Below are 284932 nucleotides of genomic sequence, written 5' to 3' on the forward strand. Positions count from 1 at the left end.
TTTAAACTGCAGTGTGTCCTTTTCCTTCCCTCCTCCCCCACCCATCCCGGGCTACCTTGGCAATTATCCCCCTAGTTGTGTGATGAATTAATAAAGAATGCATGAATGTGAAATAACAATGACTTTATTGCCTCTGCAAGCGGTGCTCGAAGGGGGGAGGGGAGAGTGGGGTGGTTGGTTTACAGGGAAGTAGAGTGAACCGGGTGGGGGGGGGGCGCGGAGGGTTCATCAAGGAGAAACAAACAGAAGTTTCACACCGTAGCCTGGCCAGTCACAAAACTCGTTTTCAAAGCTTCTCTGATGCGCACCACGCCCTGCTGTGCTCTTCTAACCACCCTGGTGTCTGGCTGCGCGTAATCAGCGGCCAGGCGATTTGCCTCAACCTCCCACCCCGCCATAAATATCTCCCCCTTACTCTCACAGATATTGTGGAGCGCACAGCAAGTAGCAACAACAAGGGGGATATTCTTTTCGCTGAGGTCTGAGCGAGTCAGTAAGCTGCGCCAGCGTGCTTTTAAACGTCCAAATGCACATTCCACCACCATTCGGCACTTGCTCAGCCTGTAGTTGAACAGGTCCTGACTACTGTCCAGGCTGCCTGTGTATGGCTTCATGAGCCATGGCATTAAGGGGTAGGCTGGGTCCCCAAGGATCACGATAGGCATTTCAACATCCCCAACGGTTATTTTCTGGTCCGGGAAGAAAGTTCCTTCCTCCAGCTTTCGAAACAGACCAGAGTGCCTGAAGACACGAGCATCATGTACCTTTCCGGCCATCCCACGTTGATGTTGGTGAAACGTCCCTTGTGATCCACCAGGGCTTGCAGCAGCATTGAAAAGTACCCCTTGCGGTTTATGTACTCGGTGGCTTGGTGCTCCGGTGACAAGATAGGGATATGGGTTCCGTCTATCGCCCCACCACAGTTTGGGAATCCCATTGCAGCAAAGCCATCCACTATGGCCTGCACGTTTCCCAGAGTCACTACCCTTGATATCACCAGGTCTTTGATTGCCCTGGCAACTTGGATCACAGCAGCCCACACAGTAGATTTGCCCACTCCAAATTGATTCCCGACTGACCGGTAGCTGTCTGGCGTTGCAAGCTTCCACAGGGCTATCGCCACTCGCTTCTCAACTGTGAGGGCTGCTCTCATCCTGGTATTCTGGTGCTTCAGGGCAGGGGAAAGCAAGTCACAAAGTGCCATGAAAGTGCCCTTACACATGCGAAAGTTTCACAGCCACTGGGAATCATCCCACACCTGCAACACGATGCAGTCCCACCAGTCTGTGCTTGTTTCCCGTGCCCAGAATCGGCGTTCCACGGCACGAACCTGCCCCACTAACACCATGATTTGCACATTGCTGGGGCCTGTACTTTGTGAGACGTCTATGTCCATGTCAATTTCCTCATCACTCTCGTCGCTACAGTGCAATCGCCTCATTGGCTGGTCCTGGTTTTGCTTTGGCATGTCCTGGCTCTGCATATACTCCAGAACAATGCGCGTGGTGTTCATAGTGCTCATAATTGCCGCGGTGATCAGAGCGGGCTCCATGATCCCAGTGCTATGGCGTCTGGTCTGAAAAAAGGCGCAAAACTATTGTCTGAAGGAGGGAGGGGCGAGTGACGACATGGCTTACAGGGAATTAAAATCAACAAAGGTGGCTGTGCATCAGGGAGAAACACAAACAACTGTCACACAGAATGGCCCCCTCAAAGATTGAACTCAAAACCCTGGGTTTAGCAGGCCCTTGATTTCACGGAGGGAGGGGGAAGCAAATGAATACAGAACAAATCTATTTTTTACATCTTAAGCTGGCAGCCGACGGTGCAGCATGACTGATAACCCTCGGCATCTTCTGGGTGCTTGGCAGAAAATAGTGTACTACGACTGATAGCCGTCATCATCATTGGGAAGGCAGCAGAATATGACTGGGGGACATATGGAGTTTCAGCCATCATCTGATCGAACCAGTTGTAATACATCATCTACTGCCAACAGGCAAGGGGCTGCTGCTGTGTAGCAATGCAGCCCCACGTCTGCCAGCCCCACGTCTGCCAGCACCCAGATCGCCGATGACAGCTACCAGTCATACTGCACCATCTACTGCCAAAAGGCAATTAGCTGCTGCTGTGTAGCAATGCAGTCCCACGTCTGCCGGCACCCAGATGACATATGGTGACGGTGAGCTGATCTGAGCGGGCTCCACGCTTACTGTGGTATGTTGTCTGCACAGGTAACCCAGGTAAAAAGGCGCGAAACGATTGTCTGCCATTGCTCTAACGGAGGGGGAGGGGCCTGACGACATGTACCCAGAACCCCCCGTGACACTGTTTTGCATCATTCAGGCACTGGGCTCTCAACCCAGAATTCCAATGGGCGGCGGAGACTGCGGGAACTGTGGAATAGCTACCCATAGTGCAACGCTCCGGAAGTCGACACTAGCCTCGGTATTGTGGACGCGGTCCGCCGACTTAATGCACTTAGAGCATTTTCTGTGGGGACACACACAATCGGCTGTATACAACCGATTTCTATAAAACCGGCTTCTATAAATTCGACCTAATTTCGTAGTGTAGACATACCCTCAGGGGTGCCCTGGGAGGCATCCTGTCCATGTTCTCAGTTTAGGACGGGATGCATCTGGTCACCCCACGCTCCAGAGGGCGATCAAAGGGAGTGCCATGAGGGAGTTTTTAATAGACACTGGAGCACCCATGAGCTTAACCACATGAGGGCAGGGGAGGCCCTCAGAAAGAACTGTAACAATTGTAGGGGCAACGGGAGGGGAGATACAGTTAACCCTGAGATGGGGACAGATCAAAGGAATCTGGGGGGAAGGGGAGATTACGTGAGGTTGTAATGATATGCTTAATCTATTGGGGGCAGAAGATTTACACAAACTGGGACTTGTACTGGGTTTAGCCAATTGGGTGTGTTTACTGGGGCAGATGCAGGACTGACAGGGCTATACCATTCCTATGGGGATAGCCACTCTGACCATTAAAGCGACACATGCCCTCCCACCACCCATGGCAGGATGGGAACACATTCCTGTATGGGCTAAGGATAACCTGGATTGTGGTAGGGGCAGCATGCTGGAGGGAGGGGACCCTCCCCCACAGAAACAGTATCCTATTCCTCGGGAGGCATTGGCAGAGGTGGGGGTAATTATTGGGGAATTGGAACAGAGGGGATTGATAAGAGCGGTTGCATCCCCTTGTAATGTTGCTGTGTGGCCAGTAAGAAAGCCAAACAGTACCTGGCATCTCACTGTGGATTACAGGTCACTAAATGCTCTGGCCAATTCACCAGCCTCAGTAGTGGCAGAGTACCCTGAAACGCTAGCCCGTATTGGACCCCAATTCTGAATTTTCACTGTTTTGGACATAGCTAATGGGTTTTGGTCTCTGCCACTAGCTACCTCGTGCCAGTATAAAACTGCATTCACATGGGAGGACAGATAATTCTACCCCAGGGATATCAATTTTTCACAGATACATGAGACAGGCTCACCTCTGCTCCACCCATTCCCCGAGCCCTGTGGCAGCTCCCCACCCCACCCCCCCTCCGCTCTGAGTCATCTCCCCCGTGGCAGCTCCCCACCCCATCCCCCTCCGCCCTGAGTCATCTCCCCCGTGGGAGCTCCCCGCCCCTGCCCGGGGAGCCGTGCAGCAGCTCCCTGCCCCAACTCACCTCTGCTCCGCCTCCTCCCCGAGCACGCCATCGCTGCTCCACTTCTCCCGCCTCCCAGGCTTGCAGCGCCAATCAGCTGTTTGGCACTGCAAACCTGGGAGGGAGAGAAGCAGAGTGGGGTGGCATGCTCAGGGGAGGAGGTGGAGCAGAGGTGAGCTGGGGCGGGGAGTTCCCCTGCGTGCCACTCCCGCCCCTTACTTGCTGCAGGCGGCCTTCCCCACGCCCCTCTGCCCCAGCTCCTAAATACTGGCAGTGACCAGGGCGGCCAAAATCCGGCTGCCGCGGTCGCCAACAAAGAAAATGCTGCTCCCCAAATCCTAGCGCCCTAGGCGACTGCCTAGGTCGCCTAATAGGTTGCACCAGCCCTGCTGGCACTACAAGCAGAAAACATTAAAGCAGAAGTGTTAAAGGAATCCATAGTCTGGGTAGCCGGATTACATCTGGCTGGCACCCCACACCAATGTGAAGCCAGCCCAGGTAAATCCCAACATCAGGTGTTTCGGGTGGCTAACCCCAATCAGGAAAGGAGGGGACACTAGTATGGTTTTTAGATGGAAGTTGTAGGTATCAGGGGGCACAGAAAACTGCAGGCTTAGCTGTTGTGGGAATCAGAGGAAATGAGACAGTGAGCACTATTGGTTTCTCGCTAGAAGCAAGGTTAGCTCAGGAGGCAGAACTGGCAGCCTTGCTAACAGCTTTAAATGAAGTGGATCCCAAATTTGAGTCAGAATGTTGGGGGTGGTAGATTCAGATTATGTATTTCTTGGGGTCACATTAATGCTGAGATGGTGGGCGGAGAATCATTTCAGGGCAACAGACGGCTCCACAATCAAGCGTGCTAACTGGTGGAAGCGAGTGGAGGAGCTCAGTCACTGTCTTACACAGATCAATGTGGTAAAGATAAAGGCACACAAGAAAACAGAACCCCTAAGCAAAGGGAATAATCTGGCTGATGCAGAGGCCAAACAGGATGCAACAGAGGCACCCCCATGGCCCTGGAAGCCAGAAGAGAGTGTGCCTGTAGCAGTGATAACAAGAAATGGGGTGGATGCAGATCGGGGAGGGCGAATTCGAGAGTTGCAAAAATCTGACCCAGGACAGGAAGGCATCATGAAACTTGGGGACAGGCATGTTTCAAAGGTGGAACTAATGGAAGGGATTTGGTGTGTCTTAACAGCTGAGGGACCAGTAATGCTGTGCCCTCAGGGAAGCCGGACAGCTTTCTTTAGCTGGGTGCATGGGAGCTTGGCTGGGGGATACCCAGGGTTTGAGGAGGCACTGGGAACTTTAAAAAGGTTGTGCTGGTGGCCAGGAATAGCAGCTGATTTAAAATCACATCTGGAATGTTGTTTCAACTGTGCCAGGCACAACCCACCTCACAAGGTGCTAAGGGGAGAGAATTAATGAGACAAGCCCCAAAGGGACCTTGGGAAAGAATACAAATCGACTACACAGGACCCCTACCACCAGATCACAGAAAAAAATGATTAATGTTGGTGGTAGTGGATGCTTTCAGCAGGTGGGTGGAAGCTTTCCCCACAAAGTATCAAAGTGCCGGAGTAACTGCTGAAATACTGGTAAATGAGGTATTCACTCACTGGGGGGTCCCAAAGGTGATTGAATCAGACCAAGGAGTTGCTTTCCGGTCAGATCTGTTAGAAGAGCTATCAGCCCTTGCTGGAATCACACAATTGTTCCATATTGCTTATCACCCACAGGCTGCGGGGCAGATGGGACTCATGAACTGCTCCATTAAAAGTGAGCTAAGAAAGGGAGTGGAAATCGGAGGAAAAAACTGGTCACAGTTACTGCCCTTTGTCTTAATGAGAATAAGGGCCCGAGAATCAAAGGGCACAGGATTTTCTCCATATGAGGCTCTCATGGGAAGGCCCATGAAATGGTGGGAAAATCTACTTACCCCAGTACCTGACATGGCTTAACACAAGAATGGATTTTAACTCTAATTGACCATGTAAAACAGGTACAGCAGGTGGTGGCTGTGACAGTACCTCCCATAAGGCTTTATGGAAACATGCTTAATTGTTTTATGCTACTGTAACCCCTTTGGGGTTTAGAGAGCATGGCCCCTTTAAATCTTTTTCCTGGGGGGAGGGGGAGAGTGAGAAAAAAGGAGGGAAACTCCAGGGGGTGACTCTGAAGCTGAGAGGGGGAGAGAGGCCCTGGCAAAGTGAAGTAGCAGAGAACCTGCCTGAAGCCTGGGAAGGGCAGGGCGGCCAATCGGGGACACCCCAGGACAGGAGCCAGGAGGAGCACTGTGCCAGGGAGGCAGGGCCGGCTTTAAGCCGATTCGGCTGATTCCCCAGAATGGGGCCCCGCACCTAAGAGGGCCCCGCAATGTCCGGGGCTGCCGGCGGAGCGGGGAAAAAAAAAAAAAAGCCGCATCCTGCTTCTCCCCCCTCCCTCCAGCGCTTGCGCCGCCATACAGCTGATCAGCGCAAGCCTGGGAGGGAGGGGTGAGGAGGAGGAATGTGGAGTGCTTGGGGAAGAGGCGGGGCCAGAGCGGGGCTTTGGGGAGGGATCCAATGGGGCAGAGAGGGGGTGGGGCTGGAGGCGGGCCCAGGGCAGGGATTTGGGGAGGGGTCCAATGGGGAAGGGAGGGGCGGGGCTGAGGGCGGGGCCAGGGTGGGGATTTGGGGAGGGATCCAATGGGGCAGGGAGGGGGCGGAGTTGGGAGGGGCCGGGGCAGAGTTGGGGCGGGGGGCGCGAGACAATTCGTGTCCCGGCGTGCGGCCCCGCATCTCCTAAAGCCAGCTCTGCAGGGAGGAATCGCTCGAGAAGGACAGGCCGGAGCTGGACCCAGTATTACGGCTGCCCAGAGCTGCATGGGGCTGTGAGTACTGGGGCTTGGGACTCTGTGGTCGCTCTGTGTGGCTTTGCAGAGTGTGGCAGAAGAGGGCACCGGAGGGGTTTGTTGGGGGAAAGTTCACTGGCGCCGAAGGATTTGGTCCAACCTAGCGGAATCAATGCGCTTGGTGGGGATGCCCTCCTTCCGCACTACCTGCGGGAGCAAATCCTCTAGTCTCCTGATGAAATCCGACAATTGTTCTTGGGGCTGCTGATAGGTATGGTGGAAATGATAATACAGGTCTTCACTGCTATAAGTAGCACCGTAGACACTCTCTAGAGCGGTTAAATAGTCTTGCACTGTGGCAGCTGGTTGGGAGTCTTTCAGGGCTCGGATAATTCGCATGGCAGGTCCCCTCAGACTCTCAAGCACACGTTTCTGCTTCTCAGCATCAGAGCATTCCCACTGTTGGACAAGTGGCACTGTAAAATCCCTCCAGGTCTCGTAATCCTCCTCCCCTGAGGGTATAGGTGACATCCCCGAGAATGAACGTAACCGCTTGTATGGAGCACTTTCATATACCGGCCTCAATGCATCTTTGAGAGTGTTTCCCAGCTCTTTGGCCCATCCCACCAGGCTGGGTGCTGCAGGTGTTGGAGCCCCTCCTAATGCCAAAATTAATTCTTCTCTTGTCCGCTTCTCATCCACCATCAGAGCCTGCAATTTCTGCGCTAAAGAAGCCACCTCAAGTGACACAGGCACACTAGGAGGGGACTGCTCTGCCCCCAGAATTGTCCAGGGAATACCTTCTACATGCACCTCTTTGGGCACTTTATCAAGATCTGTTTCCTTGCAGTGAGTACATAGTGCTACCATGCCCTTCACTTTGCGGTTGTAAATACGGGTGTGGACCTTTACCCTCCCCAGTATTTCAGCTTCATCTAGGCTCTCCTCAATTTCATTTGGTTCCATCTCTTCTGGGAACACCGCCACCAGCACAGCTTTGGTTACTGGGATTCATGCCCCTCGGCACAGGTCTTCTAATAATCCTCTCTCCATTTTTTTTTTTTTTTAAACTGAGATGAAAGTCACTCAGGAGTTTCTTTGCTCTGTGAAGAAGAGACCAGGGTGCACGACGTAGGTGTGTGTGTGTGTGTGTGTGTGTACTGCAAAGTCCCCGTACGGGCCACCAAGTGTAACTTTAGCGCCCAAGTGGCCAAGATGGAGTCTGCTCTGCAGGCAGCTCTGGCCAAGAGAAGGCATGCGCAGGAATGCAGCAGGAGAAATCCCTTCCACCCCAGGGGCACCTGTTCCAACCCCCCCCCCCCCCCCCCAGAGTGAACACACACATGCACAGGAAAAGTACAATGGGTATAAGAAAGGGAAATATTTATTTACAGAGGGATGAGAGGAGAACAACAACAAGGGGAAATATATGGGGAGCAGTAGAACAGGGCTGCATCCAAGCCAAGGCCCCACAGGCCCAGTGGTAGCACAGTCTGGAAGGGCAGACACTGAGCAATGTGTCTGCACACAGAGTTCAGGAGTCCTGAGCAAAGTTCCAGTCCAGTGGTGAGTCTTGGGTGCTCCTGGTCGTCTTCAGCACCAGTGAACTTTCCCCCAACAAACCCCTCCAGTGCCCTCTTCTGCCGCTCTCTGCAAAGCCACACAGAGCGACCACCTCCCCACTTAACTAGCTACAGCCTCCCTCCTTGTCCCCAATGCAGAGTCACAAGCCCCAGTACTCACAGCCCCATGCAGCTCTGAGCAGCTGTGATACTGGGTCCAGCTCCGGCCTGTCCTTCTCAGGTGATTCCTCCCTGGAGCAGTGCTGCTCCTGGCTCCTGTCCTGGGGTGTCCCCGATCGGCCCTGTCCTTCCCAGGCTTCAGGCAGGTTCTCTGCTGCTTCCTTTGCCAGGGCCTGCTTGCTGCCCCTCTCTCCCTCCGAGCTCCAGCCGCACTCCCTGGAGTTTCCCTCCTTTTTTCTCACTCTCCTCCTCCCCCCAGGAAAAAGATTTAAAGGGGCCATGCTCTCTAAACCCGCAAGGGGTTACATCAGTGTTATAAAGGGAGAACAATTTATGAGTTTACCCTTTATAAGCTTTATACAGGGTAAAACTGATTTATTTGGGAGTTGGGCATCTGAGTGTTAAAGACAGGAACACTTCTGTTAGGTGCTTTCAGGTAAACCTGCAGCTTTGGGGCAAGTAATTCAGACCCTGGGTCTGTGTTGGAGCAGACGGGAGTGTCTGGCTCAGCAAGACAGGGTGCTGGAGTCCTGAGCTGGCAGGGAAAGCAGGGGTAGAAGTAGTCTGGGCACATCAGGTGGCAGCTCCCAGGGGGTTTCTGTGACCCAACCCGTCACAGTGGCCTGGCGAGATGAGCAAGGAGCAGCAAGTGTCAAAGCATGGCATGACCTGCCCGTGGAGCATGATCTACCCACGGTGGGAGATCTAGTGATGTACCAGATTCCAGGTCAACACCATCCATTTCCAGCTCCTAAATCGAAGGGCCCCTATCTTGTCCTTGACCAATTAGGGCCCAGTCTGCTATTATTGGGTACAGAGAATGGAGGAGGGGAGTGGGTTCACTGCACACAAATAAAAAGGTACAAGCACGGGATTGGGAAAGGGGACATGTACATTTTGTTATGTGTGTATTACAGGTTAATTCAAAAAGGAGAAAAGGATGGAACAATTACTAGTGCTAATCATAATTGTCACATTTACAAATTCTATTCAGATCCCATGATGTAAAGTGTCATAAGGAGAAAACACATGAACGGTTACACGTGCAACCTATGGTAATAAAGCCAATAAAAACTATGAGAATCTCCCCATAGAAAGATGTACCAACAGGAATTTGGCAGTGTCGGTATAAAGTGGCCACAGCCTGGAGCAGAGAATATTCCCCGACGAGCAAATATATGGGAGCCATTGTGGGAGTAGGTGCAGCCAGCACTTTTTAATGTATCCTTTCACTCTATTACATGGTTGGATGCTCCAAGGAATGGAGGATGGACCAAATTCATCCTAACTGTAGTATGTACATAAAAGGATTGAAACAACAATTCAATTGGTGGGTGAGGGGACACACCTGGAATTGTGGTCAGAAAAGGAGATTGTGGGCAGCAGGGAACATGGACTCTGGGGGACAAGCGGGTAACCAAACAATTAGTAAGCCAAAATGTCCGATTTCAACAACAAACTAATAAATTAATGGCACAGGAACTATTGGCAGTTGCCACAGGGTGAAGCACAGCAGAAAAGGTAAACTTGCAGTTAACTTATTGGGCAGGGAACCTGGTAACATGGGTGAGGGATGGCTTCAGAAGATTAACATGGGGAGAAATATGTGTAGGTATTCAAAATGCTCAGTTAATACTGCAGTGGTCAGGACTCTTGGTGTTGCTGTGGATTATCACAGCAGCTGGTGTATTGTTAACTGTATTTGTGTTACATTGTATATGGAAACGATCAAGGGGGGCACAACCCCCTAGAGAACAGCCACTAATTATAACCTATAAGTAATGTAGTAAGCCCTCCCACCCAGTGTACTAGATAATCCGGACCCAACCTTCTCAGGTCCACTCTAATGGGAAGTCAGGAGCACTCATTGGAATAGGTGTGGTATGCCTGTACGAGAGAAGGTGCAGGGCACGGAACTACACAAGGGGCAGTGGGACAGATGGAATATTGACACCTTCCACCTTGATGCCTGGGCCTATCAAAAAGTGTGTCGCCATATGTCCTATGCTTTTCCAGGGATACCTGGGCAGGAGGATCCCAAAAGAAAAAGAAAAAAGAGGGGGTGGAGTGTTAGGATATAGATATTCAGGCCCAGGTGTAAAGACCTAGACTTTAAGAACTTAGGTGTATTTTTATCACTTAGCTAGTTATAGAGGTACAAAACAAAGACAATCACAGTCTGCCTGTGTCTGGCCCTTCTCTGACTAGATATTCCGAGACCTGGTTCTTACGCTAAGGCCTTTGGCTAAGCAGCAGAGGCAGCCATAAGCTGAGAAGTGAACGGTCCCATCCTCACATTTCAAACTAGTCGCGTTGAAATAAGGTGCTATTGGGCTGTTAGGAATATCAGGACAGGACTGTGTTCCTATCTCCCCCAGAGAAAGATGGTCATAGAAAACTTAGTTTGATAGCATCCTGTCCGGCAAGAAATCACTTCTCAATAGTTGTGGTTATAAAACCCTCATTTCTGTATGTTTTATCTTTATGGCCCCCACTTTTCTATTGTCAGTCTGTCTGGTTCTCTAATTGTTTCTGTCTGCTGTATAAGTAATTTTGCTAGGTGTAAGTTAATTAGGGTAGTGGGATATAATTGGTTAGAGAATTATGTTACACTATATTAGGATTGGTTAGATAGATTTCAGTAAAATGATTGGTTAAGGTATAGCTAAGAATATTACTATATAAATTAGAGGTAAACAGGAAGTAAGTTGGGATTTGAAAATAAGGAAAAAGGAACTTGGATTTAAGCTGCTGGAAGTTCACCCCAATAAACATTGAATTGTTTGCACCTTCGGACTTCAGGTATTGTTGCTCTCTGTTCATGCGAGAAGGACCAGGGAAGTAGGGAGGGTGAAGGAATAAGCCCTCTAACATGCAGTGTGGACGCACATTGATTTTCATCATCTGAGTCAGATGCCACTAACAGAATGTTGATTTTCTTTTTTGGTGATTCGGGTTCTGTAGTTTCCGCATCAGAGTGTTGCTCTTTTAAGACTTCTGAAAGCATGCTCCACCTCTCGCCCCTCTCAGATTTTGGAAGGCACTTCAGATTTTTAAATCTTGGGTCGAGTGCTGTAGCTATCTTTAGAAATCTCAAATTGGTACCTTCTTTGTATTTTGTCAGATCTGCAGTGAAAGTGTTCTTAAATCAAACAACATGTGCTGGATCATAATCCGAGACTGCAATAACATGAAGTATATGGTAGAATGCGGGTAAAACCACAAAGCAGGAGACATACAACTCTCCTCCAAGGAGTTCAGCCACAAATTCAATTCATGCATTATTTTTTTAACAAGCGTCATCAGCATGGAAGCATGTCCTCTGGAATAGTGGTTGAAGCATGAAAGGGTATACGAATGTTTAGTGGTTGGTTCAAGGACTTCCTGGGACAAAGCAGGCGCATGCAGAAACAGGAATCTTTCTCCCAGTTGTGAAGCGGGTACCACTTGAAAACTGAACCCACCGTTTCTCTTGGGTTTTGTCTGATCATCAGTTGGAATAATTTCCCCAGGAAATTATCTAATCTATGTTGCTATCGGTACTCAGTGCTACATTCTCAGATAAAAAGCAACAGAGAGTCCTGTGGCACCTTTAAGACTAACAGATATATTGGAGCATAAGCTTTCGTGGGTGAATGCCCACTTCGTCAGACGTATTCACCCACGAAAACTTATGCTCCAATACATCTGTTAGTCTTAAAGGTGCCACAAGACTCTCTGTTGCTTTTTACAGATCCAGACTAACATGGCTACCCCTCTGATACTTGATTCTCAGATAGATTGTTCAGTGGGAAATGCATCATTTCAAAATGGATCCATTGCAGTGGAAAATAGTGACTCATCTCATTGAAAAGGGACAAGGGGAAGGTTTATGATCCCAGGATGTGGTATAAACCCCTTTCAAATCTGCTTTCACAAATGACTGAACAAAAACTGAAAGAACCTCCGTGTTTCAATGAGACCTAGGACCCACTCATCATATTCATTACTAGACAGGCTAAGAGAAGAGTAATTAAATCTCATGCTTCAGGGCATCAGCTGATCATCACAAGAGTCAGGAAGGGATGAACTCCAGGTGCAGGATTGCCCTGTTGGTCAGGTGAATTGTGGGTTTGCTGTATGTTTGTTTTGTCTTCCTCTGAATTATCAGATAGTGGCCAGTGCAGGAGGGAGGACACAGGACTCATGGACCAGTAGGCAGATCTGATATGGCAATGGATCAGAATGGACAATACTCTGAGTCAGTATGGCAAATCTGGCGCAGAACTCTCTTAATATAGGGGGAACGAGGCAGTGAAGCTCTTCTTGTTCTTGTTAAATCATAGCTGCATGGCACCTACTTCAGGCTCTGGCATGAGGCCTTTCCTGTCCTGGATTCAACCTGGACCTCACTTTCAGCAAGAGGGCCTTCAACTCTGGGAAACTGCTGCTTTCAATTAATAGCTTGATTTTTCAATCTGTTTAGAAGCTCATACGTGGCATATGGCACTGAGAGAACACGTCAAAATGTGCTTTTAATTTGGATGTCATTGAAATTAGGATTCAGTTGGGGCCATACTGTCTGATCGTTAAATTCAAAGAAATGAATTAGAGACACATTCACAGAGGATTAGCTCATCTGTAAGACACACACCAGGAGTGAAACCAGAGCAAGTGTGTTTTCAATAACAAATGTGCATTTAACATTTGGAGCTAGATTTACAGCTTTTCAGAAGATGTGCAATGATCACACTGCAGTGGGGGTTAGAGAAGGGCCAGGTCTCATAATGGAGTGGCCAGGAAACGTGAAAAATGTTGAGGTTTAGAAATTCCCTTTCATTCCGCTGAGCAATGATAACGAGATCATTAGAAATTTTTCACCAAAAAACACAAGCGAGGGAGCAACTTGCCCTGTTATAGCCAGTAGCCTGATGGTTGGGGAACTCTCTGAGAGGCAGGGGACTGCCTAATTCACAGCAGTGACTTGAATCTGGGTTTCCCACATGCCAGGTGAGTGCCTGAACCACCCAACCATGGAGTCAATCTCTCCTCTAGGAGCTGTTCCATTTGGTATAAATAATTAAACATTCCCTGGGCCAGGAAATATGTGTGTGACTCTATAGCCCCTGGGCTGGAAGAGACCCACTGTCAACCTGCTGCTTTAAATCAGGCATAGCAGGGACCTGAGCCTGGGTCTCCCCATCCCTCAGTGATTGCCCCAGCTACTGAACTCCTGACTATTTGAGGGTAAGTTAGTCTCGCTCACCAGAAATTCCGCCTTGGACGTGACACACCTTCCACACAAAGGTTTTGTTGAACCTGATACGTTTCCATGCAAAGGTTCAATTATAACAAATCGTCATTTTCCAACGAAAAACATTTCATTGAAAAATTCCTGAGCAGCTCTTCCTGCACGTCATTGCTTCCTGGCGAGATCGAGGGGACCAAACACGGCCCTCCTGCGCCAGCATATTCTGCACAGGGCTGAGATCTGCCAGTGTAACAGAGCAAAGACAGGAAGTAAATCACCAGCTGAAACTTGAGGGCTTGAATTATAAAGATACTGAGTACCACCCACCTCTAACCTCTCCAGCCAGCGCCTTTTACGTCTGTCTGTTTGTCTGTCCCAGGTTTCAGCTTGCAGCATCACCGTAGCAGATGCGTGCCTCCAACATAAGATGAGTTGTAACAGAGAAGTCTCTAGTGGATTACATGCTCTCTTGCACGTCTCCCTTTTCAGAGTCAAAGCTCTGCTTGGGGGAGGGGTTTTGTTTTTGATTTTTTTTTTTACATTATTTTATTAATTTCCTCCCCTCTTCTTGGACAGATCTCCTAGACAGAAAATGCTTTGTCCCCAGCTGTCACATGCTTCATCTTGGGCTCTGAGATCTGCATTGTACCAGAGGAGCACAACTGTCTCTGTGGGTTGTAGATCAAAGGTCTGCTTTTGATGTATGTGGGGTTTGATCCATGAATTTCCTCCAAAATTAGGACCTGTTATAAATATAAAGGGAAGGGTAACAATCTTTATGTCTGCAGTAACATAAAATCCCTCTTGGCCAGAGGTACAGAGAGAGGTACAGAATCATTTTATCTGTAAGGGGTTAATCAGTTCAATTAACCTAGTTGGCACCTCACCAGAAGGACCAATGGGAAAAGAAGATACTTTCAAATCTGGGGCGGGGGGGAGGTTTTGTTTGTGCTCTCTTTGTTGTTCCCTCTGGATAGAGAGAGAGAGACCAAACAGTAACCCATCTCTTGAAAAGATACCTTGAAATGATACATCTAAAATTACAGAAATTGTAAGTAAAGGCAAGGAAATGTGTTAGATTATCTTTTGTTTTAGAATTTTCCCTATGCTAAGAGGGAGGTTTATTCCTGTTTTTGTAACTTTGAAGTTGAGCCTAGAGGGAAATCCTCTGCGTTTTAAATCTTTTTATCACCCTGTAAAATTACCATTCATCCTGATTTTACGAGGTGCTTCTTTTACTTTTTTCTTTATAATATAGTTCTTCTTTTAAGAACCTGATTGATTTTAGTGTCTAAAAATAAAGGGTCTGGTCTGTACTTTTATTAAAGGCAATTGGTTGGTATATTATTCTCAAGGCTCCCTAGGAAAGGGGGTAAAGGGGCTTGGAGGTATATTTTGGGGAAATAGAAACTCCAAGTGGTTCTTTTCCTGAATCTTTGTCTAAATCACTTGAAGGTAGCAGCAATACCGTCCAAGGACAAGGAAAGGATTTGTGTCTTGGGGAAGTTTTAACCTAAGCTGGTAGAAATAAGCGTAGGGGGTCTTTTATGCGGGTCCCCACATCTGTACCCCAGAGTTCAGAGTGGGGAGGGAACCCTGACGGGACCAATGCCTTACTGGGGCATTGGAAGAGGCTCAGAGCCAGTGGAGAGAAATGCATATAGCCCTGGTATGCTCACAGTGGCCTAAGCCATGGAAAAGGTGAGCAGTTGCACCCTGTACAAGCTGGAGCCTGTGCATCACCTTCACATTCAGCTTCTGTCATGGAGTCACCAGGCCAACGCTCTGCAGCTGCTCTGAATGAAGCCAGTCAGGATATTGCCATGGCAAGAACCCTACATGGCTTTGGCCTTCCTGTGTCTGTCCTTGGAGGATTCAGAACCCCTGTTCACTGTGTGCTTCCTACAGCGAGTCAACAGGCACACAGCATAGAACAGAGCTTGCTATCACAGTCCATCTTGGGGGAATCCCGGGCCAGATGCCCTGGACTCCCCCCTCAAGTCCTGCACAGCAGACTGCCCTGCAATCTGCTACCTGGCCACCAACACGCCCGTTACTCCTCCCCCGGGCTTTGTCCTGCTTCCCAAGCAAAATGTCACCTGGTCGCATCCCTCTCCTGGGTCTCAGGTTATGAAGGGCATCAACCATAGCTTACGTACAGGCAACTAGGCAGCCTCACCACTTGCCCCAAGGGCTTCAGCAAAAGTCACACAAGGTCCCTCACCAAAGGCTCTTACGCAAAGTGGTAACTGGTTAAAAGATAGGAAACAAAGGGTAGGTATAAATGGTCAGTTTTCAAAATGGAGAGAGGTAAGTAGTGGTGTCCCCCAGAGGTCTGTTCTGGGCCCAGTACTATTCAACATATTCATAAATGATCTGGGAAAAGGGGTAAAGAGTGAGGTGGCAACATTTGCAGATGATACAAAATTACTAAAGATAGTTAAGTAAGGAACGGCTTCCGTATAAGGAGAGATTAATAAGACTGGGACTTTTCAGCTTGGAAAAGAGACGCGTAAGGGGAAATATGATTGAGATCTATAAAATCATGACTGGTGTAGAGAAAGTAGATAAGGAAGTGTTTACTATTTCTCATAACACAAGAACTAGAGGTCACCAAATGAAATTAATAGGCAGCAGGTTTAAAACAAATAAAAGGAAGTATTTCTTCACACAATGCACAGTCAACCTGTGGAACTCCTTGCCAGAGGATGTTGTGAAGGTCAAGACCATAACAGGGTTCAAAAAAGAACTAGATAAATTCATGGAGGATAGGTCCATCAATGGCTATTAGCCAGGATGGGCAGGAATGGTGTCCCTAGCCTCTGTTTGCCAGAAGCTGGGAATGAGCGACAGGGGATGGATCACTTGATGATCACCTGTTCTGTTCATTCCCCATGGGGCACCTGGCATTGGCCACTGTCGGAAGACAGGATACTGGGCTAGGTGGACCTTTGGTCTGACCCATTCGGGCCATTGTTATGTTCTTATCCAATTCCCACCACCTAGGCATTGGGGCAGTACACAGGGAAACTGAGGTACACACAGTATCAATACAGGACAGTAAGGCTTAAATGCAACATAACAAGGGGGAAAACCCCACTTCATCACAGCTTCCAATACAGTGAATGACAGCAGTTGAAGCTGGAGGTGATGAATGCATGGATCGCTGTGGGCAGGTCTTTGTCTGGGAGGGAGGGACGATGTTTCTTAGCAAGCTAGAGGCGAAGGAGGCATTTGTGGAAACTGTTGGTAGCTGGCCATCCAAGCTCCCACTGATGTCAGTGAAAACCAGGGTCCAGAATGAGCGTGTTGCAGGCTAAACAAAGGATTGGGAGGAACATTGGGTCCACCCTTGGCAGCTCCTTATGGGGCAGGTGCACTCTCCCTCAACAAGTGACCTCTCAGCGAGCTCCGTGCAGGAGTGGGTATCTGCGTCCTGCAGGAGCCTGCTTGGAAATCACTGTTTGTTGCCCTGTGTGATGGGGCAGCTCCGCCCCGCACTAGCCCCAGAAGTGACAGACAGGTAGCTCTGTCAGCGGAAGTCCTGCCCCGCCAGTACTGCTCCAGGAGTATAAAAGGAGGGAACTCAGCTCAGTCTGGGCTGGCAGCCGAAGAAGAAGGACCTAACTGGGCAGCTCCTGCAGAGGACCAGCCGACGCTCTCAGAGTCGCTCAGAGCGGAGGCTTCTTCCGACCGGCACGAACCCCTACTGGGGGAGGAACCAGAGGAGGCGATGGCCCCGGAGACCTGCGGAGGAACCTGGGATTCATGGGCCCAACTCCCAAACCGGCAGGAACTGACCCGGGGGGGTGGGGGTGACAGACTGGTACTTTGCCTCCAGTAAGCCTCAGCGTGTTTCGGTAGGACCGCCCCCGCTGAGCCAGCAGTAAGGTCCTGCTGCCCTGTACCCAAGGGCTTGTTCTATGGATTTTGGCCCAGGATCCCCCCTCCCCCACTGAAGCAGCCAGGTGTTTATCACTGGTTGACCTTTTTGGGTTATTTTGCCCAGCCCATCACCCCAGCTGGAATTGCCGATGTTTTTCTAAATGGAGCCTGGCCCCGGCTGTGCCGGTGCTGTTAGGACAGACCCAGGTCTAGCACTGTCACAGGTTCTGTCTCAGTGCAGGCATTCTGAAGGGGGTAGAATCATAGAATCATAGAATATCAGAGTTGGAAGGGACCTCAAGAGGTCATCTAGTCCAACCCCCTGCTCAAAGCAGGACCAATTCCCAGCTAAATCATCCCAGCCAGGGCTTTGTCAAGCCGGGCCTTAAAAACCTCCAAGGAAGGAGACTCCACCACCTCCCTAGGTAACGCATTCCAGTGTTTCACCACCCTCCTAGTGAAATAGTTTTTCCTGATATCCAACCTGGACCTCCCCCACTGCAACTTGAGACCATTGCTCCTTGTTCTGTCATCTGCCACCACTGAGAACAGCCGAGCTCCATCCTCTTTGGAACCCCCCTTCAGGTAGTTGAAGGCTGCTATCAAATCCCCCCTCATTCTTCTCTTCTGGAGACTAAACAATCCCAGTTCTCTCAGCCTCTCCTCATAAGTCATGTGCTCCAGACCCCTAATCATTTTTGTTGCCCTCCGCTGGACTCTTTCCAATTTTTCCACATCCTTCTTGTAGTGTGGGGACCAAAACTGGACACAGTATTCCAGATGAGGCCTCACCAATGTCGAATAAAGGGGAACGATCACGTTCCTCGATCTGCTGGCAATGCCCCTACTTATACAGCCCAAAATGCCGTTAGCCTTCTTGGCAACAAGAGCACACTGTTGACTCATATCCAGCTTCTTATCCACTGTGACCCCTAGGTCCTTTTCAGCAGAACTGCTACCTAGCCATTCGGTCCCTAGTCTGTAGCAGTGCATGGGATTCTTCCGTCCCAAGTGCAGGACTCTGCACTTGTCCTTGTTGAACCTCATCAGGTTTTTTTCTGCCCAATCCTCTAATTTGTCTAGGTCCCTCTGTATCCGATCCCTACCCTCTAGTGTATCTACCACGCCTCCTAGTTTAGTGTCATCTGCAAACTTGCTGAGAGTGCAGTCCACACCATCCTCCAGATCATTAATAAAGATATTAAACAAAACCGGCCCCAGGACCGACCCTTGGGGCACTCCACTTGAAACCGGCTGCCAACTAGACATGGAGCCATTGATCACTACCCGTTGAGCCCGACGATCTAGCCAGCTTTCTATCCACCTTACAGTCCATTCATCCAGCCCATACTTCTTTAACTTGGTGGCAAGAATACTGTGGGAGACAGTATCAAAAGCTTTGCTAAAGTCAAGAAATAACACATCCACTGCTTTCCCCTCATCCACAGAGCCAGTTATCTCATCATAGAAGGCAATTAGGTTAGTCAGGCACGACTTCCCCTTGGTGAATCCATGCTGACTGTTCCTGATCACTTTCCTCTCCTCTAAATGTTTCATAATTGATTCCTTGAGGACCTGCTCCATGATTTTTCCAGGGACTGAGGTGAGGCTGACTGGCCTGTAGTTCCCCGGATCCTCCTTCTTCCCTTTTTTAAAGATGGGCACTACATTAGCCTTTTTCCAGTCATCTGGGACCTCCCCCGATCGCCATGAGTTTTCAAAAATAATGGCTAATGGCTCTGCAATCTCACCCGCCAACTCCTTTAGCACCCTCGGATGCAGCGCATCCGGCCCCATGGACTTGTGCACGTCCAGTTTTTCTAAATAGTCCCGAACCACTTCTTTCTCCACAGAGGGTTGGTCACCTTCTCCCCATGCTGTACTGCCCAGTGCAGCAATCTGGGAGCTGACCTTGTGCGTGAAGACAGAGGCAAAAAAATCATTGAGTACATTAGCTTTTTCCACATCCTGGGTCACTAGGTTGCCTCCCTCATTCAGTAAGGGGCCCACACTTTCCTTGATTTTCTTCTTGTTGCTAACATACCTGAAGAAACCCTTCTTGTTACTCTTAACATCTCTTGCTAACTGCAACTCCAAGTGTGATTTGGCCTTCCTGATTTCACTCCTGCACGCCTGAGCAATATTTTTATACTCCTCCCTGGTCATTTGTCCAATCTTCCACTCCTTATAAGCCTCTTTTTTGCGTTTAAGATCAGCAAGGATTTCACTGTTTAGCCAAGCTGGTCGCCTGCCATATTTACTATTCTTTCTACACATCGGGATGGTTTGTTCCTGCAACCTCAATAAGGATTCTTTAAAATACAGCCAGCTCTACTGGACCCCTTTGCCCTTCATGTTATTCTCCCAGGGGATCCTGCCCATCTGTTCCCTGAGGGAGTCAAAGTCTGCTTTTCTGAAGTCCAGGGTCCGTATTCTGCTGCTCTCCTTTCTTCCTTGTGTCAGGATCCTGAACTCGACCATCTCATGGTCACTGCCTCCCAGGTTCCCATCCACTTTTGCTTCCCCTACTAGTTCTTCCCTGTTTGTGAGCAGCAGGTCAAGAAAAGCTTTGCCCCTAGTTGGTTCCTCCAGCACTTGCACCAGGAAATTGTCCCCTACACTTTCCAAAAATTTCCTGGATTGCCTGTGCACCGCTGTATTGCTCTCCCAGCAGATATCAGGGTGATTAAAGTCTCCCATGAGAACCAGGGCCTGTGATCTAGCAACTTCTGCTAGTTGCCAGAAGAAAGCCTCGTCCACCTCATCCCCCTGGTCTGGTGGTCTATAGCAGACTCCAACCATGACATCACCCTTGTTGCTCACACTTCTCAACTTTATCCAGAGACTCTCAGGTTTTTCTGCAGTATCATACCGGAGCTCTGAGCAGTCATACTCCTCTCTTACATACAACGCAACTCCCCCACCTTTTCTGCCCTGCCTGTCCTTCCTGAACAGTTTATATCCATCCATGACCGTACTCCAGTCATGTGAGTTATCCCACCAAGTCTCTGTTATTCCAATCACATCATAGTTCCCTGACTGTGCCAGGACTTCCAGTTCTCCCTGCTTGTTTCCCAGGCTTCTTGCATTTGTGTATAGGCACTTAAGATAACTCAACGATCGTCCCTCTTTCTCAGCATGAGACAGGAGTCCTCCCCTCTTGCACTCTCCTGCTTGTGCTTCCTCCCAGGATCCCATTTCCCCACTTACCTCAGGGCTTTGGTCTCCTTCCCCCGGTGAACCTAGTTTAAAGCCCTCCTCACTAGGTTAGCCAGCCTGCTGGCGAAGATGCTCTTCCCTCTCTTCGTTAGGTGGAGCCCGTCTCTGCCTAGCACTCCTTCTTCTTGGAACACCATCCCATGGTCGAAGAATCCAAAGCCTTCTCTCCGACACCACCTGCGTAGCCATTCGTTGACTTCCACGATTCGACGGTCTCTACCCCGGCCTTTTCCTTGCACAGGGAGGATGGACGAGAACACCACTTGCGCCTCAAACTCCTTTATCCTTCTTCCCAGAGCCACGTAGTCTGCAGTGATCCGCTCAAGGTCATTCTTGGCAGTATCATTGGTGCCCACGTGGAGAAGCAGGAAGGGGTAGCGATCCGAGGGCTTGATGAGTCTCGGCAGTCTCTCCGTCACATCGTGTATCCTAGCTCCTGGCAAGCAGCAGACCTCTCGGTTTTCCCGGTCAGGGCGGCAGATAGATGACTCAGTCCCCCTGAGGAGGGAGTCCCCGACCACCACCACCCTCCTCCTCCTCTTGGGAGTGGTGGTCGTGGAACCCCCATCCCTAGGACAGTGCATCTTTTGCCTTCCAATCGGTGGAGTCTCCTTCTGCTCCCTTCCCTCAGATGGGTCATCTAGTCCACTCTCCGCATTAGCACCTGTAGAGAGAACATGGAAACGATTCCTCACCTGTATCTCCATTGCTGGTGCATGGACGCTCCTCTTTCTTCTTCTGGAGGTCACATGCTGCCAAACCTCCTCACAATCCTTCTGTCCCTGCTGCGCCTGCTCTGAATCTTCAGAACATTGTGGTCGTAGAAGCATCTCCTGACGTCTGTCCAGGAAATCTTCATTTTCCCTTATGCAACGCAGAGTTGATACTTGTTTCTCCAGCCCTCGAACCTTCTCCTCCAATATGGAGACCAGCTTGCACTTTGTGCAGACAAAGTCGCTTCTGTCCTGCGGAAGAAAGACAAACATGGCACAACCTGTGCAGGTTACAACAGCTGATCGCTCACCTTCCATATCACCGTCCTCTTAGGAGCTTCCTCAACTGTTGCAGGAACTACTCGGAGAAACCTGCAGATGAAAGCCTCAGTGCGCTCTCCCTAGGCGAACTCCCAGGCAAACTCCCGCTGTTAGCCTCTGCTGTTCGCCGCTCCTTAGCCTCTGCTGTTCGCTGGGTAACTCCCAGTGGGGCCATTGGAATGCTAAGAAAGGGAGCTAGGGTATGAACAGTTCCTTCTCTTTTCTGATGAGGAGCTTCTGGCCTCTCCACTTTTTCCCTGAACTCATTTGTGTCTCTGCTCCTTTTTCCAGCATTCCTTGCTGTAGCCTATAATTCCCCTGGTCCCTCTGGGAATGATGCCCCCCCCCTCTGATCCCTGGGTTCTGTATTGAAACAGTAACTGGCCCCCCATTTCAATTTGTGGGGAAAACACTGACTGAGAACACCCTGCCGTTGTCCAGGGAGGTGTCTTCAGCTCAGAAGACAGAGGCTGTTTCTCGGGCACCCAAGCCACTTAGGGCTGTAGGGGTCCAACCCAGCCCCATAACCTGACTGCGACAGTGATGCAGATGGTGTGAGCTGTTAGCTGTTACAACTCAACTTGCAGTCATTGTGGATAGTTCTCTGACAACATTCACTCAATGTGCAGGGCAGTCAAAAAAGCAAACAGAATGTTGGGCATCATTAAGAAAGGGATAGGTAATAAGACAGAAAATATCATATTGCCTCTATATACATCCATGTTATGCCCACATCTTGAATACTGTGTGCAGATGTGGTCACCCCATCTCAAAAAAGATATATTGGAATTGGGAAAGGTTCAGAAAAGGGCAACAAAAATGCTTAGGGGTATGGAACGGCTTCCGCATGAGGAGAGGTTAATAAGACTGGGACTTTTCAGCTTGGAAAAGAGATGACTAAGAGGGGATATGATTGAAGTCTATAACACTGCTCTATAGCCAAAATGCTTCTGAAATAAATGTAGTCAAACTTTACTAATTCTGGGTCACTGAGAACGAAAATGATGCTTAAAATTGTTGATTGGCTCTAGTTTTCAAGATACGCTATTGGGTCAGTATATACGACCCTTGACTTGGGAATGGCGGAGGATAAGTGAGTTATAAAGGGAAGGGATCTCAATTTAAACCAGAAATGACTAAAATACATCTTTGACTGGATCTATGAAGAAATCTATGACTGGGTTTGGACAGTACTTGCTTTTTAGGCAAAACAATGAATGATGCAATCTGAAGCTGGTATTGTGTCATACATGATATGAATTGCATCATGTTATTCCTAGAAGTCATGGATGATGCAATCATAACGAAGCTTACATCACTCTGCTGAACAAATTGCCCTATATCAGCTCTAGAAATCATACAGTGTCGTGCTCTCTTATTTGTCAGTGTTTGATTTTTGCAAAGGGACACATTTCTGTTTAGCCAAAGTGAGCAGAGATGCCTCGTACTTGTGTGAACAGTACAGATAACTTCTGCTATGTTTGTGGTGAAGTGACTTTTTCATCACAAAAGTGCAGTATAACCACTATGGTTAAGAAAGCCTATCACCTTTCTTTTGGCTGCAAAATTGGAGATCAGGACAAGAGGTGGGCCCCACACATATGCTGCAACACTTGTGCAACAAATCTTCGCCAGTGGTTGAACAGGAAAAGGAAATCTATGCCTTTTGCAGTGCCAATGATTTGGAGAGAGCCAACAGATCATACCAGCAATTGTTACTTCTGCATGGTGCCTCCAGTTGGGAAAGGTGTGTCAAACAAGAAAAAGTGGACTGTGCATTATCCAAACATTCCATCAGCTATACGCCCAGTACACCACGGAGAACAACTGCCGGTTCCTGATGCACCAGAATCATTCTCACTTGAGTCAGACGAGGAAGAGGATGAAACTTCTGGTCCTGAACCATCAATGTCACAGGACCCACATTTTCTCCCATCCTCTGAACCACACCTCATAACACAAGGTGAACTGAATGACTTTGTCAGGGATTTGGAACTACACAAGAGTAAGGCAGAGCTGTTGGGCTCCAGACTACAGCAGTGGAATCTCCTGGCAGGTGATGTTAGGGTTTCCATGTTCCGTGACCGTCAAAAGGATCTTGTCCCATTCTTCTTCATGGAAGGTGATCTTGTAGCCTGCAACAACATCGATGGTGTGATGGCAGCCCTCAACATCGTTCACGATCCAGATGAGTGGAGACTGTTCATTGATTCATCGAAGACGAGTCTTAAAGCTGTTTTACTACATAATGGCAATGTTTTGCCATCAATTCCAGTTGGTCATGTAGTCCATATGAAGGAAACCTATGACAACATGAAACAACTTTTGAGGTGCATAAACTATGACCAACATCAGTGGCAGCTTTGTGGCGATTTGAAGATTGTTGCTCTCTTGCTTGGTCTGCAGACTGGATACACAAAGTACTGCTGTTTTCTCTGCGAATGGGATAGTCGTGCAAGAGATTCCCACTACATCAAGAAAGATTGGCCACTCCGACAGTCATTGGAACCTGGGAGGAAAAGTGTTCAGCATCCACCACTTGTTGAATCAAGGAAGATTTTGTTACCACCCTTTTGTTACCAGACCCACATCAAGCTGGGTCTGATGAAGAACTTTGTCAAGGCCATTGACAAAACACAAGCAGCTTTCAAGTACCTCCGTGGAAAATTTCCAAGGTTAGGTGAAGTTAAGATAAAGGAAGGTGTCTTTGTTGGTCCTCAGATTCATTAACTTCTTCGAGATGATGCATTTGACCATGCACTGCGTGGCAAGGAAAAGACGGCATGGAAAGCCTTCCAGTTAGTGGCAATAAATTTTCTCGGAAACAACAAGGCAGACAACTACAGGTTGTTGGTGGAAAACCTCCTCAAGGCATACAAAAGCCTTGGTTGCAACATGTCACTAAAGATACATTTTTTGCACTCTCATCTAGATTTTTTTCCATCGAACTGCGGAGCAGTGAGCGACGAGCACGGCGAGCGATTTCACCAGGACATTGCAACAATGGAGAAACGCTATCAGGGCAAATGGAGCCCATCAATGCTTGCAGACTATTGCTGGACAGTGACAAGAGATGCTCCATTTAATGAATACAAGAGACAAGCCAAGAAGCGCCGAGTAGACACTGAATAGGACTAAACTATGTACATAATAGTTTTTTGCCTTTTGTTTCATAATAAATTTTATTTATATAACCCTTTTGCTGATTTTTAAAGTGTTACATAAACAGGACAGGTGAAATATTATCATGTAAAGCAACCATAAACACATGAAAAGACCTAGGTTTACAATTTATGATTAAAACTCTACTATCTACACAATATACATAGACATAAAATGTAAAAACTTAAATATCTTAGAAACAGTAGCCAATCAGTTGTTTTAATTGTCATATTTGAATTCAGCACATCAAAATACATAATAAATAGCACATTTTATCTCTGAAGCAGACGACTTCTCAAAAATTGTAGATCAGTGTAATGACTGGAGAAGAAAGTAAATAAGGAAGTGTTATTTACTCCTTTTCATAACTCAAGAACTATAGGTCACCAAATGAAATTAATAGGCAGCAGGTTTAAAACAAACAAAAGGAATTTTTTTTTCACACAATGCACAGTCAACATGTAGAACCCTTTGCCAGAGGATGTTGTGAAGGCCAAGACTATAACAGGGTTCAAAAAAGAACTAGATAAGTTCCTGGAGGATAGGTCCATCAATAGCTATTAGCTAGGATGGGCAGAGATGGTGTCCCTAGCCTCTGTTTGCCAGAAGCTGGGAATGGGTGACAGGGGATGGATCACTTGATGACTACCTCTTCTGTTCATTCCCTCTGGGGCAGCTGGCCTTGGCCATTGTCGGAAGACAGGATACTGGGTTTGATGGACACTTGGTCTGACCCATTATGGTCTTTATTATGTTCTTATGTTATGCAGGGTTGCCATCTCCAGGATGCAGAAAAACTGGCTACTGGCCTCCGGCAGCGGGGTGCACTACAATGCCTGCAGGAGGTTTGGCGGGGGGCAAGGGTGCCCTGGTTCACTCTCCATTCCTCTCCCACATACCCCGTGTCAGGGGTGGTGTGAAGGGGCATGTTACAGGGTGTGCATACCCTGAACTGGAGAAGAAAGGGTTAACCCCACACTATGGCCAACAGAAGTCCCACCCCTCAGGCCATGCTGGGCATGCTCCAACTGCTGACTCAGAATAAAAGGGTGCAGCCCAGCTCATTCTGGGCTGACTGCCAAAGGGGAAGGACCTTCAGCTGAAGCTCCAACTGAACAGCCGCCACAGCCATTGCCTGCAAGAGCCAGAGACCCTGCGAGCTGGATTGGAGGCCTAGAGCCCAAGGATCCATGTTGAGGAGACCCTGACGCCCCGTGGACAGCAACTTCTGGAACTACGGTAGAAAGTGACCCAGGGAGGGGGAGCAAGTGGTATCTCCCACCCGAGTGAGGTCAGCGTGTTTCGGTGGGATTCCCCGCTGACCCGGTGACGGACCACTCCATCACTGTTAGGGTCCTGGGTCAGGGCCTCTTGGAGACAAGCAGGCCTGGGCCCCCCTATGCAGGCTGTCACCCTGTGGTGGTGGCCCCCACCTTTTCCCAGCCATATTGACTCTGGCCATTAGGCTGTGCTGCCCCATGTCCAAGGGCTGCCATATTGACTTTGGCCATTAGGCTGTAACCCCGGCCTCTGGGTCGTACCATGGTCACCCCAAGTGCCGCCAGGGAGACTAACCACGGTGATATAACTACTCTGCCCTGCCCCGAAGGGGGACGGGGTGTGCATACACCACGACACGTGGTGGAGAATGCGGGCATCAATTGGGCCCTGCTGAAAGGCCCCAGGGGGAGGAGATTATTAGTAGAGTAATCCTCCATCACCTGCCTAATTGTCGCTTTGCCCAAGATGGAGACCAAGAAGATTTTGAAATGGATGCTGGAAAGTCAGCAGCAGAAGGCAATCCAGCAGCTGCAACAGCAGGCCCAGCTGATGCAACAGATCATGAGTCAACACCAGCTCCAGATAACACAGCATCAGGAGCAGCACCAGACCGAACAAGAACGCCTGATCCAGCAAATGCAGTTGGACACGACCTGGGGGCTCTTCCCCCCGGGTCTGCCAATACAGCTGTCAAAAATGGGACCTAGTGATGACCGAGGCATTTTTGATGACTTTCGAATGGGTAGCCACCGCTGCCAGGTGGCCACCATAGCACTGGGCTACCCTGTTAATGCCCTACCTGACGGGGCCAGCCCAGGCGGCCTACTGGGGGGTTAAACCCACAAGACGCCCTAGTATATGAGAAAGTGAAGGCCGCAATCCTGGACCAGACAGGAATCAACCTCAACATGTACTGATGGTGCTTCCACCAAGAAAGATACCCACAGCCCAGCGTCTGAGGGAGGATGTTTGAGGGACAATGCCTGGTGATGGTTAGAGCCAGAGAAATGGTCGGGGGCTGAAGTAGCATGGAACAGTTTATCCATATCCTCCAAAGGGGAGGGAAGGCGTGGGTACAGCGGCACCAGCTGACAACGCTTACAGAGGCTGTAGAGCTGATGGAGGACTACTTGATGGCTGACGGGTTGGAGATGCAACTGCGGTGTCTCAGGAGTCCGAGGAGGAAAGACAGACAGGGTGAGGGGAACTCTCACACAAATGGATCCAGGGCCATCACAGCCCCTTCCCTGGCCACCACCTAAAACCACAACCCTTGAACGCTGGCACCCGGTCAGCCGAGCCCAGACCGACAAGGTAGACGGCCTGCAGGAGGGGCAGAGCCCACCTGTCATGGTGTGCGACTCACCGCTGCGGCGCCTCCTGCTGGTCGTCTCAGGGAATTAGCATTTCCAGCCTCAGGAGCGCCCTCTGCAGGCTGGTGTCCTGCTGCCGCTGGCCTCCATGTCCCTCCCAGGACCTGGTGCCCATGGGCTGCCCCCTGCAACTCCAGTACCTAATTGGCCTTCCACTAGGCCACAGCCTGGGGGGTTTCCAGGTTGGAGCTCCCCAGTTCCCTTGGCCTTCCCCCAGCCCTGCTCCACTTCAGGTATCTTCTCTCAGCTCCCTGCAGCCAGGTCCCTCCCTCTCAAAGGTAGAGAGAGTCCGTCTCTGGCTTCTGGCCCCAGCCCTCTTATAAGGGCCAGCCGGGTCCTCATTAAGCCAGCCTCGGCCTGATTGGGGCATGGCCCCCAGCTGAGGCTGCTTTCCCCAATCAGCCCTGCTTTTCCTTCCCTGCCACAGCCCTCTCCCACAGCCTTTTAAGGCAGGAGCGGGTGACCACCCCGCTACACCACCGAAGACAGATCCTGGGATGGGACGAACCCAAGGCAGTTGCTGGGAGTGTGGCCAAAAGGGGGTCTTTTGGCAGGACCGCCCATACATGAACTGTAGTTATGGGCAAGTCTGTGTGGCTGGCACCCAAGCCCGAGGAAAAGCATGGAAAAACTTGTAGTCCCAGTCCGAGTAGACAGCCTTAGTAGACTCAGACAATTATTCGGGAGGGGCTCGTCCCCGGCCTTGAACTTTCCAGGACAAGTATACATCTACAGTGTATCTTCGGAGATATACAGCCTTACCCGACTGCCTGGGTAAGACTTGAGATTTATGGCCAGGGAGAAACCCTCCAAGTCGGTGTGGCTCCCAGGCTAGCCTACCCTGTGGTGCTAGGGTGAGGCGCATGATCAATGAAAGGGAAACTCCTTTGCCATCCCACAGAACCCAATCCTGGAGAAGGGCCATCTAAACCCCCGGAGCTGCCCTCCAAGTCCCCTCCAGTCGCAGGACACCCCATCGAAGATGCCCAGGCGGAGTTGGAGCATGACGGAGACTTCATTCAAGAGCAGAGGGAAGATCCGACTTTAAGCCAGGCCTGGGGGCAGGCAATGACCCCAGACCAAGAAGGGGACAATACGCCACACCCACCTCGAGGACCACGGTTCGAGATCTGGAGGGACTGCCTCTACCAGGTGGTACAAGAACCCCAAATGTGTGAAGTTATCCGACAGCTCTTAGTGCCCTGGAGATTGCGTCAGAGCCTCCTGCAGCTGGCTCATGCAGTACCAGGGGCGGGGCACCTGGGGAGAGAGAAGACTTTCCAGAGGATAGCACGCCAGTTTTTTTGGCCTGGCATACACCGGGAGATAAGAGATTATTGCGCTTCCTGCCCCGAATGCCAGTGGTCTAGACCAAATGGGGTGCCCCGGGCACCTCTTGTACCCATCCCCATCATAGGCGTGCCATTTGAACGAGTTGGTATGGATCTCATAGGGCCACTAGAGAAGATCCAAACAGGGACTCGGTTCAGCCTCATACTGGTCGATTACACGACATGCTACCCCGAGGCTATCCCCTTGTGCACGGCTATGGCCCCTAACATCACCAACCCTAATATCACCAACCCATCACGGCGGAACTAGTGAAGATTTTCGCTCGGGTTGGGATACCCAAAGAGATCCTGAGCGATCAGGGCACTAATGTGTCCTCCAAATTGATAGCTGAGTTATGCTGCCTCATGAACATCTGGACCTTCAGGACTTCAGTGTGCTACCCTCAAACCAATGGGTTAGTCAAACGCTTTAATAGACCCCTTAAGTCAATGCTCTTCAAATTCGTAGAAGATGACCCTCGACATTGGGACTCGCTGTTGCCTGCCTTATTGTTCGTGGTGCGGGAAGTCCCTCAAGCCTCAACTGGGTTCTCTCCCTTTGAGATCCTCTATGGGAGACCACCCCGGGGCATCCTCAATCTCCTGAGAGAAGACTGGGAGGCACAAGAGATGCGAGTCTTAGGAACTACCCAGTACATGTTATGAATCTGTGAGCATCTCCAGGCCTTGGGCGCATTAGCTCGAGAGAACTTGTTACGGGCTCAGCAAACACAGGAGCAACAACACAACAAAGGGGCTAGGGTACGCAACTTCGAGCTGGGGGACTAGGTTCTACTATTATTGCCCTCCGCTGAGTCAAAGCTATTAGCCAAGTGGCAAGGCCCCTTTGAGGTGTCCCGCTAGGTAGGACAGGTGGACTACGAAGTCAGGCTGCCACGGCGATGGAAGGAAGTACGCACATACCACATGAATTTGTTGAAAGCCTGGAAGGACTGAGAGACTCTATTTATCGCTCCTTCACTCCCTGAACCAGAATTGGGGCCACTGGTGGGTGGACCCCTGGATCCAGGGCCGGTGGTAAGGGGAGGGGGCCTTAGCCTCTCACAATGAGAACAGTTACAGTGTCTCGTACAGGACTTCCCAGGTGGCTTCTCAGGACGGACTAACCTCATAAGCCATCACATTGCAACAATCTCGGGGCAGAGGGTGAGAGACAACCACCAACCACTCCTCAGGAAGATGATTGAGATGGGAGTTGTGGAGGAATGCACACCCAGAGTCAGGGGACTGGGTATGCATAAACCACGACACAGGGCCGGCTTTAGCAAGTGCGGGGCCCGATTCCTGGGGCTGCACTTTTGATTGCTGGCTGGGGGAGAGGGGGCCGCGGGGCTTGCCGCGGTCCAGCCGGCGGTCCAGCCGGGGTCACAGGGCTGCGGGGCTGCCGCGCTCCGGCCAGCGGTCTGGCCGGGGTCATGGGGCTGCTGCTGTCCAGCCAGGGTTGTGGGGTTGTGGGGCTTCCAGCGCTCCAGCTGGAGCTCCAGCTACGAGAGCGGGGCTGCGGGGCTTGCCGTGCTCCGACCGGGGTCGTGGGGCCTTGGGGCCTTGGGGCAGCTGCGCTCCGGCTGGGGCCGTGGGGCAGCTGCGCTCCAGCTGGTGCTCTGGCCAGGGGAGCGGGGCCCCCGAAGACGACCGCCGCCGGGGTGAGTGCGCGGGGCCCTCTTAGGCGTGGGGCTCAATTCCTGGGAATCGGGCGAATTGGCCTAAAGCTGGCTCTGCCGCAATAGGGCAAATTCGCCCTGCACTGGACGAGGAATGGTTAATCCTACATTGTGGGCTGAGGAAGCCATGCCCCCTCAACTCTACTGGGCATGCTCCAAATGCACTGGTATAAAAGGGAGCAGCTCACTTCAATTGTTACTGATTGCTGGGGAAGAAGGATGTATGCTGCAGGCTCCAGCCAAGTATCAGTCGAAGCCTGAGGCCGTGGGAGCTGGAGATGCCACAACCCAGGCAGACACCAGGGTACCCATGGAGGCCCCGCAGTCACCAGGGACAGCGCAGACTGGGGAACCCAGAGACAGCAGAGACACCCAGACCCCAGCAGTGGGAATCATGGTAGGAAGCAGCCCAGGGGAGTTAGATAGTGGCCTGGTTAGTGAACCAGAATTTTGAGTCACCGTGTTTCGGTCGGACCCCCCACTGACTCAGTGGCATGCGCTCCTGCCACAACCAGGACTGGGGTATGGTGGAGAGGGAGGGCACAGCCCCCCAACTTGGGCTCCCACCCCCTTTTTGTGTGTGGTGGCCCCTTTCCCTGACTGAGGCCACTTGGCCTCACTGCCCCATGGTCAGGGGCAAACATATTGACTTTGGCCTTACTGCCCTGCAGACTTGGGTGAATCCATTTAGTTGGGGATTGGTTCTGCTTTGAGCAGCGGGTCGGACTAGATGACCTCCTGAGGTCCCTTCAACCCTGATATTCTATGGCCACTGGGCATTACTTCCCTGCTGACTGAGGCAAATCTATTGACTCTGGCCATTGGGCTGCATTGCCCTGCTAACAGGGGTGAGTATATTGACTCTGGCTCCGGAGGCATAGATGCAGGTTATGTATGCCCTGCCCCTACACCCTAAAGAAGATGGGGCGCACTTGCCTCGCGCTGGACAGGGTCCTCCCAACCCTGTCACAGGTGGGTGCCAGGTGCCCCTGCCTCCTACCCACTGAGCCCAGCAAGACCGTTTGCACTGCTGCTTCCCAACAGCAACCCATCCTGCCCAAGGCACCAGACAGCACACGTGCGCCTCTCCAGACAAGGCTGCCCAGTGGGCTGCCTGGTTGTCCCACTCTCAAGGAGCCCACTCCCCAAGTCAGGAGTTGTCCAACTCCACCTCTTCTGCTCCTGATTACTGAGCCATCATCTGTCCTTCCAGAGCGGGAGCTTGACTCTCCCAAGTGGAAAAATCCCAGCACATTACATCTTTTCACTCACTGGCAGCTGGCAGGGCAGTCCAAAGGCTAGCCAAGCTGGTTAACAACCCTACCAGTTCCCCTGTGGGCAAACAGGCCATGCTCTGCACTAGGCGGGCAAGGGTGGCACAGTGTCTCCATGACCAGCGTTACACAACACACAAACTCTCCTGGCCTTTGTTTTTGGGGGGAGGGAGTGATCAGCCTTCACAGCTACAGCAGGAGCCAAGGTGTGAACATAAGAATGGCCAGACTGGGTCAGACCGAGGGTCCATCTAGCCCAGTATCCTGTCTTCCAACAGTGGCCAACAATGCCAAGTGCCCAAGAGGGAATGAACAGAACAGGTAATCATCAAGTGATCCATCCCATTGCCCATTCCCAGCTTCTGGCAAACAGAGGCTAGGGAAACCATCCCTGCTCATCCTGGCTAATAGCCATTGATGGACCTATCCTCCATGAACTTATCTAGTTCTTTTTCTGAACCCTGTTATAGTCTTGGCCTTCACAATATCCTCTGGCAAGGAGTTCCACAGGTTGACTGTGTGCTGGGCAGGGAAAAGGCAGATTGGGGGGCGATGGGCTGCAGAATTGTGTGACTAGCTGGGTGAAGTTGATGTGGGCCTGGGGCAGAAGTGAAGGCTGGGGGGAGGCACAAAATGAATTGCCATGAGGCTGGAGGCACAGAGCTTGTGAGGGGGCTGGGCACACAAGGAACTGAGGGTTAGGGTTGCCAACACAGGATTAGGGTTGCCAACTTTCTAAACTCACAAAACTGAACACCCCTGCCCTGCCCCCTTCTCCGAGGCCCTGCCCCTACTCGCTTCATCCCTCCTCCCTCACTCTTCCCCACCCTCACTCACTTTCACTAGGCAGAGGGTTGGGGTGTGGAAGGGGGTATGGGCTCTGGGGTGGGGCTGGGGGTTCTGGGCTGGGCCAAGGGGTTGGGATGTGTGTGAGGGGCTCCGGCTGAGGGTGGGGATGGGGATGAGGGGTTGGCGGTGCGGAAGGGGACTCTGGACTGGGCGGTGGGGGGGAGGTGAGGGCTCCAGCTGGGGGTGGGGATGGGGATGAGGGGATTGGGGTGTGGAAGGAGATTCTGGGCTGGGCTAAGGGGTTAGGGTGTGGGGGAGTGAGGGCTCCAGCTGGGGGTGAGGATGGCGATAAAGGGTTTGGGGTGCGGAAGGAGACACAGGGTTGGGCCGGGGGGGAGGGTGTGGGGTCTCGGTGGCACTTGCTGAGGAAGTGACCGCCAGGTCCCTGTGGCCTCTAGGCGCATGGGAGGCCAGGCAGCTCTGCGCTATGCATGCTGCCTTCGTGCCCGCAAACACCGCCCCCTCACAGCTCCCATTGGTCACAGTTCCTGGCCAATGGGAGCTATGGAGCCAGTACGTGGAGCCTACCAGTTCCTGGCCTAGAGGCCTTTTCCCTGTCCAGCACACAGTCAACCTGTAGAACTCCTTGCCAGAGGATATTATGAAGGCCAAGAGTATAACAGGGTTCAAAAAAGAACTAGATAAATTAATAAATTCAGGTAGAGAGCCTGCCTTAGCCCTGGGCCCCTGCTGTGCTGCTGACCGGACTTTTAACATCCCAGTCACCGGTGCTGACTGGAGCTGCCAGGGTCCATTCCAGTTGAAAACCGGACGCCTGTCAACCCTAGGTATAGTGGCCCCAATCTGTTTGTCACTATAGATCAGCAGCCCTAATTGTCAGACAAACTTTGGGAGGGGCCAGGGGCATCAACTATCAGAAGACGGCTCAGAAGGCATTTTTAAAAAACTCATGATTTTGAGGCCAGTCTCATGATTTTTGTGTGTCTGACTGATGATTTCTCCTCTCAGTAGAGACACTGCTGCTGGACACCACAGGGTGTGTCCTGTGTCCTGGTGTGGCCTCTGCAGCTAGGGTGACCAGATGTCCCGATAAAATCAGGACTGTCCTAATTTTGAGGAGTTTGTCCTGCGTCCCGACCGAAGAACGGTCAGGATGCCATTTGTCCTGATATTTTGTTTCGGGCTTTTTTTTTTTTTTTTACACTTACCCGTCTGGGTTTTCGGCGACAATTTGGTGGAGGGGCCTTCAGTCGCTGACAATCTTCAGTGGCATTTCAGCGTCAGATGCTTTTGTCTTTGGCGACAAGGTTTATTACCTGCTGCCGAAATGCCGCCGAAGACCGTCAGCGACTGAAGGACCCTCCGCCAAAGTGTCGCCGAAGATCCGGACGGGTGAGTGTAACAATTAAAAAGGCACCCCCCCTGCGGCGGTCCTGATATTTTCCACTTAGCATCAGGTCACCCTATCTGCAGCAGCTGCAACGCTCCCTATTCCTAGTGCTGCCTTTGCCTTCTGGTTTTTGCTCTCCCTGTGAGCTTGGGAATTGGAGTTTTTGTAGCTAACTTGTGCTCCCTCTGCTGGCTGGAGGGCTGAGTCTGCAGGAGCTGAACAAACCTCCCAGGCTCCAAAACTCCAAACAGTTTCCATGTAATTGTTTCTTGGCAGCCGAGTGGGGGCAAAATGCCCTGATGAGTTGATTAGAATTCAGAGAACAATCCCACGTCTGTGCTTGTCCATCCAGTGATAGATTAGCCCTCTGTTGCCTTCGGCTGAGATGAAATACGTGCCGCCTGACCCCATTCCATTTAACATCAGACAATAAAAAAACCCTTCTGTCATCCACTGCTGTCAGCCTGGCACCACCGGCTGCAAAGGGGGTAAGCTTCAAGTAGATGCAAGAATGTATTGGACTGGGTGACCCAGCGATCAGAGAGCACCTGGGGGGAGGGGCCTGCGGCAGAGGAGTCTCCAGGGTAGAGTGGATGAGGCAAATGAAAGGTTCCGTGTTGGTTTTACAAAGAAGGAGATGTTGGTGCCATGCCCCAAAGGGGCAGGTGTTAGAACGATACACAAGCGAATAGTTCTCCATCTCACACAAACGAGATAGTAAAGTGCATTGTGCTGGTCAGTCTGCAAAAGAGATGAGACAGAAATCCATGGTTGGGTCTCTAAATAGTCATCACCCAGAGGCCAACCTTAAATCAGGAGTGGGCACTGAACAGGTACATGCTAAGAGACAGTCCCTGCCCAAAGCCTTCACCATCTCAATAGGCAAGACAGAGATAGGAAGTATTCTCAACCCTATTTTGCATATGGGGAAACCGAGGCACAGACAGATTAAGTTACTTGGCCAAGGAGGCTGTGTCAGAGCACAGAATCAAACCCTGATTACCCAAGTCCCATGCCACTACCCCATCCACAGGACCATCCATCCTCATGGCGTAGCCTCTAACAGCTGCTTCTCAGTCATGGAGGTCACATGTTTCAGATATGACCACTGACTATTTAATGCCTCTGTATTTGGGCGCCCAACTTGAGATGCCTCAGGCCTGATTTCCACAGTGCTGAGCACTCAGCTGCCGTTGACTTCCAGTGCAGTTTGGGGTGCTCAGAGATTCTAAAAATCAAGCCCAAGGCATTTCAAAGTGGGCACCCAATGTCCAGGAACCAGTTTTGCTTAATGAGTGAAGTGAGCGCCACAGCCCACCCCCAGTGACGCTCCCCCTCTTAGAAAGCTCCCACGAATCCTTTCAGGCTGGAGTCTGCTGAGCCTCCCACAGTTGGGCCCTATATAAGATGGCAGCAAACCACAGAGATCATCCTCAGAAATCAGGGGTGGGAGAACCGAGGCAGCTAGTGACCCTGAAATGGAAATATTGCACGTTTCCTCCCCCAGGTGGCCTGCTACATGTCTTGGGAACCCATATTCCTTGTAAGCTGTGGGCATGCATGGGGGCAGGGCCTGGAGGTGGGGCCGGACCAGGCACAACAATTCCTGAGATCAGGCTGAGGCCACAGGATCGTTAGGGGAGGAGATGAAGGAGCACACCAAGGGTCTAAGTTTTAAAGCTTTATTAATAAAATAACAGCGGTGAGTGCGGGGGCTCCCCACATCACTCAAAAGAAGGAAGAAAGCGTTAGTGCCCGTGCCCTAACCCACTTTCATACTCACACACGCACAACCCAAGGCTGGCCAAGCCGGGTGTAACGTAAGAAGAAGAGGGGGAAGGGTGGATGAAACTTCTGTCCTGTGCACAAGCCGTCCAGGATCCGCTGTTGATCTCCGATTTGCTTCAGCTCTCAGGAGGGTTTTAAGTCCTGGGGTCTTTTGGGGGGTCGTTCAGGGACCTCTGTCCCCCGTGCTCTTTGTACCAGTCCAAACTGGCTTTCTGAGGTGTCCTCGGCTTTCCCAAAACACACCGGTTTCAGGGACACGAGACTCTGTTTTCCCCCTCTCTGGCCTTCACCGTCTTGCCAGTTTTGCAATCCCCTGCCCAGCTGACACCCCCCCCTTTTCCCACGGTTGGCTGGGGTTGGGTAAGATGCAGATGTGGCTGCAGGTTTCTTGGCTGCATAGAGTCTGTTTGAGTGCCGTGACCTTGAACTGGAGCCAGCGTCTTATCTTTGGACTGAGCTGAGAGCTGAGACGTTGAGTTAACCCATTCTCTTCTCCCTTCCTCCCCCTTCGGCCTCTCACAACCTGCAAAGGAATCTTCTACTCTACACTCACACCTTTAACCCTTCCCAAAGTGCCTTGTGATGCTTGCAACAGTGTTAGCAACATACAATGCTGATCTGCCTGCCCAGGAGACCCTCTGAAGGAGGGGACCACTGGGTTGTGACACTGGGTCAGGGATCCAGGTTCATTCCCCTATCTCTGTCAGAGAAGCAAGAGGATTTGAACAGGGATCTCCCACCTCTCAGCTCTAACCACTGGGCTCTGGGATACTCTGCGGTGGGGCTCCCTCACTCTCTCCTGCTGAAGCTGTTCTGCTGTGGACAAATAATGAACGAGTGACTGGCCTGGACCCAGGGTCTCCTGTCTCCCACGCCCCAGACTCACTCTCACATCCCCAGTGATTGTTCCATGCAGGCTAAATACTGTGACAGTCAGAGAGGGGAGGGGTCGCTCTCGGTCAGGTGTGAGGGTAGTGGAACAAGTGACTGGGGGGGGTCATTCCTGGCCGGTGAGGGGAGAGGAGCGAGGGAAGGGTAGGGGAGAGGAGCGAGCGATGGGGGGGGGGGTTCACCTCCCAGCCAGCAAGTGGCGGGGGAGAGGAGCAGGTAAGGTGGGGGTCGCTCCCGGCCGGCAAGGGGTGGTTGGGGGAGAGGAGTGAGTGATGGGGGGGTTGATCCTGGTGGGTGAGAGGAGAGGAGCGACGGGGAGGGGAGAGTTGCTCTCGGCCAGCGAGGTGTGGGGTTAGTAGAGAGAGTGACTTGGGGGGGTCACTCCTGGCCGGTGAGGGGAGAGGAGCAAGTGATGGGGGAGTTCAGTGGGAATGGCGACTCTGGTCCCGAATGCGTGTGAGCCTCCTTCATTAGCAGCTAGATACGGGAGGGGGCTGTGTGCAGGCTGCTGGGTCGTTCTGCTAGTTCAGATGAGGTTGAGGTGAGGTTACTTTCCTTCGTTTGTCTGGCAGGGCCTATCCCCGCAGCCACAGGGCTTGTGAAATCTCTCGCACTAAAGGAGGAAGCCTCTAGACTTGGCCTACCCCTGGGGTCTCAAACTCAATTTCCCTTAGGGCCAGCGCCAGTCCTCAAATCCTCCCAGCGGGCCAATAATGTCACTAAAGATGGTGTTCAGAAAATAAAATGTTTATATTGTATTTTTTATTTCGAATTTCTTAGAAATAATAAAACTGTCATATAACTTTATACAATTCTTCTCCTGCCAGAGAGTTTTTAGTGTTTGCCAGAAACCTGGCAACGCTTCAGTTCTGTCAGTTTGTTGATATTTGGCCTCAGTGACTGAGCAATTGAAACCTTCAGGATTGCAGCAAGGTGTGCATCAGATAGTTCTGTTCGGTCCACTTCCCCATGCTCTGCTGACAGCAGGACCTGGACTGGGCCTCCTTGGGCACAAAAGCGGCTGAGGAGGAGGCACAGTCATGGTCTGCCCACTGGTCAGATGCAGGGGGTGAGGAGCATGGCTACTACCCTAAAGAGATGGGGCAGTGGGTGGTTCTAACCCTCCCTGTGTGTCTGGGATTATGCTCCCATCAGGTTCAGTGCCTCCTGGTGCTCCTGCTGAGATGGCCCTGTTCTACACAGCCTACCAACATTACATGGGACAGTGGGTAAAAAAGTAAATAAAGGGCCCCATTTCATTACACAGACCTGCAGTGCCAACAGCTAGGAAGAACCTCTTTCCTTTCTTCTTATCTTCACCTTATCGTATCTGCAGGTACCAGGCACATTGGCTCTGTGCAGGCGCCACCCCCCGGAGCTCCCATTGGCCACGGAGTCAGCGCTCGGGGAGGGGGGACGGAGGCAGAGTGCCCCCTCGCGCAGGGTGACCCAGAGGGGGGGTGTCACGGAGTGTGGGGGGACACAAGGCCCTGCACCCCTGGCTTCCTGCGATTCACCATGACTCTCAGCCAGCCAGTAAAGCAGAAAGTTTATTTAGACGACAGGAACACAGTCCAAGACAGGTCTTGCAGGCACAGACAACAGGACCCCCTCAGTTAGGTCCATCTTGGGGTCCCAGGGGCACCACAGCCCCGTTGAGGGGTCAGAGCCCCATCTGGGCTCCATAACCAGCCAGCTCCTGACCAACCTCAACTCCCTCCAGCGTCTCTCACCCCTCCTCCCCCGGCTCCTCCCCCAGCCTTTGTCCAGTTTCCCGGGAAGAAGTGTCCAACCCCCTTCCTGGGTTCTCACGTTACATGCTCAGGTATCCTCCTTCAAGGCCAGTCTCCCATCCCCCAATGCAGACTGTCCCAGCCAAACTCCCCACTCAGCATTCAAAGACCACATTAAGAACAGTCCCAGTTTGTCACAGGGGGCAAGTGGGGCAATTTGCTCCAGGCCCCGGGCCCCGGAGGGGCCCTGCGAGCCCTGTCCCGGTGGTGGTCCGGGTCTTCGGCGGCATTTTGGCGGCGGAGGGCTCTTCAGTCACTCCGGGTCTTCGGAGACCTGGACCGCCACCTGGTGGGTACAAGCGCTGCAGCTCACCTGCTTTGCCACGGGCCCCCTGAATCCTCTGGGTGGCCCTGCCCTCACGCTTTCATTGGAGCCTCACGAGTCACGTCCTTTTCCCTCGCTCCCTAGGCCTCATGCACCCCTGCTGACTCTGCCCAACGACTAGTGATGATATCACTGTCCCTCTCCCCCAGCCAATGGGAGCGACGTCTTCAGCAGATAGGGCAGGCAGCTTGGCTGCATTTCTCCTGCCTGCTCCCCTCCTGCACCCCCACCCCCCTCGGCCGGCAGCCACAAGGGCCGGATGAAAGAACTTTTTAAAAAGTTTCCGCGGGCCGCAGTGGGGAGGTTCTCGGGTCGCAGATGGCCCGCGGGCCGGGACTTTGAGACCCCTGGCCTACCCAAAATACTGAGTTGATGACCTGCCAGGACTGCACCTAAGTGTATTAACTGAGGCTGATCACAGCTTAAACATGGAAGTGCAGCCCACCGAGAGGAAGCTAGAGCAATGAATGCTGGGACCTGTAGATCCTCAAAGGTATTTAGGCACCTAACTTCCATTGATGTAAATGGGAGTTAGGCACCTAAACACCTTTCAGGATCTGGGCCTTTCTGTTTAAGGAGGCCCAGGGCTGTGGGCTACATTTGGCCATGATGCCCATGGGCCTTAGTTTGGCTGCCCCTGCCCTAAAGGAAGACCTACATGGATCTGGTGACAGGGCCGTTCACAGTAACAGATGTAGGCCTTATAAGACTCAATGCCCAATTACAGTCCAGCGCCCAGTCTCAGAACAGTGGGGAGGAGCTGGGATGGAAGAGTCTGGCTATGAGGGGCATGAGATGCCCCAGTTATGGAGTGATTGAGAGGCTGAGGAGGGAGACCTTCCTCAGGGAGCACATGCCATACAGTGGAATTCCATTAATAGCTGAACTAAGTGACTTATTCTTGGATCAGAAAACCAGTGAGCAGCTATAGACAAACACAGAGGGGGAGCCTGCTGTCAAGGAGGGCTGAATGAACTGCTTTGGATAAAATCAGAGCTGATTCAGTGGCGTAGCCAGGTTCTAACATCAGGGGGAGCGAACACATAAAAAAAGGTGCCATTACAACCTCTTCCCCAAATCCCCGGCCCTGCCTCCTCCCCGGCCGTGCCACATTTCCCCTTCATCCCCCCACCACCACCACCCTCCCTCCCTCCCAGACTTTCACGCGGCAAGCCTGGGAGGGAGGCGAGAGCGGCAGCATGCTCAGGGGTGGAGGAGACGGTCATAGGTGCTGACTTTTGGTTTTGCCGGTGGGTGCCCCACTTGGCCCTGCCCCTTCCTTGAGGCCCCGCCCCATTCTGCCCACGGCCCCATCCCCACTCTGCTTCTCTCTGCTCCCCCTCCTGGTGGCTCAGTCTAGCACCTGACTCCACCCACTCACTCAAAGTGACACAGGAGGTTCCACGCCTCAGGGTAGGAAAGGTTGCCTACTGGTTAAAGCACAGGCCTAGGACTCAGGTGTTCTGAGTTTGATTCTCTGCTCTGCCACAGACTCCCTGCTTAGTCTCAAGAAAGTCACTTAATCTCTCAGTGCCTTAGATTCCCTACTTCCAAATGGGGCTAATGATTCCCTGCCTCCTGGGCTAAATCCATTCATGCCTGTGTGATGATGGGGGCAATGGAGGTATCAAGGTTTTTACATTCACAGCATCCCCTGGCAATGAGTTCCACGGGTTGACTATGTATTGTGGGAAGAAATACTTCCTTTTGTTTGTTTCCTATCAGTTTTAAGATGCCTGAGGGTGTATTTCCAGTAGATACAAATGTTATCATCTTTTTCCAATGGCAGTGTGCTTTCTTTTCCTATTAAGTTACTCAGCAATTAGAAATAAAGTCTTAAAAACATTGCAATCTATTTATAGAATGCATTTGATATTTCTCCAGCACAAATGAAAACACACTCCAGTTCAAGATATTAAAGGTATAAAGATTCAAAACATAAAAACAAATTTAAAAATTGAACTTGCATTTACAAATGACTGATCTAAAAGCCTGTTTTAGCTCTGGAAACAGTGCAGTTTTACAATGTAATAAGAAATCCTGGGTATGTATCTACAGTGACTGAACTGGATGATTTTTAACTGTGTCTAAATGAAAATACAATATGACACTATATGTCTTAAATGTTAAGAAAATTTGCCCTCTAAATAATGTCATTTTCAAGGGATAGTCAAATGTTAAGGAAGTTACTAAAGAGACCTGTTCAAAGGCTGTAACAACCAGATAAAATTAAGAGCACTCCGGGAGGGGTTTATTATTATTTATTATTATTATTATTATTAATATTAATAATAATAATAAAAGTCCCCAGGATCCATTGACTATTTCAAGAAAAAAGATTGAGAAGCAGAGGTATGTACAATAATACTTCCTCAAATTTCCATCAAGAGCAATTGAAATGTCTCAGGGAAGCACTGACTGTGCCACTGAAACTAAAACCGATTAGCTTTGTGAGAGAGACTTGAGCTCAGCACTCACCAGGTCCCTTCTCATGGCCAAGGCTAGCCAGACACTGCTGGCTCCTGGGTCTCATCCTATCAGCTGGGGGAACTATTTACCCACATGAAGTGCTTTGAGTGCACCTCTGGCCCAGGGGCTGCTAGCACTGCTGCTGGCTGGGGGTGGGGGGTGGTTTTCTAACTCGCACAGGCTTTCAGCCGCTCAGCCTGAGGGGGCATTTGAGAAACTCATTAAAGAGTGCGAATGGGATGGGGCGGACAAAGCAATCCAGACAGCTCTCCTGCTCCCAGTCTCCGAGCAGCAGCAGCAGCCCACGCAGTGGGGAATTTATATTGCCCAGAGCCCAGGGGAGAGAGGAGCTGCTGATCCAGCTCCTCCGGGACAGCCATATCAACTTCTTGCTCAGGGAGAAGTAAAAGCCTTCTCTGCCCTGGAAACGGACCACTTTTACCTGCCGTGGGAGCCGGTTAAAAACTGCAGTCATCAGTTCCTCATCTCAGCCCCGAAGCCAGCAGGCGAGCAGGGCTGGGGGGGGGGGGGGTACACGGGGGGCGGTGCGGAGCTGAGAGCAAGCCGGCGGCCGCATGCAAAAGCCGCCTCCGGACTCCGAGTCCGGAGCCCAGTGCTGGCTGTGCAGAAAGGCGCCGCTTTTGGGAAATGTGCTGAGGGGAAGCGGCTGCTTCCCCTGCACCCTCCCTAGCTACGCCCCTGAGCTGACTGACCCTCTGCCCACAGCTACAACCAGCCGGAACCCTGGATTTTTGTGGTGAATTCTTCCCCCCTCCCCCCATCTTCATGTTGATTTTTTGCAGCTGCCTTTGCCATTCTAGGTTCTGGGAGTGGATCTGATGTGGGGACCCCTGCTGCAGAAACAGGGCCGGCTCCGGCTTTTTTGCTGCCCAAGGCAAAAAAGCCTCCTGCCGCCCCCACCCCCCAGTGCGGAAGGGGAGGGCGCCGAGCCTGGCCGCGGGCTGCTCTCCCCGACTGGCCGGAGCCCCAGGGGGAGGGCGGCGAGCCGGCAGGGGCTCCGCTCTCCCCGGCGGCCAGAGCACCAGGGGGAGGGGGGCGAGCCGGCCGGGGCTCCGCTCTCCCCAGCAGCCAGAGCGCCGGCGGGAGGGCAGCGAGCCGGCAGGGGCTCCGCTCTCCCCGGCGGCCGCAGCCAGAGTGCTGCGCCGCCCCCCTCCAGGTGCCGCCCCAAGCATAAGCTTGGTGGGTTGGTGCCTGGAGCCGGCCCTGTGGAGAAACCCCATGAATAATGAGGATCTGCATCAGAAGTTCCATAATCCAAGCTTGGCTCCAGTTGGAAACTGAACCTGAAGCCCCTTCCCCAGACTGGCACAAGTGAGTTGTGTTTTAATGTAAGGATTTACCTAGGCTGCAGCTAAGGACAGCTGCAGATCCTAGCACTTCCTCTGGTATGTCTTGGACATGTCAGCAGTTTGGATCTGGCTTGCTACGTCCTGGGTTATTCTGGGATCAGAAGCAGATATGCTGTGCTGGAAAGGTTGTTCTTGTGAGATTTCCAGGCTTGAAGGCAAATTCTCTGCTGGTGTCAATTGGTGTACTCCACTGACTTTCGCGGAGCTGCATGGACGAGCACCGATCATTCAAGGGGTCCATGGTGTGAAGAAAAACCACACTGTGGGGTGCTTACTGGAACCAAAGTTTAATTTTGTGAGGTTTGTCCATCACTACCTGAAGGCCCATCAAACCAAGAAGTAAGCCAAGGAAAATCTGACCCAACTTGAAGCTTTGCAGGTTAAGACTGTGGAGAATTGGAAGTCCTGGCACAGTCAAGGAACTATGATGTAATTGGAATAACAGAGACTTAGTGGGGCAGTTCACATGAGATGGTCGAGTTCAGGATTCTGCCAACCAGCTTGGCTTAACAGAGAAATCTTCGATGAGCATAAACACAAAAAGGAAGCTTACAAGTGGAAACTTGGAGAGCTGACTAGGGAGGTGTAACGATGCTGCCTGTAGTGAGACGCTTCTGAGAGTGTCAATTCAGGACAAATTGCTTAAAGCAGGGCAGTTACAGCCCAAGGCTGGGGTTCCTTTGCACACCAAGGCACCAAACCAGCCAGACAGAGAGGACTTTGGTTTTACCCCACTGGCTAACCACAAGTCACACAAGCAATTCCCTTAGAAACTCCAATTTCCCAGTATCACTACCAGTGCCACTCATTATGGGGATGAATTATTATGAAAACCAATACCCCAGTAAAAGGAAAAAGGGTCTCCCGATCCCAAAGGACCAAGCCACAGACCCAGGTCAATATACAAGTCAGATCTTACCCACAAATCACGCTGTTGCCAATCCTTTAGAATCTAAAATCTAAAGGTTTATTCACAAAAGGAAAAAGATAGAGATGAGAGCTAAAATTGGTTAAATGGAATCAATTACATACAGTAATGGCGAAGTTCTTGGTTCAGGCTTGTAGCAGTGGTGGAATAAACTGCAGGCTCAAAACAAGTTTCTGGAATACATCCCCAGCTGGGATGGCTCATTCAGTCCTTTGTTCAGAGCTTCAGTTTGTAGCAAAGTCCCTCCAGAAGTAAGAAGCAGGATTGAAGACCAGATGGAGGAGATGCAGCAGCCTTTCAGAGTCTCTTGCCCATGGAAGCACACCTTTTGTTTTTACTGTGGAAAATCATAGTAGCAAGATGGAGTCTGGAGTCACATGGGCAAGTCACATGTCCATGCATGACTTAGTGTGCAGGCTGATGCCATTGTTCACATGTTAGTTTGAACATTCCCAGGAAAGCTCAGATGTGGATTGGCATCTCCCAAAGTCCATTGTCAGTTAAGTGTTTGATGATTGGGCACTTACTGGGACTAGTCCCTTCTTAAGAAGCTGACCAAATGCTTCATTGAGGCTACTTAGAATCAAAACACATTGAGATACAAGTACATAGCCAATATTCATAACTTCAACTACAAAATGATACACACAGATACACACATACAGATAGCATAATCATAACCAGCAAATCATAACCTTTCCATAGAGACATTACACGACAAGCTCTGTACAATATTTGCTGCAAATATATAACAGTGGTTGCAACAATGATCTATACGGTCACATGTTATGTTAGTAACGTCACAGGACGAATATAAGAATATTTCTCAAGCATGCAGGGGTGTAATCAGGAAGGCCAAAGCACAATTGGAGTTGCAGCTAGCAAGGGATGTGAAGAGTAACAAGAAGGGTTTCTACAGGTATGTTAGCAACAAGAAGGTGGTCAGGGAAAGTGTGGGACCCTTACTGAATGGGGGAGGCAACCTAGTGACAGATGATGTGGAAAAAGTTGAAGTACTCAATGCTTTTTTTGCCTCGGTCTTCACAGACAAGGTCAGCTCCCAGACTGCTGCGATGGGCAGCACAATATGGGGAAGAAGTAAGCAGCCCTCAGTGGTGAAAGAACAGGTTAAGGACTATTTAGAAAAGCTGGACATGCACAAGTCCATGGGGCCGGATGCGCTGCATCTGAGGGTGCTGAGGGAGTTGGCTGATGTGATTGCAGAACCATTGGCCATTATCTTTGAAAACTCATGGTGATCGGGGGAGGTCCAGGATGATTGGAAAAAAGCAAATATAGTACCCATATTTTAAAAAGAGAAGAAAGAGAACCCGGGGAATTACAGACCGGTCAGCGTCACTTCAGTCCCCAGCAAAATCATGGAGTAGGTCCTCAAGGAATCCATTTTGAAGCACTTGGAGGAGAGGAAGGTGATCAGGAACAGTCAATGTGGATTCACCAAGGGCAAGTGCAGAGTCCTGCACTTCGGAAGAAAGTGGGGGAGGGATAGCTCAGTGGTTTGAGCATTGGCCTGCTAAACCCAGGGTTGTGAGTTCAATCCTTGAGGGGGCCACTTGGGGATCTGGGGCAAAATCAGTACTTGGTCCTGCTAGTGAAGGCAGGGGGCTGGACTCGATGACCTTTCAAGGTCCCTTCCAGTTCTAGGAGATGGGATATCTCCATTAATTAATTATTAAGTGATGCCTGACCAACCTGATTGCCTTCTATGATGAGATAACTGGCTCTGTGGATATGGGGAAAGCAGTGGATGTGATATATCTTGACTTTAGCAAAGCTTTTGATACGGTCTCCCACAGTATTCTTGCCAGCAAGTTAAAGAAGTATGTGCTAGATGAATGGACTATAAAGTGGATAGAAAGATGGCTAGATCCTCGAGCTCAACAGGTAGTGATCAACGGCTCGATATTCAGTTGGCAGCCGGTATCAAGCGGAGTGCCCCAGGGGTCAGTCCTGGGGCCGGTTTTGATCAACATCTTTATTAATGATCTGGATGATGGGATGAATTGCACCCTCAGCAAGTTCACAGATGACACTAAGCTGGGGGGAGAGGTAGATACGCTGGAGGGTAGGGATAGGGTACAGAGTGACCGAGACAAATTGGAGGATTGGGCCATAAGAAAGCTAATGAGGTTCAACAAGGACAAGTGCAGAGTCCTGCACTTCGGAAGAAAGAATCCCATGCACTGCTACAGGCTGGGGACCAACTGGCTAAACAGCAGTTCTGCAGAAAAGGACCTGGGGATTACAGTGGACAAGAAGCTGGATATGAGTCAGCAGTGTGCTCTTGTTGCCAAGAAGGCCAACGGCATATTGGGCTGTATTAGTAGGAGCATTGCCAGCAGATCGAGGGAAATGATTATTCCCTCTATACGGCACTGGTGAGGCCACACCTGGAGTATTGTGTCCAGTTTTGGTCCTCCCACTACAGAACGGATGTGGACAAATTGGAGAAAGTCCAGCGGAGGGTAACGAAAACGATTTGGGGGCTGGGGCACATGACTTACAAGGACAGGCTGAGGGAACTGGGCTTATTTAGTCTTAGGGTGACCAGATGTCCTGATTTTATAGGGCCAGTCCTGATTTTTGGGTCTTTTTCTTATATAGGCTCCTATTACCCCCCACCCCCTGTCCCGATTTTTCACACTTGCTGTCTGGTCGTCCTATTTAGTCTGCAGAAGAGAAGAGTGAGGGGGGATTTGATAGTAGCCTTTAACTACCTGAAGGGAGGTTCCAAAGAGGATGGAGCGAGGCTGTTCTCAGTGGTGGCAGATGACAGGTAGAAAGCGAAGGCCCTGGGAGTGAAGGCACTGCTCTTCTGCTGAGGCACGAGGCTTCGGAAAGAAAACAAGTAAGTTTATGGGTTGGTTGAGATGAAAACGGGATACTTGGTAGAAATTTTGGTAGAAACTTGGGGTGCAAGCAGAGGGAGATTTTGTCCTTATGGAATGCAATAAAAGATGGGATCGGTCATCATGGCCCCAAGTTCACCTGTCCTTGTTCCTGAAGCAATAGCCACTAGGAAGGTGACCTTCATGAAAAGGAGGGACAGAGACCATGAAGACAGTGGCTTGAAGGGTGGTTTCATTAATGCTCAGAGAATGAGGCTGAGTTCCCACTGGGGGACAATAGGTTGTATGGATGGGAAAATCCTGAGACCTTTTCAAAACCTGGTAATCAAGGGATGTGTACATATGAAGTGCCCTTTCCCGGGGGCGGGGGAGTGGAAGGCACTGATAGCAGCTATGTGACCTTAAGAAAATTGAGGGCGAGTCCCGACATCTTTAAGGATAATCCAAAAGAAGGGGAATGTCCACTTCCTCTGGGCAAAGCCCTCCCTGCTGGGCCCAGGAGGCAAAGCATTTCCACTTGGCCCAATAAGAAAGCCCTGTGGCCTCTTTCCTGCTGCCTGAAAGGCTGTCTTGCACTGCTGACAAACACTCCCATTCTAGAGAAGATGTATATGCAAATACAGTAAAAGCTTTGCTATCCGGCATGTTGGGGAAATGGGGGGTGCTGGTAAGTCAAAAATTCCGGTTAACAAAGAGGGAAAGAGTTTGGGTGCGGGAGTGGGCTCAGGGATGGGGTGCAGGAGGGAGTAGGGGGGGCATGGGCTCTGGGAGGGAGTTTGGGTGTGGGAGGGGGCTTGGGGCAGGGAGTTGGTGTCTGGGAGGGGTTTTGAGGTGCCAGATCTGGGCAGAGCTCACCTTGTGCAGCTCCCCGCAAGCAGCGACATGTCCAGAGAGGACGGTCAGGTGGCTCTGTGTGCTGCCTCTGCCCGCAGCGCTGCCCCCACAGTTCCCATTGGCTGCATTCCCCTGCCAATGGGAGCTGTGGAGCCAGCACTCAGGATGGGGGAGGGATAGCTCAGTGGTTTGAGGTCTGTGAAACCTAGTGATGTGAGCTCAATCCTTGAGGGGCCACTTAGGGATCTGGGGCAAAATCAGTACTTGGTCCTGCTAATGAAGGCAGGGGGCTGGATTCAATGACCTTTCAGGGTCCCTTCCAGTTCTATGAGATAGGTATATCTCCATGTATTTATTTAATATTTATAAGTTCCCATGGTCGTTCCTCCACCTAGGAGCATTGATTGCAGCCAATGGGAGCTGCAGGGTCAGCTGCAGGTAGAGGCAGCGCACAGAGCCCTCTGCCCCTGTCCCCCTCCAGGGACCACAGGGATGTGGTGCCGGCCACTTCCGGGAGTGGCAAAGGGCTGGCAATCCTGTGGGCCAGATCCAAAGCCCTGACAGGCTGGATCCAGCCCGTGGGCCGTAGTTTGCCCACCCCTGAGCTAGGCTGTTCTCAGTGGTGGCAGATGACAGAACAAGGAGCAATGGTCTCACGTTGCAGTTGGGGAGGTGTCTAGATTGGATATTAGGAAACACTATTTCACTAGGAGGGTGGTGAAGCACTGAAATGGGTTACCTAGGGAGGCGGTGGAATCTCCATCCTTAGAGGTTTTTAAGGCCTGGCTTGACAAAGTCCTGGCTGAGATGATTTAGTTGGTCCTGCTTTGAGCGGGGTTGGACTAGATGACCTCCTGAGGTCTCTTCCAACCCTGATATTCTATGATTCTGTGATTCCGTGAAATATCAGAGCTCTGTGTGTGGGATAGGCAGCGCTGAAATACCAGGGGTGCTATAGTTAGCATGGAGGTGCACCAGCAGAGCTGTGGATGGGGAGAGCAGGGCTGGGCTAACACAGATCCTGGAGAGGGTCAGGACTGGAACAGCAGAGGAAAGGAAGGATGGTGCAGCATTAAGAGTGCTAGCTCAGGCCTTGGGAAATCCCCGTTCAGTTCCCTGCTCTGTCACAGACTTCCTGGGTGATGGCAGGCGAGTGACTCAGTCTCTCTGTGCCACCCGTAAAATGGGGCTGCTTTTGCTGTGCTCCCAGGCTTAGGGCATGCACAATGCTCAGACCCTATGGAGAGGGAAGTGCAGGGAGCCTGCTGCCCATCTGCAGGGAAGTGAGTGTAAATAACCTTCACACCTGAGATGGAGCAGGGTCCCTGCTGCTGAGTGCAACCTGCCAGGGAGAGACTGGTTTTGAGAGGGGAAAAGGTGCTCTCAGGCAGGGCTGGGCGCTGGAATGTCAGCAATGTTGGCAAGGCCTGCTGCCTTTCTGGCGTCCCCATTGTTCTGAGTGTGCTGTCAGTTCACTGGCATTAGCAATGCCCCAGCCTGAGGACATCAAAGCCAGCACCAAGATGAATGGGTCACAGCTGTCCGGCACAGCCGAGAACCTGGTACAGCCACCGCTATGCCTGGGAAGTGCTGAGCAGGGGCCCTGCTGGCTAGGCAATGACCTAGCAATGACCGCTTCAGACCCTGGGCCTCTGGAGAACCTCCCTGGATGTCTGACAAGTGAAAATTAATGATGGCCCCTGGTGCTTGGGTAGAGGAACCCAAAGGCCAGGGACACTGGAACAATGTGTGGGGGTGCTGTGAGCCATTGGATCAAACTGTAACCCCTGTATATATGGAAACCACTTCAAGCCAGGGGGTGCAGCAGCCCCCACACACCCCTAGTTCCAGCACCTATGCCAAAGGTTCCCTTCGAGCACCCATCCATATCACTGCAGAGAAGCATGGGGCCAAGTTTTGGAAGCTGGTGCCCACAGCAACGATGTGGGGGTCTCAGTCAGCAGCTGCCAGGGAGTTTTCAATGTTTTCAATGACTGTATTTCCAGGACTAAGGCCTTGGGGGCTGTAGTCCTTTCACAGTTGCTCCTTGCCCAGGGTAGCCATCTCTGGGTCATGGCATGGCACAGGAATACTCGCTGCAGCTGGTACTGCGCCTCTCTGACTGGCAGCAGTGCCTGGACTGGGCTCTGAACCTGAGACTGGAAACTTCCCTGGGGACGAGCCCCCGAGGAGGCAGTGTTGGCGGGCAAGCTCTCATTGAGCGATGGGAGCTGCTGCCCTCCTGATGCGTGGTGAGTGCAGACGAGCCCATTAGCAGCTGATGGTTCGGAAAGGAGCTCGTCCCAATGGGTAGGGGAGAGTGGGTGTATGGGTAACCTACTCACAACAGCAATAACAAGCCCAGTAGATTGCAACGCACATTAGAAAGGGGTCAGTATTGGTATCCCTGATTTACAGCTGGGAAAACTGAGGCACAGATACAGGACGTGACTGTCCAAGGTCACCCAGCAGCAAAGCCAGGACTAGAACCCAGGTCTCAGCACAGTGCATTGTCCATTAGGACACACTGTTCACAAAGTGATGCCTCAGGTGCTGGCGCCTCTGAGCTCAGCCTGGTTGGCCCAGCACCACAAAAGAGAAAATCCCAGACTTAGCGCTTAAGTCCCAGTCCCACTGCCATCCCCAAGCCCCCACTCAGCTGCCCCCAAACTCAGCACCTACGTGTTCAGGGCAAAAGGTGCCTCAGCACCTGTGCTGCTGCGCAATCCACAACCCAGGGGAAGCCAGGGGGTGATCGTACCTGCAGGGCCAAGCAGGTGGGTGTGCTCAGAGCATGCCGAAAGGATCGAGCCCTATTTGATAGTGGTGCCTACCTTATTGCTTTGAGCCCACTGGTTAGAGCCCATTCCTGAGAGGTGGGAGAGCCTGTTCAAGCCCCTTTTCCTCTCAGGCCCAGGCCTGCCACATCCCATGTGAGTGCGCCAACCACTGGGATGAGCACCACCATGTCATTCTCTGGCTGTTTTGTGTGGTGCAGGCAGATAGCTGACTCAGTCCTGCCAGCATGACTTGGGCACCTGAGCCACCTGTCCCAGAGAGGGGCACCTATTTGTGGCTCGCTAGCAGAGCTAGTGCCTGCCTGCAGCCCAGACAAGGTTGCCTAGCTCCAGGACACGCCTCTCATCAGGTCTCCCATTGGTGAGCATAGGTGACTCCCTGTTAAGCATGCTGGCTTTTGGGGAGCATGTTCTTAGGTGCTGGTCTCGCCCCATTCATCAGCTTTGTGCACCCCAGGGTTGTACCCATGGCCCCTAAAATGTAGGCCCTGCAACGGTCAGCATTGCCACATTTAAGTCCTTCTGTGGATCCAGGCCATTGTGTCCAGCCCTAACTTCCCTCTAAGCTGTGCCTCTTCCCGCTGGCCCCAGCCTAGCCCTTGACCTCCCGTGGCCAGGGGGAGAGGTGCCCCTCCCCTGGCCCCAACCCGGACCTGCTGCGGCCCGGGGAGAGGCGCCTATCCGGTGGAGCCCCAGAGCTCTGCCCCAGCACTGAGCCCCCTCCCATACTCCAAACCTCTCAGCCCCACCCCCTGCCACACATCACCTCCTATTGGTGCACATCACAAAATTCATTCCGCACATGTGAGGGAAAAATTAGAGGGAACAATGGTCTGGCCTCTTCTGGGCATGTGAAGAAGAGCCTGGACCTGTGTCATGAGGAAGTTCCCTACTGCCCATGTAGCCTCACCACAGCTGTGAGATGCTAGGTGTTTACATCCAGCCATTTAACTCCAGTGCCATCAGCTGTTGCCTAAACCCCTCCCCACACCACCAGCAGCAGGAATTGGCCCAAAGGAGCTGGAAGTGCTGCCATAGAATAGAATCCTAGAATATCAGTGTTGGAAGGGACCTCGGGAGATCATCTAGTCCATCTTGCTCAAAGCAGGGCCAATTCCCAGACAGGTTTTTGCCCCAGATCCCTAAATGGCCCCCTCAAGAATTGAGCTCACAACTCTGGGTTGAGCAGGTCAATGCTCAAACCACTAAGCTTCCCCCCGAGGCTTAAGGATTTGCTTGAGTCTTTGGGGGCCTCGAGTCTTTCTAAAAATGTGCCGGGGTGTGGTGGGGTGCGTGATGTGGTAGTGTGCGAGCAAGGGGGGTTTCCCCTATGCAGGCCCAATGAATGGGAACGTCTCCTGTTCTAGCATCTGGCGGGGCTCTCTTTAGACTGGGGTATTCCAAAGTCCTTGTCCCCATTAGCACCCCAGGAGTCCTGGGATTGAATCCTGCACTGGGTTGTGATTGAAAATGAATGTATTTGCCTGCCTTGCAAAATTTCCAGCCAGCTGTCAGAAGAAGCCAAGGCCCCATCAGTGGGTTAGAGAATGGCACCTTTCTGGAGCGTTTTTAAGCCGAACTATTGAAGTCTAGTGCAGCGGTGGGATGCTCCATTCAATTTCCCAGAGGTTTCTGGAGAGGCCTGGTTGATTATTGGTTACATTCCTAATAAATTCTATAGCAACTATCCATAATGGCTGGAAAGGGGGGAGGTGGGGACTACAGGTCAGGTGAGATGCAGGCTCTCAGCCACCACTGTGATGAGCCCTAGGGTTACCATATTTCAACAATCAAAAAAGAGAACGGTGGGAGCCCCGCCCCTGCCCCTCCCACTCCCCGCCCCCTGACTGCCCCCCTCAGAACTCCCAACCCCCCCGCTCCTTGTCCCCTGACTGCCCCCTCCTGGGACCCCTGCCCCTAACTGCTCCACAGGACCCCACTCCCTACCTAAGCCTCCCTGCTTCTTGTCCCCTGACTGTCCCCTCCTGGGACCCCTGCCCCTAACTGCCCCCCAGGACCCCACCCCCTACCTAAGCCTCCTTGCTCCTTGTCCCCTGACTGTCCCCTCCTGAGACCCCCCCCATCCTAACTGCCCCCCTAGGACCCTACCCCCTACCTGTCCCGACTGCCCAAAACCTTATCCACACCCCTACCCCCTGACAGACGCCCAGGACTCCCACACCCCATCCAACCACTCCCTGCCCCCTGACAGACCCCCTCCCCAGAACTCCCGACCCATCTAAACCCCCCTGCTCCCTGACCCCTGACTGCTCCGATCCCTCTCCCCACCCCTGCTCCTGACAGCCCCCCGCCAGAACTCCCAACCCCCCTGCTCCTTGTCCCCTGACTGCCTCCTCCTGAGACCCCCCCCATCCTAACTGCCCCCCTAGGACCCTACCCCCTACCTGTCCCCTGACTGTCCAAAACCTTATCCACACCGCTGCCCCCTGACAGCCCCCCCCCCAGAACTCCTGACCCATCCAACCCTCCTCCTGCTCCCTGTCTCTTGACTGCCCCCTCCAGAACCCCCTTGCCCCATCTCCGCCCCCCTTACCGTGCCGCTCAGAACAGCATGTCGGGCTCCATGCTGAGCCCGACACGCTGCCATGCTCCCCCACGGAGCACATAGCCCAGTTCCCGCCCTCGCAGAGTGCTGCGGAGCGGCGCGCTGGGCAGCAGGGGAGGGGGAGGAGCTCCAGACTGCTGGAGGCCTGTTCCAAATGGCCGGCGATCTGCGAATGCAGGGAAGGGGAGTGGGGGGGAGAGAGGAGGGGAGTGATCTGAAGCTGCAGGGGAGAGGAGGGGGAAGTGGAGGAGGGGCTCTGGCTGCCGGAGCCCCGTGCGAGTGGCTCGATCCGGCTGGCTGCTCTGCATGGGGGGGGGGGGGGGGGGAGTGTGAAATCCGGACCTTTACAAATCCCCCCGGACGCTATTTTTAAACTCAAAAAGCCGGACATGTCCGGGAGAGTCCGGACGAATGGTAACCCTATGAGCCCACTAGAGATGTCTGGCTCAGCTGGGAGCTGCTGTTTGCCAGCACTCGCTCTGCGGGCTGTACCCTTTGCTGCCCCTGCAACCCGGCCTGTTGCTGTGCAGCTCCTGTCCCTGCTTGGCTCTGCCTGTGCCACTGCTCCCGCCTCCTTGGCTGCTGGGGCTGGGGCCGGGCCAGCACAGCCCTGGCCGGGGACACACCGCACAGGCCACCTGGGCACAAGGCCAGGTCTGCAGCAATAGGGTCATGGCACCATCTAGTGGCTCTCGGGAGCATGGCACCAGCATAACCCTGATCCCAAGGACAAGGCCCCAAAGCCGGGCAGGTGCCATGCAGACAGCTAGGCACTGGAAGGGGGTCCCCAGTGAGGGCTGATCCTGCGCCTCAGCTGACACTGGCTGGCGGGGACAGCTGTTTCCTTGGGCGGGGGAGGGGAAAAGCAGGAAGGAACCCAGTGAAGTCCAGCTAGCGGGACCCCCCTGACCTGGAAACCTGCGCGGAGCAATGCAGCCCAGGCAGGAGGGGCGCCCAGCCATGTGGCTGCTCGGCTCGGCTTGGCCCTGGTGCTCCGGAGTCATTGGGTCCCAGCCTGGTGTCACAGGCGCTGGCTTGCAGCTGGCCAACACATACTTTGTCTTGCTGTGGCTGAACCTAGGGGTGGGGGCCCGCCCCGACTCCATCCCCTTTGCACTGGCTCCAGGCTCTGGGGAGGCACACTGTGAGGTAGTCTTGCCTAGCAGCTGCAGCACAGCCCCCTGGAGGGCAGGAGAGCGGGGGAAGTGGGGGTTGAGCCTGATGGACTTTAGGCAATTTGAGATTCCTGGGGCTCACTGAGTTCAACTGGAACGGGGAGGTACCTGGCCCTTTCGGAAACAAGGCTCAAGGGCCTGTAGCCTCAAACATATTACGCCTCCTAACTGCCATTGATTTCAATGGAATTAGGTGCCTCAATGGCTCTGGGCCAAGGTGCTTCCGGTCTGACACCAAAATCAGGGAGCACCTTAAAAAATTATCCTTAATCTGCATCAGTGTCACAATCTGGGGCATGTGGCGTAGCCTTGTCTTGGAGTGGGATTTACCCCATCACAACTGAGATCCTTGCCTACAAAATCCTTGAGCTATGCAAAGTATCATCCCTGTCTGGATGGTCCAGGGCCAGGCCAGATGCTGTGGCCCTTGGCCCCCTGCTCCCCAAACCCACCTTGGAGCTGCACAGGGGGTTCATTTTACTTTCCAGCCTGTGTATCCTAAAAATCATTTTTGCAAAGAGCATCATCTTACAATAGCGATAAATAGAACTTTATTTTATACATATGTCACCAGAAACACAAACACAATCTCGGATTTAAAAAAAAAATTAGTTTCTGAACATTAATTTAGAATTGGATCCAATGCATTTTATGTCGCTTTAAAAAAAATGAATACAACACAGACATAAAATACCCCTGGGTGTTCACAGCATAGTTATATTACCTAGACAGTAGGCAGTTTAAAATTAAATACATACACATCATGGAGTTGTACCTTCCTGCCCGCAGAGGAAGCCATTTCAATTTTTTTTTTTTTTTTACAATGTGCTGTGCATGCCCCCACCTGAAAACAGACCCATGGCTACCCACCAAGGTCATCCTACTTCACGAGCTAATGGACTCGGAGTGGCTGGTGACTCCTGTGGCGGCCAGGAAGCTGCGCTAGAGAGCAGCATAGGTCTGCTGTTTGTAGTGCATCATGTGCTGCCCGTAACCCTGGGCAGTGGCACAGGAGAGGTTAATATCATAGCTGGCAGACTTTGCCCCAAAAAATGTTTTTTTCCAACAAAAAAGGTATTTTTCAGCAAAATGATTTTTTTTGGTGGAAAATTTTTATTTTGGTCACATTTCCCCCCCTGCCCAGTTTTGGGGGGCCCTGGCTAGGTTTAGGGACTCCTGGCACCCCTGTGTCACTTTAGTCAAAATGTTCCGGTCTGTCAATGAAAAAACATAAATGGAACATTTCTGAGTTAAAATATTTTCACAAAAAATTGGAAATTTGACCAGAAAAGTGTTTGTGAAAACTCATTTTTCAGGGATTTCGGGGTCATTTTTTTTCATCAAAAACAAAAACCAAAAAAAAGTGCAGGAAGCTTTTTGGGAAAAAAAATATTTTAAAAAAAAAATCCCTGAAAAAATGAATTGGCTTTTTCCGCCCAGGCCTGTTGAACCTCCCTTGTGCCTCTGGGCTACTGATGCAGCATGTCAGCTAGCTGGCCAGTCACCTGCAGCAGGAGCCGGGGTTAACCCATGTGGCTGCAATGGGTCTATCAGTGCGCCATGGCGCTTTGGGATAAATGTACTCTAAGGCCGTCAGGCTCTGATTCCACCCCGATCAGGCCTGGGTGCCCCAGAGTTGAGCAGTCGTGAAGCCTAACGCAGCTGAGCTCTCTCTCAGACCCCAGTCTGAAGGCACTGCCCCCGCATTGCTCCCCCAGCCATTCGCATGCCCCACCCAGCCCGCAGCCCTGGCTGGCATCACTAGCCCATGCTCTCTGCAGGACTCTACTTCCAGGGTGCTAAGAACAGAGTGGGGGCTGGGGCGCCCCCTGCTGGCCACGGTTTAGAGCTACAGTGGTGTTTGTGGAGTGTATGGGCATCACTAAGGGCAGGAGGGGAGCAGTGTGCACAGGGAGCCCTTGTGCTGGGGCCCAGGTGAAGGCCCCTCCCCCTCCCCGCACGCTGCCAAGCTCATGGAGCAGCTGGGACATAGGGTGCCACAGTGAGGGCACTCTGCAGAGGGGCACTGCACAGCCAAATGTTACCAGTGGCCGGGGGGCACTACCGACAGAGGATGCTGAAAGTCTGGGCTAGTGTCCCACAGCACTGGGGCACAGACCTCCCTGGCTTTTGCCTCCATGCCCAGGCCAGCCACACCCTCACTGCAAACCAGTCTGGCATGCGGCAGTGAAGGGAAGGGGGAAGCAGCCCTCCCTCTGGCAGGGCAGAGCCATTCCAGGCCTGGCTCTTTCCTCCACACCCTGGGCATCAACCCAGCGCCATGGCTGCTGTTTGAGGCCATGGTAGGTGGCTGTGTACAGATGGGGGTAGAAGGGGGTATATACACCTGCCACTGGCAAGGGCCAGGTGCTGGCTACATCCCTGCAGACCGGCCAGCCTGTCGGAGAGCAGCAGGGGGGCTGGCAGTGCAGTTGGAGGCATGGCCTTCCAGGCCAGGGCCAGGGTCAGACCTTCTCCCTTGGACCAGGGTCCCACTTCTAGTTTGCCAAGTCTCCCAAAAATTCCTCCTTCCCCCAGGACTCCTCCCTAGCCTGGGCTCTGCCAGTGACGCTAAGCTGGTTCCCAGGCACTCTTCAACCTAAGTACCATCTATGTGCCACCCTTCCTCCTCCGGGGCTGGGTCAGACTCCCAGGGATGGCCCTGAGGGAGGCTTTCAGGATAAGACTGGCCAACGTGGCCCCACAGGTGGGGAACAGGGACCCAGCTGGCTGGGAGAGGTGGGGGCTGAAGAGTCTAGCTGCCACGGATGATTGGCCATCAGTGGGGAGTTGCTGGGCTCTAACACGCCATGGCATCGTTCCTGGCAGCTGGGTGCCTGGGTACAAATGGCTTCCTCTCTGGCGAGGTTCCTTCAAGGCCTGCCAGGTGCCTTGGGCTGCAGGGCATGTCCCAGGGTCCAAGGGCTGGGCATGGACCAAGTGTCCCATCAGCAAAGTGCAGAGCAGGCTGAGCTGGGTGGGGACTGGTGACACGATGGGCAGGGCCACCGGGAATCTCTTCCAAGGTCTCGATCGCTTGTGGGAGAGGCTTTGGGCGCGGGCGGATGGCCTGTTGCCTCCTCGGCCATGTGGTGGGACCTTCCAAGTGTGCCAGCTCCGGCTCTCAGGCAGCCAGCGCCTGGACGCAATGTGGGAAGGGAAGGAGGGAGCTGGCCTGGCCATCTAGGCCACAGGTTTTGGCTGCTGGCTTCGGCGATGGGCCAGTCGTCTTCGGCTGTGACAAAGGTCGGGGCCCTCCGCAAGCCCTTCAGCTTGTGCTTCTTGTGTGGGTGCTGCAGGTGAAGGAGAGTGGGGCGAGGGCGCTGGGCACAGGCCGTGAGAATCCCCGTCTTCTCCAGGCTGGGGGAGAACAGAGACGGGGGTAACCATGGGCACAGAGGCAGAAGGGACGACAGGCCAGAGGGTGGGACATGGGGAAACACAATCTGTGCCCCAAGATCTGGGGAGACCACGGCCCAACAGGAGAAGGTACCCCACAAATGATCCGTCTGCCAGCTGGCCTTGGGGTGACATCCTGCGCCAGTGCTGGCAGGTCCCGGAGCCCTGTGATTTCTGCACACGTGGAGAGAGCTCTGTGTCCTGGGCAGAGCACGGGCCATGTGCCAGCTATGCCCTTAGCGTGGACTGGGAAATCTGAGGATTCAGGGCTGTGAGTGGGGGATTTCTCGCCCTCCAGCCAACCTGTGCCAGCTGTCGACTGGGACTAACAGATGCAATGGGGATCCCCCCCCGGGGGGGCCTGGAAACCCCTTGCCCAGGAGCATTGAGGAAGCAATACAGACAATCCACAGAACGTGCTGCCCTCCATCGCCTCCTTCATGGACGGGGCAGGAATGGGGCAGCCCAGGAGCTCTGCCCACCCCACACACAGAGGGCAGCTCAGAGCTGGCTCAGCAGCGCTTGGGCCGGCTGCTGACATGGCACAAGGCAGCTGCCCAAAGGCCCAGGGCCCGGCTCAAGTGCCAGCCCCCAGCACGTAGCAGAGCCCAAATCCCAGGAGGGTGGTGGGGGGGGGCGCTTGTACTCCCAGCAGGAGGGGGAGACCTGCCCCCCCCATAACCATCCTGTCCAGGTTCCTGCAAAGCCCTTCCCTCCACCCCCCCAACCATCCCTCCCCAGGCTCCGGCAAAGCCCTGCCCCCCCAACCATCCCTCCCCAGGCCTCGGCAAAGCCCTGCCCTGCCCCCCAACCATCCCTCCCCAGGCTCCGGCAAAGCCCTGCCCCCCCAACCATCCCTCCCCAGGCACCGGCAAAGCCCTGCCCCCCCAACCATCCCTCCCCAGGCTCCGGCAAAGCCCTGCCCTGCCCCCCAACCATCCCTCCCCAGGCTCCGGCAAAGCCCTGCCCCCCTAACCATCCCTCCCCAGGCTCCGCCAAAGCTCTGCCCTGCCCCCCAACCATCCCTCCCCAGGCACCGGCAAAGCTCTGCCCTGCCCCCCAACCATCCCTCCCCAGGCTCCGCCAAAGCCCTGCCCCCCAACCATCCCTCCCCAGGCACCGGCAAAGCTCTGCCCTGCCCCCCACCATCCCGCCCCAGGCACCGGCAAAGCCCTGTCCCCCCAACCATCCCTCCCCAGGCTCCGGCAAAGCCCTGCCCTGCCCCCCAACCATCCCTCCCCAGGCTCCAGCAAAGCCCTGCCCCCCCAACCATCCCTCCCCAGGCACCGGCAAAGCTCTGCCCTGCCCCCCAACCATCCCTCCCCAGGCTCCGCCAAAGCCCTGCCCCCCAACCATCCCTCCCCAGGCACCGGCAAAGCTCTGCCCTGCCCCCCAACCATCCCGCCCCAGGCACCGGCAAAGCCCTGCCCCCCCAACCATCCCTCCCCAGGCTCCGGCAAAGCCCTGCCCTGCCCCCCAACCATCCCTCCCCAGGCTCCAGCAAAGCCCTGCCCCCCCAACCATCCCTCCCCAGGCACCGGCAAAGCTCTGCCCTGCCCCCCAACCATCCCGCCCCAGGCACCAGCAAAGCCCTGCCCCCCCAACCATCCCTCCCCAGGCTCCGGCAAAGCCCTGCCCTGCCCCCCAACCATCCCGCCCCAGGCACCAGCAAAGCCCTGCCCCCCCAACCATCCCTCCCCAGGCTCCGGCAAAGCCCTGCCCCCCATAACCATCCCTCCCCCAGGCACCGGCAAAGCTCTGCCCCCCCATAACCATCCCTCCCCCAGGCTCCGGCAAAGCCCTGTCCCCCCATAATCATCCCTCCCCCAGGCTCCGGCAAAGCCCTGCTCCCCCATAACTATCCCTGCCCCAGGCTCCGGCAAAGCCCTGTCCCCCCAACCATCCCTCCCCAGGCTCCGGCAAAGCCCTGCCCTGCCCCCCAACCATCCCTCCCCAGGCTCCAGCAAAGCCCTGCCCCCCCAACCATCCCTCCCCAGGCACCGGCAAAGCTCTGCCCTGCCCCCCAACCATCCCTCCCCAGGCTCCGCCAAAGCCCTGCCCCCCAACCATCCCTCCCCAGGCACCGGCAAAGCTCTGCCCTGCCCCCCAACCATCCCGCCCCAGGCACCGGCAAAGCCCTGCCCCCCCAACCATCCCTCCCCAGGCTCCGGCAAAGCCCTGCCCTGCCCCCCAACCATCCCTCCCCAGGCTCCAGCAAAGCCCTGCCCCCCCAACCATCCCTCCCCAGGCACCGGCAAAGCTCTGCCCTGCCCCCCAACCATCCCGCCCCAGGCACCAGCAAAGCCCTGCCCCCCCAACCATCCCTCCCCAGGCTCCGGCAAAGCCCTGCCCTGCCCCCCAACCATCCCGCCCCAGGCACCAGCAAAGCCCTGCCCCCCCAACCATCCCTCCCCAGGCTCCGGCAAAGCCCTGCCCCCCATAACCATCCCTCCCCCAGGCACCGGCAAAGCTCTGCCCCCCCATAACCATCCCTCCCCCAGGCTCCGGCAAAGCCCTGTCCCCCCATAATCATCCCTCCCCCAGGCTCCGGCAAAGCCCTGCTCCCCCATAACTATCCCTGCCCCAGGCTCCGGCAAAGCCCTGCCCCCCCATAACCATCCTTCTCCAGGCACCAGCAAATTAGGCAGGACTGAGGGTGCTGACCTTCGGGGATGCACATCCATGGAGACTAGGTGAGGGACTAGCAGCTCTGCATGGACAGACACACAGATGGGGACATTAACCACAATACTGGGGTCATAAAGGGGGCAGGGATAGCTCAATGGTTTGAGCATTGGCCTGCTAAACTCAGGGTTGTGAGTTCAATCTTTGAGGGGGCCATTTAGGGATCTGGGGCAAAAATCTGTTTGGGGATTGGCCCTGCTTTGAGCAGGGGGTTGGACTAGATCCCTCCTGAGGTCCCTTCCAACCCTGATATTCTATGAAACCCATAGAGAGCCACCACTTTGGTGTTCATCCAACCCTGGGGCAGACGTGCCTTGGGTGCGGCTTCAGCCCAGCCACGGAAGGGTTTAATAGTTCTGCGTCTGGCACATGGGCTAGGCCAGAGCGAGTGGCTGTTCCTGGCCCAGGAGTTGTCGTCCCACAAGCAGGGACCAAGACACTTGGTGCCCCTGGCTAACTTGGCCCAGCCCTGAGCGCGGGAGCAGACGGAGACCCACAGGCAAATCTGGGATAAGGGTGAGTTAGAAGCATTTGACCCACAGGTGTGGCTGCAGGCCATGGGCTGCACGTTGACCCCAGGGGATCTGAACAAAAGCTGTCTCCTTGAGGGCAAAGCATTGTCCACTGGTGCTGAGCCTACGACAGGTGCGTGAGGATCTCTGGAGCCCCAGACCAGGGACACACTCGGGCTCCCAGCCCTGCAGCAGGCAGGATGGCAGAGTGCCTGGAGCTGGGTCTATTGTGGCTCCTTTGCAGCCAGTGGTGCTAGCCACCCCCGGGGGGAAGCATGCAGTCCCTGCTGAGCGCTTTGGAGAATCCCACTTCACACAACAGGTTCCAGCACCCCCTTCTGCTACTGTTGGCCAATGCCCCAAAGCAGGGGTGATGGGGGACTCAGAGCGTCCTGCACAGGGGGCATAGCAAGGGCCAGAATGCTGCAGCTAGCCAGGCAAAGCCGCCCAGAATTGGGGGGCATGGGGGCTTGGCGCCACGTTCACAGGCCTGAGAGACAGTCAGGAATTGGCCCTCTATGCCCCAGGCTCTCAGGTGGGGAAGGGGAATGGACACTGCTTCTCTTCTGCAAAGCCGTGCCGGTGTCAAGGTGCTGAGTAGTGGGGGCTCAACAGGGTAGCACTGGAGTTCCTCTACCCCGCCCCGCGGGCAGGCCCTAGGAGTCCTGGCAGGTGCCATCCTGCATGTAAAGGCCCACTGGCTTCTCCCCGGGACCCTGGCCCTTAGCCCCAGCACACTCACCAGGTGGGGCGTGTGCCGCTCAGACCTCTCAAGCTGGATTTTGATCTCCGGACAGGCAGGGTCTCCAGGTTTCCTGGGCTCAGGCTGGGGAGACTGGGAGGGTCCTGGAAGGCAGAGTCAGATTGGGATGCGAGCTCCCAGCACGGCCGGGAGAACTAAATGCCTGACGCTTAGTAGCCAGAGAGCTGGTGCACAGGCAAGTGGTGGAGCCATGTTCATAGCGGACGATGCAGGGGACTGATTCCCATTCGGCCCAGGCCAGAGCTTGGGCAGCAGTGGGGGAGGGGAGGGGGGCTCTGAGTGCTCCCTGTCTAATGGAGCCACGCAGAGGCCTGCGTGGCACCCGTGTAAATTACTGCCCCGTTGGGGTGCTCTAACTTATGCCCTGCTTCCCAGAGCCCTCTGGGGAGCAGAGAATAGCTGCAGGGCAACGTCCCTGACCTGGTGTGCCTCCTGCCCTGCCCTGGCAGTGGAAGCCCCCTGCACATGCAGGCTTCACTGGGCGCCATTTCTGCTCCCCTTTAAGGCTGCTTGACGCTTCCCGAGAGGCACCAAAGAACCTGGCTACACTGAAGCCAAACCCAGCGTGCTTCGCATTACCAGCTAGCTGTGCTATCTCCAGCAGCGTAGAGCAGCATGAGCAGAGACGGCAGCTTCAGCCCTGCCATGGCCTGAACTCGGGGCTCTGCCTTTCCCCCGACACCCCACCAGCAGCATCTCCCTGCTGTGGGATTTCTAGTGCCCCCCTGAGCAGGCTGCCCAGCCGGCAGCAGGAAGATTTCCAGCCAGCTGGAAAATTGGAACCCTTGCAGTTCTTTTCCTGATGCTACGGGCTCCTGAGGCTCCACTCCCCAAACTGTGTGTATGCCCCAACCCCCCCAGCTCTCCACCCAGCATGGGAAGCAGTGCAGCCTAATGGACAGTGCACTACACTGGGATTCAAGAGACCTGGACTCTATTCCCAGCTCTGCCAGAGGCCTGCTGTGTGAACTTGGGTGCCTCAGTTCCCCCATCTGTAAAATGGAGACTCAGATCCCCCTGCTAATGGCATCTGAGCGCCCAACCGCTTTGACATGTTATACAAGAGCTAGTGATTATCATCTGCCCCTTTGGCGCACCCAGCCCCAGATGCCAGGCTATCTTGCCCATCCCCAGAGCTGTTCGCTGGCAAGGTAGGTGCACAGCTCTCAGGTAGACACTCAGGCAAACGCAGAAGCTTGAGGTGCTACAGCAGGGGTCGCTGTGCCATGGTATGGTGCTTGGCAGAGTGTGTGAACAGGGAGGTGGCGGGGGGGGGGGCACTCGGCAGTGTGATTGCAGCCCCCTGCTGGCAGGTCTGTGGCAGAGGCCAGGCTCCTGCCCCATAGATGCATCAGGAGGATCTCAGAGAGGCAGCGCCGGGGGAGGGCACAGAGGAAAGGGGGAGGGGGCAGGTGGTGTGGGAGTAGGGGCCGGCGGTGGCTGGGGCCGCACTGGGTGGGGTCCCGGTCGGGTACCTGGAGAGCTCCCCCCGCTGGCAGTGCTGAGGCTGTCATCCAGCCACGTGCTGTAGATGAAGGAGTCTCGCTTGTGGGGCGTTCCCAAGGCCTGGCTCTCCTGCAGCACACACAGGAAAGGGATGGGGGGCGGTGAGGCAGACACTCCCCGGCTGATGAGCTCCGGAAATGGGCTCTTCCTGGAAGACTTAGAGTCCCCTCCCAGCTGAGGATGCTGGGTCCTCCCCAGCCGCTGAGCCCCCCCGTCCCGCCTGACAGGGACCCCCCACTCAGGAGACAGGCTCCATGGCTGCGATCCCCCCTCAGTGCCCTGTGGCCAGCAGGGACCTGACCTGTGCAGCGAGGGCCCCTCCAGCCCGAGGCTGAGAGGTCAGGGAAAGGGGCCAGTGCACCAAGCTCCATCCTGACTTACCGCGCCCGTGTCATCGTCAGCACCCTCGTTCTCCTCCACAACGCTGCCGAAGCTGCTGGCGCTAGATGACGAGCGTGAGAAATCCCGCAGCACCTCAGGCCTCTGCAACGCCGGCTCCCCCCTGCAGACATGGGGCAGTCAGACCCAGTACCCCCTAAAACCTCCCCCCCCCCCGAGACACTGGGCAGTCAGACACAGCACCCCACTAACTCCCTCCCCGAGACACAGGGCAGTGAGACCCAGGAACCTGCTGTGTCCCCCCAAGACACAGGGCAGTGAGACCCTGTTCCCCCTGAGACACTAGCCAGTGAGACCCAGCGCTCCCTGTGACGTTATTGACATGAACTGTGACCGTATAGATCATTGTTGCTAATAAGATCCTAGAGTTGCACCAAATCTGGTACAAAGGAGATCAAGTAAGGTGTCTATGAAAAGGTTGCAATTTGCTGGTTATGATTATACTGTCTGTATGTGTGTATCATTTTTGTATGTGAAGTTATGAATATAGGCTATGTACTTGTATCTCAATGTTTGATTCTAAGTAGCATTAGTGAAGCATTTGGTCAGCTTCTTGAGAAAGGACTATTCTCAGTAAGTGCCTAATGAAGAAACACTTAACTGACAATGGACTTTGGGAGATGCCAATCCACATCTGAGTTTTCCTGGGAACTTTCAAGGTAGCATGTGACCAATGGCTGCTCTACCTGTAAAGAGTCATGCATGTGATTTACCCATGTGACTCCAAACTCCATCTTGCTGCTGTGATTTTCCACAGTAAGAACAAAGGGGTGTCCTTCCACATTGGCAGAGGATATAAAAGGCCCTGGAAATCCCTCCATTTTGTCTTCAATCCTGCTTCTTACCTCCGGAGGGACTTTGCTACAAACTGAAGCTCTGAACAAAGGACTGAATGACCCATCCCAGCTGGGGATGCTCCAGAGACTTGATTTAAACCTGCAGTTTATTTCATCACTGCTACAAGCTTGAACCACGAACTTTGCCATTACTGTGTGTAATTGGTTCCATTTAACCAATTTTAACTCTCATCTGTATTTCTTTCTTTTTATGAATAAACATTTAGATTTTAGATCCTAAAGGATTGGCAACAGCGTGATTTGTGGGTAAGATCTGACTGGTATATTGACCTGGGTCTGGGGCTCAGGCCTTTGGGATTGGGAGAATCTTTTTTCTTTTACTGGGGTATTGGTTTTCATAACCATTCATCCCCCATAAGGAGTGGCCCTGGTGGGGATACTGGGAAACTGGAGTGTCTGAGGGAATTGCTTGTATGACTTCTGGTTAGCCAGTGGGATAAAACCGAAGTCCTCTCTATCTGGCTGGTTTAGTGATGCCTTAGTAGTGAAGGACCCCCAGCCTTGGGTTGTGAGTGCCCTGCTCTAAGTAATTTGTCCTGAATTGATATTCTCAGTAGTGTCCCGCCAAAGGCCGCTTCGTTACACCCTCCTACACCCCTCCCCGAGACACAGGACAGTGAGACGCAGCACCCCCCTGTTCCTCCGAGACACTGGCCAGTAAGACCCCACATTCCCCTTGAACCTCCCCCCCGAGACACTGGGCTGTGAGACCCAGCACCCCCCTGTGCCCCCCTGAGACACAGGGAAGTGAGACACAGCACCCTCCCTGTACCCCACCCCTGAGACAGAGCAGCTCTCTGGTACCCCCCAAGACACAGGGCAGTGAGACTCAGTATCCCCCCGTACCTCCCTGAGACACAGGGCAGTGAGACCCAGAAACCCCCGTTTGACAAAGTGGGGATTCCTCAAGGAATCAATTCTGAAGCACTTCGAGGAGAGGAAGGTGATCAGGAACAGTCAGCATGGATTCACCAAGGGCAAGTCATGCCTGACTAACCTAATTGCCTTCTATGAGGAGATAACTGGCGCCGTGGATGAGGGGAAAGCAGTGGACGTGTTATTCCTTGACTTTAGCAAAGCTTTTGATACAGTCTTCCACAGTACTCTTGCCGGCAAGTTAAAGAAGTATGGGCTGGGTGAATGGACTATAAGTTGGATAGAAAGCTGGCTAGATCATCAGGCTCAACGGGTAGTGATCAATGGCTCCATGTCTAGTTGGCAGCTGGTATCAAGCGGAGTGCCCCAAGGGTCAGTCCTGGGGCCGGTTTTGTTCAATATCTTCATTAATGATCTGGAGGATGGCGTGGACTGCACTCTCAGCAAGTTTGCAGATGACACTAAACTAGGAGGCGTGGTAGATACACTAGAGGGTAGGGATCGGATACAGAGGGACCTAGACAAATTAGAGGATTGGGCCAAAAAAAACCTAATGAGGTTCAACAAGGACAAGTGCAGAGTCCTGCACTTAGGACGGAAGAATCCCCTGCACTGCTACAGACTAGGGACCGAATGGCTAGGTAGCAGTTCTGCAGAAAAGGACCTAGGGGTCACAGTGGACGAGAAGCTGGATATGAGTCAATAGTGTGCTCTTGTTGCCAAGAAGGCTAACGGCATTTTGGGCTGTATAAGTAGGGGCATTGCCAGCAGATCGAGGAACGTGATTGTTCCCCTTTATTCGACATTGGTGAGGCCTCATCTAGAATACTGTGTCCAGTTTTGGGCCCCACACTACAAGAAGGATGTGGAAAAATTGGAAAGAGTCCAATGGAGGGCAACAAAAATGATTAGGGGGCTGGAGCACATGACTTATGAGGAGAGGCTGAGGGAACTGGGATTGTTTAGTCTCCAGAAGAGAAGAATGAGGGGGGATTTGATAGCAGCCTTCAACTACCTGAACGGGGGGTTCCAAAGAGGATGGAGCTCGGCTGTTCTCAGTGGTGGCAGATGACAGAACAAGGAGCAATGGTCTCAAGTTGCAATGGGGGAGGTCCAGGTTGGATATTAGGAAACACTATTTCACTAGGAGGGTAATGAAGCACTGGAATGGGTTACCTAGGGAGGTGGTGGAATCTCCTTCCTTGGAGGTTTTTAAGGCCCGGATTGACAAAGCCCTGGCTGGGATGATTTAGTTGGGAATTGGTCCTGCTTTGAGCAGGGGGTTGGACTAGATGACCTCTTGAGGTCCCTTCCAATCCTGATAGTCTATGATTCTATGATTCTATGACCTAGGGGTTACAGTGGACGAGAAGCTGGATATGAGTCAACAGTGTGCCCTTGTTGCCAAGAAGGCTAATGGCATTTTGGGCTGTATAAGTAGGGGCATTGCCAGCAGATCGAGGGACGTGATCATTCCCCTCTATTCGACATTGGTGAGGCCTCATCTGGAGTACTGTGTCCAGTTTTGGGCCCCACACTACAAGAAGGATGTGGAAAAATTGGAAAGAGTCCAGCGGAGGGCAACAAAAATGATTAGGAGGCTGGAGCACACGATTTATGAGGAGAGGCTGAGGGAACTGGGATTATTTAGTCTGCAGAAGAGAAGAATGAGGGGGGATTTGATAGCTGCTTTCAACTACCTGAAAGGGGGTTCCAAAGAGGATGGATCTAGACTGTTCTCAGTGGTAGCAGACGACAGAACAAGGAGTAACAGTCTCAAGTTGCAATGGGGGAGGTTTAGGTTGGATATTAGGAAAAACTTTTTCACTAGGAGGGTGGTGAAGCACTGGAATGGGTTACCTAGGGAGGGGTGCAATCTCCTTCCTTAGAGGTTTTTAAGGTCAGACTTGATGAAGCCCTGGGATAATTTAGTTAGTGTTGATCCTGCTTTGAGCAGGGGGTTGGACTAGATGACCTCCTGAGGTCCCTTCCGACCCTGAGATTCAATGATTCTATAATACTGTTTTGCATGGATGCTGTGTGCCTCAGTTTCCCTGTGTATACACACCTAGACATTGGTGCAATACACAGGGAATTAAGCCTGTGTGACTTTTGCGGGGGTTGCTCCATCTGCCTGCATGTATGCTCTGGCCACTCCTTCATAACCTGAGACCCAGGAGGGGGATGCAACCAGGTGACTCTTGGCCCGGGAAGCGAGACAAAGGCCCGAGGAGGAGGAGCGGGCAGGGTAGGGGCCAGGTAGTTAGAAGCGTGGGCTGGCTTGGGACTCAGGGGGAGGACCAGCGCCCTGGCTCTGGGATCCCCTCCCCCTGAGATGGACTTGGCTGAAAGTCACTGATTTCTGTGCTAACAAGTTCTGCCCTACGCTGTGTTCCTGTCGACTAATAAACCTTCTGTTTTACCGGCTGGCTGAGAGTCACTGCTGACTGTGGAGTTGGGGTGCAGGGCCCTCTGGCTTCCCCAGGAGCCCAGCCTGGGCGGACTTGCTGTAGGAAGTACACTGTGGGGCAGAGGATGCTGAATGCTCCGAGGTCAGACCCGGGAAGGTCGAAGCTGTGTAAGCTTCTTGCCCTGGAGACAGAGAGAGGAGGCTCCCCCAGAGTCCTTACTGGCTTCCTAGGGAATAGTTCCAGAGCATCGCCCTGGTGACTCCGTGACAACCGGTGGCAGTGGTGGGATAAACTGCACCCCCTGGACAGCATCCTGCAGTAAGTGACTGGAGAACAGTAAAACGAAGGGGGATTAGCAAGAGACGTGCATGCTGGAGGCTCCAAAAGGTGCGGTTCCAGGCGGAGGCTTAACCCCGAGAGAGGTGGACCCCCGAGATGGGCTGTCGCACTGAAGGGGTTCCTCCCAGGGATAGTGGGGAGCTGAGAGAGCAGAGGCCTGAGAGTCTGAGGGACAGGCAGGGCCGGTGTAACTGCTAGGTGAACTAGGCAGCCGCTTAGGTTGCCAAGATTTGGGGGCGCCAAAAAGCGGTGCCCCCCAATTTTTTTTTACACTATTGTATTCATTTTTGAAAGTTTATAATAAGCGATGCTCCGGGGAGGCGGGGGGGAGGAGGAGGGGCGCAAGGTGGAAGTTTCGCCTAGGGCGCAAGATATCCTTGCACCGGCCCTGGGGACAGGCATGCTGAAGGCTCAGAGAGGTGCGGTTCCAGGAGGTGGAGGAGCCTATGGCTCAACCCCGAGAGAGAGTGTACCCCCGATAAGGCTGTTGCACTGAAGGGGTTCTGTGATGGGTTGGATCACAGAAACCCTCCTGGGAGCTGCCAACTGATATGCCAAGACTACCTCTGCTCCTGTTTTCCCTGCCAGCTCAGGACTCCAGCACCCTGTCTTGCTGAGCCAGACACTCCCGTCTGCTCCAACAAAGACCCAGGGTCTGAATTACTTGCCCCAGAGCTGCAAGTTTACCTGAAAACAGCTCACAGAAGTGTGCTTGTCTTTAGCATTCAGATGCCCAACTCCCAATGGGGTCTAAACCCAAATAAACCCGTTTTACTCTGTATAAAGCTTATGCAGGGTAAACTCATAAATTGTTCGCCCTCTATAACACTGAGAGAGATGCACAGTTGTTTGCTCCCCCAGGTATTAATACATACTCTGTATTTAATAAAATCACTTTTGACTTATTAATTAACTCAAAGTCGGATTTAAGTGCAGGGCCGGCTCTAGGCACCAGCGCTCCAAGCATGTGCTTGGGGCGGCACTTTCCAAGGGGCGGCACTCCGGCTCCTTTTTTTTTTTTTGCATGGGGCGCAAAAAGCCAGGAGCTGGCCCTGAACGGAAATGAGCTGTGGTGGTGGTGGTGGGGGGTGCGGGGAGGGCCGCAGGAAGTGACCCGGGGGGGGGCAGAGGAACTGCTCCCCCCGCCAGCTCACCTCCGCTCCACTGCCGCCTGCTCCCCCGAGAGCACTGCCACTCCGCTTCTCCCCCCTCCCTTCCAGGTTTGCTGCGCGAATCAGCTGTTTTGTGGCAAGCCTGGGAGGGAGGGGTAGGAGGGGAAATGTGGCGCGCCCAGGGGAGGAGGCGGGGCCAGGGATTTGGGGAAGGGGTTGGAATGGAGCAGGGAAGGGGCGGAGTTGGGGTGGAGCCGGGGGGGCACGGGAAATTGTTTTTGCTTGGGGCGGCAAAAAACTTGGAGCCGGCCCTGTTTAAGTGATTCCAAGTACACCTCTACCCCGATATAACACTGTCCTCGGGAGCCAAAAAATCTTACCACTTGCTTTGATCCACAGGAGTGCACAGCCCCCTCTCCCCCAAGCACTGCTTTGCCGCGTTATATCCAAATTCGTGTTATATCGGGTCGCGTTATATCGGGGTAGAGGTGTAGTAACAGACAGAATAAAGTAAGTCACCAAGCAAAATAAAATAAAATGTCTAATCAAACTGAATACAGATAATTTCACCCTCAGAGATGCTTCAGTAAGTTTTTTCTCAGACTGGACACCTTCCAGGCCTGGGCACAATTCTTTCCCCTGGCACAGCTCTTGTTCCAGCTCAGGTGATAGGTAGGGGATTCTTCATGATGGCTCCTCTCCTTCTCTGTTCTCTTCCACCCCTTTATATATCTTTTGCATAAGGCGGGAATCCTTTGTCTCTCTGGGTTTCCACCCCACCTCACTGGAAAAGCACCAGGTTAAAGGTGGATTCCAGTTCAGGTGACATGATCACATGTCACTGCAAGACTTCATTGCCGACTTGCCAGCTCACACATATACAGGAAGACTTACAGTTAAACACAGCCACCTGCAGACAATGGTCCTGGTTAATGGGAGTCATCAAGATTCCAAACCACTTTGCATAATTACAATAGGCCCTCAGAGTTATATTTCATATTTCTAGTTCCAGATACAAGAGTGGTACATTTATACAAATAGGAAGATCACACTCAGTAGATTATAAGCTTTGTAATGATACCTTACAAGAGACCTTTTGCATGAAGCATATTCCAGTTACATAATATTCACTCATTACCATTTTTTATAAAACCATATAGACTGCACAACGTCACAGGTTCCTCCCACGGCACAGGCCTGTGAGTCTGTGACCACTTGGGAACAGCGTGGAGATGGTCTATAACCATCTCCTTAAGAAGGACATTGTAGAGCTGTGCAGAGAGAGGGGGCTGTGTATTGGAAAGCTCATTAAGGCACAGCTGATTGCTCAGTTGGAAGACGAGGATCGCTTTAAGGAGCCGGTTCCTAACCCAGCTGGGGCCACAAGATAGGCTGGGAGCAGCCTAGTGTCCTGGAGACCCGTGTCCCTGACCAGCAGGGGGGTCTCCACTGGGTTCCCCATCGGTAGATCTGAGATGGATGGAATTGGAGCTGAGATCGAAGGAGTCAGAGGACCATGAGAGACAGGAAAGGCTAGTCCCCTTCCTGGGTCCCAAGGCCATAGAGCTGTTTAGTCAGATGGGCGGGGTGGCAGACATTCCTGGGGTGGTGAGATCCTGGGACATAGAGAACTGTTGTCAGGCCCCAGATAGTGCAGCTTCACCAGATGCTGCAGGGCTTGTGACGTGGGTGAAGGTCCCAGGGAGGAAGCCCCTCGCCCTGCCTATGGCCCGGATCCCTGTGCAGACCCAGGAGGGGCCAGGCTGGCTGGTAGTTGGGGTTCTCCAAGATATCAGCTGTGAAGTCCTGTTGGGGGGTAACTGTATCTATTTGGGACAGGATCCAGGCCCTGCTCCTGAAATGGCTGAGGATTTGAATTTGAATCCAGGGAACCAATTGGCTGAGACTGAAGTGGTCAGTGAAAATGCAAATGACCTGCTGGCCGTGGAAAGGAGCAGCTAGGCTCAGGATACATAAGAACGGCCGTACTGGGTCAGACCAAAGGTCCATCTAGCCCAGTATCCTGTCTACCGACAGTGGCCAATGCCAGGTGCCCCAGAGGAAGTGAACCTAAGAGGTAATGATCAAGTGATCTCTCTCCTGCCATCCATCTCCACCCTCTAACAAACAGAGGCTAGGGACACCATTCCTTACCCGTCCTGGCTAATAGCCATTAATGGACTTAACCTCCATGAATTTATCCAGTTCTCTTTTAAACCCTGTTATAGTCCTAGCCTTCCCAACCTCCTCAGGTAAGGAGTTCCACAAGTTGACTGTGCGCTGCGTGAAGAAGAACTTCCTTGTATTTGTTTTAAACCTGCTGCCTATTAATTTCATTTGGTGACCTCTAGTTCTTGTATTATGGGAATAAGTAAATAACTTTTCCTTATCTACTTTCTCCACATCACTCATGATTTTATATACCTTTATCATATCCCCCCTTAGTCTCCTCTTTTCCAAGCTGAAAAGTTCTAGCCTCTTTAATCTCTCCTCATATGGGACCCGTTCCAAACCCTTAATCATTTTAGTTGCCCTTCTCTGAACCTTTTCTAGTGCCAATATATCTTTTTTGAGATGAGGACACCACATCTGTATGCAGTATTCGAGATGTGGGCGTACCATCAATTTATATAAGGGCAATAATATAGTCTCCTTTTTATTCTCTATCTCCTTTTTAATGATTCCTAACCTCCTGTTTGCTTTTTTGACCACCTGCCTGTCTGTAACCAGAGCCCTGGAGCTGAGTGGGACAGAGAGATGCTCCCTGCCCCCCTGCACACGGGGGAGGTGGCTCACGCTGGCTCTGATGCTGTGAGCAAAGCAGCGGGCTTCCTGCCTTGCCCTCACTGGGACAGCAGGGGCAGAGCTGAGCCCAGGGGGATCAGAGACCCCAGCTGAGTGTGGGGAACCACAGCCAGGGGGGACAGCTGCCAACCAGGGCTGCCTTGTCCAGAGGGTGCAAATGGCCTGGGACAAGGGTAAAGCAGCCTTGGGACACCTGTCTGTCATAGATGAGCCTTTTCAGAAGGTGGCCCTGGACTTGGTGAGGGACAGATGGGAGGGAAGGCCACTCCCGATGGAGAATCAGTGGTGGAGTATGTACTGACTTTCTGGGAAAAGCTCGCTGAGCTCATGGGTCTGGCCAGGGAGAACCTAGCCAGGGCCCCAGGGAGGCACTGGGAGAACCTAGCCAGGGCCCCAGGGAGGCACTGGGAGCAGGTGATGGGTCTCGTCCCGGTGAGAAAGAATAAGCTGCAAGCTGCCTGGGACGGGCCCTTCAAGGTCATCCAGCAGGTGAATGAGAAGAACAATGTGATGGAACTGCCCAATCGGGCTCACAGCCACCAGGGAACAAGGTCAACATGATGGAGCTGTACTGTGACAGGGAGAGGCTGGTACTGGCCGTGTGTGGTCCCTGAAACCAGAGCTGGCCCCTTGCTGGAATCAGTTCCCCTCTCTGACCAGTTAACCCCTGCCCAGCAGGCAGAGATCAGAGAGGTGCTGCATTCGTACCCACAGCTGTTTTCCAAACAGCCTGGGCTCACTAACCGAGCTGTCCACTGGGTGGAAATGGGAGCCGGCCCTCCCATCAGGTGTTCCCCATTCAGAGTAACGGGGAACACAGCCCAGGCCCAGGAGGGAGAAGTCAGAGACATGCTGGCTTTAGGGGTGATCCACCAGCCCCGGGGACCTCTCCCGGGGGCCTCTCCCGTAGTCCCCAGGAAAGATGGGCCGATTCTGTGTGGCCTATCGGAAGCTCAAGGCCATCACCATGTCTGCCCATATTGAGGCCTGATGAGATCCTAGACAAGTTGGGGGGGGACTTGGTACCCCATGACCAGGGATTTCACCAAAGGTTACTCGCAGATTGTGACGAAGTGGGACTGTTCTTAATGTTTCCCCTAATACTGTGTGGGTGCCTCAGTTTCCCCTATGCATTCCCCTGTGCATTTATTAAGTCTCTAGGTGATGGGATAAAGGCCAGTGTGCATAAATCACCTACCCTCTGTCTCCTAGTAACAAATGGCCAGGGCCCTTCCTCCCTTGCAAGGGGATAGCTAAAGGTGAACAAAGAGATCAGGTGACCTCCTGGCCAGGGAAAGAGACAAAGCCGAGAGGAGGAGGGTCCGGGGGGAGGAGGTTTCAGTTTGGAGCTGGCTGGGGACTAGGAGTGAGGGCAGAAGATGGGGGTGTCTGGCTCACGGGACCCCAGGATGGATCCGGCTGAGGGGTCTGGTTCTTTGTACCTACAAGCTCTGTTTTAGACCGAGGTCCTGTCATCTAATAAACCTCTGTTTTACTGGCTGGCTGAGAGTCATGTCTGACTGCGAAGTGGGGGTGCGTGAAGGACCTTCTGGCTTCCCTAGGACCCCGCTGGGGCAGACTCACTGTGGGAAGCGCACGGAGGGGCATATGCTGAATGCTCCCAGGAGAGACCCAGGAGGTGAAGCCATGTGAGCTTCTTGCCCTGAAGACAGTCTGCTCCGAGGGAGAGGAGGCTCCCCAAAGTCCTCACTGGCTTTGTGGGGAGCAGTTCCAGAGCATCGCCTGGGGACTCCATGACACAGATGCCAGGTTGAAACCTGCTTTTGTCACCCCTTAGGGGCTGTACAAGTCCCTAGTCCTACCTTTCGGCCTCAAGGAGGCACCGGTCACCTACCAACGCCAGGTGGATCAGTTACTGAGGGGGATGGATAATTTTACCCTTGCGTACATTGATGATATTTGTGCCATTAGCCAGACCTGGGAGGACCAGGTGTCCCAGGTGAAGAGGTGGCTGGGTCGCCTCCCGGATGCAAGGCTGACTGTAAAAGCTGGGATGTGCAAGGTGGGGATGGCAGAGGTGTCGTACCTGGACCACAAGGTGGGGACCGGCTGCCTAAAGCCAGAGCCAGCCAAAGTGGGGGCAATCAGAGACTGGCTTGCTCCCCAGACTAAGAAACGGGCCCAGGCCTTTATTAGGATGGCGGAGCACTCCTGGAGGTTTATGCCCCATGTTAGCTCTGTGTCAGCTCCCATCACTGAGCTATGCAAGAAAGGTAAGCCAGATAAGCTGGTCTGGACTGGGCAGTGCCAGAGGGCTCTCTGCACGCTGGAGGAGGATTCATAGACTCATAGACTCTAAGGTCAGAAGGGACCATTATGATCATCTAGTCTGACCTCCCGCATGATGCGAGCCACAAAAGCTGACCCACCCACTCCTGGAAGAATTCTCTCCCTTGACTCAGCTGTTGAAGTCCCCAAATCATGATTTAAAGACTTCAAATCGCTGAGAATCCTCCAGCAAGCGACCCCTGCCCCATGCTGCAGAGGAAGGCGAAAAACCTCCAGGGCCTCTGCCAATCTACTCTGGAGGAAAATATGGCGATCAGCTGAACCCCGAGCATGCAGGCAAGATTCTCTAGCCAGACCCTCTGGAAAAAGTTTTCTTTAGTAACTTTTAATATCCCATCATTGACCATTGTTGCTAATTACCAGCAATGGCACGTTATTGACCTATTGACTAAAATCACTTTATCCCATCAAACCATCCCCTCCATAAACTTATCAAGCTTAATCTTAAAGCCAGAGAGGTCTTTCACCCCCACTGTTTCCCTCAGAAGGCTGTTCCAAAACTTCACCCCTCTGATGGTTAGAAACCTTCGTCTAATTTCAAGCCTAAACTTCCCGACGGCCAGTTTATATCCATTCGTTCTCATGTCCACATTAGTACTGAGCTGAAATAATTCCTCTCCCTCCCTGGTATTTATCCCTCTGATATATTTAAAGAGAGCAATCATATCCCCCCTCAGCCTTCTTTTGGTTAAGGTAAACAAACCGAGCTCCTCGAGTCTCCTTTCACACGACAGATTTTCCATTCCTCAGATCATCCTAGGGCCCTTCTCTGTACCCGTTCCAGTTTGATTTCATCCTTTTTAAACATGGGAGACCAGAACTGCACACAGTACTCCAAATGAGGTCTCACCAGTGCCTTGTATAACGGAACCAGCACCTCCTTATCCCTACTAGAAATACCTCGCCTAATGCATCCCAAGATCGCATTGGCTTTTTTCAAGGCCACGTCACATTGCCGACTCATAGTCATCCTGCGATCAACCAGGACTCCGAGGTCCTTCTCCTTCTCTGTTACTTCCAACCGATGTGTCCCCAGCTTATAACTAAAATTCTTGTTATTTATCCCTAAATGCATAACCTTACACTTCTCACTATTAAATTTCATCCTATTACTATTACTCCAGTTTACAAGTCATCTAAATCTCCCTGCAGGATATCCCGATCCTTCTCCGAATTGGCAATACCTCCCAACTTTGTGTCATCCGCAAACTTTATCAGCCCACTCCTACATTTGGTTCCGAGGTCAGTAATGAATAGATTAAATAAAATCGGACCCAAAACCGAACCTTGAGGAACTCCACTGGTAACCTCCCTCCAACCTGACAGTTCACCTTTCAGTACGACCCGCGGCAGTCTCCCCTTTAACCAGTTCTTTATCCACCTCTGGATTTTCATATCGATCTCCATCTTTTCCAATTTAACCAATAATTCCTCATGCGGTACCGTATCAAACGCTTTACTGAAATCGAGGTATATTAGATCCACCGCATTTCCTTTATCTAAATAATCTGTTACTTTCTCAAAGAAGGAGATCAGGTTGGTTTGGCACGATCTACCTTTCGTAAAACCGTGTTGTAATTTGTCCCAATTGGCATTGTCCTCAAGGTCCTTAACTACTTTCTCCTTCAAAATTGTTTCCAAGACCTTGCATATTACAGATGTTAAACTAACAGGCCTGTAGTTACCTGGGTCACTTTTTTCCCCCTTCTTGAAAATAGGAACCACATTAGCTATTCTCCAGTCAAATGGTACCACCCCCGAGTTTACAGATTCATTCAAAATTATCGCTAACGGGCTTGCAATTTCTCGCGCCAGTTCCTTTAATATTCTCGGATGAAGATCATCCAGTCTGCCCGATTTAGTCCCGTTAAGCTGTTCGAGTTTGGCTTCTACCTCGGATACGGTAATGTCAATCCCCACTCCTTTATTCCCATCCGTCTCGCTTCTACTATTCCTCAGCCTTTCATTAGCCTCATTAAATACCGATGCAAAATATTCATTTAGATATTGTGCCATGCCTAGATTATCCTTAATCTCCACTCCATCTACAGTCTTAAGTGCTCCCACTTCTTCTTTCTTTGTTTTCTTCCTATTTATATGGCTATAAAAGCTCTTACTATTGGTTTTAATTCCCCTCGCAAGGTCCAACTCTACACGGCTTTTGGCCTTTCTCACTCCATCTCTACATGCTTTGACCTCAATAAGGTAGGTTTCTTTGCTGATCCCTCCCATCTTCCACTCCCTGTACGCTTTTTGTTTTTTCTTAATGATCCCTCTGAGATGCTTGCTCTTCCAGCTCGGTCTAAATCTCCTGGCTGCGAACTGTTTTCCCTTTCTCGGGATACAGGCCTCCGACAGCTCCTGCAACTTCAACTTGAAATAATCCCTGGCGCCTTCCGCCTTTAGATCCCTAAATATGTTAGTCCAATCCACTTCCCTAACTAGTCCCCTTAATTTATTAAAGTTAGCCCTTTTGAAACTGTAAACCTTAGTCTCCGATTTAGTTCTGTTAATCTTTCCATTTAGTTTAAACTGAATTAGCTCATGATCACTCGAGCCAAGGTTGTCCCCTATAACCATTTCCTCAACGAGGTCCTCACTACTCACCAAAACCAAATCTAAAATGGCATCCCCCCTCGTCGGTTCAGCAACTACTTGATGAAGGAATTCATCAGCTAGCACGTCTAGGAACATCTGAGCCCTATTATTGCTACTAGCGTTTGTTCCCCAATCTATATCTGGGAAGTTAAAGTCTCCCATGATTACACAGTTCCTATTAGTATTTCCTTCCCTAAAAACATTAAAGAGTTCTCTGTCCATATCCAGGCTAGATCCCGGCCGTCTATAGTACACCCAAAGCACTATCCCAGGGGAGGCTCTAGTAGTTCTTTTACCCAGTGTCAAGGGCCCAGTGCTGGGAAACCCAGACTTTGACAAGACCTTTATGGTGTTCACCGATTCCCCACACAATGCAAAGGGGGGGGGAAACACTACATCATGTTCCTAAGCAGGAAGCTGCTGTCCCAGGAGCAGGGCTAGGCAGCCATCGAGAAGCAGTGCCTGGCCATGGAGTGGGCTCCTAAAAGGCTGCAGCTGGATCTATTTGGGCGGCGCTTCGCTGTTTACTCGGACCATTCACCCTGCCGTGGCTGCACCAGATGAGAGGGGCCAATGCCACCTCAAGCTCCTGAGGTGAAGTCTGTCCTACCAGGATTATGAGAGGGAGGTGGTCCACGTTAAGGAGAGTGCAAATGTTATAGTTGATGCTATCTTCCGGAGAGGGAGACCTGAACTTCCCCAGGTCACTGGCTAAAGTGACCTCGCTCAGTTTGGTCTTGAAGCGGGGAGAGATGTGACAAAATTTCCCCTTGTTATGTTGTTATGTTATGTGAGTCTTACAGTTTTGCATGAATGCTGTGTGTGCCTCAGTTTCCCTGTGTATTGCACCAATGTCTAGGTGGTGGGATTAAGCCTGTGTAACTTTTGCAGGGGTTGCTCCAGCTCCCTGCATGTATGCTCTGGCCACCCCTTCGTAACCTGAGACCCAGGAGGGGGACGCCACCAGGTGACTCTTGGCCTGGGAAGTGAGACAAAGGCCTGAGGAGGAGGAGCGGGCAGGGTAGGGGCCAGGCAGTTAGAAGTGTGGGCTGGCTTGGGACTCAGGGGGAGGACCAGAACCCTGGCTCTGGGCTCCCCTCCACGCAAGATGGACTTGGCTGAAAGTCACTGATTTCTGTGCTAACAAGATCTGCCCTACCCTGTGTTCCTGTTGACTAATAAACCTGTTTTACCGGCTGGCTGAGAGTCACTGCTGACTGTGGAGTTGGGGTGCAGGGCCCTCTGGCTTCCCCAGGAGCCCAGCCTGGGCGGACTTGCTGTGGGAAGTACACTGTGGGGCAGAGGATGCTGAATGTTCCGAGGTCAGACCCGGGAAGGTCGAAGCTGTGTAAGCTTCTTGCCCTGGAGACAGAGAGAGGAGGCTCCCCCAGAGTCCTTACTGGCTTTGTAGGGAATAGTTCCAGAGCATCGCCCTGGTGACTCCGTGACACTCCGTGGCCCCCCCATCCAAGACACTGAGACCCAGCACCCCTCTGCGCCCCCCAAGACACACGGCAGTGAGATTCAGCACCCCCCAAAACTCCCCACCAAGACACAGGGCAGTCAGACCCCACACCCCCCCGTGCCCCTCCAAGAGAGAGGTCAGTCAGACCCAGCACTCCCCTAAACTCTCCCCCCCGAGACACTGGGCTGTGAGACACAGCACCCGCTCCGTGACCCTCCGAGATACAGGGTACTGAGACCCAGCACCCTCCTAACCCACCTCCAAGATACCCCCTACACCCACCTGAGACACTGGGCTGTGAGACCCAGCACCCCCTATGCCCCCACCCCGAGACACAGGGCAGTGAGACACAGCACCCCCCCCCCCGTACTACCCTGAGACACAGGGCAGTGAGACCCAGCACCCCCCTAAACTCTCCCCCTGAGACACAGAGCAGAGAGACACACCACCCTCCAACATGTCCCATCCTCTCCCTCCCCCACCCTTGGAGAGACAGGGAACTCAGACCCCTCACTGGCTGCCCCTGGACAAGTCTCTTTCCCTGGTCCCACCCTGCGGCGGGGCTGGAGCTGGACCACCCTCTGATGGGCATTTTCAGAGTACAGCAAATGAGTGCAGATCAAGTGAAAAGGACCCTCTGCCCCCCGGCCCAGCGCCTCCGCGTGGGAAATGCTCTGGTAGATTTTGCCCACGTGTATCTTGCTCCCTGCTGACAGCCCATGTGGCTCCCTGGGAATCCCAGCCCTGGGCCAAGGAGGAACTGACTTGTTCTTCGTGGTGGGCATCTCTGGAGAGCTCTGGTTGGATGAGTTCTCCGACTTGGGCTCCTGGGACACGTGGCCGCTGTCAGGCGTCTTCTGGGGGCCTGCTGGGTTCTCCCTGTGAGAGGCACCAGTGACATGCTTGGACCAGGGCAGGAGGAGCCATGCTCACTGCTGGGCAGCTCTCAGCTCCAGCTGCCTCCCGGGGGCACCAAGATTTTCCAGCTCATAGCATGGCAGGGCTGGATTGGTGACTGGTGTCCCTGTCCTGGTGTCCCCTGAGCTCAGTGCCAGCCGTGGTGCAGGGCAAACCCCGGGGTGGCCAGGTTGGCCTGGGCCTGGCAGTGTGGGAGCTACTGCTGCTTGGCAGCATCCCCACTCCCTTGGGGTCTAAGCCAGGCTGAAATCAGGGTGAATTGCGGGAAGGTGCCCTCATGGGGAGAGCACATGCCCAGCCCGCCCCGCCCCTGGCAGTCTAACCAGGGGCCAGGCGTATCTGCTGGGAGCAGCCTTGGAGAGACGGAGCCGCGTAGTGAGGTGCCACGGGGGAGGTTCTCTGTGCTCACTGGGGTGGCCCCTCCCTCCTCCTCCCCATCACTGCTTGGGGCTCTGCTCCTTGCCCCTGCTGTGCCCTGTCACTCAGCAGGCTGCCTCCCATTGGCACGGGTGCAGCACAATGGGGCTGGGGCAGGGCAGGCGGGCCCCAGCTGTCTCTTCCTGGGGGTGGGGGGGTGAATGGAGCTGGTGCTCTCTCTTGCAGGTCTTGGTGCCCCCGCTCCTCCCCTGCCACGGCTTCACCCACCTTTTCTCCTGCACCTCCTGGATGTTCTCGATGCCGATGGCGCTGCTCCTCCGGGGGCTGAAGGGGCCAGATTTCTTCCGTGTCGGGCTCTTCCCAGGAACAATCAGCGACTGGAAAAGATTTGATCCCATCAGCCAGACAGTCCTGGGAAGCCCTGACTCCCCGCGGGGCACTGCCACCTTCCCCCCTCCACAGGGGCCCACGCTGGGGCCGGGGGGGTTGGACTTGGACCAAGGGCAAAACCAAATTGGAGCTGGAGCCAACCCAGCAATGGGCAGGTGCCCCCATCCTGAGGGCTGCTCCCTCTACAGCGTTCGCCAGAGCACCGGAGTCCCCTGCTTAGCTGGGTCCCATGGGTTACTGCTCACACACATCTCCCACTAGGGAGCCCTGTGTGCCACCAATGCTGGGCATTGGGCTCAGGGCCTCCTCCAGCTGGAGCCCCATCAGAGCACCAGGGGGCTGGGTGGAGAGGAGGAATTCGGCGATGACTCTGCCCCATTACATGGTGCCAGCTGCTAGCCATGGGGCAGAGATTGGGGCTGGGCAGAGCTGATGGGGTCTGAGAGCCTGATGCTATGGGGGAGTGAGCATCTGTCCAACCAGAGAATGCTCAGCATTGGAGGGGCACTGCTGGGGTGCCTGCACCGTGCCAGAGGGGCTGGAGCATGGCCTCTCAGCCGGGCATCCTGACATGGGGAGAGGTGACCCATGCCTGTGGGGCACTCCAGCACAGCTTGAAGCAGTCACGGCCCTTTGCAAAGCCCTGCACCCACCTCTGGCACCTTTCACCTGAGGATCGCCAAGTACTGCACGGACTGGACTGAAGCCCTGTGAGGAAGGTACCGTCACCCCCCTTGTAGAGGTGGGGAAACTGAGGCACAGTAAGGGGATGTGACAGACAGGAGAGGAACACAGGAGTCTGTACTCCCATGCCCCTTGCACTAACCACTGGCTTGCACTGCCTGCCATCTCAGGCAGGGCCATGCACGGCGGCTGTGTCCATAGCTGGATCTCTCCTTGGAACCAGCGACACTGGCTGGGGACGGGGCGGGGAGCAGTGGGGTCAGGCCAGGGGCCAGTCTGGATTGACCCCGGTTATGCAGATCAGAGTGCAACAAGCAGAGGGGCTGGCCCAGCTGGGGACCCAGTCGTGTCAATGAATTAACATTTGCTAGCCCCTGGCCAAGGTGAAGGGAAGGCATGGGGCCACATGGGAACAGGCAGGGCTGGGCTGCAGGCACTAGCCTCCTCCTGGCTTCTCAGTGGGCAGGGGGCGGTCTGCACTGGGCTTAGCCCGAGCAATCTATGTCCAGAGACTTGTATGGAGTCAGCTCAGCTCCGGTGAGCTCAGCCACACCGCGGCATAACTCTCCCCTGCCAGGGCCACGCTGGCCCAGCCCAGGGCTTGTCGCGCTGCAGGGGGCTGGGCTGCGCTGCTCTGTGAACACCTTCCCGATGGATAGCAGGAGAATTCATCTGTCCTTCGGGGCACAGTTGGTATGGTGGGAAGCTCTGGCAGACTGGCAGGGCCGGTGCAAGGATATTTCGCACCCTAGGCGAAACTTCCACCTTGCACCCCCCATCCGGCCTGGGGAGCCAGGGCTGTCCCTAGCTATTTTGGTGCCCTACGCAGCCCCCCTGCAGGGGGGCTGTGTGGGGCCCCAGGACTCCATGGGGGAAAGAGGGGGCCCAGGCCTCTGCGGAGGGGCTGTATGGGGCCCCGCCCCAGGCTCCACGGGGGGTGGGGTGGGGGCCTGGTCCCAGGCCTCCATGGGGGAAGAGCGGGAGGAGGGCTGGCCACTTCATGTGGGAAGTGGAGCGACCCGGCCCCAGCCTGCTCCGCTCCCCTGACTCCCAGACGTGCCAGGGGAGTGGAGCAGGCTGGGGCCGGGTCACTCCACTTCCCGCAGGAAGTAGCCAGCCCCCTGTCCCCCACAGAGGCCTGGGGCCCCAGCCTGCTCTGCTCCCCTGGCTCCCAGGCTTGGGGGGGGGGGAGGGAGGGGGGGAGGGAGGAACCGCCCCCGCCCCCAGCACTCGCCGGCGGCGCGGCTGGGAGCCAGGGTAGCAGACCAGGCCGGCTCCCCGCCCCCCCTCCGCCCGGAGAGGCCCCCCCTGCGGCAGCTCCCAGCCCTGAGGCGCCCCCCGTGTGGCAGTTCCCCCCCTCCGCCCTGCGGTGCCCTCCCGCGGTAGCTCCTCGCCCCAGCTCACCTCCGCTCCGCCTTCTCCCCTGAGCACGCCGGCGCAGCTCCACTTCTCCCGCCTCCCAGGCTTGCGGCGCCAATCAGCTGTTTGGCGCAGCAAGCCTGGGAGGGGAGGAGAATTAGAGCAGGGGGCGGCGCGCTCAGGGGAGAAGGCGGAGCAGAGGTGAGCTGGGGCGGGGAGCGGTTCCCCTGCACGCCCCCCCCCCATTACTTGCTGCAGGCAGCCCTCTCCGCGCCCCCCTGTCCCAGCTTACCTCCACTCCACCGCCTGCCCTGAACATGCTTTTTGGCGCCCCCAACCACTTGGCGCCCTAGGCGGCCGCCTAGTTCGCCTAGTGGTTGCACCGGCCCTGCAGACTGGCACCACTGGCAGCTAGCTGCATCCTCACTGCAGAGTGGTCACTGTAGCAACTGACGAGAGACGCACACTCGAGCTGTAGTCTGTACCCGCCGGGTCAGCCCCAGCTACAGCCACGGCCCGGCGTGTGCGGAGGGAGTGGGAGGGGCAAGGCTGGTGAGAACGCGAGTTCACTCTGCAGTGAGGCCATGCCTGGGGCAGAGGGCTGGAGGGGGAATCGCTCCACTTTGCTGGGCCTGAGGAGAGGAAAGGCCCTGGGCTATGAGGCGGGGAGGCAGCTGCAAGGGCTGGACATCGCAAGGGGAGGAAGGCAGCAGGACCAAGGGGCTCTGGGTGCCAATACCTAGGCAGGGGTGAAAGCAGCAGGTACCAGGGAGGCTGACACGCCTCTCTCCCTACCCGACCCCTCGAACTTAGCTGCAGAGAAACACCACCCCGCAGCACCAGAGGCCCAGCCGGGCTGCCCTGCATGCTGGGATGGCAGCCAGGCCCAGCCAGCCAATGTCCCCACTGCGGCCCAGCTCCCCCATCGCAAGAACAGCGCTGGCTCCAGAGAGGAAAGGGGTGCAGGGAGAGAGAGAGAGAGAGAGAGAGAGACATCAACCTCTTCTATGGTTCCTATCCCTATGGCGCTGCCTCGACGTCCGCACCTACTTGGCGCTTTTCCAGGGACAAGCAATGACTGGCAAGCGGGCAGAGGAGAGAAGCAGAGCAGGGGGAGGGGGAGAAGAGGGGGGGGAGAAAAAGAGAAGAGAGTCATGCAAAAAAAATGGCTTGACCATCGTAACAAAGGGCTTGTTAACAGCACCTTGTAGTTGCCCGTCGCTGGATGCGCATTTGGGTGTCATGGTGGGCTATGTGGGGAGATACTGTATCTGTGGTGGGGATCCCCACTGAGCAGCTACTGGTGCTGGATGATTGATTTGGAGTTGGCAGCTCTCATGGGAAGGCCTGAGGGGGTGTTGTGGGGCTTGCACAGTGGGGAGAGATGAAGGTGGGTGGGGAGCAGCTGGGAAAGGGGGCAGGACTGCATGACACAGAAGAGAAGGGGGCTAGCTCAGGGCAACTTTTGCAGACAAAAGCAAACTCCTCCTTGCACCCCACCCCAGGCAGGTCAATCTCTCACAATTGGGGAAACTGAGGCACAGAGGAGGCCATGGTTTGCCTAAGGCTACACCGCGAGTCAGTGTCCAAGCTAGGGATAGAACCCCAGACTGCTGGCACTTCTCCTCCCCTGAGGCCTAGCCAACCCCATCTGAGCCCTGGGCACCGGGGGCTCAGCTCCTGCTGTTACTGCCAGGAACGGCGGCGTGGCCATGGCTTTCCGTAGGAGCAGGAGCCCATGGTGGGGGACTGGCCTTTGCCGCGCTCAGCACAGCCATGGAGCCCAGCATTCCAGGGCGGTAACACCACCGAGTGTAGCCCCATCTCCTTCCCTGCCCAACTTTGGGGCCTCAATCCTCCTTTGGGGGCACATGGCCATTTAATGCAAACAAGCCCTCCTTTACCCAACATGCACAGTAGCTGGCACATCCTATGCATCCCTCAGACCTTGCCTGGCTGTCGCCCTCACCGAGCAGAGCCAGGGCCACCACTGGACAAGGGGGGAACCGCGTACAGGGGCAGGGAGCTGTAAACTGAGCTGAAGTGCAGTGCAGTGGCATGGCCACACGATGGCGCCAGCACCTAAGAGCTTGGCAGTGGGCTGGTTCTGAGGACTAGGTGAACTCACCCCACCCTGAAGCTAGTGCTTCCTCTTCCCACTCCCAGCGGGGACTGACACCGGTGCTTGGCCCTTCCCTAGCCCCTTCCCTCCAGGATCTCCATGCATTTCACAGGCATCGATTACTATGCCTCACAGCCCCCACTCTCTCCCTGGAACAGGTGGGGAAACTGAGGCACAGAGCGAGGCTATGACTCACCCCACGTCACAGAGCCAGTCAGTGACAGAGCTGGGCAAGGAACCTGGGAATCCCGACTCCAAGCTCCCCAAAGCTAACTACTGGACCACACAGCCTCCCGGGCGGGCTTGGCCACACAATGGGGGAGTTAAAGCTGTGGGGCTCAGAGCAGGGGACGGGGCTCAGGGCAGGATAGGGTCAGACAGATAGGGCTCAGAGCAGGGGGCGGGGCTCAGGGCAGGGGGCGGGGCTCAGGGCAGGATGGGGTCAGACAGATAGGGCTCAGAGCAGGGGACGGGGCTCAGGGCAGGGGGCTGGGCTCAGGACAGGGTGAGGTCAGAGAGGTGGGGCTCAGAGCAGGGGACGGGGCTCAGGGCAGGATGGGGTCAGACAGGGCTCAGAGCAGGGGGCTGGGCTCAGAGCAGGAGGCGGGGCTCAGGGCAGGATGGGGTCAGATAGGCGGGGCTCAGGGCAGGAGGCGGGGCTCAGGACAGGATGAGGTCAGAGAGGTGGGGCTCAGAGCAGGGGGCGGGGCTCAGGACAGGATGGGGTCAGACAGGTGGGACTCAGAGCAGGAGGCGGGGCTCAGGGCAGGATGGGGTCAGATAGGCGGGGCTCAGGGCAGGAGGCGGGGCTCAGGACAGGATGGGGTCAGATAGGCGGGGCTCAGGGCAGGAGGCGGGGCTCAGGACAGGATGAGGTCAGAGAGGTGGGGCTCAGAGCAGGGGGCGGGGCTCAGGGCAGGATGGGGTCAGATAGGGCTCAGGGCAGGAGGCGGGGCTCAGGACAGGATGAGGTCAGAGAGGTGGGGCTCAGAGCAGGGGGCGGGGCTCAGGGCAGGATGGGGTCAGATAGGGCTCAGAGCAGGGGGCGGGGCTCAGGGCAGGATGGGGTCAGACAGGGCTCAGAGCAGGGGGCGGGGCTCAGGGCAGGATGGGGTCAGACAGGGCTCAGAGCAGGGGGCGGGGCTCAGGGCAGGATGGGGTCAGACAGGCGGGGCTCAGAGCAGGAGGCGGGGCTCAGGGCAGGATGGGGTCAGGCAGGTGGGGCTCAGAGCAGGGGGCGGGGCTCAGAGCAGAAGCAGGCCCAGCAGGGATGCGGGGACGGTCACACTCACTATGCCCGCTGTTTTGGCCATGTCTGGGTTGTTGTGGCCGAAGCTGCCGCTGTGGCTGGTGGACACCGTGTTCTGCTTCTTGCTGCTGAGGCCCATGGCATCCATGGACTGGCTGCGGCTGCGGATCACGCGCTGGAAGGGAATTCATTCGCTATCACTTGCTGCCTGCGCTGCTTCCGCACTGTGCTCAGGGTCACCAGCCCACAGCCGCTGGCCATCCCTGGGCCCAAGCACAGAGCTGCAGCAGGCTGGAGGGGAGAGACATCGGGACACGCTCCAGGGACCAAGGAAGGGGTTGTGGGAGCCTGAGACAAACCCCATCCCCCAACACCGGCTCCCCCCGGACAAACGGCAGTATGTGGCGGCATGTGCTGGGCCTGTCTCCTTGAGAATGGGCTGTGCTGGGTGGGCCTGGACCACGAGCCAGACCCCAGCAACGGAGAACTCTTGATGCTCCAGAAGGAGGCAAAAGCCCCCTTCCCACTAATTTACGTAGCATGGTGGGACTGGGGGTTCCTGCCTGACCCCTGCAGCAACCAGCTGCTGTCCTGTGGCATGAGAATTGATAACCAGCCGCCAGCCTACGTGAATGGCTGTAGGACGACCCACTCACTGGATGTGGCCTATGAGCCCAGGTGGCAGGGAACTCCACACACTGACTTCTCGCCTCGGGAACAGTGAACTCCTAGTGGGTGGGGGACAGCCGAGGCCAACAGCCCCTGTACTGTTGGCCCCACACGCTCCCCCCCCCCCCAGCACAGAGAGCATGAGCAGACTGGAGGGGCAATTGCCCAGCTGGGGGGCACAGTAAAGCGGCTCACTCCCCGTTGCAGGCTTCCCGGTGCTGTTTGCCAGTTTGTACCAAGCTCCTGGCCCAATGCCGGCCCCATCTGAGCAGCTCCTCCTCCCAGCCCCGCCCTAGGGCACCTGCATTTCCTTGACACCCCCCAGTTGGGCTGGGGTGGGCTGGCAGCGGCTGGCTCAGCGCTGGGACCGGGGCAGAGAGGAGCTGGGGGCGGACAGCACATCCGGCTCCTGGCCTGGGGCTGTAACTAACAGAAAGGAGAACTGCACACTTCAGTTCACCTGTACTTCCTTGGGGGGATGCACAGGACAGCCTGGGACATGTTTCACTCTCCTGTCCCACCAAACAAAGGAACCCAAAAGCCGACGCGGCTAGCGCTGAGAGCAAGGACCGGCACCAGGACTCCTGGGTTCCACTCTCGGCTCTGGAAGGGCTCGTGTCTAGTGCTCAAAACGGCACTGGCAGCCAGGACACCCTCCGCACTGGAAGGGAGTAGGGTCTAGAGCAGCCAGGACTCCTGAGTTCTATTCCCAACTCTGCCTTCCTGTGTGACCTTGAACAAGTCACCTAGGCTGGTGTTTTCAAAGGTGTGGAGATCCCCTGGGCATTGGGCACCCAACTCCATCAGTCCCTTTCAACCCTGCAGCCATAACTTCCCAGTGCCCCGATGCCCCTGTGTAGGAGTGACCCCACTGCCCAAGGGGCTGCAGTCCTTCTGCTGGGGCAGGCCAGCTCAGCACCCCTCCTGTGCGTGAAGGGCCTGTCTGGAGGCAGGTGCCATGGCTGAGTCCTCAGGAAGGGGCATTTGCCTGGAGGAGCTTTTGCTGCAGCAGGGTGAGATGGGTGCCAGTGTGGCCCACTGCCAGGCTCTGCCCCAGCTCCAATGCTGTGCTTCAGCATGGACTGTGGTGAGTGCCACAGGCAGGCACCGGTGGGGTGCCAGTGCCATGCAAGAGGCTGACTCAGGCAGGTGCTTGCCAGCCAGGCTGGGAGAGAGACAGACGTGGGGAGGAGGAGACAATGGGAGTCCTGCTTATTAGTGCTCCCTGCTGGCTAATATGGGGAGCTGCGGATGTGCCCAAGAGTCAGGGGTAGACACTATGCACCTCACCGCTAGTCTGCAGTCACGTCCCCTCTCTCCTCCTTGGCTAGGTCTGTCCCCATGCCAGGGGGCATGCAGGAGACAGTGCAGCTCTCATCAACCTGCTTAGTGCAAGCCAAGGCCTGGGAGCCAGATCCAGAGTCACCCTTGTCCTCTATAGATTTAAGGCTCCCCTGAGAGCTGACATACCCCTTAGGTCCCTGGGGAGCAGTTGGACACACTTCTCTACCCCACCCATCCAGGCCAGGTTAGCAGGGCCAGGCGAGTCCGTCTGTGCCCTGTGCGACACAGCATTGCTGGGAACTTGGGTGCGCCCCCTGGGCCAGGTGGGCAGGAGCCGGAGCTCCCACAGGTGAAACCCAGACAGCAAAACTGATCAGCAAACTCAGCACACCGGCCACTCGCAGGCAGCTCTGTCACGGGGAGCATTGAGCCCTCTGCAAAGATGGCTGGGCCACCAGGCCAGCCTGTGATGCTGTACTCCATATGCTTTTATGAAAATATGCTAATAAGTGTGAATATAACTGGAATATGCTTCATGCAAAAGGTCTCTTGTAAGGTATCATTGCAAAGCTTATAATCTACTGAGTGTGTTCAACCTATTTGTATAAATGTATCATTCCGATATCCAAAACTAGAAATATGAAATATAACTTGGAGGTCCCATTGTAATTATGCAAAGTGTGGGCCATTAATGGTGGTTTGGAATCTTGATGGCTAACATCAACTAAGACAATTGATTGTTGTCATAAATATAAAGGGAAGGGTAACAACCTTTATGTATGCAGTAACACAAAATCCCTCCTGGCCAGAGGTACAGAGGTACAGAATCGTTTTACCTGTAAGCAGTGGTGAGCTGGAGCCGGTTCACACCGGTTCGCAAGAACCGGTTGTTAAATTTAGAAGCCAGTGTAGAACCGGTTCCTAAAGGGGCGGGTGGGTGAGCAAACTCCGGTCCGCCGGCCACATCCGGCCCGTGGAACCATCTGCCAGGCCCGCCTGAGCTCCCAGCTGGGGAGGCTCCCCCAGCCCCTCTCCCACTTCCCTTCTCCCCCGCAGAGCCCCAGTGCACCGCGCTGCCAGCGCAAGCGCTCTGGGAAGCTCTGCAGCTCCTGCCGCTTTGAGCGGCATGGTAAGGGGGTGGGGCTGCAAGCTCCAGTGACCACGCAGCATCCTTACACAGCAGCATGGTAAGGGGGGCAGGCCGGGGTTGGGAGGAGGGGTTGGATAAGGGGCAGGGAGCGGTTGGAGGGGGCAGAGCCTCTGGGGGGGGGGTCAGGGGACGGGGAATGGGGAACGGGGGGCGTTGGGTAGGCATGGGAGTTCCGGGGGTCTGTCGGGGTGGTGGTGGATGGGGTTGGGGCAGTCAGGGGACAGGGAGCGGGGCAAGTTGGGTAGGGGGTGGGGTCCTGGGGGGCAGTTAGGGTAGGGGGTCTCGGGAGGGAGTGGTCAGGGGACAAGGAGCGGGGGAGGGGGTTGATGGGTTGTGGGTTCTGAGGGGGGCAGTCGGGGGCAGGACATGCATTGGGGTCAGATGAGTGGTGGTGGGGGAGACAGGCACGTGGGGGCTTGTACTCACCGCACGGTTCCCTACTGGGTCTTCAGCAGCACGTTGGCAGCGGGTGGGGGGGGGGTGTCTTCACTCGCTCTGGGTGAAGTACCTGCTGCCGAAAACCCGGAGCGAGTGAAGACCTCCCCCCGCTGCCGAAGTGCCACTGAGGACCCGGTAAGGAATCAGTTCTTAGGATTTTGGGAGCTCATCACTGCCTATAAGGGGGTTAATCAGTTCAATTAACCTAGTAGGCACCTGACCAGAAGGACCAATGGGACAAGAAGATACTTTTAAATTGGGGGGTGGTTGTTTGTGCTCTCTGTTGGTTCCCTCTGGATAGAGAGAGAGAGAGAGACCAAACAGGTAACCCATCTCTTGAAAACATACCTTAAGATGATACATCTAAACTTACAGAGATTGTAAGTAAAGGCAAGGAAATGCATAAGATTATCTTTTGTTTTAGCTTGTGAATTTTCCCTATGCTAAGAGGGATGTTTATTCCTGTTTCTGTAACTTTAAAGTTGAGCCTAGAGGGAAATCCTCTGTGTTTTAAATCTTTTTATCACCCTATAAAATTACCTTCCATCCTGATTTTACAGAGGTGCTTCTTTTACTTTCTTCTTTATAATAAAGTTCTTCTTTTAAGAACCTGATTGATTTTTAGTGTCCTAAAAATAAAGGGTCTGGTCTGTACTTTTATTAAAGGCAATTGGTTGGTATATTATTCTCAAGCCTCCCCAGGAAAGGGGGGGAAGAGGTCTGGGGGGATATTTTGGGGAAATAGGAACTCCAAGTAGTTCTTTTCCTGAATCTTTGTCTAAATCACTTGGTGGTGGCAGCAATACTGTCCAAGGACAAGGAAAGGAATTGTGCCTTGGGGAAGTTTTAACCTAAGCTGGTAGAAATAAGCGTAGGGGGTCTTTTATGCGGGTCCCCACATCTGTACCCCAGAGTTTAGAGTGGGGAGGGAACCTTGATATGGTGGCAGTGCGGTGGGTTCATTTTGAACCAGAAGCACAGACCTCAGGATATTAAAAGGACAATTTTTTTATTTTGGGCTTGAAAACCAAAGAGGTTTTTTTTTAAAAAGGACACTTTTTTTTTTTTTTTAAGCTGAGAGCAGCTGGACTTTTTTTTCTTCTCTGCCTGAGGGCAGAGTAATTAAGTTCCTGCAAGGGAATTCACAAGCTGTTTTTTTTTTTTGTTTCTTTCTAGCTCTCGGATTAGGCTAGGCTAAGCGCAGGAAGGCTAGGATGATGGAAATGAGGTCCAAAGGAAACTAGAATTGGCCAGATTGGAAGCTGAGAGAGACAGAAAGAACATGAAAGACAGATGGCCTTAAAGCGCTTGGAGTTGGAAGCAGAGGAGAGGAAACAGGCAAAACGCTTGGAGATGGAAATGGAGGTGAAACGCTTGGACTCAGAGTTAGAGCTGAAGCGCTTAGATCTGGAAAGGGCTAAGGTGGGTCTACCAGATAACCCTAACAAATCTTTCTCCAGGTACCGCTCCCCATTCCAAAAAATTCCTCACCTACAAGGTAGGCGATGATACAGAGGCCTTCTTAGAAAATTTCGAAAGGGCCTGCCTTGGTACAGCATCTCTACAGACCAGTATGTGGTGGAGCTGAGGCCGCAGCTCAGTGGACCCTTAGCAGAGGTGGCAGCTGAAATGCCTAAGGAACACATGAACAGCTATGAACTTTTTTTTAAAAAGGCCAGAATTAGAATGGGGCTAACACCCAAGCATGCCTGTTGGCGGTTCAAAGCCCTAAGGTGGAAACCAGACGTGGCATTTTCCCGACACGCCTACCACATTGTAAAAAATTGGGATACCTGGGTATCAGGAGGAAGTGTTAAATCTCTGGAAGATCTGTCTTTACTAATGCAAATGGAGCAGTTCTTAGAAGGTGTTCCTGAGGAAATAGAAAGGTACATTCTAGATGGGAAGCCCAAAACTGTAATCGAGACGGGGAAGATTGGAACCAAATGGGTGGAGGTGGCAGAAAAGAAAAAAGCTAGTAGCAGTTGGAGCAGATACCAGAAGGGACAACCCAAAACAACACCCTACCACCGGGGGCAGCCCAAGGCCCCACCTACATCCCAAGGAAAACCCCAAACCCCTTATTGTCCCACCACACCAGTCTCCAGCAACCAATGACCAGTCAGCTGGGCAATGTTTTAAATGTACTAAGCTGGGTCATGTGAAGGCCAACTGCCCCAAGAACCCCAACAAATTGCTGTTCATTACACCAGAATCACACCAAAGTTCCCCAGGCCCAGATGCCTTCCAGGTACCCTCAGAGCGAAGGGAAACTGTGAGTGTGGGTGGGAAGGGACACTGGAGCACAGGTGTCAGCTATCCACCAATCATTAGTGGACCCCAAATTCATCAACCCAGAGGCCGAAGTGACGATTCAACTCTTCATGTCAAACTCTTTAAACCTGCCTACAGCCAAGTTGCCTGTCCAATACAAGGGCTGGTCAGGAATGTGGTCTTTTGCAGTCTATGATGATTATCCCATCCCCATGCTGCTGGGGGAAGACTTGGCCAACCATGTGAAGCTAGCCAAGAGGGTGGGAATGGTCACCCGCAGCCAGGCTAAGCAAGCCTTCACACCTATCCCTGTTCCTGAGCCTTCTACCTGGGCCCAGTCTGTGTTACCAGAACCCGAAACTAAGGTGGTAAAACCGGATCCCCTGCCAATGACTACAACAGCTGTAGTGGATTCAGTCCCAGAGACCCAGCCAAAGCCAGTCCCAGAACCGGAACGGGCAGAGCAACCAGCACCAGAACCACTGCCAGCACTGAATCCAGCACTTGCAACCCCGTCTACAACTCATAGAATAGAATATCAAGGTTGGAAGGGACCTCAAGAGGTCATCTAGTCCAACCCCCTGCTCAAAGCAGGACCAATTCCCAACTAAATCATCCCAGCCAGGGCTTTGTCAAGCCAGGACTTAAAAACCTCCAAGGAAAGAGACTCCACCACCTCCCTAGGTAACGCATTCCAGTGTTTCACCACCCTCCTAGTGAAATAGTTTTTCCTAATATCCAACCTGGACCTCCCCCACTGCAACTTGAGACCATTGCTCCTTGTTCTGTCATCTGCCACCACTGAGAACAGCCGAGCTCCATCCTCTTTGGAACCCCCCTTCAGGTAGTTGAAGGCTGCTATCAAATCCCCCCTCATTCTTCTCTTCTGGAGACTAAACAATCCCAGTTCCCTCAGCCTCTCCTCATAAGTCATGTGCTCCAAACCCCTAATCCTTTTTGTTGCCCTCCGTTGGACTCTTTCCAATTTTTCCACATCTTTCTTGTAGTGTGGGGCCCAAAACTGGACACAGTATTCCAGATGAGGCCTCATCAATGTCGAATAAAGGGGAACGATCACGTTCCTCGATCTGCTGGCAATGCCCCTACTTATACAGCCCAAAATGCCGTTAGCTTTCTTGGCAACAAGAGCACACTATTGACTCATATCCAGCTTCTCGTCCACTGTGACCCCCAGGTCCTTTTCTGCAGAACTGCTACCTAGCCATTCGGTCCCTAGTCTGTAGCAGTGCAGGGGATTCTTCCGTCCTAAGTGCAGGACTCTGCACTTGTCCTTGTTGAACCTCATCAGGTTTTTTTTGGCCCAATCCTCGAATTTGTCTAGGTCCCTCTGTATCCGATCCCTACCCTCTAGTGTATCTACCACGCCTCCTAGGTTAGTGTCATCTGCAAACTTGCTGAGAGTGCAGTCCACACCATCCTCCAGATCATTAATAAAGATATTAAACAAAACGGGCCCCAGGACCGACCCTTGGGGCACTCCGCTTGAAACCGGCTGCCAACGAGACATGGAGCCATTGATCACTACCCGTTGAGCCCGACGATCTAGCCAGCTTTCTATCCACCTTACAGTCCATTCATCCAGCCCATACTTCTTTAACTTGGCGGCAAGAATACTGTGGGAGACCGTATCAAAAGCTTTGCTAAAGTCAAGAAATAACACATCCACTGCTTTCCCCTCATCCACAGAGCCAGTTATCTCATCATAGAAGGCAATTAGGTTAGTCAGGCACGACTTCCCCTTGGTGAATCCATGCTGACTGTTCCTGATCACTTTCCTCTCCTCTAAATGTTTCATAATTGATTCCTTGAGGACCTGCTCCATGATTTTTCCAGGGACTGAGGTGAGGCTGACCAGTCTGTAGTTCCCCGGATCCTCCTTCTTCCCTTTTTTAAAGATGGGCACTACATTAGCCTTTTTCCAGTCATCTGGGACCTCCCCCGATCGCCATGAGTTTTCAAAAATAATGGCTAATGGCTCTGCAATCTCACCCACCAACTCCTTTAGCACCCTCGGATGCAGCGCATCTGGCCCCATGGACTTGTGCACGTCCAGTTTTTCTAAATCGTCCCGAACCGCTTCTTTCTCCACAGAGGGCTGGTCACCTTCTCCCCATGCTGTACTGCCCAGTGCAGCAATCTGGGAGCTGACCTTGTGCGTGAAGACAGAGGCAAAAAAATCATTGAGTACATTAGCTTTTTCCACATCCTCGGTCACTAGGTTGCCTCCCTCATTCAGTAAGGGGCCCATACTTTCCTTGGTTTTCTTCTTGTTGCTAACATACCTGAAGAAACCCTTCTTGTTACTCTTAACATCTCTTGCTAACTGCAACTCCAAGTGTGATTTGGCCTTCCTGATTTCACTCCTGCATGCCTGAGCAATATTTTTATACTCCTCCCTGGTCATTTGTCCAATCTTCCACTTCTTGTAAGCTTCTTTTTTGCGTTTAAGATCAGCAAGGATTTCACTGTTTAGCCAAGCTGGTCGCCTGCCATATTTACTATTCTTTCTACACATCGGGATGGTTTGTTCCTGCAACCGCAATAAGGATTCTTTAAAATACAGCCAGCTCTCCTGGACCCCTTTGCCCTTCATGTTATTCTCCCAGGGGATCCTGCCCATCTGTTCCCTGAGGGAGTCAAAGTCTGCTTTTCTGAAGTCCAGGGTCCGTATTCTGCTGCTCTCCTTTCTTCCTTGTGTCAGGATCCTGAACTCGACCATCTCATGGTCACTGCCTCCCAGGTTCCCATCCACTTTTGCTTCCCCTACTAATTCTTCCCTGTTTGTGAGTAGCAGGTCAAGAAAAGCTCTGCCCCTAGTTGGTTCCTCCAGCACTTGCACCAGGAAATTGTCCCCTACACTTTCCAAAAATTTCCTGGATTGCCTGTGCACCGCTGTATTGCTCTCCCAGCAGATATCAGGGTGATTAAAGTCTCCCATGAGAACCAGGGCCTGCGATCTAGCAACTTCTGCTAATTGTCAGAAGAAAGCCTCGTCCACCTCATCCCCCTGGTCTGGTGGTCTATAGCAGACTCCAACCACGACATCCCCTTGTTGCTCACACTTCTCAACTTTATCCAGAGACTCTCAGGTTTTTCTGCAGTTTCATACCGGAGCTCTGAGCAGTCATACTCCTCTCTTACATACAACGCAACTCCCCCACCTTTTCTGCCCTGCCTGTCCTTCCTGAACAGTTTATATCCATCCATGACACTACTCCAGTCATGTGAGTTATCCCACCAAGTCTCTGTTATTCCAATCACATCATAGTTCCCTGACTGCGCCAGGACTTCCAGTTCTCCCTGGTTGTTTCCCAGGCTTCTTGCATTTGTGTACAGGCACTTAAGATAACTCATCGATCGTCCCTCTTTCTCAGTATGAGACAGGAGTCCTCCTCTCTTGCACTCTCCTGCTTGTGCTTCCTCCCAGGATCCCATTTCCCCACTTACCTCAGGGCTTTGGTCTCCTTCCCCCGGTGAACCTAGTTTAAAGCCCTCCTCACTAGATTAGCCAGCCTGCTGGCGAAGATGCTCTTCCCTCTCTTCGTTAGGTGGAGCCCGTCTCTGCCTAGCACTCCTTCTTGGAACACCATCCCATGGTCGAAGAACTCCAATGCCAGAGGGCACTACCGAGCCTGCACAGGCAGCAGCAGATAAACCTACGCAAGAGGCTCAGCCGGAGCCTGAAATGCAACCTAATGCACCAGCGGAGAGCAGTTCACAGTCAACGGAAACAGCCCCATCACCTACATCACTTCCAGGGGGACCAAGCCCAAGTCCACAATCCAGTGAGGAACTGATGTCTCCAGCATCAAGGGCACAGTTCCAGGCTGAGCAGGAAGCAGATGACAGCCTCCAGGGAGCTTGGACGGCAGTACGGAGCAACCCACCGCCTCTCAGCTTTTCTAGCTGATCCCGGTTTGTGGTAGAACAAGGACTTTTATACAAGGAAACTCTTTCTGGTGGGCACCAAGGAGACTGGCATCCCCAAAGACATTTGGTAGTTCCAACTAAGTACTGGGTAAAGCTCTTAAGCTTAGCCCACAATCATCCTAGTGGCCATGATAAGGTGAACAGAACCAAAGACCATTTGGGGAAGTCCTTCCACTGGGAAGGAATGAGCAAGGACATTTCTACTTATGTCCGGTCTTGTGAGGTGTCCCAAAGAGTGGGGAAAACCCAAGACCAGATCAAAGCCCCTCTCCAGCCACTCCCCATAATTGAGGTTCCATTTCCACAAGTAGCTGTGGATATTCTGGGTCCTTGCCCAAAACAGACGCCCAGAGGAAAGCAGTACATACTGACTTTCATGGATTTTGCCACCCAATGGCCGGAAGCAGTAGCTCTAAGCAACACCAGGGCTAAAAGTGTGTGCCAGGCATTAACAGACATTTTTGCCAGGGTGACATCCTTATGGATTCGGGAACTAATTTCCTGGCAGGGACCATGAAAAGCCTTTGGAAGCTCATGGGGTGAACCACTTGATTGCCACCCCTTACCACCATCAAACCAATGGCCTGGTGGAGAAGTTTAATGGAACTTTGGGGGCCACGATACGTAAATTCGTAAATGAACACTCCAATGATGGGGACCTAGTGTTGCAGCAGTTGCTCTTTGCCTTCAGGGCTGTACCACATCCCAGTTTAGGGTTTTCACCATTTAAACTTGTATGGCCGTGAGGTTAAGGGGCCATTATAGTCAGTGAAGCAGCAATGGGAGGGGTTTACGCCTTCTCCAGGAACTAACATTCTGGACTTTGTAAATAACCTACAAAACACCCTCCGAAACTCTTTAGCCCTTGCTAGAGAAAACCTAAAAGATGCTCAGAAAGAGCAAAAGGCCTGGTATGATAAACATACCAGAGAGTGTTCCTTCAAAGTAGGGGACCAGGTCATGGTCTTGAAGACGCTCCAGGCCCATAAAATAGAAGCATCGTGGGACCGGCCATTTACGATCCAAGAGCGCCTGGTAGCTGTTAACTATCTCATAGCATCCCCCACCTCAACTCTAAAGCCTAAAGTGTACCATTTTAATTTTCTAAAGCCCTTTTATTCCAGAGAATTAAAGGTTGTCAGTTTACAGCCCAGGGAGGAGATGACGCTGAGTGGCCTGAAGGTATCTACTATGAAGTAAAAAGTGATGGTGGTGTGGAAGAGGTGAACCTCTCAATGACCCTCGGACGTATGCAGCAAAAGCAGATCAAGGAGCTGTGCACTAGCTTCGCGCTGATGTTCTCAGCCACCCAAGGACGGACTGAATGGACGTACCACTCCATTGACACACGTAATGCTCGCCCAATTAGAGCCCAACCTTACCAGGTGGCTCCTCAAGCCAAAACTGCTATAGAACGGGAGATCCAGGACATGCTACAGATGGGGGTAATCCGCCCTCTAACAGTGCATGAGCATCTCCAGTGGTTCTAGTTCCCAAACCAGATGGGGAAATACACTTTTGCATGGACTACCGTAAGCTAAATGCTGTAACTCGCCCAGACAACTATCCAATGCCACGCACAGATGAGCTATTGGAAAAACTGGGATATGCCCAATTCATCTCTACCTTAAACTTAACCAAGGGGTACTGGCAAGTACCGCTAGATGAATCTGCCAAGGAAAGGTCAGCCTTCGTCATCCAGGCAGGGGTGTATGAATTTAAGGTGCTCCCTTTCGGGATGCGAAATGCTCCCGCCACCTTCCAAAGACTTGTAGATGGTCTCCTAGCAGGACTGGGAGAATCTACAGTCGCCTACCTTGATGATGTGGCCATCTTTTCTGATTCATGGGCAGAACACCTGGAGAACCTGGAAAAAGTCTTCGAGCACATAAGGGAGGCAGCACTAACTGTTAAGGTTAAAAAGTGTCAAAGAGCCTAACCTACCTTGGACACCAGGTGGGTCAAGGAACTACAACCCCCTACAGGCCAAAGTGAATGCTATCCAAAAGTGGCCTGTCCCAAAGTCAAAGAAACAGGTCCAATCCTTCTTAGGGTTGGCCGGATATTACAGGCGATTTGTACTGCACTACAGCCAAATCGCCGCCCCACTGACAGACCTAACCAAAAAGAAACAGCCAAATGCAGTTCAGTGGACTGATGAGTGTCAGAAGGCCTTTAACCAGCTTAAGGCGACACTCATGTCTGACCCTGTGCTAAGGGCCCCAGACCTTGACAAACCGTTCCTAGTAATCACAGATGCATCCGAGCGTGGTGTGGAAGCAGTTTTAATGCAGGAAGGACCGGATCAAAAATTCCATCCTGTCGTGTTTCTCAGCAAAAAACTGTCTGAGAGGGAAAGCCACTGGTCAATCACCGAAAAGGAATGTTACGCCATTGTGTACTCGCTGGAAAAGCTACGCCCATAAGTTTGGGGACGGCGTTTCCACCTGCAAACCGACCATGCTGTGCTGAAGTGGCTTCATACTGTCAAGGAAAATAACAAAAAATTTCTTCGGTGAAGTTTAGCTCTCCAAGATTTTGATTTTGAAATACAACACATTTCAGAAGCTTCTAACAAACTGGTTAATGCACTGTCCCGTGAAAGTTTCCAAGAATCAACTGGTTAAAATCGTCCTTGAAATGTGGGAAATATTGTTAGTTTTTATATAATCAATAGTATATCTAAAGGTGCATGTGTCTTAGTAACTCTGTTGTCTCCTAGAGCTCCAGGAAGAAATCACAGCCAGTGTGGAGCAGGCTGTCCAGCACCGTCTGTGATTTGGGGGGCATGTCATAAATATAAAGGGAAGGGTAACAACCTTTATGTCTGCAGTAACGTAAAATCCCTCCTGGCTAGAGGTACAGACAGAAGTACAGAATCATTTTATCTGTAAGGGGTTAATCAGTTCAATTAACCTAGTTGGCACCTCACCAGAAGAACCAATGGGAAAAGAAGATACTTTTAAATCGGGGGCGGGGGGGAGGAGGGTTATTTGTGCTCTCTTTGTTGGTTACCTCTGGATAGAGAGAGAGAGACCAGGTAACCCATCTCTTGAAAAGATACCTTAGAATCATAGAATATCAGGGTTGGAAGGGACCTCAGGAGGTCATCTAGTCCAACCCCCTGCTCAAAGCAGGACCAATTCCCAACTAAATCATCCCAGCCAGGGCTTTGTCAAGCCTGACCTTAAAAACCTCTAAGGAAGGAGATTCCACCACCTCCCTAGGTAACTCATTCCAGTGCTTCACCACCCTCCTAGTGAAAAAGTTTTTCCTAATATCCAACCTAAACTTCCCCAACTGCAACTTGAGACGGTTACTCCTTGTTCTGTCATCAGGTACCACTGAGAACAGTCTAGATCCACCCTCTTTGGAACCCCCTTTCAGGTAGCTGAAAGCAGCTATCAAATCCCCCCTCATTCTTCTCTTCTGGAGACTAAACAATCCCAGTTCCCTCAGCCTCTCCTCATAAGTCATGTGCTCCAGCCCCCTAATAATTTTTGTTGCCCTCCACTGGACTCTTTCCAATTTTTCCACATCCTTCTTGTAGTGTGGGGCCCAAAACTGGACACAGTACTCCAGATGAGGCCTCACTAATGTCAAATAGAGGGGAATGATCACGTCCCTCGATCTGCTGGCAATGCCCCTACTTATACAGCCCAAAATGCCGCTAGCCTTCTTGGCAACAAGGGCACACTGTTGACTCATATCCAGCTTCTCGTCCACCGTAACCCCTAGGTCCTTTTCTGCAGAACTGCTTCCTAGCCATTCGGTCCCTAGTCTGTAACAGTGCATGGGATTCTTCCATCCTAAGTGCAGGACTCTGCACTTGTCCTTGTTGAACCTCATCAGGTTTCTTTTGGCCCAATCCTCTAATTTGTCTAGGTCCCTCTGTATCCTATCCCTACCCTCCAGCGTATCTACCACGCCTCCCAGTTTAGTGTCATCTGCAAACTTGCTGAGAGTGCAGTCCACCCATCCTCCAGATCATTAATGAAGATATTGAACAAAACTGGCCCCAGGACCGACCGTTGGGGCACTCCGCTTGAAACCGGCTGCCAACGAGACATGGAGCCATTGATCACTACTCGTTGAGCCCGATGATCTAGACAGCTTTCTATCCACCTTATAGTTCATTCATCCAGCCCATACTTCTTTAACTTGGTGGCAAGAATACTGTGGGAGACCGTATCAAAAGCTTTGCTAAAGTCAAGGAATAACACATCCACTGCTTTCCCCTCATCCATAAAATGATACATCTAAAATTATAGAAATTGTAAGTAAAGGCAATGAAATGTGTTAGATTATCTTTTGTTTTAGCTTATGAATTTTCCCTATGCTAAGAGGGAGGTTTATTCCTGTTTTTGTAACTTTAAAGTTGAGCCTAGAGGGGAATCCTCTGTGTTTTAAATCTTATCACTCTGTAAAATTATCATCCATCCTGATTTTACAGAGGTGCTTCTTTTACACTTTTCTTTTGTGATAGACCCAGCCCAGTTGGGAACAGCAGAGTAGCAGAAGGGAGATATACTGGCCACTGGATAAGTAGTTTTCTGTTCCCTGAGTGACCAGAGCAGGGGCTGCTCCAGGCTAATAGACCACCTGACTCCAATTAACTTGCTAAGAGTCAGGTGAGACAGTTAAGCACCTGACCCTAATTAAGGCCCCTCGGATGCTATAAAAGGGATCACTCCAGTCAAGCCAGTGGGAGCGGAAGCGTGTGTGAGAGGAACTGGGAGCAAGAGATGTGCAAGAAGCTGAGAGTGAGTAGGCATACTGCTGGAGGACTGAGAAGTACAAGCGTTATCAGACATCAGGAGGAAGGTCCGGTGGTGAGGACAAAGAAGGTGTTGGGAGGAGACCATGGGGAAGTAGCCCAGAGAGTTGTAGGTGTCGTGCAACTGTACCAGGAGGCACTCTAAATAGCTGCAGTCCACAGGGCCCTGGGCTGGAACCCAGAGTAGAGGGCGGGCCTGGATTCCACCCATACCTCCCAACTCCTGATCAGACACCGGAGGAATTGACCTGAACTATAGCTTCTACCAGAGGGGAAGGTCTCTGGACTGTTTCCTGACCCACAGGGTGAATCTGTGAAGCGAGCAAATCTGCCAAAAGTGCAGGACCCACCAAGGTAGAGGAGGAACTTTGTCACACTTTATAATAAAGTAGTTCTTTTAAGAACCTGATGGATTTTTAGTGTTGTAAAAATAAAGGGTCTGGTCTGTACTTTTATTAAAGGCAATTGGTTGATATATTATTCTCAAGCCTCCCCAGTGTGGAAACAGGGTTAAAGGATTTAAAGATAGGTCTCTTAGTTATAAGAAACAGAGCAACTGTCATGCTAAGTCTTAGCTTAATATCGTGGGACCTGTAGAAGCAGGGCTCACGTCAGAAGCGGGTGGGAAGACAGCAGAGTAGAGTCAGCCTTGAGATAGCGATGTTTGAGAACAGAAGTGAGAAAATACAGAAATGGGCAGGACATAACATAAACAAACTGCAGATGTTTTTAATTAATGCATGCCACTAAAATGTATAAACGCTTGTGTGATATTGCTTGTATTTTGAAGAAACTGAGGCAGAGATGCTCTCTGTCAGCTGTGTTCTTCCCTTGCAATTGCATGTCCTGAATAAAGTTGTCTCTGATTTTGTTGCTTCCAACCTGAGAGTGGAGTTCGTTTCTTCCACAATATTTGGTGCCATATGACGCGGATGGCTACGCCTGGCTGAGGCAGCGACCGCTACTACAGACTGTTCCCCTTCAAACCCCAGGCGCCAAGCCAGAGGTAAGAGACATTTTGAAATCTCTACTGGGGTGTCGGAGGACTGATCGTGGAGCCGTCTGTCCCTCTGGGCTCACGCCATGCAAACTTTTATTTATGCAACAAGATCAGACGCAGAACGGTGTTGGGGAATTGATTGCCCCATGTAAGGTCAGTGATATGTGTACGCGGGGCTGGGAAATGTGGTGTTGCCCCAGGGTAAGCCAATGTGTGACTTAGGTCAGACCTATTGAGTTGAGGGGTTGTGGTAACGCCCTCAGAGAAGAACACAGGTGTGTTCAGTCTGAACAGAGGGGATGTGGTGATGCCCTCAGGTTAAAAACAAAACAAAACAAACAAACGATGCATTGTGGTATGAAGGAATAGAGGCCTTGGTGTGTGTGTGTGCCAGTGTGAATGAGGGTCACCGAAAAACGCCCACAGCTCCCTGCGAAGCCCACAAACTCGTGACCAGGGATGTCTCTAATGCAAGCCCAGTGGCTACACCTTAGTGGATCGGTAGAAGATCTGACCCAAGGCGGGCTGTCTCTGCATGGCATGACCGGCGAGGGGTCTGCCTGGGTCTAGTATTGTGTGACCCCCATCTTCCCTCCCGCTCTCCTCCCCGCATGAATCACTGACTGATCTGATCACCTTACCGGAGGCAATTAGAGTACGCGGCATCATCTCTCTGAGACTAGTGGACACTCTTTGCTGAAGGGAGGTGTAGGAGGGTTGTGGACATCCTCGATAATCTTTCCTGTGTGAGTGCCTGAGGAGTGGTGTGGTGATTTTAGCTTTATGAGCCGCTGCACTCCGCGGACAGGATAGAGACGTGTCTTAGTTTATGAGCTGCAGCAGCAGACAGGGCACCCCCACATTCTTAGAGAACGAGTGGAAATCAGTCCAAGGACTTGTTAGTACTTAGATCATTGGAATTTTTACACACACGATGATCCATCTAAACAATTCCCACTAGAAGGTACCTTCAATTCAAATGGGACCGTATCTCTTAGAGATGCTCTCTAAGACACAAAGTGTAGGATTTAAAAAGCATCCGGATGCCTCCCTACCCAAATTATTTTTTGTTAACCCCTTGGCTTCTTTATATCCCCAATTAGTTAAGGCTGAAAATAAGGAGGGATAGGAACGGGTTAATTTGAAAAGACAGCTTGGTCTAGAGATAAGGAGAAAGCTGCTTTGCGTTCAAGGGCAAGAATCGACACAGACTATGCCACGCATAGAAAACAACAAAGTTTAGAGGCTGCAGAGATGGAAAACACAGATGAAACAGCGAAAGGAGGAGCCGAGCTTCGTGTCCCTGAAGCTGATGTGCTTCCAAGAGCGGAAGCAAGTTGGAGATTGCACAGTGTATCTCTGGACAATCTGTAGACAGGATAATCTCCCGTCCACCTCCCCCACTTCTCTGGACATTATACACAGACATGGCCAGTCTGGACGTATGTGTGTGAGTATGAAAGTGGCTTAGGGATTGGGGCAGTAACGTTTTTCTTCCCCTGAGTGATGTGGGAGCGTATACATTAAGGCCACCTCTTTGCTAGATATGCATTTTAATCTCACCATGACCGCAGGAAATCACATTATTTATTGGCCAGCAGACAAAGCCCTACAATCAGACCTTAGGTATCAAATTCTTTTAATTGGACCACTTTAATATCTGACCGATTTCAGAATTTGCACTTACTCCTACCAGAGGTTCAGAAAATTTCTGACTTACAGGGTCAAATCCATGTGCTTCAGAATATATATTGAATTGAAAAACATGCTTTTCATACAGCCTACAGAGTGGCTACTTTGGGTACTAATTATGATGTGATGTGCTATGTAACTAAGGCAGTGAAACAACCCCAGCATATTATACATTAATGCTTGTATTGCTTTTGTTTAGTCTAGGAATGTGTTGTTGTTGTAAGGAGTATAATAACAAAAATGCCTTTCATGTTCATACTAATCATGCATTATTGTTATATCCAGCTAAGATGTATAGGGCTAGTCCTGATCCTTTTGAGCTATAAACAGAAATACAAGACATGATGCAATTGGAGGTTTAAGAATGTTGGTTGTGCTAAAGACCAGCACAAAAGAGGGGAATGTGGAAACAGGGTTAGAGGATTTAAATTTAGGCCTCTCAGTTGTAAGAAACAGAGCAACTGTCATGCTAAGTCTTAGCCTAATATCGCAGGACCTGTAGAAGCAGGGCTCACGTTAGAAGCGGGTGGGAATACAGCAGAGTAGAGTCAGCGTGACCCAGCCTTGAGATAGCGATGTTTGAGAACAGAAGTGAGAAAATACAGGAATGGGCAGGACATAACAAAAACAAACTGCAGATGTTTTTAATTAATGCATACCACTAAAATGTATAAATGTATAAGCTTTATACAGAGTAAAATGGATTTATCTGGGGTTTAGAGCCCATTGGGAGCTGGGTGTCTGGCTGCTAGAGACAGGAGCATTTCTCAAGCTGTTTTCAGTTAAGTCTGCAGCTTTGGGGCACGTGGTTCAGACCCTGGGTCTGTGTTGGAGCAGACTGGCGTGTCTGGCTCAACAAGGCAGGGTTCTGGAGGCCCAAACTGGCAGAGAAAATGGGTTCAGAGGTAGTCTCAGCACATCAGGTGACAGTCCCAAGGGGGTTTCTCTGATCGAACCTGTCACACAGCCTACAACAGAACGGCAATCCAGTATCTAGCACTTGCCTAGCCCCTTCCATGCGGGGAACCCAGAGGCTGGTCACCATGCTGTCCCCTTTGACAGGATGGGGGAACTGAGGTAGGGTGGGGGAGTGACTGACCCACAGTCACACGCAGAGCTGGGAATGGAACCCAGGACTCCTGCCTCCCAGGCCCTGCTCTAACCATTGGATGCTACTACATCCCTTTAAGGCAGAGCCCTGCAACTGTGGGATGGGTCCACCTGGGGGCACGGAGGAACTTTGGGGTGAGTGCAGTGGGGCCCTGGCCAGCCCTCATGGGGGGCGCGGTGGGAGTACCACGCAGCTCCCCTCCGCCCCCAGGCTCCCAGCTCTGCTCCAGCCACGGCCCCAACCCCAGCCTTGCCCCCAGCCTTCAGCCCCGACTGTGGCCTAGCCACGGCTTCCACTCCCGGCCCTGGCCTTAGCCCTGCCCACACCTATGGCTCTGCTCCCAGCCCCAACCCCAGTCCTGCCTTCAACTTCAGCCTCCAGCCCCCTTCCTGTCCTCAAAACCACCCCGAGCCTTGGCCCCCTTACCCTTGTCCGCCCCCGCCCAGGAGCCATGGCCCGGCTCTGGCTCCCGAGGGGTGGGGGGGGGTGCAAAGAGGGGTAAGGGGGGCATGACTGAAAAGTTTGGGGACCACTGCTTGAAGGGCTAAAAGTGTGGGTTCCCCCTGCCCTCCAACACATCCCTAGATCTTCTGTCTCCTTCCCAGTGCTCTGAGCTGACGTGCAGCTTCCCAGGCCTTGGCGGTCCCTGGCTGGAGAGCTGCGCTGCCAGGTACTGGGCCACGCCCCTCTCACCTTGAAGGACTCGAAGAAGCCTCCGCTACCCCCGCTGCCATTCTCCAGCTTGTCCTCATCCCCGCCCAGACCCATCATGGACTGGCTGTTAACATGCAGCTCCTCATACAGCGTCTCCAGCAGAGCTGCCCGCGTGCGCTCCTGTGGCAGGAGGGGCACAGGGGGCGTTAGTGGCATTGGAGGCATGGGCTGGGGGCAGTAGCGATCAGGAACAAAGGGGGCAGAGGGGACTGAGTATTGGGGGGGACAGAGGACGAGTTGTGATTCTGTCCCTGGCTCCGGCTCAGTGCCCGGCTGTCGGCCCTGGGGAGTGGGGGTGTCCCCAGGAGCCTTTGGCACATGTGCACTGCCACAGGACCAGCTCAGTGGCCATATCCTGGGCCCGGTGTAACAACTGCATGCAACTGTGCAGCGAGGCATGGCCCTGGCCCCAGAGCCGACGACCGAGGGCACTGTCTCGCCACCCTTGCTCCCAGAGCCCTAACGCGGGCACTGCGGCACATCGGCTCTCACAGGAATGAGGGCTCGTGGATAGAGAGACGGGGCCAGAATGAGGCATGGGGCAATGGGTGAGGGGAGGGCAGGTACTGGGCATTGCTGGGGGGGGCTAGGGAGGATGCCAGCTCAGAACGCAGCACGTGGCTCCTGACCCACCTCCAGCTTGGCAAACTTCTCGGCTTTGTAACAGGCGTACTCGGCGTTGATCAGCTTGGTCAGCAGAAACTCCTGGAACTCGAGGCCCTGCGGGAGGAGAAACCCCATGTCAGCCTCTGCCTTTCCCTAGGGAATGAGCTCAGCAGGCAGCCAGCATCAGCCAGGGCAACTTGGCAGTGGCTGAGCAACCCCTGGTGGTGGGACTAGCACATAGCAGCAGGAAGCGCCACCCACCTTGGCCCCGCCTGCCCCAGAGTTCCAGGCATTACCGCAATGGGACAGGGCAGGAACCAGCAGACTGTATGGCTGCTCCGAGGGCCCCCTGGGCTCCCTGTCCAGGGAGAGCGGCCTTCCCAGCAGAGAGCGTGACTCCCGCACAGACGGACGAGCTGGCCCCAGGAAGCTTCCTGGGACTGGGAAGTTCAACAAGCCTCAGGCTTCCTTGCCTCTCACCTTTCTGAAGACGGCTGGGTCAGGCAGTGGGGGGCCAAAGAAAGGCACGTCATCCCGGGCTGTGACGGAGACCTGCAAGACATGGTGCTGTCAGTCCCACTGAGCCACGTGCTGCCAGGCCAGTGGGTATGTCTAGACGAGGGAGGGCAGCTGGGCAGCGCTTTCCTGCAGGGCCTCCTGCCTTGCCCCACTTACTGGACACTGGGGTGTCTTCATGGCACAGGGGAATCACCCTCCCGACAGCCTGGGCAGGAGCACTGGGGCCTGTAGTGCCCGGGAGCGGTGCATCCCTCCGAGCGGTATGCCTGCCCAAGAGCTCAACCCTCCCAGCCGCGCTAGGATGCGCTGAGCAGCGGCCTCCAGCCCCTCTGGCCAGGACTCTCCGGCAGCATGTGGTGACAGCAGTGCTGCTTCCCCCCGGAGCTGCCATCTCCCCAGATCACTGGGACCAGGGGCTCAGCACTGAACCAGGACCTTCCACTTCAGGTCCACAGGGTGTCCTTGGGTCAGCATCAGCCTGGCTCCGGGTTCAAGCACCTCACGCCCAGGCCATGTGCTCTGGACAGGGCTCCCCCTCCTCCAGTGACCATCCCAGGGGGAGCAGTGATAACACCCATGCTTCACATGATCATTAGCCCCAAGAGGTAACTGAGGCACAGAGAGACAAAGAGACTGGCTCCATATCACACAGAGTCAGTGGCAGAGCAGGAACAGAACCCAGAAGTCCTGACTACCAGCCCCTATCTATAACCACTAGGGACTGTCACTCCCATATTAAGAACCTTGTGGCCCATTTCTGAGTGTCATGGATTGCTCTGCCCAGGCCTTTTCCCTCAGCTCCCAGTCTCTAGCTGGGAGCAGCTCTGTGGCCCAGCCCCTGCCCTGTTAGTGCCATGGTAACTCGGTGGTGCCGCACCAAATGGGCTGGGTCCCTGGCGGGCTACGACTCACAAGCAGGCCCCCGGGCGTGCACTCACCTTGTAGAGCGTGCTCTCGGTGCAGGGCTTCTCTGCCTGCACCACGATGTAGGCGTGCAGGAAGTTGGAGGCGATCATGTCTGGCACAAAGGGCGTGTTCTCATCCTGGAAGACGATGGCCACAATGTCGTTCCCGATGTGCCTTTTCCTCTGCAACTGAGTGCAGCAGGGAGGGTGTTACTCCTGCAGCCCAAGCCCCGTGCCAAGGCGGCCAGGCCCAGCACAGGTCAAGGAGGGGAAGTGGTGGGAGATAGATCAGGGAGACTGGGAGCTCAGCGAGGGGCAGGAGCATGGACAGGCTGAGACAGAGGGACGGGGGGATCCCCTGGCTGCCCTTTGTCGATATCCCCCCTCCCCTCTGAGCCGAGACGGGGCCTCGGCACTAGCGAGTGTCTCTTCACTCCAGTGGGGGAATGGGGCTGGGCTGGGGCTGAGCAGGCCAGGGGCTGTGTGGGTGGCGGGGGCTGGTTTGGGACAGAACCACTTGGGATGGGAGTCACATTGGTCACAGTGACTGCCTAAAAGAAGGGTGATATGCGGGTGCATGAAGAGGTTGGGGTGTGTGCACATGAAGGCTGGAGGGCTGTGTGGGGCTGTACTTTAGGGGGTGTATACACGTGTGTGTCCATACATGTGTAGACATGCATTTCCGTGTGCAGCCCCTGCCGGGGTGGGTGGGGTGCCCATGCAGGGCTGGGAGGCTGTGTGGGGCTGTACTGTAGGGGGTGTATACACGTGTGTGTCCATACATGTGTAGACATGCATTTCCGTGTGCAGCCCCTGCCGGGGGGTACTGCTCTCTCCTACCTGCTGGGCATCGCCTTCGGTGTAGGGCAGCTTTGTGGACACGTGGAACATGATCTCCTTGCTGCGGAAGGTGCAGTAGACGGATTCTGTTCCTGTCTGGCCATGGGTCACGTCCAGCCCCCCCCGGAACCTGCCACCAAAAAGACCCAGGACTCAGGCAGATGCCCACCCTGCCCTGTCCCTCAACTCCCAAGGAGCCCGGGACAGCAGCTGCAAGGCCAGGACGATCTGTCCCGCAGAGACTCACTGGATGGGACAGCGAGTGGCACAGGCTTAGCATAGAGGTGCCAGAGCAGTGCAGGGGGCCAGCCTCCCTCCTCTCCACACACAGGCCCAGCAGACCCAGGCTGGCAGGAGCTCGCTCACCCCTTGAAATCCTGCAGCTGGACTTTCTGGCCCAGGAAGTCGAGGAACTCCACGAAGGCCGGGCTCTCCTCGGTGGTGCCAAACAGCTCCTCCTCGGACGTCTGCAACATGGCCAGCAAAGCAGAGGAGTTAGGACAGGGCTGGGCCCCCTGGCCAGCTTAGCATGAGCCCGGAGCTGTGCTGGGTTGAGGCCTGTCCAGACAGCCTGGCTGGAGAGAAGCTGAGTCTGTGAGAGGGGGCAAAGGAGCCACTAGCGGAGATGGCGCTTGTAAGGGTGCAGGGGCGAAGAGCCTCTGCTGCGGCTGAGTCTCCCCCCGGGTCTATGCCATGAGCTGAGCTCTGACCTGCAGAGTGAACCCGCAACGCCCCAGATGGCAGTGCCTGCGGAGAGCATGACAGCCACTGGGACCCAGCTCTGGGGAGTACCCATCACAATCCTTCATCTGGGGCTGTCGCAGCCCCTCACCAACAGCCTGTCTGTGCACCCAGCTTCGGGGTTCTCCCCATTTGACTGTGGGGAAACTGAGGCATGGGGGCCATGACTTGTAAAGGGTCACTGGAGAAGTAGGTAACAGAACTCTCCAGACTTCCAGTTCCCAGCCTTAACCATTAAGTGATGCTCTTCACCCCACCCCACCCCCGGTAACAGAACCAAGGCAAACGCTATGTAGTCAAGGGTACGGTTTAGCTGGATAGCCCCTGCCATGGCTCCTGAATCCATTACAGCTCTTGGCAAAGCAAACGGGCCATTGCTGTGCTGAGATGAAAGCAGCTGGGAGGGTGGGATGCCAGGGAGATGTCTCTGCTGTTTAGGAAACCCGGCTCCAGCCGCTCCTGCTCGCCAACGGCCATGCTGAGCTGGAGCGGCAGCCGGAGGGTTGGGGGCTCCCCCATCCCCGCTGCAGGCTGCTTGTCAGAGGGGAAAGCCGGGGATGGAGGCTGGCAGGCTGGGGTAGCCCCAGCCCCCTGTGGGATCGATTCACCGTCCCGGAGAGCCCAGCCCCCACTCCACAGAGACTGACCCACCTGGCCCAACTTCTGGTAGATGACACCGAACTTGAAGTGATTGCTGAGGACGTGCTCGTCGAAGGTGACAATGAGACGGGAGGCCTGGGGAGATGGGAGAGGCTGGTTACATCCGGCTGCCAGGAACCCCTGCTCCCTCTGGGTTGTGACAGGGGCCCGACCCTTGGGGGACTCATGAGCCACGCATGGGGCAGGTTCCTCTCAGGGCGGTAGGTGTGGGGTGTGAGGCATGGGGCGGTGCAGAAGCTGGATTTCTGGGAGGGAGGTCTCATGATTTCGACATTTCTTCCGTCCCAGAACGAGAACAACATTTGAAATTTCCCACAAACCAATTTTCTGAAAGATAATTCATCTGGGGCCAATCGAAGCTCTGACATAATCTGACCCTTCCCTTCCCAGCGCCACTTTTTGCCCCATTTTTATAATACACCATTCTCAAAAAAATCACAAAAAAATGGAAGGAAAAGTTGTTTCAAAATGGAAAACCGAAATGCCGCATTTGGAACAGATCAAAATGGGGTACTCCGAATGGGACACCCCCAGCCCTGCACCCTGCAAGGATGCCCCATGCCTGGCAGGATATGCCCGGCCCCACGCAACGCCCCCAGCCCTGCACCCAGCACTTGATTTCTATTTGGAAATGAATTTACCAAGGTGAAACGATTCCATGGATTGTTTGCTGTCTCTGAACTGGCGTTTCCAATGGAAAAAATCCCATTAGAAAATTTCCTCCCACAGGCAGGTGGGCGAGGGGCGCCCTCAGAGCAGGAACAAGCCACACAGACAGGGACTGGGCTGGGTCTAACAGGCTTTTCCCAACTCTGAGATCTAGGACTCTGGTTCTTGTCCCCACCTGGTGCAAGCCCAGGCCCCTCACCCAGCTCTGTGCGAACTCCTACCACAGCGACCAGGAAGCCCCACAGAGCATGGAGAAGAGGGCACCTGAGCTCTTTTCCAAATCCAGCCCTTTGTGCCTGCATCCACATGTAGTTACCCACAATGCTCTTCTGCCTGTCAGCAGAAAAGGGATGGAGCAGAGCTCTGGGACATTTTGGGAGGGGTTGTCTGGGAGTCACCCAGGGATGCCCCTCTTTTCTGTGAGCTGGGGAACCAGAGTGCTGTCTGGTGTCCCCTTACCCGCCTCAGTGGACTTCAGAAATGTGCTGTGGGAGGGATGGACTCTCCCAAGTCCCAGGGCTTCCTCTGAACCCCCACCCACCCCAGGGGTGGGAGCTTCGCCATGGAGCAGCAGGACCCTAGCCCAGCCCAGGACAGAATGCCCTGAGCTGAGTGCTCTGCTCTCAGCACTGGAGTCAGGGGGCAGAAGGAGGCCAGCCCTGTTATAACCCAGCCAGTGAGGTAAGCCCCTAGGACGGGGCGCCTCTCCTGCAAGGAGGAAGCGCCTCCAAACCCCTGGGTGGGGCTCTATGCTGGTCTGGGAGCACCCTGAGAAAGGCTCCCGGGGGCGGAGGGGGCTTGGTGGTGCTGCTTCTGGCCACGGGCAAACCTGGCAAAGGAGCCAGCCAGGGTCAGGTTTGGGATTAAAGCTGAACTAAGTTCTGATTGGCTGTGGAATGCCCAGCCTGCCCGTCCAACATCCTGGTGCCTGCTGAAGGCTGGGGTTCCCTGCTGGGCCCCCTGGTAGGAGCCCCCAGTGGTGAAGAGGCAGGCTGGGTGTGCATATGCACACGGGAGCTGTCAGAAAGTGCACGCTGCCTCCAGCCTACCTTTGGGTACAACACCGGATAGAACCGATCCACGTTCACGTCCTCACACACCAGCTGAAACACAGACGAGAGAGTGAGAACGTGCATGTCACGGAGTGCCAGCCAGTAAAACGGAAGGTTTATTAGACGACAGGAACACAGTCCCAAACAGAGCTTGTAGGTACAACCAGGACCCCCAAGTCAGGTCCCTCGGGGGGGGAGGGGGGGGAAGGGAGCTTAGACCCCAGCCTTGGGGTTCCCTCCATTCCCCCAGACCGCTCCAAACTGAAAACCCCCCTCCAGCCGTCTCACCCAGCCTTCCCCGGCTCCTCCCCCAGCCTTTGTCCAGTTTCCCAGGCAAAGGTGTCGCCTGGCTGCAACCCCCCTCCTGGCTCAGGTTACAGGCTCAGGTATCATCCCTCAAGTGAAGTCACTCCCTGCTCTCCCATCCCCCAATGCAGACAGTCCCAGTAAAGATCCCCTGCGACATCCCTAGGTCAATCTGCCCCGCTCCCTGCTCCGACACAGTGCAACTCAGAACCATGTGTGTGCACGTGTCCGGGGGGAGGAGGAGGGGTGCGTGCATTACTGCCCCTGCTGGATGAGAGCAGCCAGAGCTCACCTGTGTGGGGTTTTGGGGTGACGCTCTCTGTTCTCTCAGGCTCCCTTCATGGAGCAAGGTGGGGGTTTGTATGTGTGCCCCCGCCCCTACCCCACACCAGGCTATCAACCTCAGCGCCCTGAGAGAGAATGGGCTGTACAGCCACAGTGCCCTGGCTGCCGGCCACGGCCGCTGGGCAGGCTGCAGATAAATGAATCCCTGCTAGGGTTACCATACGTCCGGTTTTTCCCGGACATGTCCGGCTTTTCGGCAATCAAACCCGTCCGGGGGGAATTGCCAAAAAGCTGAATGTGTCCGGGAAAAATACCGGCCGGGCACTTCCTCTCCCGCGGCTGCTCTGCTCCTCCCCTGACTCAGACAGGCTGGCTTTAGGCCGATTCAGGCTGAATCGGGCCCCACGCTAAGAGGGCCCCGTGCTGCAGCTCTCCACCCCACCCCCAGCTCACTTCTCCCTCCTCCCCTCCCCGAACACTCTGCCCCCTGCTCCTCCTCCTCCCCTGCTTCCCGATTCGCGGGAAGTCTGAAAAGAAGCAGGGGCGGGCAGGCAGCACCAGGTAAGCTGGGGTGGCGGGGGGCGCGAGAAGGGCTCCGGGGAGGCACGGCCCAGTCCAGCCCCGGCCAAGCAGCTCACTCTGGCCCCGGCTCGGGCCGAGTGCGCTGGCCCGGCCCCGGCCGAGCACTCCCGGCCTCAGCGGCTCTGGCCCAGCTCGGCTCCGGCCCGGCCTGGCCCCCACGGCTCGGCTCTGGCCCGGCCCCCGCGGCTCGGCTCGGCCCGGCCCCTGCGGCCAGGCCTGGCCCCCGGCCGAGCACCCCGGACCTCAGCGGCTCTGACTTGGCTTGGCTCCGGCCCGGCCTGGCCCCCGCGGCTCGTCTCTGGCCTGTCCCGTCCCCCACGGCTCGGCTCCGGCCCGGCCCCCACGGCTCGGCTCGATCCGGCCCCTACGGCCAGGCCTGGCCCCCCCGGCCGAGCACCCCCGGCCTCAGCGGCTCTGACCCGGCTCGGCTTGGCTCCAGCCCAGCCCGGCCCCCGTGGCTCGGCTGGGCCTGGCCCCCGCAGCTCAGCTCGGCCCCCGCAGCGCGGCGCGGCTCGGTTCGGCTCCAGCCCGGCCCCCGCGGCTCAGCTCCGGCCTGGCCCCTGCAGCTTGGCTCGGCTAGGCTCTGGCTCGGCTCGGCTCCGGCCCCGGCCCGGCCCCCGCGGCTCGGCTCCAGCCCGGCCCCTGCGGCGTGGCTTGGCTCGGCTCGGCCCGGCCCCGGCGGCTCGGCTCGGCTCCAGCCCGGCCCCTGCGGCGTGGCTTGGCTCGGCTCGGCCCGGCCCCGGCGGCTCGGCTCCGGCCAGGCCCCCACGTAGGGTGACCAGATAGCAAGTGTGAAAAATCAGGACAGGGGTGGGGGGTAATAGGAGCCCATATAAAAAAAAGCCCCAAATATCGGGACTGTCCCTATAAAATCGGGACATCTGGTCACCCTACCCCCGCGGCTCAGCTCCAGCTCGGCCCCCGCAGCTCAGCTCCGGCCCGGCCCCTGCAGCTCGGCTCCGGCCCCCGCAGCTTGGCTCCGGACCAGACCCAAGCCCCGCAACCCTGGCCGGAGCTCCGGCCGGAACGCGGCCCGATTCCTGGAGCCGGGGAGGAGAAGTGCCCGGCCGGCGGCTGGAGTCCGGAGGCAAGGGGGCTGCCCGAAGCCGGTAGCGCTGGCTCGGGCAGCTTGGCTCTTAAACAGAGCTGAAGTCTGAGTCAGGGAGGAGCAGAGCAGCTGGAGCCGGGGAGGAGAAGTGCCCGGCCGGGGGCGCAGGGTCTGGGGGCTGCCCGGCAAACCGTGAAGCCGGTAGCGCTCGGGCAGCCCTTTTTGCGTGGCTGGGAGGGAGGAGGGGGAGTTAGGGCGGGGACTTTGGGGAAGGGATGGGGGAAAGGGCGGAGCCGGGGGTGGGAAAGGGGCGAGGCCAGGGCCCGTGGAGTGTCCTCTTTTTTTATTTTTTAAATATGGAAACCCTAATCCCTGCTGAAGCCAGGAATGGCCCCAGCCATAGGGCACTAACTGGCCCCCATGGCCCGGCGTTCTCCTCAGCCTTGAGGCAGGGAAACGGGGCCTGGCCTGCGTGAGGCTGAGTGAGATCAGGGTACAGGCTCAGCCCATGGAGATGGACGGGTCCCGCTGAGGTACCTGCCTTGGCCATCTGCACGATGTTGGGGAACTCGGTCAGGCAGGAGATGGGGATGACGTCATGGTAGGTTCGGCACTTGGTCCTGCAATAAGAGACGAGGGTGTCACAGGACCTGGCTGGGCGCCCCAAGAGTCCTGGCGCCTGGCCCCCGCAGCGAAGGGGAGGAGGCACTATCTAGGCCCCTGTGGCTCAGGCATTGCCCCGGGGACACAGAGGGCCCTGCGCTCACCTGAGCAGCAGCCGCAGGTGCTCCTGGTCACCAATTACATCATACTTGAGGGAGAAGACGAGGTGGCCCAGTGCCGTGTCCAGGGAGTAGTAGTTAAAGTGCTCCTGGGGGAAAATAGATGAGCCACTGAGAGACCAGAGCGCAGCCTCCCAGAAGGAGTGGGCATAGCTCTTTGGTCCCATCAATGGTGGGGAGACACAGTCCACTGCTGCCCTCTGGGGTAACAGCTGCCCTCCTGGGCTCACACAACAGCCTGGCTCCCGTGAGCAGGAGCTAAGGATTTCTGCCCCTTGGGCCCCAGCACTGGGCAGGATGGGGTGCCCCCCTCAGGGCTTGGGGTGCCTCCAGGCGACAGAGGGAGGGAGGGGCAGTTTGCTGGCTAGGGCCTTGCGCATCCTGGCAGGTGAGGGCCAGCTGGTGACCAAGGAACTGGGGATGCGGGGGGCTGTTAGGCTCAGGCAGCAGGCCAGACACCTGCCACCATGCGCGGGAGGGCAGGGGGCTGCAGGTGGCTGACGGGTCCCATGTCGGCTACTACAGCTCATGGGCCTCTTGTAAGAGGCACATTCCCCTTCCACTCCCCGGCATGCTGAGCGCTGCCCCCCACAGGCTGCTGGGCCACGCTGGCATGTCCTGCAGAGCCCCAGCCCTGGGACTCGGAGCAGGACCCCATGACCTGGAGATGTCCCACAGGGTCTGTCAACACTTCACGCCCCTCCATGGCCTGCTGCAGGGTCAGGGGTCAACAGAGCCAGGGACCCAATGAGCCCCAGAGACCAGTGGGCAGCACAGGTAGAGGATACACCTGGGGAACCCCAAGGAGTATAGGCTGCTGCTCCCACTTCCCCACCAGCTGCAGGTGAACTTGGCCAACGAGCCATTCCCAGCTGCCAACGGGGCACCCCTTCACGCCATAGCTCCCTCAACTACTGGCTGCATGAACCAGGGCAGGCCGGGACCTGGAGGTGCCTCCAGGGGGGCTCAGATGCTCTAACGCAGGGGCACCACAGGCCTTTCCCAAGTGCCCCCAGCCCCAAGCGAGGGGCATCCAGAGCAGCTGTGTTGTGGGATCCACCCCATAGCACAAACTGCCCCCTCCGTGATCACGGCGCAATGGGTCAGCCTTGCCCATGGGGAGAGGGAAGGGCCGACACACGGGGAGCAAACCCCAGAGCGGCATGGGCCATCCCAACCCCAAAGGCTGTGTAGGTTTCCAACACTGGCAGAGCTTGGGCTGCCAATCCCATGCCTTTGGATTTGAGCGCCATCCCTGGGACCAGTGGGCACGGCCCTGGGCACATTCCAGGGGGATTAACCATGGGTAGCCCTGACTCATGCCAAACAACTGGGGACATGCAGTAAAGGTCCGTCCCGCAGCACTGCTGGGGGCCTCACCCCCTTTCCCCAGAACATTTCTCCCCACCAAGACACCAGTGCTGCCCAAAACACTGTGACGCAGCCAGCAACGCGTTCCAGCGTGCCGCAATCCCCGGAGTCCTGACAGGGTGGGGAGGTGCACAGTGCAAACAGACAGCCGAGTCCAGGGAGCATTTAAACCCACGGGGCGGATACAGCCGGAGCTGTACGGCATGTAAACAAGGCGCCAGCGCAATGCTCTGCTGGAACGGCAGGAGCAGAAGGGCTGCAGCAATGCAGTCGGGGGACCGTGCTCTCGCCATCGGAGGAGGGTGAGGGTTGATTCATGCTAGCGTGGCTCAGGGCCACGGAAGAGACAGGCTGTGTCCAGGTGCTGGGAAATTAATCCCAGCAGCAAGGGGTGCAGAAAAGCAACAGCTTGTAAGTCCTCCAGCAAACAGCATGATAACCTTGGGCAAACAGAGCCCGGGACTGCAGCCCACAGCCTGAAGGAGAGCTCAGGGGCCTCAGGCCACGGCATGGGCTTCCCCGGCTTCGGCTCGTTTGACTGAGGATAATAGAGGAGTGCTGCTGTTCTAACCATGCAGCTTCTTCTCTAGCAGGATCCTGAGACGGTGCCAACCTCACCTACCCTCAGGTACACCAGTTCTGTGCATGTGGGGGGTAGGGAAAGGCCTGAAGCCGGCTTTGAACTCCCCCTCTTTGGTGACCTGCCCAGTCCTTGGAGTGGGGTAGAGGGCCCCTGGGAAACAGAGAACTGCTGTAGAGCCGCAAATGCCAACCATACTCCCGATCCACCCCATGCCAGGGCTGGGAGCATGGCTGGCACAGAGCCCTGACACCCACTCCGTACTGCTCAGGGAGGCCCCCACATAGGGTGGCTTTTCAGGAAGTCTTTTCTGCTCCCTTAAAGGCCCCTTTATGCCCCCCTTAAAGGGCCTCAGCACAACGACTAACCAGACCCCTAAACTGGATCCAAACGCTAGCAGTATCCGCTCCACCCCCTGAGCCCCAGGAAACTGGCTAATCCCCAGCTGCATGTCACCTGGGAGCTGGTGAACTGCGGGAGCCGCTGGGGAGCGCTGGGCCTGGGAGGAGGGGCAGGGAGCTGGGCAAGGCAGGGCTCTTGGGGGATCTGAAATCAGACTGTGGTTTGTGTGTTAAAGAACCCTGACGGTGGAACATCCTGGGCGCCCCCGATGGTGAGATGTCCCAGGTCACCATTGCTTCCCCAAGCCCCTCTCCCCAGACTGGAGTCGAGTTCTTTTCCTTGTTTGATTCCCACAATTCCAGTCCCCCATCCTGTTCACACGGGAAATTTGCTACATGGCTTCCTTGGGGGGCCCGATGGGGCTCGGCTAGGTTGTTCCAGGGACAGAGAGCACATGGGTTAGCCCCAGCATGGGCTGTCCCCAGCCTGCAAATGAAACAGTGCCCCGTATGAGCCTGCTCCAAACTCCATTGAAACCAGGGGAGTCTGAGTCCCACAAGCACCTGGAGCCAGGGAAACCGGTCTGGGTGGGGAATCACCAGCAAAGGGATGGAGAACAGCCAGTCTGTGCTAAAGGCAGCGCATGGTGAGCGCCTGGATCAAATTCCCGCTGGGCCGGGCGGTGGGTGGAGAAGAGGTGCCTACCTTGCCCAGGAAATGCTTCCTGTAGATCCTGGCCATGTGGTTACATTCCAGTTTCACCTTGGAGGTTGGAGACGGAAGCGACTCGGTTTCGGGGATGCTGGTCAGCTCATGGTTGGTGCCTTCGATCCAGTAGCCCCCGAACTGTGGAAGCAGGATGAGGGGGAATGGCCCCTCGCGCCCCAGCACCTGAAGAGAGAGGGAAGCCAGGAAACTGCACTGAGGAACGCTGACCGGCTCCCCAGAGCAGCGCCACAATCCTGATATGGAGACCCAACGCCCTGTGGAGCATGCACCTAGGGTTTCTACAATGCCACTCTTCCGAAGGAGCCCAAGGGCCTTCGCAAACGAAGTGTTCGCCTCGTCAGCCTCGGGAGCCCAAAGCAGCAGCCAAGGGCACAGTGGAGGAATGGGAAGCCGAGAGGGCACTGAGGGAGGCAGGACAGTGCTCACTGTCAGGAACCAAGCCCATAGGGAACACGGGCTCAGCACAGACACAACGGGGTGAGGGAACCTCTTTCATTGGGCCAACTCCTGCACTTTGAGGTGATGAAAGGTCTCCCCTCCCCCGTGACTCTCTAATATCCAGGCTACACCAACACTGCAAACTGCGGAGAGGCCAGGAGTACAGCACCCCACGGCGCCATGCTGGGGCAGTCAGGGAGAAGAGCACCCACTGCTGGCTAATCACCCACTCCCTGCTCACCCATCCACAGCCTGGCCAGGCCAGATGCTGCAGAGCTTAGGAGATCTGCTAGGATCCTAGCCCAGCCCCACACAGCTGGGGACAGACACTGCATTGGCTCACCAGGAGGCTTAGAGCAAGATAGCAGGGACTAGTGCTTAGCGCACTGGCCTGGGCCTCAGAAGACTTAGGTCTGTCCCCAGCTCTGCCCCTGGCCTGTGGGGTGACCTTAGCAAGTCCCTGCCCCTCTCTGTGCCTCAGTTTCCCCATCTGTAAAAGGGGGCTGTAAAGCACCTGAAGAACTCTGGGTGGAAAGTGAGATCAAAGAGCTATAGCTTGTTCTCAGAGCGACCTGACACTTAGCAGCGCCCTAGGAAATCAGCCAGCGTAGGGCCCGGGATGTCTGTGCAGGAATTGGCTGATGGGGAGGCAGCTGAATTTCAATAGGAGGCGCTTCCCTCTTGGTCTCTATTGAAGCAATGTCCCAGCCTGCTGCTGGAGGGATGGATGCCTCAGCCAGTTTCTAAGGCAGGGTAGGCAGGCTAATCGCTGTTAAATACCCTGAGGCCCTTTCCCTACACGTTGAAGCCTTGGCCTCAGTACCCCGGCCTGGTAACCACACCCATCCCTTCCACTCCAACCCCACCCTCCCGGTGCTACATGCCCGCTGAGATAGCTGGGGGATTTCCCAGCGCCCCCATGGGTTGGTGCCATCCCTACGAGTGCCCAGAGTGTACCCTGTGATCTGGCAGGGCTGGCCAATTGCTGCAAGACTCAGGCGCTGGTCTGTCAGGGCAAGGGGAAGATCATCAAGTGCTTGGGACACTGCAGAACAGCCCGCCCCTCCCTGCTTGTCCCCTCGTTACCCACCACACTCCCTATCCCTGCCCGCCTGTTCATCCCATTCACTCTGTGCCTTCCCAGGGACTCCCATCCTGGGCTGGCCACTGCCCTCCTCTAGACCTGCCCTGCTGCAATGCCAGACGTGGGTGGCTGGGCAGAGCGGGCCCCACCCTGCCTTTGTCACACGTCTCCTTAGACTGGAAGCTCCTTGGGGCAGAGACCATGCCTGGGGATATGTGCAGCACCCCAGACCGGGCTCTGGTCTCCAAAGCAATGTAAATATGACACAGGCAGAGCGGGCACCCCCATTACCTCGTGGACGCTGGGATATGGGATATAATCCTCTTCGGTCTGAAAAAGACAAACACAGCAGAGGATCATCGACTGGGGGAGTCCACCCTGTGTGAGAGCCAGGCCTGCTGCTGCCCTCCCTGGGCCCTGGCCCCCCAGCCAGGCCTGGCCTTCCTTCAAGGACCTGCCAGGCAGAGAAGAGGCTTATCCTCAAAGCCCAGCATCCACATCTCCCCTGGGGGATGGAGCTCAGAGAGCAGAGCACTTTGGGGTGCACACTAGTAGTGGAAGCTGTAGTGTGGACAGGTCTCTACCACCAGGGGAACTGCACAGGTGCACAATAATGGGACACCTCATTGTAGAAAGTGGTGCTGCACAAGGGGCCTGGGAGGCACTCGAAAGCGGAGCAAATATCTGTGATGGGGCAGGCAGGACCCACCAGACACCAACCCCCTGCAAAGGCAATCGAGGAACAAAGCCAGACAGGTCATTGGTCAGAGGTGGGTCAGCACTGAGGGGTGTTGTCCGAGCTGGGTGCAGAGGGGGCCCCAGAACTGGAATAGCTGAGGGGGCTGCGGGTCGGTACTGAGGGGTGTCGGCAGAGCTGGGGTTGGGCAGGACTGGAATAGCTGAGGGGGCTGCGGGTCGGTACTGAGGGGTGTCGGCAGAGCTGGGGTTGGGCAGGACTGGAATAGCTGAGGGGGCTGCGGGTCGGTACGGAGGGGTGTCGGCGGAGCTGGGGTTGGGCAGGACTGGAATAGCTGAGGGGGCTGCGGGTCGGCACGGAGGGGTGTCGGCGGAGCTGGGGTTGGGCAGGACTGGAAAAGCTGAGGGGGCTGCGGGTCGGCACTGAGGGGTGTCGGCGGAGCTGGGGTTGGGCAGGACTGGAAAAGCTGAGGGGGCTGCGGGTCGGTACTGAGGGGTGTCGGCGGAGCTGGGGTTGGGCAGGACTGGAAAAGCTGAGGGGGCTGCGGGTCGGTACTGAGGGGTGTCGGCAGAGCTGGGGTTGGGCAGGACTGGAATAGCTGAGGGGGCTGCGGGTCGGTACTGAGGGGTGTCGGCAGAGCTGGGGTTGGGCAGGACTGGAATAGCTGAGGGGGCTGCGGGTCGGTACGGAGGGGTGTCGGCGGAGCTGGGGTTGGGCAGGACTGGAAAAGCTGAGGGGGCTGCGGGTCGGCACTGAGGGGTGTCGGCGGAGCTGGGGTTGGGCAGGACTGGAAAAGCTGAGGGGGCTGCGGGTCGGCACTGAGGGGTGTCGGCGGAGCTGGGGTTGGGCAGGACTGGAAAAGCTGAGGGGGCTGCGGGTCGGCACTGAGGGGTGTCGGCAGAGCTGGGGTTGGGCAGGACTGGAAAAGCTGAGGGGGCTGCGGGTCGGTACTGAGGGGTGTCGGCAGAGCTGGGGTTGGGCAGGACTGGAATAGCTGAGGGGGCTGCGGGTCGGTACTGAGGGGTGTCGGCGGAGCTGGGGTTGGGCAGGACTGGAATAGCTGAGGGGGCTGCGGGTCGGTACTGAGGGGTGTCGGCGGAGCTGGGGTTGGGCAGGACTGGAAAAGCTGAGGGGGCTGCGGGTCGGTACTGAGGGGTGTCGGCGGAGCTGGGGTTGGGCAGGACTGGAATAGCTGAGGGGGCTGCGGGTCGGTACTGAGGGGTGTCGGCGGAGCTGGGGTTGGGCAGGACTGGAATAGCTGAGGGGGCTGCGGGTCGGTACTGAGGGGTGTCGGCGGAGCTGGGGTTGGGCAGGACTGGAATAGCTGAGGGGGCTGCGGGTCGGTACTGAGGGGTGTCGGCAGAGCTGGGGTTGGGCAGGACTGGCAAAGCTGAGGGGGCTGCGGGTCGGTACTGAGGGGTGTCGGCAGAGCTGGGGTTGGGCAGGACTGGCAAAGCTGAGGGGGCTGCGGGTCGGCACTGAGGGGTGTCGGCAGAGCTGGGGTTGGGCAGGACTGGAATAGCTGAGGGGGCTGCGGGTCGGTACTGAGGGGTGTCGGCAGAGCTGGGGTTGGGCAGGACTGGAATAGCTGAGGGGGCTGCGGGTCGGTACTGAGGGGTGTCGGCAGAGCTGGGGTTGGGCAGGAATGGAATAGCTGAGGGGGCTGCGGGTCGGCACTGAGGGGTGTCGGCAGAGCTGGGGTTGGGCAGGACTGGAAAAGCTGAGGGGGCTGCGGGTCGGCACTGAGGGGTGTCGGCAGAGCTGGGGTTGGGCAGGACTGGAATAGCTGAGGGGGCTGCGGGTCGGTACTGAGGGGTGTCGGCAGAGCTGGGGTTGGGCAGGACTGGCAAAGCTGAGGGGGCTGCGGGTCGGCACTGAGGGGTGTCGGCAGAGCTGGGGTTGGGCAGGACTGGAATAGCTGAGGGGGCTGCGGGTCGGCACTGAGGGGTGTCGGCAGAGCTGGGGTTGGGCAGGACTGGAATAGCTGAGGGGGCTGCGGGTCGGCACTGAGGGGTGTCGGCAGAGCTGGGGTTGGGCAGGACTGGAAAAGCTGAGGGGGCTGCGGGTCGGCACTGAGGGGTGTCGGCAGAGCTGGGGTTGGGCAGGACTGGAAAAGCTGAGGGGGCTGCGGGTCGGCACTGAGGGGTGTCGGCAGAGCTGGGGTTGGGCAGGACTGGAAAAGCTGAGGGGGCTGCGGGTCGGCACTGAGGGGTGTCGGCGGAGCTGGGGTTGGGCAGGACTGGAATAGCTGAGGGGGCTGCGGGTCGGTACTGAGGGGTGTCGGCGGAGCTGGGGTTGGGCAGGACTGGAATAGCTGAGGGGGCTGCGGGTCGGTACTGAGGGGTGTCGGCAGAGCTGGGGTTGGGCAGGAATGGAATAGCTGAGGGGGCTGCGGGTCGGTACTGAGGGGTGTCGGCGGAGCTGGGGTTGGGCAGAACTGGAATAGCTGAGGGGGCTGCGGGTCGGTACTGAGGGGTGTCGGCGGAGCTGGGGTTGGGCAGGACTGGAATAGCTGAGGGGGCTGCGGGTCGGTACTGAGGGGTGTCGGCGGAGCTGGGGTTGGGCAGGACTGGAAAAGCTGAGGGGGCTGCGGGTCGGTACTGAGGGGTGTCGGCGGAGCTGGGGTTGGGCAGGACTGGAATAGCTGAGGGGGCTGCGGGTCGGTACTGAGGGGTGTCGGCGGAGCTGGGGTTGGGCAGGACTGGAATAGCTGAGGGGGCTGCGGGTCGGTACTGAGGGGTGTCGGCAGAGCTGGGGTTGGGCAGGACTGGAAAAGCTGAGGGGGCTGCGGGTCGGCACTGAGGGGTGTCGGCAGAGCTGGGGTTGGGCAGGACTGGAATAACTGAGGGGGCTGCGGGTCGGCACTGAGGGGTGTCGGCAGAGCTGGGGTTGGGCAGGACTGGAATAGCTGAGGGGGCTGCGGGTCGGTACTGAGGGGTGTCGGCAGAGCTGGGGTTGGGCAGGACTGGAATAGCTGAGGGGGCTGCGGGTCGGTACTGAGGGGTGTCGGCAGAGCTGGGGTTGGGCAGGACTGGAATAGCTGAGGGGGCTGCGGGTCGGTACTGAGGGGTGTCGGCAGAGCTGGGGTTGGGCAGGACTGGAATAGCTGAGGGGGCTGCGGGTCGGTACTGAGGGGTGTCGGCAGAGCTGGGGTTGGGCAGGACTGGAATAGCTGAGGGGGCTGCGGGTCGGCACTGAGGGGTGTCGGCAGAGCTGGGGTTGGGCAGGAATGGAATAGCTGAGGGGGCTGCGGGTCGGTACTGAGGGGTGTCGGCAGAGCTGGGGTTGGGCAGGACTGGAAAAACTGAGGGGGCTGCGGGTCGGCACTGAGGGGTGTCGGCAGAGCTGGGGTTGGGCAGGAATGGAATAGCTGAGGGGGCTGCGGGTCAGCACTGAGGGGTGTCGGCAGAGCTGGGGTTGGGCAGGACTGGAATAGCTGAGGGGGCTGCGGGTCGGTACTGAGGGGTGTCGGCAGAGCTGGGGTTGGGCAGGACTGGAAAAGCTGAGGGGGCTGCGGGTCGGTACTGAGGGGTGTCGGCAGAGCTGGGGTTGGGCAGGACTGGAAAAGCTGAGGGGGCTGCGGGTCGGTACTGAGGGGTGTCGGCAGAGCTGGGGTTGGGCAGGACTGGAAAAGCTGAGGGGGCTGTGGGTCGGTACTGAGGGGTGTCGGCAGAGCTGGGGTTGGGCAGGACTGGAATACCTGAGGGGGCTGCGGGTCGGTACTGAGGGGTGTCGGCGGAGCTGGGGTTGGGCAGGACTGGAATAGCTGAGGGGGCTGCGGGTCGGTACTGAGGGGTGTCGGCGGAGCTGGGGTTGGGCAGGACTGGAAAAGCTGAGGGGGCTGCGGGTCGGCACTGAGGGGTGTTGGCGGAGCTGGGGTTGGGCGGGACTGGAAAAGCAAGGAGGGCCGGTGTTCAAACTAAAGCGCAGTGGCAGAGCAGAGGCTGGAAAGCCCGTACAGCTCCTGCTGAGCAGCCCTCAGCGCCGGGGGGGCGGCGGGGGGGGGGTGAGAGGCATCAATTTCTCTGCCTCTAGTCAGAGCCCCTCTGTGGATGCTGAGCTCGATACAGAGCGCAAGGGGCACCAGAGCCACCTGCAGCTGGGCAGTGTGCCGCACGGTGCAAAGCTCAGGCCCCATCCGACACTGCAGAGGGCATCCCAGCATGAGTGGGTAACCCCCAATGTGCTGGGGCAGGGAGAGCCAATGCCCCTGCCCCCATGCAGCATCCTCTGGGGCCTACCTTGAGAGGGGGTGGGAAGGAGCATCGCTGTTCATCCATTCTGCTTCCCTGTGGGAGACAACAAGGAAGAGGGAGTCAGTGTGTGGCCCTGGCACCAGAGTGTGTGTTTGCTCTGCGGGTGGGGGCTGCTTCCTGCTTGGCACAGATCTGCAGGCAGCTGTGGGTCACAGCCGCGTGGCTGTCCCTGCTCTGTATCCTCCTCCGAGTCAATGGCTGTGGGAGGGACTTGGGGGTTGTGTCTACCTGTGGCAGTGCCTGGCAGGATCTCTGCAAGCATGCCCATGTACTCCCAGCTGGGGGTGGGGCGCTGGTTGTCACTGAGGCTGCGCAGCCTCTGCTGGAGTCCCTGTAGCGCCGTGTGTCTGTGCAGCGCATCAGGACAGGGACAAGCCCCAGGGCTACAAAGGCCCAGGAAGCCATTCAGCTCTGCTCACTTGGAGAGCTTGGCTTTGCCTGCTGAACCAGCTGGGCAGAGTTCCCAGTCTGGGACCCACTCCTGCAGATGCCTCTGCTCGGCGACTTAGCCACTGCCAGCAGCCGTCTCAGAAACGCCAATCCCATTAGGGGATGACGGATCAGTTTCATCCTCAGTCCCAGGTCAGGGTCCACAGAGAGACCCCCTCCCGAGGGGAGCCCAGTGCAAAGGGCCTTTCTAGAAAGCACCTAGGGGTTTGCAGGGCCCCCATCTCCCTGGCTCTGCTCAACCTGCAGCATCAGAGGAGACCCTACTTATGCCCGTCCCCTCCAGAAATGTATTGAATCAGCTGCAGCGAGACGCTGAAAAACTCCAGTCACAGCGACAGCCTCCGCCGAATGGTACCGAGTCAACACCCTGTTCAACCTCCTCCAATCTCTGAGCCCCCAGGGTTGCTCCCACCCTGGCTCTCCCAGGGGACACAGGGCCTGACACATGGGCCCTGGCGGACCTCTCATCCCAGCCGGGGGTGGAGGGTGAGGGAGCTCCCCGGGCTGAGATGGACCCAGAGCAGAGTCCCGCTGGGAATCCCTTCCCCAAACCAGCCTCCACTTCTTGGCTGGCTCCCCAGAGCTCGCGTACCCCCCGCCCATGCCTCCTAGTGTGTATTGCACCTTCCTTTCTTCTGCTAGCCAGCCATGGGCCCAGCTCCAGGGAGGCGACTCACCTGCATCTTTTCAATCATCTCAAACAACTCTGAGGTCTGCAAGAGAGAGAAAGCAGCCTGCATCAGCACGACGGGCAGAGACCGTGCTCTGCAATCCCAGCAGGCCTAGAGCGCGTATGGCCTTAGGGCTGCCATCAGTGCCCTGCATGGGATAGCCAGGCTGCCCCCATCAACCTCAGGCAGGGCAGGCTGGGATAGCGGGAGGACTTTAAGGATAGGTCTGATGAGACTCAGAAACAGCCTAAATTCCAGCCAGGCCCCAGTCCCTGCCCCCAGCCTGGCCCTCACTCCCCCCATCTGCCCCACCACTGCTCTCAGTAACTGCACTGGCCTCAGGCCTCCGCTGACACCCCCCTGCCGGGGGACTGCATCCCCAGCTGAGTCTGATCTCGGGGCAGTCAGTGACTCATGCTGGCTGGGTGAGCCGGGGTAACGCTCCCTGCTCAACGCTCCCTGCTCGAGCCAGTCAGCCCTTGTCCCAAATGGGATGAGAGCTGTCCTCCTTTTAGGCCATGCACCCTCAGCCTGCAGGGTGGGGGCAGTTCTGGCCTGTCCCAGGTGGGAGTTGTCTGGCCCATTGATGGGGCTCGGATACGATGGGCTGGATTTCCCAAGACACTACATGGAGAGCCCCAATGTGCCCTGCTCTTTGGAGACCAGCACAGGGTGGGGACAGGGGGAGCTTGCTCACCAGAGGACAGAGCTGCTAGATGGGTGAGCCCGAGGCCCCCCCCCCCCCGACACTTACTGAGATATCCATGTGCAGGGTTAGCCCCCCCAACAGATACGTAGCTACAAACATACACTCACTTGTGTTGAGATACAGCCGTGTACACAGGCACATGGCCAAGCACACACGTGCACATGCACCTGTATAGGAATCCACACACACAGGGAGAGAGAGAGAGAGAGAGAGAGAGAGAGACAACCTCCCCTCCCCCCCATAAACACCCTTGTGCACCCAGACATGCTCCTGAATATAGACACACCTGCCAACATGCATGTGCACAAAGACACCTGCTCACACACCCACATGCCAACTACAGACACATTGCACACCCCCTCACGTGCACCCCCACGATCTCGTTCACATGCACTCCTGGACACACACCCCACATGCGCACACACAGTACGGGCCCCTGCTCACCCAGGCGTGCAGGGTTAACCACTTTCCCTTCTAACACAAGCAATCGCGCTTAATTACTTGTCTTGGCTCCTTGAGCACTCAGCAGCTCCCAGCTGGAGTGGGTGGAAGGGCTGAACACAGAGCCCTGAACTTCATATGAAACAGGTAGACTGGAAAGGACGCCTGGCTGGTTCAGGGGCTCCTCCCACCCACCCGATCCCCCTCCGGGCCAGCTCTTCTCACTGCCTCCCCCGCATCCCAGCCACATCCACCCGCTTTGGCGTGCGTCCCCGCCTGCCCTTCTGTCGCCCCAGCCTGCTTCTCTGGGCCAGTGGTCGGGGTCACTGTCAGGCACCACCCAAGCAAACCCAGCCAGGACAGGCGAAGGCTGCTGGAGGCCCCAGGGTCCCCGATGCTGATGCCACTGCATGCCCGAGACGCTGCTCTTGAGCCAGACTCACGTTCCAGCCGCACTCAGCTGAGTCGCTCCTGTGCAGCCCTGGCGCACCAGAGGAGAAGGGCTGCAGCCGAGCCATCCTGATGGGCTGGGGCTCTCCTGGGGCACTTCCCCACGCACCACACAAGCCCCAGCTGCTCTGAGCTCTTGTGGGGCAGCCAGCCCCCGCCCCTCAGCCCCGGGATTCCAGGAGGCATGGAGGTGAGTGGTGGCTCGCCCGGTGTTGGGATTCGCTGGCACTTGGCTCCATGTTTACTTTATGGGCGTGGAGCCAGGTGCAGGAGAGAGACGTGCCAAGGGGCAGGTCTCGCTGCTCCAGCCTGCCCCAGGCTGTGCAGAGGAGCCAGGGAGTTGGCTGCAAATCACCTGAACGGCCAGGGGTCTCCGCCACCACACACCCCCAGTGGCTGTGTGTGTGCAGGGCCGGCTTTAGCAAGTGCGAATCGGCCTAAAGCCGGCCCTGGGTGTGTGAAAGACTCAGGCTGCTCCCACTGGCTCCCAGGCCTGTGCTGGAACAGACGGCAGCTCAGCTCATCCCATGCCAAGCTCTCCGCTGAGCCCCGGCCCTGCATCCTCAAATACCGCCCCAGTTATGAGGGAGGGGGCAACTTTCTCAGCACTACTGCTCAGAGGTCATGTGAATGGCAGACCAAGGCTGCTTTCACACACAGCCCTCGGCACGGGGGAACAGCACCCACTAGGCCAGTGGTTTTCAAACTGCAGGTCGTGACCCAGTACTGGGTCATGGAATAGAAGGCACTGAGTCGCGGTGGCTCTGGTCAGCACCGCCGACCGGGCCGTTAAAAGTCCCGTCAGCAGTGCTGCCCGGCTAAGGCAGGCTAGTCCCTAACTGTGCTGAGACCGCGCTGTGCCCTGGAAGCAGCCAGCAACAGGTCCGGTAGGTGGGGGGATGGGGTGGGGGAGGGGGCAGCACAGGGCTCTGCGCACTGCCCCTGCCCCGAGAACCGCCCAATGGGAGCTGGGGGGGGGGGGGGGGGGCATTGGCTTTGGGTGAGAGCCGTGTGGAGCCGCTTGTGCACCTCTGCCTAGGAGCCAGACCTGCTGCTGGCCGCTTCTGGGGTGCAGTGTGGTCCACGGTGCTAGGACAGGTAGGAAGCCTGCCTTAGCACCCCCACTGCACCGCTGAACGGGAGCCGCCCGAAATAAGCCCATGTCCCAACCTCGTGCCCCAATTCCCTGCCCCAGCCCTTGCAAACCTGGAGCCCCTTCCTGCACCCCAAACCCCTCATTCCCAGCCCCACCCCAGAGCCTGCACCCCCAGTCCAGAGCCCTGACTACCTCCCGAACCCCAACCTCCTGCCCCAGCCCAGAGCCCCCTCCCACAACCTGAACCACTCACTCCCGGCCCCACCCTGCAGCCCTCACCCTCACCCCCGCACCCTAACCCTGACCCAGCCCTGAGCCCCTCCTACACCGCAAACCCCTCATCCTCAGCTCCGTAGGGTCACGGGCATCAACAATTTTCTTCAGAAAAGAAGTTTGAAAACCACTGCACTAGTCCACCCAGCCACCAGCGCTCCCCTACCCTGTCCAGCCCCACTGATCCAGAGCCACCCCCCCCACACACACCTCGAGAGTTAGGATGCTCTAGTGCCCCTGCCAGAGACTTGAAGCTAGGAGCTCAGGGTCGTCATCTCAGCTCTCTGCCGACATGGGTGACACACAGCCTTCTGTGCCTTAGTTTCCCCTCTCAGATAAAGGGACCAATCCCCCTTCGCAAAGTGCTCCGGGATCCTTTGATGGCAGGTGCTACAGCAACATAAGGCACATCCTAGTTACCAGTGCAGCCCTCGGCCTCCTCAAGCGCTGGCACCACGTGTAGTGGTTTATGCATTTGCTACTGGCACCTGCTAGGTGAGCTGGGCTGTTAGCTCCAGCTGTAGAGGTTAGGAGGGGGCTGAAGTGCAGGCAGCCGTCCCGCCCATGAGTGTGGAGTCCAGACAGCACAGGCTGGGGGTGTAGGCCTGACCGCCAGAGAGCGCCCCAGCATCAGTGTGGGTATGTTTACACTGCGCTGTAAACCAGGGCTCAGACTCCGGTTTGTGCCAAACCCCCCTCCTGTTCACACACAAATCTGTTTGACTCAGGATGTGAGAGGAGGGCCTACCAGGGGGTGGGCAGGGTCAGAGCCCGAGTCCTGCTGTGACTCGGGTCTAAGCCCTGCCTTTGCGCAGTGTGGTCACAGCTCAAGCTGCCACCCGGAGTCAGAAGGTCTGCACAGTGCAGTGTGGATGGGTTCGCATGGCTCAGACCCGGGTCCAGCTGTTGTAAGCTCAGCTTTACAATGCACCATGGACACTCAAGTGTGGGCCTGGAAACTGAATCCACAAGCCTGGGTCCCACAGACCCAGTTTCCAATGCAGTGTGGACACACCCTGTACATCCAGCAGCCACATCAGAGAATCCCCTGGGCAGACATCACAGCCTTGGGGTTTCATTCCCAGCTGTCACTGCCCTGCTGGGGACCTTGACCAAGTCCTGTCCCCGCGCTGTTCCCACCTCTGTCTGTGTGGATTGGAAGCCCTGTGGGCAGGGACTTGCTTGCTGTGGGTACAGCCCAGCAAATGGAGCCTTGGCTCTTGGCAGGGACCTCTGGGCACCCCTGCAACATAAGTCATTCCTAATTCTTCGAATCATAGGCAGCAACTGTTTGGATTACAGTCTCTTTAAGGGAAGTGGCTGGCACTAGCTGTGTGCTATTAGCCAGGTGAGGGTAATTAAAGCAATTAGCAGGCTGCAGGAATGAATCTCCCGCCTGCGAGATCTGGCACAAATGAAAGGGAAATACAGGTCCCCTGGCTTGTCTGGTGCTGCTTGTGACAGATGGAGCCAGAGAACGAAGCCACAGGAAATGTAATGACTCAAGGTATCACATATAGCCCCTGTGCGTCATGGTACCACATGTCAGAAATAGCAGCAGTTAATCCTAGCACATTGCACAGTGCTTAATACAGGTGTACACAGGATTCCTTTCACCCCCTTTGGGGAGGAATGCAGCAGCCACTCTCCACAAAACTGCACAACATTTTAGGACAGGCAGGGAAGGACACCACCTCCAATTCAACTGAAGGAATGTAGGTAGAAACAATGTAGTTACTACAGCCAACTACAGTGTGTCCAGGACACTAGCAATAATGACACAGTTTATGTGAATAGTCCCATGGGATCTTTGATGCCAAGTGCTCTGGGCTTTGGTTCTGCAGGCACTTTAACAGGGCTGAACAAAATGTCTATATCTGGCAACAAAAAATGCCGGTCACACTTACAGAATGGGGGCTCGATCGTGGGCAGCAGTGACTCTGAAAACAATTTGGGGTCATGGTCACCAGTGCCAGAGCCGGGGAGGCCAGGGGGCCATGGCCTCCCACTTTTTAACAAAAGAAACATATGTGCTCTCTGTGGGATATTTAAGTATTAATTCCTCCACCACTTTGGCCTTGGCCCCCCAACTTCTACAAAGATCCCAGCGCCCAAATGGCCATTGTCTCCCCCTGTCCTTTAAAACCTGGCTGGGAGGGAGCATGCAATGACCTGGCCCAATTGGTCGGCACCAAGGTCCCGCTTTGCACAGAGCCACATACCAGCAGCTGGGCCCTCACCTGTTGGCTACCAAAACTGCAGCAGAGGCTTCAGTAAGTGCTGGGGACCTGCCGGGTCTGGGAAGCAGGAAGGACCTGTCACCTGAGGGCTTCAGGCTGGTCAGAAGGGAAAGTAAGGTAAGGAGGGGGCTGGGGATCTGGGAGGGTCAAGCCATTGTGGGGCGGGGGCTGGGGAGCTGGGAGGGTCAGGCCTTTGGGGGATGGGGGATGAGGAGCTGGAGGGGTCAGGCTGTTGGGGGCTGGAGAGCTGAAGGGGTCAGGTTGTTGGGGGTAAGGGATGGGGATCTGGGAGGGTCAGGCCGTTGGTTGTGGGGGCTGGGGATCTGGGAGGATCATGCCATTGATGGGGGCTTGGCCCAGCACTCTTGCAGTCCTTTCGGCACCTGTGATTATGGGGGATGATCAGCTGAACATGAGCTCCCGCTACAATGCTGTGGCTAAAAAGCAATCCATGGACGCCTTATCAGGGGAATGTCTAGTATGACATTTTCCTCTCTGCTTTGCACTGGGGCGCCTGCTGCTGGCATCCTGGTTCCAGTCCCGGTGCCACAGCTCAAGGAGGATGCTGATAAGCTGGAGAGGGGTCAGAGAAGAGCCAGGGGAATGATTAAAGGGTTAGAAAACCTGCCATATAGTGACTGACTCACGGAGCTCCATCCATTTAGCCTAACAAAGAGAAGGTTCGGGGGAGACTTGATCCCAGCCTGTAAGTACTTACGTGGGGAACAAATATTTCCTAAGGGGCTCGTCAGTCTGGCAGCAACAGGTCTGACCTGACCCAGTGGCTGGAAGCTGAGGCTAGACACGTTCAGACTAAGGTGAACATTTTTACCAGTGACAGTAACTGGACCATTACCACTGGACCAATTCACTGGGGTTGTGATGGATTCTCCATCCCTGACCATTCTCAAAACTCTGCCCTAGGAATTACTGTGGGCAGGTCTCTGGCCGGAGCTATTCGGGGTCACACTAGATGGGCACAAGGAGGGACCCTCCTTGCCTTGGAAGCTATAAGCACAGGGCAGTGACCCAATGCTAACTGAAAGGGAAGAGCGCCCTCTCCTGAATCATTACCTGCGTCTCCGCAGCAACCTCAAGTTTTCTTGGTATCCCATCCAAGTACCATAGAATAGAATCATAGAATATCAGGCTTGGAATTGACCTCAGGAGGTCATCTAGTCCAACCCCCTGCTCAAAGCAGGACCAATCCCCAACTAAATCATCCCAGCCAGGGCTTTGTCAAGCCTGACCTTAAAAACCTCTAAGGAAGGAGATTCCACCATCTCCCTAGGTAACCCATTCCAGTGCTTCACCACCCTCCTAGTGAAAAAGTTTTTCCTAATATCCAACCTAAACCTCCCCCACTGTAACTTGAGACCATTACTCAATTGGTCCTGCTTTGAGTAGGAGGTTGGACTAGATGACCTCCTGAGGTCCCTTCCAACCCTGATATTCTATGATTCTACTCCTTGTTCTGTCATCTGGTATCACGAAGAACAGTCTAGATCCATCCTCTTTGGAACCCCCTTTCAGGTAGCTGAAAGCAGCTATCAACACCCCCCCCCCCCATTCTTCTCTTCTGCAGACTAAACAATCCCAGTTCCCTCAGCCTCTCCTCAGAAGTCATGTGCTCCAGACCCCTAGTCATTTTTGTTGCCCTCCGCTGGACTCTTTCCAATTTTTCCACATCCTTCTTGTAGTGTGGGGCCCAAAACTGGACACAGTATTCCAGATGAGGCCTCACCAATGCTGAATAGAGGGGAATGATCACGTCCCTTGATCTGCTGGCAATGCCCCTACTTATACAGCTCAAAATGCCGTTAGCCTTCTTGGCAACAAGGGCACACTGTTGACTCATATCCAGCGTCTTGTCCACTGTAACCCCTAGGTCCTTTTCTGTAGAACTGCTACCTAGCCATTCAGTCCCTAGTCCGTAGCAGTGCATGGGATTCTTCCGTACTAAGTGCAGGACACTGCACTTGTCCTTGTTGAACCTCATCAGATTTCTTTTGGCCCAATCCTCTAATTTGTCTAGGTCCCTCTATATCCTATCCCTACCCTCCAGCGTATCTACCACTCCTCCCAGTTTAGTGTCATCTGCAAACTTGCTGAGGGTGCAGTCCACACCATCTTCCAGATCATTAATGAAAATATTAAACAAAACCGGCCCTAGGACTGACCACTTGGGGCACTGCCAACTAAACATGGAGCCATTGATCACTACCCATTGAGCCCAACGATCTAGCCAGTTTTCTATCCACCTTATAGTCCATTCATTCAGCCCATACTTCTTTAACTTGCCAGCAAGAATATGGTGGGAGACTGTATGAAAAGCTTTGCTAAAGTAAAGGAATAACACATCCACTGCTTTCCCCTCATCCACAGAGCCAGTTATCTCCTCATAGAAGGCAATTAGGTTAGTCAGGCATGACTTGCCCTTGGTGAATCCACATTGACTGTTCCTGATCACTTTCCTCTCTTCAAAGTGCTTCAGAATTGATTCCTGGAGGAATCAGCCAGGTTCCACTGCCCTGTAGCCTGGCATGAGATCGGCAGGGCCACAGGCCAATGGGATCTGGGGGGGCAGGGCTGGTCTCGACTGCAAGCACATTAGGCAGCTGGAACGGCTAGTGCGTGTGATGTTGGAAGGACTGGGATGGGGGATGGGAAGGGTTCAAGTTAGAGTTGTGGCAGTCAAAGATTTGGGGATGGCTAAGAGGGGATGATTCTTTCAAGCAGAGAGGGCTACAAAGTCCTGGCGGGGCAGGCAGTCTGGGGCCCTGTAGCTAGTGACTCTACAGCAGTGCAGCTTCTTGTGGGATTCACCCCTTGTGGTTCCTGATACTGGGGGGTGGATCTCCTCAGTCCTTCCCCTTTCAGGCAGGGGTGGTAAATTCTGAAGGCCAGAATTCCTCATTCCCCAGCCCACGACTCTTGAGAGCAAGAAACTGCCCTAGTATCTGTCATTCCACCTCAATCAGCGGTTCTCAAACCAGGTGGCTGGGCTCATGCAGGAGGTGGGGATAAAGGGGACAGCTGGAATCCCACCACCCAGGGCTCTACTTCCCCTCCACCCCTCAATTCCTCACCAGGAGGCAGCGGCACTCTGGCTGTCAGCTGGGGGGGTGGGGCAGAAGCAGCACAGAAGTAAAGGTGGCAATGGGGGCTAAGTCTGTTGTGAAAAGTGATATTGATGAATACCACATTGCCACCCTTACTTCTGTGCTACTGCTGGCATGGTGCTGCCTTCAGAGCTGGGTGCCCGGCCAGCAGCTGCTGCTCTCCGCTCTGCCTTCAGAGCTGGGTGGCGGTATATGTATTTGGGTGGGGTGGAGCGTAAACAACTACTGTCACAAAGAAGGGGGGGGCTGATCAAATAAGTTTGTCACTTAGACCAGTGTTCTCAATGGATAAGCACATCAGCTGGATGGTTCTGCTAAAATGATTGGCGAGAAGTAGTTACAAATGTTGGCATGTAAACTGACACCACTAGGTTTCAGAGTCAACACCCCTTTAAGATGAATGGGAACAATTCATGCACTCCTCAGAGTTATTGTCTCAGGGCAGCAGGATTGCAGCACTTTGACTTTGTGTGTAATGCACTGGTTGCTCAGCTCACTCAGCAAGGATAATGGATCTACTAACGATGGCTCTATTATAGCCAGTCTCCTTTAGTTCAAGTGTCAGCTGCCTGCATTTTTGGAGCTGTAGGTCCAAGGTTCTAAATCTGGCTTCCTAGAAACATTTGTGACGTATAGCATCATCATTTCTTGTCTGTAGCCATGAATGTGTTCCACTGGGTACTGTAGACTGTTACCAAAACTCATTCCCATCCGATGAACCCCAGATGAAATGAGCTGGGGGTGTCAATTCAGTTCCTACAAGGGCAGCATCCATGTCCCCTCACCTGCCCCCATTTTCATAGGCATCCTCAGTGATTAGGATCTGAATGGACCATAGAGTCTGACCCCTCCGCTCCTGGTTCGTAGGGTCATTCGTGAGGCACAATGGCTGGGGCAGGGAGTGCCTGGGGGCTCTTGATCTGCAGCCACGCAGTTTGTAGAGTGAGTATCCAGCCTTCAGCACCTTTCCTCAGCACATGCTGCACTTGGATCCTCAGCTGGTGCGAACACATGTCCCTCCACTGTCTCAGAGTCATAAAGGACTTTCCTCCTGGGTCAGATTAGCATAGGGTGACCAGACAGCAAATGTGAAAAATCGGGACGGGGGTAATAGGAGCCTATATAAGAAAAAGACCCCAAAATCAGGACTGTCCCTATAAAACTGGGACATCTGGTCACTCTAGATTGGCAGTACCTTGGGGGAGGGGTTCATCTTCCTCTGCAATATGGAGTTCAGATCACCCACTGGGACCAGCTCGGTATGTCTCAGCTAATTCATTCCCTGCAATTGTAGGGGCCTCGAGCATTGGTGACCTCTTGCTCTCCCCTGGGCTCTGCCAGTACCTCACAGCAGTTTAGTCTCCTGAGGGCTGAAACGTTTTAGTCTAACCCAAGTTATTAGGCTTAGTATAAAGGTAACGGTGAAATTTAAGGGCCTGTGACACACAGGAGGTCAGACTAGATCGGGGTGGGGAACATTTTTTTCTATCAGGGGCCACAGATCCACAGAAAAAATCAGTTGTGGGTCACATACAGCACCACGGTGGGGAGTGGGGCAGAGGGTTGGGGCTTCCCCAGGCTCTGTGGTGGGGCCAGAAATGAGGGGTTCAGTGTGTAGGAGGGGGCTCCAGGCTGGGGCCAAGGGGTTTGGAGTGTGAGAGTGGACTCAGGGCTGGGGGTTGGGGTGTGGGAGGAGGTTCGGGGTACAGGCTCCGGGAGGGAATTTGGGTGTAGGAGGGGGCTCAGGGCTGGGGCAGGGGTGCGGGTGGGAGTATGGGGTCTGGGAGGGAGTTAGGGTGTAGGAGGGGTTTCTGACCTGGGGCAGGAGGGTTGGGGTGCAGGCTCCGGCCGGGCGGCACTTACCTCAGGTTGCTCCCAGTCAGTGGTGCAACGAGGTTAAGGCAGGCTCCCTGCCTGCCCTGGGTCCGCACTGCTCCCAGAAGGGGCCTCCATGTCCAGCCCCTAGGCAGAGGAGCCAGGGGGCTCTGTGCGGTGCACGCTGCCCACGTTCACAGGCGCCACCCCCGCAGCTCCCATTGGCTGTGGTTCCTGGCCAATGGAGCTGTGGAGCTGGCACTGGGGATGGGGGCAGTGCATGGAGCTTCCCTGATCGCCCCTGCGCCTAGGGGCCGCAGGGACAGGCCAGCCACTTCCAGGAGCTGTGTGGAGCCGACCAGACTTTTAATGGCCTGGAAATTCCAGCTTCCTCCCACAGCGGGGCGAACTGGCACTTACAGCTCCAGCCCCATGGGGGGGCGCTGAAGCTCGGGGCTTCCAGCCCACAGCGTGGAGACTTGCCATGAGCCGGATGAAATGAAGCAGGGGGCCGGATCCAGCCTGCCGGCTGTAGGTTCCCCACCACTAGGCTGGATGATCACGTGTTCTCTTCGGGCCCTAGGCACCGGCACTGGGGTCTCACCCCTGGGGAGGATCTGGGCCATGACAGTTTCATTGTGTTTTAAAGGGCCATTTCCCTAGTGAAATACAGTGATGCCCAGCAGAAGTCAAACGCTAATAAATCTCCCACTCGTATCAGCGCCAGCAGCAGAGGTGCTCCAGGGAAGCCTGTGGACTAGACTCATCTTGGAGCTGCACCGGCCAGACCCCGGAGTTTTGAACCAAACTGCCAGCCATATAGCAAGCAAACGAGAAGCAGATGTCATGGTTCAGATCTCGGAGGGGACCCCATCGGTCCTGACTTGAGCGTTGCCGCCGCTTTCCCTAGGGCTGGTGCCTTCTCCTGGCAGGTTCCTCTGCTAGTGAGTCCTTCTGCTTCTCAGCTTCCTTGTTAACCATGCCCAGCACGTGGAAAGACTCTGTTCCCCAATGCTGCCCAGGCTGGTATTGGAACTCCCTGGTGAGCGTGTGGTACAGGTGCCCTCTGCGCTGACCCACCTGCTGAATTCATTCCCCTAGCCCCAGGCTCAGATGTGGCCCAGATGGAGCCACCTGCAGCACACATGGTGTGGACTCCTCTGCAGCCACCTTCACCTGGATTATGGGGCTGCATGGTTCAGATGCTACGAGTCCCATCCATCAACCCCAGCCAGCCCACTGACTGGAGTATCTGAGAGGGAGCATGGGCCAGTGGTTAGGGGCTGGCACTAACTCAAGACAGGGCTCAATTCCTTGCTCCTGCCACAGATTCCCTATGCCTTAGCTAGATGGAGATAACAGCCCTGCAGGGTGCATCAGGATTGGGAGCTGCTCTGGTGCTGGGAGGCACCTCCGATGTGTGGTCCCACCAGTGTCTCTCCTCCCGTTTCCAGTCCTGCCAGTGCATGAAGCCTCACCAGTCCTATGGGCTTGGGAGAACAGGAACCCGGGACTTTCAGCCCCCAGTGACATTTGCAGGCTAAGGCCTGGCCACCAGTAGACCAGGGGAGACGTCTCCTAAAGGTCTAAAACCAAAAGAGGGAAGCAGCACTCAAACAAGAAAAAGGTCAGGGAAAGTATGGGACACTTAATGAATGGGGGAGGCAACCTAGTGACAGATGATGTGGAAAACGCTGAAGTATTCAATGCTTTTTTTACCTCAGTCTTCACAGACAAGGTCAGCTCCCAGACTGCTGCACTGGGCAACACAGTATGGGGAGGAGGTAAGCAGCCCTCAGTGGTGAAAGAACAGGTTAAGGACTATTTAGAAAAGCTGGAGATGCACAAGTCCATGGGTCCAGATCTAATGCATCCGAGGGTGCTGAGGGAGTTGGCAGATGTGATTGCAGAGCCATTGGCCATTATCTTTTAAAACTCGTGGTGATCGGGGGAGGCCCCGGATGATTGGAAAAAGGGAAATATAGTGTCCATCTTTAAAAAAGGGAAGGAGGAGAACCCGGGGGACTACAGACCTGTCAGCCTCACCTCAGTCCCTGGAAAAATCATGGAGCAGGTCTTTAAGGAATCCATTTTGAAGCACTTAGAGGAGAGGAAGGTGATCAGGAACAGTCAACATGGATTCACCAAGGGCAAGTCATGCCTGACCAACCTGATTGCCTTCTATGATGAGATAACTGGCTCTGTGGATATGGGGAAAGCGGTGGACGTGATATATCTTGACTTTAGCAAAGCTTTTGATACGGTCTCCCACAGAATTCTTGCTAGCAAATTAAAGAAGTATGGGCTGGATGAATGGACTGTAAGGTGGATAGAAAGCTGGCTAGATCATTGGGCTCAACGGGTAGTGATCAACAGCTCGATGTCTAGTTGGCAGCCAGTATCAAGTGGAGTGCCCCAGGGGTCGGTCCTGGGGCTGGTTTTATTCAATATCTTCATTAATTATCTGGAGGATGGGATGAATTGCACCCTCTGCAAGTTCGCGGATGACACTAAGATGGGAGGAGTGGTAGATACGCTGGAGGGTAGGGATACGGTCCAGAGGGACCTAGACAAATTAGAGGATTGGGCCAAAAGAAATCTGATGAGGTTCACCAAGGACAAGTGCAGAGTCCTGCACTTAGGAAGGAAGAATCCCATGCACTGCTACAGACTAGGGACCGAATGGCTAAGCAGCAGTTCTGCAGAAAAGGATCTAGGGGTCACAGTGGATGAGAAGCTGGATATGAGTCAGCAGTGTGCCCTTGTTGCCAAGAAGACTAAGGCTTGGTCTACACTAAACCCCCAAATCGAACTAAGGTACGCAACTTCAGCTACGTGAATAACGTAACTGAAGTCAACGTACCTTAGTTCGAACTTACCGCCGTCCAGACCCGGCAGGCAGGCTCCCCCGTCGACTCCGCGTACTCCTCGCGGTGAGCAGGATTACCGGAGTCGACGGGGAGCACTTCTGAGTTCGATTTATTGCGTCCAGACTAGACGCGATAAATCGAACCCAGAAGTTCGATTGCCTGCCGCCGAACCAGCGCGGTAAGTATAGACAAGCCCTAATGGCATATTGGGCTGTATTAGTAGGAGCATTGCCAGCAGATCGAGGGAAATGATTATTTCCCTCTATTCGGCACTGGTGAGCCACATCTGGAGTATTGCACCCAGTTTTGGTCCCCCCACTACAGAAGGGATATGGACAAATTGGAGAGAGTCCAGCGGAGAGCAATGAAAATGATCAGGGGGCTGGGGCACATGATTTATGAAGAGAGGCTTGTTTAGTCTCCAGAAGAGAAGAATGAGGGGGGGATTTGATAGCAGCTTTCAACTACCTGAAGGGAGTTCCAAAGAGGATGGAGCTCGGCTGTCCTCAGTGGTGGCAGATGACAGAACAAAGAGCAGTGGTCTCAAGTTGCAGTGGGGGAGGCCTAGGTTGGATATTAGGAAACACTATTTCACTAGGAGGGTGGTGAAGCACTGGAATGCGTTACCTAGGGCGGGGGTGGAATCTCCATCCTTAGAGGTTTTTAAGGCCCGGCTTGATAAAACCCTGGCTGTGATGATTTAGTTGGGGTTGGTCCTGCTTTGAGCAGGGGGTTGGACTAGATGACCTCCTGAGGTCTCTTCCAACTCTAATCTTCTATGATTCTATGAAACGGCTTATTCAGAAACACAGGAACTCCCTTGTCTTCACTAGGCTGCTGTACCTGGAGAACACAGACTGTAATTAAGGGCTTCTCTTCATTCTGTAGCGCTTTAGTGAAGATGCTACTACACTGACAGAAGAGTGTCTCCTGTCACCATAGTTAATCCACCTCCCAAGAGGCGGTAGCTAGGTCGACCCTCTCCCTTCGATTTAGCGCTGTCTACACCAGGTTGGGATAACTATGTCCCTCAGGGTATGGATTTTTCACGCCCCTGAGCGACACAATTATACTGATATCAGTCTGTAGTGACTTGAGATAGTTAATACAGCTCTAACACCTAGCTGGGACATGCTCCACATGATTGATCCACACTTTATGTTTAGTATAAGCTGATCCCTAGAGTACAGAGCAAACATTTATAGACGAAGAAATGTGAGGGGAGTGTCCACACTATCTTTTTCTAATGGGTTAATTACCTCAAGGTAATTGGCAATCAATTGACTCTAGGTACAAAAGTCTAGTGGAGATTCTATTCCTGGTGGAATTCTGTGCCACTGCACATGTGCAGAATTTATAGGCTGAGCAGAATTTTTTTCCCTTAAGAAAATACATTCTGCTGGAAAGGTGTTGCCGTTACTCCTTTTGCCCACCTGAGGCTGCTGTTGCACCAGAACAGAGAGCAGCCACCCCCAGGCGGGAGCAGCCCCAGGTGTGGATAGGGAAGAAAAAGAAGCTGTGTTCCTCACAGCACCCCACCCGTGGAGCCAGGTGAGGAGGACCGGGATATGGGGGGATGGACAGCGTGAGGCACATGGGCTGCTGGGGGTGTGTGTCACAGACTGGGGTTCAGAAGGTCTAGTGGGGGGATGGACTAGGACAGGGGCTGAATGGGAGTGGGGGTGCAGGGCCACATGGGGATGGGGAAGGGGGCAGGACCACATGAGGGGAGGGGGTGGCTGAGTGGGGACGCAGGGACACATGGGGAGAGGGGGAGGGAGGTGCAGGGATACATGGGGATGGAGGGAGGGAGGGGTAGCTTAGTGGGGATTCAAGAACACCTGGGGACGGGGGTGGGGGGTGCAGGGACACATGGGGACAGGAGTAGATGTGCCTGACTGAATGAGAGAGGCCAGGAATCAGCCAGGGTCTGCATGGAAAGGGCTCCCTAACAATCCCCTCCCCACCCCCCAAAAAAACCCTATTCCATACTTCTCCCACCCACACCAAACAACCCTCCAAGTTCACACCCAGGCTCCTTCCCAGCAATGACTTCCCTCTCCCTCAGCTCCTCCATTACCCCTGACTCCCCCAAGCCTTTGCACTGCTTCTGAGAGGTGCAGGAAATATGTCTCTGTATTTAGTTTAAATGAATTATTACTCAGAGTTCTGTATTAATATGTCTAGTAAGGAATCTATTTATCAAAAAACATTTCCTGAATCTTTTTTGTGTGTCTGTATTGTTACAGACATACTTACTGACAGATCTTTTGAAATAAATTACCAAAATAATTGAGACTGGTGTGATTATATTGTATTATTTTGACAAATAAAATATGCTGATTTTTGCAGAATTTTAAAATATTGTGTGCAGGATTTTTAATCTTTAGGGCAGAATTCCCCCAGGAGTACAAAGATACAGCCAATGCATGTGTGCATGACTTGCGTGTGCCTTGCAGCATCAATTTGTGTACTGAACGGTGTGATTGGATGTGTGCCTGCGGCTTTAGCACCCACGATGGAGTGGGTGTGAGCGTGGGGAATCTCAGCACCCCATACTTTGGATTGAAATACAGGCACATTAAGACACCTCTGCACTGGCATTAGAAACGGAAGAATACTTGGCACTTAGAACAGTGCTGATCTCACTGTAGGTGAACGGCCCATGAGTCCGGTATTGCTTTATTATCTGAGATCATTTGCAGAATCATTTCTAATTCTTGGCTTGGGGCCCACGTGTGGGCAGCTCCCCAGGAGAATTCAATCCCCAGCACTCAGAATGTGAGTCCCATTGGCTAGCCTGGGCTGGCTTCAACCACAGCACTGGAAGGGCCCTGCTGAGTCACTGAGTCCAGTCCTCTGCCCATCCTAGAATCTGCCCCCTGCCTGGAGGGCCCTTGGAATCCAGTCCTCAGGGTGATCACATATGCAGGACCCACTGTTTTTGGGAGATTCTCTACTATACCCTTAACATTCCCTGCTTTCATAAACTTTCCTCAGTTCTTTGCAAGCCTGGCTGTGGGCCCATAGCCAGCCTGCCTGTGCACCTCAACTGCTTTACCCTCACAACACCCTTTGTGCAGACGGGGAACCGAGGCACAGAGCCGCTGAGGGGTGCTACACTGCAGCTCTTGGAGACGGGGAGTGGCCACAGCGGGGGGCCCAGCTGCCTGCGTTGTTCCCCAGTGTTCCAGGCAGGCTCCAGCCACGCTAGCTCAGATACATCTGTGCGTGCTGCAATTACACCTTGACTGCAGTGTAGACATACTCCGAGTGACCTACAGGCTACACCTGGCAGAAACTGGATTGGATGTCAGCATTCATATGCCCTTGCACCTGCATCACATGCTTGTGGGAAGCCAGCACAGCAGAGGTGTGAACGCGCAGACAGAGCCATCTTGCTCGAGCACAGGAACAAGTTGTTATCTGAGGCTGGTGAGGAGTCGAGGCAGGATGCAGGATGGGCCACGAAGATGGCTACTTGCCCAGAACGGCCCACAGAGCCCAACCCCCAGGAAGTTCTGACAGCAGCAGCCGAGAGCTGAGCCAAGCTCCAAGCATTTCACCACGGAACAAATGAACCAGGCAGGGCAGGCAGGCTATTCTGGGCAATACCTGAAGGTGCCAGATGAGGAGAGCAGCAGCCAGTCTTTGCAAACTATCATCCTGAAATGCTATCGTCAGCCCCATCCCCGTGCAGTGCTCCAAGCGGGAACCAGCCCTCCTCGAGTCAAACCAAAGTGGCATCGCCCGTGTGTGCGGCTGTAAATAACGTACAGCCCCTGAGCAACATGCTCCTGCTACTGGAATGTTTGTACAGAAAGGGAATCCCGAGTCTCTGGCCGGCCCAACAGGTGGCTGAATAACAGAGCGAGATCACCGTGCACGGGGCCCAGGCTTGCAGCTGGCTATAGGAGAAGACCCAGTGCAATTGGGGTGCATATGAAAGGTGACACCCCTTGAAGCAGAGGCGATGGCCCTGCTCCATAGAGCTCCACTGGGTCCACTCCTGGGGTGCAGTTCCGGCCCGAGACCCTGCTCGAGGGAGAATTCCCCTGGCACAGGGGGCATGCTGGGGGGCAGCACATGCTGCTACAGTATTTCTGGCTGGCACTGCAAGTCCTAGGGAGCCTACGCGAGGCTGCTGCAACTTGCTCTTCCTGTTGCACCCCCGGGCTACACCTCCTATACCACACCTGGTGGAGGTCAAATGCCGCCTTCACAGCCAGCATGGCACTGCACTGCTGAGCCATAGGGAGCTTGGAGACAGGATGAGGTCAATCTGGCTTGGGAGAGGATCCCAGTCTGGGAACAGGCAAAGGCTGCAAACCCCAAGGAGGGGGATGCATTGTTGGGTGTGGCACACAGGGGTCGTGGCTGGGACTTGTGGGAGGAGAGGGCGTGAATATCAGAAGAAGCATCCTGACCGGGGGGCGGAATAGGCTAAAGCACAGGACAAGGTCCCTAGGGGCAAATCAGCTCTTCCCTCCCCGCCTGCCCTGGTGCTGGGTCCTCCAGGGTAGTCAGGGCAGGTGCCAGGGTAAGTGGGGGGTGGCTGGCACAGGTCACACTGCCCATCACATGATTTGCTGGCAGTGACATTGCCCAGCTGTATCTTGTCTGTTCGTCATGCAGACCAGCAGAGGCAGAAAGCCGGCAGTGACAGGCTCTGCAGGTGAAATTCTGGGCTGGCGGGCTGAGTCTGGGTGCCAGGGAAGGCGGCATAGATCTGCACACTGCGGGGGCATTCAGAAGGGCACTGAGAAGAGGGGGGAAGTGATTTTAGGGGCCCTGGTTTCTAAAAACCCAGCAATAATCTCGAATGGAGATGCAGGAATTTTATCTTCCCCAGGAAGTGATGGAGCTGTGGATGGACTGGGTGAATGGAGGGATCCTAGCAGACACATGGCTCTCCTGGATAATTCCCTCCCCCTGATGTTAGAACTGGGCTATGCCACTGAGCAGGAGGGGGGGTGGGAAGAAGTTACCGAGGATTTTCTTCTTACCTGCAGGGATTAACTTGCTGGGGGAAAGGATCCCTGCCTGGGCACGGGGGCTGGCCCCGGGATCGAGGGGAGGCAGTCTGCACCTCCGTGGTCAGGAGCTCTCCCATTGCTGGAGCTCCCGGAGGGCCTGCAGAAGCAGGGCATCTCGAGGATGCAGGATAGGGTGCATCATACTGTGGGGCACTGAGGCGCTGGGTGCAAGGGTGACAGGAGGAAGGATCGAAACTGCCGTGTGCAAATGTAACCCACACGCCTCCTGGGGGTGGTGTTCTGTCCCATCTAGTGGCACTGAGACCACTGAGAGAGAGATCAATGAGTCTGCTCTACAGCCTTGTTGTACCATGGGTACTGGGCTATATAATTGGTTATGTTTTGGCTATGTACAGTGTATGTTTTATAGTAAGAATTAAGGTATCAGAATAAATGAATAGGATAGTGGATACTAGTATTAGCCATTTTCTTTTTATTCGCGCCTTGCAAGTAACAGACATGATCTTGTCTGTGTCTGTTAATAAGATTAGAGGACTTTCGAAGGCCTAGGCCCCAATGTAGGAAAAGATAGTTGCAAGATTTAGTAAGGCCTAATTTACGATGCCTTTCTTGTTCAACACAAAACACTGCTATTTGTTACCTTTTGAAGGTCTCTGTCAAGAACTGTTTGTGTGAATGAGGAATGCATGCATCAGGAAAAGATAAGGTGTGAAGGCCATTGCTCAAGACAGATGGCCAAGGGAGGAGGAGTGAAGAGACTTAAAGACACCAGAGAATCATCAACACGCATCCATAGTTGAGGAGGGGCAGACTGACAACCCTGAGGTGAAGGCTGGCACCCTTAAAACACAAGAGAATTGATTAAATCAAAACCAGACAGGATGACCCTCCCGGAGATGTTTTGGCCCATCAAAGACCAGCGGCGTAGCCAGGTGGAGGGAACAGGGGGAGCGATTAAAAAAAAAAAAGGCGCCATCCGCAGCGGCGCTTTTACTCAGCTGGTGGTGCTCCGGGTCTTCGGCCGTGGGCCCTTCACTCACTCCGGGTGTCTTTGGAGGCACTGAAGGTCCCATCGCCGAAATGCTGCCGAAGACCCGGAGCGACTGAAGGAGCCGCCACCGAAGACCAGGAGCGACAGAAGGAGCCGCCACCGAAGACCAGGAGCGACAGAAGGAGCCGCCGCTGAAGTGCCGCCGAAGACCCGGAGCACCGCTGGGTGAGTAAAATAAAAGCGCCGCAGTGGTTGGTGCATTTTTTTTTTTATCGCTTCCCCGGGTGAGTAAAAAGGCGCCAAGAAATTGACAAGGCTCAGTGGGGGAGCGGCAGCTGCCCCGCTCCCCCCCAGTTACGCTACTGCAAAAGATAACACCCACTGAGGAGTAACCGGCCATAAATTGACACAGCAAAATCCATAGACTTCAACGGAGAAAAAGGACTCTAAGAACAGGGTGCTTTGCCATGGGACTTTGGGTTCATCTTGCCACAATTCCAGGAGCATCGGATCGCGACCGACAGAGCCTGGCTCCCCTCTGCGACCAATCTGGCTGGCCACTAGATTGATCCAGACTCTGGACTGGTAACTATAAACATCGACTGGCAGGACTGTGTGCATGGTGTGTGTGTGTGACTGAAAAGCATATGCTAATTGCTGTATTCTCAATAAATGCGGCGTGTTGCCTTTTCTGCTATGAAAAGATCTCGTGTGGTTTGTTTAAGCATAACAGCCTTAGCTAACAGCCAGTTGGCTTTTAGCTCATGCGCTAAGCTCCAGAGATCCCCGGTTTGATCCTGCTCTCCGCCAACCGGGGTCTGTCGGCATTACACAAAGAAGGGTGGCAAATCCTAAGCATGTGCAACTAGCTCCCAAGGCAGAGCTGGAAAGAGAAGGGCTCCGGATCCAGCAGCAGCTAATGTCGCTTCCTGAGCAACCAGCTGGAAGATCCAAGGGTAAAAAATGCCTGTGCAATGAGTGGAAAAATTGGAGCAGCAACAAAAGAAGAAGGAACAGAGTCGGCTGCAGGGCAGAGACGGGCTCTGCAGAGTACGCTCATGCTGCCCCAAGGGAGAGGATCTGCAACCACTGGAAGGGGGAGTCTCAGAGAGTCGGCTCTTTCCTAAGCGACACAGGCGCCATTACATGCAGGGCTCTAAAATGACTGGGGGCTAAACCTCTTTCCCTCCTTTTCTCTGTCCAAAGGCGAAGACATTCAGACAACCAGGAGGGTGGAAACCTCCTACACATAGGAGAGGATATTTGGAACTATCAGAAGCCGGACACCTGCCAAACAATCAGTGAGGCCACTGGACAATTGAGGTGCTAAAGGAGCACTCAGGGAAAACAAGGCCATTGTGAAGAAGCTAAATATTCTCTGCATCAGTCTCCACTGCAGAGGGTGTGAGGGAGATTCCCAAACCTGAGCCATTCTTTTAGGTGACAGATCTGAGGAGCTGTCCTAGATTGAGGTGTCATTAGAGGAGGTTTTGAAACAAACTGATAAATTAAACAGTGATCGGTCACCAGGCCCAGATGGATTCACCCTAGAGTTTTGAAGGAACTCAGATATGAAATTGCAGAATTACTAACAGTGGCCTGTAACCTATCAAGTAAATCAGCCTCTGTACCCGATGACTGGAGAATAGCCAATGTAATGCCTATTTTTAAAAAAGGCTCTAGAGCCAATCCTGACAATTACAGGCCAGTAAACCTAACTTCAGTACGCAAAGTCACGCAAATTGGCTGAAAGTATAAAAAAGAACAGAATTATCAGACTCATAGATGAACACGATTTGTTGGGGAAGAGTCAATATGGCTTTTGTAAAGGGAAATAATGCCTCGCCATTATTAATCTACTAGAATTCTTTGAAGGGGTCAACAAGCATGTGGACAAGGGTGATCCAGCAGATGTAGTGTACATGAACTTTCAGAAAGCCTTTGACAAGGTCCCTCACCAAGGCTCTAAGTAAACTAGCAGTAAAGCAGACATGGGATAAGCGGGAAGGCCGTCTCATGGATCAGTAACTGGTTAAATGATAGGAAACAAAGGGTAGGTAGGAATAAATAGTCAGTTTTCAGAATGGAGAGAGGTAAATAGTGCTGTCCCCCACAGGTCTGTACTGGGACTTGTGCTGTTGAACATATTCATAAATGATCCAAAAAATTGGTAAACAGTGAGGTGGCAAAATTTGCAGATGATACAAAATTACTCAAGATAGTTAAGTCCAAAACTGACTGTGAAGACTTACAAAGGATCTCACAAAACTGGGTGACTGGGCAACAAAATGGCAAATAAAATTCAAGGTTAATAAATGCACAGTTATGCACAATGGAAAACATAATCCCAACTATACATATAAAATGATGGGGTCTAAGGCTTGGTCTACACTAAACCCCCAAATCGAACTAAGGTACGCAACTTCAGCTACGTGAATAACGTAGCTGAAGTCGACGTACCTTCGTTCGAACTTACCGCCGTCCAGACCCGGCAGGCAGGCTCCCCCGTCGACTCCGCGTACTCCTCGCGGCGAGCAGGATTACCGGAGTCGACGGGGAGCACTTCTGAGTTCGATTTATCGCGTCCAGACTAATCGAACCCAGAAGTTTGATTGCCTGCCGCCGAACCAACGCGGTAAGTATAGACAAGCCCTAAATTAGTTGTTACCACTCAAGAAAGAGATCTTGGAGTCATAGTGGATAGTTTTCTGAAAACGTCCACTCAATGTGCAGCAGCAGTTAAAAAAGCGAACAGAATGTTAGGAACCAGTAGGAAAGGGATAAATAATAAAATAGAAAATATCATAATGCCATTATATATATCCATGGTACACCCACATCTTGAATAGTGTGTCACACTGTCATGGAGTGTGGGAGGACACAAGGCCCTGCACCCCCAGCTTCCTACGATTCACCAGGACTCTCAGCCAGCCAGTAAAGCAGAAGGTTTATTTAGACGACAGGAACACAGTCCAAGACAGGTCTTGCAGGCACAGGCAACAGGATCCCCCCCCAGTTAGGTCCATCTTGGGGTCCCAGGGCTCCACAGCCCCCTTGGGAGGTCAGAGCCCTGTCTGCCTCCCAGCCATTCCACCAGCCAGCTCCTCAAAACTCTCCTTCAGCGACCCCTCCCACAGCCTTTGTTCAGTTTCCCGGGCAAAGGTGTCACCTGGCCTCTAACCCCTTCCTGGGTTCTCATGTTACATGCTCAGGTATCTTCCCTCGGTCAGTCTCCCATGCCCCAATGCAGACTATCCCAGCCACACTCCCCTGTCAGCATTCACAGACCACAGGAAGAACAGTCCCCGTTCGTCACACACACCAACTCAAAAAAAAAAAAAAAGATATATTAGAACTGGAAAATGTTCAGAGAAGGGCAACACAAATGATTAAGGGTATCAAGCAGCTTCCATATGAAGAGAGATTAAAAAGACTGGGACTGTTCACCTTAGAAAAGAGACAACTGAGGGGGGATATAATAGAGGTCTATAAAATCATGACTGGTGTGGAGAAAGTGACTAGGGAAGTGTTGTTTACCCCTTCACATCACACAAGAACTAGGGTCACCCAATGAAATTACTAGGCAGCAGGTTTAAAATAAACAGAAGGAAGTACTTCTTCACACAACACACAGTCAACCTGTGCAACTCCTTGCCAGGCGATGTTGCGAAAAACGAAAGTATCGCTGGGTTCCAAAAAGAGCTAGATAAGTTCCTGGAGAATAGGTCCATGAATGGCTATTAGCCAGGATGGTGAGAGATGCAGCCCCATGGTCTGAGCTTCCCTAAACCTCTGACTGCCAGAAGCTGAGGCTGGACAACAGGGGATGGGTCACTTGAAATTGCTCTGTTCTGTTTATTCCCTTTGATGCATCCAGCACCAGCCACTGTCAGAAGACAGGATACTGGGCAAATGGACCATTGGTCTGACCCACTATGGCCGTTCTTATGTTCCTAGAGAGACAAGGTGGGTGAGGAAATATCTTTTAATGGACAGTCTTCTATTGGTGAGGGAGACAAGCTTTCGAGCTTACACAGCACTCTGGAAAACATACTCTTATGTTACGTTAACCTACAGCCTCAAATCGGCAAGTCCAGACAACCCATCCTAGGAGTGCAGGGGGAGAGAGAGGACAGACCTTGAGAACCTCTGCCAACAAGATCTGAAACATCACGGAGAGCTGAAGTGGGGTCAGAGGGTTAAGAGGGATGCAAACCTGATACTGATCTGAAAGGGACAGCAGAGCAATCCCGGCAATTCTCATTGCATAAGACTAACTGTAGTCCTGAGTCAAAGAAAAACTAGGAGAAAAAACCTAGCACCAAACAGTCAATAGGAGTCTTTCTATTTGCTTCAAGGCCCTTTGAGTCTGGCCCCAGGGGAGAAACAGACCCAGGAGCAATTAGCATCCTGAGGGTATCCAGATGAAAACCTGCCAGCAAAGAAAATCAACCCAAGTGGCTGCAAGGCTCATAGAGGGTATCCAGGCTGAGGACTGGCTGGGTTCCTCGGAACTCTCACGAAAGCTTATGCCCAAATAAATCTGTTAGTCTTTAAGGTGCCACCAGACTCCTTGTTGTTTTTGTAGATACAGACTAACACGGCTACCCCTGATACAAGGTTTCCCTAAACCTCGCTCCACAATTAACCCAAAAGGAGCCAGAGAGACCAGAACCTTGGGTGTGGCAGATGCAGGTTCCCATTTGGGGTTGGCTGGGGCACTGACCCTGCCCACAGTGACACCTCAGGGTGTGAGAGGACAGCGAAGCAGAGGGGGGCTTAGAATGTGATGTGACAGGGAAATGGGCAATGGGCTTCTGGGTCATGTCCTCTGATGTCAGCCAACAAGGAGGGACCAGTGCCTTTTCCACAGCTCTCCTGCAGTCACCCTGGGTCTCTGAGGACATGGTACCAAAGGGAAGGACCCTGCCTGGCAGGGGCTGGGTTAGGCAATGGGTCTGTGCCATCTTTGATGCCCATCCTCGCCCCCTGCCCTGGCACCCACCCCCCACTCATTCTCCTCTATGAGCCAGGCTGGTGAAGCAGGGGCAGGGCAGGGGCTGGTTGGCAGGGGCCAGAACCCTCTGCCCTCTAGGCAGGCCCCAGCACCAGGCAGAGCTGCAGGCTCTCACCTCTGCCCTGTGCTCATTTCCCTTGCAAATACTGCAGGGGGGATCAGCTGGGGAGGATGTGGGAGGGCCTGGGCACGAAGAGGGAAGGAGCGCACGCTTCAGAGGAAAGAGCCGGTCCAGATCCCACTCCTGTCGCTCTGCTGACCCCTGGCAGGGTTACCCCAGACCTGAATCTGGCCCGCTGTGTTTTGAGTGCGTTCACCTACCCAGTGTGGGGGAAGTGACCTTAGGACAAAATCCCCAGCAGGGCACTACCTGCAAACACACCTTTCCTTCCTGCCCAGCTTGTGCCCGGCCCAGGCACCACCTGCAGGAGGTGGCACAAATCCTGGAGTAGGGCAACCCCAGCTCGAGGGAACTTGGCTCTGTTGTGCCAGTGCAGAGAGGGGCTGGCAGCTACCCACCTCAGAGTGTACAGCGGTGGTATTTGAGGGGGAGCCTCCCACAGGGTCTCTGCCCCTGAAGTGCCAGCCTGTCCAGGCTGCAGAGACCTACCCATGGCACCTACACACATCCACTAATCAAAGCCTCGGGCAGCAGTGACCCTCAAAGAAATAGAAACTGAGGCATGGAGCGGGCAGGGTCTTGCCCAAGCTCACACTAGTCAGACGCAGGGCTGGAAGTGCAACCTCAGAGTCCTGACTACAGGCCTCCTGCTTAGTCCACTAAACTCCGCTGCCTACCATGGCAAGCACTCCCCCTGCAGAGCCAGCAGCTGGGGTGTCCCCACCCAGGGCCTGTCTGCAGCCATGGCCCCCGGCTCAGTCACTGCTGCAGGGACCCACACCTGGGTGTCCCGTGGGGCTGGGGAAGGTGCTGCGGCATGGGGGGTATGGAGAGGACTCTTACCTTGGGGTGGGGTGGAGCAGAGCCCACCCAGGGCAGCTCTACGGTGTGTGAGACATGCTGGCTTGGCCCATCGTTCTTCCTGAAAGAGAAGAAACCCACATATTACAGCTGGCCCCATGGCTGTGACCTTTCCCGCTGGGCTGGGGCCGGAGGGGCCGGGAGGAGAGAGGCCAGCAGTGGGGATCCCAAAGGAGTCGAGGAGAGGATAGGCCGGGGAGCCACCAGGTGCCGCTCAGCAGCCGCATCAAAGGGGAGATGCAGCCTGGTAAGGACGCATCCAGGAGAGACACAGCGTCGCAGGGGCCCGTCAGGAGCTAGCTTCAGGTCACTTGCATTTAACGAAGATCCCCAGGAAAGTGCAGCAGCAGCAGGCTCGACTGGACATTGCTCCAGGTATGAAAACGCTAACGAAGCAGCCAGTGGACAGCGCAGCTGCTCCATGGACTGCAACAGACACTCCTGCACCTGGTACCTTGTGTCTGGCTAGTGGACTGCAACCTGCGTTCCCTCATCCATCACACCTGGCCAGAGCCATGCAGAGACAGCTAGTGAATTGCCACTCTCAGGAGAAGGAGCAACAGCAGCTGCGTAGCTGCAAAGGAGATCGGGTTATTATCCAGGCAGCTGGTACTAGCGATGAGGGGTTCACACCGGCGCAGGCTTAGAGCTGCAGCAGATGGCCCCTTCACACCACTTTGAGCGACTGAACTGGGAACTCTGCCCAGCCGAAAACGAGGGTGACAGCTCAGCCCCCAGCCTTAGAAACCCGCTTGCCGGGTGGCCTGAGAGGAAGCAGATTACAGCTCCCCTGCTCTCAGGCAGCACACGAGGCCACAGATCCTAGAATGCATCATTGTCTGATCCAGCACGGAGCGTCTGGTCCGGGAACCGGTGCTCTCATTGGGAGCACCCAACAGGACAGTGCCAAGCTCTGGGGTATATTTTGGTTGCCCCACAGCAAAGGATCCACATGGCCCAGTTCTCAGCATGGAGGAGCCACAGATCCCAGTGCAGGTGGCTGCATTACCTGCCCTGGACCCAGCCGCTGCTGCTCAGACCCACTTCTGGGCAGGCCTGCTGGGCAGACATTCCCAGCTGTGTTTGCCTTCCTCAGGCTGTCATAACTATAAAGGGAAGGGTAACAGCTGTCCTGTGTACAGTACTATAAAATCCCTCCTGGCCAGAGACTCCAAAATCCTTTTACCTGTAAAGGGTTAAGAAGCTCAGGTAACCTGGCTGACACCTGACCCAAAGGACCAATAAGGGGACAAGATACTTTCAAATCTTGGGGGGGGGGGGAGGCTTTTGTTTGTGCTCTTTGTTTGGGAAGTTGTTCGCTCTTGGGACTGAGAGGGACCAGACATCAATCCAGGTTCTCCAAATCTTTCTGAACAAGTCTCTCATATTTCAAACTTGTAAGTAAATAGCCAGGCAAGGTGTGTTAGTTTTTATCTTTGTTTTCTCAACTTGTAAATGTATCTTTTACTAGAGTGTTTATCTCTGTTTGCTGTATTTTGAACCTAAGGCTAGAGGGGAGTCCTCTGAGCTCTTTAAGTTTAATTACCCTGTAAAGTTATTTTCCATACTGATTTTACAGAGATGATTTTTACCTTTTTTCTTTAATTAAAAGTCTTCTTTTTAAGAACCTGATTGATTTTTTTTCCTTGTTTTTAGATCTAAGGGGGTTGGATCTGTATTCACCAGGAGTTGGTGGGAGAAAGGAGGGGGATGGTTAATTTCTCCTTGTTTTAAGATCCAAGGGGGTTGGAACTGTATTCACCAGGAGTTGGTGGAAGGAAGGAAGGGGAATGGTTCATTTCTCCCTGCTTTAAGATCCAAGGGGTTTGGATCTGTATTCACCAGGGAATTGGTGAAGAGTTTCTCAAGGCTTCCCAGGGAAGGGAATCCACTTGGGAATGGTGGCAGCGGACCAGATCTAAGGTGGTAGTTAAGCTTAGAAGTTTTCATGCAGGCCCCCACATTTGTACCCTAAAGTTCAGAGTGGGGAAGCAGCCTTGACACAGGCAAATATTAATGCTGGCACCTCCAGACAGGCCCACCAGCAACGACAGGGGCAGTGCTACCATGCTCTGCACCCAGCGAAATCCTTCTAATTGCCATGCAGACCCCGCACCAGCGAGTCTCGCATGCCTGCTCCCCGAACGCAGGGGCCACAGTCTGTCACCCCCCTCCTCCTGCAAGGGTCTGTCTCACAGCATGGGCTGGGCTCCAAGCCCACGTACGCCAGCCCAACCCAGTCCCTGCACTGGGGTCAGGGAGTCACTCCAAATTGACACCACACACATTTTCACGCCCATTACAGCAGCAGCTGGAGAGCCCGGCTGAGATCAGGGCCCCTGCACGGGCACTGCACAGACACAGTGAGCTGGGCCCTGCCCAAAGGGCTGAGTCTGAACAGGCCAGGCAGCTGTGGGGGAGCAGCGAGCCAGAGAGAGGAGGGGAGGGCTGTGCCCAGGCCAGCAGCAGAGCCAGGGACAGAACCAGCTACACTAGCCACTAGACCATGCTGCCCGCCACTGGCCGCTCTGGGACTGAAGGCCGCTATCTCCAGGGAGTGGCAGGCCCAGCACCCCCTAGCAAAGGGCCTCAGCCAGGCAACCAGGGAGCTTGGTCTCTGGGCCACGCTCACTCCTTGGCTCTGCTGGCCTGCCAACAAGGGGCCGGGCATCAGGGCAGCAGCTTGTCCTGGGGCCTGAGTGAGCCCCAGCTCCTTACTCCATGCAGAGCCAGGCACAGATGCCCTAGGTCCCTCCTGACACACGGGACTCGTACCTGTTGCTGGCTCCACAGGCGCATGCCAAGGCTGGAGAGTGACTCACAGGATTGGGCCTGGCCAGGAGAGTCACCAAGGAACCTTGGCAGGGCCCCCCAGTGTGCAGCGCCAGCAGTGACTCCTGGGCACCCACTTCCCTGCCACCCTCCCCCCAGGTACACCAGATACTTCAACAGGTGCATGTCCCCTACCACCCGCTCCATGAGTCACTGAAACGTGGCTGGAGCTCCAGATACTCTCTAAGGCATGTGATTAAATTGGTAAAGCCCTAAAGGGCAGATGAATGTTGTCTTCTCCCGGTCCTCTGGTGCCATGGGCACTTGTTAGTATCCACTGCGGAGGTCAAGGACAGAGAACCAGCAGCTACCATTCAGGCTATCCAAGGCGTCATCCACCCAGAGCATTGTGTATTGGTCAGGGATTGTCCGCCGGTTCAGAGTGCGATAGTCGACGCACATGCGTACCTTTCCACTTTTCTTTCCTACTACAACGATCGGCGATGCGTAGGGGCTCCTGGATTCCTCAATGATACTTGCTTGAACCAGTTCCTGTAGGTGCTGCCTCACATCTTCAATATCAGTGGGGGCTAATCGTCTTGACCTCTCTTGAAAAGGCCAACCATCCTGCATTCAGATATGGTGCTCCACATCATGTGCACACCCAACATCCCATTCGTGCATAGAGAAAACAGCCTTCCTCTTGACTAACTTGACACAGGCGGTCCTTTCACTCAGCAGGAATGGGGGAATTCCCAAACTGGAAACTATCCCTCCCAAAAGGTCTAGCCTTGGTCTTCTCTTGGGATGGGGGCCCCCTTGCTCGCTGGTATGCGGCTTTACATAAAGCGTGCATTGGCAGCTCCTGTAGATAGTTGTTCCCTGCCATCTCACGGCATTTCCACGCCAATCTCTGGAACAGGTTTGCATTTGTCCCTAGGATTAAAGGTGCATACTCTCTTCCCTTTGGATCTGGGCAGACCAGTGCCAATGTTTCTATTTCCTGGTTTACCCCTGCAACATTCTTTGGAAACTGAACATTGAACAGGAAATATCCCAGATAGGGGCAGGAGTCACAGCCAATTCCCCAGACTGTCAGGCCAGACAGGGGACGCAAGGGTAAATGCTGCAGGTGTTCTCGGTAGTAAGATTCATAGAGTATGGTGACCTGTGATCCGCTGTCCAGCAATGCCTCACACGATCGTCCTTCTATACGAACGGGTACTATAGCCTGGGGGCCTATCAGCCCATCTGGGTAACTCCTGTTTGTGTTTTTTTCTGGGGAGCCTTGGAATTTCAGGGTCTTGGGTTGCTCCTTCCCCAAGCCCTGTTGGTGTTACCCTGAAGCTTCCTAATGGTCTGCTGCAATCTCTGAGATACCCTTGCATGATCTGTCTTGTTTTGGCAGTCCAAGGCATAGTGACCATCTCTTCCACAGTTATAACAGAAACCTGCTCGCTGGCTATCACCCCTCCTGCTACTCTCCCCTCTTGAGGATGGCACAATATGTCCCTGAGCCTTCATCATGGCCATCTCTCGGGTCAAATCTCTCAGTGCTGCTGCCACTGACTGGGCATCTTCCATCTCTCCAAGCACTGTGGTGGTGCGACTCCCTGCCATCTTCGGCTGCACCACTGCATCCACTTGCAACAATCGCTCCTCCTCTTCACGTATCTCTCGAATGAGCTTGTGGAATGGGGGTGGGTTTTGGGCCCGCTCCCTCAGCTGCAGTCGCCACAACATCAACCCATCTTGTCGGGTGCCCCAAAGGATTTGGTCCAACCTAGCGGAATCAATGCGCTTGGTGGGGATGCCCTCCTTCCGCACTACCTGCTGTAGCAAATCCTCTAGTCTCCTGATGAAATCCGACAATCGTTCGTGGGGCTCCTGATAGGTTTGGCGGAACCGATAATACAGGTCTTCACCGCTATCAGTAGTACCGTAGACACTCTCAAGAGCGGTTAAAGAGCTTGCACTGTGGCAGCTGGTTGTGAGTCTTTCAGGGCTCGGATAATTCGCATGGCAGGTCCCCTCAGACTCTCAAGCACACGTTTCTGCTTCTCAGCATCAGAGCAGTCCCACTCTTGGACAAGTGACACCGTAAAATCCCTCCAGGTCTCGTAATCCTCCTCCCCTGGGGGTACAGGTGACACCCCCGAGAATGAATGTAACCACTTGTATGGAGCACTTTCATATACCGGCCTCAATGCATCTTTGAGAGTGTTTCCCAGCTCTTTGGCCCATCCCACCAGGCTGGGTGCTGCAGGTGTTGGAGCCCCTCCTAATGCCAAAATTAATTCTTCTCTTGTCCGCTTCTCATCCACCATCAGAGCCTGCAATTTCTGCGCTAAAGAATCCACCTCAAGTGACACAGGCACACTAGGAGGGGACTGCTCTGCCCCCAGAATTGTCCAGGGAATACCTTCTACATGCACCTCTTTGGGCATTTTATCAAGATCTGTTTCCTTGCAGTGAGTACATAGTGCTACCATGCCCTTCACTTTGCAGTTGTAAATACGGGTGTGGACCTTTACCCTCCCCAGTATTTCAGCTTCATCTAGGCTCTCCTCAATTTCATTTGGTTCCATCTCTTCTGGGAACACCGCCAACAGCACAGCTTTGGTTACTGGGATTCGTGCCCCTTGGCACAGGTCTTCTAGTAATCCTCTCTCCATTTTTTTTTTTAAACTGAGATGAAAGTCACTCAGGAGTTTCTTTGCTCTGTGAAGGAGAGCCCAGGATGCGCAACGTAGATGTGTGCATGTACTGCAAAGTCCCCGTACGGGCCACCAAGTGTAACTTTAGCGCCCTCGTAGCCAAGATGGAGTCTGCTCTGCAGGCAGCGCTGGCCAAGAGAAGGCATGCGCAGGAATGCAGCAGGAGAAATCCCTTCCACTCCAGGGGCACCTGTTCCAAACCCCCCAGAGTGAACACACGCATGCACAGGAAAAGTACAATGGGTATAAGAAAGGGAAATATTTATTTACAGAGGGATGAGAGGAGAAAAACAACAAGGGGAAATATATGGGGAGCAGTAGAACAGGGCTGCATCCAAGCCAAGGCCCCACAGGCCCAGTGGTAGCACAGTCTGGAAGAGCAGACACTGAGCAATATGTCTGCACACAGAGTTCAGGAGTCCTGAGCGAAGTTCCAGTCCAGTGGTGAGTCTTGGGTGCTCCTGGTCGTCTTCAGCGCCAGTGAACTTTCCCCCAACAAACCCCTCCGGTGCCCTCTTCTGCCGCTCTCTGCAAAGCCACACAGAGCGACCACCTCCCCACTTAACTAGCTACAGCCTCCCTCCTTGTTCCCAATGCAGAGTCACAAGCCCCAGTACTCACAGCCCCATGGAGCTCTGAGCAGCTGTGATACTGGGTCCAGCTCCGGCCTGTCCTTCTCAGGTGATTCCTCCCTGGAGCAGTGCTGCTCCTGGCTCCTGTCCTGGGGTGTCCCCGATCGGCCCTGTCCTTCCCAGGCTTCAGGCAGGTTCTCTGCTGCTTCCCTTTTCCAAGGTCTGCAGGCTGCCTCCCCCTCTCCTTGGGGCTCCAGCGCTGCCCCCTGGAGTTTCCCTCCTTTTTTCTTACTCTCCTCCTCCCCTTAGGAAAAAGATTTAAAGGGCCATGCTCTCTAAACCCCAAACGGGTTACATATCCTACCTATCTAGTGTGTTAAGCTCAGTTTGTGGTTTTGTTTATTTACTAGGTAATCTGCTTTGATCTGTTTGCTATGACTTATAATCACTTAAAATCTATCTTTTGTATTTAATAAACTTATTTTATGGCTTAATCCAAACCAGTGCACATTTGACTAAGATGTCTGGAGAAGATCTTAGCTTGGTTACCATAAGTGTGCACGGTCCTCATCACATTGAGGGAGAGGCAGACAGGCATTAAACCCATATACTGGCCAGATTTGACGAGGGCAGGACAGTACTGCTCTGGAGTCCTAGGCTGGGAAGCTAGTGGTTAGAAAGCCTGTGTAACTGCAGCTGGGTGTGTCCCAACCTGTGTGAATGCTGGTGAAAGTGCAGGCTTGGAGGGCTTTGCAGCTTGTCACAGCAGCACAGTGCAAAGGGAGCCCAGGCCGGTGGGTCAGAGGACTCAGTAGTACCCCAGTTCCAGGTGGCACCCCGAGGGGAACCTGTCACACATGGCACACCGTGCACCCCCCTCAGAGGTAGGGTTGCCAACTCTCCAGGATTGCCCTGGAGTCTCCAGGAATTAAAGATAAATCTTTAATTAAAGTTTATGTCATGTGATGAAACGGCCAGGAATATGTCTGTGACGTTGTGCAGTCTATATGGTTTTATAAAAACATGATAATAAGTGAATATAATGTAACTGGAATATGCTTCATGCAAAAGGTCTCTTGTAAGGTATCATTACAAGCTCATAATTTACTGAGTGTGATCATCCTATTTGTATAAATGTATCACTCTTGTATCTGAAACTAGAAATATGAAATATAACTCTGAGGGCCTATTGTAATTATGCAAAGTGTGGACCATTAATGGTAGTTTGGAATCTTGATGACTCCCATTAACCAGGACCATTGTCTGCAGGTGGCTGTGTTTACCTGTAAGTCTTCCTGTATATGTGTGTGCTGGCAAGTGGGCAATGAAGTCTTGCAGTGACATGTGGTCATGTCACCTGAACTGGAATCCACCTTTAACCTGGTGCTTTTCCAGTGAGGGGGGGTGGAAACCCAGAGGGACAAAGGATTCCCGCCTTATGCAAAAGATATATAAAGGGGTGGAAGAGAATAGAGGAGGAGAGGAGCCATCATGAAGAATCCCCTAGCTATCACCTGAGCTGCAACAAGAGCTGTGCCAGGGGAAAGAATTGTGCCCAGGCCTGGAAGGTGTCCAGTCTGAGGAAAAAACTTACAGAAGCATCTCTGAGGGTGAGATTATCTGTATTTAGTTCGATTAGACATAGATTTGTGCATTTTATTTTATTTTGCTTGGTGACTTACTTTGTTCTGTCTGTTACTACTTGGAACCATGTAAATCCTACTTTCTGTATTTAATAAAATCACTTTCTACTTAGTAACTAACTCAGAGTATCTATTAATACCTGGGGGAGCAAACAACTGTGCATATCTCTCTATCAGTGTTATAGAGGGCGAACAATTTATGAGTTTACCCTGCATAAGCTTTATGAGTTTACCCTGCATACCCTGCATAAGGTAAAACGGATTTATCTGGGTTTAGACCCCATTGGGAGTTGGGCATCTGAGTGCTAAAGACAGGAACACTTCAGTTAGCTGTTTTCAGGTAAACCTGCAGCTTTGGGGCAAGTAATTCAGACCCTGGGTGTGTGTTGGAGCAGACGGGAGTGTCTGGCTCAGCAAGACAGGGTGCTGGAGTCCTGAGCTGGCAGGGAAAACAGGAATAGACGTAGTCTTGGTACATTGGGTGGCAGCTCCCAATGGGGTTTCTGTGATCCAACCCGTCACAACGTCCAACCACAATTGCCAACCCTACTCGCAGGGCCCAGAGTCACAGCACACCAGGCACCTCTCCCCAGGGCTGGGGCTCAGCTCACCAGCTGGGCTCTGTGATCTAAGAAAGCTTCCCCCAGGGCTGTCAGAGGGAGACCCAGGCCTTTCCTCTGTAGGGCAAGTTTTGGGAATGCTCCCTCAGGGGCTGGCTGTCGCTGCAGCGGTCTGTGGCCCCAGGTCTGCTTAGATCCTAGCAGAAGGCCAACACACAGTAAATCACTGGCCAGCGTCTGTCTGGGAGCAGGATCAATCTGGGGGTGTGGGACTGACATCGGCATCTGGGGATCCAGCGCTGCCTGGAGTGACCCTGAGTTCAATCAGCTTCTCCAGCCTAGCACTAGGGGGTATCACGGCCCGCAAGGCACCAGCTCAGCTTCAATGCCCTTTGGAAACTTCTCCCCTCCGCACCCTATACTACAGTTGTGGAAACCGAGGCACTGAAGAGGCCCACAGTGACAGTGGCAAGGCTAGAACCTGGCTCTTCTGAGATCACTGAGCCATGCCCCTTCAGACCCTGGAAGGACCCAGAGCTGTAGCGGGGGTTGGTTTGTGTCCCTCGTACCCGCACCTATCCCTATGGCACCTGGCAGGCACTGCTGGGAACGAGGCTGCCAGACCCGGCAGGGGTGGAGGGCATCAGCATGAGCTGGCAAGGCCCCCACATAACAGAAGTATCCCCAGAATATGTGGGGGATGCCCCATGTCACTCTCTGCCAAAGAATCAATGTGGTGCAAGTTCGGCACCCTCAGCCAAACCGACATACCCCAGGCCCCTGCTCCCCGCTAGGAGGAAGAGGAGGGTTTATCCATGGTGGGACGATGCCCCCAGGAGAGCCGCTCGGTCAGAGCTGCCCAGCATGGTCCCGACAGCTGCCACGCTCACCTGCCAGGCCGGACATGAGGGATTTGCAATCTGGGCCTAACCACATAAAGGATTCCTGAGCCGGGCTTGAGCTGGCTCAGCAAGGCAGGAAATAGGCAAGCTTCTCACAACGCAACTCAGCTCTCCGATGCCCCTCACTCCTGACCCACAGCTTCCCACTAGTCCAGCGCTGGACCAGTCCCAACCAGCAATCCAGCAATGTGGACAGAGATCTTATCAAGCCCACTTCCCTTCACATCCATCCTGACACTCAGGCCCCCAGACCCCAGTGAGAGCTAGAGGCTCTGAGGGGCCTTTGACGCTGACCCCGGAGCGCAGAACCCACGGTGGGGACTGATGCCAGCAGGTGCCCTGGCTGCTGCAGGCCCCAGGCAGGGAGGGAGGGATGTGCAGAGGGAGGCCTCACTCCATGAGGGCACGGGGCTGTTTCTGATGCACTCAGCTGCACCTGGGTCACCCTGTGCCTTTCTCCTCCCCCACATGGCTTCCCTGGGCCGATCAGGGACACGACCTGCCTGCAGCTGCGCTCCCTAGGCAGCCAGGAGTGTCTCACTGCTCAGTCAGGGAGAGCTTTGCTGATGCAGTCACTAAGGTCCTCAGCTTTTGCCTCCCTGCAGCTCACCCGGGGAGCGCTCTGCTCACCTGTCCGCCTGGAGAGCGCTCTGCTCACCTGTCTGCCCGGGAAGTGCTCTGTTCACCCGCCCGCCCGGGGAGCGCTCTGTTCACCCGCCCGCCCGGGGAGCGCTCTGTTCACCCGCCCGCTCGGGGAGCGCTCTGCTCACCTGTCCGCCCAGGGAGCGCTCTGCTCACCTGCCTGCCTGCCCGAGGAGCGCTCTGCTCACCCGTCTGCCCGAGGAGCGCTCTGCTCACCTGCCTGCCTGCCCGGGGAGCACTGTGCCCACCCGCCTGACCAGGGAGCTCTCTGCCCGCCGGGCACACAGATGGGCTCCCAGACACAAGTAAAGCTCTGGAGCATGCACAGAGCAAACGGGTAGGAAAATGCACTTACAAAGCGATTCTCCATTGGCCTGGGCCTGCCAAGGGGAGGAGACAGTCTGAATTATGACAGCACAACATCACAGCAACACAACCCCACCCAGCACTGAGCCACAACACCACAACACAACCCCACCCAGCACAAAACCACAACACAGCATAATACAACCCGTCTAACGCAGAACCACAATACAACCCCACCCAGCACAGAGCCAGAACACAGAACCACAACACAATCCCATCCAACACAATGAAAACCCCTCTGACAGAGAACCACAACACCAGCACAACACAACCCCACCTAGTATAGCACAGAACAGAACACCAGTACAGCACTGCATCATAGAATATGAGGGTTGGAAGGGACCTCAGGAGATTATCCAGTCCAAAACCCTGCTCAAAGCAGGACCAATCTCCATACAGATTTTTGCCCCAGATCCCTAAATGGCCCCCCTCAAGGATTAAACTCACAACAAACCACTGAGCTATCCCTTCCCCACCCGCTTCCTTCCCTGATAAACTGAGGGACGCAGCCCACCCATGTACCTATTTGCTACATCAATACTGACTTGGACTCTAAGTACATTCTATGGGTGACATATCTGAGATCACATTCACTGATGCTTTAAAAAAACCTCCCACACCCCCATCTAGGTCTACACTAGTTATGTTCTATGTATGTATCTAGTGAACCTTGTAATGCATATTTGTCATAGAATCATAGAATCATAGAATATCAGAGTTGGAAGGGACCTCAAGAGGTCATCTAGTCCAACCCCCTGCTCAAAGCAGGACCAATTCCCAGCTAAATCATCCCAGCCAGGGCTTTGTCAAGCCGGGCCTTAAAAACCTCCAAGGAAGGAGACTCCACCACCTCCCTAGGTAACGCATTCCAGTGTTTCACCACCCTCCTAGTGAAATAGTTTTTCCTGATATCCAACCTGGACCTCCCCCACTGCAACTTGAGACCATTGCTCCTTGTTCTGTCATCTGCCACCACTGAGAACAGCCGAGCTCCATCCTCTTTGGAACCCCCCTTCAGGTAGTTGAAGGCTGCTATCAAATCCCCCCTCATTCTTCTCTTCTGGAGACTAAACAATCCCAGTTCTCTCAGCCTCTCCTCATAAGTCATGTGCTCCAGACCCCTAATCATTTTTGTTGCCCTCCGCTGGACTCTTTCCAATTTTTCCACATCCTTCTTGTAGTGTGGGGACCAAAACTGGACACAGTATTCCAGATGAGGCCTCACCAATGTCGAATAAAGGGGAACGATCACGTTCCTCGATCTGCTGGCAATGCCCCTACTTATACAGCCCAAAATGCCGTTAGCCTTCTTGTCATCTCTCTTAACTCCAGTCTGACCCCAGCTGTACAGCACCTTCCTCCTAACTTGTGTAAACCTGATTTTAAACATTAGCTTTAATAACATTCTCACCCAGAAACACATCTGACATTACACTTCATCTTAGTTCTAAAACCAAAATGATTTAGCATTGCAACACTGAGAAACAGCACAGTGACAAAAAATCCCAAAAAGCCGAACATGTCCGGGAAAATCCAGTGCCGCTGGGCCGGGGGCTGGCCCGGGGCCGGCGGTGCCGGGCGGCCGGGAGGTGCGCCGGGCCGGCGGGGGCCGGCGGTGCTGGGCGGCTGGGGCGTGCGCCGGGCTGCTGGGGACCGGCAGTGCTGGGTGGTGCGCCGGGCCGCCGGGGGCCGGCGGTGCTGGGCCGCCGGGGTGCGCCAGGCCGCCGGGGGCCGGCGGTGCTGGGCCGCCGGGGGCCGGCACCCCAGGGCCCGAGCCGACCCAGGCTGGAGCCGCCGTGGGGGCCAGCCTGGGCCGCGCCTCCTCCCCCCACAGCCCCCTTACCTGCTTCAGGCTTCCCGCGAATCAAATGTTCGCGGGAAGCAGGGGAGGGGGCGGAGACTTTGGGGAGGGGGCGGAGTTGGGGAGGGGCGTGGGCGGGGCTGGGGGCGGGGGCGGGGCCCCGTGGAGTGTCCTCCATTTGGAGGCACAAAATATGGTAACCCTAACGAAGGGGTCAATAGCGAGTCGGCCCATGAGGAACTGATGCCAGAGCAGGTGTCAGTGCCTCCTTGGTGGCTGGTGGGAGGGTTGCAGGGCACAGCGCTGGAGAGGGGCTCTGTCTGAGTGACACGGTCAGTTTCTGCTTGGTGGAACTTGACGCCTGCAGCTGAAACCAAGAGCACCAGGACCGAGCTGGCAGGGTGAGAAGAGTCGAGGGGGTTACAACACGGCACCAGCTCCTGCTCCACACAGTTGCCTGTCCCTGCCTGTCAGGCAGCAGGTTGATGATCCCAACGGCCCCTTCCCACCTCACATTCTAGGTCCCCAGGAGCCTCTGTGGGGAGAAGGGGGCTGGGATGAGCCAAGGGGGAGCCAGAGAGCTGGGAGCCCTCCAGGCTGGGAGTCTTTGCACTGGGACAAAACCGCTGTTGGGGTCTCAGGTGTTTATGCTGAATATCCCGTCCCTCAGGCGCAGGCACTAAAACCATCCACCCAAGAGCCACCTTTGCATGCCAGGCCCACAGCCTTGTGCAGAGGCCACCAGGGTGCCAGAGCCTGCGGGGGCTCAGCCCGCTGCCTTGGCAAACGCCTGGGGGCAGAGGCTGGGAGCTAAGCCAAGCTCCGCAGCACCGAGCCAGTGACATGTCGGCCCGGAGCCGGCCTCCTCTGCCACACTCCCAGAGGGGCTTGGCACTTCCGGGGGCTCAACCCAGAGAAGCCCTGTGCTCCTAGAGGTGCCCTTCCCACCCTGGAATGGCGGCTCTTGGGCCAGGCCTTAGTGCTCTGAGCTGGGCTCCCCACACACTAGGGGTTTCCACAGCAGAGCCCGCTCCACTGATGTGAATGGAGGTTTTCCCATGTGCTAGCTGTGCCCCAGAGACATGCTGCATCCGGCTTTACCTCTCTCATCATAGAGGCTCATGTAGGCCGGCTGCCCCACACCAGCTCTGCTGGCTGCAGGCACTGCCCATGCAGCCCTGCCCCTCCAAAAGGGGCTCCCTGCTCAGGGGCAAAAGGCAGGCACCTCTGGGTCTCACCTGGTCTCCACCCTGCCTCCTCCAACGCAGTGCTGCAAAGGCTTCTGGGACCAGGCTCCTGGAGGAAGGTGTGGCCGGTAGCAGAGGGAAGGGGACGGGCTGGGCAGTGGGAGGGTTTAACCTTCCTTGGATCCCAGTGGTCTGGCAGCAGCAGCACAGGAGGACAGGGAGGCTGCAGGCTTGGTGGAGCTCACCTGTGGGGGCTGGGGATGCGGAATTAACATGGGGTGCCTGGAGCAGAGGGCGGCACAGAATGGAGCCCTGCCAGTTGCCTGAATTCCACCAGCATCTTCCCCTGTCTGGACCCCAAGAGGGCTCATTGGTTGGGGGGGAACACCCACACACTACACCTTGCACCCCACACCCCCCCAGAGCCCCCGCACACACCCCCAGAGCCCCCACACACACACCCAGAGCCCCCCCCAGCACCTCTACACAAATATACCCAGGCACATGCACTTCCTTGCTTGTGTAAAGCACCTGCCAGCCCTCTCCCTCCGTCACTGTGGATCTAGGTACCATACGCGAAAGGAATAAGACAAAACAGTTCCCTCCCTGCCCCCGCTGGCAGGAACCGCACTGAGGCCAGCTGCTTTCACAGAGGCCCCCGCTGCGGCCCTGCCTGCTCTGAGTTGGCAGCCTGGAGGCTGATGAGGCTGGGTCCGCTCTCATGCTGCCCAGTGGGACCCCGCTCCCCATGCTGGGTTTAAGGCACAGGAGCTGGCAGGAGAGCTCCCCAAGTGATGCCTGCCCTGGCTGGGCACCAGGCCTGCGGCCTGCTGCCGTTTGGCAAACCCAGGGCTCGCCCTAGGCACCACCTGCCTGGGAGTGAGCAGACCGGCTCCCCATTGCCAAGGGGACAGGAAAGCTCCAGCAGGCAAGAGCGCACGGCCTTGGAGCTGCAGCAGTGGCGAATGTGCCAGGACTCCCTGACACCTGCCTGATCCAGCCTCTGAGACAAACCTTCCTCCACTGCAGACTCCAGACTCCCCGCACAGACTGGCTCCATTCGAGAGCTCCCCCCACCCTCCCAGTGGGTACAACAACCCCTGCATCATCCCCACCCCTAATGCAGCACCCACCTGCTGCTCACCCACATCCTCCGGCCCTGCTCATCTGTTTGCCTTAGCAGGATTCCAGAGCAGCCCCGCTCTCCCCGGCACCCCTCACCCAGGACACGATGCTGGCAAAGCCATTGACCTGCGCTGGGACCCAAACTCCCCCTCTGCCCCCCCACACCAATGGAGGAGCTCTGCATTGGGCCTGGAGAGCTGCCTAGCTGTCGCTGGGCTGCCTACATCTCAGCATGGTGCATTAGAGACACAGATGGGGTGTGTGGAGCTGATGGCAGGTGAGTCTCATTAGAGATTGTCCTACAGATACATCTGCTCTCGTGGGCCCAGCCCAGGCCCCCACCTCCGCTCCCATTCAATATTTATCACCACTGGGCCCAGGCCCTCAGGGGGCTCAGACCGGAGAAATGGTCCCTGACCCTTCCAAGGGCTAACAGGCAGATCCCAACAGAAGAGGGAGCCCAAGGAAACAAGGGGGCAGTGCCATGCAGTGTGATGGGCAGGGCTCAGCCCACCAGCAGCCCAGCCATTGTCTAGTGTGTGGTAGGCATCCTGGCAGAGAAGAGTTTTTAGAAGGACAGCAAGGCCCAGTGCATGACCCTGCCCTCCCATTTGCTATGGCATGAACCACGCCCCCTCCCCATTGCAGCACTGGAAAAGGGGTGGGTTATTTTGAGCGTCTGTGCCATGCTTTAGCAGGGGAGCTGCCTTTTTCATTCCAATTGCTTCTGCAGTTTCTGTAGTATCAGGTAAGGGCTGTGCTCCTGCCTCCTGATCACTGGCCATTAACAGCTCTCTCAGTTCTTGATCTGTAGCTTTCTTTCTAAAGCTGATCCCCTTTTCTGAACACAAATCTTCCAGGGCTTTTTTGTCAAGGCCTCATATGCTCTTTGCTCATCCATTGCAACTGCTCTTTAACCAACCAAACTCTCAATCTCAACATTCCAATTTGGACAGCGTGGGGTTCTGACCCAAAGCCTAATTGACCTGGTTCTGTGGATCCTGCCAACTACGCCACTGTGACGGTGCTGCCCGTGGGAGCCACTGAGGTCACTCAATCAGGGTGAACTGCAAACAAAACGGGGCAGAGAAACCCCAGAAGCTGGTGGTTATTCCAATACTTAGATTTACCAACCAGCCCAAAACAGCTTCTATAGTACCTCACAGGTTACTCAGACGTCCAAACAACACAGTTCCTTTAAAGTACCCAGCCTCAGGCCTCCATCCAGACACACATGTCAGATATGATGATGAAAATCTTATCTCATCATATAAAAGAAAAGGTTCTTCCAACCCCAAAGGATCAGCCACACTCCCAGGCCCAATTATAACTTAGATCTTACCCAAAATACACACTTATAGCCAATTCTTGTTAACTAAACTAAAATTTATTAAAAAAGAAAAGAGAGAGAGTGTTGGTTAAAAGATCAATATACAGACAGACTTGAATTCAATTCTGGAGGTTCGGATACATAGCAGAGATGAACTTATAGTTGCCAAAAGTCCTTTTAGAAATAGTCCAGAGGTTATAGTCCAATGTCCATATTCAGGATGGCTCTAGTCAATGACTGGGAATCTCAATCCTTATGGCTTATGGTTTCCCCCTCTTGAAACCCAAAGCAGATCTGAGATGAAGAAGGATCATGTCCCAGGGTTTTTATACATTTCCAGCAGCCTTTTGGCCTGAGAAAACTCTTAACTCTCCTTCTCCCAACCATCCTGGCAATTAGCACAGGGTAATTTATTCATTAAACAGTTCAGATACAGGTTACCACAACCTTCAAAGAGACATATAGAAAATAATACTATTTCACTTAAGTATCTTCCTAAATGTTAATACTCCTTTTTTGCTCTTTGAATCAAAGCTATAGCAATAGACAAGACTTGTTTGCTTACATCACAAGACCCGAGCAAACACCTACCCTTCTATCTCTAACAATACAGACTTGCATTTTAAAGCTCTATTCATTTACAGATCTTCCTAACCAGTTTCTAAAGTTCGGCCATGGGTCAGGTCAGTCTGTGAGTTAATTAACTCTTTCTGGCCCTGTCACCTTTCAATGAGTTATTATATTACACTCATCACGTCACAGGAGCTGAGGCAGAATCAGCCTGCTGTTGCAGGGCTCAAGTTGAGAACCGCTGACAGGGACCTGTTTGCCAATGCCAGCTAGCCAGCATCCTCACTGAGGTGAGCACTCGGTGCCCGAGTGGCATCCCTCCAACCTCGTCAGAGATCAACCTGTCATTAACCGTGCCCATGGTCATGAGAACTGGCGGACAAGCTGGTGCCAGAGCCCCATGTACCCCCAGCAGCGCTGCGCAGGGAGCTCCGAGCAGCTGGACTGCAGCTCCTTCCCGAGGACAGAGCATCCAGCAGTGCCAGTCGCTGCAGCAGTAACTCATCTAGTGACCTTCATGCTTCTCCTGGCCGAGGCTGAGCCACAGGGCAGCACCTCTGAGGCTGGCTGGCAGAGCTGGGGGCCCTCTGGGGCTCTGGCTCCTAGGAAGGAGAGGTCAGGTCCCTGGGGGCAGGTGCTGAGATCATCGTGCTGCACTCAGTCCCTCTCCTCGACAGCTCCTCGGTGTGCTCCGTGCTCTTTCCAGCAAGGAGAGGAGAGGGCAGAGCTGGACTAGGTCATCGTCCCAGGACATTTCTAGCCTTTCCCAGGGCTGGAGCCTGGTGGCGAAAGGATACCTCAGGCCTTGAAGAAGCCCTGAACTTTTGTCCGTCAGCAGGGCCTGGGGACATCACATGGTGCGGCTGAGAGAGAGGGGTTTGCTGGTCCTTCTTAAGCACATACGCTCCCAGTGCTGGCGTGGCTGGGAAGAGGGACCATCGCAGTGCCTGGAGAAGCGAGGCGAGTTACAGACCCACCACTTCCCCTGGGAGCATCAGTCTCCAGGGAGGGCGGGAAGGCCAGGCAGGCGTCTGAAGCTGGGGTGGGATGGTTGAGGGAATCAGCCGCACTGGATCCTCCAGGAGCATGCCTGCCACAAGCCTGCCCAGGGAGGGCAGCTGCACCAGCAGGTGGGATGGCTGGCTCAGAGCCACAGACTGTGCCCCCTTGTCTGCAACCTCTGGGGGCTGGGCAAGTAGGAAACAACCATCCTAGGCCTTCCCCTTAGCTCAAATCATAGCGGGGGCGACGCTGTACATTCTCCCCAAGCTATTTAGTTTTACTGAAGTGGGCTGAACATTTTCCACCCGCGGGCAAGTATCTATGAGCCACATACTGCCCAGGCCCGCTCATGCCTCCTTCTGGCCTCCGTTCCTGGAAGCACAGGCAAGCCCTGGTGACACTAGGGAGCAGTGTCTAAATACCCCTGCCCCCTGGTGCTAACCTGGCTCGGCTCAGCCGTGCAGCTGGGCCACTGGCATTTGAAGGCCCCCGTTTCTTAGAGCAGCTCTAGGAGTGGCTGAAATGCTGGCAGCCCCACTACCCTACAAGTCTCTCGCTCTCTGCAAAGACCACATGCTCGTCTGTGTAACGGGGGTCTGCCCCTCTAGGGGCTGGGGCCTGCGGCCAGCCAGCCTCTCAGTTATCAAACCCAGGGGATCCCTACAGAAGGCTCAGAGTGCGCAGCTGGTGGGAGAGTTGGGGCCGTGTTAGCCTTGGAATGGGGGAAGAGAGGCAAGGGGAAGGCCCTGGATGCTGGGAGCCTGCTCTGCCAGGGGAATAGCTCTGTCTTGGTGTTGGTTTAGGCATCTTATGTTTGAAGAAGGGCTGGCGCACACTGCTCACAGTTAGTCCTTCCTGGGCCAGCAGCTTACAATCACCCTGGTGCCACCCCACAGCTGCTCCTGCACTCACTTGGCTCTTCCCACCTTACTTCTCCCCACCCTGTCACTTTCACAGGGTCTGTCCTGGCACCAGGCCTTTGATTCTTCAAAGCTCATCAACTGCACCTGTGATTCCTCAGCCACTAACGAATAAAGGGTCAGTGAGGCAGCTGGGCCCAGGGGAGCTCTGGAGCGCGCGTCTGCAAGAATGCATCCCAGGTATACAAGCTGGGACTGCTGGAAACAAGGAGATGCCATTGACTCAGCTGGAGGAAACGGGAGCTCCCAATTGGTTCCACCAAGTGTTTGTCTCAGCCCCGTGGTGCTTCACAGATTGTAAAGGAACTCCTGGTCTCATCTGGCCATGCTTGCCCGGGCTCAGCTCCTTTGGTGCCAGCAGCCGTAGCTCAGGCTGATCTAGCCCCCAGCAGCAGCAGAAGGAACCTTACGCTCAGCGGTGCTGCAGCCAGACTCGTGGTGCTCGGCAAATCCGCCTTCCGAGACGGCTCAGCAATGCGCAGTCACCCGGGACAAATTCCGAACAGCCCATGGACATAGGGTAACTCGGGGCCCAGGTCAGAGGGTATGAGTCTCCTCTTGCTTGCCCCTTAGTGTCACTGGTGTGCCTCCTGATCTACGCCAGGGCAAGAGATGGATCTGGCCCAATGCTGCTGAACAGCCAGAAGAAGCCAGTCCCCCAACCCCCGCTTCTCCTGTAGAACGAGAGCTGTCTGATCTCCATATACAAATATGCAGATGAGATGTTTGTTTGCTGCTGCTGCTGTCTCCTCAACAGGGAACTAAATGGCAGCTGAACTGCCTTCTAGTCCACGCCTCTGCGGCAGGGAGCTCGACCTTGCCTGCGTCTAGCTCTGAGCCCCGTCCTTTCCTCCGAGTTACCTGCCCTGCCAATCTAGGCACTGCTCAGGCTGCAAGGACCAAGGGCCCTGTATGTAACTGAGCATGGCCAGTGAACACCACACCAGGCTCCTGGGGAGACAGTGGGGAATGCAGGGAAAGGGTGACCAGCTGTTCTGGCCAAAGTCCCAGGTGGCCCCAGAAATCCATCTGGGGTTCTCCTTGCATCAGCAGCATTGAGTCCATTCCAGGCAGGTATCCCACCTCTGGATCTTCCCCTTTCCCCCAGTGAGTGTGGGACAGTGGGTGTTGCACCCTCCCTTTCAGGGCACAGGACTCAGACCCCAGCCTGGGCAGTTAATTTCACATCTGGTGACACGTCTTGTCCTTCTCTGTGCATGGCCCCAATGCCCCAGTGCAGACACTGCAGCTGTACCAGGCTCTGTGCACAGCCTGTCCAACTGCAGCTGCTGCCCAACCTGAACTCAAGGGGAGAGCCACAGCGGCATGGGGGAGAGAAAATGACTGGCCTGACCACTCTTGTGGGGAAGAGTCTTGCTGTGACTCCCCAGGGCCTCAACAGGGCCTTTCCCATCTCCGAGACCTGGGACTGCAGTACTGAAGCTCAACAGCTCCCTGCAGAGCAATTCCATCAGGTGGCACATGCAGGGCCCAAGAAGCGCACTGTGTGGGGACTCCTCTTCAAACACCAGTGCAAACCCTGGGGCTTGCTTTGAGGTCTCATGTTCCTGCTCTTGGGGCCCCCTTAGGCAGTGGGTTTGCTTTAGATTCCCTGACCCTTAGATCCAGTGAATACTTCGGGGGGCGGGGATCCAGCTCTGTTGTAGGCGGCCTGAGGAATGGCTGCAGGTCACTGCAGTCCCCCCATTGCTCCTGAGCAAGGGGGCAGCATCAGGGCCTTGCAGCGAAAGGGGGCAGGGATTTCGCCTGGTGCTGCAGGCTACTCAGAGCTGCTGCGTACGGGCTCTCGGAGCTCTCAGGGTCCCACTTGGCAGAGTGGGAGACAGAGCGCAGATCTGGGAAGTGGCTTGTCCCTGGTCTTGCAGCACGTCAGTAACGAGCCATAGTCTTCTGGCTCCCAGGCCTGGGCCTCAGACGCTGCTCCCGCTGCCTTCCGACCTTGCCCTTGGCAACGTCTCTTGGGGCGGGGAGCCGGTGTCACAAACCTAGCGTAAGAGGATTGGGGGGCCACATGGGGTGTGAAGAGCTTCAGTGCTGCAGTCCCAGGTCTCGGAGACGGGAAAGGCCCCGTTGAGGCCCTGGGGAGTCACAGCAAGACTCTTCCCCACAAGAGTGGTCAGGCCAGTCATTTTCTCTCCCTCATGCCGCTGTGGCTCTCTTCTCCACAGGCTGCAGCAGCTCTCTTGTCAGCCTACTCACTGCCCCGAGTTCCTCCTCTCCTGCCTGTGCATTTCCATCCCCAGGATCTCAACAGGGGCGTTAATGGGTTAAGGCTAAGATTCTGTCATGGTTATTTCTAATAAAAGTCATGGACAGGTCACGGGCAATAAACAAAAATTCCTGCAAGCCGTGAGCTGTCGGTGACTTTTGCTGCTGCAGCTCCATGGTTTCCCCCACCACCATGGTAGCTGGAAGCTGCGGGATCCCCCTCCACCCCTGCTCAAGGCTATTGCCCATGACTGGAACCCTGCTGGGGCCCTGCTGACTGCCATCTCCAGTCCTGGCCCCTGGGGCTGAAGCAGAAAATGTCACAGCGGTCTCTGGAAGTCATGGATTCCGTGACCTCTGTGACATAAATGTAGCCTTAATTATTATTGATGGACGCATCTCTAGGGCCACCGCTTTGCAGGACACTTCCCAGTGCCCTCCCTGAGGACCGAGAGCCTAACTCTGCCCCCAGTACTCCCATGCAGCCCTTCCTCCTCGCTCGCTTACCCCCTGGTGTAAATCAGGAGTAGCTGCACTGGCCCCACTGGAGCACCTTCCATGCTAACGTAGGGAGAGAAGAATCAGGCCCAGCTAGAACACGATGGGGAGGGGGGAAGTGGAAACCTCGGGAGGAAAGCAGGGCTCCCATCATGCGTCCCCAAGTCACAGTTTAGATGCAGCAATTCTGGTCAGGGCCAACCAGAGGATTCAGGGGGCCTGGGGCAAAGCAATTTTGGGGGCCCCTTACATAAAAAAAAGTTGCTATATTATAGAATACTATATTCTCATGGGGGCCCCTGCAGGGCCCGGGGCCTGGGGCAAATTGCCCCACTTGCCCCCCCCCCCCCGGGCAGCCCTGGTTCTGGTACCACTCGGTGCCCCTGCGCACTGGCCACAGTGGCCCAGGAAGGCTGCCCAGGGCACTGCATGGCTCTCTGGAATGACAAAGCCAACTCTGGCGTTTCCAGCCCTGACGAGAATTTGATGATGGGTGTCGCTGACTTGACTAGCAGAGTTTTCTGCCAACCTCGCAAACTTTCAGTCAATGGGCTTCCGAAACCCCAACTGCAATGGACACAAGAGACCTGATCTTCACGGGTTCCAGCTGCTGCCTGGACTCCAATGCCCAGCACCAAGCTGAGCTGCATGGAGCTTGGCCAGCAGCCAGGGGATTGCGCATCGCAGCACTGGGCAGCTGTATTGCTCCAGGGCCATGGTGTAGCATGTGCTGGGCCATAGTGGGGCTGACAGGATGCCATGGTGGCCCCCCGCCTAAGGATGCCTTATAGGACTAAGTACTGTACCTGCCATACTTTGAACTCATTGGAGCCCCAGGTTCAAGCCCTGCTAGGGTCAGCTCAGCTCAGCTCCTCTCTTTCCCTCCCCCCCACCTTTGAGGTGACAAAATGGAATCCCTTGAAAGTTTATCCCACGATGGTTTTCTAGGTAAGGCATCTGCTCTGAGGGCATGAGAACGCTCCCCCAGAGGAAGAGTTGTAACCACCACAACCCCACTCCCTGCTACCATAACAAAGGGAGGTTCATATGGAAAGAAATTATTATTGCAGATAGTCCCATGACATGGTGCCCAGAGCCATATTTTCCCCGAGCTCCGCTGTTGTGCAGCCTGCAGCAGGCTGGTGTCTGCCACCCTCCACCCTAGAGGTGGCTGCATTTCAGGGGTGCTGGATACATCCAGACCAGAGCCAAACACTGGGGTCCTTGCTCTAGCAAATTCTCCTTGACTTCATTCAGAGTACTGACTGAGTGAAAACAAAATGAGAGGCCGGATTCTCCACTCACTCACACCAGTGCAAATTGCAGCCCCTGGAGTCACCCCAGGGTAGAACTGGGGTGAGCCAGGCCAAGGATTCAATGACTGTGGTTTGTGAAGTGCTTTGGCAGGAAAAGTACTAAACCTGCTTTCAGCCCATGCTCTGGGGTGAGCATCATCCCCTCCTTGGCTGCACGGGAGCTATTGCGGAACGCGGGCTGACCACTAGCATGGCTTGGCACATTCTGAGCACCCTGCACAGCAGAGACACTAGATCAAACCCAGTCCCCGTCTGACCTTGCACAATGGAGCCCAGCAATGCTTTTCTCTTTGCACTCTGCGTCCCCAGGGAGCACACACTGTGTCTAGCTTCTCTCCACCAGACTCCGGGGGTGTAATCCTGGCTCCACGGACATCGACGGGCCCACCCCAATCTCCAGATACCCACCAGCACCAGTCTGACTGCGAGGTGGCACTATGTCAGCTCAGAAGTGACACTACTTTGGGGTGGGCAGAGCGGCAGAAAAGCATCGACGCTACCGGACACTGAATAGATTTGGGAGACAGACATCCACTGAAATTCAGGATGGCAGCATAGGATTAAATCCATAGAGCCCTGGACTGCCCAAAGGGATGGGCTATACACTGCTATTACAGGAACTGGCCATTAGGTGACACTTTTGCTCCAAGCAGAGCTCTGCAATAAACCACATTTTTAGTTTGAGAGAGGAAAGTGAAATCCTGATAAATATTAGAGCAGAGATGGGCCCAATCCCCAGCTTCAAACACCCCGACCCAGCGAACACTAGACTCAGCTGACATAACAGAGGGGATTCTGGGTAGGCCCCTGCTCCAATAGTAAAAAAAATGCTGAGTGCTTGTGCTTTGCAAAGTACTGTGCTGAATGCACAGTCAGTGCACCCACGCTCCTCTGAGCAGCTGTTGGGATCCAACAAGATTGCAGCTGCAGTCATACAAACCCACCTTCGAGACCGTTCTGTGTGCGCTCTGGTGCCATCCCGAGACTCGGGACACCTGGGTTTAGTCCTGGCTCTGCCATGGACTGCTGGCTGACCTCCATCCCTTTGTCTGCCCTGTCCATTTAGATGGTGAGGTCTTTGGTTCAGGGCCTGTCTCTCACCCTGGCTGCAGAGCCTGGCACAATGGGGTCTCTGGCTGCTGCCGGATTACAAATACTGATAGTAACTTTTGCCTTTTCATACCATGTGATTCTATGCCCATCAAATGTCACACTGCTTGAGATTGTGTTTTGTTTAGCACTGGGAGCGAGAACATGTTCGCAGGGCTAAGCCTCCTGTTCTTGAGACCAGCCTGGTTCTGAGCCACATGTTTGTGAGACTCAGTGCGTAACATGAAAACAAGAACACGGCCGTGCTCCTGCTGGAATGGGAAAGACCCTGAATTTCCAGCATGCCTGCCTGTTGTCATGGCCATTTCAGAATCATTGCAAAACACACCTGGATCACTTGAGCTATGGAAGCAACTTCATTACTACCAGCAGCACTATGCTGTTATCCTCTGTTTGGACCAGCTGCTAGAGAGGAATGGCACAGTTCCCATGCTCGGTACCTTGAATATGTGAAAGTTTCCAAGCACTGGAAAGTGTCAAGCCAGGCTTTTAGTGTGCATCACACAGATCCAAATTAGACACCTGTTTCAGTTCCAATCCAGAGGCTTCTAAAATCTTGCATGGGTTGGGCGCCATCAACCCAAAGCCAACTTCTGCTCCTGCCTCAGCCTCCAACCCAAAACCCTGGTCCTGCCTGACCAGAAGCCCAAACGCTGACCTAAATTGCTAGTGGGTGTGGATAGAACACCAAATCCCTGGCCTTGGCTAGTCCCCCCTGAGTTTGCCTTGCCGGTGAGAAATGGAGTCGTCTCTCCTCCCATTTGGACTTGTCCATTACAATCAGTATTTTTGCTGTGCAGTGGACGGGCCGAGCTGTGGCACCAGGACATGTGTGTTTCCTGGCAGACAACCCTGAAGTTAGACATGTTACTCCCTTCCAACCCCCAAGCTGGTCAAATTCCCCACTTGCCATTATCTTCTGTGCCAGCCACAAGAGAGGACCCACGAAACCTGCTGATGGGGAATTCCTTTATTAATGCCATTCTGGGACCAATCTCCATGGGTGGAGGGGAAAGCTCCTTCCCCTGTGCAGCCCTCCCCCCACACACACTGAGTCCTGGGGACAGGGCAGTACCCTGCTTATTCTGAGGGGTCATTTCATCTACTGTAGCAACTGGGTTTTAATCAAATCAGCCTGAAGATCTCCTGTGGAGGGAGCAATCCCAGTTAGGCCAGGCCAGCACTATCTGATTAGTATGCATATGCACAGCCCCATTGCAGTAATGTGCCTTTCGCTGCCATGACTTCACTGCAGGATCAGCTGTGATTTCCCCTGCCGTCCTGCTTCTTCAGCACAAAGTCACCCAAGCATCACTGGATGTCTGTGCCTGTAGAATTCAGGCCCCATCTCTCCGGTATTCAGAATGCAGGGCAGTGGATCTACACGGAGCAGACCATCAGATGGAGCCATGCCTGCTTCGGGAGAGGGAGGATCTGAGCAGAATGATTCTGCACATTCCCCACAAGCAGCTCCTCTGAAGCTTCCCCAGATAACACCTGAAGCTTCAGACAGAGACCAGTGGGGTCTTTGCAACACAATGCAGTATAGAGCATCAGCCTGGGGACAGAAGGATGGTAGAGCACCGAGCAGGGTCTTTCTGGCCTCGCTTCTCTACAATTTCACCTCCAGTTTTTACCCATCTGTGGACTATGAGTGTCTCTTACACAACACTGTGTATACATTACTGTGTTTCAAAGGGGGAGGGGGCAGGGTAAGAGAACATGTGAGGAAATCCCCAAAGTTAAGGATGTTGACTCAGTCTGTGTTGACTCTGCCATGCTGTTCAGCCTAGGCCAGGGGTCTCAAAGTCCCGGCCCGCGGGCCATCTGCGGCCCGAGAACCTCCCCACTACGGCCCGCGGAAACTTTTTAAAAAGTTCTTTCATCCGGCCCTTGTGGCTGCCGGCCAAAGGTGGAGGTAAGAGGGGAGCAGGCAGGAGAAATGCAGCCAAGCTGCCATCTCTGTCTGCTGAAGGCGCCACCCCCCGCAGCTCCCACTGGCTGGGGGAGAGGGACAGCGATACCATCACTAGTTGCCAGGCAGAGTCAGCTATGGCCATTATCTTTGAAAACTCGTGGCGATCGGGGGAGGTCCCGGACGATTGGAAAAAGGCAAATATAGTGCCCATATTTTAAAAAGAGAAAGAGAACCCGGGTAACTACAGACCGGTCAGCCTCACTTCAGTCCCTGGTAAAATCATGGAGCAGGTCCTCAAGGAATCCATTTTGAAGCACTTGGAGGAGAGGAAGGTGATCAGGAACAATCAGCATGGATTCACCAAGGGCAAATCACGCTTGACCAACCTGATTGCCTTCTATGATGAGATAACTGGCTCTGTGAACATGGGGAAAGCGGTGGATGTGATATATCTTGACTTTAGCAAAGCTTTTGATACGGTCTCCCACAGTATTCTTGCCGGCAAGTTAAAGAAGTATGGGCTGGATGAAATGGACTATAAGGTCAACAGAAAGCTGGCTAGATCCTCAGGCTCAATGGGTAGTGATCAATGGCTCAATGTCTAGCTGTCAGCCGGTATCAAGCGGAGTGCCCCAAGGGTCGGTCCTGGGGCCGGTTTTGATCAACATCTTTATTAATGATCTAGATGATGGGATGAATTGCATCCCCAGCAAGTCTGAGATGACACTAAGCTGGGGGGAGAGGTAGATATGCTGGAGGATAGGACTAGGGTCCAGAGTGACCTAGACAAATTAGAGGATTGGGCCAAAAGAAATCTGATGAGGTTCAACAAGGACAAGTGCAGAGTCCTACACTGAGGCCTTGGCTACACTTGCGAGTTAGTGCGCAATAAAGGAGCCCCGGGGGCACTAGCTCACTTCCCGTCCACACTGGCAAGGCACGTAGAGCACTCTGACTCTGCAGCTACAGCGCTGCTGGTACTCCACCTTGGCGAGAGGAATAACGTTTGCTGCACCCCCGCTGGGGCGCCGTGGCACCAGTGTGGACACCTTGGTCCTATAGTGCGCTCTGATTGGCCTCCGGAAGTGTCCCACAATGCCTGTGCTAGCCACTCTGGTCATCACTTTGAACTCCACTGCCCTGCCCTCAGGTGACCAACCATCAGACCTGCCCTTTAAATTCTCTGGGAATTTTGAAAATCCCCTTCCTGTTTGCTCGGCCAGGCATGGAGTCCTCTCAGCGCATCTTTCCAGGTGACCACGCCTCCACACGCCATGCAATCCCCAGTATGGAGCAATGGCGAGTTGCTGGACCTCATCAGTGTTTGGGGGGAGGAAGCTGTCCAGTCCCAGCTGCGCTCCAGCCATAGGAATTATGATACCAGTAGGCAGATATCAAGGGACATGATGGAAAGGGGCCATGACCAGGACGCACTGCAGTGCAGGATTAAAGTGAAGGGGCTGCAGAATGCCTACCGCAAAGCCCGCGAGGCAAACAACCGCTCAGGTGCTGCCCCCGCGGCCTGCTGTTTCTACAAAGAGCTGGATGCGATACTTGGGGGCAACCCCACCTCCACTCCGGGGACCAATATGGACACTTCAGAGCCCAGTGCAACAAGGCAGGAGGAGGAGGAGGAGGAGGAGGAGCAAAGCGGGAACAAGGGTGCTGAGGGGGAGGAAGACACCCCGGAATCCCTAGAGGCATGCAGCCAGGAGCTGTTCTCAAGCCAGGAGGAAGGTAGCCAGTCGCGGTGGCCAGTGCTTGGGGAAGGACAAACACGGTAAGCGGCTTTTATTTTGGGAAGGAAGTTATTCGGTGTGGGCTCTTGGAGCAAGGAGGGTTAGGGCTGCATTCATGAATAGATGCGGAATAGGGCGTTGATGTGCTCTCTCACATCGGGGTAAACAGCCTCATTGATCTCTTCAGAGGTCTCATCCAGAACTTGGGTGATGAACTTGCGCATGTTTCTTGGGAGAGCCACCGTGGTCCTTGTCCCAGTCAGGCTAACTTGTCCGCGCCACTGTGCCGTGAGGGGTGGGGAAACTATTGCTGCACACAAGGAAGCTGCATATGGGCCAGGGCAGAAGCCACATTGCAGTAGAAGACCCTCCCTTGCTTCCCAGGTCACCCTCAGCAGTGAGATATCTTCCAGGACGAACTCCTGTGGAAAATGTTGGGACAATGTTCAGTGTAGGTACCCCCTGCTGCTGTTGGTTCTCCCCAAGGCACAGAAACCCACATGACAGTACAGCCATGAAACAATCAGTCACACTTGACCCTGTGCTTACTCACCATTTTGGGGCTCCCGTGGGTTATGTGCACTCGCTTTGGGATGGGCAAATTATGCTGTTGTGTAGACTGTGCTTGCCCTTAAGTACGGGGGAAACGTTGCTCTGTCTGGTGTGAACAATGCTGCCTCTGCTAAATGTTGCATTTTGCCTTTACAGATGTAACCTTGAGATCTCAGCCGTCCATGGTATCACTGACTGAAAGACTCCAAAGAATCAGAAAGAGGGCACATAGAAGCAAGGAAGACATGTTGCACGAAGTAATGCAGCATTCAAGTAATGAAAATCAACAAGTGCAGGAGTGGCGGGAGAGTGAAAGGAGGGTCCGCCAGCAGAATGTGGATCGCCGGCAGCAAAGCACAGAGCGGCTGCTAAGCATCATGGAGCGCCAAGCGGACTTGATACAGGCGCTCGTAGCAATGCAGGCGGAGCACTACCACACCCGCTCCCTCCTGCAGCCCTTGTCCCAAAACTCTTTCCCTTGTGCCCCCATGTCACCTCCAACCCACTTTCCTCAACATCCGAGTTTTTACCACCACCAGCTGCCTCCAATACCTGTAGCTTCACCACCCAGCCCGGCAAACTACGACCCTTACCCTCTGCACTCAACCCCCATCACCATGCAGTATAGACAGCCTGAAGTGCAGCACTCATTGCACAGCACTCCAGACAGGACATACGCAAATCTGTGATTGTACCGTTCCCCACCCCCTTGCCCTTTCTGTTTCTCAAGCAGTTGTGTCTCTTTTCAATAAATGGATTTTTTGGCTTTGAAAACATTCTTTATTATTGCAGTAATAATCTTCACTGAAGTAAAAGATACCTTAGCCCAAGAAAGAAACAGGCACTGCAAGTAAGCGTAGCAAACACAGATTCCTACTAACATTGGAACCACTGCACTTCACTCCCGTGCAGGGCACCAGACATTACTGGTGGCTTTCAGCCTCAAATTGCTCCCTCAAGACATCCCTAATCCTTGCAGCCGCGCTGGGCCCCTCTAATAGCCCTGCTCTCTGGCTGTTCAAATTCAGCCTCCAGGTGCTGAACCTCAGAGGTCCATGCCTGAGTGAATCGTTCACCCTTTCCTTCACAAATGTTATGGAGGGTACAGCACGTGGATATAACCGCGGGGATGCTGTCATCGGCCAGGTCCAGCTTCCCATACAGAGAGCACCAGTGGCCCTTTAAACGGCCAAAAGCACACTCCACAGTCATTCTGCACCGGCTCAGCCTGTTGCTGAACCACTCCTTGCTGCTGTCAAGGCTCCCTGTGTAGGGTTTCATGAGCCATGGCATTAAAGGGTAAGTGGGGTCTCCAAGGATCACAATGGGCATTTCGACTTCCCCTACGGTGATCTTCTGGTCAGGGAAAAAAGTCCCGGCTTTCAGCTTCCTGAACAGGCGAGCGTTCCGAAAGATGCGTGCGTCATGCATCTTTCCGGGCCAACCTGCGTTAATGTCAATGAAACACCCACGGTAATCCACAAGCACCTGGAGAACCATCGAGTATTATGCGTGCCATCTATTGCCCCTCCGCAATAGGGAAATTCATTTGTGCAAAGTCAGCCACAATGTCATGCACATTACCCAGAGTCACGGTTCTTCTGAGCAGGATGCAATTAATAGTCCTGCAAACTTGCATCAACACGATTCCAACGGTTGACTTTCCCACTCCAAACAGGTTAGCAACCAATCGGCAGCTGTCTGGAGTTGCCAGCTTCCAGATTGCAATAGCCATCCGCTTCTCCACCGGCAGGGCAGCTCTCAATCTCATGTCCTTGCGCCGCAGGGTGGGGACGAGCTCCTCACACAGTCCCATGAAAGTGGCTTTTCTCATCCGAAAGTTCTGCAGCCACTGCTCGTCATCCCAGACTTGCATGACGATGTGATCCCACCACTCGGTGCTTGTTTCCTGAGCCCAAAAGCGGCATTCCCCTGCAGTGAGCATGTCCATGAATGCCACAAGCAAACTCGTGTCATATGCGTTACTCGAGTCGATATCATCGGAGCTCTCATTGTCACTTTTATCATAAGGAATAACTCGACTGCCAAACGTGATGTGCTGGTAAGACTCGTCAGCACACTCCTCAGCAGTTTGGGCTCCATTCCCGCAGACCGAAAGGGAAGACAGAGCACACAGTACAAAAAACTTTGAAAGATGGCCCCAAATGTGGACAGAAGCAAAGGGAATGCTGGGATGCGAACCGCTGCATCACAGGGAGTTGGGACAGGACCAAGAATGCCCCACACTCCACGCCCCCTTCCCACAAGCCACAGCGCCAGAAGTGGGCTGTAGTCCACGAAAGCTTATGCTCTAATAAATTTGTTAGTCTCTAAGGTGCCACAAGTACTCCTGTTCTTTTTGCGGATACAGACTAACACGGCTGCTACTCGGAAACCACACAGTAGTTTGCATCTAGTCTAGCCAGCACATTGTGATGGACCATTCAAGCCGATGACCCATTAACAAACACAATGGACCATTGAAGAAGCTTATCCCTGCCCGGTGGCCATCCTGTGGACACCTTAGCCAGAATACGGGTAATGGCTCCTGTTATGACTCATCAAAGCATTCAAGGGCATGTGACTGGCTCATGTGACCCTGGACTCCATCTTGTGCCTGTACTTTTCCACAAACTAAGAGTGAGAGCTGTCCCTCTGCAGCCCACACACCTTCTGGGTGTGGTGTCTGTCCCATCTAGTGGCACCAAGCCCACTTAAAGATTCATGAGTCTGCTACAGCCTTAGCTAAGAGCCAGTTGGCTTTTGGCTCGTGCACTAAGCTCCAGAGGTCCCAGGTTCAATCCCCTCTTCTGATGACCACGGTCTGTCGGCGTTACACCTCCACGTAGGAGAAGGTATAAACGACCCTAGAAGCATCTCCATTTTGCCTCTTCTCTGCTCTGATCTCTGGACTACGGACTTACCCTAACAGGAGCATTACAACCAAGGGACTGAGGACCTTCCAATCTTTCGGAAGTTACCAGAGACTGTACAAGCCAGCAGTTTATTCAATCACTGCTACAAACCTGATCCAGCAACTTTGCAGTGAGTGTGTGTATTTGATTCCTTTAACCATTTTAACTCTCTCCTCTTTCTTTTCTCTTCTACATAAACCTTTAGATATTAGCTTCTAAAGGATTGGCAACAGTGTGATTATTGGGTAAGATCTGAGTTGTATATTGAGCTGGCCATGTGACTGATCTCTTGGGATTAGAAGAAATCTTTGATGAAAATGGTTTGAAATGATCACACATCATATAGTCTAGTGTCTGGGTGGTGAAATAAGTGCTGGGATACCTAAGGAGACTGCATTTCTGACTTCTTGTGAACCAGTGTGGTGAGACAGACATTTACTTTTGTTACTAATGGAAGAATAACCAACCGTTTGGGGTGGTCTGCCCCATTTCTCAGCAGTTTGTCCTGAATCTGGTTTTCTTAGCTGTGACCCACTGGATCTGATCACACTTGCCAAGTTTTGACACTGGTGCAGCCCCAGTCGCTTCAGAGCAGGTTTATCTGCTGCCTTACTACCCATTGCTTTGTTTGAACATCCCCGGTCCTGTCCTGTCCAGTGCCACCCCAATTAATCACTCCTGCTACCAGTGCTGCTCCTGTCTGCTGCCTTCTGTGCTAGGATCCCATCCCAGTGAGTGCAGGTGGGAGAGCAAGAAACTCGGTTAACCCCAACGCCCCATTTGCTAAAGCCAGGGCCTTGCTCCCCAGCTCTTTAGAACATACTGGACCAGCCATCAAAACAACTAGCAAGGACCAGTGCAATCAACAGCTGATTTGCTGGCAAAACAATCCTGGCTCTGAGATGATTGCGCGTGAACCTGATGAGATCTGCCAGTGCCCAGAGGAACAGGGAGGGGGGTGCAAAGGCTGCTTGCAGGGAAAGCTACTTATGACTCTTACTGGTGGGCTGTAGGGCCAGTACAGTGCGACACACATTCCTGCGTGGGCAGCTTGGCCCCAGTGTGAAAACAGTCCCTGTTGTGTGTCCTGGGCAGGGGCGTGGGGAGGAGAGGGGCTCAGCGTGACAATCTGCATGGTAACACACCCAGAATGTGCACTGGGAGCCAAATCTGTCCTGCCTCCTCCGGGGCTGCAGCTCCCTGGAAGCACAGCCAGAATCCAGCTCCTGCGCGTGCTCCCCAGCCTGTCTGCTGAGTGCGGGCACCTGGGCTGTCACAGCTCCAGCAGCCAGTTAATGCCCAGGCTCAGCTCTCTTTCCTTCTCTCGCGCTCTTTCCTTACTCAGAGGGGTAGCCGTGTTAGTCTGGATCTTTACCCCTCTGATACTTGACACCATGCAAGGCACTGCATTTAGCCGTATGGAATGGAAATCTACCAACCTCATGAAGAAACTTGCACAAGTACAGACAGATATCATCTTCCTTTCCAAATGCAAACAGGGCTCTCTGTTGCTCTTTTCTTACTGTTTTCTCTCTCACTTTCTCTGGCTTTCCTATTTTCCCTCCTCTCTGATCTATTCCTGGGCACTTCTCCATTCCTTGTGGGATTTCAGCCTCTGCTGCCCAGTCCTTCAGGGACAAGGTCCTCAATCAGGGTGCAAGTTACTCTTGGCAGCCCCTTTCCAACACAAGGAAGAACAACCCTCTGGGTGAAATGTCCATGCGAGGGGAGGGGGTTCTCTCCAGGCTGCAGCAGGGAGGTACAGCATTTGCCCATCACAGTCCAAACTTCCCACACCATTCCTCTGCTAATTGCTAAGGTCTGGTCTATACTACCCGCCTGAATAGGCGGGTAGAAATCGACCTCTCGGGGATCGATTTATCGCGTCCCGTCGGGACGCGACAATCGATCCCCGAATCGGCGCTCTAACTCCACCAGCGGAGGTGGTAGTAAGCGCCGCCGACAAAAAGCGGCAGAAGTCGATTTTGCCGCCGTCCTCACAACGGAGTAAGTCGGCTGCAATACGTCGAATTCAGCTACGCTATTCACGTAGCTGAATTTGCGTATCTTAAATCGACTCCCCGCTGTAGTGTAGATGTACCCTCAGAGCAGCCCATCCCCCAGTGTGAGTGCACAGAGAGGGGTTACCTGTTACCCTGCAGCCGGACTGCAGCTGGGACTGGACAGAGCACTGGGGAGTGTTATGTCTCCAAAAAGACAGGTGGTGCATGCTGCCCCCTTGCGTCTGTATTCCCTGTACACAGGGCTGGGAAGGGCTTTTTACAAATGTAGTTAACAAAAGCTTTGGACAGCTGGGGATCTAGTGAAATAATCTATCCCCGCCCCGATCCGTGCAGTACTCAGTGCCCATCTAGGGCTGGCACTGGGCCACACAGAGACCTGGCTGAGCCTGCTCCAGCCCTGCCTAGCACGGCTATGTCATTAAGCTCTGGCCACAGAGGCTCATGCTTTCCGATCCTAGGTCCCCATGTTTGATCCCCGCTGCCAGCGACTCAGCCAGGGGTGAGAGACTGAGAAACCTGCTTTGCTTTTGGTCAAAACAGATTTAACTCCAATGCCTAATGAAAATGGTGGAGAAAGGAGTTGTCAGATATCAGCCAGTCCCCCATGTTTTCCCCCTTTCACATAAGGTAGGAGCAACACACAATAAACAACTCCTCAGCCACCTGCGTGTCCCCCAGCAAAGCCTGACTTGCCAGTCCTGACCTTTGGAAGGTAAAACTCAAGCAGGAAAACCCCACAGTATAAACATCTCTTTTCCAGGCTTCTTTGCAAGCCTAAAGAAGGAAAAGAGGGTCCAAAGCCCATTTATCCCTGATTTATTGCCCATCTCCTGTCACTGGGTTGGGTTGAACTCAGGGCTTGGGAAAAGAGGCACATTGAAATACCTGGGGACGGACATACAGAACGGACACTGCTCATTTAGCAACAGTGCAAGCGCCCCCTATCCTGCCCACCACTGCGGGTCCAAGCCCGGGGTGACGGGCAGTCAATCCATTCAGCACTCAGACCTTGACCTCTCTGGGCCTTGTGGAGACTGCCTGTACTTTGGTGTCCTGCCCACTAGGAACCAAACTGAGAGCCAGCAACTCATTTCACATCAGCCACTAAAGAGCTTCCAGCCGATAGTAATAATACATTTGTACGACATTAGCACCCACAGGCATCAACCAAGCTCAGGTCCCAGTGTGCCAGGCACTGCACAAAGGGTAAGCGACAGCCCCTGCACCAAGTTCCCCCCTTAGTCTTCTTTTCTCAAGACTAAACATACTCAGGGGCTTTTTTAACCTTTCCTCTTAGGTCAGGTTTTCTAATCCTTTTCTCATTTCTGATGCTCTCCTCTGGACTCCCTCCCACTAGTGTCAAATAGAGCGGGACAATTACCTCTCGTGTCTTACAGTCCTATTAAAACACCCCACAACGATATTAGTCTTTTCCACAACCATAGCACATTGTTGACTCAAATTCAGCTTGTGATCCACCAACGCCCAGATCCATTTCAGCAGTCCACCGCCTAGCCTTGTTATACCCCATTTTGTAGCTGTGCAGTATTTGCACTAGTCTTGATTGAATTTCACCTTGTTGATTTCAGACCAATTTGCAAATTTGTCAAGGTTGTTTCAAATTCTAACCCTGTCCTCCAGAGAGCTTTTGTTCTGTTTGTACAGCCCCTGGCACATAGAGTCCTGGTTCCTGACTGGGGCTCCTGTGTGTTACTACAACACAAATAAATCACGATAGCCCATCCCCAACCTCACGGCCACTCCACCACCCCTCCAGGTCACCATCTTTGATGTAATATTTTAAACTTCTGTTTTTAAGCTTTGGAATTCCTCAGCTCGGAGGATGGCTATGCAAGCAATGAAATACGGGAGTGTGAGAACCCAGCCCAGCCCTCCCCACTGAGGACAATGAAGGACACAGCAAAGGGCTCTACCTTTCATGCTTCCTCCTCTTTCTGGCTCGGTACAGCAGGCCGATGAGCATAGTCAAAGCACGCAGCTTCACTCTCTTGGAGGGCATACTGGCCTCTCGCCTTAGGGACACAGCATGAGACTAGCACTCCGGAGTCACTCCTGCAAGCCAGCTGGCCAGGCGTGGGACCATCCTCAGACCCTTCCCTTCTTTCCCACCTCAGGAGAGACTGCCCAAGCAGGAACCGTGGGCAGAAGCAGATCTCCCTGTGCAGTGACCCACCAACTGACTCGTTGCTTAGATGTGCCTGTTCTGAAATTCTGGCAAATTTCCTCTCCTTGCAGGTTGGTGAACTTCCCCTTTGCTTCCCCAGCCTGCATGGCTGCTGCAGAGATCCACGTGAGCAGCAGAGACACAAGGGGAAGGTCTCCCTCTTCTGCTTTAGCATCTGCTAGGTGAGCCCACCTGCTCCTCTGGAGAGCTCCTGCTCTGCAAACTGCAAGCCGCCAGGAGACTCCAGCCCCCTGCCTGGGCTGTGGGGTGTGGGAGGTTAGCGAGTCTCCATTAACACTCCCCAGCTGTCTCTCTGGGGCTTGATGACCCTGAAGCTGGATCGCCACAGAAGAAAGTGCATGGAAACCACCCCCTCGCCGTCATCTGCTCCCAGCTGCTCGCCACATGCAGTCAGGCTGCGCTGTGCTGGAGAAAGCCCACTCCAGGTTCACTGCACCACACACCAGGCCCCACCACCCCCACCCCGCCCCGCCTCATGCCATCCTGAGCCCAGCTGGAAGCTCGTTCTGCTGGAGAAGGTTAAACAGTCTCCGGGACTGAGCAGCTAGCGCTGGCTGGGAGCGGATGCTGAGCTGAGCTTCTGGCTGTGCTGGAGTTCAGTGCCGGGGGGGTCCGTGGGAGGCTGGGCTTGGATCTGGCTAGGCATGGGCAGCCTTGCAAAATGAGAAGGGGGCTGGTAAGAGGTCACTGGTGGTGAAGTCCCATGGCACTGGGATGAGGGGCAGGATCAGAAAGAGCGGGGGGCCAGATTGGGTCATGGGCTAAGAGGGATACTAGCAAGGAGCCCCACAAAATGATCAAAGCACTTCACTGGGGCAGACTCACCCTGCCATTGCTCCAGTTACCCCTATTAGACCAAACCCTAGAAACTCAGTGTTCACAGCACGCGCCCCATGAACCCACCTCCTGGGAATGGAATGGGAGCACAGGAGCAATCCACACTCAGCAGCCTCCTCCCAGACACAGAATCCGAGCCCCCAGCTGCTGGCACCTTCAAGCCAAACCTCCTGCCAAATGTTACTGGATCGCAGGAATGGTAGGTCACTTGTTTTATTGCCATTGTGCAAAGAGGGAAACCGAGGCACAAAGTGCCCACACAGCTGGTCAGCAGCTGAGTGGGAACAGAGCCCTGATCTTCTGGCTCCCAACCTAGTTGTTCTTTGGCTGTCTGCGGAGCGCATCACAGCACTGTCCACACACTCCAGGAAGGGAGTGTTGTCTAGTGGCTAGCACAGACGACATCAGGTTGGACTCCTGTGTTCTCTGCAGATGAGCTACTGTGCGAATTTGGGCAAGTCTCTTCGCCTTCCTGTGTCCCTGTCCCCGCCACTCCCCCACTCTTTGGATTGCGATCTCGTTGGAGGTCTCCCTGGGTCTGTTCAGCATCTGGCACAATGGGGCCTTGACCTCCAGTGGGCCATTGGGTGCTCCTGGAACTCCCCCCTAGGGCCCCAGGGCTCATACTATCCTAGTGCCCGACACGGGGCAGGAGGAGGAGCTAAGCAAAGACTGCGCTGTGGGCAGGGCAGCCCCTTGGGAGAAGGTGGGGCCAGGAACAGAGAAGTCTGCACTGGCAGCAGCAGCAATGCCCTTCTGTCGACATTCAGGCCGAGGCTGTGTCAGCACAATGCAAGGGACGCGCGGAGCAGGAAGGACAGTTGATGGCGGGGGCTTGGTGCAGCCAGAGCGACCAAGAGCGATTGTTGCCTTGGGGCTCCCGGAACCAGGGTCACACTGGCCCCAAGTGGCAGTGTCTGCAGGGTGCTCGCTGTATGAGCCCCAGGAGACGGAGCTGACAAGCCAGCCTCTCCAAACAGGCTTTCAGAACCATCCTTAGGGAGCCTGGATCCCACACACAGCTGGGGCTGCGTGGCCTCAAGGGAGCAGCTAGGTTCTGAGGTGGCCAGAGGTGATGAGCCACGGCCCTCGGGAGAAAGGGCCAGCTGAGCTGCAGCCTTCTTGCTGCAGATGCCACGTCAGGCTGAATGCCCTGGGGGGCAGCGAGATCCCACAGCTCCGCAGAGATTGGGGCATCACCCCTTGGTGCTAAGCTCCTGGCACCTCCTCTCCCAGCACCGGACTTTGGGGCTCAACTAGATCGGGTCTGTTCGTCCGGGGAGCACCAAAGCAAATGACTGACATATCTCAGCCCCATGCAGGGGCCAAGGAATGGGGAGGAGCTGACCCTACAACCATCAAATCCCACTGGGGATGGAAGCTGACTGCAGTTACTACCTAGAACGCTCACCAGCGACAGGGTGTATGAACATCTCATATAGCTCAGTGCAGCAACAGCATGGAGCCCTGCACGCAGCCCTGGGCCCTGCCCACTGCACGCAGCCCTGCCCGGCCCTGGGCCCTGCCCACTGCACGCAGCCCTGGGCCCTGCCCACTGCACGCAGCCCTGGGCCCTGGGCCCTGCCCACTGCACGCAGCCCTGCCCGGCCCTGGGCCCTGCCCACTGCATGCAGCCCTGCCCGGCCCTGAGCCCTGCCCACTGCACGCAGCCCTGCCCGGCCCTGAGCCCTGCCCACTGCACGCAGCCCTGCCCGGCCCTGAGCCCTGCCCACTGCACGCAGCCCTGCCCGGCCCTGAGCCCTGCCCACTGCACGCAGCCCTGCCCGGCCCTGGGCCCTGCCCACTGCACGCAGTCCTACCTGGCCGTGGGCCCTGCCCACTGCACGCAGCCCTGCCCGGCCCTGGGCCCTGCCCACTGCACGCAGCCCTGGGCCCTGCCCACTGCATGCAGCCCTGCCTGGCCCTCGGCCCAGCCCACTGCACGCAGCCCTGCGTGGCCCTGGGCCCTGCCCACTGCGCGCAGTCCTACCTGGCCGTGGGCCCTGCCCACTGCATGCAGCCCTGCCTGGCCCTCGGCCCAGCCCACTGCACGCGGCCCTGCGTGGCCCTAGGCCCTGCCCACTGCACGCAGTCCTACCTGGCCGTGGGCCCTGCCCACTGCATGCAGCTCTGCCTGGCCCTTGGCCCAGCCCACTGCACGCAGCCCTGCCCGGCCCTGAGCCCTGCCCACTGCATGGAGCCCTGCCCGGCCCTGGGCCCTGCCCACTGCACGCAGCCCTGCCCGGCCCTGAGCCCTGCCCACTGCACGCAGCCCTGGGCCCTGCCCACTGCACGGAGCACTGCCCGGCCCTCGGCGCAGCCCACTGCACGCAGCCCTACCTGGCCCTGGGCCCTCCCCACTGCACACAGCCCTGCCCGGCCCTGGGCCCTGCCCACTGTACGCAGCCCTGCCTGGCCCTGAGCCCTGCCCACTGCACGGAGCCCTGCCCGGCCCTGCCCACTGCACGCAGCCCTGCGTGACCCTGGGCCCTGCCCACTGCACGGAGCCCTGCCCGGCCCTGGGCCCTGCCCACTGCACGGAGCCCTGCCCGGCCCTGGGCCCTGCCCACTGCACGCAGCCCTGCGTGACCCTGGGCCCTGCCCACTGCACGCAGCCCTACCTGGCCCTGGGCCCTGCCCACTGCACGCAGCCCTGGGCCCTGCCCACTGCACGCAGCCCTGGGCCCTGCCCACTGCACGCAGCCCTGCCCGGCCCTGGGCCCTGCCCACTGCACGCAGCCCTGCCCGGCCCTGAGCCCTGCCCACTGCATGGAGCCCTGCCCGGCCCTGGGCCCTGCCCACTGCATGCAGCCCTGCCCGGCCCTGAGCCCTGCCCACTGCACGCAGCCCTGGGCCCAGCCCACTGCACGCAGCCCTGCCTGGCCCTCGGCCCAGCCCACTGTACACAGACCTGCCCGGCCCTGGTCCCTGCCCATCATATACAGCCCTGCCCGGCCCTGGCTCTGGGCCCTGCTCACGGCACACAGCCCTACCTGGTCCTGCCCCCTGTGTGCTACAGACAAGCCTGCCCAGCCCTACACCCTGCCTGCCACAGATGGGCTGCTCAGCACTGGGTTCTGCCTGCTACAGATAGGCCTGCCTGGTCCTGGGCTCTGCCCACTACACCCAGCCCTGGGCCCTCCCTACCACAGATCGGCATGCCCGGCCCTGCCCACTGCACGTGGCCCAGCCCTGTCCAGCCTCAGGCCTATGGCCAACCTTGGCCTGGTTGGGCTTGGGTGACAGACTCGTATGGCCAGAAGGGACCATCATGGTCATCTAATCTGACCTCCTGCACATCACAGGCCACAGAACCCCACCCACCCACTCCTGTAACAGACCCCTACCCATTTATTCTAGAGTAAACCAGCAAGTGACCCATGCCCCATGCTGCAGAGGAAGCGGAAAAAAACCCAGGGTCTCTGCCGATCTGACCTGGGGGAAATTCCTTCCCCACCTCGAATATGGCAACTAGTTAGACCCTGAGCATGTGGGCAAGACCCACCAGCCAGACACCTGGAAAGAATTCTCTGTATCATCTCTGGGCCCTCCCCATCTAGTGTCCCATCTCAAGCCATTGGGGATATTTGCTAGTCGCAGTCACAGATCGTCCACATGCCATTGTAGGCAGCCCAATCATCCCATCTCCTCATGAACATATCAAGCTCAGTCTTGAAGCCAGTTAGGTTTTCCCCCCACTGCTCCCCAACCAGGGGCAGCTCTAGGCACCAGCGCACCAAGCGCGTGACTAGGGCAGCAAGCCGCAGGGGGGGCCTGCCGGTCGCTGTGAGGGCGACAGTCAGGCATGCCTGTGGGAGGTCCGCCAATCCCGCGGCTTTGGCAGCAGTTCGGCGGCAGGTACGCTGAAGGTGCGGGACCAGCGGACCTCCCGCAGGCGTGCCGCCGAATCCGCGTGACCAGCGGACCTCCCGCAGGCGTGCCGCCGAATCCGCGTGGCCAGCGGACCTCCCGCAGGCGTGCCGCCGAATCCGCGTGACCAGCGGACCTCCCGCAGGCGTGCCGCCGAATCCGCGTGACCAGCGGACCTCCCGCAGGCGTGCCGCCGAATCCGCGTGACCAGCGGACCTCCCGCAGGCGTGCCGCCGAATCCGCGTGACCAGCGGACCTCCCGCAGGCGTGCCGCCGAATCCGCGTGACCAGCGGACCTCCCGCAGGCGTGCCGCCGAATCCGCGTGACCAGCGGACCTCCCGCAGGCGTGCCGCCGAATCCGCGTGGCCAGCGGACCTCCCGCAGGCCTGCCGCCGAATCCGCGTGGCCAGCGGACCTCCCGCAGGCCTGCCGCCGAATCCGCGTGGCCAGCGGACCTCCCGCAGGCCTGCCGCCGAATCCGCGTGGCCAGCGGACCTCCCGCAGGCGTGCCGCCGAATCCGCGTGGCCAGCGGACCTCCCGCAGGCGTGCCGCCGAATCCGCGTGACCAGCGGACCTCCCGCAGGCGTGCCGCCGAATCCGCGTGACCAGCGGACCTCCCGCAGGCGTGCCGCCGAATCCGCGTGACCAGCGGACCTCCCGCAGGCGTGCCGCCGAATCCGCGTGACCAGCGGACCTCCTGCAGGCGTGCCGCCGAATCCGCGTGACCAGCGGACCTCCTGCAGGTGTGCCACCTAAGGCTGCCTGACTCCGTGTTCGGGGTGGCAAAATACATAGAGCCACCCCTGTCCCCGACATGCTCCCCATCACTCATGACCATGCACCCAGACCCTAAACTCAGCCTAGGCCTGTCCGCCCCTGCAGTCCAGCACTGCCTGATCAGCTGAGGTGCTATAAATCTGCCATATTGGGGCAACCCCCCTTCCACCCCCCGGGCCTTGTGCATATGTGGCAGCTCCCTGCCCACAGTCCCAGGGGAAAGCAGCTGAAATGCCCCTTCTCTCCAGGCCATGCCTGTGCTGGGTGCAGGGAGGGTCATTTGGAACCCAGATTCAAACAGGATAATGGGTGTTTCCTCCAGCGTCCCCCTCATCCTCACTGCTTCAGCCCTGTGCTGCATGGGCCCTGCTCTGCCTCTCCACAGCTTCTGATACTTGAGCCTGGATCTTTCGCCCCCTCGATGGGAATGACAACCTCCCACCCCGCTGGATGCGCTTCAGCTTCAAACCAGCCACTCTCACAAGGGACCCCGGTAATATGGAGCCAATGAAGGACTCCCTCGTGGCCAGAAGATGAGTGTCTCCCCAGTGCTTTGAGAGAGCCTTCCCCATCGACTGGCTCTCCAGGTGGGGGGAATGACGGCCTTTCACTCATTGCCAGAGGATTTTAGTACAGATCCCCAGGCCCGTGTCCCACTGAAGGGAGTCCACTGATTCTGGGCTTTTCATCTCAGCCTTTATTGACACTCCCCAGACGGGAGATAAGGCAACTGCATCGAGTAAGGCTTATCCAGTCAGAGCTCCGCAGACAGGAGCATGGGCTCTGCCCGGGCTGCACTCAGTGTGTACTTGGAGTGTGTGCCCGGCTGGCATGGTAACCCGGTCAAAGGCTGGCATTTTGCAGGCCACTGCTCGTCCTCATGGCCCCATTAGATGTTACTGCAGGGGTATGACCAAGATCTACAGAGACAGACACTCTGATTATGCGTACACTGGCACTGGCCCGCTCTGGAGAGCAATCTCCCACCCCAGATTGGTTACATCGGTGGAATGCAAGACATGATCAAGCTGTTTATGCTGGAAATCTAATTACACCAGCTAACGAACACGGCAGCTGTGGTCTTAGTAACCAAGCCCACTCCCAGAGCAGCTGCAGGCACAGTTGCAAGCTAGGGAGGGCTGGGACTAGAACCCCCGTGCCTTCAGCGCCCCAGAAACAGCCTTTTAAGCTTGATGCTAATAGAGTGCCTTCAGCTGATAGTGGTTACTGGCCCTGCCGCTGGGGGCACCGTTCTCTGCGGCACACTAAGGCAGGGCATGGCCCAGTCTCCTGGGCCTCTGAATCAGGCTTGCCAATGACAATGCTGAGTGCTGCTCCCCACACAGTGAGAACGGGGCCGCTAGGACCCCGCTCCCTGACGGGGGCAGTGCCAGGAGGGTGCATTGGGATCCTATTCCAATTCTCTATCTTTGGCTTAACCCACACACGGTGCTGGCAGAGCTGGTGCTGCAGAGACGCATTACCCATGGGCAGCCTGGGCACAAGCGTCCAGATGCTGTCCCCTCAGCCCCACCCAGGTGTCCAGCACCAGGACTCGGTCGCTCCTCAGCTCTCCAGTGAGCTTGCCCCAGTTAGTGCCAATGGTGACAAGGCTGAGACTCACAAGCTCATTTCACATGCACCACTGAGCCATGGTCAGATGTGAACAACAGAAGGGCTAATCCCAACAGTGCTGCCTTAGCAACTCGTATCAGAGATCACCTCCTAGCCACAGGCTTCTCTTCACACCCAGCTAGCCATGCGGGGGGACAATGGGGACTCTCCTTGGCCTTCATCCTAGTCTCTGAAAGTAACCAGGAGGCAGGTGAGGGATCTACTCTATAGATGAGGAAACTGAGACAGAGAAGCAGTGACTTGCTCAAGGTTCCACAACAAGTCAGTAGCAGAGCTAGAAACAGGACCCAGACATGCTCTGACCATGAAATCACACTCCCTCCCAGAAAGAACACTGCTTTACAAGCACGGCTTTTGTTCCAGTAGCAGGCAGCTCACTTACAACCAGACACACGCAGCTGAGGATGGATCCATCCCAAGGATTCAGGGATAGACGAGGCATCATCCGTCTCAAGTGACTCCTCACCAGAGCCTGATCGGCCCTTTCTGACTGGGCCACATGCTTACACAGTTCATCCAGTCTCAACCATCCAAGTTCCAGGGATGTCCTTGAGACCTGCACCTGCTGCCAAGCCTGGGCCGTATCCCTTCTTCAACATGGCTCGTTGGGAATTTTTCAACCAAATGTGGGTCTTCCCCTTTGCCCCCAGAAAATGCTGAATCATCAAAACCCAAACTTTTCACGGAAACGTGTCGGCTCCAATACAAATGGCATCCGGAAAGTTCCCCAGGCCTAGCTGGAATTTCTGGTTCAAATGAAAGAGGGCAGGACTCCCAACGAGCTGATAGCCAGGCGGCAGGGCACTCTCCTGAGGGAGGGAAACCTGAGATTCATGTTTCTGCTCTGAATCAGGCTGACCAAGGACTTGTACTAGGGCCCCCCGGTACCCCCCAGGCTGCCCTAAACAGCTGGCTAGTCGGGGCTCGGTCTCTCTTCTTTTTCAGGAAAAATTCCAAATTTTGAATGGTTTTCCAAAACGCTATTTTTGTGTTTGGACAGTCCCATTAGAACTGCTGGCCAGGGAGGTTCCTGGGGCACCATTTGCTAAAGACACTTCTGAAAAAAAGGCCTCCTTGAAAGCAAATCTTCAGCCATCGCCTGTGCTCCCTGGACTTCTCTGATTGCTAAGGTGCAGCTGCGTGGGAGCAGGGGTCTTTGGGACGGAAGAGCTCATCTGTTCCCTGGGCTTAATCCACACCTGAAGTCCCAGTCCTTGGGCTGGGATATCAGTATCCATGGCCTCTAGGAACTTTGGATAATTAATTCAGTGTAAGAATGAAGTGAGTGGAGTCCTTGGCAAATGTCCCCCGTTAAGGACGGTACAAAACTGCCAGCAACATGTATAATTGAAGAACCACAACAGCAGGCAGGGCCCTGCTAGGTTGGCTGGTATTTCACAGCCCCCATGTCACTAATTAGCTGGTGTCTTCCTTTCTTGTTGCATTCCCATGACATAACCCCCTCATTAATCTCTGTCCTGCTCAGCTCCTCATTAAGAGGAGGAACACACACAGCATTCCAGAGAGCCCCAGGAGCCGATGTGAACTGGGGATTGCCTGTGGGCTCCCACCCTTCCAGCGACTCACTGGGGGAGGTAAGTCAGCATGACAAATGGTGGGGGGGTGATTAATTTCGTAAAGGTGAGCTGCCAAGAAAAATAAATTGGATGTGTGCCCTAGTTCTGCTAGAGGAGGCCTAAAACTCCCCGCCCCCCTCCCCAGCTTATTTTTAATTGTAGGAATATCAAATCTCGTCTCCCTTATTTTTGCTGGAGATTTCCCTGGAGGAGGGAGCCCTCAGTTGTGTGTGTCAAATCTTTCACCAAGAGAGTTTTTCTCCCAAGAGTTTGTAGGGCATTTGACTCAAATGAGTGTTGAAAAAACAACAAGCAAATAAGATTTTTAACAAGTCTGATCAAAAATCCCTTTCCCGGCCAGTCTGTACTGTTCCGTTCGCTGGTCACCATCTGACTGGTGCTCAGGGGCCAGTCTTCTGGGATAAACAGGACCCGGAACCTCCCATGTAAAAAAACTAGCCTTAAAAAACTGAAAACAAATGCACCCCAAATTGTCTTTGAGCTCTCCTTTAAGCACGACAAAGAAGCAAACAAAGAAAGAACACATACATTCCCCGCCCACCCCTGGCAGGTCACGTTTCACTGGAGTTCCAGAGCAGGAAGGGCCCACTGCACACTGGCTGTGAAGCCTCAATCCACCACTCAAACCGCGTCAGTCACCACCACTGAAATGCAGCCACCTCTGGTGTGGGGCACCACACAACAGCTGAGGACAGGAAGGGAAGAATCCTTGCTTCAGTTGAAACTGCATAGGAAATATAGGAAGGCAGGAAGTAATGACCCAAGTTGGAATTTGGCCAGGACACTAGGATTACCGATCCTGATGTTCCCAAAAGTGCCATGGGAGCTTCTTGGGAGACCCAACCACTGAAACCTGAAGAGGATTCATGCAGTCTGGATCCTGGAGGAAGCAGGAGCCAGGATAGGGCCCCAGGGGGCTGTTGGTCTCTGCCAGGCCATTTCCCATTTCCACCATGGGTTTTCATATCATCTGGGCTCCTGCAACAGGTGGGTCATTTCTGCTGTGAAACCCACATTGATTTCCCCGCATGCCCCTGGATTGTCAGTTACAAGGCAGCCCATCCCGTCTGCTGCAGGAATGACTGAAACAAACAATGCAGCTCTGCATGCCAAAGCCAGACATGGCTCCTGCCCTGAACTATGCAGAGACAGGCAACCAGCCTGACAGTGCATTCGGGCTTAGAATGAGTGGGCACACAGATTCATGGCAGAGCCCAGCAGGTTCTGTTCACAGGAGGAAGCTAATAGCCAAACCTTAGAGTCATGTTTGGTGAATTTACTGCTAGATTCACTTCGTTGCAGAATTGTGCTTTGGAATCTAAGCTTTCATTTACACATCTAGCCAGTATGGTTGGGAGGAAAACTTTCAGAATATGAAGCAAGTGTAATTGATGCAGTGCTGTTTGCCTGAGTTTGCAGACAGCCTGAAACAATACTCAGTTATAATGGTCTCATTCATCTTAAATGGATGTTGACTCTGAAACCTAATGATCACATTCCAAAATCAAGATTGTTAACTAATTCAGTGCGGCACACCTCAGCAGAAACATTCAGATGATGATATTATACCATGATCCAGATCACCCTCCACACCTTCCCTGGTGCCACAAGCCCAGCTGCCCCAAATCACTAGCTTCCTCCTCACATCCCAAAACAACATCTATGGGGCAGTTACATATTCTCAGTCCAAAAAGTAGGCTACCCATTGAAAAGTAAAACTTTGGGGCAGAATTTAAATAAGCCAAATTTCATATAAACAGAAATAACTCAGGGAACAATGTATTGACTGCATTATTCGTGTTCCTATTTCAGTTATTAAAACATCCCCTTTTCAATGTTACTGACGTGGTCCCCGAATCTGCAGTCTGGGCACCGCTGCTAGGCACAAAGATGCTCCCCCATTACCCACAATGCCCAAGGATACGCACATGACCCACAGTCCCTGGAGATGCACATTATCCAAAACAATCCAGGGACTACCCATTACCCACAATGCCCAGGGAATGCACACACATTACCCACAATACCCAGAGAACATGCAGTGCCCGGGGAATGCACACACATTACCCACAATACCCAGAGAACATGCAGTGCCCGGGGAATGCACACACATTACCCACAATACCCAGAGAACATGCAGTGCCCGGGGAATGCACACACATTACCCATAAATGCCCATGTTAAGTATCTGCAATGCTAATTGTTGAACTGGAGCCCACTGGAGCCTGTGCTGAGCGTGTGGCTGCTGTCACCCCGTGCTGCTCACACATCATACCCAGACTGTATGAAGTCCCGAGCTAGTCACCCCCCAAACCCACCCACCCGCACATGCTCGTTGATGTTCTCCTTCTTCCCACTAACAGCCTCAAGGTGAAAGGCTCAAAAGCCCCTGACTCAGCTAGTTCCCATCTACTGTCAATTCCACCCATCCCATGCTGATCAGAAGGGCTCCTGTGTTGTGACCCTGCCCAGCCTTCTAGATGGTCTCGCATGATATTCTTATCGATAAACTAGGCAAATACAAATTAGATGGGGCTACTATAAGGTGGGTGCATAACTGGCTGGATAACCGTACTCAGAGAGTTGTTATTAATGGTTCCCAATCCTGCTGGAAAGGCGTAACGAGTGGGGTTCCGCAGGGGTCTGTTTTGGGACCGGCTCTGTTCAATATCTTCATCAACGACTTAGATATTGGCATAGAAAGTACGCTTATTAAGTTTGCGGATGATACCAAACTGGGAGGGATTGCAACTACTTTGGAGGACAGGGTCATAATTCAAAATGATCTGGACAAATTGGAGAAATGGTCTGAGTTAAACAGGATGAAGTTTAACAAAGACAAATGCAAAGTGCTCCACTTAGGAAGGAAAAATCAATTTCACACATACAGAATGGGAAAAGCCTGTCTAGGAAGGAGTACGGCAGAAAGGGATCTAGGGGTTATAGTGGACCACAAGCTAAATATGAGTCAACAGTGTGATGCTGTTGCAAAAAAAGCAAACATGATTCTGGGATGCATTAACAGGTGTGTTGTGAGCAAGACACGAGAAGTCATTCTTCCGCTCTACTCTGCTCTGGTTAGGCCTCAGCTGGAGTATTGTGTCCAGTTCTGGGCGCCGCATTTTAAAAAAGATGTGGAGAAATTGGAAAGGGTCCAAAGAAGAGCAACAAGAATGATTAAAGGTCTTGAGAACATGACCTATGAAGGAAGGCTGAAAGAACTGGGTTTGTTTAGTTTGGAGAAGAGAAGACTGAGAGGGGACATGATAGCAGTTTTCAGGTATCTAAAAGGGTGTCATGAGGAGGAGGGAGAGAACTTGTTCACCTTAGCCTCTAAGGATAGAACCAGAAACAATGGGTTTAAACTGCAGCAAGGGAGGTCTAGGTTGGACATTAGGAAAAAGTTCCTAACTGTCAGGGTGGTTAAACACTGGAACAAATTGCCTAGGGAGGTTGTGGAATCTCCGTCTCTGGAGATATTTAAGAGTAGGTTAGATAAATGTCTATCAGGGATGGTCTAGACAGTATTTGGTCCTGCCATGCGGGCAGGGGACTGGACTCGATGACCTCTCGAGGTCCCTTCCAGTCCTATAATCTATGATTCTATGATCTGCAGAGCTTCCCCTTACCCCCCTCAGGAATATGTCTGGATGGTAGAGCAGGGGGATTCCTCTGCTCTCCCCTGACTGAATCTCTCTTGTTCCTAGGAAAATCCAAGGAATTCTGCAGCATTAAACAATCATTAGCTATGGTTGTGTGCATGTCCCAGATTGCCGCACTGCATAGAATTCATGGAGTCACTTAAAACACAAGGAGAGAGCGAGCAGCCAAACTGTTATATGTTGATAAGGGGAAAGGAGCGAAACTGCCAAGAAATTAGATCTCATTTTGGATAATTAAAGGGAAGGTGGCAGCTTTCACCCCCAGGCTGCATCTTCTCAAGGAACGATAAAATGCACAGAACATTGCTGGCTGCGTCTCTGCAAACACCTAATGCCCTGGCTGCCTAGGGGGTACCACCCTGGACATGTCTGTGACTCACGCTAACAGCATTTGGGCTGTATAAGTAGGGGCATTGCCAGAAGATCGAGGGACGTGATCATTCCCCTCTATTCAACATTGGTGAGGCCTCATCTGGAGTACTGTCTCCAGTTTTGGGCCCCACACTACAAGAAGGATGTGGAAAAATTGGAAAGAGTCCAGCGGAGGGCAACAAAAATTATTAGGGGGCTAGAGTAAATGACTTATGAGGAGAGGCTGAGGGAATGGGGATTATTTAGTCTGCGGAAGAGAAGAATGAGGGGGGATTTGATAGCTGCTTTCAACTACCTGAAAGGGGGTTCCAAAGAGGATGACCTAGACTGTTCTCAGTGGTGGCAGATGACAGAACAAGGAGTAATGGTCTCGAGTTGCAGTGGGGGAGGTCTAGGTTGGATATTAGGAAAACCTTTTTCACTAGGAGGGTGGTGAAGCACTGGAATGGGTTACCTAGGGAGGTGGTGGAATCTCCTTCCTTAGAGGTTTTTAAGGTCAGGCTTGACAAAGCCCTGGCTGGGATGATTTAGTTGGTGTTGGTCCTGCTTTGAGCAGGGGGTTGGACTAGATGACCTCCTGAGGTCCCTTCCAACCCTGAGATTCTATGATTCTATGATTCAATCAATTAACATCCCCGAATGAGGGCTGAACTCCCCTGGCAGGGCTGTGACAACAGGAGAGACCTGGCACCCAGGGCATCCCACAGGGCATGGAGGGAGCCCATCTAGCTCATCTGTAATGGGGCACAGTCAGCGCAGGAAGTGAACCCTCCATTACAGTCACAGCATGGACCAGCCTGAGGATAACTGCCTGTAATGAATCCCTGTGCTACTGACAACTGCTGGGCAGAGCCAGACTGGCACCCTAACAATCAGCTCCAAGAACACAGGCCTCCCCCACTTGAGCTAGAGGAGAACTCCCTGGGGTGACGCTAGGAGCAGGTCTCTTACCCTCTCTGGACCAGATGATCTCATGCATACACCCTTTTTCCTGGTGACTGGCACAGCCTTAATCACAGCCCCTGCTCTTGGCACTGCTTCTTATGAAAAATAAAAGCGGGCCCATGGGAAGAGGGGATCCTGTGTGCTGCAGGGGGTCTGTGTTTTGAAAAGTATGTTTCTGGTCAAATTGAAATAAAAATCACGGAGCCATTTCCCTGGGCTTGTTTTGGCCCCTGTTTGAGCAGACTGAGTCCCTTAGCTGCCAGCAATATGCTGCAGAGTAAATGACCCTCAGGACATTTGTCGCTCTGCACCTTGCGGCTTGCTGCTGTTCACATCCTGAGCACTGTGAGACCCCCTGGGACACTACTGGGGGGGGAAGGGGGGGAACTGCTTAGCAGCAGGATCAGGTCAGGGTTTTTCCTATTCAAATCTGCATCCGAAGGTGCAGTGAGAGGCTCTGGGAGAGGCTAGCTGGCTGATGTGCCATGGCACCAGTTAGACAGGGAGATTCACCTCCGGCCTTCTCCCCCGTGCCATACGGCCTGGTGGGAACGTTCCGCAATGGCTGTGCAATCCCTGAGGGCTTCACCGCTCTGCCAAAACCACAGCATGCACTTCTGAAATGTGACTTCTCTGGGACACAAAGGAACTGGCTGCAGCCTCTGTACCATCCCAAACCGAGGAGTTGCTGGCATTCCCCTCCAAAAGAGGAGCTTTCAGACCTGGACGTCTTCTGGGTTTGCATGGAAGTAGCCCCCAAGATGGCTGTGAGTTGGCCAAAAGTGGGTGGGGTGAACAGGGGATGCTAAGTTATATCAAATCACTGGCGAAAGGCAGCACAGAGAGAAACAATGGTGACCAGGAAGACTGACAGACACGGGGCTAGCAGGGCTAATTCAGCCACGTGCACAGGTTTGATTCCTAATAACAAGCTTTTCCAGGACCTAAGGCCAATGTTACCATTCAATTATTTTTCCTGCCTAAACATGGCAACAGTCTGTGAAATTGACTAGAATCAAAGTGAAACTGACTAGCCCAGCAGCCTCCAAAAGACCCCCAGCATAATCAGGGATTAATCAACACTAAGGGAGAAGCAGGCTGATACAGTGGGTAGGGTGCTAGCTTTGGAGACTTGGCTTCAGGTCCCTGGTCTGCCACCGCCTTCCTGTGTGCCCTTGGTCAAATCACCTAGTCTCTCTGGGCCTCAGCCCCCTCATCTGTACAATGGGGATACTAGTCCTGCCCTGCTGCACAGGGTGTGGGAGGATAAATCCATTCATGACTGCGATGTGCTCCAGTACTGTGGCACTGGGGCCAGGTAAGGCTCTCAGACAGAAAGTCCCTAGTAACAATCCAAGCTGTTGTCAGTGACATTTGGTTTTTAAAAGCATATAGGGCCAAAACCCAAAGTTCAGGGAACTGTCAGCATTTGGCACATGGCTTTTAAAGTGAGAGTGGCCTGAATTCTACTCTCCCCAAGTTGAAATCAGGAGTAACTCACCACACTCGCCTCAGGGTCAGGGAGAGGAAGAATCCAGTCCAGAGCTTCTCATAGACTTGAAGGTCAGAAGGAACCATTATGATCTTCTAGTCTGACCTCCTGCACAATGCAGGTCACAGAATCTCACCCACCCACTCCTGTAACAAATGCCTGACCTATATCTGAGCTATTGAAGTCCTCAACTTGTGGTTTAAAGACTTCAAGGTGCAGAGAATCCTCCAGCAAGTGACCTGTGCCCCACGCTGCAGAGGAAGGCGAAAAACCCCCAGGGCCTCTGCCAATCTGCCCTGGAGGAAAATTCCTTCCCGACCCCAAATATGGTGAGCAGCTAAACCCTGAGCATTTGGGCAAGACTCACCAGCCAGCACCCAGGAAAGAATTCTCTGTAGTAACTCAGATCCCACCCCATCAAACATCCCATCACAGGCCAGTGGGCATATTTACCACTAATAGTCAAAGATCAATTAATTGCCAAAATTAGACAATCCCATCATACCATCCCCTCCTTAAACTTATCAAGCTTAGTCTTGAAGCTAGATATGTCTTTTGCCCCCACTACTCCCCTTGGAAGGCTGTTCCAGAACTTCACTCCTCTGATGGTTAGAAACCTTCGTCTAATTTCAATATTAAACTTCCTAATGGCCAGTTTATATCCATTTGTTCTTGTGTCCACATTGGTACTGAGCTTAAATAATTCCTCTCCCTCTCTGATATTTATCCCTCTGATATATTTATAGAGAGCAATCATATCTCCCCTCAGCCTTCTTTTGGTTAGGCTAAACAAGCCAAGCTCTTTGAGTCTCCTTTCATAAGACAGGTTTTCCATTCCTCGGATCATCCTAGTAGCCCTTCTCTGTAACTGTTCCAGTTTGAATTCATCCTTCTTAAACATGGGAGACCAGAACTGCACACAGTATTCCAGATGAGGTCTCACCAGTGCCTTGTATAACAGTACTAACACCTCCTTATCTCTACTGGAAATACCTCGCCTGATGCATCCCAAGATCGTATTTGCTTTTTTCACAGCCATATCACATTGGCGGCTCATAGTCATCCTGTGATTAACCAATACTTCGAGGTCCTTCTCCTCCTCTCTTACTTCCAAGTCATGCGTCCCCGGTTTATAACAAAAATTCATGTTATTAATCCCCAAATGCATGACCTTGCACTTTTCACTATTAAATTTCATCCTGTTACTATTACTCCAGTTTACAAGGTTGTCCAGCTCTTCCTGTATGATATCCCGGTCCTTCTCTGTATTGGCAATACCTCCCAGCTTTGTGTCATCCGCAAACTTTATTAGTACACTCCCACTTTTTGTGTCAAGGTCAGTAATAAAAAGATTAAATAAGATTGGTCCCCAAACCGATCCCTGAGGAACTCCACTAGTAACCTCCCTCCAGCCTGACAGTTCACCTTTCAGTATAACCCGCTGTAGTCTCCCCTTTAACCAGTTCCTTATCCACCTTTCAATTTTCATACTGATTCCCATCTTTTCCAATTTAGCCTCTCTACTGCTGTCCTTCACAGGAATCGTTTCTACTGGTTGTCAGGCCCAAATGGGGAGCTTACAGCATAGTGGGCCAGCCCATGGGCGTGTCGCCAGCATCCACCCCAGCAGCATGTCCCCTGCCAGCTGCAACCTTCACAGCTAGCACAGGGGCTGGGGGCAGGCACACAGTGAGACAGACAGCCCCAGATTTGCTAATGCAGAAAGGCTGTTGCTTTGCTATTGTTCTTGTTGGTAAAGGAAAACTGGGCCCATGTCCCTCAGAGCGCAGCTCCCAAACAGCCTCCTCTAAACGGACAGCGAAATGGAAGCTGGCACATGCGCCCCCCCTGCGGCTAACATAGCCTTACTGGGCCTTTATAGGGCATGCTGCAGACCCCATCTGATTGCTGAGTTTTCGGGGCAGGCAGAGTGGGTGCCAAGGGACTAGCAGTGGGGTGGGGCAGGGCAGGGTGTATTTTGTTGCTTTGAATTCCTGGCTGGCTAAGTTACTGCATGCTGAGAGCTCGGTTATATTCCAGTGCAGTTATTCCTGGAGGGACTGTGATTCTAAATAACCACCAGGCAGGGCCGGCTCCAGGCACCAGCCCATCAAGCTTGTGCTTGGGGCGGCACCTGGAGGGGGGCGGGGCGGTGCTCCGGCCGCCGGGGGAGAGCGGAGCCCCGGCCTGGCTCGCCGCCAGGGAGAGCGGAGCCCCGGCCGGGCTCGCCGCCGGGGAGAGCGGAGCCCCGGCTGGGCTCTCCGCCCTCCTCCCGGGGCTCCGGCCACCAGCGGAGCCACGGTGGGCTAGCCGCCCTCCCCCCTGCGCTCCGGCTAGTTGGGGAGAGCGGCCCACGGCCGGGCTCCGCACCCTCCCCTGTCACGCTGGGTGGGGGTGGGGGTGCGGCAGGAGGCTTTTTTGCCTGGGGCGGCAAAAAAGCCAGAGCCGGCCCTGCCACCAGGGCACCCACTGCTGTGGAGAGGCTGTATTTAAATTGTAAAAGAACTAGATAAATTCATGGAGAATAGATCCATCAATGGCTATTAGCCAGGATGAGCAGGGATGGTGTCCCTAGAAGCTGTTTGCCAGAAGCTGGGAATGGACGATGGGATGGATCACTTGATGATTCCCTGTAAGAGCAGCAAAGAGTCCTGTGGCACCTTATAGACTAACAGACGTATTGGAGCATGAGCTTTCGTGGGTGAATACCCACTTCGTCTATAAGGTGCCACAGGACTCTCTGCTGCTTTTACAGATCCAGACTAACACGACCACTCCTCTGATACTTGATAATTACCTGTTCTGTTCATTCCCTCTGGGGCACCTGGCACTGGCCACTGTCGGAAGACAGGACACTGGGCTGGATGGACCCTTGGTCTGACCCCGTAGGGCCACTCTTATGTTCTTATTGTATTGTACGGAAATCTAAATAAACAAATACATTTGTCACCATTTAAAAAGCTTCCTGCCTATGGGCCAAGCAAAGCCCAGGGCCATTTTCTCTGTGTCATCTCACAGCAACAACCCATGTGTGCGAGCGAACAGAACAGAGTGGCTGGTCTGCAGCGCCCGCTGGCTATGGGCATTCAGGAACCACCTGTGGCAGAGCCATGCCACACAGAACAGCCATGGCCACCGTCTGGGCAGCTCAGGGCAAAGCTGGGCTCAGCTCGGCTCTTGTGATTTATGCATTGGGTGGGGCCAGACCAGCCTTCGTTTGGGGTTTGCATCAGGCCACCTCCTGCTCTCGGGTTTCACTTGGAAGTGAGGCTCAGCAAAACCACAAACGCAAGGATCCTTTTAGCCTTGCACTCCATGAACCGTCCTACCAGCCTGTGACCCAGGGGCTTCCAAGGGTCTGCTCCTAGAGGCTTTACAAATGGATGGTGCTCTATTGGAAACCCATAGCAGGGCCCAGGCCCACTGACAGAGCAGAACGCCCCCCCCCATACACACAAGCATAGAACCACCATTGAGAGGCCGCCCCCTCTGGCATAGCTGCCCTATTCCTTTCCTCTTGTTAATTACTATTATGTGTATTGGGTTAGCATCTAGAGGCCTCAGCTGAGATCGGGGGCCTGCTGTGCCAGGTGCTGGCTGGACCCTGCCGAGATCGGGGGCCCCCTGTGCCGGGTGCTGCCCAGACACCTAGTGGGAGCCAGTCCCTGCCTCGAAGAGCTTCACCTCTAAACAAACTAGATACACGCTGGAAGGGAAAGTGATTTGCCCATGCACAGGACAGTGGAGGCGCTGGAATCAGAGTTCACAGCTCCTGCTCTAGGTCTCTATCTACTGGACTTTCAATTCAATGTAATGGGGTGATGAGGGGAGGGAGACAGAGGGGGGCACTTCTGGAGGCTGCTGCCCACACCTTTGTCTGGAGGGATGAAGCTCTTGGTCAGGGGCTCCTTGCTGGGGGATAAGGTCTTTCCTCTTGCACTGGGTCTCACTGCTCCTCCCTGAGGGTTCTCTCTCCAGCCAGTGACAGCAGATGGTACCATCCTGGTGCCCTGCTCCCTGGCCCAGGTGCATTCACCCCCCCTTCCCATGCCAAGGCAGGGTGTCGGTGCCCAGGGTGGCAGATGTGACACTGACAACTGGGGAGTATCACATTGCTGGTTTCCACAGATGCCAGCCCCACACCCTGCAGGGCTGCTTAGGGCTCAGATGACTGCAGAGAGGTCACGGGCACATTCTTTCCCACATCAGTAGGGCTGTGGGAGCACATCAGGGCCCCCAAGGCCTCCTCCCCCCACGCAGCTAGGTGCTGTCAGTCCCTCCCGCCCTGCTCCCTCCATGCACTGTATGGAGCCGGTCTCAGTCTCTCCCAGGGGTCAGCACAGGTCTGTCCCTGTCGCTGGGCCGGAGCCTGGGGCCACAGCTCCCTGCTCTCTCTGCCTGCGCCTGAGAGGAGGCGACAACAGGCGCTGCAGGATTGTTGCCAGTTGCTATGGCTACATGGAAGAGTGGAAATGGGGAGACGGGGGAGGAAGAAGCTGACGGAGTCCCCCAGGGACTCTGCTCTCCAAGCTGCAGCCTGGGCTTGGCTGATGCCTATTAGCGCAATCGCCCTGACGCACCCATGCGCCCCTTCCCGCACATGCCAGAACAATGGGCCCCTCCAACCCAGCCTCTCTGACACCCCAGGCCAGTCTCCTGCTGCAGTGGATCAGACCAAGAGCCCATCTAGGCTGGCCTCCCATCTCTTCCACGGGCCCAAACCAGATGCTTCAGAGGACGATGCGAGGAACCCAGTACAGGATGAATGGGGACCAATCTGCCCACAGGGGAAGTCCCCCAATCCCTGGGCACAGCTCCTCCTGCGATCTCTGGCAGAGAACTGGCAGCACCCTGCCAGGAGTACAGGGAGCCATGTTCCCGGGCTGGCCAGGCAGCTGTAATGCAGGATGGTTCCAGCTGCGCTCTGTCCCACGGGGCTAGCGCTCTTTCCTAGGGATGGAAACTCTCCGAGTGAGACCAGAGGCTGCATTTCCTGCTCCCCCACCACCACCACCATCAGCCTCCCTAGTGATTCCTGAAGAAACGCCTGCCCCACATCGCCCCAGACGGACATCAGTGCCCCAGCCCTGTGCCACAAGCACCATTCTCCTGGCTCAGGAGTCCCTCAGACCACGCTAGAAGGGGTCAGTAGAGAGCCATGCTCAGCACACCCACCGATGGCCCCAGCCCTGTCAGCTCTGTGAACTCAGGATCTGAGTTCACACAGCTGGATTGGCTGCAACGTGGCTGGGAAACTATATTTGCCCCAAAAACCACACTAAGGAAAGTGTGGGGTGGCTTCAACACCTCACAGATGTGTGTATTTTATCCACACAGAACCATCACCATAGTACAGATGGGGAAACTGAGGCACTGGGAGGGGAGCTTCGCAAGGACACCTAGTAGGTCAGTAGAAGAGTGGGGAACAGATCACAGGGCTCTGCCCAATTCTTCATCCCCACTACAACTTCTAATGCATCTCAGCCTAGGCCAGACCCTGGTTTGATCTCATCTCTCTGATGGAGTAATTCCCAGCAGCCACCACCCCAGTGAGAGCAAACCCTCTTCAGAAGGGGGCAGCATAAAACAGCAGCTAGTGTAAGGGCCTGGGATGCAGAAGACTGGGCTATTCCTGAACATAAGAACGGCCAAACTGGGTCAGACCAAAGGTCCATCCAGCCCAGTATCCTGTCTTTCGACAGTGACCAATGCCAGGTGCCCCAGAGGGAATGAACAGAACAGGTAATCATCAAGTGATCCATCCCCTGTCGCCCATTCCCAGCTTTTGGCAAACAAGAGGCTAGGGACACCATCCCTGCCCATCCTGGCTAACAGCCATTGATGGACCTATCCTCCATGAACTTACCTAGTTCTTTTCTGAACCATGTTATAGCCTTGGCCTTCCCAAAATCTTCTGGCAAGGAGTTCCACAGGTTGACTGGGCGTTGTGTGCAGAAATACTTCCTTTTGTTTGTTTTAAACCTGCTGCCTATTAATTTCATTTGGTGACCCCTAGTTTGTGTGTTATGATAAGGAGTTAATAACATTTCCTTATTCACTTTCTCTATACCAGTCATGATTTTACAGACCTCAATCATATCCCTCTGTCCTTAGTCATCTCTTTTCCAAGCTGAAACGTCCCAGTTTTATTAATCTCTCCTCATATGGAAGCTGTTCTATATCGCTAATCATTTTTGTTGCCCTTTTCTGAACCTTTTCCAATTCCAATATATCTTTTTCGAGATGGGGCGACTACATCTTCACACAGTTGTCACGGAGTGTGGGGGAGTCAGGGCCCTGCACCCCTCTTCCTGAGATTCACAGTGACTCTCAGCCCGCCAGTAAAACAGAAGGTTTATTAGATGACAGAAGTGAGGTTCTTACCCATGAAAACTTATGCTCCCAGTACTTCTGTTAGTCTCAAAGGTGCCACAGGACCCTCTGTTGCTTTTTACAGATTCAGACTAACACGGCTCCCCCTCTGATATTAGATGACAGGAACACAGTCCCAAGCAGAGTGTGTAGGTACAACCAGAACCCCTCAATCAAGTCCTTCTGGGGAGTTTAGGGAACTTAGACCCCAGCTTGGGGTTCCCTGCGTTGCACCACCCAACCCAAATGGAAATTAAAAAATTCTCCCCCCTCCCCTCTCCTTTGTTCAGTCTCCCGGGCAGAAGGTGTCACTTCTCCCACTTCCCTCTCCCCCTCCCCCCCCCCCCCCCCCCCCCGCTCAGGTTACAGCTCAGGTAGCTTCCTTCAAGGGAAGTCCCCCATCCCCAATGCAACTTCCCTGCAACATTCCCAGGTCAGTCCGCCCCGCTCCCTGACCCCCTTCAAGACTGAACTGTACGGGGTCACTCTGACCAGTGACCTGGGGAAGTTCAGGGCTCCCTCTCCGGGACAACGCATCCGCTATCAGGTTGGCACTTCCCTTCACATGGACCACGTCCACGTCATAATCCTGCAGGAGCAGGCTCCACCGCAGGAGCTTGGCGTTGGCTCCTTTCATCTGGTGCAGCCAGGTCAGGGGAGAGTGGTCGGTGTGCACGGTGAAGTGACGCCCAAAGAGATATGGCTCTAGTTTCTTGAGGGCCCACACCATGGCCAGGCATTCCTTCTCGATGGTCACGTAGTTCTGCTCCCGGGGAAGCAACTTCTTGCTCAGGTACATGATCAGGTGTCTCTCCCCCTTTTCATCCTCCTGCATTAACACCGCCCCCAGTCCCGTGTCTGAGGCGTCAGTGAACACCATAAAGGCCTTGTCAAAGTCTGGGTTTGCCAGAACTGGGCCGCTGACCAGAGCCTCCTTCAGCGCCCGGAGAGCCTGCTGGCACTCCTCGGTCCAGACCACCTTGTCTGGCTTCCCCTTCTTGCACAGCTCAGTGATGGGGGCGGCTATGGAGCTAAAGTGGGGCATGAACCTTCGATAGTACCCTGCCATCCCAATAAAGGCTTGGACCTGCTTTTTGGTTTGCGGAGCGGGCAAGTCTCTGATCACCTCCACTTTGGCTGGTTCTGGCTTTAGGCAGCTGCTCCCCACCCGGTGACCTAGGTAGGATACTTCAGCCATCCCCACCTTGCACTTCTCAGCTTTTACGGTCAGCCCAGCCTCCTGGAGTCGGTCCAGCACTTGTTTACCCTGGGACACATGACCCTCCCAGGTCTGGCTAAAGACACAGATGTCGTCAATATACGCCACAGCAAAACTCTCCATCCCCCTCAGTAGCTGATCCACCAGGCGCTGGAAGGTGGCCGGTGCTTCCTTGAGGCCGAAAGGCAGGGTCAGGAACTCATAGAGCCCCAGAGGGGTGATAAAGGCCGATTTCAGTCTGGCATCTGCATCCAGTGGCACTTGCCAGTAGCCCTTTGTAAGATCCATGGTGGTAAGGTAGTGAGCTCCTCCTAGCTTGTCTAGGAGCTCGTCAGGCCTGGGCATGGAGTAGGCATCAGACACGGCGATGGCATTGAGCTTCCAATAGTCCACACAGAACCGGATCGACCCGTCCTTTTTGGGGACCAGCACCACTGGCGAGGCCCAAGGGCTGGAAGACGGCTGGATCATCCCCAAAGCCAGCATGTCCCTGACCTCTCTTTCCAGGTCCTGAGCAGTTTTCCCTGTGGCTCGGAAGGGGGAGCATTTTATAGGCAGGTGCGATCCTGTCTGCACCCGGTGGACGGTCAGATTAGTGCGTCCGGGCTGGTTGGAAAACAGCTGTTGGTACAGATGCAGCACCTCTCTGAGCTCAGCATGCTGGGCCGGGGTCAGCTGATCAGAGAGGGGAATTGCTTCCAGGGGGAAACCAGCTCTTATCCCAGGGAATAAATCTACTAAAGGGTCATCTTCCTGCTCCTCCCAATGTCCACACACGGCCAATACCACATTCCCCCTGTCATAATATGGCTTCATCATATTCACATGGTACACCCAGCGGTGGTGTGCCCCGTTCGACAGCTCCACCACATAGTTTACCTCGTTTAGTTGCTTGACAACCCTGAAGGGCCCTTCCCAGGCGGCCTGGAGTTTGGTTTTCCTCACGGGGATGAGGACCATCACCTGATCCCCGGTGGCGAAGGCGCGGGCCCACGCTGTGCAGTCATACCAGATCTTCTGCTTCCTCTGGGCTCCGGCCAGATTCTCCCTGGCCAGGCCCATGAGTTCAGCAAGTCTTTCCCAGAAAGTCAGGACATACTCCACCACCGACTCTCCCTTGGGAGTGGCCTTCCCCTCCCATTCGTCTCTCATCAGGTCTAGGGGCCCCCTTACCCGCCTTCCATATAACAGTTCGAAAGGCGAAAACCTGGTAGACTCCTGGGGTACCTCCCTGTACGCGAACAGCAGGTGAGGTAAGTACTTGTCCCAGTCCTGCGGGTGCTGGTTCATAAAGGTTTTTAGCATCATCTTTTGTGTTCCGTTGAACCTCTTCACCAGCCCATTGGATTGGGAGTGATATGCTGAGGCCCAGTTGTGCTGGACCCCACATTTCTCCCACAAGCACCGGAGTAGGGCCGACATGAAGTTGGACCCTTGGTCTGTTAAGACTTCCTTGGGAAACCCCACTCGGCTGAAAATGGTCAGCAGCACATCTGCCACAGTGTCTGCTTCGATGGACAATAAGGGCACTGCCTCGGGGTAGTGGGTGGCGAAATCTACCACCACCAGAATGTATTTCTTCCCTGACTGGGTCGTCTTGCTAAGAGATCCCACTATGTCCACGGCCACCTTCTGGAAAGGCTCCTCTATGATGGGCAAAGGCCTCAACGCCGCTTTCCCCTTGTCCCGGGCCTTCCCCATCCTCTGACAGAGGTCACAGGATTGGCAGTAGTCAGACATTGGTAAAGACCCCAGGCCAGTAAAAGTTCTGTAGCAGCCTCTGCCTGGTGTGCCGGATTCCCTGGTGCCCTGCGAGAGGGATGTCATGGGCCAGGTACAGTAGCTTGCGGCGATACTTCTGGGGTACCAGCAGGTGCCTCCTGATCCCCCAGGACTCCATCTCCCCGAGGGGAGCCCATTCGCAGTATAGGAACCCCTTCTCCCACAGGAACCTCTCCTCATGGTCTGTACCACACTGAGGTCAGCCAGGTCCCTTGTCTTCCGCAAGGAGGGATCTTTCTGCAACTCGGCCTGGAACTCGGCGGCTTGAGAAGGGACGGGGACCTGCTCCCTCTCGTCGACTGGGTTGGAAGCCACAGCCACCCCGAGCCTTGTCCTTGGGTGTTCCCTCCCCACCAGGGTAAGGTTCTGTGCCTCCGGTGTGACATCCTTCCCGAGGTCAGGGCGTAGTGCCCCTCGCCGGCTCTGGCTACGGGTCATGACTAAGACATGGGGGTTGCTTGGCCAGTCCTCTAGGTTCCCCCCCCCATCAACACCTCAGTGGGCAAATGGTGGTGCACTCCCACGTCCTTGGGGTCCTCCTTTGCCCCCCACTTCAGGTGTACCTTCGCCACGGGCACCTTGAATGGGGTCCCGCCCACCCCCATCAGGGTCAGGAAGGTGTTGGGTATCACCTGATCTGGAGCTATCACCTCGGGCCGGGCCAGTGTCACCTCACTGCCCGTATCCCAGTATCCATAGACTTTCCTCCCATCCACCTCCAGGGGAACAAGGCATTAGCTCTGCAGGGACAGCCCCGCGCCCACTCTGTAAACGGAGAACTTTGAGTCCGGAGTATCCGGCCCCCCAGAGAAGCTGGCCTGGGGCCCTTCTCTCTCTTGAGCAGTTGATAAGCTGCCAGCCCCTCTTGCCTGGGAAGCCTGCCCCTCGTCCGTCTGGGCCTCTACCAAGTTAACTCGGTGTTGGTTCGGTCTGCTCAGTCTGTCCTTGAGCTTGGGGCACTGGGCCTGAATGTGGCCTCTTTGGCTGCAGTAATAGCAGCTCATGACCCATTGGTCCCCTCGAACCGGTTGGTTGTCCCTGACACTGGGCGTTCCCCTTGAGAAGGGATTCCCCATATTCCCCCTTTGGGAGGTCCCCGGGTGACTCTCTCTCTGCATCGCAGTGGGCCTGTTCCTTTGGGACTCCTCCCTGCCACCCCCTGACCAGCTCTTCACAAACTCATTGGCCAGCCGCCCTGCGTGTCGCGGGTTCTCTGGCTTTTTGTCCCTCAACCACAGCCTCAGGTCGGATGGGCACCGCTCATACAGTTGCTCCAGTACCAGCAGTTTAAGCAGGTCCTCCTTCGTCTGGGCCCCATTTGCCCACTTGCTGGCATATCCCTCCATGCGGACGGCTAGTTGCAGATATGAGATGTCAGGGGGGTTTATCCTGACTCCGGAACCTTTCCCGGTACATCTCAGGAGTCAGTCCAAACTCATGTAGCAGGGCCTTTTTGAATAGTTCGTAGTCCCCTTTCTCCGCCCCTTCCAGTTGGCGGTACAATGCCACGACTTTGGGGTCCAGTAAGGGGGTGAGAACCTGGAGTCTGTCCACAGGATCAACCTGGTGCAGCTCGCAGAATGTCTCAAAGGCATCCAGGAAGTCATCCATGTCCTCCCCCTCCTTATGCTGGGCCAAGATGCACTTATCAAAGCTCCGTGCAGCCCTGGGTCCCCCCTCACTCACCACAGCCGGGGGCTCACTGCCCCTCAGCCTCGCCAGCTCCAGTTCATGCTGCCTCTGTTGTTCACGATCTGCCAGCTCTCTCAGTTTTAGCTCTTTCTCCCATTCCAGCCGCTTCCGCTCCATGGATGCTGAGCGTCACCGGGAGGATCCCCTGCTGGCCGGCGAGCTTTGCTGGGAGGATCCCCTGCTGGCCAGGGGGGTCATGGTGCCCTCGGTATTTGCTGGGTTCCTCCTCACCCTTCCCCAGGCATAATAAGGAGGGGTATCGGGAAGCCCTCAGCAGCCAGCTGACCACTCCCAGCTGGGACAGACACTGGTGCCTGCGCTACATCTGCCAGGCTGCTTCCCTCAGAGACAGGGATCAGTTCATTCGAGCGATCTCCCTCCTCCAGCTGGGCAATGAGCTGTTCTTTGGTGAGCCTCCCACTGTGCAGCCCCCTCTGCTTGCACAGCTCCACCAGGTCACTCTTAAGCCGCTTGGCATACATCTTCCTGCTGGCCACTCACAGGCCTGGGTGCTCACCGCTCCCCACAGTTTCCAGGGAGACCCCTAGTGTGCCAGCCCTTCTTGAGGTCACCATCTCTCTGCCAGGGTCGACTGCAGACTCCTCTGCCCTTGGGACCACTCGCTGCGATCCCCCGGGGGACCGTTACTGCAAAAGTCCTTCTCGCTGATCACACACTCCCAGGGGTGAATCGCCCCCTGAAACCGTCCCTCGTTGACTCTTCAGAACACCTGGTCCCCGTCAATCTCCCTTTGTTTTACTGCTCCCCAGTTGCTTACAGCAGGAAGCACCGTCCACGGGGTGCAGTAGATCCCACCACTGCCACCAATTGTCACGGAGTGTGGGGGAGTCAGGGCCCTGCACCCCTCTTCCTGAGATTCACAGTGACTCTCAGCCAGCCAGTAAAACGGAAGGTTTATTAGATGACAGGAACACAGTCCCAAGCAGAGAGTGTAGGTACAACCAGAACCCCTCAATCAAGTCCTTCTGGGGGGTTTAGGAAGCTTAGACCCCAGCTTGGGGTTCCCTGTGTTGCACCACCCAGCCCAAACGGAAACTACAAAAAACTCCTTCACCAGCTTTCTCCCCCATCCCCTCTCCTTTGTTCAGTCTCCCGGGCAGAAGGTGTCACTTCTCCCAACACCCACTCCTGGCTCAGGTTACGGCTCAGGTAGCTTCCTTCAAGGGAAGTCCCACATCCCCACTGCAACCCACCTGCAACATTCCCAGGTCAGTCCGCCCCGCTCCCTGCGCCGTCACAGCAGTATTCAAGATGTGGGTGTACCATGGATTTATACAGAGGCAATATGATATTTTCTGTCTTATTATCTATCCCTTTCTTAATGATACCCAACATTCTATTTGCTTTTTTGACTGCCCTGCACATTGAATGGATGTTTCCAGAGAACTATTCACAATGACTGCAAGATCTCTTCCTTGAGAGGTAACAGCTAATTTACATACATTTTATATGTATAGATGTGATTATGTTTTCCAATGTGCATTACTTTGCATTTATCAACATTGAATTTCATCTGCCATTTTGTTGCCCAGTCACTCAGTTTTGTGAGACCCTTTTGTAGCTCTTCATAGTCTGCCTGGGACTTAACTATCTTGAGTAGTTTTGTATCATCTGCAAATTTTGCCATCTCACTGTTTCCCCCCTTTTCCAGATCATTTATGAATATGTGGAATAGGACTGGGCCCAGTACAGACCCCTGGGGGACACCACTATTTACCTCTCTCCAGTCTGAAAACTGACCGTTTATTGCTATCATTTGTTTCCTATCTTTTAACCAGTTACCAATCCATGAGAGGACCTTCCCTCTTATCCCATGACAGCTTACTTTGCTTAAGAGCCTTTGGTGAGGGACCTTGTCAAAGGCTTTCTGAAAATGTAAGCACACTATTTCCCCCTGGCCAAAATGCTTGTTGACCCCCTCAAGGAATTCTAGTAGATTGGTGAGGCATGATTTCCCTTTACAAAAACCATGTTGACTCTTCCCCAACAAATTATGTTCATCTAACTGTCTGATAATTTTGTTCTAGTTTCAACCAGTTTGCCCGGTACTGAAGTCAGGCCTGTAATTGCCGGGGTCACGTTTGGAGCCCTTTTTAAAAATTGGCATCACATTAGCTGTCCTCCAGTCATCTGGTATGAAGCTGATTTAAATGATAGGTTACAAACCACAGTTAGTAGTTCTGCAATTTCACATTTGAGTTCTTCAGAACTCTTGGGTGAATCCCATCTGGGCCTGGTGACTCACTGACTGCCTATGGGGCCAGGCCCGCCTCCTGTCCCTGTGTCTCGCCTCCTCCAGCTGGGAACTGGGGGTCAGATAACACCAACCTAACCCCCCCCCCCCCCCGCATTCAAAGCACTCTGAGTTCTAGAGCCCCGTGCCCTGATCCAGCAGAGCTCCAGGCCCAGCTGATGCCATTGCTGCGGAGGGGGGAGGGGCAGAATCTCTTCCTAGCGCAAGTACTTATCCAGCCCTAGGATTACGGTATCCGAGCGCCTCACTAATAGCAGGGCACAGCTGTTACCCCCACTGTACAGATGGCAACTGCAGCAGAGAGGCTAAGGGACAGGCCCGAGGTCACACGGGAAGGCTGTGGCAGTGCTGAGGATTTCCCAGGTCTTAGCTAGTGCTCTGGCCACTGGGCAGCCCTTTCTCCCCTCTGAGTGGCTCTGTGGTGCTTCAGGGAGCCCTGGGAGCTCAGAGTCTGCAGCTCCCGTTCCAAGGCAGGAGACCGTCACCAATGGTGAAGCTAAAGCCTCCCCCATGCGCTGCGGGGGAGGAGGGTACTATGGGGTTAAAAACCCAGAGCAAGCTGCCCCTTGGCTCCCCTGGGGCTCTGCGACATCAACACTCCAGCTCTACGGTGCCACCTAATGGCTGCCTGGTCCGGCCCCCACAGGGCCAATGCAACGCTAGGCTCAGGGGCTGACATGCAGCTGGTGCGGGTCAGTGTGCACCCAGGCCCCAAGCCGAGCTCTGCCCTCTGGAGGCCACCTCCTGCCCTGTACAGCGCATGTCACAGGAACCTGCCAGGACCCAATGTGGCCAATGCCCCTCAGGCCCATGCCAATGCCAGACTCTGCCAAGCTGGCAGCATCCCTCTCACAGGGACAATGCCCCTTTCAGCTTGGCACCGCCCAGGCACCCAGAGCGTCTGGGAGGCGGCCAGGGAGCTAAGTGCCCATTGTCGGCTCTCAGGCTGCTTTGGCCCCGCTGCAGGAGCCCTGCAGGGGATGTGCCCCTGGCCCTCACGTCCAGACTCCAGCTACGAACTTGGTCCTAGAAATCCTCGTCCTGCCCCTCCCTTCACTCCGACCCTGCCCTGCCCCACACACTGCCACAGGCAGGTCACTGCGGGCACTGAGCCAGGCAAGCACCTATCACCTATCCCTGAGTGCTGGCTGCATGTTTGGAAACCCGGCCCCTGCTCATTCCGCACAAACAGTGACATTAAGACCCAGGATCCCACGGGATCCTCAGGGCCCCCTGGCATAGCCTCAGGACGTCTGCTCTACTGCAGCTCCCATTAGCCAGGGGCAGAACAATTGTCACTGGAATCCTTCAGCTCAGCCATTCTAGAGCCAACTCAGCTCCTCATGTCCTGTCCTGAACAACTAGTCCCAGCCCCTCCCTGCGCCCCCGGCAGCTGGCTCTGAGCCCATCCCAGCTCCCTGCAGCCCCCCACGCATGGCTCTAAGCCCACCCCATCGCTGTGCCCCACAACCGTGGGTGGGCTAGGCCTCTTGCTAATATCTCTCTGTCCTTCCAAGTGAGGGCTCCAGAAACTGCCCTGAGAGCCACAACACTCACAGCCTCCCCGCACCCCCGACAGCCTGAGCCCCTGGCCACCCCATGCCTTGGAGAGCCCCATCTGTCCCCACTCCACCCCGGCCTCCTCCAGGATGCAGCAAGGACCACAGGGCCAGTCACCTACTCACCGGAGGCGTCTGTGATAGATGAATGACTTGTCCACCCTGAAAAACAAGATGGAGAAGCCAGTTAGACGGGTGGCCAGGGCCCTAGGGGACAAGGGCCCCTCCAGCCTGCAGGGCTCCCTCATCCATCCATATCGCCCGGCTGGTGACCAACGGCCTCCAGGGGGACATCGGGGCCGCGAGGAAGGGGAGCTGTGTCCGGAGACCTGGAGAGCAGGCAGGGAGGGGCAGACAGCTGCAGAGAATGCTCTCTCGCTTGTGTGTGAGGGGATGGGCAGTCAGGGCTAGCCACGCAGGGCAGCACCGGGGGGCGAATGGGACTCGGGGAGCCACAGGGGAGAGTGTCTTGCAGGCAGCGGGAACCAAGCAGGGAGAAGAGTGATCCACGCCAGGCCTGTAGCCAGCAGCACCGTGTGGTGGAGCTGAGCTGAGCCGAGCCGAGGAGACAATGAGCTGGAGGGAACAAACCTCAGGCCCAATCAGCCAAGCTGGCAGAGAGAAGCCGCAAACCCAGGCAGAGAGGGCACCAGCACCAGGGAGAAGCAGGCCCAGAGAGCCAGTTCCCAGGCCCTGGCATCGGGCAGGACTCGGCTCAGCAGGGCTAGAGGGCTTTGGAAAGGCCAAGCATTCTCCCCATGACCCCACAGCTTGAGGTACTGGGACCCCTCCAGGCCAATCCCACGCTCCCTACCCCACACCCTTCATGCCCCTGACCACAGTGAGCACTCCCAGGATTGGACCCTATTGAATTGTGGCTGGTGCTTGGGACAGTCTTGGAGAAAGGGCTGGATGGCCAGGCCTGCTTATTATTAGCCACCATTCATCCAGACCCTTCACAGCCCCCCACTCTACCCTGTTCCCTTCCCACCATGCGGGGGGAACCTCTCAAACACGCCCTGGAGCCGCGGGCAGCAGCAGGGGCGAGGCAGGGGCAGGGAGCTGGGCAGAATGGGGCCTGGGGGGGATCCTGGCCCAGTCTCGTTCAGTCCGGAGAGCCTGGCGAGCCATTATTACTGGGTATGTTGAGGGGGCACACAAAGGCCACAATCATGATCCAGGCCCCCATTGAGTTCGGTGCCGTGCAAACCCCAACAAAAAGCCAGTCCCTGCCCCTCCCCCGTTCCACCGCCTGCAGCCCAATCTGTCCTCAGAGCAGGGGTAAAAACAAGTCTTGCGTCCTGGAACCTGTCCAGCCAGCTCAGGCATCAGGCAGCTTCCTGCGCAGCCCTGGGGCTGGCTTAAACAAGACACTGTCTGGAAACACCCCATGGACACTGCTTCCCCCAGCAGCAAGCTCATCTCCAGAGGCTGTTTCACCTGGGAGGAACCCGCCCCGCCCCGCCCCACGACTGAAACACAGACCGCCTGAAACGCAGCCACCTCTGGCATGAGGCACAGCTAGGGTGACCAGATGTTCCAATTGTATAGGGACAGTCCCAATTTTTGGGTCTTTTTCTTATATAGGCTCCTATTACCCCCCACCCCCGTCCCGATTTTTCACACTTGCTGTCTGGTCACCCTAGGCACAGCAGCCAGCGTGCTGCAAAACACAGCAGGGAAGCGATATGCTGAGCCAAGGCGCTGAGGCAAACCCCAAAGGGGCTTGGAACAGCCCCCAAGCCAGCCTGGCCTGGGCCTTCATGAAAATGGGGAGAATTTTAAACTTGGAGGGCCAGATCCTTAGCTGGTAGAAATCAGCATTGTGCCATTGACTTCAGTGAAGCAGCAGCAATTCACACCAGCTGGGGTTCAAGCCCATTGACTTCACTTGTGTTACAGCCAATTCTCACCAGCTGAAAATCTGGCCCCTCATTTCCTCTTCTCCATGCCCTCTGGCTGCATCTTCCTGGTCTCAGTCAATAACCAGACTAGTGAGTTTCCAGTTTGTTTCTAGTCAGTTTCACTTCCAGATTCTCCTGTAGGGCTCTGGGGGCTGAACACCCAGAGGAAGGGTTAAATCCCAAATCAGAGTTTTGTTTTAAGGTAACGAAGCTCTTCCTAGCCTCTTTGGTCTGGGTCTCTGGGGATTGCTGGCTGCCTCCTGGGAGGGGGCCCTTCTCTTTCCCAGGCAGGGCTCTTGACTCCGGACCGGAAGCTTAGGCCTGGTCTAGATGAGAAAAGAGACAACAATTTAACTAAATCAATGCACTGAAATTGGGGCAAACTCCTTAATGCTGATGCACTTAAACTGGCTTAACCGTAGCTGACGGCACTTCAGCTTGCATCAGTGAATAACCCCATTAAGTTAAACTGATTTATACAAGGGTTAAACCAGGTTCAGTGCATGCATGTGTGAGTGGCTGACACTGAAAACTGATCGGGGACTCCAAAGCTAAAAGCAGGAGCTGCTGCAGCTCTCTAGTGGGGTTGTAACAGACTCAGGCCCTCTGCAAACACTGGGCACAGCTGGGGAAGAGATTTCTCCATTTAACTAGCTCAGTGCAGTTAAACTGGGGCAGCTTTCCTCATATGCATCAGGCCTCAGCCCAAAGCCCCCCAGCTGCAAGGTGGCAGAGGGATTAGCTGTCGCTACTGGTCTCACTCTTGACTGAAGAGACTGATGCTGAACTGGGGGCAGGTCACAATAACGCCAGCTGAGCTCAGCTAACAGAAGCGTGGCAACGTTTCCCAGTCCCGGAAGTGCCGTGGACACTTGGTCAGGCAGCAAGACAGGCAAAGGAGGGTGTTACGGGTGCGCCAATTCCTCTGTCATTAGCACTGAGTGGGCAGTGCAGCATGTGCTGGGCAGGGCTGGGGCTGGAGACACTGTACGAAGAGCAAGGAACTGGCAGTGCAGTGCAGTGGCCGGAGCTGGCAGGCAGGAGCTCTGGAGTCTAGCCCCAGATCTAAGTGAGGCCGACACGGCGACATCGCACAGGGGTGTGACAAATCCACCCTGAGTGATGCAGTGAAACCCACCTAACCACCGTGTAGACAGCGCTAGGTTCTTCCCTCAACCTAGCTACTGCCTTCGGGGAGGTGGATAAACTGGGAGAGCCCCTTGGACTGGGCAGTCGCAGCGTGCCAGCTGGCACGGGGCAGTGACTAAAATGCACCCTAACAACCGTCACTCCCCAGCAGTGCCCCAGAGCTCACTCCAGTGAGTTCAGCGTGTGGGGCTGTGCCCACAAGTGCCAAGGTGCACACGTGTGGGAGGGGGGGAGCCTTGGTGCGAGGCATTGCGCAGCTGTGCTCAGCAGTTGCCTAGGCGACAGTCTGCACCCCACCTGGTGCATGGAGGAGCCCTTCTGGTGTTTGCAAGGCAAGGTGCCCTGGAGAGGCAGGTACGTGCTAATGTGCCTGAGCCCCCGCGGCCTGGTGATGTACAGAGGGTATCCTGGCAACTAATGCACTGTGAGCCCGGCCCCAGAGCAGTAAACACATTCCAACCAGATGAGGGTGAATTTTCATTTCTCCCCCAGCCCCGCCTAGCCTGGCTCCATTCCCAGCCCTTCAGAACAAGACTGGGGGTCATGGGGAATGATCAGCTGAACACGAGCTCCCAGGGCAATACCCTGGCCAAAAGGGTAATCAGGTACCTGGATTATGCATTCAAATATCTCGAGTAGGAGTCGAGAGGTTATTTTACCTCTGTGCTTGGCACTGGGGTGTCTGCTGCTGGCATCCAGCCACAGCTCAAGGAGGATGCTGATAAGCTGGAGAGGGGTCAGAGAAGAGCCAGGGGAATGATTAAAGGGTTAGAAAACCTGCCATATAGTGACTGACTCACGGAGCTCCATCCATTTAGCCTAACAAAGAGAAGGTTCGGGGGAGACTTGATCCCAGCCTGTAAGTACTTACGTGGGGAACAAATATTTCCTAAGGGGCTCGTCAGTCTGGCAGCGACAGGTCTGACCTGACCCAGTGGCTGGAAGCTGAGGCTAGACACGTTCAGACTAAGGCGAACATTTTTACCAGTGACAGTAATTAAGCATTGGAGCAATTCACCAGGGTCGTGATGGATTCTCCATCTCTGACTGTTCTCAAAGCTCTGCCCTAGGGATTACTGTGGGCAGGTCTCTGGCCAGGCCTATCCAGGGGTCTGGCCTGGTAACTAGGGGGCGTTGTAGACAATGGAGTCAGCGTCACCCCCAGTCTAGCTCCAACATCTCTCAGCAGAGGTACAGCAGGGATAGATAGGAGCGCTGGCTGGGGGAGCTCCCAGGGAGCCAGTTCTTGCCCTTGCCAGTCCCAGGCCTGTGTCTCTCTCCATTCCCCAGCCCTTGTAACACCAGCTCTACAGTGGGGGCAAGCTCAGAGCCACTCCCAGAGTAGAATCCCTCCCGCCTCCACCCCAAGAGATGGGATTTCCAGCCACCTTTGTGCAATGGGGGAACAAGACCTGCCAGGCGCCTGCCCAAGGAAGGGTGCCAGTTCCCCATTGGTGGGGCTGAGCCCAGCGGGTGAGGCAGGGCCAGGAGGCCAGGCCAGGGCTGTCCAATCAGCTTGCACCTCTCGGCCAAGGCGAACAAGGGACCGAGTAGTACCCGCACTGATCAGGCCAGTCTGAGCCCCAAACAACTTGTGGCATCTCAGCTGTGGTCAGACACGCCTGGGCCGGCCCAGGGCTCTCTGCTGACCAGGGCAAGGTTCAAAGCAACACAGAGGTGAAACGCTACAGCTCCCAGTGGGTGTCTGCACATGCCCCACCGCACACGGGCACGGGGCAGCAGCACCAGCCCCAGTGCTCAGCGATGGGAGCAACCCACCTTTGTGCAAATCCAGCAGCACCCCTTAATCCACTGTTGCCTGCTCGGTGTCTCCAGCGCCTTCATTGCAGAGGGCGGGCTCTGGGACAGGCCCTTGGAGTCACAGCACAAGTGTGGGGTCCCCGCCCTGCAGGGGAAGGGCTGCACCCAGGCACTTCCAGGCAGCAAGCCAGAGCCTGCAACATTTAGGGATGGGGTCCTGAGGTTCCCTGTCTGGGACCCACCAGCCTTTGGAGACCAGGCCCACCCAGCCCCCAGTGGCCACACAAGAGGCCATCAATCCCTGGCACCGCAGCGATTATTTTCCCATGTCCCCAGCTCTGCCCCAGTCCCTAGCCAGGGGCTGGCGCTGCAGTGTGTATGCTGGCAGCACCTTTCCAGGGAGCAGCGCAGCTGGGGCCATGGGTGCTGGGGCCAGACACAGGCGGGCGCTGGGAACTGATGCTGCACCTCCAGGCTCAAGGGGCGGCTGGAGCCCCATCCTGGCAGACAAGAGTCCCCAGCCCAAGTGCATCGGGGCGCATCGGGAAGGAGGGCGAGATGCAGGGTCTAAGCAGGGCCTGAAGCTCAAGGCCACCAACTGATCACAGGCCAGGGCTGACCGGCAGGAACCTGTTGTTTTAGCCCACTGGCTGTACTGCCCTGCATTTAACATAGCCCCCCATCCCCCAGCACAGCCCCCCAGCACAGCACCTCCCCCCCACAAGCACAGCCCCCCATCCCCGAATTTCCCCTCAATCCTCCAGAGCACAGACCCTGATCTCCCCCACACACTTCAGAGCCCCCATCTCCTCCAGTGCACAGATCCACCCCAGCCCACTGCCCTGCACACACTGGCCTCCTCCAGCCAGATCTCCCCAGGCCACCTGATGAGTATCCTCCAGCCCCCTGGCTCCAGCCCCAGGAGGCACAGAACTCCTCGTCCAGGTGTCACAGGGCTTGGAAGCAACTCTCCCATAACGCTGGGCCCAAGCCCCTCAGCCTCGAGGCAGCAGGCCCATTGTCCAGCCCCGTGGGCAGCCCAGTCCCGGCTCCCTGCCAGGGCCCATGTGCTGAACGAGAGCCATGATTCAGCAGGAGGAAATCACCGCAAACAGCATCGGGGCAGGCGGCCCCCTGAGCCAGGGCAGGTAAGTGCTGCATGCACCACGCAGCTTGGCCAGTGCCCCGCAGTCCTGATCTGCAGCGCCCGGCTAGCCCCGCCCTGCCCCCCCCAGCTCTGCTGGGCCCCTCCATCCCCCGCCCACAGCCCCGCCCAGCCCCCAGCTCTGCCAAGCCCCTTCATCCCTGCCCCGAGACCCCTGCCCTCCCCCCAGCTCTGCCGGGGCCCCTCGTACTGTTCCATTGCCAATTGCCCTGTGCAGTGCTGGTTAATGGCTCATGAGGGCAGGGGGTTAATCCGTGTCTGGCCGGCGCTGTGGTAGATACAGCAGGGTCTGAGCACCCAGTGCCATCATGATTACTGGCTCAGTGCAAGCCTACCAGCCCCTCCAACCTCAGTCCACTGCTGAGCTCCGAGCTGGGAGCCTGCCCCCAGCTGACTCTGTAGGGCCAGGTCCTAGCCCGCTGCTGGGACCCACATTCTGACGCTGGCCAATTGCCCCGTCATCAGCCGCCATCTCCGTTCACAGCTGGGACGCGCTCACCACAGCACGCAACCCCATCCCCTCCTGAACCCACAGCAAACCCTCCCCCACCACGGCCCCAGCCTCTGGGAGAACGGTGCAGCCACAAGGGACCTTCCCGTTATCTCTATAGGCAGCACCTTGCCCTGCTCTCAGACCCCTCCAAGAACTAGGGGGTGGGGCCAAACCGAACACCCTCCTCCCCCTTTCTCTTGCAAGGACCTGGGTTTGAATCCTGACCCAGGTTGCAAGTGAAACAAGTTTGCCGAGCTGAATTTCTACAGAATGCCCCCCGCCCCGTGAGAGAGAGAGCGAGCATCTGAGGGACATGCAGGGCTGCAGCTAGCGCTCAGTCTTTGGAGGGCAGATGCAGAAGGAGGTTTAAAAATTCTCTTTGACTCTGACACCAGCACTTCCCACAGCCCCCCAAGCCTGAGGCGCACCCCCAAACCTCAGCTGAGCCCTCCACCCCAGCAAGCGCCCTCCTCTATCTGGGCCTGTTCACGGCTGACTCCCACCAAGCAGGGACACCTGCCCAGAGAAGAGGCAACCTCAGATGGGGTGGTTGGGAAGAGGGACTGAATCCAGGCAGGGAGTGGGATCCAGTGGTTAGAGCAGGGGCTGAGAGGCAGGACTCCTAAGTTATATTCCCCAGCCATCACTAACCTACTGGTTTGGTGCTCAGACTAGGTCATCAGCATGGTCTCTTCTCAATGCATGATGCCCACCCACCACATTGCCAGCACCCTCCAGCCCAGGGGCACCAAGAGGAGGGAATGAGGAAGGCAAGGGGGGAGGGATAGCTCAGTGGTTTGAGCATTGGCCTGCTAAACCCAGGGTTGTGAGCTCAATCCTTCAGGGGCCACTTAGGGACCTGGGGCAAAAATCAGTACTTGTCCTGCTAGTGAAGGCAGGGGGCTGGACTCAATGACCTTTCAGGATCCCTTCCAGTTCTAGGAGATAGATATAGCTCCATAGATAGATAGATAGATAGATAAAGTGTCTGAGCGGGGAAACTGGGGCCCAGAAAAGGAACTTGCCGATGGCTACATGGTGAGCCAGTGCCCATGCAGAGAATAGAACCCAGGAGTCCTGCTGCTGAGTCGTGGGCTCTCCCTATATGGGCAGCTTCCTTGCCTGGAGGGAGACTGCTGAGTGGTACAATCCCTGCTTCTCTTCTGAGCTCTGGGTGCATGGGCACATCCCACACTCATTCTCCTGCTTGTCGCTCACACATTGTCTGTCCTTAGTCCCCAGGGGCTGTGAGCCAGACCCCCCAGCCCATGCCCAGCCCCCTTGCACCCAGTGCGAAGAGCCCACAGGCTCTTGCTGTCTAGCTCCCTGGTGTGTGCAAACACCTGCACCGTCAAGCAAGAGACACCCCCACCCCCACCCGTCTGAGCCACACAGGTACGGACCTGACCAAGAGTGCCGGGGCAGAGCTGGAATAGCAGGTACTGCCGCAGGAAGATCACAGAACCAGGGGAAGGGTGGCCAGAACTGGACTAGTAAAGCAGGCAGGAAATAGGCTGCAGATCAGGACTCGCAGAGCTGGGGGGGAGCCCAGGGCTGCAGGTCAAGATTAAGGGGTGCCGGCAGAGCTGTGTGTGGGGAGCAAAGGGCTGGGCTAGGAAGGGGGCTGCGAGTCAGGATTGAGGGGTACCAGCAGAGTTGCTGGGGGAGCTCAAGTCTGGGTTAGAAGGGGGCTGTGGGTTGGAAGTGAAGGGCACTGGCTGTGGGGAGCCCAGGTCTGGGGTAACAGGGGGCTGCAGGTTGAGAGTGGGGGCACCGACAGAGCTGCATGAGCAACTTTGCCCAGCCCCCATCCATTCTGCCCAGCTCTGTTGCTCTCATGTGTGTGGGTCTCAGGGACCCCTCCCTGCCCACAGATGCCGGGTGCTCCCTGGGTGCAGCGATCCCAGGCGAGTGGCCCTGTGCGGGGGCACCTACCCTCCGTAGGCTCCGAAGGTGAAGCTCCGCTTCCTGGCGCTCATGCCGGCAGGCGCGGGCAGGCCAGCTGTTGGAGCTGGGGACGCCAGTGACAGCCTGTCCCGATCGCCGGCAGCTGCAGAGTCCAGAGCCAGTTACGCTACCGGCCTCGCCTCGCTGCCTCCCCGCCCCCTCCCCACCCGCTCCAGCTTCTGTCCCGCCCAAACTTTGCCCGGCTCCAGCCAGCACAGACAGGGCAGGCCCTGGCTCTGCCAATGGGTAAGTGTCACCCAGCAACCCAGCCGTGCCTCGCAGGGCCCCTGAAGCAGGGAACCACCTGGAGCAGCTGGCGAGGAGCTGCCCAGGGAGCCATTAACTCCACGTCTCCACTGGGCACCAGGGAGCCCATTAGCTGAGCGGGGCTGGTGCCTGCCATTCACCCGGGAGCCTCACCAGCACCAGCCATTTCTCATGGGTACAGAGACCCCAGCCCCCTGTCACACCATCACCGATGGGGTCTCGGCCCCAGCCAGACCCGCTCCTGGAGGGTTAGCACCATCAGCACAAGGAGCCACAAGCAGGGAGCACTCTCCTCTAGGCCACAGCTGGTCCCCAACCCGGCGCTGCTGTGAGCTTCTCCAGGGCAGTATCACAAACCTACACACTGGGCATCACAGCATCGAACTGAAGAGAGGGAGCTGTACAAAATGGGGGGGTGAGGTGCGCATGTTTGGGGGGATTACACAAAATGTGGGAGAGCCTGGACATATTTAGGGGGGCTGCACAGACCAGGAGGGGGGCTGGGCGTGTTTGGAACGCATTGACCACAACCCCCAGGCAGCGTGAACCCAACAAGCCTGTGGATTGTTCCCAGGGGGAGGCGGGTGAGTGGAGGGAGGGAAGGGATACTGGCAGCCCTTGTTCTGTGCCCCAGGGCAGCGCCCACTCGGCCCAGCTCGGCTCCCGGGGCGCCTGCCAGGCTGGGCGGGGGAGGAGTGAGAGGCCAGGACGGGCCCAGCAGGGAAATCAATTGGGGTGGGAGCAGAGTATCGGGTTATGTGGCTGCCAAGCACCGACCCACCCAGCCCCCAACTATACAGCCCTGCACAACCCACACACACACACACACACACACACACTATATTCCTACACACATGCACAAACACACTGTACCCCCTGCACAACCCTACACACACACAGTATATCCCCTGCATGCTATTCACACACACTGTACCCACTGTAAATCTTACACAGACACACACACACTGTACCTGCTCCACGACCCTCCACACACATACACTGTACACCCCTGCATAGACACACACACTACTTTCTGCATACACAGCTGCACAAGCCTGCTCCACACACTACCCCCTGCACCTTACACCCCTACACAACCCTACACACCCACAAACACACACACTATATCTTCTGCATCATCCAAGACACACACACTGTATGTACTCTGCACACCCTACACACATACTATATCCTCTGCATTATCCTATACACACATTGTATCCCCTGCACAACACTCCACACAGACACACACAATACCTCTGCACAACCCTATATACACACACACACTATACACCTTACTCTCCACTATACACTCCTTCGCAACCCACACAATACCCCTTGCACAGCCCCCCACATTATACCCTCCAGCACAACACACAAACACTATACCCACACACACACACACTATACCCTCTGCACCATTCTATATTCCTACAGACACACACAATCCCCCTGCACAACCCTATACATCCTACACAACCTGCCACTGTACCCTCCTTCACAACCCACCTACACACACACACTACGCCCCAGCACAATCCCCCCCACACTATGTACCCCGCACAACCCCCCCAACACACACTATACCCCCTGCAAAACTCCTCTACCCACACTATATAACCCTTGCACAAGCCCATCACACACACACACACACACACACAATCCCAGCAAAATTCCCACAAATACCCTCTGGCACAACCTATACAAACACTACCCCATACACACCTCCCTGCAGAACCCCTCTCCACAAACACACTATAGCTCCCTGCACAACATCCCATCCACACAGTATACCCCCAGCACAACCTACACACACATACTCTGCCCTCTGCACACATACCACCCACACTTTACCCTCTGCACAACCCACCTACACACCCACACTATCCCCCCGCAGAACCTATACACACATACCATACCCTACAGCACAATCTAAACACACTACACCCCCTGCACAACACACACACACACTGCCCCCATGTGCCCCCCACTATACCTCCTGCACAACCCCGCCCACACCACACTACACACACAATACTCTCTGCACACACCCCAGCACACTCACACACCCTACCATAGAATCTCAGGGTTGGAAGGGACCTCAGGAGGTCATTTAGTCCAACCTGCTGCTCAAAGCAGGACCAATCCCTATACCCCCTGCACTCACACCATACCCTCCCTCCCAGCACAACCCCCTCACCACACACACGCACACACCCACTGCTGCTGGCTTCCCACACAGCAGCACACCACAGCCCATGTCAGCCACCTCACCGCTGGGCACCCTGATTCCTGCTCTGTCCGCCCCGGCACCCTCCCTGAGCTCCCCGGCCCCTGCCAGCACCTCCTGGCTCTGTCCTGCAGCCAGGCGAAGGGGTCCCAGCAGCCCCCACAGCCTGGCTGTGGCTGTGTCCAGACTCACATGCTGAGCAGGGCCCTGCCGAGCCGAGCCTGGTGTGAGGAACTGGGACTGTTCTTAATGGGGTCTTTGAATGCTGAGTGGGGAGTCTGGCTGGGACAGTCTGCACTGGGGGATGGGAGACTGACCTTGAGGGAAGATACCTGAGCATGTAAGGTGAGAACCCAGAAAGGGGGTTGGAGCCAGGTGACACCTCTGCCTGGGAAACTGGACAAAGGCTGGGGGAGGAGCCAGGGAGAGGCTGGAGGGAGTTGGAGTTTCAGGAGCTGGCTGGTGTAATGGAGGGGAGCCCAGACGCCCCTGGGACCCCAAGATGGACCTAACTGGGGGGGGGTCCTGTTGGCTGTACCTGCAAGACCTGTCTTGGACTGTGTTCCTGTCGCCCAAATAAACCTTCTGCTTTACTGGCTGGCTGAGAGTCCTGGTGAATCGCAGGAAGCCGGGGGTGCAGGGCCTTGTCTCCCCCCACACTCCTTGACACCTGGGCACAGCGCTAGCAATACCCCGAGTGCACACAGAGCACTGGGAGCTACTGCGTGAGACATCACACCACGGCCCGGCCCATCCTCAGTCACTGGACGTCTCATGGCCCCTTCACATTCAGGGCCAGCCCTGGCCTCCTGCCCAAATCCCAGCTCAGGGGATATCCCCGTCCACCTCCCCAAATCAACCCTGGCAGCAGCAGCGAGATGGGGAGTCGCAGTTGCTCAGTGTCCTATATCATGGTATTGCTATGAGCTGTTAAACAGCACCCCAAAAGTGGCTGCACCTCAGTGGCTGGAAAGGCAGAAGCTCCTTCTGTCCTGGAGAAATCCCCATTAACACTCATGAGACTCATGCAGCTCCGAGACATCCCCTCACCCCCAGACACACAGGAATAGCTCAGGGCTGGGCAAAGGGGCTGGCCTGAACTCCGAGAGAGCCATGCTCAGTCTATCCCTGCCCTGCTGCCATGGGCTCAAGCATGGCCCCCTGCCCCAGACGGAGTCTGGCCCCTGACATCTCAGGCTCTATCCGCCCAGGTGAGAGCCCCCCTTGTATGTTACACATGTGGAGTAAGTGCCTCTGTGCCAGCCCCATCTCTTCCCCTCTCCACACCCAGCATCCTGCCATGCTAGCGTGCCTGCTGCTGGGGCACTGGCCTCACGGGGCGCAGCTCCAGGGGGCACTACTCAGAAGCCAGGGATCATTAACGAGCCAAGGTTCCTAACGCCGGCTCTCCAGCCTGGGCGGGATGTGCAGCCCAGCGAGGGGAGCAGTGCCACCAGCTAACGCTCCAGGGGGCAGGCTCACACCTGTGGCTGCTTTGCCCTTCCCTTGCCAGACCCTGCCACTGCTCCCACGGCAGGGGCAGCACCAGAGACATCTCAGCCCCCAGGCCGGAGGTGGGGCCATGCTGGCCCCTTGCTGTCACTGTGCCCAATCGCTGCCTCTGGGAGATGGGGCCACCAGCAGAGCCTCCGTTCAGGCCTGGGGCCCCGACTCCAGCGTGAAAGAGACCACGTGCCTGTTCTGCTCACCTACCTCCCTGAAAAGCAGGAGCAAACCAGCCTTGGGCTCACTAAGGGCAGAGCCAGGCAGCCCCAGGAACCACTGAAAGCAGAGTGGTGCAGGAGGGGAAGGAACCTCCCAGGCCCCCAGGCCAGCCCCCCCGCACTGAGGCCTTTCTGCTGGAGAAGGTGGATTTTAGCACACATTAATGCTGACTGCTGCAATGGGAAGGGGGAAGGGACCTGGGGAGGCACCTGGTCACATGGGAGTGGACAGCTGTGCAACAACTGGATCTAAATAAAGGCTTTGAAACCCCACCCCTAGGACCTCACTCTCTGAGGCTGCTTCTCAGCTGCTGGGTGGTAGGGATGGTCTCTGTGTTGCACAGGGGCAGGGTGGCAGGGAAGGGGGGAGCGAGTGCATTCTGACCCCCCTCTCAACTACTCCCACCAAAGCCTTTGAAAATAGAGCCAACCTCCCCTCCAGCATGTTCTCAGGCCCCCAGTGCCAGTGCAGGCTCAGCCACTTGAAAAAGCAGCAGCAATCAATGGGGCTCCTCTGAGAAGCAAATGCAGTGAGCGAGTGGCGCAGTTAGAGACCGTAATGGCCCAGAATAAATAACCCTGGGACTGGCGAGATAACCCGGGGTGCCAGGAAGGGAGGTGCAGCCGGAAGGGGTGTGAACCCAGACAGAGCATCTCTCTGATAGTGCAGCACACACACACACACACACGTGCACGAGCCAAATCTGCCAGGCACTAGCTCACGTGCACGTATACAAGCAAATGAGCACAATCGTACAAACACGGGCATGCCCCTCCCTCCCCCACGCACTCACGCTGAGGGCGTGCTGCTTCCTGCAGCGAGGGAAGGGGCTCGTCAGTCATTAGCCCACCTCCCCCAGAGGCGGCAGCTAGCTCAGCCTCGCAGTGTGTATGCGGGGGAGCGACAGTTCTCACAGCCCTGACTGATGCAGCAGGGTCACCCAAAGTTGTGGGTGCAGAGCAGGCTGGGCCTCAGTGACACTCACCCGCAGGCATGGTCATATGCCCATGCATGGATCGCACACGGCCCTCACACCCCCTCCCATAAACAGACAGACACCCCAATGCACATGCAGACACGCTGCACAATGCAAGCATGGGCAGGTGCAGGCACGTGGCTGGGGCCCCCCTCCCCATCTCAGCACCGTGGTTGGACCAGGCCACGCCACTGCCATAAGGACAGTGAGGTGTCAGCAGAACAGCCCAAGGCAGCGCTGCCTCCCCACCCCAGGGGGAGCGGCTGCCCCTGCAGGGCCTAGTCAGGGCTGCAGGCGCGGAACAGGTGGCCAAGGGCACCCTCTGCTGCACAGACGGCGAAGGAGAGGTGGGAGCAGCGAGGGCTTTGCCAGCACCCTGGACAGCACCAAGCTGCCTGGGGGAGCATTGGGGATGGGGGGAGACTCGGGCTCGTGCCCAGCCCTCCATGTTTGCTTGCAGAGCCAGGATTTCCTGAGAGCCCCCCGCTGTCCATAGTACAAGGCCGCTGCACGGTGACCTGCATGGAGGGGCAGGCGCACAGGGACCAGTGTTGCCATTAACGGCCAGCCACGGGCCATGTACTGGGCTGGAACTGACCATGAAACTGAAGAGTGGAGAGGAATCCACCCCTGGGGTCCCTGAGTAGACAGCCGTGGGGGGAGGGGGGCTGGATTCCCAGATCTCAGCTTGAACCAGGCTCTTTCCCAGCTTCTCCTCTCCCCCTTTGCCTTGATCTCCTCTTCTCCTGCGTCTCCCCGCAGCCAGCACCCCAGCTGCCCCCCCCCAGCTCCCGGGGTCAGTCGGGGCTGTGGTGTATCCGAAGGATCTCTGCAGCAACCCCCACTGCTGGCAGCAGGGCGGGCTGGCTCCAGCAGACCTGGGGGGGATGGGACACAAAGAACCACTATTGAGACACCAGTGCCGGCGCCCCATTGGCCCACCATGCTGCCGCCAGTGCCCGCGGGGCAGACGCTCAAACAAGCACTTTGGAAGGGGGTGGCCAACCTGAGCCTGAGAAGAAGCCAGAATTTACCAGTGTTGTATATTGTCAAAGAGCCACAGTAATACGTCAGCAGCCCCCACTCCCAGCACCTCCCACCCACCAGCAGCCACACTGATCAGTGCCTCCCCCTCCCGATCAGCTGTTTCCTGGAGTGCAGGAGGCTCTGGGATGGAGGGGGAGGAGCGAGGGCACGGCAGGCTCAGGGGAGAGGGAGGGCAGGGCCTGTGGCAGAGCCAGGAGCAGTGAGCACCCCCGGCACACTGGAAAGTTGGCGCCTGTAGCTCCAGCCCCGGAGTCGGTGCCTATACAAGGAGCCGCATATTAACTTCTGAAGAGCCGCATGTGGCTCCGGAGCCACAGGTCGGCCACCCCTGACTTTGGGGGGTTCTCCCACGTTGCCCCTCGATCCCAGCAGATGCTACGTAAACTTCCACCAAGCTCTGACTGTCCACCTGCAGATCCCACCTTAACAAGCCCAAAGGGTGGTTGGGCAGCGGGTTGCCAAGGGCACTGCCTGGCCTGCTGACAGCAATGTCTCCTTGTGTTCCCGTCTTACTTACATCGCCAGCTCCCTTGGGCACTGACTCTGTTCTGCATTTGTACAGCACCTAGCACACTGGGGCCTGCTGCACGACTCCCAGCTGACATACAGAATGCAGCTGGGGAACCCCCTGGGCTCAGCCGCCCCTTTGAACAGGTGCCCAGAAGAGAATCCCTCCTGGAACAAGCTGTGCCCTGCTGGCTCTTCTGCAGGGGAACCAGGCAGCCCAGCTCTGATTCCTCTTCTTCCTAGTGGCAGTGGAGAGCTGGGCTGGCGAAGGATCAGCTCGGAGAACTCGGGGCGGAGATGGAGTTTTCTAGGGAGATTTTCCACTGAGTGGACAGAGCTGGGCCCATGCTAGCACTTTACCCTCCCCCTGGGCCATTGGAAAGGAATTCAGCTCACACACTGCTTCCAAATGCCAAGCCACCCCCCCAAACCAGGTTCAGCATGAATCCGAGCCTACGGCCACAGTGGAACCCTCCCCGCACACCCACCGAGCGACAGGGGCCAGACGTGAGCAGCCACTGGACAAACCATGTCCCGGACGTCCCTGGCCTCTGGAGCCAGCTGCGCTCGCATGGAGAGCAAAGCACCAAGAGCCTGCGGGCAGGTCACCAGCCTGCAACCACCACTGGCAAGTCGCCCCTTCAGGATCGCAGAGTCCAAGCCACCGGGGCCCACCAGCCCCGTCTGGGGCATTCCCCTCACCAGCCAGTCAGGGCAAAGGGCTTGTCTCCCATGGGAGGGGAGCAGCCAGAACACACTGGGCCAAAGCACAGACGTGACAATGTCCCACAGCGAAGGGCAGCCACAGCCTCGCACTTCCCATCCATGCTACTGGCACCAGCCCAGCCGGGCCCCAAGCCAAAGAGTCCAAAGTTTTGCAACCAACTTCTCCAAGTGCTGCTTGTGGGGGCTGCTGTGTGCAGACATGAGGGGCAGTGCAGGAGCTGGGCACTCCAGGAATGCCAACACCCCGCTGCCTTGTGTAGGCAGCCCCCAGACGACCTGCCATGTGCCTTCTGCTAAGCAGCAGGTGATCAAAGGAGCCCCCGCCCACAGCTCTAAGCGCAGCTCTGATCCCACAGAGCTTGGCTGGGGAGGCAGCGGTTGCCTCTGGGGTGGAGCACAACGAAGATGGCTATAACTGTGGGTGTGTTTGCAAACCAGGGCATGGTGCTGCCCCCATCTGAACAGCCTCCAGTTCAAATTCCATCAGTGCCAGCCTGGGAGGGAGTCGTGGCTGGTGATGGACCCCGTGGTGTGATCAACATTTAGATGTCATGGCCCTTCAAAGCCAGCTGTGGGGGGGAAAGGGCAGCTGGAAGGGCAGACGGATGCCCTCTACAGCCAGACCCAAGCAATTAGGGGTCCCAGTGGATATGGCACCTTCTCCCAGCTGGCCATACTAGCCTAGAGAAGACAAGGCTCTTTGCCCAACCAGTCCCCAGGGGGCTGTGTTTAATGGGCCAGCCAGCTCCAGAGAGGCCCTTGGTGGGAGATGCTGGCACTGCCGAGTGCCACGCCCGAGGGGCGGGAGGTGAAAAGCCGCTCATGAGGTGGCTTGGGACTCTGGGCTGAGCCAGGAGCCAGCACTCCTGGCATTAAATCCTTTCCTCAGCCTGCAGCGCGGTCACTAGGCAGTGACACTCCGGGGAGGGGGCGTATACTCAGCAGAGTAGCACAGGGAGAGCAAATGAAGCCATTGCTGTGGCACCCCAGGGCAATGTGGGCACTGAGTGACCTTCCCTGCTAGATGGGTATGACTGCCTGGCAGCCTCCCCTCCCGCCAAGACCAGCCGGAGCCAGCGCTGCACTCAGCGGGCGTCTCTCCAGTGTCCTCCTTGGGCTCAGCTGCTCTCGGCTCCTCTCTGGCTGCGAAGGGCTTTGCACCTGTCAGTCGCTGCAGAAGGAGAGATCCTGGCCAAGGGCAGGCAGGCAGCCCGGCGCCAGGCCAGCAAAGGACGCTGACTGCGGGGGAGCTGGATTCAGGCTGCAGTGGGCAAGACATGCTGGGCCTGATTTGTCCCCAAAGGAGCCCGTGTCCCCAGGGGCTTGACACCCAGGAGAGGTTTGTCCCAAGCAGCCAGGGTTACAAAGGGGTTTTCTTTGCAGTGGATTCAGAGCTGACCTTGGAGGTTCTTTGCCAGCAGGAGCCTCGTGGGGACTCCCCAGGCAGCCGTTTCTGCAGCGTTAGGGTCCAAGGCGCCCTGCGTGTCTCGCACAGGCAGACCCCCTGCTCCTACGGATGGGGATTCCTGGGAGCGCGGCCTCACCCGCCGCAGGCCCGATGGCTCAGGCAGGGGTGAGTCCAACACTAGCCAACCCGGCTCAGGCACCGGGGGCGTAACCATGGGGCCTTCATTCAGCAGCCAGCCCAGCAAATCCATTGCATGTGGATCAAGAAGATGGACAAGGTCTAATGTGATCACATGCAGCACCACTACACACCACTGCAGTCAGCAAGTCCCTTGCCAGCCTACCCTGCTCGCTGGGCCCGGGGCCATGCCAGCAGCCTGGCTCGCACTTAGGAGCCGCTGCCCAGCCAGAGTCACGCACACAGCCGAGAGAACCCGGCGCCAGAACAGCCCCCTCCTGCCATACTCCTGCAGCACCACACCCAGGAAACCAGTGGCACCATTCCAACCGCAACTCCTCTGACCCCCCAGCATGTCATCCCACAGCCCCCTCCCTTCCCCACCCTCCTGCTCCCGCTGCTCCGTCCCACATGGCTCCAAGCGCCCAGAGCGAGCCCTCATGACCAAACCCTGCCCGTGCAAACGCTCCTAAGAGGGAAGCCAGGGGGAAAAGCAGCCCCATGGACATTTGGACACATGGGTCTGTGCTCGGGCACTGCCCCCGGCCAGCTCCGCTCCCAGTCCATGCCCAGCGCTCAGCTGGCTCATTTGTGTTCTCACTGCACTGTCTGAAACCCTCCGGGGAGGGCAGGGAATGGGAGGAAGGAAAACCTGGAATTTCACCCCGTGCTGGTTGGGCTGGATTTGGCTTGATCAGAAGGAACCAGCCCGGCTCCCGCAAACCAGCCATGCCCTGATTCCCACCAGCCACCGGTGCTGCCGTGGGGGGAGGTCACATGTTCTGATGCCCCATCTCAGGGTTCGGAGCTCGCAGGGAGGGCCCTTGGGGCCCTGAGCCAGCACTGCGGGGCGTGGGCAGGGCCACGCAGCAGCTCAGCGAGAGCAGCGTGGGCGCGAGTGACAGAGCAGCACTGCCAAGAGGGGAATGAGTCACCCAGAGAGACCCCAGGGGGTAGGCAACCATGCCAGGCAGGCACGCACCACTGTGTCATGAGGCCTGGCAGGGTGACCTGCTGCAGGGCTGGGTGGTGCCAGGAGTGGATGGCACAGAATGAGATTTGACACCACTGTGCCATGAGTACCTGCTCCAAGAGATCCAGCTGGGTGCCCAGGGCATCCCGCCCAACCGGGCCAGCTCTGCAAAGACCTTCACGCATCTCCTTCCAGACGAGAGGCTGCTGGGCGCTGACACTCAGTGTCGCCAGGCCTCTCCTACCCATGTCCGCGAAGGGGTCTTTCAGCCTTAACCTCAGCCCCAAGGCGAGGCGCCATCTTGCCCTCCACCTGAAGTTAGCTCACCCCCACTCCGGCAGAGCGGGGCCAGGCAGGGGCAGCGCCTGGTGTGGAGGAAACACGATTGTTAGCAGCACTAAAAGCTCCTTCTCCCTGGTGTCCCCCCATTTCCTGTTCACACCGACAGGCCCCACGGCCCAGTCAGGTGGGGCAGCAGGGCACTTACGGAGCTCACCCCTTGACCTTCTGGGGTTCTGGCAGAGAGGGTGTGACTGACCCAGAGCCCCCCCGAGACCAAGCTTGGATGAAGGCTGAAGGTTAAACTGAAAGACAGCACAGCCCTGCATGTGCCCCCCCAGAGTACAGCCCTGCATGCCCCCCAGAACCTCCCCAGAGCACAGCCCTGCACGCCCCCCAGAGCCCTTCGAACCTCCCCAGAGCACAGCCCTGCACGCCCCCCAGAGCCCCCCTGAACCTCCCCAGAGCACAGCCCTGCACGCCCCCCAGAGCCCCCCTGAACCTCCCCAGAGCACAGCCCTGCACGCCCCCCAGAGCCCCCCTGAACCTCCCCAGAGCACAGCCCTGCACGCCCCCCAGAGCCCCCCTGAACCTCCCCAGAGCACAGCCCTGCACGCCCCCCAGAGTCTCCCAGAGCACAGCCCGTTGCGCTTAGAAATGGAATTGCCCTCAGCCCCTACCCCACCACACTCCCCCAGTGCGAGTGTAAGTTACCGGGGAGAAAACAGCTCCCAGGAGGAACATCACAACTATATATAACCTGTGCATACACCCCTCCTCCCAACGCACCCCTCTCCCCCGCCGATCTGCCACCCCCACACACAGCACTGCCAGCCCCAGCGTACAATACGCATGTGACAAGATCTCCACAAAATCAGGAATTGGCTTCAAATCATGAGGTTTAAAAACTCTCTTCATTTCCGTCACCTTGTCTCCTGAACTTTGAGTCAGGCGGGCACCTTCTGAGTGCTCTGCCCCTGCACGCTGGTTTCAAGCTGCCCAGCACCAGGAGGACCAGGAACTTTTTTTAAAAACTAAAGCAAGATTCTCGCCCCAAGACCTGACTCCTGGAGCTGGGGCTTGAAGAGAAACCAAAAACTGTGAGACTTTCTGAAGCACTTAGAGGAGAGGAAAGTGATCAGAAACAGTCAGCATGGATTCACCAAGGGCAAGTCATGCCTGATTAACCTAATTGCCTTCTATGAGGAGATATCTGGTGCCATGGATGAGGGGAAAGCAGTGGATGTGTTATTCCTTGACTTTAGCAAAGCTTTTGATACGGTCTCCCACAGTATTCTTGCCACCAAGTTAAAGAAGTATGGGCTGGATGAATGGACTATAAGGTGGATAGAAAGCTGGCTAGATCGTCGGGCTCAACGAGTAGTGATCAATGGCTCCATGTCTCGTTGGCAGCCGGTTTCGAGCGGAGTGCCCCAGGGGTCGGTTCTGGGGCCGGTTTTGTTCAATATCTTCATTAATGATCTGGAGGATGGCGTGGATTGCACCCTCAGCAAGTTTGCAGATGACACTAAACTGGGAGGAGTGGTAGATAGGCTGGAGGGTAGGAATAGGATACAGAGGGACCTAGACAAATTAGAGGACGGGGCCAAAAGAAACCTGATGAGGTTCAACAAGGACAAGCTCAGAGTCCTGCACTTAGGACGGAAGAATCCCATGCACTGTTACAGACTAGGGACCGAGTGGCTAGGAAGCAGTTCTGCAGAAAATGACCTAGGGGTTACAGTGGACAAGAAGCTGGATATGAGTCAATGGTGTGCCCTTGTTGCCAAGAAGGCTAACGGCATTTTGGGCTGTATAAGTAGGGGCATTGCCAGCAGATCGAGGGATGTGATCATTCCCCTTTATTCGACATTGGTGAGGCTTCATCTGGAGTACTGTGTCCAGTTTCGGGCCCCACACTACAAGGATGTGGAAAAATTGGAAAGAGTCCAGCGGAGGGCAACAAAAATGATTAGGGGTCTGGAGCACATGACTTATGAGGAGAGGCTGAGGGAACTGGGATTGTTTAGTCTGCAGAAGAGAAGAATGAGGGGGGATTTGATAGCTGCTTTCAACTACCTGAAAGGGGGTTCCAAAGAGGATGGATCTAGACTGTTCTCAGTGGTACCAGATGACAGAACTAGGAGTAATGGTCTCAAGTTGCAGTGGGGGAGGTCTAGGTTGGATATTAGAAAAAACTTTTTCACTAGGAGGGTGGTGAAGCACTGGAATGGGTTATCAAGAGAGGTGGTGGAATATCCATCCTTAGAGGTTTTTAAGACCCAGCTTGACAAAGCCGTGGCTGGGATGATTTAGTTGGGGATTGGTCCTGCTTTGAGCAGGGGATTGGACTAGATGACCTCCTTAGGTCCCTTCCAACCCTAATATTCTATGATTCTATGAAAACCCCACAAGACCCAGCAAGAGCTGACTGCACGCCCCGCCCCCCAATCCACTCACCACATGGGCATACGCACACCCCCTGCACGTGTGCACACACACACGCACCCCCTGCACGTGTGCACACACACACGCACCCCCTGCACGTGTGCACACACGCACCCATCCTGTATGTGTGTACACACACACCCACACACCCTGTACATGCGCGCACACACAAACACACATGCACCCCCTGTACATACACACACAACTCCCTCTATGCACCTGCACACCCAGCTCGACACCCAGCAAACCAATACTCCAGCTCAGCACGGGGACCCACCCCCCCCTTCCTGCAGCCACACCCTGACACCCCCATTAGCACCACCCCGGTTTCTCTGGACCCAGGGCTTCCCAGGTGCCCGAGACCCAGCCCAGTGGATTCGGGCCAGTCCATGAGCTCTCTGGAGATGGGCCCCAGGTCCGGGTGAAAGGGAAGGGATGAGCTGGGGTTTAGGTCTGGCTGCTCCTAGGGGCAGATCCTCCAGAGAGCTCGACACACCGGGAGTGGCTCCTTTGGCAAACCCGCCCCAGCTGCCAGCACGGAGCAGCTGGACATCCGGCCCCGAGCCTCTCAGTCGGAGCGGCTGGTACGTAGTGCTTGGGAAACCCTGGCTCTGGGCTGCAGAGAGAAGGCGCCGGACCCCCGCCCCACCCGGTGCCACGAGCCAGCAGAGCTCTCCTGGCTGCAGCACCGCTGCACGCCAGACGCGGGTCCGGCCCAAGGAGAGCAGCAGGGGATGGATGGAGGCACTGGAGAGAGAACACCCCATCCTGCTCCCACGCCTGGCAGCACTGGTGCGGTGGCAGGAGACGCTAGCGCATCGTCCCCGGGGCAGGGTGTGAGCGTGGCTCTGGGAAATGTCAGTGGGGTGATTTCTCCGGGGAGGGAGATCAAAAGCACCTCGCCCACCCTGCAGCTCCCCCTTTCTCTGGCTGTGCAGCTGGCTGCTTGTCCTGGTTCCAGAGCGACTGGCCTGGCCCTGCCTGCAGCTAGAGAACAGGCCCATCTCTAGGTCAGAGCAACCAGATCGTCTCCGCCGAGCTCTGCCTGGCCCCACACACGGAGCCCATCACGGAACGCAGCAGCTTCCCAGCTCACGGGAGCCTGGGGATCAGTGCCACAGGCAGAGAACAGGAGGGACCCAGGGCACTAGCAATGGCAGGGCAGTGGGTCAGGGAGATGTCCCACAATAATCCTGGCAAGGGACCCACACGCTGCAGAGGAAGGCAAAACTCCCCCAAGGGCCCTGCCAATCTGACCCCTGCAAATCCTCTCCTGCCAGCACCCAGGCTGACCCAGTAGGCCCTGGGCACATGACAAAAACCAGCCAAGCCCCTGAGAGAGAGAATGCGTGGTGCCACCTCAGAGCCCTGGCCCACCTCACCCAGCGTCCCAGCTCTAGGCCTGACACTTCAGAGGACGGAGATTGAAAAAAAACCCTCCCAGAATATACTGTAGGGGGGGGAAGGAATTCCTTCCTGACCCTGCCAGTGGCCAATCAAAACCCTGAAGCATGAGCATTAGAAGATAAGATGTAAACCAGAGGTGAGCAACAGGCTGCTGAGCGCTGCCCCCCACCATCCAAGCAACCCCTCGTACAATTGCATGCACAAATGTGACCAAAAATCAAGGCCTGCGCGCTGACCCCTTCCCCCCCGATGCTCATTACACGTTCCTTCCAGAGTGGTGCCAGCTGCAGAGCTGCAGCTGCACAAACAAAGGGGCCAATGCCACAGACTACACCAGCTCTGCTAGAAAACTCGGGTGCGGGGAGCCTGGGAACAGGAAACCAACAAGGCCCGAGGGCTCTGGCAAGCAGCAGAGAGGCAGGATTCCGGAAAAGCTGTCCACGCGGCTGGCCCTGCAACGGCCAAGGGTGAAGCAAAGTGCAGCAGGTTTGTATGGAACGGGAACTCATGGGGCCTCCCCGCTGATCACTGAGAGACAGGCGCCGAGGGGCAAAGGCCCCCCAAGACTTGAAATGGGTGGGGGGGAAGTGCCGATGTAACAAATTAATACAAAGCAACTCAGCAAGAGGGGCAGAGGAGCACAGTGCCAAGCAAACGCCGAGACAGCCAGCAGGGAACTGAGCCCCACGGCAAGGGGAGACACTGCAGCAGCCTCCCACAACTTGGCTCGGGGCGCGAGACAGAGACGCTTGGGCAGACGGTGTGATGGAAGTACAAAGAATGGGACTGTGGGGGAGAGGAGTGTTAATGGAAAGTCAGCGTGCAAGGGGTCCGGGGGCCCTGGTGTGCGAGTGTACGTGCACACACTCACTGGCAGGCCAGGCTCTGTGCGTGCATACGGCATGTTGCAGGAAACATGGGCGTGCAGTGCGTACACTGGGTGCCAGGTGCTGGGTGCGGGCGGGGGCAGGCTGCACACGGGTGTACGCTGAGAGCCCGCATGCCCACAGCCAGGCTGAGCGAGTGGATTAGACGGAGCCAGGCCATGCAGGTTGCGCCGGTCGATCGCTGTATGGTCCCTGCGTGTGCCTCTTGGGGGGGGGGGGGGGGGGCGACAAGAAACACGGTAAAAAGCAGGGGAGAGGGGCAGTTTGTTTGCACCCAGGCAAGTTCAGCAGCAGCCTGAGGAAAGTCTCACCATAGTTCTGCCAGTGATTCTCAATCCCAACCCACAGCCGCCTGCTCATCCAGCCCCCCACAGCTTTGCCAGTGCCCCTCAATCCCGACCCCATGCAACAGCACATGCTGGCTAGAGGCTGATCTAACTGAGCACAAAGCATCAGCCCTGGCCCGAGGGCAGGGGGTGGCTGGTCTGAACCAGCCCATTTAGCACCACCCTCCCTGATGCTGCCCAATCCCACTACTGACACCAGTACCCATAAAGCACCGAGAGCAGGAGGGAGGGGCAGCCCAGAGCAGGCTGAGACCCCCGGTCCAGGCGGCTTGTGCAATGCAGCACTTGATAAAGAGCGTTCCCGACCCCAGCAGTCCCATAGTCTGCCAGTGGGTATTGCCTGACATAAGCGAAGAACCAGGCTCCCACCTTTATGTGAGTCTTGTGCGCCCAGCACCTTCCGTTGTCAAACCCCACGGTTAGCACAGAAATGCCACGCTGAGCTGCAGGCTAGGATCCAGGGCACCTGGGTTTTATTCCCGGCTCTGATATCGATTCCCTGAACGCCCGGGGACAAGCCACCTTCCCCCCGTCAACAGGGACTGAAAATACCAAACCACCTGGACAAAGTGCTTTGAGATCCTCAGAGAACAGGGGCAGGCAGCCTGGAGCTTCGCCTGGCTGGGAGAGAGCAGCACTACCCTCGCAAAAGTGGAAGTGACTCTGGGATGCAGATTGGGAAGGGATCACTGGGCACCAGCCACAGCTTCTTCCTCCCTCCTTCACCTGGCAGGCACCAGCTGTGCTAATGCTCTGCGGGAACCCATCCAGTAACTCAACCCTACACAGCCCAATGCAGGGCTCCTCTTGATGGTAACAAACACACAGATCAAGGTCACAATCAGGTCGGAAACCCAGCACACACACCCATCAAGGAGCTGCACCACACGGAGACAAGGAGGTTTCAAACGCTCCTTTCCCCAGTGGTCCATGTGCCACATTCCCCCATAATTCTTGCCAGCTGTGGGAGCCCAGCTGGGCACACTGCAGCTCTGGAGGACAAGGAAAGGCCTGACGGAACATTTCAGCCCATTCTCACACCCTGGAAATGTCTCTTCTCTGTCACGTTCCCCCTGCCAAGCCCAGCTCCACCAGCCCAGAACAGCTGTGTGCACTTCAGCAGGCATCGCTGGGGGCTGGACAAGGGAAGCCAGCCCTGGCCTGACACACAATGGGAAGCCAAGTGCTCCGATCTGCAGCAGGCCAGATTTCACTGGGCATTTGCCCTCCTTGTTGTGCAGGGAGGAGGTGGTTCCTGGCCAGCTCATGGAATCAGAGGGGAAAGCAAGTCCTTTCACCTCTAGGCCACCGGTTTGAGTCCTGTCCAGAATTGTAGCCACAGAGCTGCCCTGGGGTGAAGTGAATTGGGGAACTCTCGCTTCAGCGGATCCAGAGCTGCCAATGAGTGAATGGGCCAGAGGTCTGGGACTCGCCTGGGCCCTGCAGAATGTCCTGAGCATTATAACCCTGCTGGCTCTCTATGGGTCCCCCTGGGCTCAGCAGATGCTGTCTGGGACCCACGTCCTGGCAGAGAGACCAGTAGTCAAAGTACCAGCCATGGGGGCCTTGTGCAAGCTGCCACCCGGTCTGCATGTGCCCATGCTAGGAACCCTCATCCTGTGCATGCCAGTGGTGGCATGGTAGCACTAGCAGCAGTGCATGCCTGGCATAGTGGGCACAGCTGGCTAGTCAGGACCAGCAAAGCCATCCCCAGCTCTGCTTGAAGGGTGCTAACTCACAGTGGTACTACAGCGCCCCCTCTGGACCATGGGCTGCATGCAGAGCTGCTGGTTCTCACACCCCACTAGCCCATGGAGGCTAGGCTGGAGCAACGCAGCAGGGAAGCAGGGTCGCTCTCCCCGGCCCCAGAACTCACCTTCCTGAGGCCTTGGGGCAGATTGAGCCTGGCAGCGTCACCTGCCCTAGGGGCTGTGGTGAGCCTTGGCACAGGCAGTGCCAGCAGGCGCCTAGATGCATTGTGTCTGAGGAGCAGTTGGTGCCAACGTGCCAGCACCCGCAGCACAGCTGGATTCCTGTCCCTAAGGCAACAAGCCCTTTCCACGCTGCACCCGGGACTGCCGTGGGTGGGACACCCCGGGGGTGGGGTGGGGGCTTCGCTTCCCCTGCCCATTGCGTGGGAGGTGGTAACATGGGTCCCCTGGGGAGCTCCAACCCCTGCAGTTTCAGGGGCTGTCGGCTGTGGGGAGCGCGGGGGAGGGGGGGTCAGGCAGATCCACCCACAGCCCAGCTCAGAGAACGGAGCCTGCGAACACCCCCAAATCCAAGCCCCGGCCTCTGCCCGCATCTCGGGGCGTGTCAGCCCAGCGGGCGAGCCGCACTGTCCGTGTGGGCAAAGACGGGAAACTAAGGCACGGGGAGAGGACGCGACTTGCCCGAAGCCGGGGGTTGGTAGAGCCGAGAAAGGGGACCCAGGAGTCCGGGCTCCCTCGGTCCCTGCGAGCAGCCGCCGGAGGGGCCGGGGCGGGGGGTCTCTTACCGCAGCAGGCGCGGGAGGCTCCCGGGAGCACAGCCGGCGATGCCAAGCGGGGTCTCAGCAGCAGCGGCGGATTGGAGCCGAGCCGAGCCGTGCCGTGCGCTCCCCGGCGCAGCCGCTGCGGCTCTGAGCCGAGCGAGGCAGAGCCGGCGCGTCACGTGACCTAGCCCAGCCCAGCCCGGCGCGGGCGCTGCCATTGGCGCGCGGGCCCTGCGCCCCCGGCCCCGCTGCCAGCCCCGGGCCACGGGCCACAGCCTCGCTCCGCGGGAGCCAGGCTCACCCGTCCGTGCACGGCCACGCCGGCTGCCCCTGCGTGCCCCGAGGCGACCCAGCCCGCCCCGGCGTCACAGGGCGGGCACTGGGCACTGGCTCGGGCCGATCGCTGTATGCAGCCATTGGCACGGGCCAGTCTGCCCTGGGAGCTGGTTCGCACCAGGGCCCCAGCACGGGCCAGGGTGCAGGCCACCAGAGTCCCACCGGTGGGATGAGGCATAAAACCAAGGCCATTAAAATCCCCAGGCACCTTCCCCTAAAGCAAGCACCTGGGCCAAACCCAGCTCCCTCAATCCCCATTGCGTTCAGTTGGACACAGCGTCCCATATCCTGGGCAGTGCGTTGTGGGCGACTCGACAGGTGCCCTGCTCTCACCCAGAGGCAGCTGCATTTCGGGGGCGGGGGCTCACACTCTGGCTCTCTCCGAGAGAGCAAAATCGTGGCAAGGAGAAGGGCCCTGATCCTATGAGGTGCTCAGCACCCACTGCCATCAACAGGGAGAGGGCACTGAGCATCAGGCAGGCTGGGGAGGCTCCAGGTTGGAAAGATAAAGGCCCTGGCCCGTCTCAGCAGACCCCGGTTCAGGTCCCTGCTCTGCGTGACCTTGGGCAAATCATGTCACCTACGCTGAGTCTCTGACCAGGGGGTAGACCAGGGCCAGTGCTGCCATCGGGACTGCCTGGGGGTACAGGAGTGGGGGAGATGGCCGCTGGGGCCAGAGATAGAGATGCTAAGCTTTCAAACCCTCCCCCCCGCCACTACCCCCCAATGGCTGGTGTGCTGGACCTCTCTGTGCTCTGGCCTCTGCTAGGCTGCCCTGCACACGGCGGGCTCCAACCCCCTCCCCACAAGGGGTCCGGGCAGGGAAGGAGCTGTCAGCATTGGGCCAAAGGGGAGCTCCACTCTGGCGCCTGTTGGAGGCAGGGAAAGGAGCTGCAGGCTGGCTGTGGGTGCCGCAGTGATGGCGGGGCCGGGGCATTGAGATGGCAGTGGGGGCGGGGCATCGAGAAGAGCAACAGTGTGCTCGGGAATGCTCAGAGGGGTCTAGCCTTCCATCAAGGGGGTAAGAAAGGAATGGCTAATTGTAGGGGTTCCCTTGAAAAGCAGCATGTAAACAGAATTGGGAGAGCAGGAAGCTGCGGGTCAGGATTGAGGGGCAGCAGCAGAGCTGGGGGGAGCCTAGCGCTGCGACAGCGGGGGGCTGCAGGTTGGGATCAAGGGGCAGCAGCAAAGCCATGGGGGGTGAAATATCTGCATTGCTGAGGACTCCAGAGTAGGGGTGCCCAGGGCCCCCAAGCCCTCCACCAGGGCAGGTGCTTCGAAGTCATCTACAAGTTGCAAAGTAACATCCTGAGATGACTCAGCCTCGCACCAGCCATTTCAAAGGCAGGCGGGAGAAAGTGAAAGGGGCCGGCCTGTATCTGACGAACCCTCCGGGGCCTGGGGGTCAGCCATGACTGTGTGGGGAGAGGGCCTCCTACTGAAAATCAAGCGCCATCCTGCAGGGGCTGGGTTTCCCTTGGAGGTCCCCCATCCATGCCCTGAGCAGGAGCCCCCTAACTAATACAAGCAGCCCAGGGCATGTGGCTTTTGGTATCCGGCATGGGTAGGGTGACCATACGTTCCGTTTAGGCCAGGGCATAGGGTGACCAGACAGCAAGTGTGAAAAATCGGGATTGGGGTGGGGAGTAATAGGATCCTGTGTAAGAAAAAGACCCAAAAATTGGGACTGTCTCTATAAAATCAGGACACCTGGTCACGCTACCAGGACAGTCCCTTTTTAAGCCCTGTCCCAGCCGTCCAACTTGATCAGTTGGCAAGAGCAAATGGAACAAATGCCCACTTTTGCCAAAAAAGTGTGGTGTGGTGTAGAGGAACGTGGTGGAGGAGGGCGAGCGGAGATGCCAACCCCACGTGGTGTGGGAGGCAGCATTCCAGAAAGCAGGGGGCCGGTAGGGTTCCAGCGACTGGCAACAGCCTCGCGGGGCGGGGGGAGCTTTGGTGAATGGCTGAGTATGTCCCATTTTCCCGCGAGGCTGTGGGGGGAGATGTTGAGGGGACATGGGCCCCACCCTTCCCCAAAGGGCATTGGGGTGAGCGGGGGAACTTGAGAAAAGGCCTCGCAGACACAACTGACCTGAGCGCCCCAAGTATTTGGAGAAACAGGAGTTGGGAAAGGCCAAGCACTGGGTCCCTCCAGGGGAAATAGGCCGGCCAGCTCGGGGAGGCAGGAAGCAGGATAGTTCAGGAAGCCGCTCAGCATGCCCCATTGAGCACAGAGGCTTGGGGAGGCTGATGCAGGAGGCAGGGTCCTAGGCCGGTGATGGGGGATGGGCTGTCAGTGGTTCTATCACAAGGCAGTTAGTCAATTAACCTAGAGGAGAGCCAGGGCTCAAGGAAGCCCTGTGGAAGATGAAGGAAGAAGCAGGTTGAGCCTGTAAAAAGGGATGAAGCCAATGATGAGCTCCCAAAATCCTAAGAACCGGTTCCCTACCGGGTCCTCAGCAGCACTTCGGCGGCAGTGGGGTCTTCACTCACTCTGGGTTTTCGGCGGCAGGTCCTTCACCCGGAGCGAGTGAAGGACCCACCGCCGAAGTGCCACCAAAAACCCAGTAGGGAACCGTGCGGTGAGTACAAGCCCCACGTGCCTGTCTCCCCCCCACCACCCACCCATCCGACCCTAACCCACGTCCTGCCCCCGACTGCCCCCCTCAGAACCCGCAACCCATCAATCCCCCCTCCTTGTCCCCTGACCATCCCCTCCCAAGACCCCCCACCCTAACTGCCCCCCAGGACCCCACCCCTTAGCCAACGCGCCCCACTCCCTGTCCCCTGACTGCCCCAACCCCATCCACCACCACCCCAGCAGACCCCCAAGACTCCCACGCCTCCCCAACCCCCCGTTCCCCTTCCCCTGACCACCTCCCCATAACCTCCGCCCCCTCCAACCGCTCCCTACCTCTTATCCAACCTCTTCCCAGCAGGGGCTGGAGCCCCAGGCCCTTTAAATTGCTACCAGAGCCCCACTGCTGGAGCCCTGGGGTAGGGCTGCAGGGCTCTGGGGGCTATTTTAAAAGTCCAGGGCTCCTGCTGCTTCGACTGCCCCAGCCCTTTAAATAGCCGCTGGAGCCCCGCCGCTTCCCTAGGGCTCCAGCGGCTATTTAAAGGACCAGGGCGGGAAAAGCAGGGAGGCCCGGGGCCCTTTAAATAGTCCCCAGAGCCCTGGGGTAGATGGGGCTCCAGCTGCCTCTGCCGCCCAGGTCCTTTAAATAGCCGCTGGAGCCCGCTGCTTCCCCCAGGGCTCCGGCGGCTCTGCGAGGGGGGCCGGGGGAGCCTTGGCCTCCCCAGCTGGGAGCTCAGGCGGGCCAGACAGTTTGCCCACCCGACCACCCCTTTAGGAACCAGTTCTACACCGGCTTTTAAATTTAGCAACCGGTACTTGCGAACTGGTGCGAACCGGCTCCCGCTCACCACTGGATGAAGCTGAGACCAGAGGGGGCCGGCGCTGGGAGAGGCTGAGAGCTGTGCCTAGAACTCGGGGTGTCTCGGGCTGCTGGAAATACCGGCTGGAAGTTATGGTGACAAGTTCCAATGGATGAGGAACAGCTGCATATTAAGAAGAAGAAACATAGACTAGAAATATCTGTCTCTGACAAGGGAGCAGGCAGGGCTGGCAAGGGAGTAAGGGAAAGGATCAGTAATTATCCAATCTCTCGCTGAAGCTGTTATTCCCTTGAAACCAGTGGCAGGGTTCAGTGAAGCGCGGTGTGATGGGTTGGATCACAGAAACCCCCATGGGGCTGCCAACTGATGTGCCAAGACTACTTCTGCCCCTGCTTTCCCAGCTTGGGACTTCAGTGCCCTGTCTGGTTTGAGCCGGGCCCACTAGCCTGCTGCAAACCCAGACCCAGGTCTGAACCACGTCCCCTAACAGTTGTAGTCTTAATTGAAAGCAGGTTAAGAAGTACTCTTGGCACATCAATTGGCAGCCCCAAGGGGGTTTCTGTGATCCAACCCGTCACAGTGGCGTAGTCGGCAGGATCTGTGCACAGCTGATTGCTTTGAGATACCGGTAGTGATTTTAAGTGAGTTTTAAGTGTGGTGGCTGGAGAACAGACAAAGTGGTTACTGGTTTGTTATTTTCTGTTTGGTTTGCTGGTTCGGGTAAGGGCAATAGGTACAGAAAAGGAAGCAAAATAAGTAAGAGTGACGATCAGAAAAATCTAGAACTACACAAGTTGCAAATTACCCAGAAAGGCTGAACAATGGGCGCTGGGGAAGTCTCTGTTACCTAAGAAGCCCCTGAGCTTAGTGCATCTCAGTTTCAGTGAAATGCAGATGGGTGTGGCCCGACCTCTGTGTCTGTGCTGAAGCTGACTGGAGTGTCTAACTTAGCAAGACAGGAGTGGAGGGGTGCCTGTTCCGGCAGAAGGGGGTTCTCTGTGGTATCCCAGCTCATCGAGCAGTCTCAAGGGAAAACAAATGGAAATTGATGTGCAATTTGCCAGGAAAAGACTACCCTGGAAAAAGAAAAGGCTGCCCACCAGCAAACCCTGGACTTAAAAGACAAAGCAAATTGACACCCAGAAGCACGAACTGGCTGTAATGGAGTGGAAGAGGTGCACAGAGACATGTATCATAGAATCATAGAATATCAGGGTTGGAAGGGACCTAAGGAGGTCATCTAGTCCAACCCCCTGCTCAAAGCAGGACCAATCCCAACTACATCATCCCAGCCAGGGCTTTGTCAAGCCGGGTCTTAAAAACTTCTAAAGATGGAGATTCCACCACTTCCCTTGATAACCCATTCCAGTGCTTCACCACCCTCCTAGTGAAAAAGTTTTTCCTAATATCCAACCTAGACCTCTCCCACTGCAACTCGAGACCATTACTCCTTGTTCTGTCATTTGGTACCACTGAGAACAGTCTAGATCCATCCTCTTTGGAACCCCCTTTCAGGTAGTTGAAAGCAGCTATCAAATCCCCCCTCATTCTTCTCTTCTGCAGACTAAACAATCCCAGTTTCCTAAGCCTCTCCTCATAAGTCATGTGCTCCAGCCCCCTAATCATTTTTGTTGCCCTCCGCTGGACTTTTTCCAATTTTTCCACATCCTTCTTGTAGTGTGGGGCCCAAAACTGGACACAGTACTCCAGATGAGGCCTCACCAATGTTGAATAGAGGGGAATGATCACGTCCCTCGATCTGCTGGCAATGCCCCTACTCATACAGCCCAAAATGCCATTAGCCTTCTTGGCAACAAGGGCACACTGTTGATTCATATCCAGTTTCTCGTCCACTGTAACCTCTAGGTCCTTTTCTGCAGAACTGCTTCCTAGCCCTAGTCTGTAACAGTGCATGGGATTCTTCCGTCCTAAGTGCAGGACTCTGCACTTGTCCTTGTTGAACCTCATCAGGTTTCTTTTGGCCCAATTCTCTAATTTGTCTAGGTCCCTCTGTATCCTATTCCTACCCTCCAGCGTATCTACCACTCCTCCCAGTTTAGTGTCATCTGCAAACTTGCTGAGGGTGCAATCCACGCCATCCTCCAGATCATTAATGAAGATATTGAACAAAACCGGCCCCAGAACCGACCCCTGGGGCACTCCACTTGAAACCGGCTGCCAACTAGACATGGAGCCATTGATCACTACCCATTGAGCCCGACAATCTAGCTAGCTTTCTATCCACCTTATAGTCCATTTCATCCAGCCCATACTTCTTTAACTTGCTGGCAAGAATACTGTGGGAGACCGTATCAAAAGCTTTGCTAAAGTCAAGGAATAACACATCCACTGCTTTCCCCTCATTCACAGACCCAGTTATTTCCTCATAGAAGGCAATTAGGTTAGTCAGGCATGACTTGCCCTTGGTGAATCCATGTTGACTGTTCCTGATCACTTTCCTCTCCTCTAAGTGCTTCAGAATTGATTCCTGGAGGATCTGCTCCATGATTTTTCCAGGGACTGAGGTGAGGCTGACTGGCCTGTAGGAGCCATCATGAAGAATCCCCTAGCTACCACCTGAGCTGCAACAAGAGCTGTACCAGGGGAAAGAATTGTGCCCAGGCCTGGAAGATGTCCAGTCTGAGAAAAACTTACTGAAGCATCTCTGAGGGTGAGATTATCTGTATTTAGTTTGATTAGGCATAGATTTGCGCATTTTATTTTATTTTGCTTGGTGACTTACTTTGTTCTGTCTGTTACTACTTTGAACCACTTAAATCCTACTGTCTGTATTTAATAAAATCACTTTTTATTTAGTAATTTACTCAGAGTATGTATTAATACCTGGGGGAGCAAACAACTGTGCATATCTCTCTATCAGTGTTATAAAGGGCGAACCTTTTTCCAGTCATCCGGGACCTCCCCCGATCGCCAGGAGTTTTCAAAGATAATGGCCAATGGCTCTGCAATCTCACCCGCCAATTCCTTTAGCACCCTCGGATGCAGCGCATCCGGCCCCATGGACTTGTGCTCATCCAGTTTTTATAAATAGTCCCGAACCACTTCTTTCTCCACAGAGGGCTGGTCACCTTCTCCCCATACTGTGCTGCCCAGTGCAGCAGTCTGAGAGTTGACCTTGTTTGTGAAGACAGAGGCAAAAAAATCATTGAGTACATTAGCTTTTTCCACATCCTTGGTCACTAGGTTGCCTCCCTCATTCAATAAGGGGCCCACACTTTCCTTGACTTTCTTCTTGTTGCTAACATACCTGAAGAAACCCTTCTTGTTACTTTTAACATCTCTTGCTAGCTGCAACTCCAAGTGTGATTTGGCCTTCCTGATTTCACTCCTGCATGCCTGAGCAATATTTTTATACTCCTCCCTGGTCATTTGTCCAATCTTCCACTTCTTGTAAGCTTCTTTTTTGAGTTTAAGGTCAGCAAGGATTTCACTCTTAAGCCAAGCTGGTTGCCTGCCATATTTACTGTTCTTTCTACACATCGGGATGGTTTGTTCCTGCAACCACAATATGGATTCTTTAAAATACAGCCAGCTCTCCTGGACTCCTTTCCCCCTCATGTTAGCCTCCCAGGGGATCCTGCCCATCAGTTCCCTGAGGGAGTCAGTCTGCTTTTCTGAAGTCCAGGGTCCGTATTCTGCTGCTCTCCTTTCTTCCTTGTGTCAAGATCCTGAACTCGACCATCTCAAGGTCACTGCCTCCCAGGTTCCCATCCACTTTTGCTTCCCCTACTAACTCTTCCCAGTTTATGTATCCTGGAGCTGGAAGTTGGGGTCCTGGTGACTGTTGTGGTGGGAACAGGGACTCTGTAGCTGGAAGCAAGGAACCCCATGGACTCTGTTGCTGGAAGCAAGCCCAACCTGAGTGAAAGGGGGGGGGATTTTGCTGGCCAGCGAAAGGTCTGTCACAGCTGGTAGCTGTGAGCCTACAGCTGGATCAGGGTCTCTTTCCCTTTTGGGGGACACAGGAGTGGCTGCCCCAGAGGGGAGCCCAGAAATGAATTTCAGGTATACTGCCTCCGCTATGGTCAGTGTCCAAGTCTCTGGCAGTAAGTTCAGGAGGCGGGTGTGACGTTGCACTTTATATGATTTTATGAAAATATGCTAATGAGTGAATATAATGTAACTGGAATATGCTTCATGCAAAAGGTCTCTTGTAAGGTATCATTACACAGCTTATAATCTACTGAGTGTGATCATCCTATTTGTATAAATGTACCACTCTTGTATCTGGAACTAGAAATATGAAATATAACTCTGAGGGCCTATTGTAATTATGCAAAGTGTGGGCCATTAATGGTGGTTTGGAATCTTGATGGCTCCCATTAACCAGGACAATTGACTGTAGGTGGCTGTTTTACTTGTAAGTCTTCCTGTATACGTGTGTGCTTGCAAGTGGGTAATGAAGTCTTACAGTGACGTGAAATAATTTATTTCACCTGAACTGGAATCCATCTTTAACCTGGTGCTTTTCCATTGAGAAGGAGCGGGTGGGAACCCAGAGAGGGACAAAGGATTCCTGCCTTATGCAAAAGATATATAAGTGGGTGGAACAGAAAAAAGGGGGCGGCCATCATGAGAAATCCCCTAGCTACCACCTGAGCTGGAACAAGGGCTGTACCAGGGGAAAAGATTGTGGCCAGACTAGGACGGCGTCCAATCTGTGAACGAAACGTATTGAAACATCTCTGAGGGTGAGATTTTATCTGTATTCAATTTTATTACTGTATTAGGCTTAGACTTGTGTGTTTTATTTTATTTTGCTTGGTAATTCACTTTGTTCTGTCTGCTATTACTTGGAACCACTTAAATCCTACTTTCTGTATTGAATAAAATCACGTTTTACTTATTAATTAACCCAGAGTATGTATTAATACCTGGGGCGGGGGGGGGGAATAGCTGTGCATCTCTATCAGTGTTATAAAGGGTGAATAATTTATGAGTTTACCCTGTATAAGCTTTATACAGGGTAAATTGGATTTATTTGGGGTTTGGATCCCATTGGGAGTTGAGCATCTGAGTGTTAAAGACAGGAACACTTCTTAAGTTGCTTTCAGTTAAGTCTACAGTTTTGGGGCGCATGGTTCGGACCCTGGGTCTGTGTTGGAGCAGACTGGCGTGTCTGGCTCAACAAGACAGGGTGCTGGAATCCCAAGCTGGCAGGGAAAGCAGGGGCAGAAGAAGTCTTGGCACATCAGTTGGCAGCCCCAAGGGGGTTTCTGTGATCCAATCTGTCACAAGGGGGATATACTCAGAATGCAAGTGGAGATTTATTACTAAAAGGAGACAAAAGAACAGGCTGACAAAGTTCTTTAAATGACAGTTTTGGGGAAAATAAAAGTAATTTGCCAATTACCTTTTCATGGCAGAAGCAAGAGGGGTAATATCAGGGGTTCCACTAGACATGACAAAAAGAGGCTGAAATTAAAAGGGATCCAGGTGAAGACCAAGTGCTGTTTGTTAAGTGGCTGATTAGCAGGAGAGGGGAGAACAAAAACCATCCACAGCCACCCGAATAACATTTAAAGGTACAACGGTACCAAAAGGGTTAATAGAGGGTGTCAACTCTTCTGAGTTAAACCATCTATCCTGACCCGCATTGAGATGTTGTAAGTGTCCCAGGTTTGGGCATGTGGCAGCTGTCTGGGAGGGGAAGACGAGATGGGGAATATGGAGAACACTCGTCTGAGAACTGTTTGCAAGGAAGGAACAGAACGAAAATGCAGCAATTGTGGGATACGCGCAGTGCAGCAGACAAAGGGTCTGTCAAACCAGAGAGAGACAGAAAATTAAAATGACCCATAATGTATCTTATGCAGGAGCTACCAAAAGACATTCACAGCCAAGTGTGGAGAAGGCGGAAAATGCCTGTGAGGGGGAAAAGCTGTTGGTACAACAATCCGCAGTTCAGGGCAGGAGAGCGAATATCAGGGGAATAAATGGAGAGGTACTGCTTGTAGGCACAGAGGAATTTGTAGCATTTATGACAGAAGTGATTAATTGCACTTTACAGACAGGGAAGAAGATTGAAAGAATAAACATAACAAAAGTGGCAGAAAATTATTTGCATGTAGGCAATCTCTCGAAAGACTGCATCCTGCAAGTTTAAATGAAGACAATGTAGTTTAAACAACATGGTTCTAATGGCTTTTTGCTGGAACACACATAGTGTAATAACACGTGGTTAGGAATTAAAGAAAGCTGGTTTTGAAATGGACAACAAACCTGATGTGATATACATACAGGAAACATTGTTTAGTTTTCCAGGATCTGATGTAATCGGATGTGACAGAGAAATAACAAGAGGAGTGATATGTAGATATAGATGAACAGAACTTACATTTTAAGTACAAACCTGTTGAGATTCCTCTGCAAAATAATAGCACCTTTCTATGAATCTCTACTGTTTACAATTGATATAAAAAACTAGACAATCTTGAAGTGGAAGAGCTAGTTAAGGCTGTCAAAGGCCAGTATATTATTAGTCGAGACCATAATAGCCATAATGAATTATGGGGAAGCTGATTAAAATGGCTCAATCCTAGAGCACCTGCTATGGTTAATTTGGAGGCTGGAACCTTTGCATATTTAGATCTGGGAATTGCAACAAGGAGTATAGCAAGTAAATGCACCTTGGAAATCTATAAAGAAGATAGAATGGGAAGTGATCACTTCCCTGGGCTAATTGCATATCACGGTGTAGAACTGATGAATGAAATTGTTTTTAATAGTTCACTTTATTAACTTCATAAGTAAAGTTTTATGAATGAAACAATACCCCAATAGTTACCCCAATAACTGGCTAATTAACAATTAAGATGCTTGTTACAAGCCATAGCTGTTCAGTCAGCTGCCTTTGTAAGTTTCACTATCAATCCAATTCCTGCTTAAATCACTGAGACTTGCACTGTTTCAATATTGTAACTTCTGTTCACCATTTATTACACTTGCCTACAGCGTAACTTCTGTTCACTGTTTGCCATATTGTAATTCAAACCCCATTTTAAAAACGCTTACTCCATTTTGTAAGGGCTTGCTGCAACCTTCATTTTTGCAAGCCCTGCTGTAATCTTATTAGTTTAGTTTAGATGTGTGAATGAGGTATGTATGGATGATGGAATCAACCTCCAGGCCCAGCTTGTCCTGATTAAATAAAGTTCAAACACCAACGGCTGAAAATGCAGACAAGAGCCCTAACAAAGTAAGAAGAATCCACCCTAAAAAGAAAAGGTACAATAGAAGGAAAATCAAAGACCGGTCCAAGGCTGAAAGTCATGTCTGCAATTGACGGATGATCAATCACCAAACCTGAAGGCAGCGTGACACAGCAAGACCTATAAACTCTGGATTCAAACTAAAGCCTACAAAAAGGATGGGTGAGATGGAAAACTTTGGAGGAGGGTAACATTCTGCTGCCAACATGGAAGGGTATCGGTGCATGCCCAACAGAGACCCAGCTGGTCCTTGTGCCCGGCTTTCCTGGCCAGTTACCACCACAAACTACGAACCCAAGCTGCAAACTCAAGCCACAGACTCAAGCAGGACTGGTAACTATGCAGCAGCTGCAGAACATCTGATGTGTGTGTGTGTGTGTGTGTGTGTGTGTAGGTATTAGGTATAATGTGTGTGTATAAGAATTAAAATATTAGTTATTGGTCATAAATCAAATTGTTATCATAATAAATGTGGCATCTTTATCTTGTCCCCTTTAATAAGATCCTGCTAGTTTTTATTGGTATAACAGCGGCCAAGGAAATGTTGAAAACACTGAAGGAATTCCTACCAGGAGCCTTAGAAAAGCAAACTGGGGACTCTTTAAGTGTAAGTGTGCTGAGTAAGTACCCGTTGTATAAGTGATAATCCCGAGGCATTTCATGGTAATATAATACAGGCAGTTGTAGCAGCAGCCAGCCTAGCTATGTGTAAGACATCGAATGCCACAAACTCAGAAATCCAGTTCCCTGGCGGAATGAAGACTGGAAAGCAGGAAGGCATATGTACATACAAACCAACAAAAAGTACAATGAATAGCAAGGACTTTATGAACTACAACAGAGATAAAGCAGTGGCACAAAGAATTATGAAAAAGGCAAAGAGGGAGAGCTGGAAAAAGCATTGTCAGGAATGACAAAGATCTCAAGGTTTCAAAGCTGTATAAACAAAAGAATGAATGAGTGAAATTTATACCTGGGCTTATGGTAAATGGTAAAGGTGAAAGTTGTAACCTAGGAAGAGTGGACATTTTAGCAAAAAAGTTCCAAAAAGTTAGTAGTGATACAAATCAAAGTTAAAAGTTTTGTGAATAAAAAGGAATGTTTGCTGAAGAAAATGGTGGTCTCCTACATGGCTGGGTAGAATAGAAAGACGACACAGAATTAATGTCAGCATACAGGAACTCAGAAAAGCTACAGACAAGAGTAAAAATACAGCCCCAGGTAAAGATAGCATGTGCAATGCAATGCTTAAGTACCTGCCAGGAAGAAGTTTAAGAATTTTACTGAAATTATATAATATATGGGGGAAAGGAATACTACGGGCAGAATGGAAGCAAGCAGTGGTTTTACTGACAGGAAACCCTAGCCCAAGACTCGCTGCATACCGATATCTAGCCCTCAAATCATGTGTGGAAAGAATGCGAAATGAGAGATTAGTACCAGACTTGGAAAAAACTGAAATGATCACCTGTGTATAGAGTGGGCTCAGGAAAGGGTGCTGCAGAGCTGATCACATCACAAGATTAGAAACAGAAATACAAAAACAGGAGGAACAGGGTTTCTGACAGCTCTTTTTGGACCCTGAAAAAGCATCTGACATGCTATGGAGAGAAGGCTTGCTCTATAAACTAGCTGCAACTGGAATAAGGCCTGGTCCCCACTAAGTCCCCAAATCGGACTAAGGTACGCAAATTCAGCTACGTTAATAACGTAGCTGAATTCGAAGTACCTTACTCCGGATTTACCGCGGTCCAGACGCGGCAGGAAGGCTCCCCCGTCGACGCCGCGTACTCCTCGCGGCGAGCTGGAGTACCGGCGCCGACTGTGAGCACTTCCGGGATCGATCCGGGATCGATTTATCGCGTCTTAACCAGACACGATAAATCGATCCCAGAACATAGATGGCGTGCCGCCGGACCAGCCGGTAAGTGAAGACTAGGCCTAAGAGGAAGAATGTTCTGGTGGATAAGAGACATCTGAAGTGACAGAACCAAGCAAGTGAGGGCCGGCGTGCTGGAACAAGGTGTATAGCGGGGTGCTGAGAGCCATTGAACCAAACTGTAAACCCTGGATATGATGGAAACCACTTCGAGCCAGGGGGTGCGACAGCCCCCACATACCCATCGTTCCAGCACCTAGAAGTGAGGATGGGAGTAGCTTTGTTGAATATTTATACACTTACTTACTAATGGCATTGCCCCGGGGAGTGTTATCGGCCCAGCCTTCTAATAGTATGATTAGCTATCCGCCTGACAGCACACAGGCAGGAACCGGTAATACCCTATTTGCGGAGGCTGTGCTCTATGGTATACCACAGAAGAGATAAGACAGCCTTGGAGAGAAGCAATGAGATGCTCAAGGCAGGGCTGGCGCTTCCACTAGGCAACCCTAGGCAGTCACCTAGGGCAGCAGGATTTGGGGGGCAGCATTATGCCACCCTCGGTGGAAATTCGGCGGCAGGGGGTCCTTCCGCTCCGGATCTTCAGCGGAAATTCGGCAGCGGGTCCTTCACTCACACCAGAACCCACCGCCGAAGTGCCCCGAAGAAGCAGAGCGGAAGGACCCCCGCCGCCGAAGACCCCAGGCCTCCTGAATGCTCAGAGGAGGAGCGCTGCCGCCTTGGGCGGCAAAACCCCTGGCGCCACTCCTGGATCAGGGGATATCAGAATGGGGAGATATTTGGGGATTTCAGTTCTCACTCGCTAAAACAAAGAAAATGCTATTCACCAAAAGGAGGCTTGGGGCAGAACGGAACCTCTCCCTGTGCAGGAAGAGCGCAGGCAGTTCACCGAGGTACATTCCTCGGAGTTATGTATGGAGAATATCAAGACAGTGTAAAGATGGGATGAATCTGCTTTAAGGTGTTGCTGGGAACAGCTGGGTGCAGGTGAGAACATGCTGTGGAGAGCACTAATAAGACCCGCTGTAGATTAGGGAGGCCAAGCCTTTCATTCAGCTTCTTGATCAACACTTACAAAATGAGACCCAAGCCCAGCCCAAGCTCTCGACTCACATGTGGTGCGAGAATCCCATTCCATCATGTATGCTGCAGGTAGCAGCCAGAGAAAAGCCTGGACTGTTAAGGGTGAAACGTAGCGGTAACCATCTGGGCGAAGGTTAATGGAACAGTACGAGCACTAAACAAATACACCTCTACCCCGACAGAACGCTGTCCTTGGGAGCCAAAAAATCTTACCACATTATATCGAACTTGCTTTGATCCGCCGGAGTGCGCAGCCCCGCCCCCCCCCCCCCCCCCCCGGGGCGCGGCTTTACCGTGTTATATCCGAATTCGTGTTATATTGGGTCATGTTATATCGGGGTAGAAGTGTATACAAAGACTGTTGGGAATTAAGCAGACAAGAAGTATCTGGGCACTAGAAACACCCACGTGCTAACAGGGTCAAAAGATGGTAAAAGACTTGGGTGAAAAGGAAGAACTGGAAGAAAGTGAAATCTTTAGTCCTGGGAAGTCAAGCCATAGCTCAACGACTGCCTCTCCAGCTGTGGATCTGGAATTGTGAGATCAAACAAAGGGAAGAGCAGGACCATCAAATGTGATGACTACATTTTCGGAGTTTGTACGTGGCAATGGGGTCAGCGTTGCCAAGTCTTTATTGAAAGCTCTAGAGATGGCAACACGGGTAGAGAGGGAACAGCCTTTTGTAGCCCTGAATTTGGAGACTAGCTAATTGTGTGGTCATTATGATGGCCAAATTGATGGGCAAACGGTTGGCACTGACTGCAGTCTTATCTGATGCTTTATTGCATACACTGCAGAGCAGAAAGGGAGCCTCGGAATGCAGGATTGACTTTGTCAACGGAATATTGGTCTCAGCTACGGAGCTAATACCACTAGGTGTCCATACAGTCCTAGTGTGGATCCCAGCACACGTTAGGATATCGGGCAATGAAATGGCAGATAAAACAGCAAAAAATGCCTTCCAAAGGAGGAGGGTGGTCTAGACACCTGTCTGAGTAAACAGGACTCCAGAAGTTTGGTTAAGAGAGAACTTAAGGAGGAATAGCAAGAACCATGGGCCCAAGAGAAATGAACGATACCCTCAATGCGAGGCTAATGGCGTGCTGAATACTACTGCTAGAAAAGGGGGAGTCATTATATTTACAGGGCTACCAGGTCACGGGGACTGGAATGGGAATTCACATGACTAAACAAGCACAAAGAGGGGTTGTGTGATACATGCAAAGGCCAAGAAAGCTGAGCATCTGCTGGGGCAATGCAGAGAGAATGAGACAGAAAGAAAGATTCTTTATGAAGCACTGAGATGCCTGAAGGCGACAGAGCATTGTCTGAGGACCGGGGAAGTGGAGTAGCAGTACAAAAGCATTCCTGGGCTTGTTTAGGGATGCAGGGCTGAGTAAGAGGATACAGATGTTTACGTATGTGAAAGCTGTGGTGGGTGGCGGTCGTGGTCTTGCGTGCTGAGGCTGCTGCGCCATGAAGTGACCCAGAAATAAAGAAGAAGACGGGAGCTGCAAGGGAAGTTGTCGGCAGTCACTCCCTGGGGGGAGGGAGTTCGGACCCCTCAACCCAGAAGTGGGGCCAGAAGATGGAGAGGGGAAAAGGCAAGGAGGCTAGGGATAGCGACAGGGGCTGGGAGCCAGCAGACTGTAGTTGCTGTGCAAAGGGTCTCTGGGCTGGAACCCGGAGTAGTGGGCGGACCCAGGTTCCCCTACCAGCCACTGAGAAGGTGGCACAGGACCTGGCCTTGGGCCAGAAGACCGTCTGGAATGGCATGCGGACCACAGATCCAGTGGGACTTTGGTACCCCTGAAGGGCAGGACAGTACAATGACCTGGGTGAAGGGCTGAGTCACAGAGAGGCAGCACCACAAGCCCTAGAGAGCCGGGCGGGGACGCAGTGTGAGCAAGTGTCGGGAGGAGTCATCAGAACTGAAAGGCGCTAATCCCCAGACATGGCCACAATGAGGCGCCCCAGCGATGAGTGACCCCTGTGACAGTGGGTCAGGGAACAGGACAACAAGAGGTGGAGAAGCAGCTGAAACTGAACGCTGCCCAGCTGGGGCAGGGGAGGGTGTCAGGAACCAAATCAGCCAGGGCCAGCAGCCAGCAAGTCACGGAGGGACTGGGTCCAGCTGCTGCTGCCAGGCTGATGCAGGGCTGGGTCATCGATTCCAGCTGCCTGCACAAGAACAGCATTTTCCTCTATGGTAATTCCTCAGGTGGTTCATCTGCCTCAGGCCTGAGTCCCCCTCAGGGCTCTGCCGGTGCCCCTAAATCCGACCCGCAGCCCCTGCTCCCGGCCCTGGGCTCCCCACACAGCTCCCCGGTGCCCCTCAATCCGACCCGCAGCCCCTGCTCCCCACACAGCTCCCCGGTGCCCCTAAATCCGACCCGCAGCCCCTGCTCCCGGCCCTGGGCTCCCTACACAGCTCCCCGGTGCCCCTAAATCCGACCCACAGCCCCTGCTCCCGGCCCTGGGCTCCCCGCACAGCTCCCCGGTGCCCCTAAATCCAACCCACAGCCCCTGCTCCCGGCCCTGGGCTCCCCGCACAGCTCCCCGGTGCCCCTAAATCCGACCCACAGCCCCTGCTCCTGGCCCTGGGCTCCCCGCACAGCTCCCCGGTGCCCCTAAATCCGACCCGCAGCCCCTGCTCCCCACACAGCTCCCCGGTGCCCCTAAATCCGACCCGCAGCCCCTGCTCCCGGCCCTGGGCTCCCCGCACAGCTCCCCGGTGCCCCTAAATCCGACCCGCAGCCCCTGCTCCCGGCCCTGGGCTCCCCGCACAGCTCCCCGGTGCCCCTCAATCCGACCCGCAGCCCCTGCTCCCGGCCCTGGGCTCCCCACACAGCTCCCCGGTGCCCCTCAATCCGACCCACAGCCCCTGCTCCCGGCCCTGGGTTCCCCGCACAGCTCCCCGGTGCCCCTAAATCTGACCCGCAGCCCCTGCTCCCGGCCCTGGGCTCCCCAGAATAACAGAGACTTGGTGGGATAACTCACATGACTGGAGTACTGTCATGGATGGATATAAACTGTTCAGGAAGGACAGGCAGGGCAGAAAAGGCGGGGGAGTTGCACTGTATGTAAGAGAGGAGTATGACTGCTCAGAGCTCCGGTATGATACTGCAGAAAAACCTGAGAGTCTCTGGATAAAGTTGAGAAGTGGGAGCAACAAGGGTGATGTCATGGTTGGAGTCTGCTATAGACCACCAGACCAGGGGGATGAGGTGGACGAGGCTTTCTTGTGGCAACTAGCAGAAGTTGCTAGATCGCAGGCCCTGGTTCTCATGGGAGACTTTAATCACCCTGATATCTGCTGGGAGAGCAATACAGCGGTGCACAGGCAATCCAGGAAATTTTTGGAAAGCGTAGGGGACAATTTCCTGGTGCAAGTGCTGGAGGAACCAACTAGGGGCAAAGCTTTTCTTGACCTGCTGCTCACAAACGGAAGAACTAGTAGGGGAAGCAAAAGTGGATGGGAACCTGGGAGGCAGTGACCATGAGATTGTCGAGTTCAGGATCCTGACACAAGGAAGAAAGGAGAGCAGCAGAATATGGACCCTGGACTTCAGAAAAGCAGACTTTGACTCCCTCAGGGAACAGATGGGCAGGATCCCCTGGGAGAATAACATGAAGGGCAAAGGGGTCCAGGAGAGCTGGCTGTATTTTAAAGAATCCTTATTGAGGTTGCAGGAACAAACCATCCCGATGTGTAGAAAGAATAGTAAATATGGCAGGCGACCAGCTTGGCTAAACAGTGAAATCCTTGCTGATCTTAAATGCAAAAAAGAGGCTTATAAGAAGTGGAAGATTGGACAAATGACCAGGGAGGAGTATAAAAATATTGCTCAGGCGTGCAGGAGTGAAATCAGGAAGGCCAAATCACACTTGGAGTTGCAGTTAGCAAGAGATGTTAAGAGTAACAAGAAGGGTTTCTTCAGGTATGTTAGCAACAAGAAGAAAATCAAGGAAAGTGTGGGCCCCTTACTGAATGAGGGAGGCAACCTAGTGACCGAGGATGTGGAAAAAGCTAATGTACTCAATGATTTTTTTGCCTCTGTCTTCACGCACAAGGTCAGCTCCCAGATTGCTGCACTGGGCAGTACAGCATGGGGAGAAGGTGACCAGCCCTCTGTGGAGAAAGAAGTGGTTCGGGACTATTTAGAAAAACTGGACGTGCACAAGTCCATGGGGCCGGATGCGCTGCATCCGAGGGTGCTAAAGGAGTTGGCGGGTGAGATTGCAGAGCCATTAGCCATTATTTTTGAAAACTCATGGAGATCGGCCCTGGGCTCCCCGCACAGCTCCCCGGTGCCCCTAAATCCGACCCGCAGCCCCTGCTCCCGGCCCTGGGCTCCCCGCACAGCTCCCCGGTGCCCCTAAATCCGACCCGCAGCCCCTGCTCCCGGCCCTGGGCTCCCCGCACAGCTCCCCGGTGCCCCTAAATCCGACCCGCAGCACCTGCTCCCGGCCCTGGGCTCCCTGCACAGCTCCCCAGTGCCCCTAAATCCGACCTGCAGCCCCTGCTCCCCACACAGCTCCCCGGTGCCCCTAAATCCGACCCGCAGCCCCTGCTCCCGGCCCTGGGCTCCCCGCACAGCTCCCCGGTGCCCCTAAATCCGACCCGCAGCCCCTGCTCCCCACACAGCTCCCCGGTGCCCCTAAATCCGACCCGCAGCCCCTGCTCCCGGCCCTGGGCTCCCCGCACAGCTCCCCGGTGCCCCTAAATCTGACCCGCAGCACCTGCTCCCGGCCCTGGGCTCCCCGCACAGCTCCCCGGTGCCCCTAAATCCGACCCGCAGCCCCTGCTCCCGGCCCTGGGCTCCCCGCACAGCTCCCCGGTGCCCCTCAATCCGACCCGCAGCCCCTGCTCCCGGCCCTGGGCTCCCCACACAGCTCCCCGGTGCCCCTCAATCCGACCCGCAGCCCCTGCTCCCGGCCCTGGGCTCACCGCACAGCTCCCCGGTGCCCCTAAATCCAACCCGCAGCCCCTGCTCCCGGCCCTGGGCTCCCCGCACAGCTCCCCGGTGCCCCTAAATCCAACCCGCAGCCCCTGCTCCCCACACAGCTCCCCGGTGCCCCTAAATCCGACCCGCAGCCCCTGCTCCCGGCCCTGGGCTCCCCACACAGCTCCCCGGTGCCCCTCAATCCGACCCGCAGCCCCTGCTCCCGGCCCTGGGCTCCCCGCACAGCTCCCCGGTGCCCCTCAATCCGACCCGCAGCCCCTGCTCCCGGCCCTGGGCTGCCCCGCATAGCTCCCCGGTGCCCCTCAATCTGACCCGCAGCCCCTGCTCCCGGCCCTGGGCTCCCCGCACAGCTCCCCGGTGCCCCTCAATCCGACCCGCAGCCCCTGCTCCCGGCCCTGGGCTCCCCGCACAGCTCCCCGGTGCCCCTAAATCCGACCCGCAGCCCCTGCTCCCGGCCCTGGGCTGCCCACACACAGCTCCCCGGTGCCCCTAAATCCGACCCGCAGCCCCTGCTCCCGGCCCTGGGCTGCCCACACACAGCCCTGCCCTCCCCAGGTTCCCCCTAGACTAACAGCCCCCTCTCCAAGGCCTGGTCTGGCATCAGGAACTGGGATCTTGATTTGGGGAGGCCCCTAAAACCCTAGAGCAAGAACACAAGCAGCGACTCATCTGCATCCCGCCCCAGTCCTCATCCCGCTCCCAGCCCCGACATCCTCCGGGAGCTGCTATTGTGCGCAGCTCCTTTCATCGCTCCCAGGCACCTGGGCAGACAATGGGCACCAGCTGCCCCGTCCTGCAATCAGAGAACGACCCCAATCAGCAAAGGAGCTGCCTAATTGCAGCCAGCTGGAGACAGACCACCCCCGCTGGGTCTCTCCTGAGGGCCCACTCCCCCCCCCCCCCCCGCTTTGTTCCAAACTGAGCCTCCGGAGGGGCCGCCTCCAGAATGGCTGGAAGCTCTTTGGAGCCAGGTATCCAGGACGGAGAAGATGGAGGATGGGGAGTCGGAGCCCCCTGCCCCCCACCAGCCCATCTGGGGGAGCCGGAGCTAATACAGCTGCTCCAAAGGGCTCGTCAGGCTGGGGCAGGGCCAAGCAAGGCAAGGAGGGGGGCTGGGGCTGTCGGCCCCTCCTGACTGGTGCCTCCCTGGGGACAGGGGGCGAGCACCCACCATTGGGTTATTTTATTCCTGAGCCCCCTGGCACCTGCTTTTCAGGCCAGCAGCTCCATCTGGCTTCCCCATAGCATCCTGGACAGAAGCCCCAGGGGGTCCCATTGCCCCCCATCAGCAATGAGTGGGTGGGGATATTTAATAGCTGGTGGAGGGTTTCTTCTGAGCATGCACCGGCAGCTGGCTCCAGCGCTGTATGTGCCAGGGGAATGGGATGAGACCAGCTTGTTTAGCAGCCCTGGAGGTGCTGGCCTGGCTTGGGGGCATGTCCCCACTGATCACTAGGCAGTCCCTCTCCAGGACACCTGCTGCCTTGGCATGGCCACACCAGCCCCGGTGCTGCATGGGAATTGGCACAGCCCCTTCCTGTCCCTTACCTTGAGGGGGCTCTGCCTGCCCCCCAGGATCTTGGCGTGCTGGTGGCTACAGACCCCCAGGTCAGAAACAGTCATTGCCAGCCTGGAGGGTGTGACATTCCCCTCTGGTGTTATCAAGCCCGGTGATCTGCTAGGTCACTCCAGTCCTCGACTCTGGGAGCCAGCCTTACCCTGCTCTGCTGTGAGAACCCCCACTCCTGGGCTGGTCACGCACAGCATCTGGCATGTAAGCTGCTCCTTGGATTGTGCAACTGAATGACACTAGCCAATAACTCCAGTCCCAGACACAACCCTAGGAACCTCCGTCTTGCAGTGTCCAGTTATACCCGCTGGACACTGCAAGCTTATATGAGTTCATCAGTTTAACAAAGAAATTGATATGTACCAGGCGTGTTATCCCCAGGGGAGTCTCTGACACTCTTCAAACCAGATGCACTGCGTCAGGTACAAACTTAGACGCTTACAAACTTAGACGCTTCTCACCACAGGCTGGCTGGTTGCCCTTCAGCCAGGCTCTCCCCTTTGATCAGTGCTTCAGTCGCTTGGTGGTGATGTCTGTAGATGGAGGTGGAAGAGAGAGGAAGAGCATGACAAACATTTCTCCCTTTTATCATGTTCTTTCTTCCCTCTTTCTTGGTTCCCCCTTCAGAGTCAGGTGAGCATTACCTCATCATAGTCCCAAACTGCCCAAAGGAAAGGGGGTAACTCCCTCAAGAGTCCAACAGATCCTTTGTTGCTGTCTAGGCCAGCGTCCTTTGTTCCTTTGAGGCTGGGCTGGGTTTGTCCCATACATGCCCTGACGAAGTGTGAACTGCCCCTCAGCTCTTGGGGAGTTTTTTCCTGGGCTTATTTTAAGCCATGAGGATACATTTTCAGTCTCATAACTACATACATGAAATTATAACCTACAACATTACTATAACAACAATGCTCAGTGCATCATGAGCCTTCTGAAGACACCGATATGACAAACTTTGCATTGGACACCACACAATCATTTTACAAGGATGAACATGGAGGTGCTAGGTATTCCCCAAGTTACAGAGCATCACAGAGGGGGAGCCCCCAGAGTTGGGGAGAGACTCTTTAGCTTCCTCCCCACACCCTGCCCTTCTCCCAGCAGTTCAGCACTGGGGAGAGCAGCTCACAGCTCACCCTGAACCCCTCATCCCCAGCCTGGGGACCCTGACATGGCATTTCACACACTATTAGCCTGCCAGGAGCTTTCACCTTTGCTTGGCCAGCTGTTCCCCCCACGCCAGTGCCGGGCGTTGTGAGTAATGAGCTACTCCAGCCTCTGCCAGGCCCAGCACCGCCTCTCCTGGGTCCCACCCTCTCGCTGTGCCCATGACCGTCTGCCCCACTGAGGGCAAAGTTGGTACATGGTGCCTGATCTTGCTGCTCACAGCCCACACATGACTATCACCCACATGTGACTCATCAACTCTGGGGGAACCACAGCTACTTGTGCCTGCCTAGACCACCCCTCCGTCCACCTAGTTCTGAAGCTGGCGTGGTGCCCAGAGCCTGCCAGTCGCTCTGCCCCAGCCCAGTCCATGGTGATTCTGGGAGAGCAGTCGCGGGAGGGGACAACCAGCCGGCTCATTCAAGCTGTGCCCTTCTCCAGCTGGTGGAGGTGAGTCTCCGACCCTGGAGAGGCAGGAAAAGGACAGCTTCATGCACTCACTGGGGAGGCGTGGGTAGGTCTGATGCCAGCAGGCATCTCTGTCTGGACACTGCACTCCAGCAAGTCGCTCCAAAGCAGGAGCTCCCCCCACCCTCCCGCCAGCAGTGAAGATGCTGTTGAAAGGCAGGATCCTGGGCTAGATGGACCGCTGGTCTGACGCCCGCCCAGCCCAGCCACGGGGAGTGTGAATGGGCTCATCACCTTGGTGTGAGTGGGGATTGCTGCTTCCTGCTCCTCTCACCACCCCATGAGCAGCCCAACGCCACAACTGGCTACAGTGCTCGATGCTAAGAGCAGCCGTGCTCAGGGCATGGGAGAGAATTATCCCACCAAGCAGCGGGCAGCTCTGGCACTGGGCTGGGGCTCTGCTGGAGGCAGCAAGGAATCACAGAGCACAAGCTATGAGCCCTCCCTGCAGGCTGGGTGCCTGCTACATGGCGAGCTCTGCTGAGTGCCCTGCTCCGAGCCACGTCGCTCGCCCCTCGAGCTGGCTGTGCTAACACCCACATCACAAGTTGTCTCTGCACTGTGTGCATGTGTAGTGCCAGCACAGCGGGGCCCCGCTCCCTGATGTAGGCACCCGTGCCAGCAGAGCAGAGCCGGCGTATCCCGGGCACACAGGACCTCAGCTACAGCACAGTGACACTCCCTTGGGCATCACTGGCGTGGCACCACCCCGCCCCGGCCGGAGCCCTGGGACTCTGACCTGTACCCACCCCCCACCGTGCACTGCCCAGAGCCCAGCTCCTTCGAACGCTCACCAGCAAGGCTCTCGGCCCAGCCCAAAGCTGCCCTGCTCTTGGGGTGTCAGTTACACCAGGGCCAAGTGGTGCAGAACAATCCCATTCTGTTCCAGCAGCATTTTGCACCCGTTTGGCCAGGGTAGCTTTGTGTTCAGTTATAGTTCTGGTGTCTCATGCTCCCATTCTCCTCTGTGGATTGGGCTCCCTGGTTGGACTACAGCTCCCATAGTGCACTGGGGTGAAGTTGCTCAGCTGTGGTGCATTGTGGGAGACAGAGTCCTGCTTGGGAGCCCATGTCATAGAAGTGAATGGAGCCATGAGTTACCCAAGCTCCATCTCCCAGGAGGCATCACTGCACCATTTCAGACCCAAAGGTTTCCAGTTTGGGGGCGCTGGGTTTTCTACAAGAAATCAACGTTTCCTGCAGGAAGCAGATGTCCCCCTCCTGGAACAATCCAGCTGGTTCAAACCCAGCCTTTTGCACAAGTCTGGGAACTCACTACGTCTTTCACCAAAAGTGGGGGTGGAACTTGGCTCCATCCCATAATACTCTGGTAACCTGGTAACCCTCTCATGGCCACTTGGCTGCAGGCAGGTTCCCCCAGTCCTGTGACAGACACACTTGCAGCTCTAAGGCCTGGCTATGATCTACATGCTGTCCCAGCAATGTAGGGAAATGGCATGTCCCTCACGAATGCAGAGCTGTGGATGGAAACCTCTGTGCATCCCTGCAGCACCGGGCGGGTGTAGCAGCTTGCCAATCCCAGGGCCCCTGCCAAGGCCCCTGTGCTGGCTTGGCACCCATGGCAAAGCACCTGCAGGAGGCACAGGCAGGCTGTGGGCTCCATGGAGAGAGGCCAGTCTCATGCCTGCTGGGCTGGCAACTGGGCCCAACAGCACAAACCAAGTCCCCTTCTCAGCATGCCCTGGGGGAGGAAACATCTCCGCACCCCGACCCTGGCAAGGCCACTGTGACTGTCCTCCTGATCTCTGCAAACACACAATGGTGCACAGTCCACCCCTCCCTGGAGCCTGCACATAGGTGCCAACTTCTGCTGGTGCCGGTGGATGCTCGACCCCCCTCTGCCTCCAGCCCCACCCCCTTTCCAACCCCTTCCCCAAAGTCCCCGCCCCAACTCTGCTCCCTCCCCGCCCCCATTGGACTCCTTCCCGAAATCCCCGCCCTGGCCCTGCCTCTTCCCCTGAGCACGCCGCGTTCCTGCTCCTCCCCCTCCCTCCTGGAGCTTGTTACACCGCTGTTTCACGGCAGCAAACACTGGGAGCTGGGGGAGAAGCGGGGACGCGGTGCGCTCAAGGGAGGAGGCAGAGACAGAGGTGAGGTGAGGCGGGGGCAGTGCAGGGAGCAGAGCTTGGCTGCCAGTGGGTGCTAAGCACCCACTAATTTTTCCCAGTGGGTGCTCCAGTCCCGGAGCACCCACGGAGTCGGCGTCTATGGGCCTGCCCTTAGTCCGACTCATGGACTGGCAGGGCCAGACGACATACAGTGCAGCCTGGGTTCCCGCCTCAGCTGGCTGCTCCAAACACCTCTGCCTCCAGACCTGGCCTGCCTCAAGGACACTCAGCCTTTTATATTCCTGAGCTGGAGCTGATGAGACCCCCCTGGTCTGGCAGTCAGGGTGAATAAGCTCTGCACCACCACACTGTGCTTTCCAAAACCCATTCCCTTTATTTCCTTCTTTGTTCTTTGACTTACTGTTATCAATTCCACCAGGCCAGCTCCGCACTGGGGCAGAGCATGGACTGCCAAGCCAGGGAGGGTCAGTGGCTGCATGATTGTGTGAGAGCTTTCGCCCAGCAATCCGCCCTCCAGTGCCTGGCCAGTAAGGGGCGGCTTTGCTCCTAATTTCTGTCCCACACAGGAATCACACCTCCAGGGGAAGCCGCCCCTTCACCCATCTGCTTGCACAGTCAGCAATGTGTGGCCCTAGTGTGAGCTGTGTGCGCCATCATTGTCAACATGACAGGGCTACTGGCATCAGGCAGCTTGGGCCACAAAGGTGCACTTTGTACACTTGCATATGTCAGCAGCCGCTGAACTGTGGGGGTCCGTGTCCTAGCTGAAAATTTCTCGTCTCTTCTCCTCTCAAGTACTTGGTCTGTCAAATGTCCCCCGAAGCAGGGTCTTGGTTACCCCAAGGCCTTCTGGTTCAACAGTCCTACAAAAGTCCCTCATACCAGCATCTTGGCTACCCTGAGACCCTCTGTCTTACAGCATCACAGACTTCTTCAGATGTTAATAGGGGAACTAACTAACCAATTAACACTGATTCTTAGGCCTGGTCTACACTACGAGTTTAGGTCGACTTTAGCAGCGTTAAATCGAATTAAGCCTGGACACGTTCACATGACGAAGCCCTTTCTTTCGATTTAAGGGGCCCTTTAAACCGGTTTCTTTACTCCACCTCCGACGAGGGGATTAGCGATAAAATTGGCCTTAGCGGGTCAGAATTGGGGTAGTGTGGATGGAATTCGACATTATTGGCCTCAGGGAGCTATCCCACAGTGCTTCATTGTGACCGCTCTGGACAGCACTCTCAACTCAGATGCACTGACCAGGTAGACAGGAAAAGCCCCGCAAACATTTGAATTTCATTTCCTGTTTGCCCAGCGTGGAGAGCACAGGTGATCATGCAGAGCTCATCAGCACAGGTAACCGTGATGGAGTCCCAGGATTGCAAAAGAGCTCCAGCATGGACAGAACGGGAGGTACGGGATCTGCTCACCATATGGGGAGATGAATCAGTGCTAGCTGAACTCCGTAGCAGTAAATGAAATGGCAAAATATTAGAAAAGGTCTCCAAGGCCATGAAGGACAGAGGCCATAACAGGGATGTACAGCAGTGCCGCGTGAAAATTAAGGAGCTAAGGCAAGCCTACCACAAAGCCAGAGAGGCAAACGGAAGGTCCGGGGCAGAGCCGCAAACATGCCGCTTCTACGCGGAGCTGCATGCCATGCAAGGGGTTGCAGCCACCACTACCCCAACCGTGTGCTATGACTCCATCACTGGAGAATCATGCAACAGGGAAGAGGGTTCGGGGTACGAGGAAGATGAGGATGAAGATAATGTAGATAGCTCACAGCAGCAAGGAAGCGGAGAAACCGGTTTCCCCAACAGCCAGGATATGTTTATCACCCTGGACCTGGAGCCAGTAACCCCCGAACTCACCCAAGGCATGCTCCCAGACCCTGAGGGCACAGAAGGGACCTCTGGTGAGTGTACCTTTGTAAATATTACACATGGTTTAAAAGCAAGCGTGTTTAATGATTAATGATTAATTTGCCCTGGCAATCGTGGCCAGTACAGCTATTGGAAAAGTCTGTTAACGTGTATGGGAATGGAGCGGAAATCCTCCAGGGACATCTCCAGAAAGCTCTCCTTCATGTACTCCCAAAGCCTTTGCAAAAGGTTTCTGGGGAGGGCTGCCTTATCCCGTCCGCCATGGTAGGACACTTTAGCATGCCAGGCCAGTAGCACGTAGTCTGGAATCATTGCATAACAAAGCATGGCAGCATATAGTCCCGGTGCAGTCAGCAGCGAACCAGCTGAGCGGCGAACAGCAGAGGCTAACAGCGGGAGTTTGCCTGGGAGCTGTCCGAGAGGAGGTACGCTAAGTGCTGCATTAGGGGGGCTGTGTTGGTGAGTATCTGAGTGTCTGCTGCTGGGACAGTTGGTCAGTTTGACCGTGTGCTTGATTGCTTGCTTGTTTGTTTGAAAAGTGTGAATTGGGAGTGCTTTGTTCCAGCTGGGCCTTGAGTGGGCCTGACTGGTATATAAGGGCAGTCAGCAGCGAACCAGCTGAGCGGCGAACAGCAGAGGCTAACAGCGGGAGTTTGCCTGGGAGCTGTCCGAGAGGAGGTACGCTAAGTGCTGCATTAGGGGGGCTGTGTTGGTGAGTATCTGAGTGTCTGCTGCTGGGACAGTTGGTCAGTTTGACCGTGTGCTTGATTGCTTGCTTGTTTGTTTGAAAAGTGTGAATTGGGAGTGCTTTGTTCCAGCTGGGCCTTGAGTGGGCCTGACTGGTATATAAGGGCAGTCAGCAGCGAACCAGCTGAGCGGCAAACAGCAGAGGCTAACAGCGGGAGTTTGCCTGGGAGTTCGCCTAGGGAGAGCGCACTGAGGCTTTCATCTGCAGGTTTCTCCCAGTAGTTCCTGCAACAGTTGAGGAAGCTCCTAAGAGGACGGTGATATGGAAGGTGAGCGATCAGCTGTTGTAACCTGCACAGGTTGTGCCATGTTTGTCTTTCTTCCGCAGGACAGAAGCGACTTTGTCTGCACAAAATGCAAGCTGGTCTCCATATTGGAGGAGAAGGTTCGAGGGCTGGAGAAACAAGTATCGACTCTGCGTTGCATAAGGGAAAATGAAGATTTCCTGGACAGACGTCAGGAGATGCTTCTACGGCCACAATGTTCTGAAGATTCAGAGCAGGCGCAGCAGGGACAGAAGGATTGTGAGGAGGTTTGGCAGCATGTGACCTCCAGAAGAAGAAAGAGGAGCGTCCATGCACCAGCAATGGAGATACAGGTGAGGAATCGTTTCCATGTTCTCTCTACAGGTGCTAATGCGGAGAGTGGACTAGATGGCCCATCTGAGGGAAGGGAGCAGAAGGAGACTCCACCGATTGGAAGGCAAAAGATGCACTGTCCTAGGGATGGGGGTTCCACGACCACCACTCCCAAGAGGAGGAGGAGGGTGGTGGTGGTCGGGGACTCCCTCCTCAGGGGGACTGAGTCATCTATCTGCCGTCCTGACCGGGAAAACCGAGAGGTCTGCTGCTTGCCAGGAGCTAGGATACACGATGTGACGGAGAGACTGCCGAGACTCATCAAGCCCTCGGATCGCTACCCCTTCCTGCTTCTCCACGTGGGCACCAATGATACTGCCAAGAATGACCTTGAGCGGATCACTGCAGACTACGTGGCTCTGGGAAGAAGGATAAAGGAGTTTGAGGCGCAAGTGGTGTTCTCGTCCATCCTCCCTGTGCAAGGAAAAGGCCGGGGTAGAGACCGTCGAATCGTGGAAGTCAACGAATGGCTACGCAGGTGGTGTCGGAGAGAAGGCTTTGGATTCTTCGACCATGGGATGGTGTTCCAAGAAGGAGTGCTAGGCAGAGACGGGCTCCACCTAACGAAGAGAGGGAAGAGCATCTTCGCCAGCAGGCTGGCTAACCTAGTGAGGAGGGCTTTAAACTAGGTTCACCGGGGGAAGGAGACCAAAGCCCTGAGGTAAGTGGGGAAATGGGATCCTGGGAGGAAGCACAAGCAGGAAAGCGCAACAGGGGAGGACTCCTGTCTCATGCTGAGAAAGAGGGACGATCGTTGAGTTATCTTAAGTGCCTATACACAAATGCAAGAAGCCTGGGAAACAAGCAGGGAGAACTGGAAGTCCTGGCACAGTCAGGGAACTATGATGTGATTGGAATAACAGAGACTTGGTGGGATAACTCACATGACTGGAGTACTGTCATGGATGGATATAAACTGTTCAGGAAGGACAGGCAGGGCAGAAAAGGTGGGGGAGTTGCGTTGTATGTAAGAGAGGAGTATGACTGCTCAGAGCTCCGGTATGATACTGCAGAAAAACCTGAGAGTCTCTGGATAAAGTTGAGAAGTGTGAGCAACAAGGGTGATGTCGTGGTTGGAGTCTGCTATAGACCACCAGACCAGGGGGACGAGGTGGACGAGGCTTTCTTCTGGCAACTAGCAGAAGTTGCTAGATCACAGGCCCTGGTTCTCATGGGAGACTTTAATCACCCTGATATCTGCTGGGAGAGCAATACAGCGGTGCACAGGCAATCCAGGAAATTTTTGGAAAGTGTAGGGGACAATTTCCTGGTGCAAGTGCTGGAGGAACCAACTAGGGGCAAAGCTTTTCTTGACCTGCTGCTCACAAACAGGGAAGAACTAGTAGGGGAAGCAAAAGTGGATGGGAACCTGGGAGGCAGTGACCATGAGATGGTCGAGTTCAGGATCCTGACACAAGGAAGAAAGGAGAGCAGCAGAATACGGACCCTGGACTTCAGAAAAGCAGACTTTGACTCCCTCAGGGAACAGATGGGCAGGATCCCCTGGGAGAATAACATGAAGGGCAAAGGGGTCCAGGAGAGCTGGCTGTATTTTAAAGAATCCTTATTGAGGTTGCAGGAACAAACCATCCCGATGTGTAGAAAGAATAGTAAATATGGCAGGCGACCAGCTTGGCTAAACAGTGAAATCCTTGCTGATCTTAAACGCAAAAAAGAGGCTTATAAGGAGTGGAAGATTGGACAAATGACCAGGGAGGAGTATAAAAATATTGCTCAGGCGTGCAGGAGTGAAATCAGGAAGGCCAAATCACACTTGGAGTTGCAGTTAGCAAGAGATGTTAAGAGTAAGAAGAAGGGTTTCTTCAGGTATGTTAGCAACAAGAAGAAAATCAAGGAAAGTGTGGGCCCCTTACTGAATGAGGGAGGCAACCTAGTGACCGAGGATGTGGAAAAAGCTAATGTACTCAATGATTTTTTTGCCTCTGTCTTCACGCACAAGGTCAGCTCCCAGATTGCTGCACTGGGCAGTACAGCATGGGGAGAAGGTGGCCAACCCTCTGTGGAGAAAGAAGTGGTTCGGGACTATTTAGAAAAACTGGACGTGCACAAGTCCATGGGGCCGGATGCGCTGCATCCGAGGGTGCTAAAGGAGTTGGCGGGTGAGATTGCAGAGCCATTAGCCATTATTTTTGAAAACTCATGGCGATCGGGGGAGGTCCCAGATGACTGGAAAAAGGCTAATGTAGTGCCCATCTTTAAAAAAGGGAAGAAGGAGGATCCGGGGAACTACAGGCCAGTCAGCCTCACCTCAGTCCCTGGAAAAATCATGGAGCAGGTCCTCAAGGAATCAATTATGAAACATTTAGAGGAGAGGAAAGTGATCAGGAACAGTCAGCATGGATTCACGAAGGGGAAGTCGTGCCTGACTAACCTAATTGCCTTCTATGATGAGATAACTGGCTCTGTGGATGAGGGGAAAGCAGTGGATGTGTTATTTCTTGACTTTAGCAAAGCTTTTGATACTGTCTCCCACAGTATTCTTGCCACCAAGTTAAAGAAGTATGGGCTGGATGAATGGACTGTAAGGTGGATAGAAAGCTGGCTAGATCGTCGGGCTCAACGGGTAGTGATCAATGGCTCCATGTCTAGTTGGCAGCCGGTTTCAAGTGGAGTGCCCCAAGGGTCGGTCCTGGGGCCGGTTTTGTTTAATATCTTTATTAATGATCTGGAGGATGGTGTGGACTGCACTCTCAGCAAGTTTGCAGATGACACTAAACTAGGAGGCGTGGTAGATACACTAGAGGGTAGGGATCGGATACAGAGGGACCTAGACAAATTAGAGGATTGGGCAGAAAAAAACCTGATGAGGTTCAACAAGGACAAGTGCAGAGTCCTGCACTTAGGACGGAAGAATCCCATGCACTGCTACAGACTAGGGACCGAATGGCTAGGTAGCAGTTCTGCTGAAAAGGACCTAGGGGTCACAGTGGACGAGAAGCTGGATATGAGTCAACAGTGTGCTCTTGTTGCCAAGAAGGCTAACGGCATTTTGGGCTGTATAAGTAGGGGCATTGCCAGCAGATCGAGGAACGTGATCGTTCCCCTTTATTCGACATTGGTGAGGCCTCATCTGGAATACTGTGTCCAGTTTTGGTCCCCACACTACAAGAAGGATGTGGAAAAATTGGAAAGAGTCCAGCGGAGGGCAACAAAAATGATTAGGGGTCTGGAGCACATGACTTATGAGGAGAGGCTGAGAGAACTGGGATTGTTTAGTCTCCAGAAGAGAAGAATGAGGGGGGATTTGATAGCAGCCTTCAACTACCTGAAGGGGGGTTCCAAAGAGGATGGAGCTCGGCTGTTCTCAGTGGTGGCAGATGACAGAACAAGGAGCAATGGTCTCAAGTTGCAGTGGGGGAGGTCCAGGTTGGATATCAGGAAAAACTATTTCACTAGGAGGGTGGTGAAACACTGGAATGCGTTACCTAGGGAGGTGGTGGAGTCTCCTTCCTTGGAGGTTTTTAAGGCCCGGCTTGACAAAGCCCTGGCTGGGATGATTTAGCTGGGAATTGGTCCTGCTTTGAGCAGGGGGTTGGACTAGATGACCTCTTGAGGTCCCTTCCAACTCTGATATTCTATGATTCTATGATTCTATGGTGTTTGCTGGCATGCAGACAACATCCATTCCTTATCGCTCTTTGTTATCCTCAGGAGAGTGATATCATTCACGGTCACCTGGTTGAAATGGGGTGATTTTATTAAGGGGACATTCAGAGGTGCCCGTTCCTGCTCGGTTGAACAGAAATGTTCCCTGCTGTTAGCCACGCGGTGTGGGGGAGGGGTGAAGTGATCATCCCCGATAATTGGGTGTGTGTGGGGGAGAGGGGGGTTAGTTGGGTTTGTGCTGCATGTTAACCTGGAAACCGTAGCCCCTCCTTTTACATTGCAAACCCATTTTAAATGGCCAACCCAGTGGGGGCTTGGTATGGGAAATGAGGGCGCCACTGTTTGAAACCATTCCCACATGTTAAGAAGGTTAAAAAAGCCAAAAGACTGTGGCTTACCATGGCTGCCTGCAAGCCGAAATCTGTTGCCTGGCACTGCGTGAGTGATCTCTCATACCAAACCGGCAGGCCCTCAATATAAGAGGAAAAATGCGACCTTGTAACGAAAGCTCATGTGCTGTGTAATGTGAACAGCAAAATTTAACGTGAAAGAGTGTACCCATTGTTCTCTAAAATGTGTCTTTTTAAACCACCTCTCCCTTCTCCTTCCCCAGCTGCAAATGTTTCTCCTTCACAGAGGCTAGTGAAGATTAGAAGGAGAAAATGGAGGACTCGGGATGACATGTTCACGGAGCTCCAGATGTCCTCCCACGCTGAAAGAGCACAGCAGAATGCGTGGAGGCAGTCAATGTCAGACTACAGAAAAGCACAATATGAACGAGAGGAGAGGTGGCGGGCTGAATCGCGGGATGAACAGAGCAAGTGGCGGGCTGAAGATGATAGGTGGCGTCAGCTTGCAGACAGAAGGCAAGAGTCGATGCTCCGGCTGCTGGAGCATCAAACTGATATGCTCCAGCATATGGTTGAGCTGCAGGAAAGGCAGCAGGAGCAGAGACCGCCGCTACAGCCCCTGTGTAACCAACAGCCCTCCTCCTCAAGTTCCATAGCCTCCTCACCCAGACGCCCAAGAACACGGTGGGAGGGCCTCCGGCCACCCAGTCACTCCACCTCAGATGATTGCCCGAGCATCAGAAGGCTGGCCTTTAATAAGAGTTAAAGTTTTAAACTGCAGTGTGATCTTTTCCTTCCCTCCTGCCCCACCCATCCGGGCTACCTTGGCAATTATCCCCCTAGTTGTGTGATGAATCAATAAAGAATGCATGAATGTGAAGTAACAATGACTTTATTGCCTCTGCAAGCGGTGCTCGAAGGGGGAGGAGAGGGTGGGGTGGTTGGATTACAGGGAAGTAGAGTGAACCGGGTGGGGGGGTGGGGCAGAGGGTTCATCAAGGAGAAACAAACAGAAGTTTCACACCGTAGCCTGGCCAGTCACAAAACTCGTTTTCAAAGCTTCTCTGATGCGCACTGCGCCCTGCTGTGCTCTTCTAACCGCCCTGGTGTCTGGCTGCGCGTAATCAGCGGCCAGGCGATGTGCCTCAACCTCCCACCCCACCATAAATGTCTCCCCCTTACTCTCACAGATATTGTGGAGCGCACAGCAAGCAGCAATAACAATGGGGATATTCTTTTCGCTGAGGTCTGAGCGAGTCAGTAAGCTGCGCCAGCGCGCTTTTAAACGTCCAAATGCACATTCCACCACCATTCGGCACTTGCTCAGCCTGTAGTTGAACAGGTCCTGACTACTGTCCAGGCTGCCTGTGTACGGCTTCATGAGCCATGGCATTAAGGTGTAGGCTGAGTCCCCAAGGATAACTATAGGCATTTCAACATCCCCAACGGTTATTTTCTGGTCCGGGAAGAAAGTCCCTTCCTCCAGCTTTCGAAACAGACCAGAGTGCCTGAAGATGTGAGCATCATGTACCTTTCCCAGCCATCCCACGTTGATGTTGGTGAAACGTCCCTTGTGATCCACCAGGGCTTGCAGCAGCATTGAAAAGTACCCCTTGCGGTTTATGTACTCGGTGGCTTGGTGCTCCAGTGCCAAGATAGGGATATGGTTTCCGTCTATCGCCCCACCACAGTTTGGGAATCCCATTGCAGCAAAGCCATCCACTATGGCCTGCACATTTCCCAGAGTCACTACCCTTGATATCACAAGGTCTTTGATTGCCCTGGCAACTTGGATCACAGCAGCCCCCACAGTAGATTTGCCCACTCCAAGTTGATTCCCGACTGACTGGTAGCTGTCTGGCGTTGCAAGCTTCCACAGGGCTATCGCCACTCGCTTCTCAACTGTGAGGGCTGCTCTCATCCTGGTATTCTGGCACTTCAGGGCAGGGGAAAGCAAGTCACAAAGTTCCATGAAAGTGCCCTTACGCATGCGAAAGTTTTGCAGCCACTGGGAATCGTCCCACACCTGCAGCACGATGTGGTCCCACCAGTCTGTGCTTGTTTCCCGGGCCCAGAATCGGCGTTCCAAGGCATGAACCTGCCCCAGTAACATCATGATTTGCACATTGCTGGGGCCTGTGCCTTGTGAGAGGTCTATGTCCATGTCAATTTCCTCATCACTCTTGTCGCCGCGCTGCAATCGCCTCCTCAGCTGGTCCGGGTTTCGCTTTGGCATGTCCTGGTTCTGCATATACTCCAGGACAATGCGCGTGGTGTTCATAGTGCTCATAATTGCCGCGGTGATCTGAGCGGGCTCCATGATCCCAGTGCTATGGCGTCTGGTCTGAAAAAAGGCACGAAACTAGTATCTGACGGAGGGAGGAAGGGAGGCAGGGAGGGGCGAGTGACGACATGGTGTACAGGTACAGGGAATTAAAATCAAGAAAGGTGGCTGTGCATCAGGGAGAAACACAAACAACTGTCACACAGAATGGCCCCCCAAGATTGAACTCAAAATCCTGGGTTTAGCAGGCCCTTGATTTCATGGAGGGAGGGGGAAACAAATGAATACAGAACAAATCTATTTCTTTCATCTTAAGCTGGCAGATGACAGTGCAGCATGACTGATAACCCTCGGCATCTTCTTGGCAGAAAATACTGGGTGCTTGGCAGAAAATAGCATACTATGACTGGTAGCCATCATCGTCGAGACTGCCCAGGTGCCCATGATTGACAGCCACTGCAGTACAACAACGACAGATACCAGTCGTAATATACCATCTTCTACCAAAAGGCAAGGGGCTGCTGCTGTGTAGCAATGCAGCCCCACGTCTGCCAGCCCCACATCTGCCAGCACCCAGATCGCTGATGACAGCTACCAGTCATACTGCACCATCTACTGCCAAAAGGCAATTAGCTGCTGCTGTGTAGCAATGCAGTACCACGTCTGCCGGCACCCAGAGGACATATGGTGACAGTGAGCTGAGCTGCTGAGCGGGCTCCATGCTTGGCGTGGTATGTTGTCTGCACAGGTAACCCAGGTAAAAAGGCGCAAATCGATTGTCTGTCGTTGCTCTGACGGAGGGGGAGGTGCCTGACGACATGTACCCAGAACACCCCGCGACACTGTTTTGCATCATTCAGGCATTGGGATCTCAACCCAGAATTCCAATGGGCGGCTGTGACGAACTGGGACTGTTCTTACTGTGGTCTGTGAATGCTGACAGGGGAGTGTGGCTAGGATAGTCTGCATTGGGGGATGGTGGACTGCCCGAAGGCGAATACCTGAGCGTGTAACATGAGAACCCAGGAAGGGGTTGGAGGCCAGGTGACACCTTGGCCCGGGAAACTGAACAAAGGCTGTGGGAGGGGTCGCTGAAGGCAGAGTGTTGGAAGCGGACTGGAGAGATGGCTGGGAGGCAGAGATGGCTCTGACCCCCCAAAGGGGGGTGGGCTGGGATGCCCTGGGACCCCAAGCTGGACCTAACTGAGGGGGGCCCTGTTGTCTGTGCCTGCAAGACCTGTCTTGGACTGTATTCCTGTCATCCAAATAAACCTTCTGCTTTACTGGCTGGCTGAGAGTCATGGTGAATCGCAGGAAGCCGGGGGTGCAGGGCCCTGAGTCCCCCAATACTCCGTGACAGCGGCGGAGACTGCGGGAACTGTGGAATAGCTACCCATAGTGCAACGCTCCGGAAGTCGACGCTAGCCTCGGTACTGTGGACGCAGTCCGCCGACTTAATGCACTTAGAGCATTTTCTGTGGGGACACACACAATCGGCTGCATACAACCGATTTCTATAAAACCGGCTTCTATAAATTCGACCTAATTTCGTAGTGTAGACATACCCTTAGCATTTATAGCTTTTGTTTTCAAAGGAGTCATATGTTCCAGAAATATGTCCTGTGGGCGTTTCATTACTAGTTTTTCTAATTAATATTTTAGAAGGGACTGCAAAACAGAGACCAAAGATCAGTAACGGTTACCCTCCCATCAATCACTCACTTGAGCTCCTAGTGCGGAGTCAGCCAGCAGGGTCCTGTACCAAGCCCACTGAGCGTGTGTTTTTGCATTTTCTTTCCCGTGTGAGCTGGTCAATTGGCTGACATGTTCCAAAGTCTCATGTTGAAACACACACAGACAGTCTCAATTAACCAGTCCAGTGCAATTTCAGCACTCTCAGTGCATTTCCACACCAACTGTCTGATGCTAAGAGAACCCTGCTCCCAGATTCCTCTAACCAGTTCAGATGTACCAAACTCAGGTTCACCACATTCATTCATATCAATCACAACAGTTCATAATAATTTGGCACTGTCCCAACAGCCAGTGGTGTCATTTTAAGGCAGAGGATGTTACCGCTGGCCTGGCAGTGCTAGAGTATGTCACTCTGCTGTAGCAGGCGAAGGAGCAGCCCTTGATCTAACCTTGACAACTACAACATGGGCAGCATCAATGCAAGCATCTCTCCCTTCTCTGATTGACCCAGAGACCAGTAACCTGCTGCTCCCAGTGGCTAGAGCTGTTCCCCAGCCCAGGTGATAGAGGTCAGTGCTGAAGGCTCAGGGTTCAAGCCCTGCTGGCTCTCCAGGGAGAGGGGCACGGCTAGGCCTGTTCTGCCCCTCTAAGGGCCAGGGAAGGCTCTTGATTTCAGGAGGGTTCTGCTGTGGAGAGGCACAACCCAAGGGAGGGGGAAACAGTGGCCAGACAGGGAGGGTGGATGGGGCCCAGGGGAGTCAGAGCAGGAAAGGGATAGAATTCTGTTATGTACATGAGATGGTGCATATTCATAAAATATTCAAATCAAGGTGCTGCATTCTTTGCATAAGACGTCCTGATTTCCAGCCCTACAACCTCGACAGGTCAGGCCTCTATGGTTCTGGGGGGCAACTGCTGGGCTGGAAGGGGGTCAGAACTCCTGGCACAGCCCTTGGCCCAGTGTCTGTTTAGTCCCAGGCAGAGCTGTTCACGGCCTCTGAGTGAGCGCTGGCCCAGGGCCGCTGAGCTCACACTTTGCACTTTCACACCAGCGAGCCCTTAGCTGGGAGTCGCCGAGTCACACAGCATCGCAGACCAGGGCTGGATTAACTTTTTGTGGGTCCGGCTCCAAACATATTTATGGGCCCCCCGGGGAATGATTGTAAAAGGGGCTGAGGGCAAAAGCACAGTGGGGCAAGAGCTAGGGTTGGCCCCTGGAGCAAGGGAGGGGCCAGGAGTAAACTGCAAGTGCAGCAGGGCTGGGGAGGGGGTAAACAGGATCCCGCCCCTGCCCACATAGAGTGGGTACCTACCTTCTCCCTGGTTCTAGCCCATTCTCTTCGTCTCTCTCTGCACTGAGCTGCCCCTCCTCCACTGTGACAAAGTGGGAATGTTCTTAATGTTTTCTCTGAATACTGTGTGGGTGCCTCAGTTTCCCCAATGCAGTTCTTAATTATCTATGTGGTGGGAAAGGGGTGTGTGATTGTTGCAGATCCCTAGAGGGCAGGTGTGATGCTGTCTGCACAGAGAATGGCCGACACCCTATCTCCTGGCAACTGATGGCCTGGGCCCCTCCCCTGCAAGGTGCCAACTGAAGGTGTTGGAAAACAAAGAGATCAGGTGGCCTCCTGGCCCAGGAAAGAGACAAAGGACAGAGGAGGGGCTTGCAGTTTGGAGCTGGCTGGGGAAACGGAGGGAGGCCCAGCACTGTGTCTGGGCTCCCTTCTCCACAAGATGGACCTGACTGAGGGGTCCTGTTTTCCATACCTGCAAGTTCTGCTTTGACTGTGTTCCTGTTGTCTAATAAACCTTCTGTTTTACTGGCTGGCTGAGAGTCCCAGTGAATCGCAGGAAGGTCGGGGTGCAGGACCCTGACTCCCCCACACTCCGTGACATCCAACAGCAGCAGGACAGGTTCTCTTCCAGCCCTCTGGGGTGGGTGTTGGGAGTGGGAGGAGCGGAGGCTAATGTGGTTACTCCTATAACGGGACTTTTAGTTTCCCATCAGCACTGCTAACCGGACACCCAGGTCCCATTTTCTACTGGAGTTTCTAGGCTAAAGCTGGATACCTGGCAACAGGCTGCCAGAAAAGCCTGAGGGGGGAAGGAGGGGCAAGCAATCATTTTTAAAAGTGAGAGGGCTAAGCCTTAAGTGGTGGGAAGCAAGGGGTGGGTGGGCTAGGGAGTGGAGAGGAGCTAATGGTCAGGGCCATGTCTGCTGTATTGCCCAGGTAAGTTGGAGACTGTGGGAGACAGCTGACACAGTATCCCCAGCCCATGTGACGTGACAGCCAGTGGTGGATTTAAAGTTAGTGTGGCCCCCCGGCCCTGTGCTCAGCTCCATTTTTGGGCCCCTCCTTGGGACCCATCCAAGAAAAAGAACATTCTCTCTTATCTCCCCCACCCCCATTTTTTTAATTCTTTTTCTGTGAGGGGGTGCAGGGGTCAGGGTGGGCAGGGGGCTGGGGATGTGGGGGGGTGCAGGGGTCAGGGCAGGGGGCTGGGGAGGTGTGAGGTGAGTGCAGGGGTCAGGGTAGGGGCTGGGTGTGTGGGGGGGGGTCAGGGCAGGGGGCTGGGGGTGTGTGAGGCGGGTGCAGGGGTCAGGGCAGGCAGGGGGCTGGCTGGGGAGGTGTGAGGGGGGATGCAGGAGTCAGGGCAGGGGCTAGGGTGTGTGAGGGGGGTCAGGGGTCAGGGTGGGCAGGGGGCTGGGGAGGTGTGAGGTGAGTGCAGGGGTCAGGGTAGGGGCTGGGTGTGTGTGGGGGGGTCAGGGCAGGGGGCTGGGGAGGTGTGCGGTGAGTGCAGGGGTCAGGGTAGGGGCTGGGTGTGTGTGGGGGGTCAGGGCAGGGGGCTGGGGAGGTGTGCGGTGAGTGCAGGGGTCAGGGTAGGGGCTGGGTGTGTGTGTGGGGTCAGGGCAGGGGGCTGGGGATGTGGGGGGGTGCAGGGGTCAGGGCAGGGGGCTGGGGAGGTGTGAGGTGAGTGCAGGGGTCAGGGTAGGGGCTGGGTGTGTGTGGGGGGGTCAGGGCAGGGGGCTGGGGGTGTGTGAGGTGGGTGCAGGGGTCAGAGCAGGCAGGGGGCTGGCTGGGGAGGTGTGAGAGGGGATTCAGGAGTAAGGGCAGGGGGCTAAGTGTGTGTGTGGGGTGGGGTGCAGGAGTCAGGGCAGGGGGCTAGGGTGTGTGAGGGGGGTCAGGGGTCAAGGTGGGCAGAGGGCTGGGGGTGTGGGCTGGGATCATGGGAGTGCTCACGGCAGGGGGCTGGAGGGGGTATGCCCCAATTCCAGCCCCTTCCCCAAGGCCCCGCCCCTGCCTCTTCTCCTTCTCCTCCTCCTCCCTGGAGCAGCGCACATGCTGAGGCTCCACTCCTCCTCCTCCCTCCTGCTGGCAAACAGCTGATCCAGCTGATGGGGGGGGGCGGAGGGGGAGGGAACGTAGCACGCTGGGGGAAGAGGCGGGGGAGGAGCTTGGCTGTCAGCAGAGCCTGCCCTGCTGCAGCTGGAGCCGGCAGCACTAAGCTTCTGCCCCCACGGGGCGGGGGGAGGCGGAGAAGAGCGGGCCAGGCCGGGGTCCCTTTGGACCGTGGGCCCGGCTCCATGGCGCCCCTTGCCTGCGCTGAGCTGCTGGCGCCCAGGCAGCGAGCCAGTGCCACCCCCTGTCGTCTCCGCCAGGCAAAGGAAAAACAGCAGCACTGCCCCTTTCCACTGCCAGGGGTTAGGGCTAGCGTGGCTCTAAGCATCCCAAAACCAGACCATCATACAGGGCCCCCTGCTGGAAGAGGCCAGGACTGGAGTAGCCAGAAGCTCCCCACACAGCCAGCGACCTGCCCCACTCCCCATAGCACCCCCTGCTGGGAGGAGCTGAGTACCAAGAGGTTGATCTGGATCAAATCCTCTTGCTCTCCCTACTCTGCAGCCTTGCTGGGTTATAGCTTTCTCCTCCATGCCACATGCTACTGCTTTCCAGCAAACTGCCCCGGCCTCCCTCTCCTGCCCCATGGTGCTGGGATTACACCCCTGGACTCGCAGCAGCAGCAAAACAAATAGCAAATATAATAAATGGAGATACCCCATCTCCTAGAACTGGAAGGGATCCTGAAAGGTCATTGAGTCCAGCCCCCTGCCTTCACTAGCAGGACCAAGTACTGATTTTGCCCCAGATCCATAAGTGGCCCCCTGAAGGATTGAACTCACAACCCTGGGTTTAACAGGCCAATGCTCAAACCGCTGAGCTCCCCCAAGACCATGTGCTTGATGCCTGCCTGATTGCTCACAAGCAAAGATGACAGGGTGGCAGCTGCTGCCTGTGCCAACACCTAGTGCCAACTGCATGGCAGCAGCTAGGTGAGCTGACAGCAGGAGAGCTGGGGTCCCTCCCCTCAACTTAGTGGGGCTGGAGTTCATCCCTTGGCTGCTGCAGGGACTCCTGCCATACAGTTATGGTGAACGGTGCCCTGACATGGTGTAGCAGCACCCAAGGTGAAACGTGCCCTAAAGATGCCAGGCACCCAGGCAGGTCGCCGAGGGGAGCGTGTGGGGAAGATGCTCACCTCGGCTGGCAGGGAAGCTGTGTCACTTAGCTGGCTGGCAGAGCAGCCCCACAGGAGGAAGGTAGATGGCAGCTGACCTTGCCAGGCCCCAGGCTGTCTGGAAGTTGCGGGCCAGCTGGGGGCTGGGGGCAGGAAGCGGAACCAGCTTGTGAAGCAGCAGGAGCCTGGAGAGAGACAGGTGCGTAACGGCTGCTCGTGGGGGCAGGGTGGAGCGCCTCACCTGAGGGTCCAGGCCAAGGAGATGGGACCTGTGTATGCTGCCCATGAACAGCTGGACCTGACCCCCACTGTGCCAACTTCTGCGCCTATGGGCAAACTGAGCTGCTGCCTCACCACATGTTGGGGGGGTGTCCCCAGTGCCCCACCTGGCAGCACCTGGGGGCCGGACGGGAGCTTGTATGCAGCATTCCTTGTGGGCAAGTTAAAACACGTGGGCTGCCAAACATTGGCATTTCCTCCTCTTTGGCTGCTCCTACCAGGAGAATTAAAGGGGATGAAACATTTTAAAATCCTATTTGCTTCAGACTGTTCATGAGCTGCTCACCTTGTGCCTTTCTCTTGACTGACCCTGAAGACATACAGTCACGTTCCCTTTATCCACTGGCAGGTACCTCCTGGGTTTCACACACTGCATGGGGAAAATTGTTTCGTTTAAAGGCAGCTGCTGCTGTTGGGCTTCCTGGACTGCTGTGGAGGCCTTTGTAGGCTGCCTTGTCTTCAGAACATTTTAACTTGGGGCCACGCTTCAGTTGGCAACATCCCTTCAAAGGGCTCAAATGCAAGGCCTCATTCCTAGCCCCTGCACCTGAGAGCTCGAGTCACAGCGCTTTAGGAAACTGGGTGGTCATCAGCAGCACCCTCCTTTACAGGTTGGGAAACTGAGGCCTGGAGCAGGGACATGACTTGCCCTAAGTCAGCCAGTGGGTGAGCAGCAGAGCTTGGAGTAGTACACAGGTCTCCCGAGCCCCCACCCAGGGCCCTGACTAGTGGACCAAGCTGCTTCGTCAAGGCTGGTAACATGCGGGTGCGTACAATCCCAACCCCCCCAGAGTTAACACACACAGACATAGCCCCTGGGCTTTAAAGACAGGGCTCAGACTCCTGGTGTCAGCAGTTTGCATGAGCCATGAGCACAGATGGCCAATGTGTGTATCCAGCAGCACATACAGAAGGTGGAGTCACTTCCCAGGGATGGAATCCAGGGGGCAGCTGGCTCTGGCTCTGGGGCATGCAGCCCTGGAAATGTTCCCAGCTGGTGGCTGACTGGTGGCCTGCAGGGCTCAGAGAGCTGTGCACAAGACTGCAAACACCCCTGGGTGCAGGAGAGGGACCAAGAGTGGAAGAGGCCCTGGAGCCCAGATTCCATTTCCACCCTCCAAGGGGCCAGGGGGTGTCAAACCCACCTTGGCACTGCTTGTGTCTATGGTGAGTGGGCCACCCTGCAAGGCTACCCCTTAGCCAGCCCCCTGCACATGGAAAGGGGAAAGACGAGGAGAAGCAGCCGTGTGGTGTGGGATTAGGGTGACCATATTTCCCCAAGGGAAAACGGGACACTGTATGGGGCTAGCCCCCCTGCCCCTGCCGGGCTGGCCCAAGCCACTTGCCCAAGCCCTCCTCCCACCGACCCGTGTGAGGCTGGGGCTGGCATCACCACTCCCCGCCCCATGTTCCTCCGCACCCCACTTTTTTGGCAAAAGTGGGCTCTTGCCATCTGATCAAGTTGACAAGAGCAAATGGGACAAATGCTCACTTTCGCCAAAAATGTCAGGACAGCTGGGACAGGGCTTAGAAAAGGGATTGTCCTGGCCCAGATGGGATGTAGGGTCACCCTACGTGGGATGAAAGCTGCCCAGGCTGTCCTTCCACAAGCACGGAGTCCAGCTCAGGCTTAGGGGATCCCTGCCATGCTAAGACGCTGAGCTAGCGCTCCAGAGAGGACTGCAGCGTCTGCCTGGGGCCAGCAGTCGTCCCCTTTTGAGTCTAAAGGGGCATAGCGGGCAGTGGGAAAAGCCCACACCTCTTGGGCGCTCCCCTCTGCTGTAGGCGCATGAACCTCTCAGCCAGGCAGAGTGCAGACACCCCAAAGGTGCAACTGTGAGACCTGGACTGAGTTCACGACTCCGGGCGGCTCGTGACAGTGGCTCTGCCGACACTCGGAGCTAGGGCGTGAGTTCCATCTCAAGGAGACATACAGGGCCTTGTAAGTGTCGGGAGGGGTGAGCCACCCAGGTCTGGCCGCAGCTGGGCACGTGCAGGAGGGTGGCTACCCTCCATTTTGAGCAGACCACTCAATGAGAGTGAATGTGGGTATGTCTCCCTTCCCCCCTTCCTGCAGTGCAGACATACCCAGGGCAGATCCCCTGGTGTGAGCAGCTCAGCAGAGCCCTGCTCCAGCCCAAAGACCCGGGGTTGGGGCCGTGGAAGGGGGTAGGGGGCCCTGCTGCGGGAAGGGCTTTACCCCAGCCAGGGTTTGTTACCCCAAGCCAGAGTCTCAGACCGCAAAGACCAGCCTGGAGGAAACTCAGGTGCCATGAAAACCCCAGGAACCCGCGTCAGCCCTTAAGAACTCTTCCGCTGCCAGCTCCTGCCTGGGCTGCTCGAGGCTGAGCAGAGAATGCCTGTGTCTCTGGGACCAGCGGTCACCTCCGAGCTCACTCAAAGGGCTCTCTGGCCATGACTGCGCTGCCAAGAGGATGGGCAGGCAGCAGTGAGGCAGCTCCTGTGCTGTAGTAGCCTGGGGCAGTCCCAGCTTTCAGGGCAACACAGCCATGGCCTCCGAGCCCAGAATGAGCCGAGCAGCAAGGCCCAGGCAGGGTTAATGTGGCTGATGCACAGTGTGAGCGTGCTGTCACGCTGGAGCCAGGCACGTGCCCCTGCCAAGCCGCCCCCGAGGCGGGCGCGCGGGGGAGCCACAGGCGGTGGGCTCGTGCTGCGCCAGCCTGTCACTCGCTTGTCATTTCTCACTGACGAGCTGCCTGGCTTGGCCAGAAGAGTAGCTGCCGGGACTTGCCTGGCAGTGCGGGAGCAGCTGAGGAGCGACAGGCTGAAGCCGAGGAGTGTCAGAGGAGGCCCAGGGCTGCTGACGCTAGCTCTGCGCTCAGGACCCCACTGCTTTGACTGTTGTTATTAGGAGCCTGGGAGAGAAGCTCAGAGCTCGGTAACATGGAGGCGGGAGCGACGCGTCTGAATGTGCGGCTGGTGCTCAGCCCTGCCCCTTGTCAGGGGTAGGGAGGGGCTGGCCAGCGGAAGCAGCTGGCAGAAATATTTAGGAACATGCCAACCATGCCTCTGTAGAAGAAGAGAGGCACCACCCCCATTTGCGTCCGGGCTGTTACCATGCTAGCTGGCGAAGCCCAGGCCCGTCAGGTGTGCCTGTGCTTCACTTGGCACAGCGGGCCCTGGGCACAGCTGGGGCGCAGCACAGTGCTTCTGCCAGGAGGAGAGCGACAGCAATGGGAGAGGGGCAGGGAAATCTAGTAACTGACAAATAACTAGACCAGGGGAAACTAAAGCCACCCTCCCTGGCCGGGTACCCTCCCTCTGCCCCACTCCCAAGTGCTCCGAGATGGCATCCAAACAACGGGAAGGGAACAGCCACAAAACTGGCAAACACAGCAATGGAATGCAGTGGCGCCAGAACAGGGGGCCCAGAAGGCCTGGCCCGTCTACTTTTCGCCAGGGCGGACCCCTTTCCCTTCCCTCCTCTTCCCCCCGAGGCCCCATCCCTGGCCAGGGAGCCTAGACAGCTGTGGGAGCTGTGTGCACGGACCCTCCATCTGCCCGCGGTGAAGGGGTTGAACATTGTAACGATGCTGCCTTTGGTGGGACACTTCATAGAATCATAGAATATCAGGGTTGGAAGGGACTAGTGTGACCAGACGTCCCAATAAAATCGGGACTGTCCCAATATTTAGGCATTTGTCCTGCATCCCGACCGATGTTTGGTGCGGATGCAATTTGTCCCAATATTTTGCACTCCGTTTATGTTGTTGTTGTTTTTTTCTCTACGCTGGCAACTCCCCCACCCCCATGTGTCCCAATATTTTCTTCCTCTCATCTGGTCACCCTAGAAGGGACCTCAGGAGGTCATCTAGTCCAACCCCCTGCTCAAAGCAGGACCAACACCAACTAAATCATCCCAGCCAGGGCTTTGTCAAGCCTGACCTTAAAAACCTCTAAGGAAGGAGATTCCACCACCTCCCTAGGTAACCCATTCCAGTGCTTCACCACCCTCGTAGTGAAAAAGTTTTTCCTAATATCCAACCTAGACCTCCCCCACTGCAACTTGAGACCATTGCTCCTTGTTCTGTCATCTGCTACCACTGAGAACAGTCTAGATCCATTTTTTTGGAACCCCCTTTCAGGTAGTTGAAAGCAGCTATCAAATCCCCCTTCATTCTTCTCTTCTGCAGACTAAACAATCCCAGCTCCCTCAGCCTCTCCTCATAAGTCATGTGCTCCAGACCCCTAATCATTTTTGTTGCCCTCCGCTGGACTCTTTCCAGTTTTTCCACATCCTGCTTGTAGTGTGGGGCCCAAAACTGGAGACAGTACTCCAGATGAGGCCTCACCAATGCCAAAAAGAGGAGAATGATCACGTCCCTCGATCTGCTGACAATGCCCCTACTTATACAGCCCAAAATGCCGTTAGCCTTCTTGGCAACAAGGGCACACTGTTGACTCATATCCAGCTTCTTGTCCACTGTAACCCCTAGCTCCTTTTCTGCAGAACTGCTGCCTAGCCACTCGGTCCCTAGTCTGTAGCGGTGCATGGGATTCTTCCGTCCTAAATGCAGGATTCTGCACTTGTCCTTATTGAACCTCATCAGATTTCTTTTGGCCCAATCCTCTAATTTGTCTAGGTCCCTCTGTATCCTATCCCTACCCTCCAGTGTATCTACCACTCCTCCCAGTTTAGAGTCATCTGCAAACTTGCTGAGGGTGCAGTCCACACCATCCTCCAGATCATTAATGAAGATATTGAACAAAACCTGCCCCAGCACTGACCCTTGGGGCACTCCGCTTGATACAGGCTGTCAACTAGACATGGAGCCATTGGTCACTACCCATTGAGCCTGACAATCTAGCCAGCTTTCTATCCACCTTATAGTCCATTCATCCAACCCATACTTCTTTAACTTGCTGGCAAGAATACTGTGGGAGACCGTATCAAAAGCTTTGCTAAGGTAAAGGAATAACACGTCCACTGCTTTCCCCTCATCCACAGAGCCAGTTATCTCCTCATAGAAGGCAATTAGATTAGTCAGGCATGACTTTCCCTTGGTGAATCCATGATGACTGTTCCCTATCACTTTCCTCTCCTCAAAGTGCTTCAAAATTGAACTCCATGCTCCATTGAGCAAAACCTGCTCCATGATTTTTCCAGGGCCTGAAGGTGAGGCTGACTGGCCTGT

The 284932-nt window shown here is 54.9% G+C and overlaps 2 protein-coding genes across 6 annotated transcripts; both read right to left on the reverse strand.

The window, feature by feature from the left end:
• Positions 1-6638: 6638 nt before the first annotated feature.
• LOC128826276 (paraneoplastic antigen Ma1 homolog) lies at positions 6639-7472 on the reverse strand. Its single transcript, XM_054009524.1, has one exon. It carries the CDS (start codon positions 7470-7472, stop codon positions 6639-6641), a length of 834 nt encoding a protein of 277 aa, XP_053865499.1.
• Positions 7473-54254: 46782 nt separating this feature from the next.
• On the reverse strand, positions 54255-239666 carry RAP1GAP (RAP1 GTPase activating protein). 5 transcript variants are annotated; one of them, XM_054009444.1, is made up of 25 exons: positions 239565-239666; positions 213371-213406; positions 148522-148600; positions 123543-123578; positions 122401-122448; positions 117754-117792; positions 115917-116102; positions 112904-113007; positions 112678-112756; positions 109913-109966; positions 108186-108269; positions 107160-107260; positions 106794-106923; positions 105987-106142; positions 105010-105081; positions 104557-104643; positions 103903-104043; positions 84907-85038; positions 82493-82570; positions 79327-79436; positions 78529-78642; positions 62973-63093; positions 62561-62660; positions 61065-61168; positions 54255-57086 (listed from the first exon to the last, which is right to left on the reverse strand). In XM_054009444.1, the coding sequence occupies exons 4-25, from the start codon at positions 123558-123560 to the stop codon at positions 56910-56912; spliced, it is 2235 nt and encodes a 744-aa protein (XP_053865419.1). In that variant the 5' UTR covers positions 123561-123578; positions 148522-148600; positions 213371-213406; positions 239565-239666; the 3' UTR covers positions 54255-56909. The 5 variants fall into 5 exon arrangements, with proteins under 5 accessions (XP_053865419.1, XP_053865422.1, XP_053865420.1 ...); XM_054009447.1 differs by lacking the exon at positions 239565-239666 and adding an exon at positions 215158-215177; XM_054009445.1 differs by lacking the exon at positions 117754-117792.
• Positions 239667-284932: the final 45266 nt, after the last annotated feature.

This window comes from Malaclemys terrapin, chromosome 19 (assembly GCF_027887155.1).
Source record: "Malaclemys terrapin pileata isolate rMalTer1 chromosome 19, rMalTer1.hap1, whole genome shotgun sequence".
Classification (NCBI taxonomy): Eukaryota; Metazoa; Chordata; order Testudines; family Emydidae; genus Malaclemys; species Malaclemys terrapin.

Coding starts and splice junctions, on each gene's coding strand:
- RAP1GAP (XM_054009448.1), bottom strand. CDS start 125,204: ATGGCTCGGCTGCAGCCCTTCTCCTCTGGTGCGCCAGGGCTGCACAGG. Junction 78,643..79,326: donor CAGGAGGTGCAGGAGAAAAG/GTGGGTGAAGCC, acceptor TGCCTCTCACAG/GGAGAACCCAGCAGGCCCCC. Junction 57,087..61,064: donor AGCGGCACACGCCCCACCTG/GTGAGTGTGCTG, acceptor GTTCTCCCCCAG/CCTGGAGAAGACGGGGATTC.
- LOC128826276 (XM_054009524.1), bottom strand. CDS start 7,472: ATGGAACCAAATGAAATTGAGGAGAGCCTAGATGAAGCTGAAATACTG.